Source organism: Cryptomeria japonica, chromosome 1 (assembly GCF_030272615.1).
Source record: "Cryptomeria japonica chromosome 1, Sugi_1.0, whole genome shotgun sequence".
Lineage (NCBI taxonomy): Eukaryota > Viridiplantae > Streptophyta > Pinopsida > Cupressales > Cupressaceae > Cryptomeria > Cryptomeria japonica.
In genome coordinates, this window is record NC_081405.1 from 527,909,265 (window position 1) to 528,153,141 (window position 243,877).

The 243,877-nt window shown below is 38.0% G+C and overlaps 1 protein-coding gene across 1 annotated transcript; it reads right to left on the bottom strand.

Moving 5' to 3' along the window:
- Positions 1 to 101,028: 101,028 nt before the first annotated feature.
- Positions 101,029 to 243,423, bottom strand: LOC131059916 (THO complex subunit 3). Its single transcript, XM_057992987.2, has 11 exons — positions 243,200 to 243,423; positions 220,025 to 220,120; positions 203,267 to 203,396; positions 201,305 to 201,396; positions 200,988 to 201,056; positions 171,644 to 171,701; positions 155,787 to 155,886; positions 102,969 to 103,055; positions 102,369 to 102,447; positions 102,116 to 102,248; positions 101,029 to 101,920 (listed from the first exon to the last, which is right to left on the bottom strand). The coding sequence occupies exons 1-11, from the start codon at positions 243,299 to 243,301 to the stop codon at positions 101,886 to 101,888; spliced, it is 981 nt and encodes a 326-aa protein (XP_057848970.2). The 5' UTR covers positions 243,302 to 243,423; the 3' UTR covers positions 101,029 to 101,885.
- Positions 243,424 to 243,877: the final 454 nt, after the last annotated feature.

A 243,877-nucleotide genomic window follows, 5' to 3' on the forward strand; every position in this document is an offset into this window, starting at 1 on the left:
TAACCGAGTGGACTTAACAGTCTTATTTGTAAACCCTCTAGCAAGGTGACATTATAAATGAGTGTTTGAAATCCTTTGACAAGGTCACTTCTAACAAAGTGAAGATCCTAATAGATCTGAGGGAAATCCCTTAACTAGGTCACATCTAGCAATGTGTTTGTAATCTTTAACATGATTTGTTTTTAACCGAGCATACTCTAGAAGAGTATATTTCTTAGTGGGTCCGAAATCCCACAGTGGTTTTTCCCTATTTGGGTTTCCACGTTAAATCTAGTGTTATATGTGTTATGATGATTATGTGTTTATGAGTTAACATGTTTAGCATTTTTTGGTTATATTGTTGAAGTATAAGTTACCAAGGTTGAATCTGTTGATTTTATGGAAGATTAAGTTTGTATGATTCACCCCACCCTCTCATCTTGTTAGCTATTGGCATCAGAACTTTATAGTTTTCCGCTGTCGGTGTCTATCGGTGCCATAGGATTTGTAAGGTTGCCATCAATGACAATACCTTTAATCACCTACAATTTCTCATTGGAGTGTGCATTTGCCAACACCGTCAATAGGAGATATGTGGTAAGTTGTGGACAACAAATTGGCTGGCGCATTATAGATACCTCCTCTTGAAAATGGCAGTCATGATAACTTTGCATATAATGGCTGATAATGTCATGTAAGGCTATTCATAGGTGCCTATATGATTCACGTAAGTGGGTTTCTTTATGGTGATGTTTCCACTAGTGTTTGGATTTGTCATTGCATCACAAATGACAACGAGCATAACGGCAAGGACACCTACTGTTGGAGGGGAATTTTTGGACTCGCGGCTATAGGTGCATCAAGTGATGCGATAGTCATGACTTGGGAAACCATGTTAGCGAAAATGAGATTTTTATGACTCTATGATTTCTTCTACCATTTGGGCATTATTCAGACTCGAAAGGAATTGATCTACTGGGTTGATTTGAGAGTTTGTCTCATCAAGTTGGTTGACCATGGTGTCATCAGGGACAATATAATTGAGCAGATCATAGGTGGTGGGAACATTCCCTCACATAATAGGGCTAACACCCAAATCAAGATTTTTTGTGAGTCTAAAAACCCTAATCCCAATTGATGAGGTTGTTGCTCCATAGCTTGTATAGATCAAGATCGAGTGATTGCGGGCATGAACTATGAGGTGAGATGATACTAAAATCATAATTGGATGACATTTGAATGAAGCAACGTGATACTGAAGTTACTCTAGAGGGTACACTCAAGCAATGAAATATATCAAAGTGAATCGAACCTTTGGCTCGAGGTGATAAGACCACGATGAAATAGAGGATAAAACTCCAGACACAATAAAGTCAAAGAGTTGATAAAGATTTGTCACAAAAAGGATGTAGACTATTGTGATTTGAGAAAAATGGGAATGAAATAAGTTGATTTGCCTAATGTGATTAACTCGATAGGACTGATTGACAAATTGATTGAAGGACCAATCTATTAATGCAAAGAGAAGGGTTGATTTGATTGAAATGATGTAATGTGATTGGTGATGCAATTGATCAAATGAGGAAATTGGACTTTGATAAAAAGATTTAATCCTTGATTTAGATGAAAATTGATGATGACAAATAACGTAGAAGTTCAAAATGACAACACAAGCTAAAAGATGGTGACCAAGATCTGGTTAGTGATTGGGATGATTTGAATGCAATGATGATAAACCACACATTGGATAGGCGATAATATTAACATATGAATTGAGATAATTGCAACCAAGGTGATGACTAGCAAATGAGATGATAAAAGTGACCACGCAAGTCGAGACCCTAGTAGATGATAATAACGACGTAAGCTAGAAATGAAGACCACTTTGATTAGTGATGAGGGTATTTGAACACAATGATGATGACAAACTTGATAAATGGATTCGACACCTAGCTTAGGTAACCATGAAACTATTGCTAACAAAATTTCAACAGCGTAATGGGAAAACTGATGAGAATTCACTAGGATGAGAGGAAAAATTTGTTGAAGGACAAGACCAAACCAAGACCTAGTGAATTGAGATATTTGACACTTTGGACTGATTTTTGACAAAATATTTTGACACAAAACATGAAAAACATGCAAGCATAATAAGTGCATTAATAGTTATGTACTTCTTAGGCTATTCAAAGGACAATACTTGTTCAATCCCCTTACCCAGAATTCCACATTTAGTTGGATAGATAGAAGCTTGGAAACACTAGCTCCACTCCATGGCACACACTTCTTAGGCATGCCAAGCTTTGAATTTCTAAGGACCCAAAGATTCAAAGAAATTTACTATCATAGTAATTTTCAAACAGGTCTATTCTAGCAATGGATTATCAAAGCAAGTCATTTAAGGCTTTAATTGAGCTTATCGGTGCAGAGAAGGCCTCCACATACGATGAATTCACGCAACACTTTAGTCGCCTAACCAATTTTTTGTATAGCATCTCAAAAAACACTTCTCAAGGATGCGTTGGGAGAGATGATATCCCAAATGGGCCTCTATTTTGAACCACTCCCTTGAGGTGATGAGGCCCCCAAGAGGTGATTCCTTTTGACGACTATTTTTGACACATTGGCCAACAATCAGGTAGCCAATGTGAACACTCACCACCTCTCCTAAAAAAGCAATGAGTTTGGGAAAACTCACTACCCCAAGGTCTCTATAGTCAGGTCATGACGGTGATGGGCAGCCCAGTGGTTGATGTGGTTGTACCTGTAAAGGGGCCTACTGGTTGAAACTAAATCTCATTGGTCATCAATGGCTGAACTTCCTTTTTTGTATTTTATGATTTAAGATTATCTGTAAAATAAACAACAAAGAGTAAAGGGGACAAGAAAATAATAATAAAACCAATACAATAACAACTTAATGAACTACTTAGTTAGTTCCCTACAATCCAAGAAATTATCAAATATTATCCAAGTTAACATTCCACAATGGAGCTCCAGTACACCTGCAAAATCATCAATTTCACAGACTTATGGAAATAAAATCATCAACAATATGACCTATCACAGTAATTATCATACACCACTGACATGCGCAATACAATTCATAAAGTGATAAACAAAAAAGATTAAATCATGTTGCTAACTCTAAATAATAGACATTGCCAGATTACACAGAATAATTTTGTAGAATATAGACGTAGATTAGGAAATCTACAAGTTGCTTCTTATATTAATCTCAATGAATGTATAACAAAAATAACTCAACTTCTTAACAATCTGCAAAAATATTCTAAAAATATCTAAGTGGGCCACAAATCATCAATTTGGGGAACCTTACAAATGAATACAACTTCTCAATTTATAGAATTTTTCTACCCTATCATCTAGGAAATAAATCTAACCTAAATTAAGAACTCAAAACTAGGAGTCACAGTTAACTTGCAAGTTTTTGCCTTGATACTCCAATTAACTACTACAAAATGGGGGTTGCATGAGCACTATGAAGGCCATGTTGGATGAGCCATGTTTTTGTAGTCATGCATAATTTTTCTCAAAATCGGAACCTAAGTTGGAGTTGCAGCTTGAAAATATAAAATTGGGGTCATGCAAAAACCTTGCTATTTTAGTAATTGTATGTTCATCCTTCACTTTTTAATAAAAGCTCTATAATTATCCACTATGCAGGTGACTGCTTGGATAGGAGGATCAACTATGTGTTTAATTCTAAATTTATACTTCTTCAAAACTTCATTACATGCTTCTTTCCTTTCTCTAGCTCCCCTATTGTCTCTGTCACCTCTTAACACTAAGTGATCAAGTATGTGTACCTATCCATGAGGGCGACATCAAACTAGACCGAAGGTCCTAAGTGTTGAGCCTCGTATGCATCCCACTGATTCAAAACTTGTTGTTTCTCCATTATTCTGGTACTAGCTAATCCTAAACCGAATGCTCCAAGCATATGTTTTACAAAATTCTCATATGACAAAATTTCTTTGAGGAGAGGAACCCGAATCTCTACCATATTCTTCATATACTACTGAAACATTTCAATCTTCAGCTCCACAATGTACACATAGGATTGCAAGTTTTCACAACTATCTCTTCCTAAAAGGTCTTCCTCCATTATTGTCTCTTCCCCTAACCGCAGTACTTTATTCAAAATTTAGAACTGCTTATTAAAAATGCTTAGCTTTTGTTCCTATTGTGTAGAGCAAGAAGCTAAAGCTCCACCTGCCTGTACTACCCTCTAGTATATCTGCATAGTATCTTGCAGAAATAATCTAAGCTTAGCTGCATTTACTTGGGTCCATGATTTGGCTACAACGGCCACCTGTCTCACCTCCACTAGTTCCTTCACTTCTCCCTCTGGTAGTGATGAGGTTGAAGGCAGGTCATTAGCCCTACAAGAGTGTAGAGGTTTGCTCGTTTCAATCAAGAGCTACGTGTATTGCCCTAGTTGCACTTTGAGCTCCATGTTTGAAGTATGCTCTTTTTCAACACGCCCCCTAACAACACTTGTGGCTAGCTCCAAAGTGTCTAGCTCTCCCCACTTGGTTTTTTTACCCAAATTTACCTGGTATATTTGATACTTGGGGGAAGATTGTCCCTCAGCTTGGACTGGAATTGCCACATCTGCAATCACTTCACCAGAGCCTGTTTTTGATAAATGATGAATGGTTTTTAACTTCTTAGCCTTTAGTGGCTCCTTGGTGATTACTTGTTGCAAAGTGACCTTAGGAAGCCCTGCTTTTCTCTTTTTCTTCTCAAAAGTGAACTCAAGCCATTGCGGTATATCTTCATCCTTGTCACCTTGATGTGACACTATATCTACAGTTATAACATGGACCTCCGCCTACTCCTCTGCTTCATCTCCTTCCTCTGCCTTTGTTTGCCTAAGATCTTGAGGTGAGGTAACTTGGTAGGCTAGATTGGTTTGGAGAGCCTGTTGCTTATGTAACTCCAGGATGCCTTGCGGATATATTAACTGGTGGTGGTGCAGGGACGTTGGTACCTAGATCATGTGTAGCATCTGTTGAAGGTGGTTGAGTAGGTATATCTTCAGTAATTTCTATTTCTTCTTCCTGCTCTTAGGTACCCTCTCATGTAGTCTACCCTATAGTTTTCCTTAGTGGGAGGACTTTAGCTAGTGGTACTGCTCCTAATCCATCAGTCACTCCAAGGTCCGCTACCTTCTTCAACAACTCAGACTCCTTCATCTTCTCTTGGAGTTTCTTCATTAAGTCCTTAGTGCTTTCTTGAGGTTTCTCCACCTCATCAGGATTAGTGGACATATTTTGTCTTGAGTTTGACCTCGTCTTCTAAGTATACTCCCTGTAACCCCTTGACCGGGGTACCCGTGAAGTGGACTCCTTTTGTTTCACCTTTGAGGCACTGGGCCTTACCCTTTGGCTTAACCATTGCTTGGTCCTATTCATGACCACTTGAGAAACCTTTTCAATATTCACATCCTCATTTGTGAAACACCTTATTGAGGAAAGGGGATTCTTATCAATTTCTAATCCTTTATAAGCCGCATCAAGCAAGTCTCCATCATCCCTAAGGTCTTAAGCGAGATTGGTCTCAATTTCAAAATCTCTTATCTGTGGCACATATAACCTATTATAGTTCTTCTCTTTGACCTCAAAATTGTTCTGGAGGTTGGCCCAAAAATCCTCTAGTCTCAACCTGTTTCCCTCGTATGCCTTAGTCATAGCTTGTTTGAGCTTCCCGTAGGGATCATAAAACTCCCTAGCATAATCATACTCTTTCAAGTTCAAATCTTGAAGATCTAGCTCTGCTAGCTTTGCAACCTGGATCTTAGAACATGAGAAGTATCCAATAGATACTAAAAAATCAATGGTTGTTTTATGTTTTGAAGATTAGAGAGATTGGAGGCCCAATAGTTGCCTTACATATTCCAATAAGATTACTCTATCATTGCAGTATCTGGGAAGCAACATTGGGTTCCCTGTGAATCTGTTGACCCTAATGTAAGTAGAGTGTGGGTTCTGGATAAACCAACATGCCAACTCTCGGATAATAGCCATGGCCTCCAAGCTAATCCGGTATCCTATGTCTCATGTCAATTTAATTATTACTAGAAAAATGAAGGCATCATTAATTCTTTTGAAATGAGCCTTTGCATTGGCTAGGGGAAGTTGGGAATATTATTCCCATACCTTCTTCTGTCCTTCCTCATCTCCTAGTTGACCCTCTACTTCTAGTCCCAAAAACTTTCCAACTTTGGCAGCCACCCAAATGACATAAGATGTGAAAAACAACTTTTGAGTTTGGTGAACTTCATTTGTTTGCAAATGTTGTCAAAGAGGATCTACGGCCAATCAAAATATTGTTTTCCAATTAGGATAGTGGTCATAAACTAGAACATCCATGGATGGAAATGCTTACAATCGGACTTGTCAAAGGCCCTGCTCAACATAATAATCAAGTCTCTTTGGGGCTCCTTGAAGTCCGCCCTTAGGATCTTTGTTGCCTTGAGAACTGTTTTCCTCTCTTCTTCTAGCTAGTTTTCATTCATATGTCTTTTATTTGCTGCAACTTTGTCATTCCATGCCTTCAAGGCCTCCTCTTCACTTGAGAGGAATATCTCTTCTCTGGTTGGGATACCAAACACAAATCCTAGCATGTCGAGAGACAAGTCCATAATTGTCCTTTCCCGTGCATCAGTGCACTTTCTAGTGTTCGAGTTGTAGAATTGAGCAATTGTCATTATAAATTCTGGTGCTTGCACTGATTGTGGAAAAATATTTGTCTCCACTAAGCTTGATCTTTTGATTCTTCTATGTAGGGCCTCTAGTTTGGGCTTATTTAACTGGGTTCTCATATCTTCAATTTCAATATGGCCAATCTCTGTGTCAGTAACCCATTTGACTTGATCATCCAACTTTGAAGAGTAGACTTGTCCTGGATAGTGGTACTTCATGGTAGCAAGAAGTCTGTCAATATCTTTGCTTCTTTTGGTATAAGATGAGTCCATCTAAGTACCTAAACCTGTGAGAAGAAAACAAGGATCAATTCTTTACAAAAAAACATAAAAAATTTCTTCACTTCTGGACTTCGGGCTTCTGGAGTAGGGAGTTTTTATTTTTAAAATAGGTCTGAAACTCCGGGGTTCTAGGGTAGGTACTCATGGATGCAGTCTGGAACTTCAAGGTTTTGGGGTTCCGGGTTCCGGGTTGGGTAGATAGCACTTGATTCCAGAATTTTGGGGTTCCGAGGTAAGGATTTTAAGCTCATCTCGGGATCTCATGGTGCCAAGCCAAATAACCAATAGGAGTTTAGCAAAAAAAAGGATTTATAAGTTATAGACCTCGGAACTCCAGGGTTCCAGGGTAAATGATAGGGCTCTCTCATGAAGAAATAATCCGGAACTCTAGGATTTTAGGGTTCTGGGGTCAGTGATAAGCAAGTTTCAACAAAATCTTGAAACTCTGGGGTTCCGGGGTTTCGAGGTAGGGAAGAGCAAACCACTCAGAACTCTAGGGTTCCAGGGTAGGTAAATTAGGGAATGCGGGATACACAAAAGACACACAAAAAGAAAATGACAAAGAAAGAAAATCTAACATAAAAATGACGAAAAGGGCAAGAAAAATCACCTACCTGGTGGATCAAAAATGCCCAAGAACGCAAAAGGAAGCTCGACAGTTCGGAGGCTCGCAGTTAGGAGGCAAGGAAGAAGGGGCTATGAATGCACAAATGAATTTCAAAAGTTCATCATTCATATTTATACCCCCTCCCAAAACCTATTTGTACGAGTGATTTAAAAAAGACCTCAAGACTCTAGGGTCCCGAGGTTCTGAGCTCAACAAACAAAACATCCTACCCCAGGACTCCTGGACTCCAGGGTTCCAAGGTAGGAAGGCAATAAAACCAGGATCCACTTCGGGACTCCGAGGTTCCGAGGCGGATCAGACACACATACCGCGGGACTTTGGGACTCCGGAGTTCTGAGGTAAAGAACTCACACACATATCTCGGGACTCCAGGGGTCCAGATTTTTGAGGTAAAGGACTCAAACACACATAAGACACATACCTCGGGACTCCAAAATTCTAGAGTTTTGAGATAAAGAACAAGCAAACAAAAGACACACCTCGAGACTCCGGAATTTCGAAGTTCCAAGGTAAAGAACAAGCAAACAAAAGACAAAAAGAAGGAGACCAACCTCAGAACTCTGGGGGTTTGAAGTTTTGAGGTTAGTGAACACAAAATAACAACAAAAGAGACCTCGGGAGTCCAGGAATCCGGGGTTTTCAGGTAAATGAACAAAAAAAGAAAAAGGACAAAGCAAAAATGAGCAACAACAGGGGACCCATATTGTAACACAAGGAAACTAATGAGGAATGGATATGCAAGGCATAACAATTCCCTACTAAAAATAAAAATGAGCATTGTTAATCACCTTTCTCTTCACCCAAGATCCATGAAGGCGATGGGAGAGGATACTTGGGGTAACAGTTAGTCCACCCTATGTGCGCACAAGCGTGCCAAACACAAAAGACACTTGATTCATTTTAATCCCAAATTGAAATGTTGTCTGATTATCAAAATCAAAGACACTCAGTTTGAAAGCATAGTCTTTGACAACATCTTGCATCAAATACGTTATTAGTTTCAATATAAGTCTTTGGCCGATCGAAACATCTTTGTGATCCTTGCCACATGTTGCAGACTAACCACTACTAGCAGAAACCCAAATTATAACATCAAAAAGTTTTTTTTTCTTTTTTTTTAAATAGAAGAACTTGCTAAAAATAGGAACCTACTAAAAATGGAAACCTACCAAAAATGGAAACCTTCTAATAATGGCGACTTGCTAAAAATGGAAACCTACTAGATTTAGAAACCTGCTAAAAAGGCAACTTGCTAAAAATGGAAACATGTTAAAAATGGAAACTTGCTCAAAATGGTAACCTACTAAAAATAGAAACCTTCTAAAAATGGAAACCTGCTAAAAATGGAAACCTACTAAAAATGGAAACTTGTTAAAAACATAAACATGTTAAAAATGGAAACTTGCTAAAAATGGAAACCTGCTGAAATGGAACCTGCTAAAAAAAGAAACTTGCTAAAAATAGAAACCTGGTAAAAATAGAAACTTGCTAAAAATGGAAACCTACCAGATACAAATTTGTACGAAAATTTGCAAATAGAGTTGTGAGAACACATTTTTTCACCTTCAAGCATTGAGAATACCTACAATCAAAATTACTCAAACAACCAAAAACAATTAAATCGACCCATGAAGTGGGCATGTCGAAGGAAATTGTGCACGAATACAAGTGATTGAAAGTTAAACTAACCAATCTAAGCTATCACTAGATTCACTCAAAAAATTCAAGATTGACAATGCTACTATAGAGGAAATTAGAAACATCAAATATCAACAAATAAAAGAAAACCAATGTCCTCTTGATTTGATTGTTCTCCGGTCAGATGTGTGCTCAATGACATAGCATGTGCTCAATTGTGCTCCATGATGCGGGATTAGGCTAATTGGATTCAAGATATGAGTATGAAATGATGGGATATGAGGATGAAATCCAACATTATGACGATGTGGATATGCTAAGAGGGGATGAAATGTTGTATTATAACGGTGTGATTGCATGGAAGGTGGATGAAGAGCTTAAAAAAGGGAGGGATCAAATAGGAAAGGAAGGGAGATGAAGGGCCTTGAAAATGCAGCACTTGTCCTCGAGGGGCAATCCTAAGAATGTCATGTGGAATAAGATTCAACACTTGTCCTCTCAAAAAGGAAGGCCATGTGTCCCTTAGAAGGAAAAATGTCAAGAAGGGGCTTGACATGTGTACTCATGTCCATTTTGGGAGGAAGCCACCCAAAATAGGTTCAAATTTCCTAATATTAAGGAAATTAGATAATCATGTGTGCACACACATATGAGTGGAGGTTAGGATAGGATAGGATAAGGTTGGTTGGGAGGATAGGGTTAGTTAGAACTTAAAGGTTAGGTTAGAGGTTGGGTTAGAAGGGTAGTTAAAGGTAGGAGACATGTGACTAAAAGGAAAATTTGAATTAATTAAATTTAAAAAGAAATGGAAAAGGGGGAATTAATTAATTTAATTAGTTAATCCAAGGATTAGAAGAAAAGGGGTGGGGGTTAATTAACTAAGAGATTAATTAATTAATTTGGCTATGGGGAATGACTTCATTTAATTAAATCAATTTGACCAAAGGGGGACAAGATGCTATATATAATTAAATAATCTGGATTATTTAATTAATTTGAGCAACTAAGAGAATTAAATTTGATTAAATTAATTAGTCAAATTTAAGTGTCAACACACGATTTCCAACTTCATGTTGGATTTAATAAATTTAAGAGGTATGTGTAGGATCGTGGTGGGCCAAACAGGCCCTTAAGTGGCAATGAAAATTCAAAAAAATAGGGTTAGGCAACTTGACGTAAAAATTTGAATAAGTTATCAACATTATTTTTAAAATGTGTAAGAATAGAATCTGTAGCAAATTAAATCTATTTTCTAAGCTACTAGTTGTTTTCTGAAGAAAAAAATCTATTTGATGAAAATTTAAAATTTCAATTTAGTAGTACTAAAATTTTAGGAAAAAGATAAGAAGTAGGTGTCTGTTTGACCACCCTAACCATAATCAATGATATTTTTTATAATATTTTAGATATAAGTAGAGGAGTTGCGTCCGGATGTGACACATATTTTTTTGTAATTTTGTTTTTAAGTAAATAATTAATTATGAATTTTTTACTGCAACTCTTTAAAAATATAAAAACTTGTATGTTTGACCACCTTAACTTGGTCAAAACTTTATGAAAATCAATTTTATTTATTTTTAAACCTATAGTAAGTGAATCATAGAATGTGATGGATAATTCAAATTCAAAAAATGTGATAGCATTTGAAAGTTATAGATGTTTTTCAATCAGCCTATCAATCAAGACTTTAGTTAGAATTCAATTAGAAAATGAATAATAACTATTTATTAAAGTCAAAATAAGGCAAAACTTATATTTTTGGAAAGCTAAGAATGTGCTTAAAAACCCTTTTCATTTCATCAATTTTGGCTATAAAAAAGTCGTCAGCCACTAGGACGAAGCCTAGAAAAGCAAGGAACACTCAAAAACACGTTTTTTTGTTGACTTTCTAGGTTTGACATGTCATAGCCAAATATCAATGCAATCCAAAGGCAAATACCAAGGTTTGTTGATTTATGTCAGAGGAATTGGATATCGATACGAATTTGATACCCGATTTCTATTATTTTTTACTATAAATATAATTAACATTATATAATATATTATTATATATTATATATTATTAATATATAATATATTATTATATATTATATATTATTAATATATAATATATTATATAATAGATAGTATATTATAATTTTTTTTTGGCAAAAGTGGTAGACCACTAATATATATTAATATAATAAAAGTTTACAAAAACTGGTTCAAAGAGCATATCGAGAGGAAAGAGCCAGAAATAAAACCTCTGGTTATAACTAGAGTTCAATCACAAATTTTATCAAAAGGAACCTAAAACATATCGAACACCTAACCTAACTATCAGTTGACCGTTTTCTACATAAAATGTCAAAATTGGCCAATAAATCCCATACTGAATTTAAACAAATACAAAATAAGTTGGCCATCCTTTTTTAAAACTGAAGCCAAATATGAAATAATGGCCACCTACTGACAAAATGACCACCTGCAAGAAAAATGTGGCAGGAATAATCTTCAATGCAAGAAAATAATTATGGAGTGAAGAGCAAGGGCCATGATTGAAAGAGATCCCAAATTGAATTTGGTAATGGCAAAGAAAGATTCAATCTGTTCATAATAAAGTGCCAACATTGTTGAGCAAATGTGCAGTGAATAAAAAAATGATCAACATTCTCATTTTCCTTGTCACATAAAACACAATGAAAAGGTTGGGTTATTTGTATCTTAGATAACTTGTCACTTGTCAATATTTTATTTTGCAATGCCAACCAAGAGAAACAACCTGCTTTTGGCATCATTGTATTATTCCAACAGAATAAATATGCTCTTTGCATTTGATGTTGATTGTCCATGTGTTGCATAGCCTTATATCCAATCTTGATTGAGTAATTCCCATCTTTTGAAGGGGCCCAAATGACTTCATCATCTTTGTTTGATAGGAAAAAAATCCTCTGAGATAGGTGTAGCATCGTAAAATTGCAACACTTGCAATTTCGACTACATTTGGGTGTTCACGATGGCGGCGCAACACTGAACCTAAATGGAGACCCCGAAACCTGTTTACAACATCAAAAACTACATCTTTCTGCACCTTGGCCTGATCCTTCTTGCACCCTGTTGTCCCGGGAGGTGGGACCATGGCGCCCAGCGCCCTGGTCCCTGGCCCTATTTTGGGCCCTGTCTCTTGTTGGGCATCGGGTCTTCAAGTTTGCAATTTGGAAAATAATGCTCCTAGGTCAGCCTAAGGTCGGAAAAATCAGTCTCCTAACCCTAATTGACAAGTATATAAACTACATTTCCCCTCCCAGAAAAGAGGAGGAAAAATAGATGTGTGCAAGAGGTGGAAGCGATAAGCAAACATTCAAACATTCAAGCATTCAAGCATTCCTTCAAGCAATTGAGCATTCTAGGTCTCCATTCAAGGCTAGGTGTTGCATTCAAGACAAGGATTCAACCATTGAAGAGGAGATCACCTACAACATACAACATACAACATCATTACACCTTCACATGTAAGAATACAAACATTCTTACAACAAGGTATCAGTACTTGATTACATTACAAACATTTACATTTACAGCATTCTCATTTCTTGGTTAATTCCAAAATTGGGGTTTGACTTGAAGACAAACCCCTAATCCCTAACCCCCCAATCGTCCTCTCTTTTATGTGTGTAGGTTGCAGGTACGCGGCTGTAATTGAAGATCTGGAATCCTTGTGCAGAGATGAACAGATCCCCCTTCGTTTCATGAATTTTTCGGAGGACCGTGTGCACTCCGGGCACCATCATCCCGTCAACTTTCACTCAAACTTGCAGGACAGCATCGTCTCGACATTTTACTGCTAATTTTAGGTCTGTAGCTTCATCCTGTGTCTCTATCTACATCTACAAGCGAATCTTTCTTACTTCCACATACACTCCTAGTTCAATCCTTCTATCTACATTCTTTACAAAAGAGGGTATCCTTGTTGTCTCAACCCTTGCAACTCATTTAGAATTCAGTCTTGCATTGTGTGGGATTGGATCTTGTGAGTTTCAACCCCTCTTTTGAATGTAAAGTCTCTCCTAAGTGAAAACCGTCAATCCTAGTGACCTCCTTTCTCTCTCCTTGGAGTGGGGGGAACACCTAGGGTTTGATTTTCTGCTTTACAAAAGGATTTTTTGAAGTAGCATTTTTTTCTTATTATCAATGGGAATCTCTCTAAAGTCCTTCCAGATGACTTTCCCTAAATACATTTCAATACCTTGCACATAATCAACTAGTTTAGATCCCCAAATGTCAACAAAAACTGAGATTGTTGATTGAAGAAGTTGAATTTGATTGAGTGGGGGGTAACCATTCCATGAGTCTTTCCAAAAAAGAATTGATTCACCATTATGCACTTTCCAAGAAACATATGAGGATACTACTTCCCTTGAAGACACCATGAAGTTCCACATAGCTGACCCACTAGGAGGATTTGAGATAGTAAGAATTCTAAGTGGATTAGCAGAATCTAAGTATTTTGTCTGCATGATTTGACACCATTTTGCACTAGGATTGGTGTACATTTTTATATTAGTTTCCCTCCAAATGCTTTATTTCTCTTAGACAAGTTTTGAAGACTGACACCTCCAGATTTTTTGTCAAAGAATATGTTGTTTAAGGATACCAGTGAGATCTTCTTTTCCTCTGACAAATTTCCTTTCCATAGGAAATTCCTAATGAGTTTCTCAATTTGAAGTACTGTAGATTTAGGGGCTTTAAGCATAAAATTATAGTAATTAGGTATAGTAGCAAGGATAGTCTTTATAAGGAGAATACACCCTAACAAAGAAAGCCATCTAGATTTCCATGCTGATACTTTGTTTTTGATTCTCTCAATGGCATTCTTCCAATAAGAGGACTTGTTTTCTCCCATAAATAAAGGTAACCCTAAATAAGAAGAGGGAAGCTCTTCCAATTTAAAACCTAGAATTTTGATAATCTTCCTTCTAATCACAACTCTTGTATTGAATATAATATACCTTTGATTTGTGAGAATTTATCTTTTGTCTGGAGATTGAAGTATATAATTTGAGAATTTTTTTATTTCAGTAGCCTCTGAGATAGTTGACTTTCCATAGAGGAGGGTATCATCCGCAAATCATGTATGTGTGACTGAGATAGACATGGCTGGAAATTGGATACCTTGCAAATACCCTTTTCATTGTTTACTAAAATCATTCTGCTGGAAGCTTCTTCCATGATAATGAATAGGAAAGGAGATAGTGGATCAGCTTGTTGTACTCCTTGAGTTGCTGCAAAAATCCTATTGGTGACCCATTAATGATTATTGATAAAAAGGCTCCTGATACACATGACTTAATCCATTTACATGATTTAGTAGAAAAACCAAACCTATGAAGAACTTTTAATAAGAAGTTCCAATCCACCCTGTCATAGGCTTTCATCATATCAATCTTGACTATGAATGATGGTACTTGACATAAGTGAACTGAATGAATAACTTCATGTGCGACTAGTGCCTCTTCTACAGTTCCTCTTCCTAGAACAAACCCATCTTGTTTTGGAGATACAATTTTTGGGATCAAATGTTGAAATCTTAAGTGAATAGCCTTTGTAAGGATCTTATAAATAGTGTTGTACAAAGAGATAGGCCAAAAATATGCAAACATTTTTGGCTCCTTAATTTTTGGTAAAATTGCTATATTTGTAGCATTGAAGTTTTTCAAAACTGAAGTGTTTCTTCTTGATTCCTTGAAAGCTGCCAATAGGTCAAAACTAATGACATCCCAACATTTTTGGAAAAAAAAAGAGCAATGAAACCATGAGGGCCTAGAGCTTTATCTGGAGCTAGTGAGAATACCACTTTGTAAACTTCCTCTATAGTGAATGGCTTCATGAGATCCTCATTTTCCTGCTGAGAAATAATGGATGGAATAACATATAGTAGTTCTTGCTCACCTGTCAAGTCTGAAGAGGGTGAAGGAGGTGGGGCTAATAGATTTTTAAAAAAATTGACCCCTTCTTCCTAGATTTCCTTAGCGTTTGTAATTTTGATACCTGAAACAACATCATTAATCAAAAAAATTGAAGCTACAACTCACTTAGCTCTAGCAAAAGCATGGAAAAATTTGGTGTTCTTATCTCCTTTTAGCCATAACTCTCTAGACTTTTGTTGCCAATAAATTTCTCTCTTGCATAGTTCTTCCTAAGTTGTTTGTAAGTGTTTTTGCTTTTCATAAGTGATTGATTCTAATCCATTATGAATGATATGTTCATGCGTTTCTTTCAACTCCTTTTCAACTACTTCTTTTTCAATGAAGACATTCTTAAAGACTTGCAAGTTGCACGTTTTAATTTGGAATTTCATATGCTACATTTTCTTGAAGAACTGAAACATTTTTGTGCCTTGACAGAAGGGAGCACTAACCCACCATTGGCACAAGAGAGGGAGGAAGTGAGGGTGCCTAAACTACATTATTTTAAACAAAGGATGCTTTATGTCATGGTACTGAATTGCCCTTTGTGACTACAAGCAAAATAGCATAATGATCTGAGCATATCAATGGCAAGACATCAGATTCAATGCTATAATTCTGGAATTTCCAATAGTCTAAGATGAGAAATCTATCCAACCTCTCTACAATCTGTAAAAAAATTTCTTTCTATTGGTCCATGTGAAAAAACCATTATTGGGTAATATATCTATAAGCACATTATCAATTATTGTTAGAGTAATCTTGTATTAGGTAATAATTATTTCTTTAATTATTAGTCTATTATACTCTATGCTTAAGCTAAACTTAGGAATCTTATAATTCTTTAGAGTTTTTCTCCTTTAGGGTTTCAAGTATCCTCTTATAAGGATTATCTCCTTGTATTTTCATATCTACTATAATTATTGAATTGCATTCTTGTTGCACAATCAATATGACTCCTCTTTTCTAGATCTCTGAATTCTAGCCTCCAAAGCTTTTTTGCTTCTCTCCTTCTGTGACAAGTTTGCATGCAAGTGATCTTTGGGAGCTATAGAGTTTTTTTCCCTCAACTCCAATATGGTATCAGAGCTCCAGATCTGCATGCCCCTGTTCTCTTCATGAAATATTTTGGGCCTTTGTTCTTCAGATCTATGTTTTTCAGGGGTTTGTGCAGTTGCTTTTTTCTATTTCTGGGGGTAGCTGATTTTTTGGTAAATTTTGGTGCCAAAAGGACCTCTCAGTTGGATTCAGAAGGCTGATTCCATGAATTTTGATATATATTTTGCCTATTTTAGGTGAAAAGGACATCTGGGCCAATATTTTTTATTGACACATTTTTCGAGGCACGAAAATCCATACGGATGTACCTACAAATGCATCAAAAAAATTCATCGATTTTTTTTTTTTAACCCTTTTTATGCCCTAAAAGAAGGGTTTTTTCTTTTGGCCATAACTTGGTCATACAGACGCACTGTTTCAAAAACTTTATATCGTCGGAAAGCTATTTTTGAGCTCTCTTTAGATCTAGAGGTTTGATTTTTTGATTTTCTTTTTTATTGGTGTTTTTTGCTATCAAAGACAGAAGTTCCTTTTTGCACTCTGGGAGACATAACTTGAGCATCTGAACTCCATTTTTTGAAAACTTTATATCATTGGAAAGCTTGTTCTGTTCACTTTCCAATCATCCAATTTTTCTTTCCATATTCTTCTTCAGGTACATTTTATTCAGTTTTTTCTTTTTAGCACTCTAGTGAATATCTTAGATGTTTTAGGTCCTGGGATCTCTTTCTTTGAGGAGGATGTCTCATCTTTGGTTGTTCTTTCTGTATTACCAGTCTTATGTCTCTTCTGATCTTTATATACATCATTTTTTTGTAAGCATTCTCTTTATGCAAACGCACTGAGATAAAGTGCCACTATGCATTGTATACTTGGGATCTCGCACATCTTTTGCCTTATTGTACATGCACTACATAATAAAGTGTCATGGGGGGGTTGATGTTTTCCTTTGTTTGCCATCTACCTTTGTCACATGAGTGTTCCTTCCATGACATTAGCCTCATGATGTGTGTCAAGTGAGTGTTCCTTCCACGACACTATGTACTTTCTCTACACCTTCGATGTTCTTGGTTTGTCATCATGCAGTTCTTGTTGGCCGTAATTTTCAATGTGCCTGTCCCTCTCCCTTTTCAACATTATGGGGAGGTTTTTCCTTTTGGTTATAATGCTTCCTTGGTTCGATTGATCATCTCTTCAGGATTTGGTGTTTCATGTCATCTATATCTTCGAGTTCAGTTGTTTGTCTTTGTTTACCATTTGATTTGAGTAGTTTCATTTGAGGGAACTCGTGCAAATTACAGTCTTCTCTACCTGGTCATGTTCTATTTCAATGGAGGTTCTTTAGATCAGCAATTACTCTTCGATAGTGTTTGCAACTATTTCATGCTCCAATGGTGTTTTTCATTCTCTTCTTTTTGTTCCTATCTTCTGGAACACTCTTGTTTGGAGGCTTCTTAGTCCTTCACTTGAGCCTTGATCTCTTCTCGGAGATGATTTTTGTTCCCATAGGGTTTTCTCCTTTTTCTCCACTTTACAGAGATTTTATTGTACTTGGGTACCTCATCAGGTGTAGTTGTCGGGACCCATTGTTGCTTTCTAGCATTGTTTACATGCTTTTTTAGTCCTTAGTTATTTTTTAGCTACTCCCTAAGTTCATCTTAAGGGGGGGTGTTAGAGTAATCTTTTATTAGCTAATAATTATTTATTTAATTATTAGTCTGTTATACTCTATGCTTAAGCTAAACTTAGGAATCTTATAATTCTTTAGGGTTTTTCTCCTTTAGGGTTTCGAGTATCCTCTTATAAGGATTCTCTCTTTGTATTTTCATAACAATTCTAATTATTGAATTGCATTCTTGTTGCACAATCAATATGACTTCTCTTTTCTGGATGTCTGAATTCTGGCCTCCATAGCTTTTTTGCTTCTCTCCTTCTATGACAGGTTTGCATGCAGGTGATTTTTGGGAGCTGTAGAGTTGATTTTTCCTCAACTCCAATAGTTATGAATGAGGTAAAGTCTTCAATGGTCTTTGGAGAAGGGAGTATACCTCTTTTCTTTTCTTGAAGCGATGTAAGTGCATTAAATTCTCCCCCCTAGAATAATGTTATGATTTGCATGTTGTTGGATGATAGGGATTAGAGAATTCCAAAGTCTCTTTTTTTCAAGTGTAGAAGTAGGCCCATAAACATTAATCAATTTGAAAGAGAGATCAAAACTCTCAACATTCATCAATTTCCAATTGTTGTCTTGATTGATTATCTCTATTGTTGATGTCTTTGGGTTCCATAATGAAATAATAACCCCTAAGGCTCCTTGTGTTGGCATATGTGCAGATTTTGAGGTTGACCATTTTTGAATTGTTGCTTGAAAAGTGTCATGGGAATTTTTGGTTTCTTGAAGTATAATAATATCATCTCCTAAAGAGTCAAGTTATTGCTCGACTCTTTTTCTTTTGTCAGAGGCATTAATGCCCATGACATTCCATGAAATTATTTTCATTGTACATGAGGAGAGCAACAAGCTCTCCTCGGTCTCTTTGTAGAAGAAAATGTACCATCTAATGTGGTTTGAATACTTGTCTCTATTTCCTCTTTGATTTTACATAATTTTGGCTTCCTACCTCTCATTTTAGGAAATTTCGGTGTACCCTGTTGAACATTAGGAGACTGTGAAATTGAAAGGGGTTGTGAAAAGTCAAATTCTACTAATTATTCTTTACCAAAAACCTCTTGAGTTCTATTAAGATCCTCTTGCAAGTTGAATAGATAGGTGGACTATTTTTGTTGATCTTGAGAAGCTACTAACATATTAGTTTGATTAGGCACCAATTCATCCTCATTCATCACCTCATCTTCAAATTCATCAAACAATTGAGAACCAACCGATTGTATTTGTTGATCGTGAGGTGTTACTAATATACTAGTTTGATTAGGCACCAATTCATCCTCATTCATTACCTCATCTACAAATTCATCAACCAATTGGGAACCAACCATCTATACTTGTATATCGTGAGGAGCTATTAACATGTTAGTTTGATTAGGCACCAATTCATCCTCATTCATTACCTCATCTGTAATTTCATGGAACAATTGTGAACTGACCATTTTTAATAAATCCTCTGCCATTTGTTCTAGTTCCACCTCTTGTTTCTCAAACCCATGTAGTGAAATCAGTTGATGTGCTAGAGACTAAACATATGAATTAACATATCTTTCCATCATAATATCAATAGGCCAATTGGAAAATAGTATTTTGTGAACTAAGTCATCAAATCTTTTAACAGAGATTAAAACATTCTTAACATTCTTTTTTGAAAAAGATCGTATCTTCATATTATCCTCGAACTGCTTATTGGCATAGTTACAAATTTTTTCATTAATGAGCATATTCAGATGAAAGGTTAGAGATTTGAATGCATTCATAATTTTTTTCATCTACATGTGATTATGAGATTCCAATGAATGAATGTTCCAAATTTTGGGTGACTTGTGAATTACAAAAGTCTAAAAGATTATGTTGAAGTTTTTTCCTTCCTTTCTCGCATCCATAGCAAATATATTATTATTCATAATTATAACATTACCATTGCTCTAATTTTTACCCATCACCATGTCGTGACCCTGATATTCCCTTTGTTTATCTTAAATAGACTCAGGCACATCTTGAGAGCATTGTATTGAATGATTGAGAAAGGAGCAATATAATGGATCTGAGGAGTGATCATCACAAACCTTTATAGTTAAAACATCAAAACCTTGACATTGGTAATTAAAATAACCCAAAGACTTCGAATGGATCTCAACAAATTTATTGTCTTCAATAATAATACTTTGATCCCAAGTACCAAATTTAGAAATAATTGATAACGTCTTTGGAAATGGTTTTAGGAGATTTAACATTAAACACACTCTTATTGGAAGATGTGTTGACTCATAAGGAATGAGATCATACTTAATGAAGATGCCTAGTTAATTAGCAAAGACCTCAAACAAGTCAAGATCTCTATATTCTAATGGTATAGACGGGAATGAAATCCAAAAGGGCACAAATTGATAGATATTTGAATATGCCTTAAAATGTGGAAGCCATGGCACCGTGAAAAGACCAAAACCCTTGCAAAACCACCCTTTAAACTTATGTACTAAATCTCTCTATTATTTTGATTAGAAAATAGTAATAAAATACTGAGACCCAATGTCAATATAAAAAATATCCTTAACCCCCTTCCAAGATTCGTTTTCCCAAGAAGAAAACTCAAAGATAATGGGGGAGAAATTCCAAAAATTACCAATGATGGATTTTTCATGAAGATGTGAGATTTGAAGTATGAGTAAATGATCTGGTAGAGAAACCCTATAAATTTGATTGGTCGAATCCTCATTATTGTGAATAAAATCAAGAGCCTTCTTTTTCCTTCTCCAGAATCGTAGGGTTTGAGGTTGAGGTCGATTCATTGAGTCTTCACACTGAACATTTGGAATTCCATTGTAGAGCTGCCCAACGGTGTGATGGGTATTTTTTGGATAGAAGGTTTCTCTATTGTTGAAAGAGTAGTGTCGACCTTTCCCTTGTAAAGGAATATCATTAGGAAAAGAAAGAAACTACATATGGTCTTTGCAAAGGAATAGTATTTGGCCATGAAGCATATGATTGATGATCCTTTTGTAAAGGAATGTTTGGCCATGAAGCATATGATGATAAATCCTCTTTATCTACACCATCACTAACTCTGATAGATTTAAGATCCGCCTCTAACTCCTCGAGCAATTTACCCAAATACCTAGAAGAAACTTATGGTATTGGGGCATATACAAAAGAGGTTTTATCACATATATCACAAACATCTTGCTTTTGCTTGCTAAGTTTTTGAAGGGTTTAATACATTGCAAAGACAACTATTGATGAGAACCCAAATGTTGTATGTACCAACTACCAATCTAGTGGCCTGATCGAAACCCTCTACCTACAACCAGACGATCCCTAATCAATCTCTGACTCTGTCCTGGTATGAAAATTTTAATTTTCCTTCCTGCCTAGCTCCATCCATTTAATCCCCATAATTAGAAATTCCCCACTCTACCAATTAGTATATTATAATATTAATATATTATATATTATATATTAATATTATAATATATTATATATTATTAATATATTAATAATAAAAGATGTCAGATATGGGATTTGTATTCGATATCCGATATGGCGAATCTAATATTATTTTTAATAAGGGTGCCAACATTTTGGTTCACACCCTTTCTCATAAACATCAGACATCAGTGTTGGTGCCCTTTCTTGTAAATATCAGATATATGATACCTTGTTTAGGATAGGGAGAGAGGAGGAGAGAGAGAGAGAGAGAGAGAGAGAGAGAGAGAGAGAGAGATCTGATACCTTATTTAGGATAGGGATAGACAGAGGGTTAGGGAGAGAAGAGGATAGGTAGAGGGATAGGGAGAGGGAGAGATAGAAAAGGGAAAGAGAGAGAGAGAGAGGGGGGGTTGGAAAGGGATAAGGGGAAAGTGATCTAGATAGGGATAGAAGGGGAAAGGGAGAGGGAGAGATAGGGAGATATAAGGGGAAAGTGATCTAGGGAGAAAGAGAGATTAATTAGGAGGGGGAGAGGTGAGGAGATTGAAGTATCGAGAGAGAGAGAGAGAGGGGGGGGGGGGGGTTGGTAAGGGATAAGGAAAAATTGATCTAGATAGGGAGAGAAGGGGAAAGGGAGAGGGAGAGATGGGGAGAGGGAAGGGGAAAGGGATCTAGGGAAAGAGAAAGAGTAATTAGGGGGAAGGGGAGAGGGGAGGAGATTGAAGTATCAAGAGAGAGAGGGGGGGAGGTTGGAAAGGGATAAGGGGAAAGTGATCTAGATAGAGAGAGAAGGGGAAAGGGAAGGGAGAGATAGGGAGAGAAGGGTAAATGGAGAGGGAGAGATAGGGAGAGAAGAGCAAAGGGATCTAGAGAGAGAGAGAAGGGGTGAGAGAGAGAGGGGGGGTGAGAGGGAGAGGGAGAAATAAGGCTGAGAGAGAGAGATAGGGTTGGTAAGGGATAAGGGGAAAGTGATCTAGGTAGGGAGAGAAGAGGAAAGGGAGTGGGAGATATACTTCAATCTTCTCCCCTCTCCCCCTCCCCCAAATTAATCTCTTTCCTTGCCCCCATCTCTCTCTCTCTAATCCTTTCCCCTTCTCTCTCTCTCTCTCTCCCTCTCCCCTCTCCCTCTCCCTATCCCTTTACCCTTCTTTCTCTCCCTCCCTCTCTCTCCCTCTCTCTCTCTCACTCTAACTCTCACTCTCCCTCTCCCTATCCCTTTCCCCTTCTCTCTCTCTCTCTCTCTCTCTCCCTCTCCCTCTCCCTTTCACTCTCCTTATCCCTTTCCCCTTATCTCTCTCTCTCTCTCTCTCTCTCTCTCTCTCTCTCTCTCTCTCTCTCTCTCTCTCTCTCTCTCTCTCTCTCTCTCTCTCTCTCTCCCCCCCCTTATGATCCCTTTTTCATTTGGGTGTCAGCGTTCAAATGTTGGGCGCCAACGAAAACATTGGTGCCCATATAAAAAATATGTTTAAATATCAGATATCCAATGCCTTGGCCACATAAAATAGGATAGTGGGCCATTTTGTGCATTCCAACAGTCCCTACATTATTTTTGTAGGCGACAAACACAGGTTTTCAGGCATACAATGATAAAATTATTCTTTTTTGAGATTCTTTTGGGCAAATTTTTCATTAGCAATCCTTTTTTAGAATCTTTGTGGAGGTATAATTGGGAACAACAATTGTTGAAAGCATAAACATAAAAGAAAGCTTTCAAATGAGAAAATTGAAGCATATAGACAAAGAGATAGAGAAAGTCATAGTTAGAGAAGACAAGGTATGTCAAATATTGGTGAAGCCTCTGCAAATGTTATTTCAAGTGAAGACGAAATTGAATATGCAAATGTTGAGCAAGATATTGAAAATGAAAATGAAAATGTAGATATTGATACTGGAAATGTTCAACATGATATTCAAATTGGGAATAAAAATGTTGAAATTGATATTCAAAATGTTGAACATGATATTGAATTTGGAAATGAAAATGTGGGAATTGAAAGTGAAAATGTGGGAATTGGCATTGAAGGTGAAAATGTTGGAATTCACATTGAAGTAAAAATGTTGGAATTCACATTGAAGGGGAAAATTTTGGAACTAGCATTGAAGGTGGAAATGTTGAACCAAGTGAAAATTATGTAACACCAAATTGCATTAGAAATGAAGAACCTCTTGTGGAAGAAAGAAAAAATCCAAATTCAAGACCTTCAAGAACCCAAAAATGGTTACTTGAAATTGATGAGAACATTATACTCTAAATTGTATTAGAAAGAATAGCAAGGAAAAAGATAAGAGAGCTTCTCGGAGAGTGATTACAACCTGCTTAGTAAGCCATCATTTGAGAAAGGCTTTCTTTATGAGACAAACTTTGTTTCATTTGAATATACATTATAAAAATTTGGATAGAGAACTTTCAAGAAAAGAAAGACTCAATGATCCTCTTCAAAATGATACATGGGATTTTGGTGTGAGGTTTCCACGTGTTGATAAGAATTTGACTGATAATGTAGAGGAAATTTCACAATATTGACACTCTAATTATAGAGTATCACCAAATGTAAAGGATGTTTTAAAGTTAAGAATTGGCAATCGATACCACACACTGCATCCTGAACATTTCTTGGAATCAAGCCAAACAATGTTGTACAAAAGGTTTTGTGAAACACATCCATCTTTGTAAATCTCACAAAGAGTTGTTGAATCTTTTAAGCCATTTTATTGTGTACATCTTAAGATTCCTAATACTTGTTGTTGAAAATACCATGTGGAGTTTTCAATTTACCATGAACTATTATGCTATAATATTTGTTCTGCTTTGCATACTAACAAAATGTTACAGGAGTGTCCTGTAATGAAACTTTCGAGATCATTGAGAGACTTGCTGTATCTATTTTAATATCCTAGAGATTATGAATACTTTATATAAAAATGATTGTTTTAATGAGAAGTGCTCACATTGTGGTGGCTTGTCAAAGTTTGTTTTGTGTTTTCATGAGGGAAACAAACATGATTTTGGAAAGAATATTGCTGAGAAAAAGAGATATGAGACATTCGGGGTTCTAGATGCAAGTTGGTCTCCATAGAAGTTAGTGATGTTGATTTTATTTCATATTTGAACGAAAATATTTTCTACAAGTATGCAAGGCATACCCATAGGTCTCAATGTTTGGATCAACAATTCAGGACGTGTAAGAATTATTTCCCAATTGGCACTATTATATTAGTGGTCAATTTTGCAAAAAATACACATTGGAACCACAAAATAAGGCAAGCTCAATATTATAATTATTGGCATAACTGATGAAGATAATGATAGGGAGATTGTTGGCATATGGAGATGTTGATGAGATGAAGATGACCAGTAAAGTTAATGGAAATTATTGACTAGATGATGATGATATAGTTGTAAGTTGTTTGATGACTTTATTTGTGTTGTCATTGATGGAAACCATGTTTTCTTAGTCATCTAAGTCATCTAGACCTACCGGTATAGCCTAATGGGTAGTGGAACCAGTTGATAGCAAGGTAAATAGGAATAGAGCGATGATCAAGAGACTGGTACAGACAATTGGTGAATAGTTAGACGTTGCGGTTTTACAAGAGTGTTGAAGACAGGAACATGCACCTATGTTCTAAACCACATCAGCGTATTTGGTGTATTGAGTGAGTTATGATTGACTGTTGTGAACTTTGTGAAGAAGAATATATACTAATAACAGTTCTTTAACCAGTAATGATTTAAGGTTTGGTGGTAGATCTTATCATGATCATAACTTAGTGACGACATGTAAGAATCCGTGTGTAATGATAAGATGGTGTTTGAGCGCGTACAAAGATTAGATTTCTTGGGAAACAACAAAGTGCTTAGTAGAATGTGATAAGGGTTTGATTGCTTATCAAATCAATGTGCGGTGATCATTCAACAGTGGAAATTGTCTAGAAATTTGTTATAATGATATGTAATATAAATTCAATGAATCTTGTTGATGTAGTTAGGGTTATGTAGCTGACCTAACTGAAAAGTGTATTTAGATCTAGTTGGAGAAGACATTTTGTGTCGATAGTTTGAGAACAAGATGTTGTTGAACCAATTTGAAGTGTTTGCATGTGTGTAGAAGAGTTGTGTTGAAAAGGATCTATACTAGCAAGAAAGGAAGTGTTGTGATCGGATCATTTGCCCTATTGTTCCCTGACAGTTACAGCAATTTGAAATCCCTTAACCGGGTAGATCCTAATAGGTCTTATATTGTAAATCACTTCACCAGGTGGCTTATTAACTTGAGTTTAAAATCCTCTAACAAGGTTGCTCCTAACAGGGTAGAGCTCCTAATAGGCTGAGGCAAATCCCTTAACCAGGTGAATTCTAATAGGGTATTCTCTTAACCAGGCATATTGTAAGCTCTTAGCCGAGCGTATTCCAAAAGAGTGCAAATATTTTATGGGTGCTAATTCCCACCATGGTTTTTCCTAGTTGGGTTTCCACGTTAAAAATCTCTATGTTCATATGGTGGTTGCATTTTTTATTTATGCATTTGATATCTTTACATTATTTGCATAATGATGAACACTTGAGTGAATGGTTTGGTAAATCAACTTAGCAGATTGTTTAAAGTAGTTACAAATAATTTTTTTTGAAGTATTGCAAAATTGTTTAACTGCTGATTCACCCCCCCTCTTATTAGTTACTGGATCCTCATAATAACAATTGGTATCAGAGCACTAGGTCCTCTTTGTGCTGAAGCTTAACCGCTTGAGGTAAATATTCGAGATGATGAAGAAGGAGGGTCATAAGTTTACAAATGATAACTACAAAATCTAGAGCGACAGAATGAAGATCTACATCAAAGGTATGGGGCCATAATTCTAGGAGCATATGGTTAATCAGTACACACCTCCTACCAGTACTCTGACTCCAGATCAGCTTAAGAAGCATCAAGAGAATATTCAAGCATTGGAAGCCATTGTAAGTACACTTTCTGATTCTGAGTATATTGATTTTCATGGTTTAGAAACTACTTATGAAGTTTGGGAAAAGTTGAATTTGATTTATGGTGGAAATGAGCATGTGAAAAAAGCTAAAGAATAAAGCCTAAGAGGCAAGTTTGATGACATGAAGATGATGGAAGGTGAGAAGATCACCTAGTATAGAAAAAGAATAAAAGAAGTAGTTGAAGGAATCAAAAGTGTTGGTGGAACCATTGCAGAAGACACACTAGTAAGTAAAATTCTTAGAACCTTACTGCCTTCTTATGCTATTAGAGTATTCGCTATCCAAGAATTGATGTCAGTCAGCAAAGATAAAGTTACAGTTGATTCACTGATAGGCAAGATTAATGTGTTTGAATTGAATAGCTTTAACAATAGTGTACCTAAAGTAGAATCTACTTTCAAAGCATCAGTATCTAATGCACCGGTAAGAAAAGAAAAGAATGAATATAGGTCAAGTCATTATGGCAGTGATAATGAAGAAGTGGATGGTGAACATAACCTAAATAAAATTGAGGCTTTATTGGCAAAGAAACTTCCTAGAGGCACCAATAAGTGCAAAGGCAAGATTCTTCTTAAGTGCTTCTCATGTAAAAAAATAGGACATATTGTTGCTAATTGTCCTAACAGTGATCAAAAGGAAAAGTTCAGAAGGTTTAAGGGAAAAGGTAAGAAACAATGCTATGTTGCAATAGATGAAGGTGTTACCGATGAGGAATCAGAGAATGAAGATAATGAGGAAATCTTTTTTGTAGCAGTTAAGGAAGATCTCTCTAACAAGAAAGCTTTAGTGTCCCATATTGACAGCAATGATGAGTGGGTTATTTATAGTGGTTGATCACACCACATGACCGGTGACAAGAACAAGTTCATCTCACTTGAATAATTTGATGGTGTAGTAGTGAGATTTGGCAACAATACACCATGCTTGGTAAAAGGTAAAGGTTCAATTTCATTAAATGGAAAAACTAATACTGATGATGTGTATTGGGTTGAAGGATTGAAGCATAACTTGTTGAGTGTCAGCTAAATGATAAAGCTTATCATCTTGAGTTCAAGAATGGAGTGTGCAGGATTTTAGGAAGCAAAGGAGAACTGATTGCTACCAGTAAAAAGACAAAAGGTAACTTATTTCATCTAAACATTAATATTAATAGTTGTTTGGTTGCAAAAGTTGAGGATAGTTGGTTATGGCACAAAAGATTTTGTCATGTAAATTTTGATAATTTGGTTAAGGTCAGCAAGTCAAGTATGGTTAGAGGTATGCCACAACTAGCCAAACCAGACAATGTGATTTGTATGGAGTGTCAGTTGGTAAGATGACTACTTCCTCTTTCAAAAGAAAATCATTTTCTTCTGAAAATATTTTAGATTTGGTGCACACTGATTTATGTGGTCCTATGAGGACTAGGAGTTTTCAAGGAGATAAATATTTCATGATATTTTACTGATGATCATTCAAGAATGATGTGGGTTACATTTTTGAAGGAGAAGTATGTTGATTTCAGCAAGTTTAAGGCATTCAAAGCCTTAGTCGAGAAAGAAACCAGTAAGAACCTAAAGTGCATGAGATCTGACTGAGGTGGAGAATTCACATCAGCTGAATTTGTGAAATACTATGATGAGAATGTAATCAAGAGACAACTATCTGCACCAAGGAAAACACAGTAGAATGGGATTGCAAAAAGGAGGAATTAGACCATAGTTGAAGCAACAAGAACAATGTTGATACAAGGAGATGTACCTAAAATATTTTGGAGAGAAGCAATTAGCATTGCAGTATATACAATGAACCAGGTATTGGTCAAGAAAGGTAGTGACAAAACTCCCTATAAATTATGGTATGGTCATACTCCTAATGTTAGTTATTTTAAAGTTTTTGGCAACAGGTGTTACATAAAGAGAGATGAGTATACCAGAAAGTTTGATCATAAGAGTGATGAAGGAAATTTCCTTGGTTATTCAACTAAGAGAAAAGCATTCAAGTGCTTTAACAAAAGAACCAAGAAGATTATGGAAAGTGTTAATGTGAAAGTTGATGAGTATTCTGACAAATCTAATGATACTAGCAAGTCTAATGCAATAGATGAATAGAAGATTGTGATCATTGAACTGGAAGTTCAAAATGATGTTGATAATAATAGTGTGGAGGATACTGCTCAATCAAAAGATGAAGATGAAGAACAAGAAGAAACTTCTATACGAGAACCGGTTATACCTAGCTATGTAAAGTTAAATCACTTTGGAGAACAGATAATTGGAGACATGAATGTTGGAGTACAAACAAGAAGAAAGATCAAAGAAAGTGCTTGTCTGATTTCCACAGCTGAACCTAAGACAGTGAGGGAAGCTCTCAAGGATGATGATTGGATAAATTCTATGAATGAGGAGCTTGATCATATAGAGAAGAACAACACTTGATCACTTGTCCCCAGACCAACTGATAAAAATGTGATTGGTACTAAGTGGGTGTTTAGAAACAAATTGAATGAAGATGGTGAAGTGGTTAGGAACAAGGATAGACTAGTTTGCAAAGGATATGCACAAGAAGAAGGTGAGGATTATGGAGAAACCTTTGCACCAGTTGCTAGACTTGAAGGAGTAAGAATGCTACTTGCATTTGCAGCATTCAAGGGATTCAAGGTATACCAAATGGATGTCAAGTCTATATTTTTTAATGTAATTCTAGAAGAAGAGGTTTATATTGAACAAGTGGATGGGTTTGCATTGGCTGAAGACAAGGACGTGGTGTGAAAACTTCATAAAGCTTTATATGGATTAAAGCAAGCTCCAAGAGCATGGTATGAGAGACTCCATTCACACCTGATAAAGATTGGATTTCAAAGAACTAGTGAGGATAACAACATTTACTTGAAGAAAAAAGGAGACAAGTTATTGATTGAAGAAGTGTTTGTAGATGATATCATATTCGTAGGAGATGATGACAGGAGTTTAACTTTTGCAGAAGAAATGAAAAAGGAATTTAAAATGTCTTTGATAGGTGAAATCAAATTTTTCATTGGTTTGCAGGTCCAACAGCTGAAAGGAGGAATCTTTATCAGCCAGTCCAAATATGTGAAGGAGGTATTGAAAACCTTTGGAATGGAAGACTCAAAACTAGTTGGAATCCCTATGGTTATTGGTTGCAGATTATCCAAGGAAAATGATTCAGATCCAGTTAATGAAAATGAGTATAGATCAATGATTGGTAAACTACACTATGTTGTTCATAGCAGACTGGACATTGCTCATGCAGTTGGTATAGTGGCTAGATTTCAGATAAATCCTAAAGAGATTCATATGGTGGCAGTGAAGAGAATTTCTAGGTATCTTGGAGGAACTATTGATTATGGATTATGGTATCCATACAAAGGAAACTTCTCTTTGAAGGTGTTCATAGATGTTGATTGGGCGGGTAATGTAGATGACTGAAAGAGCACAACCGGTGGTGCATTCTTTCTAGGAGGAAGACTGGTATCCTGGAATAGTAAGAAACAAAGTTGCATTTCTCAGTCTACAACAGAAGTAGAGTATGTGGTTGCATCTATGAACTGTACTCAATCAATATGGATGAGACATATATTAGAAGGATTCAAGGAGACTATGATGAAACCAGTAGTCATATATTGTGATAATACAAGTACAATAAACATTTCAAAAAATCTTGTATTACATGCTAGAACAAAGCATATTGAACTGAAGTATCATTTTCTGAGGGAAAGAGTGCAGGAAAAGAAAGTCAAGATGGATCATGTGTCATGCAAGGAGCAGTTAGCTGACATTTTCACTAAGACACTGCCTAAGGAAAACTTTGAGTATCTCAGAGGAAAGCTAGGGGTTATAGCCCTACATAAGGTCAACTAAGATGTTGTTGTAGCATCAATCTAGTGGACTAATTGAAGATCTTTCACTATGGATTGATGAAATAAGGGATACTCCTCAGGGGAGCAGCAGAGATGAAGAAAACAATAGCAGCAGAAGATGAATTTGACACTTTGCACCTTTGTCATTGTTTTCAAAGGGGGTGAAGGAAAGAGATAAAGGAGGAGAAGAATAGTGAAGAGCAGAAAGAGAAGAAATTATGAAGGGAGAAGAACAAGTACAACAGTCATAACAGTTAGTGTTCCAGTTTTGCGATGAGATTTTGGTGAGCTTTTGGTATTGCTATTTTGGTGTTGCCATCAATACCAAAGGGGGAGATTGTTGGCATATGGAGATGTTGATGAGATGAAGATGGTCGGTAAAGTTGATGGAAATTGTTGGCTAGATGATGATGATATAGTTGTAAGTTGTTTGATGACATTATTTGTGTTGTCATTGATGGAAACCATGTTTTCTTAGTCATCTAAGTCATCTAGACCTATCGGTATAGCCTAATTGGTAGTGGAACCAGTTGACAGCAAGGTAAATAGGAACAAAGCGATGATAAAGAGACTGGTATGAATGATTAATGAAGAGTTAAAAGTTATGATTTTATAGGAGTGTTGAAGACAGGAACATGCACCTATGTTCCAAATCGCATCAGCAGATTTGGTGTATTGACTAAGTTATGATTGATTGTTGTGAACTCTATGAAGAAGAATGTATACCGATAACTAATCTTTAACTAGTAATGATTTAAGGTTTGGCAGTGGAAATTATCATGATCATAACGTAGTGATGACATGTTGAAATTCATGTGTAATGATAAGATGGTGTTTGAGCACGTACTAGGATCAGATTTCTTGAGAAACAACAAAGTGCTTAGTAGAATGTGACAAGGGTTTGATTGCTTATCAAATCGATGTGCGGTGATCATTCAACGGTGGAAATTGTATAGAAATTTGTTGTAATTATTTGTAATATAAATTCAATGTCTTGTTAATGTAGTTAGGGTTATGTATTTGTCCTAACTGAAAAGTGTATTTAGGGCTAGTTGGAGAAGAGATTTTGTGTCGGTAGTTTGAGAAGAAGGTGTTGTCGAACTAGTTTGAAGTATCTGCATGTGTTTAGCAGAGTTGTGTTGAAAAGGATTTGTACTAGCAAGCAAGGAATTTTTTTGATCAGATCATTTGCATTGTTGTTCCCTAACAGTTACAGCAGTTTGAAATCCCTTAACTGGGTAGATCCTAATAGGTCTTATATTGTAAATCCCTTCACTAGGTGGCTCATTAACTTGAGTTTAAAATCCTCTAACAAGGTTACTCCTAACAGGGTAGAGCTCCTAAGAGGGTTGAGGCAAATCCCTTAACCGGGTGACTCCTAACAGGGTTTTCTCTTAACCTAGTGCATTCTGAAAGAGTGCAAATATTTTGTGGGTGCTAATTTCCATCGTGGTTTTTCCCAGGTGGGTTTCCACGTGAAAAATATTTGTGTTCATATGGTGGTTGCATTTTTTATTTGTGCATTTGATATCTTTACATTGTTTTCATAATTATGAACACTTGAGTGAATGGTTTGGTAAATCAGCTTAGCAAATTGTTTGAAGTAGTTATCGATATAGTTTTTTGAAGTATTGTAGAATTGTTTAACTACTGATTCACCCCCCCCCCCCCCCTCAGTAGTTATCGAATCCTCATAATAACAATAATTCCATTCATATTGGTATTTTTGTTCACATAACATATAGACATGTCCCTGATAGCATAGAAGAGGACATGAAGATAATCAGGGAGTAACATTTTTATATGAGTGATGATAGATCTCACTCGTCTGAGTATGTGGAACATTTTTTCAAGAATTTTTTTGAGTTATTTCAAGAGAAAGGTATTGCAATAGACCAATGTCTCATATGGTCCGATAACTACATGGGTAAATTCAAGCATTCTCATACGTTTTATTGGTTGAGTAGAATGCATGCAAAGAGGGGTGTACCTCAAATTTGGAGTTTTTTTTAAGCCATACATGTGAAGGGGGAGCATGATGGAGTAGGTGCATGTTTGAAGAGAGCTCTAATCGAGAAGAAATTAAGGATTTCTCATGATAAATTCTCTAGTGCACATTCTATTGTTAATTGGTGTAGTTCAAAAAAGTCACAGGGAAGGACACTTGATTTAACAGTGCATAGATTCTTTGGTTAGTTGAGGAGGGCACAATGAGAGACAAATTGGATTGTCAGATAACCAAAGAGTCTTCAAAGATGCATTCATTTCACAACTTAGATGCAAGTACATGGGCCATTTGGACATGAGAATTGGCTTGTTTTTGTCAGAGTTGTATTCAGTGTAACTGGGATCAATGTGAATCAAGTGAGTGGGTGGATACATGGGTTCCACAATATCTAACTCCTTTATCTCAAACAATGTCCATGTCAAATGATGACACTAAAAGTTCAGTTGAGTAAGACCATATTTCAAATCTTCTACAACTAGGGCATGTGTTTACAGTTGTTGCATCGTAGGGGAATGGGGAGAGTTCAGACTATTAGTTGGCATGATGTGTATGTGGAAAGTAGAAGCTAACACAACCAATGATAGATGAATATGGGTTCATGTATCCTACAGGTTCAATTGTTGTTGCAAGAACTTGGTTGCAAATATACATGATTAGAAAGGATGACATACCTACATTTCAAGACTATGGGAGACACAAAACCATTCTCATTTATTCACATCTTGTTATAGCTACAAATGTTAACTTGTTGAAGCATCATGCAAGACCAAAGACAAAAGAACTATGGAAAATTAGTATTAGTGATCATGAAGTAATATTGGATACTCTTATGCAAAGAAATGACCCTTTAGGCACACTTGAGTAGCATATGTATTTCATATTCATTTACTGTAAGGAATGGAAGGTATGATGGATTGTTAATACTAGAATCCCTATGTTTCATTAGGTTTATTACATGTTTAGGTTCACTAATTTGTTTGGTTAATAAACTTATTCTTCTCATGGCTTATGAATGCATGGATTGTGAAAATCATGGAAACTTGATTCAATAGTGTGCAGATTCATGGTGTTGATGATGAAGCATATCTAGCTCATACCTGTAGCATCCTAAATTGTACTCCCTTACAATTTTGTTTTCATTTAGGCCCTCATCTTGGTGTTCATGTTGTAGGGCCTGAAAGGGACTTGTTTTTTCTCATGCTATGCAAATTTATCACCATTTTCAACACATACCCCATTTTTCCCTTAAATTGTGGTCTCTAATTGGGCAAGACCAGGGCATAACACTTTGTTCCCCTCAAGACCGAAGCATCCAACGCCTGGTCCTCCCAACTAGGACCCAAATTTGGGCCCCTTAACGGTCTTGGAATGTGAGTGGGAATTCCAACTTTGTGTCATCTCATGTTAGAAAACTAAATTATTTTTTGATAGAAAAATATAAAAGGAGTTCTACCTCTCATTTTAGGAATCCACACATATGAAATTTAATTTAACATCAAGCAATCAAGCATTCAATTTCAAGTCATCAATCAATTAGTCTTATTTCAAGCATTGGAGAAAAGACAGAGTCAAGATTCAATCATTGGAGTTGACATTCATGTTCTATGTTATTGAAAACTTCATGAAATCCTAATTTCATGTGGAGACAAACAAAACTTCACAAGGAGGTATAGCATTTGTGTTTCAATTGTTATTCACAATCTTCCTCAAAAGGAGAACATTTCCCTTACTGAAATTCAATCAAATTTCCTTTATATTTCATGGTTAAGTCCAAAACTGAGGTTTGACCTAAGGTAAACCCCTATTCATGACCTATTTCTCTTCTCTAAAGTGCACAAGAATAGGTACGAAGCTACAATCTTCAAAATATGCTTTAGTTACAGTGACAAATCATTCCCCTATTGGAGTGCAAAAAGTGTGGAGGACCAAAGTGACTAGCATACCGGTCTCGACAACAAATCAAGAACTCCTTTTGGGAACAGATCTGAATCCTCTGAAAAATCCTTAGATCTAGGTTTTGTAGCTCAATCTAACAACTATAGCATACATTTCATGCATTTTACATTAATCTAGCACATTTACCTCAATTTCAAAAAAATTCACAATTCAACTCAAAAGAGGGCAGTTCAATCCAATCCCAGTAAATCCAATAGAATTGTCACCTCTTATCCTTGCTATTTTGTGGCTAGCTCTATTGGGTTTACCTCCCTCTTTAATGTAATGGTCCCTAAGTCATAAATTAATGGTTTCTTCCTCCTATGGTGGAAACCCTAATTTTTCACCATTACAATACCAATTGACTATAAGGAATGGAAGGTATAATGCATTGTTAATACAGTCATCCCTATGGTTCATTAGCTTCATTATGTTTAGGTTCGTTAATTTATTTGGTTAATAAACTAATTTGTTATGCTTCAAAATGCAGGGATTATGAAAATCATGGACATACATGACTCAACTACTTTAATACAAAAATCAGGGATTACAAAAATCATGAACATATTGGAGTTTATGTTTCATTGTTAAATTACTTTTACTTGGTATGCTTTCATAAATAATGATATTTTGTATAATATTGTAATGTAGGTGTCTTTGAGAGTACCAGTGGTTGGAGTTATGTGTTAGGGAGCACGGATATCATATTCAAATGTTTTAGTTTTGCACATAGGATTGCTTGATAGAATTGATGTATTTGTACATGATGATATTGATGTTGTTGTATTGATGATATACAATGTATTTACATACATGATGACATTGATGTGTTTGTATTGATGATATATGATGCATTTGTACATGATGACATTGATGTGTTTTTATTGATGACATTGAATGTTTCAGTTGATGGCTGATCTGGAAGCAGCACATCAATGAGAGATGGTTGTACGGGAGGAGTTGATGATGCAGTGAGAGACCATAGAAAAGCTATGTGAGGAGATAAGGGGAATGTGATCGCAGAGCATCACTACCACAAGATCGTAGTCCACCTCAATGAGACAGCCCCCTCACCGAGGCCAGGATCCTCCAGTACCAGAGACCTCGGGGACCCACCCACTAGAGGGGTCATGAGACATTTTTTATCTACTTGATGTACAACATTTTTTAATATATATACACAGATGTATTTATGTATTTTAGAGAAGCATATGACAACATCATGTGTTTTTGTAGGGATGTGATACATATACATTGATTTGGCATCTTATATTATACACACACACACACACACACACACACACACACACATATATATATGAGATTCACCATTTTTTATCTTGCCTTGTGTTATCATGGATGGATGTTCTTGCTATTTTATATGCTCATTATGTATGCTCATGTGATATATGATTTAGATTAGATGTATACCATGATTTAATTTATGTATTATTATATGCATATGCATGATGAACCCTTATGATGATCTTTGTATGGATAGAAGACATGCTCATGCACACACACACACGTGGATGTAAAAATGCAAAGTCACTCCATCGCACAGAAATGAATGTCGTGTTAATGAAGGTATATGTATCATGATGTGACTACCATGGAGATCTAGGCATCACGCATATGACACATACTGCGCATTTTCTATGCATAGTACCTGCATAGGTGCGTTGCATTGATAGGTTCTTTGAGAGGGGTACCATCCAAGTAGGATAAACCATAGGCATCCGAACAATAAACATAGGTGACGATGTACGAACCTAACCAATTTGGGCTGAAGTTCCCTCTTTGATCAAGTGGCACATTGATATTTCTCTAATTCTCATAAAGAACCAAGTCACCTATTTTAAAGGTTCAGGGTAACAAACTTTGGTTATATTGTCTAGATAGAGACTTCTGATAAGCTTAGAGGTGTTGAAGGGCCTTTAGACAACACTAATCTAACAACTCAATTTGATTTAGATGAAGAGTGTGGTAAGAGTCATCATCGATAACCCCTTTCAAGGAGATGTGTAAGGACAGAATCTCTAATTCAAGGGGCATGGCAGCGTCAGCACCAAACATGAGATTGTAGAGAATTGTTCCAATAGTCGTACAAACACTCATGCGATAGGCCCACAATGCATAAAATAATTGCACATGTCAGTCTTTACCATGCTTAGTAATGGTCTTATGCAAGATCTGCTCAATGGTCTTGTTAGATGCTTCCACTTGACCATTGGACTAAGGATAATAAGGTGTAGAGAAACGATGTTGGTTATGGATTTTTTCAAGAAACTACTTAACCTCTTTGTTCTTAAATGATGTACCATTATCAAAGAAGACATTAGCAAGTAAACCAAAGTGAGAAATAATATTATCCATATTAAAGCCACAAATCATATTGGCGGTAGTCGATCTTAGTGGTATGGCTTTGACCCACTGCATGAAATAATTTGTAGTATTAATGATGAATACATAACCCTTAGACAAAGGGGGAGATATTTTATCAATGATATCCAACCCCCATGTCTGGAAAGGCCATAGAGAAACCTGACTACGAAGCTCCTGCACAAGAGCTCAAATCAGATTGTTGTGTTGTTGACATTGGGGGCACTTCTTGACAAAAGAAAAGGAATCTTGTTCCATTTTTTTCTAGTAGTACCCCATGTGGATTAATTTATGGATCAAATATTCTCCCCCGAAACATCCACCTCCAGAGCCGGAATGGGCCTCTTGAAGGGCAAGGGGCATTTCATCTTTTGTGAGACAACGCAAAAAAAGACCGGTATATGATCTCCTATAAAGAATATTAGATAAGAGAATGGAGCAAGCATCCAACTTCCAAATCCACACATGTGAACTTATACTAGCATCATCGAGAAAGCTTCTAGTCTTTAGGTAATTAAAAATTCGTGTGAACCATTCTCTTGAGTCAACATGGGCACACATGAGATTATTGAATTAGGTTTGATTAGATACAGTCAGAGAGTGGAGGACTTGTACCATGAAGTGGTATTTGTCCTGAATAAAGTCAAGGCCTACAAGGGAAACGATGCTTGTCATTGCATCTGCATGACGATTTCTTTCTGTGAGATATTATCAATCGTGTAACTAGTGAGCTGTTTCAGTATAGTTAATACCAAATCCTTATCCTAGGACAACATCAAGTGCTTAACACGATAAGCACCTATAACCTAGTTTATGATAAGTTCTGAATCTCCATGGATGCGAATTTTGTTCACTCCCATGGAAATCGCGGCATGGATCCTTGCAATCAAGGCTTTGTACTTAACAATGTTGTTGGTACAATAAAATTCTAAATGGAATGAGAGAAGGACTATCTTTCCTTCAGGTAAAACAAAGACTACACTCTCTCTTGAGCAAGTGTGACACCTCAGTCCATCCAAATACATGTCCCACTCAGAGTCATGATCAACAACCAACACATCCTCATCAGGGAAGAGGTTCAAGGTAGGAAAGGATTTCTCTAAGGGGGCATCGACCAATTGACCAGCGATGACTTGCCCTTTGATTGAATTTTGAGTTATTAAATTCAGGTCAAATTCAAAGAGCAACATCACCCACTTGGCCAGCCTTCCTAAGAGATCAGACTTTGTGAAGAGGTGCTTAAGGATTTCATTCTTAGCAATGACCCAATTTCTACATGAAGGATGTAATGTCTTAGATTTTGAGTCACAAAGACAAGAGCTAAACATTTCTTTTCCATAGCGGAATATTGGGTTTCATACTCTATCAAAGTATGGCTAATGTAATAGACTTGTCTTTCCCAACCTTCATCATCGTGTTGAGCTAACAAAGTTGCTAGAGCATGACATGAGGCATAAATGTACGGGAAGAAAGGTCTATCAGACATAGCTGGCATCAGGATGGGAGGATTATCCAAGTAATCTTTGATGGAATTGAAAGGTTTTTGACACTCTTCATTCCACTTGAAATGGGTATCTTCCTTTACCAGTTGCATAAAGGGGAGACTACGATAAGCCTATTGCGCTACAAACTGGCGAATGGCCTAAATCTTCCCTTGCAAACTACTAAGTTGAGAGATATTCTTATGTGGAGGCATGTTCACGAGTGCATAAATTTTATTTGCATTTATTTTTATTCCTCGATAGGAGACAATGAATCCCAGAAGATTTCTGGCATCCACACCGAAGACACACTTGAGAGGATTTAATCTCATCTTGTATAGTTGAAGCCTTTCAAAGACCAGATGAAGATTTTTGATATGCATTTTATGCAATAAAGGCTTCACCAAGATATTATCGATATAATCTTCTAATATCTTATGGATGAAATTATGGAATATCAAGGTCATGCCCCATTGATAGGTGGCTCCTACATTTTTCAACCCAAATGACATGACAACATAGAAAAAGGTTCCCTAGGGGGTTGTGAAAGCAGTTTTATACTGATCTTTCGGGTTAATACGAATCTGATTATAACCCGAGAAGTCATCCATGAAATAAAGTAGAGCATAACCCATAGTTGAATCCACGATCATTTCAATGTTTGGGAGTGGAAAGTCATCCTTGAGAGAAGCTTTGTTCACATCCCAAAAGTCAATGCAGATGTGAATCTGACCATCAAGTTTACTTACTGTGACAATGTTCGAGATCCAAGGTGAATAGTCGATGGGACAGATAAAGCCATCTTTTAAGAGCTTCTCTATCTTAGTCTCTACTAATAAGACCACCTTGGGACTAATATTTCAAACCTTTTTCTTCACTGTCTTAGCATCAAAACTAAGCACAATGTTGTGTACAACAATTGAGTCATCAATGTCAAACATCTCTTCATAAGACCAAGCAAAGATGTCAAGAAATTGATGTAAAAGATCATAATATTCTATGAATTCCTCAAGAGGTAAGCATTTCCCAACTTTGATAGCTTTTTCAAGGGTCGTATCACTCATGATAATGTCAGTAGTTTCCCCACTAAGGAATGCACACTAATAAATTTGGGGTCAAATTCCGACAAAGGTTTCCAACGGACAAGGAGCATTGTGTGAAAACTTGAAATTTTTTTTCAAAATGCCCATGTTCGTCGGAATTCCGACGACCTCGGGCATTTTATTAAAAAAAAAAAACATAACGCATTTTCATTTTGAAAGCAAACCGAAGCAAGTGGCGACCCTCTTGCCTCCCTTCCCCCCCCCGCCGAAGCGATCTCTGCACAAGCAAGGTAAGGTTTTTTTTGCAATCAAAGGAACTCTTTGTTTTTTAATGAAGGGCAACTAATTTTTTTTCGCAATCAAGGGCAACTAGTTTTTTTTGCGAATTAATCCATTTTGTGCATATCCTGCGATCTTAAAATTCCATGAAATGACATCCCTTTGAGGTATTCCGTCATACAGTTCACATGTCGCGTGTATGCTACCCCATTTTGTGATTTTTGTTATTGGAGCATTTGTAACTAATTTCTGACAAAAAACCCCCTTCGATTATGCTTTGATGGATGTCCATACCTTGTTCCAAAGCTCCTATTTTGGCACATGCAGGGAGGATGCTGGAAAACATTGTACAAGATACATATATATGTTCTTAATCAAACAAAGAGTTGATAAGCTAAAGCATGGCATAGATAAGCATGGTGATAACAGTGCCACAAATGGAGAGTGTGACGTTTATGAGAATTGATGGAGGGCAATCAGATAATTGCCTTTGTGATGATGTGGGCCCTTCAGTAATTACCTCCTTTATTTCCCCCTCCTCCATCGAATCATCACCAGCAGAAGCAGCAATATAATGCTCCATTCCATCTGATAATAAATCTAAATCCAAATCTTTGGCCACATTGTCAAGCCCATCTGAAACTACATCGAAATTGTCAGATTGGCCATTGTCGAGTCCATCAGATAAAACATTAATGTGCACTTTCATTCCACATTGACAATCTTATGCATTTCCATTGGTAAAATATCTATCACCCATTTCAATGAGTGGGACTGCATCAAGACCTCCATCATATAGCTTGATTGGATTGCTCACATCACAATTCTCAAACTCTTCTCAGCTCTTCAGCTCCAATACGCTTTGTTGAGAGGAAGCATAAGAAAACCTTGTCAAATGTCAAAATGTAGTTGTTTGCCATCATTTTTTGGGGCACAAAGGCCAAACTTTATCTAACCTAAAATTTTCATTAGAAGAAAGATCTATTCTTTAAGTTCTCCACAAACCCAATTTTGACTGTCATAAGTCGATTAAAAGAGCTACTCAAAAGAGATTGACAAGATCTAAAAGCAGGCACTCACCATGGCGTAGGGCATGGTGAAAGATCCAATCTAATATCTATAGATGGGATTTAAATAGATATGAAAGAACCAATAGCATCCATACATATATAACCTATAAACCCTAATCAAAGGGCTTACTAAAAATTTTGAACAAATTTATAACAAGGAAAGGGCAATATTATAGAGATTATCTCCAACATGGAAGATCTTGCAGGAAGCCCATCCTTTGAAATCTGAGGCAGGATCCCATCCTCTGTCATCCCCCACCACATGTTGTTCTGCTGAACACCCCATCATATTCATGAAAGTGAATCCCATCACCATGAAGATCAAGCAATAAGTAGATGCACTTGGAGCCATCATTGAGATAAACATGACTGTATTTCATGAGGATTTGAACTCAATAATATGTTAGATTCTCCCAAGGATGGATGGACTATACACTTGAAAGGTAGATGATTAAGGATGATGACAAGGTGAATTTTCCTTAGAATGATACGGTTGATTTTCCTAAGAACAAATAGATTCATGTAAACTAGAGGATACAAATTTAGAAAAAATAATGGAAGGAGACTAAAACTAGATAGATTCACCTAAATGGGAGTGTAGTCATCTAAGGATAGGAAAAATTCACCATTTGCATAAGAAAGATGGATAAGATAAATGATTTATGTGAAATAGATTCACCTAAGAGAAAGTAGATTCACATAAGGATAGGTGGATTTTCCTAAAGATGAAGGGATAAGACTTAACAAAAAGAGGACTTAGGATGATGACAAGGAGGATTCATTTAAGGATATGGCATATTCACCTAAGGGATAGTGTATTCTCCCAAGAATATGGAAAAATTATTGATTGGTGGAATGACATACTAGATCAAGGAATGATACAAGGGTAGATTCACCTAAATATAGGGTAAATTCAGCTAAAAGGGTACCCATGAGATTGTGGTCCTGAGTACCTATCTATGGATGGTGTATTTGGATACAAGTATGATGAAACCATGCTTGTGTATGATGAAACAAAGTCCAGATCTCTATTATAGGTCTAACACAATCTCTATTATTTGAGACACCATTTTATTAGCATATCCAATTAGGGTAATTTATGGGTTTAATTGTGGATCATGTTGTCTATTTCCATGCACTATTGAACTTATTTTGATGTATTGTGATTATTTTAATTTTGAAGTTATAAATAAATTATCTTTGTACCTTAGAAAGGGTAGCTCCAATTGATGTTTGGGTAGTTTATTTGAAAACTTATGGTGATTATTGCCCTATGTTATGTAATGGAGTTATTTTTACACTAAGTAATTAACTAGAAAAATGAATTTGTATTGTTGTACAAGTATGATGAAACCATGCTTGTGTGTTTACATGTTTGTGCATCCTATTGAGAACCAACCTTGCTGTTGAGGAACTCAATAAATGTGGTGTTAAGTAGAAGAATGGAAAACTCAAGAAGCTATGGTGACATATTATGGCATTAGTAGGGATTATCTCTATTGACCACACCTTTCAAAGATAGTATCCACTAGTTCTCCTCATATAATGGACCATTGGATGGATCATAGTGGTATCCTATCCTACATTTATCTTGATGGCATTTCCGATAGTTGGTATGTGGTTCTTGGTAGGGGTTTCCTCTTACCCTATTATCTTATTTATATCTTTGTTCCAACATGTGGAGATTGATTTTTGTCATGCTATGATGATTTTCATGTTTGCATGTGTTTTGACATTATGCAAATAGATATGATGTCACACCATACTTATGTTTTGATATAGTGTAGGTGATGGTTACATGTTGTTGATGGTAGCGATTTGGGTTCAAAGACACAATTCCACACACACACACAAATATTTGAAGATGCATTATATATTATTCCTTCTTAGTGGCAATTAGTGTTGGAAGATTTGCACACATGTAGAGAGGAACTCATGTTAGATACAATAGGTTGTGTTTGATAACATATGGATGTGCCTCATGATGTATACATATAGCTTTGGTGTGTGACATGCATGCACATTTTTCCATAAGACACATTGCTATGTGGCATGTGCCCTATGCATGTCTTCTTTGTGAGGCACGTTGCTATGTGCAATGTGGCCCTAGGTGTGTCTTCTCTATGAGGTGTATTGCCATGATATGTTAGGATTTGTAGTGTGCAGGCCACAAATGCATGCATGAGGGACTATTATTATAGTCATGTTTTTTGGGCATGTATCCTAGGCATGTCTTCTCCATTAGGTACATGGCCATGCCATGTGGGAGTTTTTGTGTTCATGCCACAAATGCACACATGAGGGAATATTATTGGAGTCATGATGAATCTTCACTCTATTTAGCCACAATTTCTAGTCGTATAGTTATGTAATGTGCACTTTTAAGGATTGTGAAGTTTCCTTCAATTATTGATGATCTCTCATCTTTGTTGCATGGGCCAACAATTTTATTTTATCTTGTTTGAATTAGTTTAATCACTATTGTGAGTTTTCTCTATTGTGTAGTTATTGTGGCTATGTTTGATTTGCTATTGGAATTGAACACATTTATTTGACTTATTATTGGTACTATTTTTTCTTTCTTTCAATATTTATGATCTTTGGTAGTTTAGTGAAACTCTTGCTATTTTTAAATGTTGCCTTCTTTGTTGTGATGTGATTCCTCACCAAGATTGAAGTAGATAACCTTGGATGAGTGTATATAAGGACTCAAACATTGGGAAAATTTGAGGATAGGGGTAAGTGTTTGTTGTATGGGTAGCTATGATCCACTTGTACATTCTTAGTGATTATTGATGGCTATGTCTTGGAGGCTAATCCCATTAAACAAACAAGGGGGAAGTCATACATAATCGTATGGATCCTCCCTAGTTGTGTGTGGATTCAAGACCATCATTTCATATGGTTCTTGGTTACTTTGTGAGACCATGGCATCCTCTTAGACCAATATGTGAGCCTTGTATTGTTATCCCTGCAATGTGGATGAATAAGTGTATGTTAAAATGAATGCTTTGCATGCCATATAGTTGCATATGAGTTGTTCACATCATCAGATCATGATTTAGAATATGTGAATTCTTTTATCCATGTGAAGTCGAATGATTGATTATGAAAATGTGTTATACATTGAAGCATAATCTATAAGATGTTTTCTTCAAGAAAAAATGTTTATGCTTTCATAGTGAAATGTTGACGAAATGGGGTCCTAGTCTAGGAAAGTAAACTACAAACTTATACATTCCCCATTTCAAAACATTTTATTGGGGAATAGTCAATTTGGTTCAATTTAATTCCTCTAGGAGAGACCAACAATATGATTAATTGTTCCATTTTGATGTGATTGGATATGATTAGATATAATTTCATTGAAGATGCAAGAACTAAGTAAAATTATGCAAAATTGACAAGATTGAGCATAAACAGGCAAATAATAAAGCAAAAAGCTAATATAGAGGTACATATTTGGAAATAAGACTCTAAAATGAACCTAATCAGATACCTATAGGGAAAATGAGGTTAGAGATAATCTACCTATATGGAAAGTGGTTAAACTCTACCTCTAAGTGGCTCATCTTGAGCATTGTCGGTATATGGGCATTTATGGCATATTATATCTAGTTCTATCATTTTTGTGGGTGCAAAATTAACAAGGCAAAATAGTATTAGTGGGATCATGATCTCATCAAAATGGTTTTGGCTTTGCATTTATGATAGCACATTGATCATACCTTACAAAAGGTTCCAATCTCATACATAGCATCCCAAAGTAAGGTCAATAATGATGTAACATAATGCTTAAACTGGAGTTCTGGGTAGTCATATACCGATCATTTCTAGGATTGATGCTTAAACTAGAGTTCTAGGTAGTCATATACCCATGGCATAGGGTAGGGGTGACCTACAAACAATGCTAGTTCTAGATGCCTGTTTGCTTGGTGTATAACTTGTCAAAATTAGATCGATTGGCTACAGGTCTGCCATAAAGTTTCCAACTTATCAACAGTGAAAATACAAGAACCAAGGCTTAGAATACTCAAAAATGTCTCTTAGAAAGTCTGCAACAGGCAAACTTTTAGTAAGAATTTGCAGACACAATGCTCAGAAATTCACACAATCAGCTACATTAAATACGTTCTCTATTAAGTTCAATGTTTTAAGATGAAAAAGAAGAGTTAAATGGTTTTGGTTTGATTTGCAATTTTTGTGAAGCTTTTGCACTAAAGTTTCCATAGCCTGATTTTTTTGCCTGTGAAGGAAGACCATGCCAAATAATATCAAAGAAGAACAAAATAAGGAGACAATTGCTAGATTATGGTCTAACTTGAAAAGAAAAGGTGATGGGAAATGTTATTGTCCCTACAAAATTTGTAAGGGCTTAAAGACTAGAAGACTTCTAATCAAAACAACTAAGAAACATTGTAGGCAGCATGGTCACATTGAAGGGGGACATGATTATCATCCACTGGTAAGTTGTTCATTATATCATTTTAACAATTTATATACATAAGAAATCACTTGATAATGAGATCATGATCATGGTTTATTTATGTTGATCATTTTTATATAGGTCGAGCACCCCAGGGCACATGATATGGACCAACACAACCCGAAGAATATGGTTTTCAAAGTGGAGGAACATGGAGGTGTGAATATCGAAGCTGAAGATAATGATCCCATGGAAGATGATGATCATGCACCAGAAAACACAATTGAAGATGATGGTACAAATACATTGATCCATGACACATTTAGTACTGGCACAGTTGATCATGATGATCAGGATGACCTTGATGTTCATGATTTACCTCTTCTTGAGAAGGCATATGAGCCCATTTATAAAGGCTCCCAAACAACTCTTCTCTCTGTTGTATTGTTGCTGGTGAACTTGAAGGTTATGAATGGTTTATCCAACATAACAATCTCGTGTATGTTAAGGTGTGTCATACATATCATTGCAATTAATAAATGGTGAATCATGTACCATTAATATTCTTTATATTAACACCTCAAACTTTTTTTTTTTGTTGTAGATTGATAGGTGAGTTTTTCTTACCACCATCAAATATTCTACCTCGCTTATACCGAGAATTATCTGCCATTATGAAAGATATTGGAATGGAGTATCAAACAATAGATGCTTGTCCCAATGATCATATTATATATCATAAACAACATGAATTTGGAACAGAATGCCCTGAATGTCATATCAGTAGATATCGAACAGATCAAATAACAAAAAAGGTGCCTCGCAAGGTTCTTTGTTTATTCCCATTATTCCACGTATGCAACGATTATTCAGGTGCACTAGCTTGGCACAATTTATGGATTACCATACACGCAATAGAAGTCAAGATGACATTATTCAAATGCCTACGGATGGTTCAGCATTTATGGACATAGAGGAAAAGTGGCCACACTTTAAAGAAGAACCTCATAATCTCAGGCTTTCATTGGCAGTGGACGGTGTCAATCCATTTGGAGAGTTGAGATCTGTTTACTCGGTGTGGCCTATTTTTGTTATCAACAATAATATTCCTCCATGGATGTCAATAAAGAGGGAGCACATAATGTTGGCAATGATTGTTCCAGGTATTTTATCATTTAATAGTCATCTACATTTAATTATAAATATTGTAGTAAAATGGTCATAATAATTATGTAATGTTTTTGTTCATTCCACTAGGCAAGTACCAAGTTAAAGATATGAATGTATATATTGAGCCTCTTATCGACGAGTTACATGTATGGACAATACATGATGCCCCAGGGCTAACACATTTTTGTGGTACGTTATAGTGTTCAAGTTGTGCATGATAATTATAATTATAAAAATTAACAAATTTAATATAATTATACATTATCTTGTAGGTCTTCAAACAAAGGGAAAATTTGCATGTCCAGTTTGTGGTCCAAAGATGAAATCTCGTTATTCAAAAAGTTTAGGAAAGTAGGTGTTTGATGAGTATAGGCGCTTCCTTCAAAAAAATCATAAGTACCGGAATACTAAAAAACATCTTTTCAATGGGAAAGAAGAGACTACATCAAAGCCACGAAGAATGACTCCTCACTTATGGAAGTTGGAATATAATAGAATTAATCGTCAAGGTAATGTCATTCCATCTAATGGTTTATGTTTGGAATTTGAATTTTTCTATCGTGTTTTGTTTACTGATGATGTAATTGATGATACTAAAGGTCGTCAAGGCATGGATGACCACCTTCCAAAGGGACTAAAATGTTATCCTAGACAATTCAGTAGGTTGCCTTACTACGAGCAGCTACAAATTGTGCATTTGTTTGATACAATGCATATTGGAAAGAATATAACAGAGACATTATGGAAAATATTGGATGGAAGGCATGACAAAGAAAAAATTGTCAAAATTTGTAGTGACATTGTGGAATCCAATCATGCAATGAAAAATGTCATTCAATCAAATAGCAATGGAGATCAGATTAATATAAGTGCCCTTCCTTGGTTATTAACGGAGCAGCAAAGCAATTCTATAAAAGAAGTCATACGAAAAATTCGATTTCCCACAGGATTTGCTGCGAACATAAACAATCTCATATCAAAGAAGAGTGAATTTGGGCCAGGGATGAAAACGCATGATTGGCATACCTTCATTAAGGTAATTCGCCTTCTTGTGTATTTACTATATATTTGTATATTGTGCATGTACTTTTCATTGTATTATGTTAGAAAACAATGAAAATATCATTTTATAATTGTTGCAGTACGTTCTCCTCTATCTCTCCCAGACCACTTCGACAATAATATCAAGCAAGTCATATATGATCTTGGAAAATACATGAGGTAAGTAGTGATGTTTGTTCAATTTGTTGTATAGATATTATATTTGCCATTTGTTTTACTTGTTATGCAATATATTGTATATTATTTTGTAAAGTCTCGTTTATATATTTTTGCGTCTTCAATCTCTTTTAGGTGGTTGTAATCTAAAGAAATCCACAAGGAAGATATAAAATATTGGAAGAGAAAAATCCCTCATCTAATGTGTGAAATGCAAAAGTGTCTACCTTCAACTTTTTTCAATGCACAAGAACACTACCTCATACACCAAGTTGAGGAGATCAAATTGTGTGGACCTGTACACACTAGGTCAATGTGGATGGTTGAGAGGCACTTAAAAATTTTGAAGGCTTTGGTTCAAAAAAGAGCACATCCTGAGGGTTCTATGGTGGATGGATATATGGTATACCAAACTATGGTGTACATTACTGAATATCTTCCTAAGTTTACAGCAAAAATCCATGTAGATCGCATTTGGGATCCCAACCCCATTAATAAATTCGAAGGGGAGCACTTGATGGAGAAAGGTAGATTGAAGAAAGTGAGAGGTAATTATAAGATGTTATTGTAGTAAATTAATTCTTCATCTTCTAAATAAATTAGTTGTAAGTGGTCTATTAATTATTTGTACAGTTGGTCAGGAGTGGGATGCGCTACATTTGTATATTGCAAACAATATTGATTGGATGACGGTGTAGATTGAACGATGTCAACATTCTGGTTGCACATTAACATGGGATGGTGTCGCTTCATTGGTTAAAGAAGCTCATCGTAATGGAGATTCCAATGTTACACAAAGGGAAATTGATTTAGCATATGGTTTAAGAGATCAACAGGTACATATAATTTTATTAATCACTCGTATGTTTATCAACTCATGATGCAATAATTTTAATATGTTAGACATATTACAGGTTAAACACCACAAGGCTATGTGCTGCAATGGTCATAAATTTTGCATCAAACAGTTGGATGACACGAAGAAAACTTGTGATTCTGGGATAACTGCAGTCTTTGAGGTGACCAATATTTCATCTAGAAACGACATACATCCTCAAGAGTCTCAAAATCGATACTATGGCATTTTGGATGATACACTTGAGTGTGACTTTAATTCCTTCAAATTAGTTATGTTCATCGTCAAATGGTATAGGCTACGATTGAATAAAAATGATCCTGATAGAACCGTTATCGAACATGATAATGGATTTACAATTGTTAATACAAGGTCGTTTGAATGAGTTGGGGATGAGCCCTATGTTCTTCCAAGTCAATGTGAGTAGGTATTTTACTCGGAGGTTCCACATAAACTGGGTTGGTCATTTGTTGTTAGACATGATCCAAGAGGAAGGTTGATAATGTATAATGTGATGGAAGAAGAAGATACTGAAGAAGTAGAAGATGATATAGATGATGATCACGATCGACAGTTAGTCAATGATGTTCCTGATGGAAATGTACACGAAGAAGAAGCTGATGATGATGATGATGTTGCTGCTGATGGTGATGGTGATGGTGATGGTGATGGTGATGGTGATGGTGATGGTGATGGTGATGGTGATGGTGATGGTGATGGTGATGATGATGGTGATGGTGATGGTGATGGTGATGACGATGACAATGACAAACATAATGAAGACGACGACGACGATGATCATGATGGTCATGATGGTCATGATGATGAGTTGGATGAAGAAGAAGATCAATGACATGAATGAAATGTATGAGATGTGATTATTATATTATCTATTTAATATTGATATCTTGATAGAAATTGATTTGACATATATGGTTACATAAATAATTCATATGTTTTGAATTCTAATGCCATTACTTAATTAATTCATGATGCACCTCTAGCTATGTGATAGATGGTGATTTAAAATACATATGTGATGGATTACATGCTTATGATGATACATGTGACATTTTTTGAACTTTGTGTTTATTTATGGAATGTGGACTACTTATTAGCTATGTGATGGATGGTGATTTATGATACGTATGTGATGGATTAAATGTTTATGATGATACATATGTGATTCTTATGATGCTCAATTACATATATGATGATACATATGCGATGCTTATGATACTGCAGTATTTATTGTTTATCAAATTACAAATGTAATGCTTATGATGCTCAATTGTTGGTGCAGGAACCTGAACCCCTTTGACGAGGATCCTACACAGTCTCATGGATCAATAGGTATAAGTCAATACACCTTATAGAAATAATATATTTTTAAAAAATTACAAGAAAAACAAACTTCCTCAGTTTTTCAAACCTCAACATTAGCAGCAAATCTAATATAGTTATCAACACTTGAGGCCCCAGTTGGACTTACTCAAATTTTAATCTCAACATCAACTTTATGGCCGAATTCTTCATCAATATTACCCTCATTTGCAAAATATCTCTCTCATTACCAACTAACTCTCTCATTTGATGGTGCACAGTTATCACCAAATAGGTATTTGTCAGATGTGTCTTCCTCGAGTGAGGGAAATGTAGGAATAGAAGAGGAAAGTGAGACATGTAGTAGATCTCAAATAGGGAGATCAAGTAGAGGTCAAAAGATTAGAAGAAAATTCAATAAACGCATGGGATTTTTTCTTGCTCAAGGGGGTTCATGTTCTTATGATGATGAGACCAAAGGCAACATTAAGGTGCCCTTGAGGTACAAACATCTACTAAAACAATGTGTGCCCAAGGAACTTCCTCCAATAAACACTGATTTTTGTGTTAATGAGAGGATATATCGCATAGCACCTTCCTCGTTACATGGTTTGGGCCTATTTTCCATGGACAACATAAAGGTATGTTACAACAAAGTTGCTGAATTGATGGAGTTTGTTGGACCTTGTTACAATTATAATGATTGGATGCAGATTGTTCGATATAAAAAAAGTATGTGTAGGTATGCACTGTTAGCCAATTATATACAACAAAAAGATAATGATCAAAGTAAATGAGTGGCTGTATACATTGATGGAAGGCCAAAAGCAACAGGGAATATTGCAGGTTTTATAAATAGTACACGACCTGGGTCAACTAATAAGCAACCCAATTGCATATTTGAGGCACGTGAGGGAAATTGTGTGTTTGTATGTGCGATAAAATCAATAAGTGTAGGGGAAGAGTTGCTAATCGATTACAATTTGAATCATATAGATACAAACAAAGTTACTATCATGGAGGTGGTGCATACTATATATATACCATTTAAGCCAACTTCCAATTAATGAATCCAATAAACCATTTTATTATTAAGTTTTTTTGCTAAGTCTATTGGTTTCATTTCGCTAACGTTTTTATATTTTTTCTTTGTCACAGGGCCACATGGATCCACCACATAGCACAGATAGAGGTATAGGTCCCGACACTTCTACGGAGCAGGTAAACCTCATTGTAATTGTACAAATTAGATAGAAGAAAATTGTTACATTATGATCTTTTCTTGAGTGTTTTGAAGTAATTTTGATAGTGTTAATTATATTCTTGTCATAGACAGATGTTCAGGATAAGGGAAAGGAACCTGCAGTACCTCAGCACCTCCATAGGGATGTGGGGCGCTCGACAGTGTTATGCACTGATGACATCACACTTAGCGCAAACCCTATACAATTGGTACAAAAGAATATTAGAAAAATTAGCCAAGAGATTGTTGATTTGGCAACCATAAGCCCTCAGACTGATGAGATAACAGAGAGGGTGCAACTATTGTTGTGAACAGTGGAAAACTTGCAAGTAAGCAGTAATGAAAGCTTTAATCATAACAAAAGTTCAATAATGGTTTATATTTTTTTCTCTTTTATGTCATTAACTAAAATATGTATGTGTTGTTTTTACATAAATTTATAAGGCCTCATCATCCTAGTGGTGATGATCAGGGTATTGTGGGTAGTTCAAGTGATGACCATGTTCTATATATTAAAACCACTCATTTGGACTTGTGAACTTGTTTTTTTAATGTTTTATATATTTAATGTATTACTCTTCAGGTGCTGACATGGGTCTGAGGTCGACCCCAGTTGTATTGCCGACTGCAATGTCGGCAACACGTAGCATGCAGACATCATATGTTGCACCGGCTTGTGTTGACCCGCCCACTGGTGGTAGATCCCTCTTTTTCTCTCTCTTTCGTTATGTGTTTATTACCCTTGAAGTGTTCTTTCTTGGAGGCATTTCATAGTGGATTCATTTACTGTGGCAGGAGATGCACATGAGGATGTGCCAGAGGTGACTACTAGTGATAACATACCATCATTTTCTGGATCTTCCCGTATTGCTAGTACGGGAACGTTGCAGGCCACATTGGTGGTGAGCGATGAAGAATTGATTCCCTTGAAGATACAGAAGGTTCCAAGTACTTTAAAATTATTATTATATATAGTCTAATTGTAATTTACTTACTGATCACTCATTTTGGACTAATGATCCCATGTTTTTTTTGCAAGAAATGATATTTTTTATAAAAATCTTAATGACATTACATTGCAGATATTTGGGCCCACCGTACATAAAAGGTGGAACATCATACGTGAACTAACCCTTATCCACTATTTTGATTTCATATCATTGCTAGAATAGTTTTCCTTTTATCCATTTCTTGAACTATATCAAAGGTAGCTTCAGTTTCTTTCTAAATCTAACAGGTTTGTTTTTGCTTTAAAGGTGGAATGACCAAGAAAAAAAGTTAAAAGATGAACTCACAAACCGTATGGTAGGGTTGTTTGGAAATGACACATTCGACAAGACTAAGCTCCTGGAAAAAGCTGGCACATATCTAAAGTATGTGAGGGACCAATACAGGCCACATTTAGAGAAGAACGTAAAGTATGAGCGTCCCCCCATGATTCCAGAGAGGGAGTGGAAGGACTTGATTTTGGATGCAAAGGAGAGAATTGAAAGGAAAAAAGGAAATACACCACCAGATGCCAGAAGAAGGTATGTGATACTATTAAGAATGTGAATATGTACTAATTATTCATTATATTTATATAATCTAACATATTTCAAACTTTTCATAGATTGAGTGACACGTCAAAGGCAACCAAGGCAAGACAAGAAAAGCATGGGCAACACAAAATCGGCTCTAGTGGTTATATGAAACTTGCCGCATGAATTGTAAGAATCAGTAAATTAAGTATCACATCAAAATATTTATAAATTGTAAACAATTTTTTTTTATCAAACAATACAAGCAAAATTTACAATACTAAGAAAAATGCAGGGCTCTAAATTCAATAGAGCGCCCATAGAAGATGACAAGAGAATTGGCTACCAGCAAGGCTATATAGCTGTGGTTGAACGGCTATGAGAATTGAGTGGGCAAACACGAGATTTTGATGCATCTGTCACAATGGTAAATAAGCTAAATGAAAATTATTTCAAATTGAATACTTAACCAATAATCTATTTGATGTTAAGTTTCAACATAAAGTGACTATATTTTTTTTAAATAAGCAAGCAATGATAACACTGCGCATGACATTGGAATGCAGCATGATAATCATGGAACAGAACCTGTACATGAAGGTCCGGATGTGCATCCTAGTAGTGGAGGTATTCATTTGCTATTCAAATTTTTTTATGTAATTATTAATACAATTAAACATCTTAAATTGAAACGTAGTGTAGTAATTAATGTAACCTTTATTGTTAATATTTTAAAGCATGTAGTCAATGGTGACCAAGTGGAGCATGATCTGGGTAGACAACATCAGGAACGTGATGTTCCCCAATCAGGTAAAGAGGACCACTTTTATTCCTTTAAACAAAGTTAATTGCAATTGGTGTATTGATTAATGTAACATTTTGTATTTCAACTCCAGAGGATCTAGAGGGTGTTTAGCATGTCGAGGTTGAGGCTAGACAAAATGATGTGGAAGATGATGTGGCCCCATCAGGTAAAGAGTGTAATGGTTGTGTTCTTTAAATTAATGAAATACTTGTAACAATAATAAAAAAATGTTTTGAATTTAACCCAATTCTTTGTTATTGCAGAGGACCCCCCTTTGGTTCAGCATCCTTGTCCTTTGTATAGGACTAGGCATACATCAAGAGCACGAGAAGAGGGCGGAACATCCGAAGATGGGGGAAATGATGAAGAAGACAATGCTCCACTTAGACTTTACATAGCTTCAAAAAAAAAACAAAGAAAGAAATGATTGTAATCTACCTTATTTGATAATGACTTATTTTTATGTGTTAATGAATGTAATTATGTGCTAATGAATGTTCATTAATGATATGTGTTGATGATTATTGATGAATGTTGTGTGTTAATGAAAGTTAATGAATTTTATGTGTTAATGAACGTTATGTGATAATGAATGAATGTTATATTTTAATAATAGATGAAAGAATGAATGAAAGAATGAATGAATGTTAGATGTTAACGGGGAATTTAGAGTGATGTTAGGGGGAGGGGGGGAGGGGCCAAATGAACTTCCACCTTCACGTGGTTGGCCCTGTTAAGTAGAGAATATTAAACTATTCTTGAAACAAAGCGAAGCTCAATAAGATAACACACTTTTCAATATTTCATTATGTTGCACAGTTAATCTTATTGAATAATGTACGTATATTGAATCTTAATTGCAGGGTCCAATAGAGCCAACACGAACAACACCATGGTGCAACTGCAAAAGTTGTGAATATGCCTCATCATGAATAAAGCTGAATTAGCGCATTCTCTGTAAAATCTCAAATGCTCTATACTTTGGAAGTTTTGAAATTTTTATGATCATATAGGTCCCCTGCCTAAAAGCTTTTTTCCTTGATTTGTTTGTGATACACATTGAGAGATTTTTGTTTTCCTTTTATTTATGCATGTCTTAACCATTCTCCACATGCTCCCCATTCTTATTTAGATTGTTGTATTTTTACATATGTTGGAATCTGTAGTTCCAAGTACATGTTTTCTATGTTCTTTGTAACTCTATGAAAAGGTGTAAAATGTGGGTATAGTCCAAAATCTTGATTACCAACAAGCTATTGTTGTTTAATAGTTCTAGTGTTTGTATTAATTGAAATAGTTTAACCCTTTTAACATGTTTCATAGCAAACCTACACTTTGTATGCAATCTTATTATTACAGTTCAATTACTGAGGTGATGTGATTTTCAAAAGTATTCCAACGAAAACAAAATTGGTTTTCATTTATGTATTTTATTAAAATTTTAGAGTTTCCCTGTGAACATTTAAACTTAGAAGGATTTAAAAATTCAATACAAGAGTACTAGACATAATTTCTGGAGATAGAATTGAAACTCTCTCCCATGACTTCAGATTGTTTCCATGCTCTCTAGGCTAGTAGCTTTCAAACACAAAACATAGGTCTTCTAAATTATGTCCCAACATTAATTAGTTCCTTTCTCTTCTTTTTCATCCTTTTGGAAAGAGAATTGGAAATTGTTAGGAACGAACATCTTACTAGGTGATTTGTTAAAATACAATGGGGAACTCAATCAAATTTTAATTCACTTCGTTTTAAGTTATTATCACAATTCATTGAATTATACTTACAAAAGACTTATGTTTCCAAGGTAAAATATCAGTATCTTTCTTGGGTGATATTAGATAGCAGGGTCTCTTGGCTTAGACAAAATCACCCTCTCAATGTATTCAAAGTAGATGCGTAGCAAAGCTAGATGCATCAATTGTTAAATCATAAACAAACACAAGCTCAAAAATTGTGTTACCAAGTACGCTTGGAACCTAGCCTGTAACTAACTAGTTCATACTAGATATTGTTTGGGTATGGTATTCAATTCTATTAGAATCTACAAACTAAATATTAACCTAGAAATTAATGTAAGTGATAACATTTTTATAATTGTTAAATATAAATGATAATAAAATCAAAATAGCATAACATAGTTGATTTCATAAGAGAGAAAATGAAAAAGTTCACAATATCTTCACTCGATATCCAAGATTTTTAATCCATGAGGATGAAGATGAGGATGAGATAGAAAACCAAAAGACAAGGAATTGTTTGTCCAAGTTTCCAAATTTTTGAGGATAAGGAAAAAAAACATAATCCTATGAAAGAAGGAGAATGTGCAAGTCATTATCTCAAGTTAAAAAAAATTACTTAAGTAAACTAAACAAACAAATGCAATATCATACTTACGATAAAACATATCCACTTGGTGAATAAAATGGTACATTGGCACACCCCCTTAACTGCCAAAAATGGAAATTTATCTCAGTTCGCAATTACAAAATGTTTTTGTATAGGCCTCTTGAAAATTAAGTACATCAAATTAAGACTTTATAAATTGAGTGTATGTATTAGCAATCTCCCAAATTGTTCAATGGTCTCCAAACCTTGTCAATTTTTTATTTTTATTTTAACTCAAATATGTATGGTATAGGCATATCATTGGTTGTGTGATTTTTTTTCCCTTAAATGCTTCTACGACCAAAAGAGACAAGTTTTAGATGAAAATGGGGTCTTATGGGCCTTTTTGACACAATGGTAGGTTCTTTAGACCTGAAAATGCCCCAAAAACTAGTCGATTGCCTTAAGTTACAAACAAATCCTTATTTGTGAGCATGCTTCTTGATCTCCAATTTTGGTGGAATGAAAGATAATATTGAATTTATCAAGCCTTTTGGATGCTTCGAAACCACCAAAAAAAAGCTACTTTGATCATTGAAATGTTGTAGTGACTTGGATAAAAAAAGAAAATTAAGTCTAAACTTTAGAAGTTAGTTTTTTCTTGTCAAATTGTTTTTCAATTTTCAAATAATCCAACGATGCAAGAGGAGTATATTTTGTTATGACAAGATAAAAAAAAAAATAGAATCTTTTGAAACCATTAAAACATGGGTACCCCTTCCCCCCCTCCAAAATCCCTATTTTTTCAGGATGCAATACTTAGGGGAAACACCCCCTTGCCGCACCACTTAGGGACATCCTAGGGACTCCAAGGAGTCTCTTGACCATATTGAGGATGCCTATGAGTCTCCCATGGCCCCCAATTAGAAACTCCAATTCTAAACAAAAATGGTGAAATTATTGTGAAAATGTCATCCGTATTAAAGGTTTGGCAATGCCCCCTAACCTTGATGGGGGCTCTGCCCCAAACCCCCCACAAGGGGCACTACCCATTGACCCCAAACCTCTACCCACCATTCTTATTGTTAATGCAATCGTTTCCATTTTTTTTATGTTGACTAGTTTAAACACTTAGTATGCCAAAGTTTCATCTGCAATTCTTACACTTATTCTTAGTTTGTTCCCAAAGTTCAAAAACTCTACCACCATTGTTAATGTTCAAATTTCAATGCAATCATTGACATATTTTAAATGTTTATTGTAAAATTTACATAGTGTGGCAAAGTTTTATTTACAGTTGTTATACTTATTCTATACACATCCTTTTATAATTAATTTTTTAAGTTGTATATATATTTGCATCCCACCCCGCCCCCTTTGTCATCCCCCTGTCGTCCCCAAACTTAAGCCCTTGGTATGTTAAGATATGAAAGCTCACAATAGTTTCATTTGATATGTTAATCAAGGAAAAACCTACAATATATAGCTTCCGAGATTCCAAATCCATGAGGATCATGAAGAGGTAGAAAACCAAAAAAAGAAATTGCTTATCCAAGTTTCCAAATTTGTGACAAGGAAAAAGTAGAATCTCAATCAAAGAAGGAGAATGTGCAACTCATTATCCTATTCTACCTAAGTAAAAATATTACCTAATTAAGCTTTTTAATAGTGGAATATCACACTTAGGATAAAACATATCCAAGGTAAATAAAATATTACATTGATAGGCTTCTTTGGTTGCTCTAAAAGTGGTGCGTTATGAATTATGTTCTTGGATACCAAAGTTTCCAAATTCTAGGCACTCTTGATAGCTTCTCGTAGAGATTGTGATTTGAAGGCTTTAACCAAACCTTTCAATGGTTGTTGTTGATGTGTTTTTTATGCACTATGCGACACAAAATAAAATACTAAGTATTCTATCCTCTCTTGAACAAAATCCTCCCAAGTGCTAAACTACGTGATCAAATGGGATGACTCCAAGATTCCAATAGTTAGGTCTTGACTTTTTATTTCAGATAGACTCAATGATTGTGATGTGATATCTGCTGGAATCACAAGGGGGACTTACATTGCTTGGGTCAAGACCTATCCATTCTCATGTTTCATGATTGATTTACACTCCATGATTTAGGTCATCCTTGAGCAACATCTTGACTTAGCCAAATTTTGTTTTTTGTACCCTAATTCTTTAATTTTGACCCCTTACTAGCATTGCCTTAGGTTTTATTGGAATTCTTGCTTCTCTAGCATGGGCACATTTCTAGGGTTCATTAGCACAAATTGCTCTTGATGAGCAAGCTAGTATCATGACCATGACTTAAACAAAATTTTAACTTAGTCAAATTATCTCCTCCAAACTTCTATGAGTTCATCACCTTCATTCTTCATCATTTGGATGTCTTTTGTCACTGGAAGGTAATTCTTGACCACCATACCTCAATCTTGACCTATGCTAGACCCTAAAACCCTAGAACCTAGTCATGTTTACAATTAAGATCTTGGTGACTTGATCACTTAATACTGCTTAATCATGTAGGTCTCATCTAACTCTGACTCCAACACTTAAGCAAATCAACCCTAGCAACCAAGTACTTTGGGAAATATCTTGCAACTTGACAACATGGGTAATGATGGAGGAATGGAAGGTGAGACCTATAGAGGTGAGAGAGAGAGAGAGAGGGTGAGAGGAAGAGATAATGACCTGGAGAGGGTAGAGAAAGAGAAGTAGAGAGGGAGAGAAGAAGAGAGGGATGGAGAAAGAGACCTAGAGAGGGGAGAGAGAAGAGAGATAGTAGAGAGGGATAGAGAAGAGAGATAGAAGAGAGATACCAATGTCAATCTTTTTCTATTAAAAAAAAATTTCCAAAAAATCGGCCTATCGTCGGAATTCTGACTACAAAGGATAAAATTCCGACAGAGCAGTGTCATCGGATGCACAACATCCTTGTCAGAAATCTCCTGGAGGCCATCATCCGACGAGGATGCTCTGCATCCGACGGCACTTCTCTGTCAGAATTTTATCCTTTGTAGTTGGAATTCCGACGATAGGCCGAGATCGCGACGGTATTCTTTCGGGGTATGAGCATACATGGCGGTCGTCCGAAAGGTTGGAGGTGATGTCGGAATTGCGATGACCACAAGGATAGTTGAAACTTCCGACACAAAGTTTTTGACTGATTTTTTTGTCGGTAGTGCGACGAAATTATGTCAGAATATCGACGATTTGCCATCAAAATTTTGACCTGAATGTACTAGTGGCACTACGGTCTCATGGATGAGATGTGGATATTTTTTCTTCATTGTGAGATAAAGGTGCCCCCTACACAACAGATTCCCCAAAATATCCTTGGGTATTTAGACAGTAAGGGAATCGATGTTAATGATGATAAGAGGGAAACTCCTCTTATGCTCCTAAAAATTCCTTCAAGGATTCTTCCGAAGGGAACAGGTCCAAGGGAATTTCATTAGGTGACGCATCACTATCTATGAGTTTTGTATGAACAAGCTTCAGAGGAAGGGGATCATTGAGATCATGTTAACAGTTAACCATGGTTTCACCTTTCAACCCATATGATAGTATCCCAATCCAGTGTTGTGGTGATAAGCTTTAGCTTCTAAACGAATTTGAATACCTTGTCCATTGGGTCCACAACCCTTTCCATCATAGCCAATTTGAGATACAAGCTTATATCCAAGACCATATATTCTTTATAATTCTTTGAATGATGGTGGTTTTGTATAGAAGAGGTGATCAACATGATAAGTATCACCTAGCTTTATGGATGCATAATCATCTTTTGTAGTTGGGGTGAATGAGATCTTGGTAAAACTCAAATGGACAAGATTTACTTTATACTCACCAACATGGGAGTCAGTGAAATCCAAAGAACCCCAATCATCACCTAAGCATGCATTTGTTTTCGATGGAGAAGGTGATTTAACTGGAGGAGACTTATTAGAAGAAGACTTCAGCATTTCCACTTTAGGAGGATCTATCTTTAGGGATTTTCCTTTTGAATAATCCTACTCCTTAGATGATCTCTATTTCACAACATCTTGCATTTTAGTGACTTCTTCCTTCTTCTATTCTTCCTTTTTAGGGGATTAAAAAGAGGTATAAGTTGCCACTAAAGAAGAAAAAGTGGGTACATAGTCTTGAAATGAAGGTACAATAGAGGCTTGACCAATTGTTTCTATTTGACATAACTATATAGCCTCATGATCATCCTTAACTATGACAACTTGATTATTAGCTACAAACCTCACGGATCCATGAAGTGTAGATGAAACAGCTCTCAAAGCATGAAGACATGGTCTGCCTAAAAGGATGTTATATGAGAAAGGTCCTAGCATCATGTGCACAAGGGTCGGGGTAGTGATAGGTCCAACCTTCAAGGACAATATGACAATCCCTACATTTGTTTTACCACTGTTGTCAAATCCTTGAATGAACAAGGCGGAGGCTACCAAAGAATTTGGGTCCACCTTGATTTTTGGAAACAAATCTAAACCACAAACATTTAATGGAGAACCTATATCAACAAGTGTTCATCTAATACCAACAAAATTTACATGGACAATTATCATTAGAGGATCCACTAAAATTCTTTCTTGGGGAGGCATAAGTTCATGCGGACAGAAAGTAATATTTGGCAAATCCGCAGGAATATGATTCATCAACACATTCATGTTTGTCGGTCTCGCAGAAGAGGGTAGCAATATCTTTTGCAAGGCTTCCTAAAACATACCTTGGTACACTGGCAAAGTTTGAAGCAAATCCCATGGTGATATCTTAGCCAAAGTAACCTTAAGTTGCCCGATAAGATCGTAGTCACTAGGTCGCTTATCCACTAGCAAAGGTGCCTTAGGAAGGTTAGGCTGAGGAGGAGGTAAAGAAGCTTGTGGTTGCTCAAGAGCTTGTTTATTCCTTTGAGTATTGTACATGTGAGAGATGGTATCATGAGATGATTGCTTGGATTTCATGACTCTAGTGTACAAGTCAGAAGTTTCTCCTTTGAAATATTCCCTCTAATGGTCCTAAATTTCTTGGGAGAGGGACTTACTGCAGTCACATGGATGTAAGGTCTCTTAGGCCTTTGTGGAGCCACAAAGATAATAATAACATTCATGGACTATTCATCTTTGAGAGAGGATGTAATGGAGGATGGCTTTCCCTCTACATCTCTTTTGGGAAGAGGTGCTTCTAGGAAGTCATCTAAAACTTCATCCAACATGTCAAAGTCATCCTTAGAGAATGCCTTATTGAAGGCATCTAACTCTAAGAGGAAAAGATCCAACATTAGGTATTCACGTCAAGTTCACCAAAATGTAGAGGAGGATATTTGTCCCCTCCAAGATGACGAATCTTAGAGGACAAATCAATCTGTTGCTACCTCTTCGAATTGGTGCTAAGATGAGCTAGGGGATAACAAACAACTAAATTAACTATGATATGGAAATAAATAACAAAATTATAATGACAAAACCATAAAGTGCACAAAACCATATTTACAAAATAGTGTAGGATTGAAAGAAAAATGTATCTTTGAGTCCAAGAGCGCTCAAGTTTTTGGACTTCAACGCGGGGCACAGACACCAATGCAATGCGCTTTCGTATGTATGGCCCACAAACAAAAGGTTCCTGAAATGCGCATGTTCACGCTTTCTAACATGCGGGACCTATTCACTACCTATGCACACTAAGATGGGAAAAATGTTAGGGGTTGTGTAGGGGCCTACCTCAGTCAAACCCCCGTTTATGTGTTTCCACTGCCACAGATAACTGGATATAGATAGATTGGAAAATTGGAAAGATACAAATAGAAACTATACTCTGTTTAATGGAAGAAAACCCCTATTACATGTAATGTAAATATTGATAAATTGGAAATATGAATGCACCTAGATAATAGGTATAATCAATATATGAAAAATATATATTGCATGCAATGATAAAAGATAAAGAGAAGACAAGGCATGTAGCCAAACACCTCTTGTTCGAGATATGAGTGTGACAAAGCCCTTGGTAAGTGCATGTTGGTAAGATTTGCTACAAGATAGTTGTAGCTTAATGTTGGTATAAGTGTGTCTAAGAGAGTGTAGAGAGAAATATGAGAGAAAGATTCAAGAACCCAAGAAGGGAACCCATCCAAATGAGCTAGGAAGGGTTTTTAAACTTGAAGGAGTCGCAAAGAACCGTTACGGAAAAAAATGAGCCAAACAACACGTGTCGGCCAGTGTCTGAGTCTCTGCCAGATTTGAGATTCCACGGGTTTATTGAGACGTTAGCACAATGCGAGGACGTCAATGCGTCGCGCCTGCATCTAACCAAAGATAAGCCCAAAGGGGTTTTTGAGGCGTACAGAGGAACTTTTTCTTTTCAGCCCATGATGTCAAAATAGTAGAATTTTGACCATGAGTTTTTCATTAATGCACTGGGCACCATGTGTAAGTGTCATAAATGCATTAGACATAATTTAGGACACTACAAATGGTATCTTGGTCAATGCTATCATCCACATTATAATATATCATATTTATGTTAGGCAATAAGCCCATACTTAACATCATAAGGATCATATTTTAGTTGGGCAATGAGAGAATCATTATTATAATATAGATCATATGGTTAATTAACAAGTTTGTTATAGTCATGGTGCTTGGATTGATTTGGAAAAAGGAGTTGATCTAAAAGGCTCATAGAGCTTGCATGACCCTTGATTAGGATCTTTTATTTTTGATTTTTTAGATGAGCATATGCACCAAGATGGTGCACAAAAAGTGGCCATATAACTAAAAAAGAGCTAAATGTGAGTGCATTATGCATAAATTAAAATAACACACTCACATTATGGATTGGTTTTCCTAAGTTGTAACAAAGAATGTTATTTGTCCTCCATACAAAACTCATTTTTTATTTTACAAAATATGAGACTATCATGTTGAATACAAAACGTGTTCGCATTTTGTACTCAACATAACACAAGTGTATTTTATTGACTTAAATTTACAAAAAAAACCTTCATTTCTCACTTGTGTTCCATGATTTTTGTAGCAACATTTTTTCTCTCTATTATGTAGAATACAAGCGTGCTTTCAAGATTTGGCACCCAGCTTCACTCCATGCAAAAGAAGAGGTAAGTGCTCATTTTTATGAACAAGATTTAAATTTTGTTTGCATTTGGAAAAAAAATCTTAATCAATTTCATGGTTTTTAAAAAAAAATTAAGTAGATCATATAAACACTAAGCCACATCCAAATTTGAGTGGTTAAATGCTTCAGGAAAATCCTTGTACTCCTAACCATCCTCCAACTCTTCCAACAAAGCTTGGACAAAGACACAAGGATTTGATAGGGAATTTGGAACAAAACAAAGTTATAATTTTTGAATTAGTTTGAAAATTGAAGGCTTCAACATCAAACCCCCATCACTTATCCCTTTCCTCATCATTGGAAGAAATGATGGTGAATGTTGAAACAATTACAAAGAAAATAAATAAATAGAAAACTTATAAATATTGATTTCATCACTTTTATTAAACATAAGTATCATATGATCATGTGAAAAGGAAAGACATAAGCAAATAATATATATGTGCTCTATTTATGTATCCTAGAACCAATGCACCTCTTGTTGTGACTCTGGCGAGATTTTCAATAAATTAATACAATCATGATGAGATAAGAAATAACTTTTGAGATAAATGGTCGGTGGTTTTTAACCAACCTCCATGTAATAATCATGATGTGCCACTATATTATCTTAGAAAAGTATATTATGATTTTGTTCTTCCTGAAATTCTCAATTATTTTAATATAAGGGAGTTTCAAGATAAACATGGAGCCTCTATCCAAGATAAATCAAGAGCTCATCAACTAGACAACTGTCAACATTGAATAACACTACCACAAAACCCTATTCATCATGTGATGATCCTAGGAGCCATCAAGGAGACTATGGAATTGCGGACTCTCCTCGGAGTTGCTAGCCTCACAGACACTCTTATAGGGCATGGCATGCAAGTATCTAACCTTTTTCTTCACATGATGATCTACTAGCTCAACCATCTAGTTCTAGTGCTCATAGCTCTCACGTATGCTTGAAATGTTGTAATCTATGCTTTAGGAGATATAATGATGCATATGGTGCAAAGGGTTCCAACTCCCATGTTTGTACTCATTTCTAGTATAGATGTTTCAAGAGTAGAGGGGGTTTATCAGGGTGGTGAATACTTATGAGTTTTTGAATGATGTGTATGATGGTCAAATATGAATATTTTGATTTAACATTTTATCCATTAAATATTTAAAATTTGCAAAGGTAAATTTATTTTTTAATTATAGAATTAAATTAAAATAATGCAAACATTATGAATTTTAGGGTGAGTTGGTACGACATTGACCTTCCCTCCAACAAGTTCTATAGTTGCATCTATATTAGAGGTAAAATTTCTATAATATATCAAAATAAAATAATACTTTGTATTAAAAATAATGTTTAATATTTCAAAATACAACTGCTCGTTAAATAGTTGGGCATTTTATCACCATCTAGTATGCATGTTGCTATGGATGGTTATGAAATTAGATTTACTCAAGTACAGTATAACATTGTTGGCCATTTGGAGGAATTGATTATGTGTTGCATTGATGTTTCGTCATTGATACCAACACTAGTTGTTTAGATGCTTTACCAGCACCCTTTTGGTCTCGGTAGGTTGAGTGGTTTTCTGGTTGATTTGGATCCGGCATGATCTGGTAGGCTCCAATATGGTTTGGTTATGGAATTGGCTTGTTCATGATACTCATGCTCATATTCAGTTAGTTGGTTTTGGTCTGGTGATCGAACACTATCCTATTTGCTTAGAAGCTTGGCTTCTAGTTCCAGCGAGGGTTTCACCGGTAGAGATTTTGATGAAGATCTTTGATGAATTACATAAGTGGTGTTGGTGCAGCTTTTGGTGGAGTTTCAGGATGTTGATGGTGATCATGTCTGAGACTTGGTGGATTGAGATCATTGTTGTAGCGTGTGGACCTATATTGGGTCTCAATTGGTTGTTGGTCTAGGTTATGGACCGGTTTAATGAAGCGTGTGGATTGGACTTCTCGATATGTTTCTGGGATGTCTTATGTGTTGGATATTATTTGTTTGGTCTAAGGCCGATGTGTTTTATAATTATTTAATTGGTTTATTATCTAGTGGCCGACTTGATTGTTTATGGTCGAGGGTTCATGTAAGAGGATTTAGTCCTCCAGTATTGAGCTTAACCAGAACTATACTCAGGCATAGGAGATGCTATTTTTTGCAGTTCAACATTTCTCTGGATTGTAGTCTCAATTTTTATGTAGTCAGTGAGACTCCTTTTGTGATGAGAAGTGCGCTCTAGGTTGTTGGCCTTCTTGCAAGGGCAATTCCCTCAATTGTAATTCACATACTTACTGTAGAAGTATTATCTGACTGTGGGTAGGCTTCCCACCGTGGTTTTTTCCTTTACCAGTTTTTCCATGTACAAATCTTGGTGTCATGTGGATGGTATTTATTCTGTGATTATTGCTTATTCTTAATTGGTTTAACTGTTATTCCAATATTTGGTTTAAGCATTCTGGTATTAATGTTTTGGGTTCTGGTATTAAATTTTTAACTGCTAATGGTTTTGTTACTCTGTGACAATTGATTCAACCCCCCACCCTCTTAATTGTCTTTTGGTTATTTGAACTGTCTAACAAACACATCTAGGTTTTTATTTTGCAAATTTAAAATTTATTGTTCATTTATATGTGTGTTTTTTAGTTTAATCTATCATTATTTGTTTAATTGATGAATTCAATAGTCACACCTAGTATACAAGAAAATTTGGATGTTGGTGTTAGTGTTGCAATTTCATCATAAATGTGCTTAATTCATGTATGAGTATGAATATATATAAATTGAATTTTATTTTGTCTAAATTGACATCAAGTTGTATTATGAATAATGGAAAAATATCTCTTAAATATGTCAAGTATTGTAGGCAAGAAGAGTTGGACTACCAGTATATTGTAAATGTGTTTATACATACATACATACATACATGCATGCATACATACATACATATATACAGAGAGAGAGAGAGAGAGAGAGAGAGAGAGATTATCCAAGACACTAAGTGGCACAAGAGGTAGAGGTTCAAGGTCTAGTCAGGCAAAAAGATGCCATATGTTTGAGGGATAGTGTTCAGTATTAATAGATGAGCATATTTTATATGCATGTACATGGCAAATGGATAACATTTTTGGTGTGGCTATATGTATCGATTATATTTTAGTTATTGAGAGATAATACATTGGCCTAATGGAATTGTATGACATTTTGATGACATTTTGTACATCCTCATGGCCTTATAGAGATCAATATTATAAATATTTTATGCATAAATTGGTAGCTTAAATGATTTAAAACATTGTCATAATTTACTTATCCATATCATTGTATGTATGAGGGCCTAGATGTTGTAATAGTACTTGTATCTTTCTATTGGAACCACTTGCTACATTAATACACTATCTAAAATTTTGTTTTACTTGTAGCTAAAGAATGACATCATGTTTGATTTCCTAGTCTCATACATTATTTATAACCCAAATGTGATGCTAATTATCTCCTTAATCTCCACTCAAAAAGGTTAATACAAATCAAATATTTTACCAACCTTGAACAATAATCAAATTTGGTCAACCTTGCTTAAATTATTGATGTGTTGAGTGTATGGTAATAATTAGTCAAAATTGGATTCAATCTTATTCTCTACCTCCTTTTCTCTTCCCTAACTTTCACTAAGTTATCAAACAAATTACTTACTAGATCTATACCATCCTAATGCTCTTTCCTTTGACAACTTTTCTTCTTGATTTTTCTTCATTTTGTGTTTCAAATATATTACTTAAAATGAAGTATCCTTGTGCTACTAACACTTAGTATTTTTGTTGCGGTGAATTTTTCTTGCACCGTCTTAGGCTGATTTACACTATCCTAGGCTGATTTATGCTATCCTATGTTCATTAGGACTATCACAAGTTTATTATGTTAACGATTAGGTGCCATCAATCTTTTAAATCCTTAAATTATTTGTTCCCCTAATGTTATTTTTAATTTACCCATAAGAGGTGAAACCGTTTAATCAATGGTGGTGAAAGAGCTCATGTAAAGACAAAGTTACTATTACCATTTGGATTTAGGAAAAAATAGCTAAGCATCCCCTTAGAAATATTTTATTTTTAGGTTGTTTGACATATGTAAGTATTTTTAAGTGCATGTATGAAGGTTATGATAGATATAATAAGTTATTATAGTTGCATTTATGACAAAATATTGTTATCATGGTCCAATTTGGTGTGATGCCTTATGATAGTTGTAGGAGTATCTGTAAGTGATTATTTTGTGTTGCATGCATGATTCCAAGAAGTTAGGCATGGGATTATTCCAAATGGTTTTGATTGTTGTTGTATTGTGATATATAAACTTTCAATAGTTTCTATAAATTAGCGCCTTGAGCTAGTAGAAATATCAATTTTTGTTTAGCTATGCAAGTAATATGGTGTTGCTAGATTCTATAGGGTTCTCTAGGGAAGTTTACTATTGTAATCTCACTTTGGATTAGTAATATACTTTCCTCTCTATGTATGGTGGATTTTTTTTTTGTTAGGGGTTTCTCCACATATATCTAGTGTTACCTATGTTAAGGTTCTCTCTTTTTTTCTTGGATTTTGCAACCACATTATACAGGGCTTAATATTTAATATTCATATTTGGAAACACTTAGTTTAAGTTCATATTGTAATCTCTCCTAACATTTCTATTAAACATTTGGTATCAGAGCTAAGGGTTTTGTTGAGGGAGGAACACCTTTCTCTTATAAGTGATAAAGGTATTTTGCTATAATGGGAGCTTTTGCTCTATGGGTTTTTTGTAGATTTGTGAAAGATTATATGTCATGGCCTCTACCTCTCATAAATATATTGATAATTTCAATGGAATTAGTTACAAGATGTGGAAGATAAAAGTCAAAGATCTATGTGTAGACTTTCATCCACCACCCTTTCAGGGAGTTGGTTTTTGTATTTCCATCAGCCAAACTTTTAATTTTGCATCCTTGCATCTTCCACGTGGTGGCACGACTCGATTTGTTCGAGCTTCTTGTTTTCCTTTGTCAAGAAGTTGCGAGAGACTGATACGTGGTGGGTCACTTTTTCTCTCTCTTTTGGTGGGCCCACATTTTAAAAGGTGTTTTCACATTTTTCAACGTGGCAATTCCTCACGAGGTGCCTTGTGTAGTTTCATTAATTTCCAAGGCCACTCCCTCCTACAACCACGTTTTGCTTATACAGATCTTCGGGTGGCCTTGGCATGCATTTTGAGATGATGGGGTGTTTGTCGCTAACAATATGTAGTTCAACAATGGTCATGAGTTCCCCCATTTTGATCTGATCATTAGAAGATTCAGTGGTCAAAGTTGTTATCTAGCTCTTCATGAGGTTGTTTCACAGTTGCTAACGGTCCTACCAACGGTGCATATGGTTCTTTGCCAGGCCGTTGGTTCATGATTATATGTGTTTCTTTTTGCTTTTGTAAGGGCTTAGACTTTTTAGAGGAAAAAAATAAACAGTCACTTGGTAAATTACGCCTTTAATTTGTGATTGTATTCCTGAAACTGTGATAATCAAATTGTGCCTTCGGCCTATGTGATCACTATTTTCAGTGTGCATGAATATTTTTTTGTGCATCTTGTAATTCTCTATAACTTCAAGAATATATATTGTAAGACTGCATATTAAACCATGTCTTTTGAACGTGTTATGTAGTGGATGAGTGACATCTATTGCTTTATGTTAAATGGGTTGTTGTTTATATTTCAATCTTGATTTTCTGGGCATGTAGATTGTTGAATGGGAATTTTTTTGTGCTTGTAGTGTTCTAAAACCATTTCAGTGCATCGCTATAGAATATCTTTGTTTTAAGTTATCCTTCTTCACTTTTTCTCCCCCTCATGTATGAAGAGTCGGCTTCTAAAATCTCAGAGGTCACTCAGTGAACACGTACAAGTCCCTCATCATTGAGTTTCCCATAAGTTTGTTTTCATAGAAGCAATTTTAGTGATCAACACTATGTAAAGAGACAAACTAGTGGTTTCTTATTTCAAATGAAAACAAACTAGCTCCCTCTACTTTGTCAAATGAATATTGAAATAAGTTAAATAAGAAGGCATGGGTAACCATTCAATTGTGTCTTACAGACTCTATCCTCCTATATTTATTTATATAAGACATTTCATTCAAGTTGTGGAGGAAGATAGGTGAAATCTATCAAACTATGAGTTTGTCTAATAAGTTATATCTAAAAAGACATTTGTATGCTTTGAAAATGAAGGATGATGATTCTATTGTTGGACATTTGAATGCTTTTAATTTGATTATATTTCATCTTGCATAAATAGATTATAATATAAAAGATTATGATTAGTGTATTTTTCTACTTTTCTCTTTGCTTGATTATTGGGAAGATATAATCATTGCCATAAGTAGTGGTGGTACAAAACCAAAGATTAATAGTATTTTTCCTATACTTCTTTTGGAAAAAAAGGAGAAATACAATGAATGATGGCTCCCAAAATGCCTTGCATGTTCAAGAAAGTTCCAAGGAGAAAGGGCCTAAAGGGGATAAAAATAAGGATAAGTCCAAAGGATGTTCTAAGACCCCTAAAAAGAGCAAAGTGAAGTGTTGAAACTATGGTAAAAGAGGGCATGTGAAGAAGAAGAGTAGAAACAAGAAAAACAACACAAAAGCCTCCACAAATAAGTCCTCCAATGATGGTTTTTTTTATGCTTAGCTTTTTTAGCTAACTCTATTAGTGATGATGCTAGGATTATTGATTCAAGTTCCTCCTTCCATATGACTCCTCAAAAGGAGTGGTTTTCTACATAATAAAGTATGGGGGAGATTCTTTCCTTGGTGATAACAGTACGAAGAATATTATCAATAAGGGAAAGGTAAAGTTATTTTTAAGTGATGGGAGGGTTAAAACCTTTAATAATATTTTACATATTCTGGGACTTATGAGAAATTTACTTTTATTATCTAGGTTGAATGATTTTGGAATGCATGTAACATTTGACAAGTTTGGTTAAAGGTTGGTAAGGGGGATTTTGGTGATTGCTAAGGGATCTTAGACAGGGACCTTGTCTAGACTACATGTCTCCACTCTTTGTACTTATGCTTTTGTAACGAGGACTTAAAATTATTATATGGTGTAGCACCATAGATTGGTTCACATTGGTAAAAAGGTCATGAGACCATAGTAGATAAAATATTGGTTGATGATGTTTTTTTATTATTTTGTTTGTCAAATAATTTCTATGAGATATTTATGGCATTAAACAAAGCAAGTCGGTATGTCCTAAAGGATTTAATAGGGATGAGAAACCTTTAGAGATTATTCATTTGGATGTATATGGTCCAATGGATGTTGACTCTTTGAATAGATCTTGATATTATCTTTTCTTCATTACTGATGTATCAATATCCACTTCCATATATTTTATGCATTCATATCTGAAGATTTCACTAAGTTTAAGGAATTTAAGACCTTGGTTGAAAAGAAAACATATTTTTAAAGATCTAACAATGAGGGTGAATATTGCTCTAAAGAATTTGATGAATTTTGAAAGTTGATAGGATGTAAGTACCATCGACCTTGTAAACCATTTAATTAATTATTTCTTAATGTCACTTGTAATTTTCTCATAAGAGGTTAAACCATTTAACCAATGGTGGTGAAAGAGACCATGTAATGCTAGAGTTGCTTTTAATGTTTGTCCTCTAAGAAAGGACAAAATAGCTAGCCATCCCTTTTGGAATCTCCTATTTTGAGGTTATCGGACACTTGTCATGAGTTGTAAGTGCATGTATGATGGTTATGAAAGTCATTATGGGTTCCTATGACAAAGAATCCTATATTGGTCCAAGTGTAATGCCCGCCACGAAACCCTAGAGAAACTAACACAAAATCTAGGAAAAGTAGAGATAATTATTTTATTTAAAGATAATAACAAAACATTACACTACACTAATTCCATAATTATATAATTAATTACATGCGTAAATTGAACATATCAATAAAGTACACAAATGGAAATAACCATATGAACTAGTAACATTCTTAACTTTATTACATTCTTCCAATCTCTCAATTTCCAATTTCCCTAGGGTATCATAACGTCATTACTGAATTATAAATAAGATAATATACAACATCCATAAATGATAAATGTCCATATATAATGTATATCCATGTATCCTTATCAATATTACATATATCATCATTGAGTTACATATTACATCATGTACAGATATCATGTCACAAATATACATCATCTGTTGTAAATAGGTAATCATAAAATAAAATTGCTCCATAGTACAAGATTTGGAGAAATAGAAATATCCAATATGCTCATGAACATCTAACACTAGAGAAAATATCCCAATGGAAGAAAAGGCATCAACCACCTGACCATGTGAAACCAAAAGGAACCACTCGCCGTGCCCGACGAATGATATAAGGCCCCACACACACTAAACTTAGACTGACACCTAACTCCCAAAGCTCACAATGAAATATCATAACAAAGATTTTTCAACACAAGACATAGGCTCAAATAAAATAAAGCCAATTTCCAATAACTTCCATGAAACAAGGCTAAGCCCAAGGACACATATGTAGGGAAAGTGTCATCACATGTTGTCATATAGATCTACAAGCATCCTTATAAGGAACCTCTTGATAGTCTAGACCTCTAAGCATCCCTACAAGGAACCCCTTATTAGGTCACACCCATACAGAACCAACTCAACCTCTAATGAATACAAGGGAGTATAGGCATGCCATCAAGACCATCCCAATCTCATCTTGAGCCTGTACTAGCACTCTAGGCCATGAGTGGGGCACCAAAACATATTATTATCTTATTAATGTGAAAATTACCCAACCCCTAAATAATTTAATTAATGTTATCACTTATTTACAAATAACTTCTAAGAGGTCTCTTGGCAACCCTCCAAGCATCCTTATAAGGAACCTCTTGGTAGTGACCCCGACACTCAATGGAAGTCGCTCTTCCCCTAGTATGCTCCTATGATCTAGGGATAAAACTCAAATCAACATTCACCAATATATCACATAAATACCATGATATGCATAATCAAATTTCCCATAGAACAATCTGAACCATCACAATAAAATTGATTCATAATCATAATTTTCAACTAAAATCCACTTATGCAATATCAATAAATACCATAAAAAATCCAACAAGATGATTCTAGAAAATATCTCGATAATCTCAAGCACACAAATAAGTCTTTGCTCTGACTCAGACTGGCAAAAATAAATCAAAATTCCAAAAAAATAAGTCAAATATAACAATAACCAGTTTAGCGCATTTGTTCATTGTTTTAGCACATTTCCATATTCCTGTCGCACATTTGTGACCTAGTTTCATGCATATGTTAATTCTTCTTGCGCATACACAAGAGTAGTAAAATACTAAACGAAACATAATTAGAATACATAAACAAACTTTGGAAGGTTTAAATAAGATCTGACGCAATAAAAAACTATCCCAAAAGAGACATCTAGACAACCATAACCCAAAATAACAACTTCAAAGATGGAAAGATATTATCATGGGGATTAGATTCATGAACATAATTCATAGTAAGACATAGAAATAATAATACATGACTAATAAGACTCAAAAGTCAACACTTCTCAATACTCACAATTAAATTATGGGTAATAAAAGATTCAAAATTCAAATACACACAAAATGGAAAAATTATTATGATTGACTTATACAAGCGTGGAAATTAACACAAAGACAAACTCACAACTGAAAATCAACCAATATTTTCATATACTGTAAACAAGGTATCAGGAATTAATTTCAGAGAACAAATCTTTCAATACACCAAAAGTCATACACATATAAACCTCAACAATAAATTTGAAAATCCCCACACATAAATAAATATAAATTATGATTATAATATTTTCCCAATTTCTTCCCAAAACCCGGAAAACAATTTTCAAACACGGAGAAAACAATCTTTTCCTTTCTTGAAAATAAAAGATATAAATCAAAATCAAATTCAAAGGAAAGAAAACTACCAATCTAGAAATTGGAAGAATGGTCTAAATCTAGAAAAAAATTAAAGACGCAGCCACAATTTAGAAATCGCCAAAGCAAGTCCATAGCCACAACGAAGTCTCCCAATACAAAACCAACAACAAACAATTGCACGAAAAAACTCTTCGGAATATGAAAGCAATTCTCCTCCCAAATTCAACAAAAATTCTTCAAAGCAACAATAATGCAAAACCTCTTCCAAAATTTCACACACCTCCAAAATTTAGTCCATGCAAATAATAATGCAAAAATCCCTTAAAATTTCTCAAAAAGCCCTAAAAATATAACTTAAAGCAAAAAACCTAAAAATAATAAAAATGATAATAATCTTGCATGCAAAAAAACTTAATTAGAAATTCAATGCAAAGCATAAGGCTCACTCAAGTTCCACCTTCGAAAAAAAATTAAAATAATAATTACTAAATAAAACACCCAATAAATCAATTAAACCAAATAAAGTAAAGTAAAGAAATAAATAATAAAATAAAAGGCTTCAAATAAAATAATCAATTAAAATCCGAATTAGATATAAAAGCTCTAAATAAAATGAATAAATAAATAATCTAATAAATTAAATTTCCAAAAAGGCTCCAACAAATAATTCCAATTAAAATATTTATTTAATAATAATAGACTCATAATAAATATTATTTATTAATTACACATTAGAGCCCATAACATTATTAATTAATTTAATTACCAAAATAAAATCAATCCACATAATAATTAAATAAACATCACATGACAACTTAACCAAAATGCTAGAACTAATAAGGTATCGACTAAGCCTAGAATGTGATAGGACATTATATCATTCTCCATTATCAACTTGCCATTGGGATTAGAGACACACTCTGACTTGTGAAGCCAAGTGGAGTCAATGTCTAGTACTTGCAATCCTGCATAACACCAAACATATATGCGCAACATATATATAATACAGTCACATAGTATACACACTAGTAGAAAGAGAATTGCAACGTCACATCCCGCTCGCATTGAGTGGTATGGCATCGTCCCTTTCACACACGTAGTGGAAATACATCATAATAAAGAAACATCATCAATAGTATTAATGAAATCATCATATCTAATATAATCATGAAGTAATGTTAACACATACCATGATAACATCATAAGTAAACATAAATCATTGAATACACATAAATATCCAAACATCAGTCTCAACATCAACATAGTCCATAATGTATCATCATCCATATAAAGCATAATGTACCATCTGTCAACATGTAATGACTATCATCCACTAGAATCATCAAAGCATAAACTAGAACCATAACATCTACCAAGAGTGTCATAAATGTATCTCAGCAAGTCCATGAATGTCTAGCAATGCATTAAAATAAAAGTGTATTAAGGAAGGACACTACATCCTCCCCCCCTAGGCCTAGGCTGACTCTTGGAAGTCTGATAACAAATAGGGGAAGATCTCTCATCCACGCTGCATCTCCCATATCGCCAAAGACTCATCATTCAGGTCCCATTGGACCCTAACCTGCTCTATGTCTAGACCCCTAAGGGTCAGCCCCCAACACTATAGAATGTGCACGGGTTCCAAAGAAATCTACCCATCCTCTACCTGCAAAGCATTCCAATCCAATACATGTATCACATCTGGAAAATAAGGCCTCAAAACTGATACATGAAACACATTGTGAATACGAGACAAGTTGGGTAGCAATGTTGAACGATAAGCTATAGGACCAATCCTCTCTAGAACCTCAAATGGACCGACAAAATGTGGCACCAGCCTAGATCCTTTTCCACAATGGATAGGACTCTTACGCGAGCGTACTCTCAAGAACACCTTATCTACTATAGAAAATTGTTGATTCACATGGTGAGCATTTGATACTTCTTTTGTCTATCTTGTGTTGCCAATAAATGCTCCCAAATACGAGTCACATGTTGCTCCAATCCTATAACATCTCAAGTCCTAAAAGGATTCTATCCTCTAATTGATCCCAACTCAAAGGCATACAACAAGGCCTACCATACAAAGCCTAAAATGGGGACATAACAATGGAACTATGATATCCATTATTATAAGCAAACTCCACCAAATATAGGTCATCCTCCCATCGCAACTACTAGTCCATGACATACATCCATAGCATATCCTCAAGAACCTGATTAACTCTCTTCGTCTACTCATCTATCTCAGGATGATATGTTGAGATAAAATTCAATTGAGTCCCTAAGGCATGCTGAAGAGAAGTCCATAATGATCATGTAAATACAAGATCTTGATTAGATGATCAGATGGGGAATTTTGTGCAATCTCACAATATCTTCCATGACAACTCGAGTCATTGTCGTTGTTGTGTAGGAAGACCGAATCAGTGTAAAGTGTGTCACCTTAGTCAACATATCAATAATAACCATGATTGCATCATGTCTACGAGAAGAAACTGGTAAAACAACAATGAAATCCATCAAGATAATATCCCATTTTTAATCCGAAACTAGGTTAGACTGCAACAAATCAGTTGGATGTTGATGTTCAACCTTCACTCTATGACACTCCAAACAATGAGACACAAAATCTGCTATATCATGCCTCATACCGGACCAATGGTACAACTGTCGAAGGTCCGCATGCATCTTCTTGACACCTAGATGTGCTAAGTAAGATGTACAATGCCCCTTTGTCAATATCAAAGTACGAAATCCTTCTGTTGATGGAACATAAATATGGCCTAAATGGCGCAAATTATCATCTGTCTCCAAATAATATCTTGCATATCTCCCTTCTAATTCTCTCCTAGAGTCTTCTTCCATGTTCACCTCCTCATACCAAGCATCTAAAGGAAGTGCTCTAAGTATCTGGCTCCTCAAACCCACACTAAGAGTCATCTCTAACAACTCATGTCTCCTATGACTCAACACATCTGCCACGACTTTCTATTTCCCCTTAATGTACTTAACTTCAAAATCATATTCACAAAGGAACTCCATCCATTGCCATTTCCTGGCATTCAAGTTTGGTTGTGTAAAGATATACTGTAAACTCCAATGATCGCTATGCAACTCAAACTAATGACCAAGAAGAAAATGTCTCCATCTCGTTAATGCATGAACAATCACTGCCAACTCCAAATCGTGAGTGATATAGTTCAACTCATGATCCTTGAGTTTGTGAGACTCATAGGAAATCACACATCTATCTTGCATAAGAATTGTTCCCAATCCTTCCAGAGAAGAATCAGTACACACAACAAAATCACCCACTAGATCAGGCACAACCAGAATAATTGAGCTAGTCAAATGCTCCTTAAGAGTCTAGAAAGTTGCCTCACACTGTTGTTTCCAAATAAAATTCTTCCCTCTCCTCTGAAGAGAAGTGATGGGATGGCCTATCTTCAAGAATCCCTAAATAAACTGACAATAATATCTTGCAAGGCCCATAAAACTTCAAACCTCTACCACACTGGTAGGCCCTGGCCAATCTACAATTGCTTGGATCTTAGAAGGATCCATGACAATACCTTCTCCAAAGATAACATGACCCAAATACTTCACCTCAATCTGAAAAAATCACACTTCGCCAAATTGGCATACAATTGATTCTCTCTGAGGCACTGCAACACCTATCTCAAATGCTCCTCATGCTCCTCATGCTCCTACATAGTCCTTGAATAAATCAATATATCATCTAGGAACACAAGAACAAATCTATCAAGGTAGGTTTTGATACCACATTCATTAGACTAATGAAAACTAAGGGTGCATTGGTAACTCCAAATGGATCCACCATAAACTCATAGTGCTCATAATGAGTATGAAAGGTTGTCCAATTAAGGTTTGCTTCATGCATTCGAAGCTGATGGTACCCTGACTTAAGATCTATCTTAAAGAAGACCTTAGCATCCTTAATCTGATTAAAGAGAGATCAATCCTTGGCAAAGGATATCAGTTCTTCACCATCACTTAATTCAACTGTCGATAGTCAATGCACAAGCGAAGAGATCCATCCTTCTTCTTCACAAATAAGACTAGTGCTCCCCATGGAGAAACACTAGGATGAATGAAATCCTTAGCTAATAGATCCTCCAACTATAGTCACAACTCACTCAACTCCTAAGTAGTCATCTGGTATGGTGCCTTAGAAATTAGCTATGCTCCAGGAACCCAGTCAATCTGAAAGTCAATTTCATGCTTAGGTGGCATACTTGGAATCTCACTAGGAAAGACATCTAAAAACTCCTAAAGAATAGGGTGCTTAAGAAGAGGGTCTTCTTGTTTCTCTCCCTCATCCAAGTAATTCACTATTAATACAAATAGTTGACACCCTTGTCACACACACCACTTCAATTGCATAGTGGAGATCATGCCAAGAGAAATGGGTCATTGGACACCTACAATTTCCACACTCTCTCCATGGTCTCCAATGCACTGCACTGCCTTCTATCGATGATCTATATTAGCCTAATGTGCTTCAAGCCAGTCCATTCCTAGGATGACACCATAAGATCCCAACGAATGGACACAACGATCAACTATGGTGGTAAGAACTCCTAAATCCAACTCATAGCCATGAACGAGGGAATCTACAACCACCTTGGAACTAGTAGCCAACTCAACCTGCCACCTATCATCTTGATTTGCAATTATGAGCTCCCATCGCTTCACTAGAGATGGGGAAATAAAAGAATATGAAGATCCTAAATCAAATAATACAGAAAATGAAACACCTCCTATCTCAGATGTCAATAGGCTATTCTAGAAGGTTGTTATAGGTTTTTCTAGGTGGTTAATGTGCCTTTTGTTTAGTGATACCACAGTCATATTCATCCTCACAAGTTTCTATAAATTGGGACCTTCAGGTAGAGTTCTTCATTCGATATTTGTTCAGTTATACAAGTAATAGACTGCTACCAAATTTTATAGGGATTTACAGACAAGTATTAATGTAATCTTTCTTGGACTGGTAATATACTTTCCTCTCTTTTTGTGGTGGGGATTTTTCTAAAAGGGTCTCCACGTAAATTTGGTGTTTCATGTGTAATAATTTCCTTCTTCTTCTTTTGATTTTGCAATCACTTTAATAAGGTTAATTTCATTAGTTTCACATTTTCAATAACTTTCACTTGAATTTCATATTGCAATCTTTCTTCACCTTTTTTTATAATATTTGGTATCAGAGCTAATGGTTGCTTTGATGAAGGGACGCTTTTCTCTTTCTTAAAAGTGTTGGAAGGTTTTTTGATGGAATGCGATCTTTTTGCTTTGTTTATTTATTGTAAATTTGTAAATGGTTGTATTCCATGTCCTCCACCTCTTGTTAGGATATTAATAAATTCAATGGCATTTATTATGAGATATGAAAGTTGAAAGTTGAAGATCTCCTTGAAGAGAAAGATCAGTGGTTGCCAGTTTTAGTGGATAAGAAACTAGAGGATTCTACTTTGTCAGAAGATGATTAGAATAAGTTAAAAAAAAGACATGAGGAATAATTTGATTGTGTCTCACTAACTTAGTTCTCCTAAATGTCTCTATAGAAGATGCCACATACGAGCTATGGAGAAAATTAGGTGAAATCTATCAATCTAAGAGTTTTTCTAACAAGATATATATAAAAAGTCATTTGTAATTTTTGACCAATTGAATAAATGCCATTTGTAATTGTTAAACATTTGAATACTTTTAATTTGATAATAAGTCATCTTGCATCAATAGGCATTAGTATTGAATAGGAATATACTTCTTTTCTCTTTGCTTGATTCTTAGGAAAATATAATTGTTGTCATAAGTAGTAGTGGTACAAAACCAAACATGGACAACATAATTCCTCTACTTATTTTAGAAGAGATGGGGAAAAAGACCATGAATGTTGGATCCCAAGATGCCTTGCATGTTTGAGGAAGGTCCAAGGAGAAAGGGCTTAAAGGGGTACAAAAAGGATAAGTCAAAAGGACATTTTAAGACCCATTAAAGAGAAAAGTGTTGAAATTGTGAAAAAATAGGACATGTGAAGGACTCTAGGAATAAGAAGAGTACTGAAACTTCCATGGGGTCCTTTGATGACAATGATTATAACGCTTTGTTTATTTCAACTAACTCTATTAGTAATGATGCTTGGCTTGTTGATTCAAGTGCTTCCTACCATATGAATCCTCACATGGAGTGGTTTTTAAAATATAAAGAATATAATGGAGAAGTTTTCCTTGTTGATAAAACTTCATTTAAGATTGTTGGTAAAGGAAAGGTAAAGTTGTGTTTTAGTGATGGGAGGATTATTTCCATTGATAATATTTTACATATTCCAGATCTTGCAAGAAGTTTATTTTTAGTTTCCAAGTGGAATTATTCTCAACTGATTGTGATATTAGATAAGTCTACTTGTAGGTTGGTAAGGGCAAGTTCGGTGATTGCTAAGGGATCTTGGATAGGAAAACTGTTTAGGCTACACGCCTCTGCTCTTTATAATTCCTCTTCTGTAACTAGGACAAAAAATGCATGTATGTTGTGACACCATAGATAGGGTCACATTGGTCAAAAAGGTGTTAAGACTATTCTAGATAAGAAACTAGTTGAGGGTATATTTTATTATTATTTTACTAAGAGTGATTTTTATGAGCATTGTGTTTGGTAAAGAAAAATTTCCTAAAGAAGTTTTAATAAGACTAAGAGACCTTTAGAGATTATCCATTCAGATGTATTTGGTCCAATGGATGTTGACTTTTTGAGTAGATTTGGGTATTATGTTTCCTTTATTGATTATGTTTCAAGATATACTTAGATTTATTTTACTCTTCAAAAATCTAAATTTTTTACTAAGTTTAAGGAATTTAAGGCATAGGTTGAACAAAAATTGATTATAAGATAAAAGTATTGATATCTAAAAATGGGGGTGAATATTTCTCTAAGGAATTTGATGAGTTTTGCCAACATGCAAGAATTGTTAAGCGAAAGACTACACCTTACACTCCCAACAAGATGGGGTAGCAAAAACAATGAAGCATGCATTAATGAAAAGAGATAGGAGCATTTTAAGTAGTGCTAAGCTATATAAAAAAAAATTAGAAGAAGTTATTGGTACTGCTTTTTATTTAATTAATGATCTCCTTGTAAAGCTCTTGTTGATGAAACATCTTACGAAATGTGGCTAGACAAAAAGCCTTCAGTTTCACATTTAAGGGTCTTTGATTGTGAGGCTTGTGTTCATGTACCTAAAGAGAATTCATCTAAATTGGATCCAAACACTCAAAAATACACCTTTGTATGATACAGTAAGAATGTAAAAGGTTATAAGCTTCAATACCCTCTAACCCATAAAATGATATTTTTTAGAGATGCGATTTTTGGGGAATTTAGAGCTAACTAGGATGGTCAAAAACCAAAAAGAAGTAAAAGACAATGCAGTTTGAAACTAAGCAAGAAGATGCACATGTGGAAGAATAGAGTGATGGACAAGAATATCGAGAAGAAGAAGAGAGTTCAAATGGAAGTTCTGAAGATTCAATTGTGAGAGAAGAAGTTGATCATAATGAAGAACATGATGAAGAATTTGTTACTCCTTCTTTGAGGAGGCTTGCAAAACTTTGAATCTATTTGATATGTATAGTCCACCCAATTTCCATTCTAAATTTTCCTTGCTAACTACTAATGATGAACCTAGATTTTTTGAGGCACTCTCTTTTGAGGAAAGCGAGTCTTGGATAACAACCATACAAGAGGAAATGACAAATTTGGGTAGTTCTGACACATAGGATCTTGTTAGTTTTCCCAAAGGAATAAATCCCATTCGATGCAAGTGGGTATTTAAGAATTTTTGTGTAGACAGACAAATTGAGTTGTATAATGCCAAACTAGTTACCAAGGGCTACAACCCTAGAGAGATAGTTGATTTAGGTGAAATATTCTCTCTTGTTGCTAAGATAACCTCTATTAGATTCCTATTATCTAATTTTACTTGTGATTTTGAGATTGAGCAAATGGATGTTAAAATTGCTTTCTTACATGTGGATCTTGAAGAAGAGATTTATATGCGATAGCCTAATGGTTTAGATGAGAAAGGAAAAGAAAACTTGATTTTTAGGTTAAAGAGGTCGTTATATGGTTTGAAATAGTCACCCAAGATGTGGTATTAGAAGTTTAATGCATTTTCATTAAAGTTGGGTTATGTTAGAAGTGAAGAGGATCGCTATGTTTATATTAAGATTATTGATGATTAGTTACTAACTATTGTCTTGTATGTTGATGACATGTTGTTTATTGCTAACAACAAGGTGATAACTAGATATCTCAAAAATTAAATTTTTAGTGCATTTTATATGAAGGATTTGGGTGCTACTAGATATATTCTTGAGATGGAAATCGAAAAGGATCGACTTCATAGAAAACTTTAGTTAAGTTAGAGTTATGTTGATACCATTTTGTAGAGGTTTAAAATGAAGGACTACAAACCAATAAGTATTCCATGAATGGTTGGTACTAAGTTGAGTTTAGACATGTGTCATAGTTCTGATGATGATATTGAAGATATGTCTAATGCTCCTTATGCTAATTTAGTTATTATCTTAATGCATTCAATGTTTTGTACTAGACCAAATATAGCCCGATTAGCTGGAGTTCTATGTAGGTTTATGTCTAACCTAGGTAAAGAGCATTGGACTTTTGTTGAAAGGGTATTAAGGTACTTGTAAGGTACCAATTATTGTTTTGTTTATCATGTCTTTAATGATGTGGATATGTCATTGGACATAGAGTTTTATTGATGTATAGTGGGAAGGCAACTTAGACAGTTGAAGGTCCACTAGTGGTTGTGTTTACATTTTTTGGAGGTTTCATGAGTTGGATGAGTAAAAGACAACCTATAGTTTCATTTCCCACCACTGAAGTAGAGTATATGGCTGCTAGACATTCCTCTAAGAAGGTGGTTTGGTTATAGAGACTTGGTAAAGGTATTGGTTTTGATCGCATAACAATGAGGATTGGATGTGGCACTCAGAGTTTCATATGTTTGGCCAAAAATACTATGTACCATGCTTGTAGTAAACATGTTGATGTTTAGTATCACTTTTTGCAAGAGATGGTTAAGTGGATAGTTATTGATTGAAAAATTTGACACTTTGAATAATTTTATTGATTCTCTCATGAAGCCAGAGACCACAGATAAGTTCTCTTGGTGCAGGTAGGCCATGGGCCTTAATCATTGTACTTAATTTGTATTACATATCTCTATGGGGTAATTTACAATGCATCATGTGAAGTGGGAGAATGTTAGGATTTAGGTGCCATCAACCTTGTAAATCATTTACTTATCGTTTCTTAATCTCATTTGTAATTTACACATAAGAAGTTAAACCATTTAACCAATAGTGGTGAAAGAGACCATGTAATGTCAAAGTTACTTTTACTATTTGTCCTCTAAGAAAATGACAAAATATCTAAGAATCCCCTTTAAAATATCCTATTTTGAGGTTCTTGGATGCTTTACAGGATTTGTAAGTGCATGTATGATGGCTATGACAATCATTGTAATGACTCTAATATAGGTGCAGGGGTGCCCAAATTAGCTATATTGTCATATGATAGTTGTAAGAGGCTATTCTAGGAGATTGGTATAAGTTTTCCCAAGAGGTTTCATTTCTTGTTGTTTGGTAATACCATAGTTCTATTCATTTCTTGTTCTTCATTCAATCTTGTTTAGCTATATACGGTAGTGGAGTGCTACCGAATTTTACAAGGGTTTACAAATAAGTATATTGTTGTTGTAATATTCATTGGGTTATTAATATATTTTAATATATTTTTATGGTGAATTTTTTTCTCAAAAGGGTTTCTCGACATAAATATGGTGTTTCATCTGTAATGGTTTTCTTCTTCTTGCTTTGATTTTGCAATCACATTATTAAGGGTTATTCTTTAGTTTCAGACTTGCAATAACTTTCACTTTAAGTTCATATTGCAAGCTTTATTCACCTTGTTTTACAACACAAAACTGCATGAATTGTTAGGCAAATGCTACACCCTATACTCCCCAAAAAATGGGGTAGTGAAAAAAATAAACCATACATTAATGGAAAGAGCTAGAAACATGTTCTTGATTAGCAAAGCAACACTTAACAAGTGTGTTGACCCTTCATAATACAACCCAAAGACAGTAAGAGATACAACAAAATAGGAGAGCAAGCCCCAAACAAAACAAGGTTAGACAGGCGAAAAAGGAAAAAACTTGTCAAACAAGCAACAACCCAAACCCAACTCGAGGACGAGGAGAGACACCCAACCCTTGGCAAGGAGGGGTTTGGAGGAGGGGGAGGACTTCTCCTTCTTCCTACAAAAAACTATAGTACATGTCATACTATCATTAGGACCATAAAAAAATGAATCAAGCGGGGAGGCTCCCACAATGATTCTAACAGATATAGCAATAGGTTTATACTGCATAATAGCGTCAGGAGTGGAATCAATAAAAGAAGATCAGGGCTGAAGAATAGGAGCAACAAGGGAAAAAGCCTCGGGAGTAGAGGAAACCACAACGGGAGTGACAAGAGGGTCGAGAGTAACATTAGCAATAGTAAGAGGCACAACCTTATCATGAGAAGAAGTGTCATCCTCTTGGGAGGATTCAACCGAATCAGCATCAGAAGTATTGATCATTAGGTGATTAGTTGTAGTATCCTTCCACCATGTAGTAGCACCTTTCTGACATAGAAGAGAGCAATTTGAAGCTAAATGACCCATAGAGAAGCATTTAATAGCAGCGAAAGGGGAGGCCCTCATAGTCCAACGGTTGATTCCAAGGCCTGTCCACAACCATAAGAACCACATCCCCAGGGAGAGGCAAAGTAGTATCAATGCCAATTAAGATGCGAGAAAAGGTAGAATGACCCATAGAAGATGGGGTATCATCAACCTTTAAAAAGCGGCCAATAGAGTTACCAATGGCCTTATAGCAAGAGTTCTCCTAGAAATGAAGGGGCGGATTAGGAAGACAAACCAAATTGTATGCACATTAAGAGGTTCAATAAGAGGGTTAAAAGAAGTGTTCTAGGATTTATCCAAGAGAGAATGATCTCCCCAAACCCACAACTTTCCCAAAACCATGTCACGATCAAACGAAGAAGAAAAGGAAGCAATGAAAAACCTTTATCACAAGGAAAAAGTTCAATGTAATGAGCTACTAGAGGCTTCTAGGAAGCACTCACCCAATGATAAAGGTTCAGGAGCAAAGGCCACAATCCAACAAATTTGCACACCAATGCACAACGTTCATAGAAACCAATGTTGTCAACAACATCATGTTCATAGACCACAATAAGGGAGGACTTGGCACAAGGAAGAAGATGAACCCCCTTGGGGAGGGGGGTGAGTAGCAGATTTGGCCACATGAGAAAATCTACGCTTACCAGCGAAGGAGGAAGGTCTAGGCTTAGCACCCACCACTGGGTCACTGGGTCACCAATAGCAACAGCTAAGACAACACCAACGTGAGTGTCCCTAGAACAAGCAATAATAGCAGGCAAAAAAACCTCAGCACCAAGGCTCGAAGGAAGGGCATCCACAAGGGAGGCACCCAACCCAACCTAAGCAGAAACGGTAGTACTGATAGTATCAACAACACCTATATGGGGAAGGGGGGGGGAGGGGGGGGAGAGGGTACTAGCTAACGTAGAGGCAAAGGCACCAAGGGGAGTTGCACACAGAGCATCGACATTTAAATTATTTTGGGCAGGAGAGCCATTGTCCATTAGAGCAGTAAAGCAGAAGAGAAAGAAACTAATAATATGAAATGGTTGTAGCAATGAGTTGGAAATATGTTAAGTAGTGCTAAGATAGATAAATATTTTTGGGTAAAAGTTGTTGGTATTTCTTGTTATTTATTTAATAGATCTCCTTGTTTAACTCTTATTGACAAAAGCCTATGAAGTGTGGATGGGTAAAACAACTTTAGTTTCACATGTAAGGGTCTTTGGTTGTGAGGCGAATGTTCATGTGTCTTATGAAAAGTGATATATATTGGATCCAAAAACTCATAAATGCATCTTTGCAGGTTAGGATGAGAATGTGAAAGGTTATAATCTTTAGGATCCACTAACCCACAAGATGATATTTTTTAGAGGTGTGATTTTTATGCAATATAGAGCTTACTCAGGTCAATAACAATCAAAAGAAAAGACAAAGACAATGCACTTTGAAACTAAGATTAAGAAGTAAGAAGAGGAACAAGTGGCAAAAATATTAGATGGAACAAAAGATGGAGAAGAAGAGGGTTTAGAGAGTTCAAATGATGTGCAAGATGAGCACACGGAGGAAGAAGAAAAAGTACAACTGATTACTCCTATCTTATGGAGGTCCACAAGACAACAAATTCAAGTTGACAAGTATAGCCCAGGAGATTTTTGTTCTATTTTTATTTTTTTTAGTATTGATGATAAATATAGATCTTTTAAGGAGGCTATCATTTGATAGGTTCTCTCTTTTTAGGAAAGTAACTATTGTGATGCAAACCATACAAGTGGAGATGATGGCCTTAGATATTTATGACATCTAGGATCTTATTAATTTTTTCAAAAGAACGAATTCCATTGGATGCAAGTGGGTATTTAAGAAGTTTGGTCTAGGCAATCGATTAGAGTGATACAAGGCCAGATTAGTGGCCAAGGGATACTCCTATATAGAGGGAGTTGATTCTGGTGAAATATTCTCTCCTATTGCAAATCTAACCTCTATTAGCTTCCTATTATCCATTATTGTTTCATATGATTTTTTAAATAAAACAAACGAATGTTAAAACTTCTTTCTTGCATGGGGATCTTGAAGAAGAGATCTATTTGTGATCTTGGCAGTTTTTTTGTGAAAGCAAAAGAACATTATGTAGTTAAAACTGTCATTGTATGGTGTAAACTACAAAAAGTTTGATGTCTTTATATTCAATTTTGATTATGTTAGAAGAAAAGAGGATCATTGTCTTTATTAAGGTTATTGATGACAAGAAATTGATTATTGTCTTCTATATTCATGACATTGTTTTTATTGGTTACAACAAGGCGATTATTAGGGAGCTCAAAACTCATCTTTCTAACATATTTGATATGAAGGATTTCGGGCCTAATGGATGTATTCTTGGGAAATAAATAAACAATGATCGAGTTCACATAAATATTTGGTTAAGTTAGAGTAAGTATGTTGATACCATTTCGTAAAGGTTTAAAATGTGGGATTGTAAGCCAATAAATATTGCATTTTTTGTTGGTACTAAGTTGATTTTAGTCATGTGTTCTAATTTTGATAATGATATTAAAGATATGTCTAATGTTCATTATGCTAGTGTTAATGGTATTTTAGCCCAAGTAGTGAGAGTTCTAAGGTTTGTGTCTAACCTTGGTATAGAGCATTGGACTTTTGTTAAAAGGGTGTTCAAGGACTTGTAAGGTAATCTAATTATTGTTTTGTTTATCATGGTAGTGATGATGTGGATAATTCATTAAACATACAAGGTTTTGTTGATGCAAATTGGGCAAGTGACTTGGATAGTCAAAGGTCAATTGTACTAGCTATGTGTTTAGTTTTTAACAGAAATTAGTTGAATGAGTAAAAAATAACCTACAGTTCCATTGTCCACCACTGAAGAAAAGTATATGGTTTTTAGGCATGCTTTCAAGGAAGTTGTTGTCACAAAATTTTGCACCCTTGGTGATCAAGCTTGATCACCAACCTTTTGAAACATGGAAACAACCTCTCAAGTGTGGGACCTTGTGCTGTTGTGAGGTTGAATCTCCAGAGAAGGTCAGATTCCTTTCCAATCTGATGCAGGTGTTAGACTAACCCAACACTGATAAAACTAACCTATGTTCTGATAGGGAAAAAGGAGAGAGAGAAGGGTTGCATGAAAGAAGGGAAATAAGGCTTTCACCTAGACTAAAAATTGATCTACCCCGCCTGTAACTACACAAGACATTGACAAAACAACCCAAAGATACACTAGTTCCTATCTAAGTCTAGCTTTTTGAGACTAAGCGAAGGTCAGAATTCTTAACAATGGCAGAGGAACACACAATGTTCTCGGATGCCACTCCAAGAGGGATCAACACTATTACAAATGCTAAGAAAGCAAGAAAAAATGCATTCACACAACCAGGTAAAGAAAATACACAATTTGCATAAAATGAAACTAGGTAAGCCAAGCAAATTTTATTAATGAGAGGCAAAGTGATTTTATGGTTGCATAAATCATAGATTCTTGCAAGAGATAAAACGAGAAGATCCTGAGAAAATGTTACAAAATTGCCTTTATAGTTGAGGCATAACTCGGATGTGTTACAATTGAGAAAATCCTAAACCTACCCAGGTTAGGTTACAAAAATTCGAGAGGGGACAAAAAGATCAGATCGAAGATTGATCTGATGGTGTACTGCATCGAGCTTTGGAAACGTCCTCTGCCTCTGAAAAGGTGAAAACCATGCCCTGGTGAAGAAAACCCTTCCAACAAGCATGGTCGAGAACACTTGCAGGGACAAAGGTCTATATTTTGCATTGAAGAGGGCATGGTGGTGTCTAAAATCAACCCACAGAAGTCACCTCTTGAGTAATGTGTCTGAAAACTGATGGTTGGAAGAAAATTTGACCAAGATCGGGCACCAACTGAGCAAAAATGTCCTCGACCAATGGGTCGACAACCACTGTGCATAGAGAAATTGAATGTCAATGACCACTCTGAATTTGAACCTCCTCCATCGATCAAGAGATCTCGCACACAGATGGACACGCGACATCTTGCCATGTAAGCGTGTTCAAAATCCCAACAGAAGATTAAAACATCATCGTTGGACCGGGCTTTATGAAGATCCAACGACCGTTGATAGCTGACGTGGCACCTGGGTCCGCACCTCCTTCACTGTGTTTGACCCCTGAGCGGCCTTGCATTCATACCCCATAGCATCTCCACAGGTCCATCTTTACTCTGCGGGATAAGACTCTTTGTGCTCCTACTTCTTTTCTTATCTCACGAGTCCCTTTCACTATCGGTTCACCCTTGTGGGATAAGCCATTGACTTTGTTTTTTCATGTCTTCTTATCCCATGGCATCCTTTGATGTCTTTGTTTACCCTGCGGGATAAGCCATTTGAGATTTTCCATAACACCTTACCCTGCGGGATGTCGTTGTTGCCTTAGAAACCTCGCAAAATAAGCCAAAAGTCCTCCCCCATCGACCATCCTTATCCCGTGGCACTTGTCACTCCTTCATTTTACCTCACGGGATAAGGTCCCATTGGTTTCGCCTTTATTTCCTTATCTCGTGAAGACGCGCAGGATAAGGAAGTCATTTGTTTCCTTGTATCTATTGTTCTCTTATCTCACGACCCACCTTGAGTCTTTGCTTCATCCCATGGGATAAGCATGTGATTGTCTTTGTTGATTCTTATCTCGCGAGATCATTTTGTCACCATTTCCCCATCGCGGGATAAGAGAAAGCCTTTTGCTTTTCTTGTCAATTTCTTACCCCGCGAATTGTCGTAGTTTCCCTTTGTTCCTTGCAGGATAAGGGTGAATGCCCTGCTGCCATTGAGAAAAGACTACCATCTGCCAATGTGAGGAAAAGGGAAACCAGCCCGCCATCGACCATCGAACCCTCCAACCAGTAGACTTAAGTGAGTTGACTGGCTGACGCAGTCAACTCAAAAATAGAGTTAGAGCCCAGCTGCTGTAGGTTCTCAACAAGGAAGAGCGCATAACACAAAGGTTATGCAGGCATGCATAACACACAGGTTATGCAGGAAAGCATCTCTCAGACTGGACCCTAAGTTGACAGAAAAAGGTCAATATTTTGGTGACTCAGAGGGGTCCCTAAGCTTGCTTAGGGCAAGACTAGGTGTCTTTGGGTATCCATTGGGCATGAGTCAAATCCTTGAAGCAAAAGATAATTTGTGCCCTAGCAAAATGTCAAAATTTGTCATTCTAAAGAATAGCCTGTGCGCACACACTTGTTGGAAAGAAGAACATAAATTACAATATTTACAACAGAGTTGCGACATAACCCTTAAGTGCATGCTTTAAGGTGAATCCCATTCACTGCAATGGGGAGATTTTCCCCATTCAACTTGGATAACTTGAAAGCATTAGCCTCCTCACAGCTTGTAATCATATAGGGACCACTCCATATTGCATCAATTTTTGAGTGCCTCCCAAGTTTCTCTCTGTCAGCGTCCCATTTTAGGAAAAAATCTCTGACCTGAAAGGTTTTCAACTTGGCCTTCTTATCAAAATACCTCTTTACTTGTCCCTGATGGATATTTAAAGTTTGTTTGGCTTTCCCCCTGACCTCCTCAATCTCTATAAGCTCAGCATACTTATTGACACGATACCATTTTCCAAAAGCTCCAACTGATGTGCTAGGTCTAGGGATGGCAACTCAAGGGATAGAGGGAGCCTAGCTTCCCTCCCATATACTAGCATGAGGGGTGAGTTGCCCAAAGCCCTCTTGGGAATAATTCTATTAGCCCATAGGGTTGTTCCCAACTTGAGGAGCCATGACCTCCGATTGTCTTCAAGATTCCTCTTGATTATTCTGATGAGATTTTTGTTAGAGGACTCGGCTAAGCCATTGTCCCGGGGATAGTAATTTGTTGATTTTTTTAGGAACACGTCATGCAGGACTACCCACAAACGGATCTAAGATCCCACAAAGGCCTTGTAATTATCTAATATGATGGTGGAAGGGGCTCCAAATCTGGTTGCAATCCCCTCAAGAAATTGAACCATTGAATTCTCTGTTGCATCCTTCAAAGTAGTAGCCTCAGTCCACCTTGTGAAATAGTCTTTGGCAGCCAAAATCCACTTGTGGCCTACACTTGACACTAGATTGATAGGGCCAATTAAATCAAACCCCCATTGTATAAAAGGTTGATCAGTAGAGATGGGATGAAGGGGCAGAGCTACTAATCTCTGCTTACCTGCAAAAAGTGCACACTCTTTGCACTGTCTAACCCATTTGCGAGAATCATTGAATAGAGAAGGCCAATAATAACCTGCTCTCATGATCTTCATAGTTGTAGTTTTCACTGAGAAATGGCCACCAGAGGGGCCATTATGAAATTCCTATAACAACCAACTGGTTTGGTTTCCATGGATACACCTCAGCAAGACACCATCCAGGCCTCTTTTGAATAATATACCATCCACTAAGGCATAGGGAATGGACTGCAATCTGAGATGCCTTCTCTTGGCTCTATCAAAGTGGGAGGGATAGCTGTCATCTTCTAGGAAGGTAGTCATAACCTCCAACCAACTGGTTTGTGCATCTCCTTGGTTATCAACATGTTCTTCTTCCTGCAACAAGAGGGAGGTCTCTGACTCTTCCTTAAAAGATGAATTGAACTGCTCATAAAGTCATCTTCCCCTCACTAACTTGGTAATTTTGATGTCAAGGTCATACTACATGACCTTAGTGATCCATCCAACTCTCTTCTCACCTATATCCTTATTGAGAAGGAAGTCCTTAACACTGACATGGGGAATGAGGAGTTGAATCTTGTTGTTTGATAGCATGTGTTTGAACTTTTTTAGTGTTCTCACAACTGTGATGACTTGTTTTTCCACATAGTTGTACCTGAGTTCATAGTCTTTTAGGCCTTCACTAAAAAAGCTATGGGTTGCTCCAAATTATCCTGATTTAACTGTGTTAGGACAGCAGATATACTTGATTCTCCTCCCAAGATGTAAAAGATAAAATCCTTCTCATAGTGAGGATTTACTAGGGCGGGAGCCTGAGCAATGGCCTAATTAATCTAATCAAAGCCTTTCTTCCCTTCACTGGTCCATTTGAAGGTCAAATCCTTCTTTAGCATGGTTGTGAGAGGCTTAACCAAATTTGCAAGGTTTGGGATAAATCTTCTAACAAAGTTGATTCTTCCAAGGTAGTTTTGAAGCCCTTTCTTGTGATATGGAAATGGAAGAGACACAATGGCTTCCACTCTCTTTGGGTCTATGGCCAGACCATCTTTGGATACAATGTGTCCAAGTAGTTTTCATTGATCAGTGGCAAATACACACTTGTTGGGGTTCAAGGACACACCATATTCTTTGCACCTTTTAAAAACTTGCTCAAGATGAGAAAAGAGGTTTGCCACATGCTTCAATACAATAATATCATCAAGATATACTAGTACAAATTCTTCTAATACTCCCTCGAAATCCATATCCATGGCTCTCTGAAAATTTGCACCTGCATTTGTTAATCCAAAAGGAATCCTACAATAGGCATAAGTGTCCCATTTAGTAGTGAATGCAGTCTTGTATTGGTTAGATTCTTGGACTAAGATTTGCTTATAACCTGAGTATCCATCCAAGAATGAAAATCTTTCTGAGCCACTAACTCTGCTTAAAATTTGTTCCATGGAAGGAAGGGGATAGTGATCTTTGAGGGAGGCTCTATTAAGGTCCCTAAAGTCTACGCACAGTCTGATTTCCCCATTTTTCTTCCTAACTGGAACAAGATTAGCTACCCAAGAAGAATGCTTAATTGGAAAAATATTGGTAGATTCTATAAGCTTGGATAGATCTTTCCTTATCAAAGGCTCAATCTTGGGATTTATAGGCCTTTGCTTTTGCCTGACTGGTTTAGCATTAGGATCTAACTCTATGGTATTTTGAGCTAGGCTAGGATCAAACCCTTTTAGATCCTCATAGGTAAAAGAAAAAATATCATTATATTCTTGACAGAGATTACAAAAGTATTTTGATCCGATTGGGAACATACCTTCCCCAAATTGAGAGATTTTCCTTCTGCCATGGCTATTGATTTGTAGACTCCTTTCTTGGCAGCCAGGTACATTGTTTTCCCTTTCATTTGATCATCATGGTTGAAGATCCCCTCCAAGGTGACCAACCCCTTGGGCAGCTTGTTAGAACCGAGTTGCATGATTTGATCTACATATTGGTCTTTTAGCATGCCCAGCTTCTTATGTGAGAACTCTACCTCATCTTGCAGCAAGTTCACAATCTGTTGATCAGAATCAAAGACCTCCCAATTCACTTGGTTATCAGGCACTGTAGGTCTCACCACCAGTCTAATCTGTTGTTCTTTCTTTGCTACAACATGAGATGGAATGTCATGTTGGGCACCTACTGCTGCTAGTCTATCAGCATGTTTATTTTGATATCTAGGGACACTAGAAATATTGAAGGCCTCAAATCTCTTAATTAGGTCCCATGCTCTATGTTTGTAGGACTTGAGAAGGTTGCTCTTGGTAATATTCTGAACTTTGACCTGATTTACAACCAACTTACTATCTCCATGCACCATTAAAATTTTGATCCCTTTCCTCTGTGTTGTTTGGAGACCCAAAATCAAAGCTTCATGCTCAGCTACATTGTTAGTGCAACTAAATTGAAGTCTGAAAGAAAAGAAATATTTCTCCCCCTTGGGAGATATCAACAATACACCAGTCCCTGCACAATTTTTGTTCCTTGAACCATCAAAGAACATATCCCATATATCTTGCATATCATTGTCTTCCTTTGAAAGATTGGGAATGGGGGTGTCTTATTCATATATACAATATGTACCCAGGCCGATACCATTGACCTCATCAATGGGGTCAAATTGAAATGCATTTACCCACTCATTAAGTAGGCAACCAGGAACCTCATCCAACTGAGTTGCAGGCTCTCTTACTAAAATTTCTTTCTTCTCTTCATGGAGAGTACAATTCATTTTGATAGGACTTGGGGTATAGAGCTCTATATGATCATTGGCAATAGGTTCAGCCCTAATGGTGACTTTGGTACCATATATTATCCTAAAGAACATGTGAGACCAATCAGAAGATAGGTAGCCACCTATCTTGGCAGTGAATTCCCTAGATAAACAAATGGCAAAATAGTTGGGGAGGTCAATCATTGAGATGTCTTGCAACACACTAAAACCCAGGCAGGCATGCAACATTATTTTTAAATCTTTAATGAAATCACAGTCTGAACTGATGTGCCATTAAGTTGCACCACCCCTCGTGTTATAGGTTCATACTTGATACCTAGGTGGTCAGCTATATCCTTAGGCATGACTGAACTACTAGCCCCACTATCTATCATGCAATTATGAACAATTTTATCTCCTATGATTAATGACATATAAAAGGGAGGGGGCTTACTTATTTTCTTTGAATTCTGTACCTCCAAAGGTTGTACCAAGCTTGTGGAAGTTGAAGAATTGCAACTCTGACTGGTACTTCCTGCAACATCCATCCCCTTTAGGCCTTCTTGAAATAGGTCTCTTTGAGATGGGATAGCAAGAGCATCCAACAAAGATACATTGAGGTTGACCCTCTTTATCTGTTCAACAATATTAAAGGGAATGACAACCTTAGCAGGGACCTCTGCCATAGCAAGGTCCGGTTTTGATATTATAAGGGTCTTAGGTGGCTCTCCCTCCTTGACATTTTGTGTCAAATCTCACTCTTTGTTTGGAGAAGTCACCTTGTCAGGGGGCTTTGGCATTGTAGTTTGTAGGATAGTTTGAGAAGATTGAGCTATAGATGGAGTTTGAACTACTGTTGTAGAACTTGTACTAGGATCTATGGCCCTCCTTTTTGATCTTGTGTTGTCGACCACATTGTCCCCACTTGTCTGATTCATTCCACAAAAATCGGCCTCCTACTAATTCATGAAATTTGTATCCCCATGTGTATGACAGGGATAGTCAGCAAATTGTTGTTGCCCTCATGTTGTTGGCTCCTCTTGTGCTACTAGGGCCTAAGAAAACTCACCATTCTGACACGAGGTCTGATTGTGTGGCTGATTGCATGGGACACACCAATCTTGCTCTTGAGCAAGGTTGTTCTGAACTGGCACTATAGCCTTTGAGGTGCTTGTAGCTATGAGATTCAAATTGTTCAAGGGCCTAGCATTACTCCATTAGTTCTACCCTTGAAAACTAGGCCTCTATTGTTGATAATTGTAGTTTTGGAGCCGATAAAGTCTACTGCTAGCCTGCGGCAACTTTCTCTTGATTGAGACCAAATCATTTCCAAACCCTTGCATTTGTTGGCTAATATTTTGCACTAAAACCTTGAGCTCCTGAATCTCAAAAGGTGGAGGAGGTGCAAGTGTAAGCATCTAACTTACAGACACCATCGGTATTGGTGCTAAAACAGGTCATTGGATAGGAGCCTCTGGAAATAAGGGCATTGGGGGCCTAGGAGACAACTTTCCCATCTGTATTAAGCAATTTTTTGCCCTTATGGCAATCTCATAAGCTAATGGGAGGTTATTTCCCCCCATGGATTGAATCATTGTAGCTATGTCACTGTTCAAAGCCTTAAGATAATATAGAAAAACATGGTTTGATGAAGGCTTCACTAATGATGGGATTCTATCCCATGTCTTTTGAAATCTATAGTTGAAGTCACCCATGAACTCATGGGGTGCTCTCTTTATTATAGTTAGCTGCTCCATAAGTGACAGATGGTCACTTTTGTCCTCAAAATGCTTGCATAGCTTTTCTCCTAACTCTTCCCAATTGCAAATGGAGTTAGGAGCTAGCCCTCTATACCATTGGAGGGTTTTTCCCTTGAAAGAGGAGGCAAGACGCCTCATTGTAACATTGTCTTCAGTGACATCAAACATTGTGCAGATACTTGCCACATCCTGGATATGTTCTTCAGGGGAGGTAGATGTTTCTCTAGTAAAAAATGGTCTAGCCTTCAAGGCTGCTACAAGAATATCATTCTTTGGGGCAAGGACTAAAGGACTGCCACCATTGAAGGTGACAAAGGTATGTGCTCTTGGCACTACCATAGAAAATAGGGGTTTGTTGATATGGACGACAGGGCCTCTAGATTGTGCTAATTTGAAAAAAGGAATGGATAGAATGAAACCTTAAGGGTGTAGGTGATTCTCCTTGAGTTCCTCTTGTCGGTGACAATGAAAGACTACCTCTAGTTCTTCTAGAATTTGAATATGAAAGCTCAGAGTATTGGAAATTACCTCTAGAAGATGCTCTGGTTTGTATTCTTGGCACGTAAGTTACAGCTGGTCCTCACCAAGAGTCTGAATTTGTTCCTTAGAGTCGCCAAGTGCTTGAGTGATTGTATCCAAAGGTTGGGTTGCTAAGAGAATCACTGAATCCTTAGCAAATATGTTGAAATTGTGTCCCACCGGGCGTGCCGAAAATTGTTGTCACAAAAGTTTACACCCTTGGTGATCGGGCTTGATCACCAACTTTGTGAAACATGGAAACGACCTTTCAAGTGTGGGATGATGCACTGTTGTGAGGTTGAATCTCCAGAAAAGGTCGACTTCCTTTCCAATCTGATGTAGGTGTTGGACCAACCCAACACTGATAAAACTAACCTATGTTCTGACAGGGAAAAAGGAGAGAGAGAAGGGTTACATGAAAGAAGGGAAATAAGGCTTGCACCTAGATTGAAAGTTGATATACCCCACCTGTAACTGCACAAGACATTGACAAAACCACCCAAAGATACACTAGTTCCTATCTAAGTCTAGCTTTCTAAGACTAAAAGAAGGTTGGAATTCTTAACAAAGGCAGAGGAACACACAATGTTCTTGGATGCCACTCCAAGAGGGATCAACACTATTACAGATGCTAAGAAAGAAAGAAAATATGCATTCACACAACCAAGTAAAGAAAATACACAATTTGCATAAAATGAAACTAGGTAAGGCAAGCGAATTTTATTAATGAGAGGCGAGGTGATTTTACAGTTGCAAAAATCATAGATTCTTGCAAGAGAAAAAAGGAGAAGATCCTAAGAAAATGTTAAAAAATTGTCTTTATAGTTCAGACATAACTAAGATGGGTTATAATTGAGAAAACCCTAACCCTGCCCGGGTTAAGTTACAAAAATTTGAGAAGGGAGAAAAAGATTAGATCGAAGATTGATATGATGGTGTGCTACATAGAGCTCTGGAAGCATCCTCCGCCTCTGGAAAATTGAAAACCACACCCTGGTGAAGAAAACCATGTCAACAAGCATGGTCGAGCACACTTTCAAGGACAAAGGTATTTGTTCTACATTGAAGAGGGCATGGTGGTATCTGAAATCAACCAACAAAAGTCACCTCTAGAGTAATGGCGTCTGAAAACTGGTGGTTGGAAGAAAATCATACTAAGATCAGGAACCAACTGAGCAAAAAATGTCCTCGACCAATGGGTCAACAACCACCGCGCACAGAGAAACTAAATGCCAACAACCACTCTGAATTTGAACCTCCATCGTCGATCAAGAGATGTCGCTCGTAGACGAACGCCTGAGATCTCGCCATGTAAGCGCGTTCAAAATCCCAACAGAAGATTAAAACATCGTCGTTGGATCAGGCTTTATCAATATCCAACAATCGTTGATAGCTGACGTGGCACTCGGGTTCGTACCTCCTTCATTGTGTTTGACCATTGAGTGACCTTGCATTCATACCCCGTAGCATCTCCATAGTTCCATCTTTACTCTGCAGGATAAAACTCTATGTGCTTCTACTTCTTTTCTTATCCCGCAGGTCCCTTTCACTATCGGTTCACCCCTGCGAGATAAGCCATTGCCTTTGTTTTTTCATGTCTTCTTATCCTGCGACATCCTTTGTTGTCTTTGTTTACCCCGCGGAATAAGCCATTGGAGCTTTTCCATAACACCTCCTTACCCCACGGGATGTCGTCGCTTCCCTAGAAACCTTGCGGGATAAGCCAAAATTCCTCCCACCATCAACCATCCTTATCTCGCGGCGCTTTGCACTCCTTCATTTTACCTCATGGGATAAGGTCCCATTGGTTTCGCCTTTATTTTCTTATCTCGGGAAGACAGGCGGGATAAGGAAGTCATATGTTTCCTTGTAACTGTTGTTCTCTTATCTCGAGACCCGCCTTGAGTCTTTGCTTCATCCCACGGGATAGGCATTTGATTGTCTTTGTTGATTCTTATCCCACGGGATCATTTTGTCACCATTTCCCCCTCGCGGGATAAGAGAAAGCCTTTCGCTTTTCTTGTCAATTCCTTATCCCGCGAACTGTCGTTGTTACCCTTTGTTCCCCGTCGGATAAGGGTGAATGTCCCGCTACTGTTGAGAAAAGACCGCCATCGACCGATGAGAGAAAAGGGAAACCGGCCTGCCATCAACCATCAACCCTCCAATCGGTAGACTTAAGTGAGTTGACCTGGACAACTAAAAAATAGAGTTAGAGCCCCGCCACTGCAAGTTCTCAACAAGGAAGAGCGCATAACGCGAAGGTTATGCAGACACGCATAACACGTAGGTTATGCAGAAAAGCATCTCTCAGACTGGACCCTAAGTTGACAGAAAAAGGTCAACAGAAGCGATACAATTACAAACCATGGTAATGGTATTGGTTTTGATTGTAGGACAATGAGGATCAAATGTGATAGTCAAAGTGTCATATGTTTGGTCAAAAATCCTATATATCATGCTCAAAACAAGCATGTTGGTGTTACATATTACTTTGTGTGATAAAGTGTTGAGAATGAATAGGTCTTGATTGAAAAAGTTGACACTTTGGATAATGTTGTAGATTCTCTTACAAATCGAGTAACCACGGATAAGTTCTCTTGGTGCACGAAAGCCATGGGTCTTGATCAATGAACTTAATTATATATTTATGTGTCTTTATGGGTGTAATTTACAATATATAATGTCAAGTGGGAGAATGATAGGATTTAGGTTTCATCAACCTTATAAAACTTTCAATTATTTGTTCCCTTAATATTATTTGTAAGTTACCAATAAGAGGTGAAGTCATTTAACTAATGATGGTGAAAGAACTCATGTAAAGACAAATTTACTACTACCATTTAGATTTTAGGAAGCAGACAAAATAGCTAGGCCTCCCCTTTAGAATCTTCTACTTTTAGGTTGGTAGACACATGTAAGGAGATGTAAGTGCATGTATGATGGCTATTATGGATGTCATAAGTTATTATGGCTGCATTTATGATAGAAGACTATTATCTTCGTTCGGTTTGGTGAGATGCTTTATGATAGTTGTAAGAGCATTTGTAATTGGCTATTTTGGGCTACATGTATGATTTCAAGAAGGTAGTCATGGGTCACCTTGAGCTAGTGGAAATACTAAGTTTTATTCAATTGTGTAGGTAACAATATGTTGTCAATTCTCCAGAGTTCTTAGAGAAGTGTATTGTTATTGTAATCTCTCTTTGTACGAGTAATATACTTGCCTCTTTTTGAGGTTGTACTTAATTCTCTTAAGGGTTTCTCCATGTATATTTGATATTAACTATGTTATGGTTCTCTTTCTTTCTTTGATTCTGCAATCACATTCTTTAAAGCTTAATCTTTTAGATTCATATTTGCAAGCAATTAGTTTAAGTTCATATTGCAAGATTTCTTCGCCTTGTTATTCAACACATTAGAACATCTCATGTTCGTTAGGACTATCCTAGGTTTATTACAACTATCCTAAGTTCATTAAGATTGTCCTAGGTCCATTAGGGTGGTCCTAGGTTCATTAGGATTATCCTACATTCATTAGGACTATCATACATTCATTACAATTTTCCTAGGTTCATTAGGACCATCCTACATTCATTAGGATTGTCCTACATTCTCAAACAACTTCAGCTAATACCTTGGACTAATTTAAAACTTTTGAATAGTGCATTAACAATGTAGCATTACACAAAATTAAATACGATTTCAACTATGAACCTCGTGCACCTTTTAAAGCCAAAATATTTTGTTAATGATTCTTCAAATCTTGGCTTAATCAATACATAAGCTAATCAATCCTCCTTGAAATCTCAACCAAACTCAAATTATATCTCAAATCATTTGCATTAGAAATTACATTCTAGATATACCAATATTCTTGCAAAGATATTTAAATTACTTCTTGGAAAGTCTATTTGTCAAATCTTTTGGATGCATATGTAATTAGCAACCCATCTAGCAAACTCATTTTCAAGAAACATTAGAAATCAAGAATCTTTTTAAACCATTGTAGTGATGAATACAAGGCTTGTGCCTTGGAATTTCATTTTCTAATATTCCAATAATTGCATGCTACCACTACCATTCTACTCAAGCCATAACTAAAATTCCTCTAGTTCCTTGAAATCCTCAACCTTCTCACATGGAGTGTTATGTGTAGCCTACTTTGCATTGTAAATAGTTCAACAATCCCACCACCTCACATGTACTTGCAATATTTGTACAAGAGTTAGGATTATATTGGGAATTTTGTAGGATATGTGCAAAATCAACACTTTGGGATGCACATATTAATATATTCATAAAGGTAATATTGTGTTTATCTATTATCTATTTTTTATTGCATTGTTGTAGGTTCATTAAGATTGTCCTACATTCATTAGGATTGATCTACATTTATTAGGGCTATTTTAAGTTCATTAGGATTGTCATTGGTTTAGTAGGACTATCCTAGGCTCATTAAGATTGTCCTAGGTTCATTAGGACCATCTAAAATTCATTAGGATTATCCTCCATTCATTAGGACTAACCTAGGTTCATTAGGACTGCTCTAGGTCTAGTAGGATTGTCCTACATTCATTATCAACTCATCTGTGGCACTCAGAAAATTTGTCTCTAAACATACAAGGTCATGTAGGGTCACTCCACAATAATCTCTCATTTTTTTAAAGAATCCAATCTAATTGATAATGGTGGCTAATTTTTAAATGTCGCAAAAAATATCGATTTTGTTCAAAGAGAAGTTTCATTGTAGCATAACTTTCATTTTTTCACTGTGGAGCCAAAATGTCAACACCAACACATTTGGGTGTAAGGTTATACTAGGAATGATCTTGTTTCACTCCCCAGCTTCCCTGAATGGTTGGGATGCAAGTCAATATTAGCAAGAGGAAAGTCATAGTTTTCTCTAATAAAAGAAAACACAACCAACATAAGTTCTATTTTTAAGGTAGCATTCTTGAAGAACTTATCGATTACAAATATCTTGGGATTGACTTCTACAAAACTCTAAGTTGGGAAAGTTGGAGAAAGAATAGAACTTTAGGAGGTTGGAAAGCATTTTATGCTCTTCTAAAAAGATGCAAAGAGATAGAGCTATGAAATTGGAAAACTACCCAAACTCTTTTTGGGCTTTTAGTGCTTCTAGTTATACTCTGTGGGTATGAATTATGGGCCAGTGGTACCTCAAATTCATAGTTGAAGCATATTGAGCAAATCCAAAACCATTTGGTCACAAGCAAGTTCAAAATTAAAAGCACAGTTTCTTATGATATCATGAGTGAAACTAAGGCTGCTCCTATTGAAGCAATTGATATGGTGTGTCTCATTAAATATTTTAAAAGAATTGAGTAAATGGAAAAAGTAGATGGCTTTAAGTTGTTTTCAAAGACACTTTGTGCAAAAGAAAGAAGACTTGGATGCAACAAAACATCAAATGAATGAGTAAATGGAATATCTACTTGAATGCGTGCCCCACTAATAGTAAATAAATAAAGACTTGTTATAGATAAATTTCACAAGCATATCTAACGTAGATAGAAAGAAAAATTATTATATCTTTGAGTTCAATACCACTTGCGATCATCATCAAAAAGCATACATAGGGACTAATATTTTGTGGAAAGCTAAAAGTCTTATTACTCAATTAAGAAATAACTCTCATCAACTCCATGTGAAATGAATCGTTGGAAAAGACCAAAAGAAGCTTGGGAAGAAAGAATGTGCTATTTTTTGCACTTCCAAGAAAGTAGAAACAAAAATACATTTCATTTTAGAGTGTGATGCCTTCAAGGACAGCAGGGACAAATATAGAAAATATTTTAACAGTTGGCTCTTGGTATAATTTATTCAGCTCAAAATCTGTTGAAAAATTAGGGTCACTCATCATCACCTTGAATAGGAAAAGGACTGAATTGCAGAAATCAGTTTGATTAGACAGGCTGTCCCATAGGCCATGTTTAGTCTTGTAGACGTTAAAATTATTTCTTCTTCTTCTTATATATAATCTATCATACACAATGTTTATGTTTCGCTGATCTATTTTTCAAGACATTTCAGCAAATGGAAACATTTTGATCAGTGATCAGACATATTGTTACCTCCAACTAGTAACAAGCACTTTTACAGTTCCTAAAATTTTCTGTATGGAGCAATTTTACAGGCATTGCTGACACAAATTAATGTGCCGTTACGCTGAATGCAGCAGAAGCCTAGGGAACAAGTGGAGCATTTACTCGCATATGTAGTACATGTATTTTACAGCTAGTGAGATATTAAAAAACAGTTCTATATGTAATGAAACAGACATTTCACTCTGAAAAAAATAACAAATTGACAGTTCTCCAATATTTTGAGGTAACCTGTAAGCTTGGGTGAATAAGAAAAACATATTTACAACTGGCAAAGTTCTATTATTGAAATAGGCCCCTCAGAAACAATCCCCTTAAAGAAAGCTAAAAATTACAAGCCAAACTCAATGAATATGGAAAATATGGAAAATATTTTAACAGTTGGCTCTTGGTATAATTTATTCAGCTCAAAATCTGTTGAAAAATTCAGGTCACTCATCATCACCTTGCATAGGAAAAGGATTGAATTGCAAAAGTCGGTTTGATTAGACAGGCTGTCCCATAGGCCATGTTTAGTCTTGTAGACGTTACAATTATTTCTTCTTCTTCTCATATATAATCTATCATACACAATTTTTATGTTTCTCTGGTCTATTTTTTAAGACATTTCAGCAAATGGAAACATTTTGATCAGTGATCAGACATATTGTTACCTCCAACTAGTAACAAGCACTTTTACAGTTCCTAAAATTTTCTGTATGGAGCAATTTTACCGGCATTGCTGACACAAATTAATGTGCCGTTACGCTGAATGCAGCAGAAGCCTAGGGAACGAGTGGAGCATTTACTCGCATATGTAGTACATGTATTTTACAGCTAGTGAGATATTATAAACCAGTTCTATATGTAATGAAACTGACATTTCACGCTGAAAAAATAACAAATTCACAGTTCTCCAATATTTTGAGGTAACCTGTAAGCTTGGGTGAATAAGAAAAACATATTTACAACTGACAAAGTTCTATTCTTGAAATAGGCCCCTCAGAAACAATCCCCTTAAAGAAAGCTAAAAATTACAAGCCAAACTCAACGAATATGTCACCGGGTGTGTACAAAATCACACAGCACTTTCTTCTATGTGCTACACAAAACTTCTTTAATATTAGATAGGTAAAAATATTAAAAAAATTCGCTCTTGGCATTAAACTTCAAAGTTTTCCATTAAATACAAGAATGCGATATAAGATTGTGCAATCTGCAATCTCTCCTGCAATATCAGCCAAAAACCAGACTCCTCAAAGCCATCCCATAGGTATTAATCTCATTAATTTCCACAAAGGTCTAAGTGAAACTATGTGACGTGTGAGATCACGGGGATTCAAAGCCAAAAACTCTGAACACACCTGCACAACACCCAACAGCCCTCAGATAAAAAGTTTTGCTAATAATGCAAGAAATACAAATAAGAAACAAATTGACCAAGAAAGATCTCCATATTTTACTTCAAGTGTAGAAACACTTTTCAAGGAAATAAAATTAAAAGAAATGACTATCGAGAGATTATTTTGTCCCAACTTTCGTATTTGTTAAGTAATAACCTTCATCTGCTTGATATTTATTTTTATCATCTCCTGCAAATGCCAAAAGATTGTACTTTGGATTCCACTCAACGCTATTCATGGCTGCTCGACAGGGTATTTGATGCACCGTTCGTCCAGTCTGAACGTCAGCCTACAGCAAAAAGTATGAAATTCTTGCTAGTTAGTTTTTAAAGCAATTCAACATTGAAAAGGTCGGATGTCAACATGCATCAAATAAAATTTTAATATTTTAGTAGAGAATACGACATACTATATCAATAAAGAGATCTTCACTGGCTGAAGCTATGTATTGCCCATCGTGATTAAAGCTAATTGTCCTCACTGGCCACCTGGAGAAAGCCTCACATTAAATTTGTAATAATTATGTCCATGCACGTGATGTGAAGCCATGGAATTAAATCTTTAAAACTAGAAATGATATTGATTTTTCATCTTCAATATTGACAAAGTTTGAAAGTCGGTAAAAGCAAAAAATACTACTCAAGAGAGCAGCTTATGCATAATTGACAGTCAAATGACAAAAGAGAGGTCCAGTTCACATAGATGAGAAAGATCCATGCAATTGAGCATAAATTATCATCCGAGGAAATATACAATCTGTGACAGAGAGCATTAGAATCCACAAACAAAGAGTGTTTCCATTGACCTGCAAATTCCCAAGACAGTAAACCCTGACAAACAATTTATGATGATTAATGAGTTGATAACTCACATTTTAGTTTGCGACTCTATTATAATATCAATCTTCTAAAACAGGATGTATAGAAAACAAAACAGTTTCAACTATAGCCACTTGCATTATCTTTTGATATGCCTCTGAAAGCATTCATTATATTTATAAATAACATACTCTAGCTTCGTAAAGGTCCGCACACACAGCATCTCAGAAAGATCCCATAGGCTGACAAGAGCATCTGCACTTCCAACTGCAAAGTACCTGCCAGAATCAAAACGAAGTTATAAAAATAAACGCCAGGATTAAATATATACAACAAACAATCACATCCCAGTCTTTCCTTGTCTCTAGCCTACATTTCAAGCTTGAATTTAACATTTGCGACCATTCATCCATATTCATTGCCAATCAGTCTCCTCCAAAAATAATTTGAATTGCAGAGTAAAGACCTATTATTTGAGAATGAAAACTAACATTGAATAACAAAACTGTATGGTGAAGCAATTACTTCATGAAGAAACCTCCACAGATTGAGGGCATATCCAATGCAATTCCTAATATGAATGGGACTGTACAAATTAATTTCATAATTAAAAAAATTACAATGAAACAGATCATCAGTAATAATTAACAAGCCAAACAAAACTAAGGTGTTTTTTTGTGAATAGCCATATAAATCATAAGAACTAAAACAATATACTCAGATACGATAGTCACGGTCCCCTCAATGTTGTTATTCCATGAAATGGAACACGTTTTGTTGCTACTATTGCTCAAAGGTGCTTTGTAGTGAAAACTACATGCTTTAATACAAATAACAAAACATGCTGCTAAATGCAGTTACAAGATATGATTCTTATTTGCTAATTTCAATATTATATCATCACCCAAAGGGGAACCTCCTCACAACTATATCTTTATCAACCAAGATTTCTTTAGGAAGGATGAATCTGTTCTCACCACTCACCAGCTCAGAATAGTAGTAGAGAATTATATTAAACAAGACCAGCAAATATGCAAACCTCATGATGAGCGACACTAGAATGACTCTCAGAACACATTTGCTCATGAGCAGAAAAATTGTGATCATAAAATTAATAAGCAAGATGGACTATTAGTGAACCAACGTCGATATTGATAATCTAGTCTTTCCTAACCTCATATCAATCCAACAAGTCTTGCACTTGCCTCTTCACATTCTCCAACACACCAAATTCCAACAAGGCGTTCTTTGCTACAGGGACCTGTTGTGACCTTTCTCACACATCGCCCCATTGCAAATGGGGACCCCCTGTTTTCTGCTTTTTAGGATTCTGCTTAGGCATCGCAACTGCTAATCACCAGTCTTTTTGCAATTTTGAGAAGTCATCCAGGTCAAATAGGGAATTCATGCTCGGAACAATCTTTGGACATTGTCAAAATGCTCAGAAGGCCCAGACGACGAAAAAGCAGTTGCTTGGGGTCAATTCTGACACCTACCTATTTTTTAGGAATTCTGTTTTTTTTGCTTTTTTGCTTTTTTTGCTTATTTTTATTTTTGGCACTTTGGGACCAATCCGGGAAGCAGCTTTATTGGCTTGCTTTTTTCTTTTTTTCTTTTTTTTATGCTTTTTTTTAAAGTAGATGTAGGGTTTGGTCCCTCGGGTTATGTCATCAGTGCCCATGTCTTCAAAATCAAAAAATTGTGTCTCTGAGTGTAAAAAGCAAGGAAAAAGATCAGGGTTGGGGTTTGTTCCAGAAGATCCAGATAAAAACATGGCAGATCAAACTCAAGGCATGTTAATGATAATGTAGCTATGGTCGGATTCCTTCAGGCCAACATAGTCAATCCAAATGTCTAATTGACCTATCGGCCTTAGACATTTATGTGAACCGATTTATTTGATATAATTAAATGACAACTAAGCATATGCGATTTGCTTATGTTTAATATAAATGATGTAATTAAAAAGTCCCCCCATAATTATAATTTTAGGGGCCGACTTGAAAGTCAGCCACCCTTACATTGGGTCGTGACCTCTTGAAGGGTGCCGACTCTTGGAGAAGAGTCACCCTCGATAGGTATAAAGGAAGGTAAAATCTTCCTCTCTTGGAAATCAATTACAACATCCTTCAGCAGTCCGATTACATCCTTCAGCAGATCATATTCCATCATCAGCAAATCGCACCTTGCATACAAGTCAGATTGAAGATCGTAGATTATACTTTGACAGTCCGTGTATACTACTGTGATTCGGATCTTCATACTGCAGTCTATGGTGAATTGATACATTCCGCTTCAAGGAGTGAAGCATTCTTGTAAAGATATACTTTTATTTGATAAAAATAATCAGACTATTTGTTGCTGGGTTTGTCACCTTCAAGTTGGTGGAAGGTTTTCCCAAGGTACATGCTTAGTATTATTGTTTGAATTGTCTAATATCTGCTATATTCTAAATCGGATCACTAATTTAACATGGAATCAGAGCGGGTTTGAGAGGATCGTGATCAGATTTCTTTATAACAGTGAAGTTCTCTTTTATCTCTCACCTTTCAAGAGCAATATCTAAGCCTCGAAAAAAGGGTTACGGTCTCAAGGTCGAAGATAGACTTGAAGGTGCTTCAAACTTGACTTTGTGGAAGTTTAGAGTTCTTATTGCACTTGAAGAAAATGATCTTCTTCAGTTTGTGGAAAAATAAGTTTTACTTGAGACAAAAGATCAAGAGGAGAAACTTCAATTCAAGAAGAATGTCATATAAGCGAAAAAGATATTGATTGACTCCGTGAGGGATCACTTAGTGCCTCTCATTTCCAAGATGACATCTGCAAGAGACATGTTCAAAACCTTGAAAGGCCTATATGAGATCAACAACACAAGTAGGGCTCTTGCATTGAGGCAACAACTTCATCAAGTCAAGATGGCGAAAGGAGAATCAGTCATGTCATTCTTCATGAAGATCTCAGAACTGAGGGATCAACTAAGCGCTATTGGAGATCTAGTGGTAGACAAAGATCTTGTCATGTTGGCATTGAATGGCCTTCCTCATTCTTGGGAGCCATTTATTCAAAGTATAAGTGGAAGATCCAAATTGCCTAAGTTTGATCGTCTTCGTGCTGACTGCATCCAAGAAGAATCTAGATTGGCTGCAAGGGGAATTGTCAAAGGTTCTCAAAATGAAGATTCTCATGTCCTTACCACTCAATCTACTAAGAAGAAAGGAAGAAATTGGAGAAAAGGCAACTTCGAGAGGAATAGAGATCAAAGATCAGATCTTGCACCGGATTCAACGAAGAAGAAGAAAGATCTCTCCCATATTCAATGCTTTAGATGTGACAAGTTTGGTCACTATGCAAGAGATTGTTTGACAAGGCCTAAGCAACAAGAGGCAAACATTAATGAAGTCTCAACTCAAAAGGAAGCAGAAGACAACTCTAATGGATTCCTCTTCATATCTACCTTATCAAGTAATGTTCCCATGGATAGTGACACCTAGCTAATTGATAATGGAGCTTCTCGACACATCACAGGCTATCGAGAACGTCTTTCGGATTTGGTGGAAAGGGAGTCTAATCTTCAAGTGATCATTGGAGATGATGCGTGCTATTCAGTGAAAGGATTTGGTGCTACATCACTCAACCTAGAATCTAGAATTTCTCTTTCATCTAAGTGATGCATTATTCGTGCCCGGAATCAAGAGGAATCTTGTATCTATTTCAGCCTTGGAGGACAAAGGTTATCAAGTAGCATTTTCAGAGAGAAGAGTTCTTGCGTGGCCAAAGAACTCCAGCATAAAGACTGCTCATGTGGTCAAGAATCGACATGAGAGTTTGTACAAACTGTCCACTCATCCAATTCAAGCTCTTCTACACGACTCTTCCAATTCTAGCGAACTATGGCATAGAAGACTTGGGCATCTACATTTCAAGGGTCTTCCATCATTGGAGAAGATGGATAAAAGTATTCCTAAACTTAGTCATGTACATGATGGTACTTGTAAAGGTTGTGCTATGGGTAAAAATACTAAGAGTCTATTTCATAACAATGAAAGTAGGTCAAAAGAAAATTTTAGAGCTTGTACATTCTGATTTATGTGGTCCAATGTCAATGGCATCCCTAAGTGGATTTTTGTATTATGTAACTTTCATAGATGACTACTCTAGGAAGACTTGGATTTATTTCTTAAGGTCTAAAGAGTCTGATGAAGTCCTAGGTAGATTTAAAGAGTTTAAGGCTCAAGTAGAAAACTCATCTGGAAAGAGAATTAAAGTTTTAAGGTTTCATAATGGAGGTGAATACACCTTCGGTAGCTTTCGTGATTTCTGTATTGAGGCAGGGATCAAGAGGGATATTTGTGTCCCTTACAATCCACAACAAAATGGGGTTGCAAAAAGAAAGAACAGATCCATTGTTGAAGCTACAAAAGCCATGATCCACGATCAAGACGTTCAAACCTTTCTTTGGGCAGAAGCTTCTAAAACAACAGTGTATGTTCAGAATAGATGTCCTCATCGGATATTGCAGAATATGACTCTAGAAGAAGCCTTTTTAGGGATAAAGTCTGATGTCAGTCACTTGAAGATCTTTGGTTGTCCAATGTATGTCCATGTACCCAAAGACAAAAGAACCAAGATGGAACCTTCTGGCAAGAGAGGAATATTTGTGGGCTACAGTGAAACTTCTAAAGCCTACAAGATTTACATTCCAAGTCAGAAACAGATAGAGGTTAGCAGAGATGTTACATTTGAGGAAGATGTTGCATTCAGAAAATATAAAGGTTCATGCATGAAGATAGATGATCAAGAGACTCCTCAAGACATGGACATTGATCATACTCCAGAGATTCAGAGGGAGTCTACTGAACTTGAAGCGGATGATGATCCAGTTGAGCCTTTGGATCCTACTATTGTGAATCAAAAGAGACCTCTTTGGGCAAGGAACACTATGCAGGAGGCAAAAAAGTGTGCGGCTCCTAGAGGCACATTCAGAGAAAGTAGAAGACCACAGAGATTCTCTAGCAATGTTGCATTGATGTGTAATCTTATTGAGACTGAACCTTCCAGTGTTGAGGAAGCCTCAAATCAGCAAGTATGGAAAGATGCTATGGATGAAGAATATCAATCCATTATTAAGAATGATGTTTGGGATATTGTACCTAGACCTGAAGGAAAGTCAATTGTATCTTCCAAGTGGCTATTCAAGATTAAGCATGCAACTGATGGAAGCATTGAGAAGTACAAGGCTAGATTTGTGGCACATGGTTTCTCTCAGAAAGAAGGAATAGACTATGAAGAAACATTTGCTCATGTTGCTTGCTATACTTCCATCAGGACCATCATTGCCAATGCAGTAGCAAAAGGATGGAAGCTACATCAGATGGATGTCAAGACAACTTTTCTCAAAGGGGTAATTGAAGAAGAGGTCTACATTGAGCAACCTGAAGGCTTTGTGATTCATGGGAAGGAGTCTCATGTTTGCAGACTAAAGAAAGCATTATATGGTCTAAAGCAGGCTCCTCGTGCATGGTATGAAAGGATCGACAAATACTTGGTGAGTTTGGGTTTCTGCAAGAATGATGTTGATCTGAATCTTTACTTCAAGATAGTCAATGGTGAAGCTTTAATCTTGATTCTATATGTTGACGACTTATTTTTTACTGGGGAAGAACATCTCATCTTTAGATGCAAAGAGTTGCCTTCAGAATTTGAGATGAAGAACCTATGACTCATGCATTTCTTTCTAGATTTGGAAGTGTGGCAGAGGCCTAATGAGGTCATCCTGAGTCAAGGAAAATATACCATTGGCATCTTGAAGAGATTTGGGATTTTAGATTGCAAGTCTATGTCTACACCGATAGAAACTAACTTGAAGAAGTTGAGTGAATCTACAACTAGTTCAGATCTTGTAGATCCTACTATGTACAGACAATTGATTGGATCCTTGATATATCTAGTTAACACTAGGCCGGATATTTGCTATGCAGTGAGTGCACTTAGTCAATTCATGTGTGAACCAAGGCAGATACATCTAGTTTCAGCCAAGCATATCTTGAGATACTTGCGTGGCACAATTGGATATGGCTTGAAATATTCTTCCAGTGTGGACCTGAATCTGCAAGGCTATTCAGATTCTGATTAGGCAGGGAGTGTTACTGATCGGAAGAGCACCTCTGGTTGTTGCTTCAATTTGGGATCTACTATGATTTCTTGGTGTAGCAGGAATGTAATGTCCCCATTTTGCGAGCATCAGAGTTTGTAAGAATTAGCCTATCATTTGACCCTCGTAGGCTAACAATTATTGATAGAGGGCCTCGTGTGGCAGTTACTTGGTGATTAGAGACATTACTCTTCAGCTGGATTCAGGCTTTGGCCTTTGCACAGGTTTTTTTGACTCAAATTGGCACACTTACTATTTATAGTAAGTCACTATTCAGGGTTTCTATTTTTAGACAGGCATCCAATCACATGGAGAACAGGGAGAGTCGACTCCTAGCTCAGACGGCTTAGCAATCAGACAAGTACATCAAGAGATATTAAAGTTTAAGTGACTTAAGTGATTTATTTAATATTTTAATATTATTATAAAGTTCTAAAGTAACTTTATAATAACAGTCACTTTAATATAATAAAGTGCGTTAAGTGAATAATTTAATGTGGGAATAAATCTTTTATCCCACATTGGCCAGGAAGGTGTTTGAGCTCTCTTAAGGAAAGAATAAAAGGAAAGGCAAGAGTTCATTCTCGGCATCCAGTTGATGAATAGTATTTTGATTGATTTTTATTGTGGAGCCTAGGGCTTTCGCAATTTTCTTCTTTGATCATAGGAAACGGAAACTTCCTATTGATAGCAATTTTGAAGGTGTGAAATAACACCTGAATTATTGCAGTTGTGGGAAAGAATACTTCAGCTCTTTCATTTGTGCAAATTGGTGGAGTTTTCTACAAGGGTTTGAAGTTTATTGTTGAAGAACATTTATAGTTGGTTGTGAATCATCCTTCTTTGGCACATGGAGTTATATCATTCTTGTTGGGAGAGATTATCAACAAATTATTCAAGGTTTTAAGAGCAGATTGCAAGTTTGTTCTTGCTGCTACAGTGCGCATGAACAGTGCGCTACAGTGCCGTGAATAGTGCTCATGAACAGTGCCATGAACAGTGCGCTACAGTGTCGTGGACAGTGCATATGAACAGTGCCGTGAACAGTGCGCTACAGTAGTTTGAGTTCTATAGAAGGGGATTTAGAAAGGTTGAACAGCTATATATATTTGACAAGGGATTTGCATATGAGGAGAATCAAACCAATATATCAAGGCAGCCATTGAAATACCAGGTTTTCTATCTATGGTCATTGTATTAGAAAATCATTACTTCATTGCATCATTTGCTATTATGATTATATCATGAAATATTTGGAGGTTGCATATGTTTAATGGAAATATAATTTGCATATTCCACATTCATGGTAACATTCAACGTTGATCAGCCATTTAGCTTTCATGCCAATTGTTTGCTTAAATGCCTAATGGCTGTAGGTGTACTTTGGGATGCATGACAAGTGTTTGTCTTAATGTCAACTAGCTGTACTAGTTAATTTCAGTCATTACATATGTGTGGAAAGGTCTAAAACAACTAGTATATCATTTCCATAACAACTTTGCATTGTTAGAAGCTTTCCATAACTTCATTTGCAGCCTACAAACCCAAAGAAGACAAATAAAGAATTCACTACAGCGGCTTCAAACATTGTATGCCAAATGTTTGACAATATTCCTTGGTGTTCATATAAGCAAAACAGGGTCAGATTAGCCAAGGGATATTACAAGGAAGCAATCTTCAGTGGCACTAAGCACCGCAGAGGTAAAATACATTGCAGCATGTGTGGCAACTCACGAAGCAGTGTGGCTTCGGAAGCTCCTTGTAAGATTGTTTGGACAATCATTAGAGCCTACAGTTATTCATTGTGATAACCAAAGCTATGTGAAACTTTCTACCAATCCTGTGTTTCATGACAAAACAAAGCATATGGAGATCAAATATCATTATATTAGAGATATGGTGCAAAGGAATGCTATTCGGTTAACGTACATTAGCACTGATGATCAAACGACCAACATTCTCACCAAGCCTCTTGCCAGAGTGAAGTTTGTGCATTTTCGAGACAAGCTTGGTGTTGTGGAGAATGAAGCCCTAGCTAAGAGGGAGTCTCAGCATTAGTGATTTCTTGAAATGTACTATAATGCATTCTTCTCTGTGAGAGAAGTTTGAGGTGCAAGCCCTTGTTAATGCATTCTTCTCTATGAGAGAAGTTTGAGGTAAAAGCCCTTGTTCCACCCTCTGCGAGTAGCCATGGTGGATGTCATGTTGAGAGACTCAATGACTTAGCACTTGTGTTTATTCACCCTCTGGGAGTAGCCATGGTGAACATCACGATGAGATGACGACATAACATTGAGTGATTCCGTGATGAGCACTTGTGTTCATTTGCATTTCCATTCATGGGAGTAGCCATGATGGACCCACCCTCTGGGAGTAGCAATGGTGGATATCTTTACAAAGATCGAGAAGGACTCCTCCCTAGCTAAGAGAGAGTGTTAATGATAATGTAGCTATAGTCGGATTCCTTCAGGCCGACATAGTCAATCCAAATGTCTAATTGACCTATCGGCCTTAGACATTTATGTGAGCCGGTTTATTTCATATAATTAAATGACAACTAAGCATATGTGATTTGCTTATGTTTAATGTAAATGATGTAATTAAAAAGTCCACCCATAATTATTATTTATAGGGGTGACTTGAAAGTCTGCCACCCTTACATTGGATCGTGACCTCTTGAAGGGTGTCGACTCTTGGAGAAGAGTCACCCTCGATAGGTATAAAGGAGGGTAAAATCTTCCTCTCTTGGCAATAGATTACAACATCCTTCAGCACTCCGATTACATCCTTCAGCAGATCGCACCTTGCATACAAGTTAGATTGAAGATCGTAGTTTATACTTTGACAGTTTGTGTATCCTACTGTGATTCGGATCTTCATACTGGAGTCTATGGTGAATTGATACATTCGGCTTCAAGGAGTGAAGCATTATTTTAAAGATATACTTTTATTTGATAAATATAATCAGAGACTATTTGTTGCTGGGTTTTTCATCTTCAAGTTGGAAGGTTTTCCTAGGGTACATGCTATGTATTATTGTTTGAATTGTCTAATATCTGCTATATTCTAAATTTGATCACTAATTTAACAAAGCATGGCAATGGAATAAAGTTTGGAAGGTGGCCATCAAGTTTGCACAAGGTTTAGTCATGGCCAAAGACTAACAAAGTCCGCCCAAGGAAGAATGGCCAATGTCTTGCTGACCATGCAGACCGCCATGTTTTATGTCTTATCAAGCAGCCAAGTCCACCCTATGCATGGCACAGGAAGCTTGAAGTCCGCCTAGCATATGGGATGGATGGCACAACACTTAGCACTTGGCCTAGCATGTCCACACTCCACACAACCTCAAACTCCGCCATGCCTAAGACAAGACAAACTCCGACCTGCAGCATGGTAGAAGGAAATGTCAAAACCAACTTGAAGTCTGCTCAAGGAGAAAGTGAGGCATGGAAAGCATGGCCAAACAATGGGTAAAGTCCACCAAAGAGAAGAATGTCTTATGCCTACCAAAGTCCGCCCTATACATGGCACATGAAGGTAAAACTGTAAGCATGGTCTAAACATTGGCAAAGTCCGCCCTTGGTCTAGCACTCTCCAACTCCGCCCATGGTGAAGAAGTTCCAACACAAAGTAAAGTCTGCCATGCCAATGGAAGATCCAAGTCCGCCTTCTCAGCAAGGGAATGGTCAAAAGAACTCTAAAGTCCGTCATATGCTAAGACTTCACAATGTCCACTCTGCCTAAAGACATCACCAATCAAACTTCAAAGTCCGCCAACAGTTAGGAAAGATGGCAAAGGTAATGCAAAGTCCACCTTGGCCTAGCACACTTCAAGTCCGCCTATGGCATGGAAACATCAAAGTCCACCTACAAGAAATAAGGGGATGGCATTGAAACATCAAAGTCCGCCTAGGAGAAATAAGGGGATGACATGACATATTCAAAGTTCGCCTAGGGGAAATTGAAGAAAGAAAGCTAAAATGGCATAATGTTAGTATGTTCAAATGTATCCAAAGTCTGCCACATCCAAGAGAAGGCTCAAAGACATGATTAGAACGTCCAATCAAAGCTCAAGTCCGCTCAAGAGACATGGCTAATAAGGCTCAAAGTCCGCCTTGGCCTAACAAAAGAGAAAATTTTGCTTTGTCTAAGGGCATCCAAAGTCCGCCCTAGCATGGTATGTGAAGGTTGAAGTCTAGCCCAAGCAAGTGCAAGCATAGCCCTAAGGTTCGCCTTGGCTAGAGAGCCTTCAAGTCTGTCCATGATGAGAGGAAGATGGCACAAGGAAGAATGGCCTAGGACTCGCCAAGTCCACCTCAGGCTAAGGACAAAATATTCAATGTGTTAAGAAGTTTGCCATAACATATAAGAGGAAATAGTTTGAAGACTATGAAATTCACCCAAACCATAATTGGCATAGACATAAAGATGGTCAAGATCGCCAAAAGCAAAGAAGAAATGGCTAGAGAAACAAATAAGTTTGACATGAAGCACATACAATTCGCCATTAATGAAGGATCAAGATCGAAAGGGTTGGAAGATAAAGTTCATACGCTTAGAATATTCTTGTATTCTTCCAACACTTAGAATTATTTCCAAAGGGAAAATAAATTCAACACTAAGAAAAATTCAACACATGAAAATTTTGAACACACATGAATTTCTAAAGGCTCTTTGCCAACACAGTCACCTACCCAAAGAATGAAAGGAATTTCCAAAGTCCGACCCAAGTGTTGGAATTTGCCAAGAGAAAATAAAATAAAAAATGGCTGTGTGGAATTTTTCCACAACAAGAGAATCAAATTTTGACCAAGTATTGGAGGGGAAATAGGAAGAAAGAAGAAGAATAAAGAGGAAAAGTAAAGAGGAAACAAATAAAATCCTTGTCCGAGGGTGCAGTTTGTCCTACTTAGCACAAGCCAAATTCGAAATTGAGGGCAAATCCATAGGCAAAGTTCATTCGAGCATAGAGATGGCCAAAATCTCGACTAGGCATTGTAAGGTTCACATTAAGATGTCGCAAAATGAAATAGAATAGCCAAAATTTGGCTATGGGAAAAACTTCATAGAGAAAATTCCAAATTCCTCCATTGTGGCATAGGCATAGGGGAGTTATTCTCCAAATTCGGGGCACATGGAAGAATTTCAAGGCATCAAGAAAGGAAAATCTTTAGACTTGGCGAAAATATAGAAAGAAATTCCAGATTTCATTTACAATCCCAGACCTATTGAAGCAATCAGGGCAACTTCTTGAAGGATTTCATCTCCTGAAGAATTAAAGACAAACTCCCAATCAGAATCAGATGGTGGCAAGAAGAGTATTTCAAACAAATTTCCATACTTGGACAATTTCTTGACACAAATTGAAGAATTCGGGGAGGACATCTAATGTGTTGAGGTGGCGCCTCGTCATCTTCCAACCAATTAGATTGTTCCAGGTCAACATGTCCAAGTTCAATGAACCTAACTTATCCAGAAGCTTCTAGAAGGCATACTTCACAATGTAACAACCTTCTATTTTATTACTGGTTTATATTTAGCAAGAAGGACAAGTGTCCTCAAATGTAATTTTCTCATTTGTCGAAGGGTAGCTAGTTGTAGCAAACCCTAATTGGGTTTTATTTTGTAATCTCAACCATTGATTTGAAATCAATCCTGACCATTGAATTGCAATTGGTGAGCCTATAAATTGAGCTTGCCCCTCATTTGTAGATCGTGGGAGCATGTTGTAAAACATGTTGATATAAGTAAATTGTTGCTTATGACTACCAAATTGTTGCTTATGACTGCCAAAGTAATAAGTAATGCATTGTTCAAATTGATGGTGATTACTTCTCTTATTTTAAAGTTTGCATGGTTCTTATCCCTCATCATAGTTTAAAATATTATTTCATGTATGTTAGACGAATACAAGATCTGATAAGTATTGATTTATGGTGAATCTTCCGCTCATACTTTTGATGGACAAATGATTTTTGTTCATTGTGTAAAGTTAGTCTGAGCTTACTTTGTGGATGCTTAACTTCTGTCTGGATGAATATTGTTCGATTTGATGGTAGTTGTTCATGACATGAAAATAATAAGCACATCCCTTGAAGATTGCACCCACTTTGTGTAGTTGTCCTAGCGTGGCGAAGAAAAGTGTTGTTGTTGGGTTCACCTAGTCAATACCATCTCTTGAATTCTTGGGAATAGATTGGAACTTCTAAACCCTCATCTCCTTTTCAATTTTCTTAAAGTCCATGATTCAAAACCCAAACGATGGACCTTCATTGTGAATTGAACAAGCCAAGCGTAAGTCCCCCTTGTATTTCAGCATACATAACCGAGGTAGCTATCCAACACAAAGTCGCCCGTTCGCACATATAAACCTTGGAGTCGTCGTGTGGTCTTTCTTGCAATCTTGGCACACGTAGTGATTTTGTTCAAGAGAGGGTAGAGAATCCTTGGATATTTTATTCTAATGTTCGGTAAATGATCAAACGTGAACCAACGGGACCTCTGTTTGCCCTCTCGGGTAAACGGTTAAATGCAGAAAGTAAATGCACAGAACATAATGGAAATATATTAAATAACCAGCCTCTGTATTAATTCCACAGTCCATGTACAATAAGTGCTTATAACATTACATCTCACACGACTAACATGATCATACTTCGAAGAAAAGGTACACAATATATAATACCCGAAGGGGTGCGACACAACCGTCGCGACTCCAACTACCTACCCGTCGGCTAACTAACTGACCGCCGTAACTCATTATTACCGACGACAACATAAACATAATATAACAACATAACATAATGATTCTTCCCGGCAACATCATCCCCCCCAAGAAAAGAAGTCGAATCCAACGACTTAATAAAAAATAGAGATGAACGGCAGGAACTACTGACGCCAGTCGGGCCCGGATCTTATACACTTGCTGCGTCCTCGCCTGAAAACCCTTTTCTGCTACCATCCGATGCTCAAGTGCGGATTTCACCAATATTGCTTCCTTTGCCATCACAGTCCTCCTGTGCCTAACCCAAACTTGTCTGCAAAACACGTTTTTAAGTCTCAGCTTCCACCAACTGCTACTCAAATGATACTATCTCCCTAGCCAATTTGTCCTCGATAGCCACCCGTGCTGCTCTCCCGGCATCCAACTCCTGGGTACGCTGAACTAAGTCTCACACGACTATTGCCTCCAACCTGGTCGTCAGCTCCTCCCGAGCCCTCTGTGCATCCACCAAGGCAACCTCACGTCCAGCCGAGACATACTCCGAGTTCCTCAAAGCGTACCAGTCATGCCTGGAGGTGGCCACAATCCGCTGGCACAAATGCTAGGAGACAGCTCAAATCCTCCATCACACTCCACAAAGGCTAAAAACTGAACTGAATAACTCCCTGGTGTCATACAATTGCGCGGACCTGCAATGCCTTCCCTCAAACTCTGTTTGTTCCCAACCTCCAAATCCGTCTCCCTCTACAGCTTATGGCTTCCCCGCCAATGCTTAGCTGCAGGCTTCTTTCTCACAGTACGGACAACCACAACACTTCCCGTGGTATTTTGTAGCTCAAAAATAAACTGGGGGTCTGGGGGCAGCGCCCCAGGTGCGCTCCCTGTCGCAGTATAGGGCGGGGTCGAGGGGCAACGCCCCCGCCGCCAACACCAATTTACAACCCTCAGAACCATACGAAAGTCCATGGCACACAGCATTTCAATGATATTTTAAGATGCCAAAAACCCTTCTTTTCAACTCTGAATTTCCAGTGTCCTGGCTTCAAACTCCAGCGAATCATTTTAAATCTGGTCATCGTCGTTTTTTTTTTTGTTTTTTTTTTGGCAATGTAATGTCCCCGATGGCACCCCGGCCATACAACCTCCCTGTACGGTCAACAACAGCACTGGCACCTCCGATCATGCGGCCACCTTCCCATGCATTCAACACCCTCCACCGTACGACTCTGTTTGTTTGTGCGGGGGCTGCGTTTATGTCTTCGTGCTCCGCGACAACGGTGGTTTCCACCGCACGGTGGTGGACGTGCTACCATACGATGGTTCCACCGCACGGTGGTCCCACCGTACGATGGTTCCACCGTCGGTGTTGCCACCGCACGATGGTCCCACTGCACGGTGGTTCCATCGCACGGTGGTTCCACCGTACGGTGGTTCCACCGCCGGTGTTGCCACCGCACGGTGGTGCTACCGTACGATGGTTCCATCGTGGCTTTCTTCCTTTTTCTACGGTGCTTCCACCGCCGGTGGTGCTACCGTATGGTGGTTCCACCGTGGCTTTCTTCCTTTTTCTTTCTTTTTTTCTTTTTTTTTTCTTTTGTTTTTTTCTTTATTTTTTTTTTAATTTTTTCTTATAATTTTATATAACTTTTGACCGTACGGTCGCTGTCGTACGACCGCACAATTTTTTCATTTTTTAATAAATTTTTGACCGTACGGTCGCCTGTCATATGGCCGTACGTTTTTGTTTTTTTTTTCTCCTAATTTAGTTGTCTTAGAGAGTCGTCTACTCGGGTCCCCTATCTCTGGGATTGCCCTTCATCCTTCTCGGTTTTCCTCGCCCGAGAGTCGCCTGCTGTGGTCCTGTGCCTCTTGAGTCGCCTACCTGGCCTCTCAAGTCCCCTTCCATCCTCTCGGGTCCCCCTCGGGACTCCCGGGTGTCCTTCCGGCCTCTCGGGTCCCCTACGCGCTTCTCGTGGTAGGGTTTCAATTTGAACCTATTGGTGGCAAGTTTATTTTCCATGGCCATCCGAAGACCTGGAACCACAAATTCTATAGGGACCACGGTCTCCTTCCCGTACATAAGAAGAAGAAGGATAATAAAGATTTTGAAGGCTGTGGCCTTCCACACAGGGTTCCAATCATTGCCGACACTCTTCGGATTATTTACGTCGCCAAAGTTTGGGGCATCTCCCTTCCAATATTCTTTGTATTCCGGCAGGTACACCTCTATTGGTTGCTCTGGTTCCTCTACTTCGAGCTTGTAACTTTGGAACATTTCGTAATCCTCCATTTGCCAGTGGAAGAGCCTGTTAAGTGAACATACCTCATCTTCAGAACATCCCTCCAATTCGAGCACCCCTTCACTGTTCGGCTCCATCGCATTCTTGCCCTTGCTTTCATCAGGACCCCCTTCCCCTTTATTAGAGTCCTCTGAGCCCGAGTCGGAAGAGGCGAGCTCTTCGCCAACATCTTGGGTGTGTAGGTCAATGGTATATTTCCGCCCTCCCTTCTCCATGGAAAGTGTATTTTTCTTCCAGTTGTGGTTTACCCTCGCGTTGATCAACCACGCTCTCCCCAAGATGGCATCATAGCCTTTCTTCTTCGAGGGAATAACCACGAAATCTAACAAAAATGGTTGCGTACCAATTGTCACTTGCTGGGCCATCAACAGGCCGAGTGGCTTAATGCCGTGTTGGTCCGCTCCCACCAGGTTGAATGTGGGTGGCCACAGGGTGGGCTTCCCCAGCCGCTTCCATGTTTCTTCTGGTAGTACATTCACCCCAGATCCCCCGTCCACAATGGTGTCCTTCAGAATGGTCCCACGGATACCCATTTCTACCACAGCTGGGTGTCTACCACTGCTCAAGGCTAGTAACATCGGGTCAGTCAAAGGGCTGACGGAAACCTCCACCTGTGGTGTACTCTTCGAAGCGGTGGCGGGAACCCCTACCTGTGGTGCACTCGACAATGCGGTGGCGGGAACCCCTACCTATGGTGCACTCGACGATACGGTGGCGGGAACCCCTACCTATGGTGCACTTGACGATGCGGTGGCAGGAACCCCTACCTGTGGTGTACTTGACGATGCAGTGGCAGGAACCCCTACCTGTGGTGCACTCGACAATGCGATGGCGGGAACCCCTACCTGTGGTGCACTCAACGATACGGTGGTGGGAACGCCTACCTGTGGTGCACTCGACGATACGGTGGCAGGAACCCCTACCTGTGGTGTACTTGATGATGCGGTGGCGGGAACCCCTACCTGTGGTGTACTCGATAATGCGGTGCTTTGCACATTGGTGAGGATGGCAGTCCTCAATTGTGGCATAGAGTCTAGAAGGTCTTTTACCTTTATCGGCACCTCTATCTGCAAGATTTGCCCAATGATGTTATTTTCCGCTTCCGTACGGGATGATGTACTCGCCACCTCGTTGTCCCGTCGTTCGGTCGTCATCTCACGTTCAATATTGGCCTTTGCCTCCCGTAATCTCTCCTTCTCCGTACGGGGGTCGGGATAAGTGGCTTTTTTCGTCTGGGCGCGGGTGATCGCCAGTACTTCTTTCTCACCAGTTTTCTCAACCTTCTCAATGTTGAGGAGATTAACCCCTGCCTGCGGGCAATTTGCGTCCTCATGGTCGCCTGGCCCACACCAACGGCAGAGGTGCTGAGGGGTGGCTTCCTTCGTGCAATCACGGGCGAAGTGCCCCCACTGATTACAGGCCCTACATTGGATAATTGGCCGGCCCTTGGCGTCATACTGGATACGGCTTCCGTTATTGTTATTGTTGCTATTCCTTCCGCCGCCGCGTCTGTTGTCCCGGTATCCTCCAGATGATGCCATTGTGTTAGTATGTTGGCTGGTACCCGCTGGTGCGGATGTTGTGGCCTGCTCCGTGAACATCACCTGGTTCATTTGCGTACCTCGGGTTTTCATGTTGTATGGGCACTCCCTGGTGGAGTGTCCCATCACTTGGCAAATCTCGCAGAACGCCTTCTTTTGGCAAGTACCCTTTGTGTGCCCTTCCTCTTTGCACTCAGTGCACCATATGTCCCCTTCGTTCCGACCAGTGCTTCTCATTATTTTGAATTCCTTTCTCATTCGCTCCATGTCTTTCTGGAGCGCTTGCACCCGTTTGCCAGCCTCGTCGTCGCTGCTGCTTTCCTGTGAAGAGTCATTGTCCTCGGATGAGGATTTATTACTTTTCTTCTTCTTTGATGTTTTGTGTTCGCTCTCCAGGTCCATTGCCCTATTATAAGCGTCGTCATATGACGTCAGGGGTACAATTTTCATCTTCCTCCGTAGGGAGGATTTCAACCCTTCAATGAACCATCGTTTCTTCAATCCATCTGCGGGTTGGCTTTCCATTTTACCCAAGAGTTCTTTCAACCTCCGACTGTATGCCCGTACTGTCTCCCTGGTACCTTGTTTGGTACTGTATATCTCCGTTACAATTTCATTGTCATCACGGAGCAACCGAAACTCCCCCGTGAATTCCTTCTGTAGATTGGCCCACATGGCCACTTTTTGCTTGTCCACATTGGAGTACCAATCTATGGCAACTCCTCGTAACTTGGCTGGGAACTACTGTACCCAGTCATCCTGGTCTGTTACTCCGTTGGCGGACCAAATGGTTTCACATGTACGACAGTGCTGTAAGGGGTCTTCCTTGCCCTCCCCTGTGAACTTTGGCAATTTTTGTTTACTCGCCATCCCACCGCTGGGTCTCGCTCCTCTAATTCCTTGTGTGCTTGTACCTGGCGATCCTCCCCCTCCTGCAACTAAACCTCCACTCGTGGGTCCTCCGAAAAAAGTTGCTGACACCGAACCAAACAAATTGCCTCCCGTACGGTACCCTTGTGCTCCCTCGGCACCTTCGATCGTACCGTCACCTTCCGTTGTCTCCCTCCGGTTGTCCTCTGAAATGGACAAATTCTTTAGCAAGTCTCTAGTAGCGTCGATCAGGTTTAGACTTCGCCTTGTTTGTTCCACCAACTCTTCTTGGCTTCTTACCCTATGGTGGTATTCTGGCGAACTATAGAGTTCTCCTTCGGCACCCTCCGTGACTCCTTCTGGCAGCCCTACAACAGTGTAGACAGTGTAGTTCTCTCCGTCTATCTCTGCCTCCGCAACCTTCGTGACACCTCCTGGGTTCCCTTCGGGCCACCCCTCGGCCAGTCGTCCCTCAGCAAGTTGCCTTAGCCTATGCCTTCGTTCTATCTGCTGTCTGAGATTCAACGCAGTTTGTGCCACTTCCCATTCGTCACTCTGTATCTTTTTATTTTTGTCCTTATTTAGTCTATTGGGCATAAGTCACTTCCATACACAGCAAACACACGCCATGTACACAAAAAAACTTTTATTATTTTTATTTTTATTTTGCCTTTTGGCCACAATTTATATCAGCAATGTGTCGAGATTATTACAAGGTTCAATTTCCTCCTGGCCTGGCGCCATCTCGTTCCGTTTCCTGTCGGCTGTTCTCTTCGTAGCGTTGCAGGATTTGTTGTCGTCACTCTTCCTGGGCAATCTCCTCCAGGCGGGCTTGTTGTGCCAGCGATGTCTGTGCAAGCAACCGGGGGAGGTGGTTCATCAACCGGTTTACTGCCGGGCTAACCTCCAGCGCTGTCCACACGGCACTTGGTGGGATTTCTGCCTCCGCCGCCTCTCGTCGGACGTAGGTCTGAATGGCTACTTGGAGCAAAATTGAAAATTCTCGCGTTGCCGTGTCTTCTCCTGTGTAAAGTTTTGTTCGGGCGTCATCGGCCTCTGGGTTTATTTCACCAACGGGTAGGCCCATTGTGTCTGTGCGCCATCTATGTCTTCCGTTCCCGAGTACGTCTAGGCAACGGCGCCAAATGTTTGCCCTCTCAAATAAACGGTTAAATGTAGAAAGTAAATGCACAGAACATAATGGAAATATATTAAATAACCAGCCTCTGTATTAATTCCACAATCCATGTACAATAAGTGCTTATGACATTACATCTGACACGACTAACATGATCATACTTCGAAGAAAAGGTACACAATATATAATACCCAAAGGGGTGCGACACAACCGTCGCGACTCCAACTACCTACCCGTCGGCTAACTAACTGACCGCCGTAACTCATTATTACCGACGACAACATAAACATAATATAACAACATAACATAATGATTATTCCCAGCAACAACCTCTTTTTCTCCACTCTAAAGTCCTCATGCCTGCGACTCACCTATGTGTTCTCAGCTTCCTACATAACTCTTTTGCCAAATTCATTAACTATCTCCCACTTCTTTCATGGGAAACAACCCAAAATTCCTTCCATCTTTGGAGAATCTATTGTTTTTTCTCTCATCGGGAATTGACTTGTTATACTGCAGTGTCCTCCCAACAACTGCAATGTCCCCTTATTTAATCTCTTAAGATTTTGGAATTATTTACCTATAACTTGAATTGCAAGAGACTTCTTTCTATTAAGCCTTTGCAAATACAAAGTTAATTACCTTAAATTATGCAATAATTATAATGACAACCAGCTTGGATAATGATGATGGTTTCTTTGTTCAATGAATGTGATATAATCTGATGTATAAGATGAATTCTGACTAAGACTTAACTTCTCTATATGAATCTTAGACTATGCAAGATTATAATGATAGCAATATATCAATTCAATATAGACTCAATAAATATGAATGATCATTGAAATATACTGATCCTTATCTAATTTATGAGGTTGTAGTATAAGGGTAATGCTGTTCCTGATAGCATTATATAAATATGCAAATGGTTCCCTTTGGTCCAAGCCAATGAGGCTGCTGCTCATCTTGAGCTATCCACAAATGGATATGAAATAGAAATAAGAAATGTTCGATGATTTGGAGAAACGAAGGTTTTCTCTTTAATATGTTACGAGGAGGCATAATTTGAGAAGTTGCATCTCACTGTCATAACCCTTGCAAACAAACTGAATAAATAATATATCCAATCGCACCCCATGGAAGATAACTAATTCAGGATTAGTTAACATCAGTTGTCATCATCTCTTGGCAGCGATAATAATGTTTGTTATTTTAGACTCGATATTATCATGGATTGCTGTGCGCTAGGCATACCATGCTGGCTGGATTGGTTCTGGGATTACTTAATACAATATTCGATGTTGACCTCTTATGCTTGATGCATTGTTTTACGGAATTAAGGATTTCTGCTTGTTAATCATCTTTGTTCAATGGAAACATTGAATTCAATATTCGACTCTTCTTTATCAATGATGGTTCATGAACTTGGTGATCTCTATAGATCTTTATGGTAAACATTCCCTCTTACTATTATGCTTTACTTGATGTCTTATGAAAATGCTAGATGGAAAATCGTGAAGTCTCATAAATAAGATGATTTTCCTTGATAAGATCTTTATATCGATCCTAATGCCACTCATTTTATTGAAGCAAAGCTAATTACTTGAACTTCTAATTGTTGTGTACAAAATGTCTACTAATTACTTGGAAGTGTTCAAGGTCTACCGCCCCTCAATCACACATATTTGCTAGTTTGCTTATCATGTAAAGGATAAGGACATCACAACAACATGAACTGTGCATCCATGGAAACCACATCAAACATTCTTCAACCTAGTAAATTCCAAAATGGAAATTTACACTACATAGCTCAATAACCACTCAGCAGCCATGTGACCTTATGCAGTTTCAAGCGTGGATAAAATTACATTCCAAATTTCTTCACCATCTCTGAGAAACCAAATAATCGAGACTACCACCATTAATCAACTTGAAGAACTTACCTCCTCTACACTTGGCTTTGAAAATATTGTCCCTCTTTCATGGTCCTTCATTCTTCTCATTTCAACAACACTCTCCACAGCATAAAAATATCACCTACAACCACACCTATGAACGACACCTTCTAGTTGAGTGAATCTCAGAGTCTCCCAATTCTTAGTAGGATTCCTCAACTCTAGTAAATTCACTTTCTTTTATCATGGCAGTGGTGCAAATATCATGAACAAATCTCCTTTATTATTGACCATAGAGTGGTAACACAAGTCTTGGTGAGTCTAAGCATTTCCTCATTGGAGACAGGAGAGAGTGAGCATTAGAAATTATTCGACAAAGAAGTAGTAATCATTACTTTTATGGATAAGAGTAGTCCAAACAATAACCAGGTCATATCCTAATGGCCCATGGCAGATTTTGGCATCTATGTTACGGTAATAGCATTCGAGCAAGAACATATGTATGAGAAGGGTTGGATACTTGAAAGTCCTTTATGTTTTACTATTGACTTGCTATTTGCTTCTCCCAGTGCTGTAAGTAATATAGACATAATATATCCTTCATAGGCATTCTATTTAGTACGTATGCAACTACCAGCTGCTCTGGAAATACACTTTTATTGTCATTCATATATCCTTTGCAAGCATTATATTTAGCATGTATGCAACTGCTAACTGCTCTGGAAATACCAAATTATTGTTCTACATGCCCAACAAATAGGCCACCATACAACATATTGTCACTTTTGAAATCATGGAGTCATAGTGGGAATTTGAGGGGAACTACAAAGGTGTGCTACAAGCAAAGGCTATTTGCAAAAGCTAATTTATCATGCACACTCTCCCAAGCATTAGCTAGGGTATTGGAATCACATTTGTGTTAAGAAAAGGTGTGTTGTACACCTTGCATAATGTTATAATATAATTTAATATTATTTATGGTGCACCTAGGGGATCTAGGGATGCACACATCACATGGGGTTAGCATTCTTGGGTTAACTTTAAGTGTTATATGTAACATTGGATTAGATATTTAATGTGGGGATGCACATTGGGGAAATATTTAATATTGGAAAAACCCAAAAAGTAAATGTGGGGGTTAATGGTTTTGTAAGCTCATGGTATTAATCACATGGTTTTATGTAATACGACTTGATGGTTTTGTGCAAGTTTATATCTATAAAAGCAAGCACATGGGCAGTTGTCTAAGGTTGGCTAATTTAGCTAAGGGGTTGTGAGAGCATCTCTTGGTTGCATTTGTAAGGGTTTGAAGCATGGCATCAGATGTGTGGTTGCATGCTTTTTCAAATAGAGTGCATATAGAGAACTATTTGTTCATGAACAGTTGTTATTATTCTAATTGCTTCCTTTTAAGTTTATTAAGACCCAAACCATGAAGGCACAAGAAAAGATTGTGTCCACATGTTATGAGCCAGCTAGTAATAGTTTGCCATTAGAAATAGAAGAGATTAAGCACAAATCAGATTTGACAGGGAGTCCAAAAGATATTGGACTGATTATAAATCTTCTTATTTCTTGATACAACCATATTATGTTGATTACCATCCGAAGGAACATGTAGCTGTTCAAATATTGGGACTGGAGACGAATGTTGTGGAGACAATGGTTTATCATGGACTTTGGGAAATTAAGCATCAGCTGATTTATGATCCTAAGCATGGGAATATTGTAATGAACTTGGTCCTGAATTGAAAAAGATTATCTTTCAGTTGGACTATGGTGCTTGGTATGGCTGTGAGCATGAAGACATTAATGTTCTAGCTCGAATCCATGAATCACCACTCCATGATTAATGGGAGCTAGCTGTCCTATACTGCTATACATTGATTTTCTAGAAGGGACTGAGAGGACAACAGCTGTGTGGGTGCTTGGGAAAAACATGGGTCATCTCTTGACTGTTGGAGGTTGGCTTAATGATGAGACACTATCATCATTGTTCATTACAGGGACCATTTATATCATCATAGGTCTGATTTTCAGATTTATGGGAACTATCCTAGTCTACATCAGCAGCCTAGGATGGACTGCTATGTCCTTTAGCACACCTATGATGGATATTTTGCATATCCATGAAAGATCAACTGGAGTTGGAGAATTGTATGTTAGTAGGTCTTCAAGATACTTCTATCTTCCAATGATTGATGGATGTGACAGCCTGTTCATTTGAGATACCGGCATCGACATATTCAGTACACTATTTCCTTGGGATCAGAGAGAGTTGCTTCACAATTCAGGGCATAATGATATTTATACCATAGTGGTGCAGCGTCAATGTTGTGCATTTTTCGGAAGGATGATCTGGGACCCTGGGATCATTCTTGTTTTCAGTTGGTTGAGGCAGTTGATTTCGGGGTTGCATTGGCATTGCTTGTGGGCAAGCAATCTTGGGGAGGGCAAACTGTAATGTCCCCTCTTCCTAGTTAGTATCATTATTCAAGATCAGTTTATTAATGAGTCCTTGTACACTGATAAGTGGGATAGTTGACATTGGATTTGATGATTATTCTCATGTTTCACACAGCACTCTAGAGTAAACTTGGTGGAATCAGTTAATAGTTATATTATCACCAAGTTGCCAGTTTAAAACTACATTAAAATCAAGCAAAACACCTCCTAAAAGTGACTTAAGTCTAGAGAGAGAGTGACGTGCCTCCTTGCCTGTCGCCCTTGAGGAGAGAGAAAGTTAATTATGAAAAAAGGTTTCTAAAACAGCAATTGAGTGGGATATTACAAGAATTAAATAATCTCAAGGTTTAAGGGGCTATTAGTGAATATTAACGAAAAGGCAAATTCAAGACATGTTTAAGTGGATGCCCCTTGGAGGAGAGGAAAAAGCATGTGAAAATACAGTTTTATGAAATACATTAGTGTTTTTATTAAACATTACATAAACTCAAAAATATAACATAAAGTGGGCTAATGATGGGAACCCTAATTAGGGCATAGCATTTGGAGTATGTTAAAAGGGCAACTTGGAAACCAAAAGAGACATGTTGTTGACATTATTTTACCTTGCCTCCTTAAAGGAGCTTGCTGGACCAGGTTTGAGGAGCTTGTGAAGATGGAAACCTTCACGAGTAATCACACTTGCAGTTGTAAAAGACCAACCCAAAGTGTGCAAGGGAATTCCATTTGCACGAATTTCAGCTGGGCTTTAAAGAAATTAGTTTAGAGGTTAATTTGCTGGTTGAAATCTGAAGGAGGTGCCTGATTTAGAGGCTGACCCCTTTCTTGGCTTCTTTGAAGTGAAGAAGAGACATATTCTTGCATTTCACTATATGGGTCGTCAAGTTTCTTCATTTCCAGCAGATTGATTCAAGATTTATATCAGTTTGGGGAAGTTGGAGCAATCTATGAATCATTTTCTGAGTGAGCAGCTTGTGTGCTGGGTTGACCCCTTTCTAGCTTGTGTGGGGTGAAGAAAGCCATTGTTTTCTATTTTAAGAGTTGGTTTTACAAGCATTTATCAATACCATCAGATTGAGATAGTTTTAGATCAGTTTTGGGGTGATTCTAGAGTATTTTGAAGAGGATTTTCTGAGTGTGCAGCTTGTTGGTTAGGCCACACCATTCTTGGGTGTTGGGAAGCTCTTGGAGCCTTTGGAAGGCTATACAAGAAGACTTCAGTTGCAATCATCACCAAAATCAAGGGCTAAACATTACCTAGCAGTGGGAACCACATTGGAGTGGAAGAATATGATTAGATGCTGCTGCAAAAAAGCTTGTTGAGTAACTTATGTGGCTGCCTTCTCCTATATCAGACTTGCAAACAACCTTTCTAATCCATTTTCCTACAAGGGTTTCAAGAGCAGTTCATGGGTAGGCCTAGAACTGTATTGTAATTTTGCATAGTACTCTAGACTACATTTTATACATAAGTTTAAGTATTTCAGACTTGTAGACCAATCTGAAAACTCTGATTTTAAAGGCAAATCATCTTGTTAAGTTTCAGATTTACTATTTGATAGCAACATCTATTTCATGCTCTTTCTTATATATCATTCAAAATCTGTAAACACAACAAACTATTCTGCAACTTCTGTCTAGCTATGAAAGAACACAAAAATAAAGAGAAAAAAAATAGCACGTTTAATTAAAATAAACAAGCAGGTCGCTACAGAGCATTTTTTCTAGTGTTCCACCTAGGATCGACATTACACATATAGCTTTTGAATAATTGTTTGCATATATTTCTCTATTTAGATTATCTAGAAATTGTCATAGATGACTGCAAATTTCCTAACAATATAGAGCCTAAGGGAATATCAAGCATGCTTCTTATCATCTCACCAAAAATCGTGATTTTGAATTGGGTAGCATTACCCTTCCATTTAATGGTGCACAAGGCCAGTTCAAACAACTTAGAGTAAGCAATAATTATTTTTGGGCATGAATGCAAAATGGTAACAAGGAATTTGGGTAGATAGGAAGTCCACGTTCTATCAGCATCATTGCTAGAGGCACAAATGGGGTGTTTCCCAAATGCAACCTTACAATGTTGGGATGGACCATGTCTAAGTGAGGTAGGGTCGATAGAAAGTTGAACATCACAACAAATAAGGCTTGCATCATTAAATACTAACTCAAGTCTTCCGTTATGGGAATAGGGAAGAGAGTTACAAGATTTAATAGTTATGCAAGCACAAGAAGAAAACACGATTTACATGAAAATCCTTAAGAGAGAAAACCACGGCAAAATATTGGTTATATAATAAAACTCTAACAAATTTCGTAGGCACCAACCTACTAGAGACACCATCCCCCAACTAAGCACCAACTTAGCAAGGGACACCAATCTCCTCTTTAGGAAGCACCAGCTTCCAAACAAATTTACACCTTATAAATGTTGCTTCTTCAATGGATTATGGGTAATTTAATCTTTTCAACAATTATACTTCCCTTCAAAAATCTCCTATAACTTTTGTTCACTATAACCTCTGCTCACAAGTCTGCTATAACTACCTTTATTTATCTTCTCTAAATAATAATAATTCTCCTCTTTAGATCTGCTATAACTCGCTCACAAATCTGCTTTTGAATGATCATTTATTATTTTCTTCACACTCTTATCTACTGGTGTATAAATGATTTATCTTTATTTTTACACACTCTTCCTTCTTCACAAATCTGCTTATTTGATATTACATTTATTCCACATACATCTTCTCTACATTTGACAATCGCCTTTTATATCCTTTTGTTACCAAACCATAATGCTGATAACTGCCTTTAAACACTTTTATTTATTCTCAAATGCTGAGCTTTTATTTACTAATCATGATCACTGTTTTAATATGGATGCTGCCTTTTATTATGATTACTGCCTTTAATTGTGATTGCTGCCTTTGTAATATAATAATTGCTGCTTTATAATCACTGCCCCTTGTTAATCGTTCACAATGCATTATACTTGGGTGATTATTTTGTTAAGTAATCTTTGGCAAAGGTGGTCGGGCAAAAATAAGTATAATATTAATTTTATTTTTGTCTTTCATAGAGTTGTGACATTTTCACACATCGCCCCATATCAAACGGGACCCCCTTGTTTTTTTTTGCTTTTTAGGGTAGCATTTTGGCATCTTAGAGTTTTGTCTCCAGTCTCTCGCATCTGCAAATGAGTCAAGTTTTTTGAAATTTGGAGTCGTCGTCAAAATCAATAAGGGGAAGGAATGGTCGAATGAGTATTTTGATGCTATAAATGTGCTCAGATAGGTCGAAGGAGTAAAAACACAATTTCCTAGGGTCAATTTTGACAACTTCCTATTTTTAGGAAATTTTGCAATTTTGTTTTTTTCTAAATTTAGAAAGTTTTTTTTTGGCATTTTGGGGCCAATCCAAGAACCTGCTTTTTCATGTTAATTTTTTCTAATAATAGAAAGCTGCTTTTTGCTTTTTCTGAGAACGCAAGTGGTCATCGAGTCAAGAAAGATGTCAAGTCAAGAGAATTCATCCAGAACAAACTTTTGAATCTAGAGGATATTTTCTAAAAAGCTAATTGAAGATCACCAAAATTTGATGAAGCCTCGAACTCAAATTAAGAAATTCCTTGTTCAAATCATGAAGAATGCCTATCCGTGGACGGATTTCTTGTTTCATGATGAAGTTCGCTATGGGAAAAGAAGAAGCCTCCTTGGTCAAGTAATGAGTTAGCCTTTCAAGTCAAGAAATTCCTAACTAAGCATGAAGTTTGCTCAAGAATGGTAAAAATTTCTTGTTTAAATGTCAAAATTTCCAAGGCAGCACCAAGTCCGCCCATGGTAAGGAGAGGAATAATCCTCAAGCTTCATAAAGTCCACCTTGGGAAGCATCAAAAGTTCCTTGGCAGAAAGAAAAGTTTGCCCAAGGATAGCACAAACTTCCCTTTCCTAGTGTGAAGTCCGCCCAAGGAGTGGGTGAAGAAAGAGGTTAAGTGTTGGCACTAGCAAGGAAAGAGTCAGAAAATATGGCTAAGTATTGGTGGATAGCAAGAAAGTGTTGAGTCAAGATGGAGTTCACATAGAAATTCCTAACTCCTATTCCAAGTCTGCCTAGCAACATGAGAAAGTTCCTTAATCACACATAAACTCCGCCCAAGGTGCATTAAATGTTCCCCAAGTACTAGCCAAGTCCGCCCTACCTCATGACAAAGTTCCCTAAGCTAGTGTGAAGTCCTCCCTAGGTAAGTAAATGAGAAGTTTGGGTAAGATGGAAGCAAGGAAGAAAACTAAGAAATTCACCCAAATTGAAGGAAAATTTGGTAGATTAAAACAAGAAAAGAAAGAGTGAAAAGCAAAGAAGGAATTCGCTCAAGCATTGAGAGAAAAATAAGGTGAATGAAGCAGAAATAAAAACAAGAAGAAATCAGCCAAAGGTGAAGAAGAGAAGACTTAGGGAAGTGTTTTGGCAAGTAAAAAATCCTCAACCATGCTGAAGTCCGCCCATGCCTTGTGGCAAAATTTCCTAGAGAAACATCAAGTCCACTTCAAGAGAAGAGTAAACTTTCCAAAGCACATAGCAAGACCATCCTACAATGTATGGAAAAGATCCTAACCACATTTCAAGTCTGCCTGGGCATACATGAAAGCTTCTCAACCAAGTGTAAAGTCCACCCAAGGTGAAGAGAAAGAGAAGTATAGGTGGTTTAAGAGAAGCAAAAGGTTGAGATCAACATGTGCAAAATTTGGCTAAGCGTTGAAAAGGTTCAAAACTCTATAAAATTTGGCTAAGTGTTAAAAAGGTTCAAAAGTACAAGTTTCTGAGACGTCTTCCAAGAGAATTTCAAAGCCAATTGCAGGACACCTTTCACTTCAAATCATCTTGTCTTTTTTATGCTTTTAGTGGCAAATGCTTCAATTTCCAAAATTTTACTAAGTCTAATTCCTGGAATTTCATGAGTTAGATAAGATTTATCCTTTCAAAATTCCTTCAAACTTTGCACTCTAAGCTGGAAATCAACATCAAACCCCCTTATTGTTTTTAACTTGGAAAATTTTCTTGATTTTCAAGTGGTAGATGTCAACTCAAGGAGGGATTTCTAGAAAGACATGCACAAAGTTCAAAGTTGGAGTCCAAGATCGTCACGAAGTGGAAGAAAGTTAGAGATACCAACCTCAGCCATGTGGACCTCGAAGACTTCAAGAAAAGAAGAAGGCAAAAAAGTTCCTTAATCCATACATATTCCTTGGAAAAGAAGAAGATTGATGATGCCAAAATAAAAGAAACGATCAAAGATCTCCAAGACAAGGTCTTCATCGCAGCCTCCAATGTGCTTGAGCAAGAAATAGTTTGAGACAAGGACGTGAATGTAGAGAACATAAAGGCCAAAGTTCAAAGCAACTTCTTCACCTCTGCAAATCCAATCCGGAAGCAACATTGAGGATGGTCTTTGAAAGCTAATAAGATGGACTTAATAGAATAGAAGGTTGACATTATGCCAAGTGTCCCAATGGAAGAGCTTGGCCCCATAGTGACCAGGTTCATTGAATTTGCTGCCAAAGGAAAGGATAAGGGACGCCCGCTTCTAGAAGAAAGCTAGATTTAGTGGTTGTTTATTTCTCATTGGATCACTTTGGATAACTATTGTAACAATTTATTGTTTTAATCTTGGTCGTTGATCTTGGATCAATCTAGGCCATTCCTTTGTAATGGGGTGCCCATATAAACCCTCCTCTCATTTGTAAAGGGAGAGATTTTTGAGAAATTGTTGTAGTGATGCTTCTTAAGTGCTAAGACATAATTCATTGTTCAATTGTTGGTGAATTTTGTCTACTTTTGCAAGTTAGCATGGTTTTCTTGGCTCTCAATAGAATAGATTTCATTTTCAAGTTGTTAGATTGAATGAAGGATTTGATAGAATTGCTCAATGTGGAATGATGTGTTCATACTTTCGAAATTGGACAATTTTCAATTATTTTGCGAAGTTAGCCTAAACTAGTAAATGAAAACTTGAATACTATTGTTTTATTCATTGTTCAAGATGTTGGTGAATATGAGTGATATGAAAAAATTTTGATTTCCTTAGAATATTGCATTGTTCTTGTGTAGTTGTTGAATTTGGTGAAGCAAGAATTGGTTTTGGATTCCACTTTTGCAATTTTCGTCTCCAGAGTTCATAGGATTAGCTTAGGGTTAGAATTGTCTTCCTAAACCCTCATCCTTTTGCCCATTTTTTTCCAAGTCTTAGTAGAAGTAGGATTGAACAAAACTTATTGCAAAATCGAAAAAAGAAGGAAGTTACAAGTGTCAGCAATCAGCAGAATTCTTAGATTGATTCACTCAAACAATTATGTAAGTCCCCCTTGAGAGTACCATCATATCACAACGAACCAACAGAAACTATCCACATGAATCTAGAACCTTGGAGTCGCCTTTGTGATCACACAGTCCATCTATTTAGCACATAGAAGATTTTGATCAAAAGAGAATAGGATATCTCTGGGTATTTTATTCTGAGTTGTGCATGCATAAAAAACATACCAACAAATAGCCAGCAAAAGAAATCAGCCAGCAAAAGATAGAGACTTGCATATGATAAAGGCACCTACGATCATAAACATTCCTATTGATCATCATCAATTCGTCCATGACATGGTGCAATTTGCTCTTTGAAAAATGGATATTATGTTTCTCTATATCATGTTCATTAGTATGATAAACTTCTTTCAAGTGACACAACTGTAGGTTATCTAGAAAGACCTCCATCTCATCCAATGTACAATGTCTTGAATATGATCAATGTATTTTTGTTTCTCAGCTGCAGGATTTGTATCATCATAGCAACACCCATTTCTTACAATCATCTTATGCCATCCATTAAATCATCGCGACATTAATCTACTTTTGACATCAATGACAATATCTTGCCAACAATCTTGTTTATAGTCCTTTGACAGAAATGATACTGATCTTACAAACAATCTTGAATAAATGCCTTTGACATCAATGACAATAAATCCAACAGCTATTGATGACCTACAGTTTGTAATACCTAGGTTGAGTGATGGTGTCACGGTCTTGCACAAGCACTTGTTTTATTGATGGAAAGTGTTCCCCAAACTTCTTTTTGCCCAGTAAGGATGTAGTTGTAGGATAAAATCAGCAACTACAAAAATTAAACTAGGAATCTTGCAAACAAAAATTAAGAGATCAGATCAGATTTGCAAGGAGATAGGGGTTTCATCCTAACCTCAGCTAGCTTAATGACAGGTTTTCGTCCTAGTTGAGCTAGTTGCAACATGTAATGACCAAATCTCCAAATGCCTTCACCCAACTAGCTGAAACAAATTTATAACTATTTAATTTAAAGTTGACACCCAAAGGAAGGTCCAAGTTGGCCACCAAAAGAAGTATTTTATTAATTAATATTATTATGACTATATATATTATTATTACAGTTTAAAAACATTGTTATTATTAAAATAAATACCATTGCAATGCTATCGTGCAGGCGACATGATAGTCCTCCCGCCCATAATATTGTTTGTCCTCAAGAAATTTCAAATTTGGATGATCAAAGATCTCAGCTCCTTCCCATGTGGCATCTTCAAGAGGTAAACTCCTTCATTTCACCAAATATTCGAGTATGCCCTTATTTTTGAGCTTCTTTTCCCTCATATCAACAATGGCTTCCAATCCCAAAATAAATTTATCTTCATCACCAAGTGGTCCCAATTTTAAAAAATGACTTTCTATCCAAGGACCTTTTCCAAACATGACGCATGAAAAATTTTATGAATCCAATTGTTTGCTAAAAGTTCCAACTCATTAGCAACCCCACCAATCCTCCTTAGGATCTTATAGGGTCCATAAAATTGTGGCCTCAACTTCTCAGCACCACTTCCATTGAGGAAAGAATGTCTATAGCGCTGCAAACTCAAGAAAACCATCTCTCCCACCTCAAAAACCCGCTCAGTTTGATGCAGAGCATCCAACACACACAACCTAGGGGATATCTTTCACCCAACTCGCCTATTCAAATAGGTGAATACTCTTCACAAAGTTACAAGAGCCTCACAAGGTTACTAGGTGCTCATATGGCTTCAACACCCCAAAAGTGAACTCATGCCTCCCAACCCTTGTAGAACTGTTGGTTGAAAATTTTGTACACTTGGGGAAATATACAAAATTGTGGTTTCAACCACAGAGCATGAGTAAAAACTCTCCTAATTAAGGGAAGGCTCCCCCTATCTAACTACAACTTTGAAAATAAAATAGGATGGGACAACAATCTTTCTTCTTCCTTCAAGAAAGACAATATCATTTTCTCTTCACAGAAAAGGATAGCGATTGGATATAAACAGCAGTAACCACTTTCAAATGAAATGAGAGAAAGGAAATGAAGTTTCTTGAAAGCGCAAAGACTGCCGTCACTTCCTTCGAGACGGGACGACAATATCAAGCTCAAAGACTTGATTATGTGAAGTCCTATCTACCCTTTTCTACACTAATGCTATAAAGAACGAGTTATGACAGCTCAAAGACTGAAAAACACTATTCTTTTCTACTTTAAACAATGGGAAGTAGTATAAGCGCAAAGACTTACAGCTATTTCTCACAGAATCTATTCCTAAATTCTCTTAAGAACAAGTGAAAGCACAAAGACTTGCAGCTTCTCTCAACAAAATATTTAATTTAATCTATATTAAACTCAACTACTTGCAGCACAAAGACTGCAAATCAGAAGTGATTAAGCTCTTTAGAAACACTTGCAAGAAAGATAATATAGAACACTAACTCAAGAATGTAGCACAAAGACTCAGAGCTTGAGCAATTTCCTTCTATTCCTTTCAATTCTTGAATTTACACATGAAAGCTCAAAGACTTCTTTGTTGTAAATTTGGCAAAGTTTTTGCTTGCTTTCCAAAAGATAAAAATTACAATAGACCCCTCAAGTATTTATAGAAGAGAAGCCTTCAGAAAAAGGTGGGAGGATCCCAACTAACTTGAGAGATTCTCTCAACCACCAAGACTTATTCAATAACTAACTAAGACTTATTCCAACTACAGTCCTGATTGAACACAACTTGTAGTTGCCTTTACATGTAATTACAAAAGTGCAAGTAATGTGTAACTTGCATTTTACAAAAATACTTTTACATGTAACTTGTCAAAACAAAATTACAACTAAAGATTACAAAAGTAGAAGAATACAACTAAGTGTTGAAAAACACTTAAGTTGCATTTTGTGAAGACACAAATCCTTGAAATTTTTGGATGCTCATTTGTAGTTCCTCAGGATTCGGTTCATGGGTGTTCTTGGCAACAACCATGGTCTTTACAATAGTGTCATGACACCGGAGGAGCGCAAAATTGTTTTTATCCAGGATAGACTGGATTTCATGCAAAAAGGCTTGGTGTTTCATCAATGTCTGAATTGAAGCGGTCGTGAATTGTTCGCTCCTCCATTCATTATGAATCCTCATTTATAAATCAGCAAGGACTTCTTCTAAAATAAGCTCTCCATCCTGACTTACTATGTTGCAAAAAGCCTTTTCACAATGTGAGATAATATCTCGAAAAACTTCACCCCGGAATCTCTTTGCATCACCGATCTCCTCAATGAGGGATTTAAGAACAAGGGTCTTGTTTCCAAGAGTTCTTCAAATTCCAAGTACATGATCCTGGAAGAGATGATGGCATGCTCCTGCAAAACACTCAGCTGTTGTTGGGGCATGCTATGCCAAATTGTCAAACTTTCTTCAACACTTTCTAGATTCTTTTTGAAAGTATTAAAAGTCTGACCCAGTTTATCCTCAACGGTCTCTAACTTAGACATCATCTGAAAAATGTCTTTAATTACTTGTGCACATAGATCATGAAGTTGATCAACCCAGGAATCCAGTGCTTGCACCTTCTAAGCAGCCCTTTCCACTCCACGAATTGATTCTTGGGACCCAGAAGAACCTATGGAGTTACTCCCTTCAGCAGCAGATTTTGTGATTTAATGAACGACTGCCATAAGTTGTCGGTTTTCATCTTCTAGCTTGTCTTTCTTTGCTAGAAGCTCATCACACCTTTGCACCAGCGAAGCAACAGAAAACTGAGCATCATGTTTAATGACCTCTTGCGTCTGTTTGCCCAACTCTATCCTTGTAACCTTATAATCGGTAGCTGACATTTCCTCAAGTGGCTTATCTACAATAGGTTCCACAATTTCAGCTACCTTCATCTTGTTGCTATCAACAATTACCCCAGAGATAGTCTTGGCCTTCTTAGCAACTTTGGATCTGGACTGTTTCAGTTGCTGGTATTCAAAGGCATCAGGTGAGATTTCTTGCTTTTTCCTTTTCGGAGTAAAAGAACTAAGCCATGGAGGCAAAGTCATCAACTCCCCTCCAGTAGCAATCATAGGCAAAGGAAAAACAGTTTCTGTTTGAATCACCGTGGTCATCCTGGGAGGAATATCTGTTTGGACAGCGACCACGGTTTGCTCAGTTATCAATGGGCATGAAGATTGCCTCATGAATTCTTCAAAACCAGAAGTGGAAGTATCAATTTCTGACAGCTGGATGCAAGTAGGAATATCCTTAGGAATTTCCAACACAGTCTCTTGTTGATGATCAGGAGATGGCTCATATGCTGAAATGGGAATAGCATTCTGAGGTGATTCATCCACAAGCAAATCAGGAGGAGAAAGAGGCGTCTCAATGGAAACTAGAGGAATAATCTCATGAGGCGAGTCTGAAACTGAAGACTTGGGAGCATCATCAAATTGTTGCCCCTCTTCTGGATTATCCAGATCGATCACCTGAACATGGAATCGTGATTTTTCCTTCCCACAAACTGTCGTCTCCTCAAGAGGAAGCACTACTGCACGACTGACTCGCAACTTGATCCTTGTGCCCGAAGATGATGCACCCTCCTTGTTGTCAGCCTGAATCTTAGACTTACGTTCAAGAGGCCCCATAGAATCATCTTCTTTTCCAATCTTGATTTTTATAAGTCTAACAGCATTATTTTTCAACCATGCGTTAGTGTTAGCCAAGATAGGCTGAAATCTCTCAAGGATGGATATGCACTCTTTGTGCAACCATTGGATCAAAGGAAGTGGAGCTTCCTCAACCCTCCAAGAAATGTATTCAGGATCAAGTATGTGCCCATCATCAATCATCCCTTGTGGGATATCCACCAAGTTCAAATCAACAATTTGCTCAACAGTGAGCCTGCAATAATCCATCTTCAAAACTTCGGCTTCTGTGCAGAGATCTACCCAGACGTCCTCAATGCAATGCACGTGCACAAAGGATTTCTTGATCTTCACCTTCATACCCCTATAATCAAAATCAGCTCTAGGTTTAAACCTTTTGAGCTTGATTTCCTGCAGTTCAGTTTCCATGGCTTTAACTTTCACAGATGTGACAAGGGAATACCGACCAATTTTCAATGGGTTTGTGGTAGAGATCCCCATTCCAACCTTGTGTCTAGCAAATTGAAAAGTGTGGACAGCCATGATCTGTCTTCCCAACTCCATAAGAATGATCTTTTCAATCGGGTATCTAGGAAGCATATATGGCTGGCCGCCATAGCATCCAATTCTCATATAAGTGAAGGTGGGAAACTGCAGAAACAAACATCCATACTCGCACACCTTTTCCCATGCCTCATCTGATACTCTCTTGTTTCTGAGAGTTCTGTCAAACTGACACATGAAATATCTGAAGAATGCATCGTGGACTCTTCTGAAATGTAGCTTGCTGGGTTTTAATGGCAACTAGTCATAATATTCCCAAACTGGTATAAGTGAGCGATCACCCTTGGTAGAAAGACCTGGAAAATGTCTAAGTGATGCTACCAAATATACCAAATATGAATTCATGAAGAAGGTCATTGTAATGTCCCCTACCTGATCTATTTAAATATACTAAAATTGATAGATTTTCTTCAATAAGTTATTAACAAGTGCTTGTCTATTTTCCTCATTAGCTAATTAATTTCATTATTCATAGTTCTTAATATAGATATCAAACCCTGCTACTACTTCAGTTTTAAGGGAGAAGGGTTTACATATGTTACCAAAGCGCTTAGAGACCAACTACAATAGGTTCCCTCAAAGTTTACAGATCCAAGCCCTTACCTATCTTGGGTCTATACCCTCGAAGCTTATTGGTCGCTGATCGCCACCCTATCTTGGGACTTAACCTATTGCTTGGATTTAGATTGCCCCTCTTTGGAACATCTCAATCCCATCTTCTTAAATACGGAAAGTAATAACATGATTTAGACTATAAGTATATATATTTCTTATGTATTATGAATACGTATATGAAATTAAGTATGAGTATCATACATATTAGAGTCCATATTAGTATTACCATTAATTTTGCATAAGAACATTATTGGGCTTCTTATATTTAATATTAAGGATACTTATTAAACACATCCCCATGCATACCACCAAGAACAAGGATGTTACTGCCTGTAACTTAATAACAGTTCTGATTTGATCTGATCCATGATGCTCTTACTAGATGCTTTTGATTTCTTTCCTTTATATCTCTCAATGTGAGGGAGAGGTCACACCTCTTCATCATGTATGCCCTTTGGCAAGAAACACACCCTTTCACCATTCCCTTTGATAGAGTGCAACTCTTCATTATTTATGCCCTTTGAAAGGGACACAACCTCTCATAATCAGATCTGCACTTCTCATTTCCAAATTATTCCCCCTCTCAAATGAGGTTCTCTTCTCCCTTTTATATCTCATTGTTGAGGGAGTCACAACCTTTCCTTTCATTTCTTTTGACTTTTCATTAACTTAATTAATTTTTAATTAATCATATTTAATTATATTTAATTATTTTATTTTATATTTTAATTTAATTTTAAATATTTTAATTTTATTATTATCATTTCTTATTGAATTTTATTTCAAAGTGGGGACATTACAGTCCGCCCTTCCCGAATTTGCTTGTCCTCAAGCAAATGTTTATTTTAATTTCCTCAACTAAGTCATCTACCAACATAAGTTAAACAACACAAAGCATATACATGGGAAACACGAAGCATACACGTGGAAGGCACAAAGCATACACATGGAAAACACGAAGCATACATATATGCAAACACGGAGTATACATGTGAATACACACATTGTGAAATTTCTTTCTTGTTATGAGTAGAAACACAAATCAACACCAGCTTGATGCAAAAACATAAACACTCAATCTAGTTTGTGATCTCAGGTAGATTATTTAAGAATTTCAAATGGAGTAAATATAATGAGTCTGATTAGCCATATCGACAAAGAGGATAGATAGCACAATGTTTGGATACTTGCCTCAAGTATTAATTAAATGGACTATGCTTAACCCCCTATTCACCATTAATGAAAGAGAAAAGATTTAGACACAACGAGACGCCTGTAGTGCTTATCAGGCCTAAGAGCGGTACACTCCCCCTTGGCCCAACTGATGGCAGACTTTCGGTCATCCACATCGGGTTGCCTACCTGACAGAGGCCTAGTTTCTGCTGACCTCATTGCTCTATCTCTCTCCCACACTAGTGGTGAATGTAAAGTATACATCTATTATTAGTCAATTTGTTTAAGATTATACTGTTATCAATGAGATAATTCCATACTCATTCCCTAGTGAGACCAAGGAGAAGTAGGTGCAATAGGATGCCCGTAGCGCTTATCAGGCCCAAGAGCGGTACAGTTATTATCCTATGGATCTTCTACCCTCTTCACGAATTCCAACATATCCACATGCCCAATTTCCATATCTCTAATACGATCCAAAGGAGAAGAAACTTGGGAAGGTGCAACCTCGTTCTGATAGTTGTCATATTTGTATTTCATCTTCTTTGGAGCTGGAGATGCCGGCAAATCTGACATTGATTGTGAACCTGGAATATTGTGATGAAGACTTAAAAGAGTTAAGGCAACATCATAGCAACATCATAGTCAACTGCAAATATCATTCTTCCTTCTTCAAATGGGAATTCAAATGGGAAAAACTTCGATTCTTGAACTTCACGATTTTGTGAGAGGAAGAGGGGAAATATATAGAAATGGGAAAATCTTGACTTTGACCAATTTCGGATCTTGGGAAAATTTTTGCAAGTATACAAGTTGGTAAGAACATACATGCAATCGGGGTTTTAAAACCCGAATGCAAGTACACTTGTAAAATTGCAAATGGAGAAATGGATGGAAAATAGGATTTTGACTTGCGGAAAATAATGGAAATGAAAAGTATGGATATGGGAAACATGAATGGATAGAAATGGGAAAATCCGAGAATGTCATTTTCATGAAAATGGGAAGAACTCTTCAACATGTAATCTGGTTTTTAAAACCCGAATTTGAAAGGGAGGGATATTTCACATCTTTTCAACTTGGAATTTTAACCAAAAATGGTTAAATTCCTTAACCGTAAGGGAAGAACAAGAATTTCCAGCGAACTTGTAATCGGGATTAAAAATCCCGAATACAAGTAAAGAGGGAAATATGGGAAGAACGATGCAATTCAAAAATTGCATACCAAGGGGAAGATCTCTCACACAAAAACCGATTTTTGGGGGAAGAACAACATATCAACAAAAATGCAATTAAAAAAGAAAACTAAGAAAACAAGAAAATAATAAAATGAAGGAAAGAAAGGAAAGAGAACATACCTTTCTTCAAACTGAAAATGCTTCTCCAAAAATGCAACAATCTTTGGAATGAAGAAGCTAAATCAATAAATAGAAGCAAACCACAATCCCCAAACCCTTGCCAAGTTTTTGGAAAAAAACGTTTCTAGTTGCAAAAACGTGGTAATAGATGCAAGTAAATAGGGCCAAATCCTTAGGGAAACACCATGTATGAAAGTATCAAAGCCAAATGCCTGTTGTGACGTTTTCACACATCGCCCCATTGCAAATGGGGACCCATGTTTTTTGCTTTTTAGGGTTTGTTTTCTAGGTCTTTTAGGATTTTGTCAGTTGGCCTTTGCATTTTTGAGTGTTGTCGGGGAGATCATGGATAGCAGGTCCTGCTTGAGTGAAGTCCTGATCCTGAAAATTGGCTAAGTCTGGAATGTCCTGATCCTGAAATTTGACTAAGTCTGGAAACTGAAAAACCTCAAAAAAATAGATTTTGCAATATAACTCCTGGAGGTCTGAAACCACTCTCAAACTTCCTGAAAGTATAGATGGAATATAACTTAAAGTATAAGTTCTTTCTTATACTTAAATGTTATATTCCATAAAAATTATCCTGATAGAGAGTTCAAAAAGTCAAAAAGCGCTCCCGTCCCTCTCTAAGGGACCAAGGCGAAGCGCTCCTGTCCCTCTCCAAGGGACCAAGGCGAAGTGCTCCCGTCCCTCACTGAGGGACCAGGGCGAAAAGACTTATTTGAGCCATTCCTGGCCTTGTTTGGTTAAATTGAGACATCAAAGGCATGGTGAAGGACGAAATGAACATTATAGAGCATCCAGACTTGATTAAAAACAAAGAAATGATGAAGTTTTTGCCTAGAAGGTCAAAAGTGCTCCTGTCCCTCACTGAAGGACCAGAGCGCTTTTCTTTATATGCACAATTTTAGACCTCTTTTGGACATTAACTTTTATTCATAGCGTGAAGTAAGATGAAATCTTCCCTAGCAAAGGAATTTTGAGGTGAAAAGTGAGACAATTTGGCTTAAAGGGCAAAAAGTGCTCCCATCCCTCACTGAAGGACCGGAGCTTGAATTTCAAATTTGCACTATCTTTGCAAGGTCAAAGTGATTTTACGATTTGAAGAGGTCAAGGGAAGCATGTTTTGTCCATTGAATATAATTTAAGCGGTTCACAAAGGAGTAAATCAACTCAAATGACAAAAAGTGCTCCTGTCCCTCACTGAAGGACCATGGCACTTTTTCAAGTTTCTCCTCTTTGTTTGATATTTTATGGCAAAACTTGACTTGGATGGGAAGGACGAAGGATGTTTTATGCCTTGGATGCAATTGAGAGGTTTAAAGAACAAAGAAGTATGCCAAGATGTAAAAAGTGCTCCCGTCCCTCACCAAGGGACCAGAGCGATTTTCCAAAAAATGCTCCCGTCCCTCTCCAAGGGTCCAAAGCGATTTTCTAAAAATGCAAATTTCTTGCAAAGGCAAGGCAAGTTTCGTGATTGAAATGAATGAAAGAAGGCAAGATTCATCCATTGAAGATAATTTGGAAGACTAGCAAAGGACGAATTGGCTTGGAATTGCAAAAGTGCTCCTGTCCCTCTCCAAGGGACCGAAGCGATTTTCAAAAGTGCTCCTGTCCCTCTCCAAGGGACCAGAGCGAAAAACATGTTATTTAGTCTTTCTCACCAATTTTGGACAAATCTAGACCAAGGCGCAAGTTTGAAAAGGTGTTTAAAATGCCTTGAAGTGGAATTGAGATGCGAGAGTTGCAAATTTTGACGACAACTGGCAAAAGTGCTCCCGTCCCTCACCAAGGGACCAGGGCACAATTTCCAAGTATGACCATTTACCTTGCATTTTGAAAGGATATTTTTATTACCAAGGCTCAAGATTGAGTGAAATGTGATATTCTACGCCTTGAGGGTAAATTGAAGGTTAATGTGATCAAGAATTCATGCAATGGACTCAAAAGTGCTCCCGTCCCTCACTGAAGGACCAGGGCGATTTTTATAAAATTAACAATTTCCCTCCGAGATTATGCTAAGGCAAAGTTGAGCAAGATTGGAAAGGTCTTCTAAATCATGATGAACAAAGGTTTGACTCCAAAAACTTGATGATCCTAGGCCAAATGCAAAAAGCGCTCCTGTCCCTCACTGAAGGACCAAGGCGAAAATCTCTAGAACATCAATTTTGCCTTGCAAAAAACAAGTTGGACATGCATTGAAGGGACGAAAGGGATCATTGCTAGCCCCACAACGTGAATTGGCAATTAAAAAATGAAGGATTGAGGACAAAAGTGAAAAAGTGCTCCTGTCCCTCTCCAAGGGACCAGAGCGAAGTTATTGGCATTCACTTTTTTACCATGCTTGGGCGTTAACATCTTCCAAATCACATTAGATGCCAAATTCGCTAACTTTGGGATTTTTTTAAAAAAAAATTAAATTGGCATTTAATAAATTAATTTTGGGCCTCAAAAAATCGAATTTCTATTATAAAGGCATTTAAAATTAATTTTTGTGAAATTAAAAATTAAAAGTTGAGCACACAAGGCATTATTTTGCCTTTATTTGACAAGTCGGCCTACTCCTTTTGAGGTTTTATTTATTATTTCACCTTTTATTTGCTAGGTCGGCCTCATGGGTAAGTGGAAGGTGAGCGCTCTATATATTGAGGAGTGTTGCTTCACATTTCAAATCATTCAATCATTCCTTTAAGTGTGAAATTGGAGAGCAAATTGGAGGTGCAAAATCTAGCTGGAGTGGAGCGAATTTCTACTAAGTGTGGAGACTAAGGAGGGCGAAATTCATATTGAAGGCTATTGGAGAGGTGAATTTCTTGCTAGATTGGAGGATAATTTCCAGATTTTTGAAGGCATTTGAAGGCGAATTTCCAGATTTTGAAGAAGCTAGTGGAAGGTGGAGTTCTTTTCCAAGCTAAAGGAGGCGTACTTCATCCAAGGGAGGGCTATAAATCTTGCCCAACAAAATCCGGTCCTCTTCCTTCTTTTGCCAAGGTTTTGTAAGTTAAACAATCAAAGAGGAGGTATGAAGAATCATTTTTGAAGTTCTTATTCAAGACTTATTGTGATCCCATTGCAATTTTGAAGATCCAAATTCCATTCATGATTAATTTGAAAATGTATAGTTCTTGATTTATCATGACTTTTTTCAAGTTAATATCTTAAGTTTTACCTTTGAAAGGTCTTAAATTTCATGCTTTAAGGTTTGATGCTCAAAAGACTAACTTTAATATTTTGTGTAGGCATCAAATGGAGATCACGGAGTTGGAAAATCAAGCCAGATCAAGGACGGTCTCCTCTAAGAGGATCAAGCAAGGACAAAGACGGCCTTCTTCGGACTAACATCAACAAGGGAACTTCTTCCAATCCAGCATTACAAGGCGAGGTACATCATCATCCTGCACATCAAAGACACAAGAAGTCAGAGCAAGGGTTCGCTGAAGAAGCGGATAGTTCCAGATGAATTAATTAAAGCTAGCTTCTCAACAACATCAAGTTGAATATCTACCAAGTTACAAGTGTCAGACAAGGTGGCATCCTAGTCATCACTCCTCCAGTCGGATTGATCCACCTCAGCATGTCCAGATTCAATGTACCTAACTCATGGAAGGTAGCACAAACTTCGATGTACCTACCCCAGCTATCCATTGGCGGAATTTTCCAAAGAGGACATGTGTCCAAGCAATACAATTTTATCATTGGTCAAACATTAAATGTTATGTAATGGTTGTAACAAACCCTAATTAGGGTTTTCATTATTGAATCTTGGCCATTGATCTCAAATTGATCTTAGCCATCGAATTGTATTATGGGCACTATATAAGCCCTAGCATTTCATTTTGTAAAGGCAGTTAGAGAATTAGAAAATAGTTGGAAGCAATTAGAGAGTAGTTAGAGAGTGAGTAGTCAATTGATAGAATAGCAATTAGAGTAGAATAGGAGGACAAGGCAAGAAATTGTTGCCATTGATTGTAAACAAACTCCATTTTCATTGAAGTAATGGTGAAGTGTGTCGTTTCTTGCAATATGCATGGTTTCTTGTTGAATCTTCAATCCTAGATGGTAGATGATTAGATGAATGGAAGAAATGTGCTTGATTGATGATGAAATTCGTATATCCATACTACTAGCAGTTTGTTGATTGCAGACTTGCCTTGCGTAGTCAACTGGAATCATTCAACTTAAGCTCAACTTCAATTTGTCGCTTCTTCATTGATATGCATCAACCTGATGGTGTCTATGCCTGTAGTGATGATTTGAACATCATAAAGCTTTCCTTCGAAGATCGCACTAGCCTTGTGGAGATGATCCTGCGATGTCAAAACAAGACTTAGTTAGAATTTCATCAAAGCATTGCTCCTACATTCTTAGTATTAGGATTAGATTCTTTCCTCACCCTCATCTTTTTTCTTCTTTTTCAAAGCAAAGCTAGTAAGAGCCTGTGTTCCAGCAATATTCAAAGCAGATCAGACGTTCAAACATCAAATGTAAGTCCCCTTGTGATTCCAGCAAATCACATCATACCACTGGTGCTTGTCCACACGTAGAGATCCTACATACAAGAACCTTGAAGTTTCTCCGATTGATCCTTTTCGCGATATCTTCAACATTCGGAAACTTTACTCAAGAGAGGATAAGGTACCTTTAGGTATTTTATTCTGTGTTTGATAGTGTACAAAAAACACGTCAACAACGCCCAAGGAGGAGATGAAGAAATGGCATTAAATCCTTCCAATACGCAGCCAAAGGAGGGTCACATGGAAAAAACGTGGCAACAAATGCTTCTTAAATGGCTCATTAAATGACTGAAAACTTATCCCAAACTCCATGCCTAGGTAGGAGAGGTAAAAACGAACTAGGAGATTGCAGCTTCATGAAGTTTTGATCCCCCAAAATGTGGCATTTTGGAAACACGTGGTTGCTGATTTGGAGCAAAAAACCAGTAAATGCAAACCCCAAATGGCGTGATAAGTGGTTTCAACTGCATAAGAATAGGGTGGAAACCAAAACGCCTCTCCTTCCTAGAAGACCTCCACAAAGATCGATTGACAATTTCCACAAATTTGCTTCCAACTGAAAATCGGGTTTTTGGAAAGATATGACAAGTTCGAATTTGCATAGGTAAGTGAAAATCGGGTTTCTTAGAGACAAAGACAAGTTCAATTTCACTTTTTCCTCATGTTTAGGCAAATTCGGGTTTTTTTAGCCAAATAGCAAGTTTTATTTTTCACTTTTTCACTTACAAAGCCAAAATCAGGTTTTTGGGAGAGAGATGCAAGTTTTAATTACTTGTAAAGGGAAAATAAAATCCCTACAACAAGTTAGAATTGCTTGCACACATGTAATGGGGGTTTAAAATCCCCATTACATGTAAAAACCATTAAAGTAGGGGTTTTTGGAGAGAACTACAAGTTTACTTGTAATTTAACCAAAAAATCCCTATTTTAACTAAACAAGTCTAAAAACAATAAAAATAATAAAATCAACAAAGGGGAAATTTAAAACAAATTACAAGTATCCATCCTTAAATAAAAGTGCACATGTAATAAGCTGAAAATTCCCCTACAAAGACCAAAACCATGGACATCATTAAAACTTGCAGTTTGAAGAAAATTCTCCACCTGCAGTCGGGATTTTAAAACCCGAAATTGAAAGAAAGACATAGCAAACGAACCCAGAATTTGATGAAATTCGAAACGTAGCTCGAGGATGGACTGAGGATTAAGCCAGTCCAAGGATTAGTCGAAATTCTGCCTCGAGAAGCGTGTCATAGAGTAAAAATTTTATATAGTGGTCCTTCTTTTTTGGAAACAAAAATGAGGACAACGAGAACCATTGGAATACATTAGAATAGGTTCATTTAACTTGCTCAAGGTTAGTTTGGAACTCTCCCATAACTAGACCACACCAAGCCCTCAAACACCTAGTCACACAAGCCTATCTCCAACTAGGGCTCCAACTTGTCCATAAGCACAAATCACAATCCCAAGTAGATATGCACCAACCCAAGGGACTTAAATAAAACTCTATGGAGACTCCTCTTCATGGACAAACCACCGTTTTTCACCCTCCCATCCACCCCAAAGGTCATAAGGAAAAGCTACTGTAGCAACACTATCTCATTGTGACAGTCACAAGCAATTAGGACAATCATAATAATCTGAGCCATTCCCTCTTTCTAGGGCTTCCTAACACCTTCAAAGGTCACTAAGGACTCCCACACACCTTCCCCAAGTGTCATCCACTCACCAAACCAACCCATTGCATCATATTCTCAATATCTCAGTCCACTAGTTCATTAGGACAGCAACATACCCAGTTTTATGACAGTCATAAAAATGGTGGGTATTTTGACCAATCAAGGGCCACAAACACTTGATTAGGGTCTGCACTAACCCCTCACACCTCTCCAAGCCTTCAACCAACCTCTGGGAGCCCAATCGTGCACTTATATCAACCCACACATCACCAACTTGCTGCCATTTTCAGTCTGAAACACAAAAATCAGATTTTATGTCACTCTTAGCACATGCCAACTTGTGCATAGAACCTTGCAACAAAAAGAAAGCAAAAATATACATTTACAAAGGTCATCCCATCCAGTGGCATGGGATTTTTATGATGGGATGACCAAAAATTACATTATTTTATGTCATTGGTTACCCTAGCAAGGGTTTGTGACTGTTTTCACCAAAACTTTAATAACTTGCTCAAAACAAATTGAAAATGAATGAAACCAAAATGGAATTACAGAGGATTCATCCCTCTAACATTTTCAATAGGTTTCCAAAGAAAATGAACACGTTTCCTAAATGAAAAATGCAATAGAACATACTGTTATGCCTGAAAACTGTGATAATACAGGGTAAAACTCCAAAATTTATTGGTTGTGCTTCATTACATCATCCAACCGACCCTTTGGTCGATAAAATAGAGGTATATATAGATTTTACCTTCCCTCCAACGTTCATAACTGACTTTTGAAATTTAACTACCATTAAACCACCTTTCATACACTTTTTGCAACAATAATGCATTGACAGCTTTTTGTCAATAATGACAACTTTGATCAAAACTAGTCATAGACCAAAAAAATCAGATCACCATGACTCTAGACCATTAAAAATAGGATCAACGAGGTCCAATAGACCCTCCTACATGATGAAACCCTTCACCTGACACCTTTGCACCTACTTACCCAATACTAACAATTTTGACAGTTTCTTGTCAACATTGGGACAACATAACTACAAATTAAACTTAAACATGACAAAATGGTATCATGGACCTTATTACATAAAGAATGGTCTTTCAAGACCTTATTCCATCTAAATATGTCATGGAACTTAAAATATCTCATGGTGGCCAAATAGAGACACATGACCAGCTAGGTGCTCCTGCACCACAGTTCAGTGGTGATCAGTGTACATTTTTTCCTAGTTTTGGGATTGTTATAGATTGTCTTTGAGTGCATTCACAATATCCAAGCTATGTTGAATCAAATTTTTAGCCCCGAATACTCTACTATTTGAAAGAATCAAATCCATGAATGAAGTAGGATCATAACCATAAAGTGCCTTGAAGGGGATCATACCAATAGAAATGTGACGTGTAGAATTGTAACAATATTCCCCAAGGTGTAGCCACTTGACCCGGTTGTTTGCTACTCAATAACATGGTTTCTCAAGAAGCCCTTTCTCCATTTGTTCACAATTTATGTTTACTCGTCAGTTTGGGAATTTGTAGCTAGTGCTTGGGGTCAATGTTGTACTTGTCAAGCAAAAAAATTATTTCCAAAAAAAGCTGATAAACCTAGTGTCCCTGTCCCTTACAACGTTCCATGGCAACCCATAAAGTCTGAAAATCTCTCTAAAGAATAGATAACCCACTTGTGGAGCCCATTACTCTAAAGATATAGGTTGAAAATGAGCATATTTAGTGAGTCTATCAACAACCACATAGATACAATCTTTACCTTGTACTTTTGGAAGTCTAGTGATGAAATCCATGGAAACAATCTCCCATTTCTGCTCTGGAATGGGTAGGGGCTGCAACAAGCTAGCTAGAAAGACACACTTTTATTTTGTTGACAAACCAAGCATTCGTTAACAGTCCTCAATACATCACATTTGAGACCCTTCCATGAAAAACACTCCCTTACCTACTTGTATGTCTTGAAGTACCCTAGGTCACCAGCAAGTGGTGTGTCATGACATGCCCTCAAAATTCTTTCCTTCATCTTTGATTCCAGTACAAGATAGACCGGATCTTTGTAGAGGATAAGTCTATCTACCACCTTGAACCTATCATCTTGCAACTTTACATCCAAAATGTCAATAGCAACTATGTTCTTAGCATATTCAGCTAAAATGGAAGATTTCCAATCAGCAAATATATCAATCATTGAGCAGAAATACAGTTTCCTAGAGAGAGCATCAGCCACCACATTATTCTTTCCCTTGACATACTCAATGTCAAAATCATAGGCTTGTATCTTACCCATTTTTTCTATCATTCAAATCCTTCTAATTTAGAAAGAGTTTCAAGCTATTATGATACATTTCAACCACAAACTTCCAACAAACCAAGTATTGTCCGAATTTCGATAAAGAATGCATAATGGCTAACATTTTGTTATCATAAATAGAGCAGCTCATCTCTGTCTCCTTGAGCTTCCTACTCTCAAATGCGATAGGGTTCCTATTCTACATCAAAACTACTCCAATCCCTTCTCCTAAAGCATCACACTCCACAACAAAAGGAAGTGAGAAATCAAGAATAGCCAAAACAGGAAACGAACTCATTACCTCCTAAAGCTTATCAAAAGTTGTGTTGCAAGGCTCCACGAGAAGGCTCCTTTCCTCATCAAACTTGTTAGTGGACCTACAAGCTATGAGAACCCTTTCAATAGTACCTACAAAGTCCCACAAATCCTCTCAAATGTGTCAGATTCCTTGATCTAGGCCAATCTTGTATCGCCTTGATCTTTTCCTCATCCATGCTAACCCCTTGGGCACTAATCGTATTCCCCAAATATAATATTTCAGTCAAACCAAACTCATATTTGGATGCTTTGGCATAGAATGAATATTGCTCAAGTATGCCTAGCACCTCCTCTATGTGCTTCAAGTGATCCTCCAAAGTCTTACTAAATATCAAGATGCCATCAAATAAAACCAACACAAATTTCCTTGATTACAAAATAAATACTTGTTTCATTTATGACTGAAAGTTGGCAAGTGCTTTGGTCAGCCAAAATGACATGACTAAGAACTCGTAGTGCCCATTGTGACATTTAAAAGTTGTTTTTTGGACATTCTCATCTCTAACCCTTATCAGATGATGCCTCAATCGTAAGTCAAACTTGGAGAAGTGCACCGCACCATAAAGCTCATCTATCAACTCCTCAATCCTAAATATGAGGTAGCAGTTCTTGATTGTCTTCTTGTTGAGGGCTCTATAATCAATGCACATCCTCATAGTCTCATCATTTTTCTTAACCGACACCACATATGAAGCAAATGAGCTGGAACTAAAGTCATATGTGTCCCATGTCCAATAACTCTATTTATCTTCTTGATCTCCTGGGATGACAATAAGTAGTGATGACGAGTTTTGCTCCTTCAAGTACACAATCATATGCTAAAATCCCCTATATGGTAGTAAACCGGAGGGAATCCATCAAATACCTTGTGATGTTTATCCAATATGGACAGCATATCAACATGGTAGAACCTCCAATCTTTGGACAAACTTATATCTGTAATCAAGCACTCTGTTGCCCAAGCCACATGTTCACTACGAAGAATCTTCTCCATCCTCTTGGTTGAAACCATCATAAGGCCCCCATTAGAAAGGCCACAAAGAACTACCTCCTTCCCATTAGATTTGAACTTCAAATCCAACGTGTTGTACGTTTTCACACATTGCCCATTGCAAATAGGGACTCCCTACTTTTTAGGCCCTCTCGGTCTTTTGGTTTTTTTTGTTGGGTCTTTTCACGTAAGTCTCGTCAATCTCCTCAATTTGCAAGTGTTTGAGGCTCGATTTGATCAAGTCTCCAGCTCATTTGAGCAAATTTGGCTAAGTCTAGAGCCTATTTTGTCCATTTTAGGGTTTTTCCCTTCAGACTTGGATTTGAGGTCTTTCCTTTAGGGTTTTGGAAAAACTGAAAGTTGCAATGGAGTCAAGACCCCCTAAGGAACCGGCACGTGAAATTTGAACGAATTCTGAGCAACTTTCTATTTTTGGAAAGTTCCTATTTTTTAGGGATTCCACTACCTCCCGGAATGTCTTCATTTTGCGAAAAAATCAAACTTACTATTTTTAGTGATTTCTATTTTTAGTAAGTTTTTATTTTTAGAAAGTGTCCCTATGTCTTGTTTTACTCTAACACTGACAGTTTGAAAAAGTTTCTATTTTTGGAAAGTCTACTTATGGCAAGTCCTTGCAGGCTAACACTAAAGACCAGATATGCATGATCATTTCTAAATCCGGAAAATCAAAGAGCCGACAGAGTGATCAAAATTTCGCTATGGATATTCATTCCGAGAATGGAAAGCTTGAAAATCACTTAAGTTCGGAAAATCACTTCAAAATCCATGTGCCATGGAATTCATGAAATTACGTAAAATCCAAGACCAGGTCAAAATTCCACCCAAGGAGTAAGGAGGGCACCAAAATCCATGTGCCATGGAATTCATGAAATTACGTAAAATCCAAGACCAGGTCAAAATTCCACTCAAGGAGTCACGAGGGCGCCAAAATCCATGTGCCATGGAATTCATGAAATTACGTAAAAGCCAAGACCAGGTCAAAATTCTGCCCAAGGAGTCAGGAGGGCGCCAAAATCCATGTGCCATGGAATTCATGAAATTACGTAAAAGCCAAGACCAGGTCAAAATTCCGCCCAAGGAGCCAGGAGAGGGCCAAAATCCATGTGCCATGGAATTCATGAAATTACGTAAATCCAAGACCGGCTCAAAATTCCGCCCAAGGAGTTAGAAAGGCACCAAAATCCATATGCCATGGAATTCGTCAAACGATGTAAAATCCATCACCAAGTGAATTCCATGCCCAAGAGTGGAAATTTTCCAAGGCAAAGGGGAATTTGAAGGTCAGGAATGGAATGAAGAAGTAGGAAATCCCCTCGAAAAATGTTTTAGAAAAGACCATTTTTAGACAAAATCTCGTCCGAATTTCAAAATTTTTGCAGATTTGGAATCGTGAGAGAATTCTCTCTCCTAGACTTAGGTCCTAAATTTAAGGAAAATTCCTCAAAAATAGGAAATGTGGCAAGTTGATGGAAAAGCCTCCTCAAGACAAGATGAACTCAAAAAGCACAAAATTCCTTCCTCAAGGAACAAATTTCCAAAGTTTCTTCTCCAGTTCCGAAATGCGCCTAAGGTTGGAAGCAGAATGTGAAAATCAAGGTTCAGAAAGGAAACTTCAAGAATTCAAAAAAATTCCTTCCTCGAGAAAGAAATGCGCCCAAGGTGAAGAATTCCAGAAAAGTGGAAAAGTTGACTAAGTTTTGGAAATTCCTTCCTTCAGGATAGAATTCCAGAAAAGGTGAAAAACTGACTGAGTGTTGGAAATTCTTTCTTTCATGACAAACAGGATAGAATTCCAGAAAAGTTGAAAAAATGATTAAGTGTTAGAAATTCCTTCTTTCATGATAGAATTCTTGGAAAAGGTGAAAATTTGGCCAAGTGTTAGAAATTCCTTCAGGACAAAATTCCAGGAAAGGTGAAAAATTGACTAAGTGTTGGAAATTCCTTCCTTCGGAACAAAATTCCAAGCAAGGAAGAAATCACACCCAAGGATGAATTAAAAATAAAATTTCTAAGGCAAGGAAGGAATCAAGGATGAACTAAACAAGAAATTTCCCCCCGCGAAAAATTTTGAAAATTCCATTTTCGAGCATCAAATCACATCCAAATTTCAACATTCTTTCAGATTTGGGTTCGTGAGAAAATTTTCTCTCCTAGAACCTGGAACCCTATTTTTGTAAAGTTCCTAAAAATAGGAGATGGTGGAAAATCATTAAAAATCTCTTTCAGAGCAAGGAAAGTTCGAAAAACTTCAAGAAAATTCTTCATGGATCAAATTTTTCTCTCGCCAAGTGGCAGTTAGTTCAGCGCATTTTGAGTCAATGGAGCATCTTTTTGCATGCAGTCATCACGTGAAGGCATAGTGGCGCATTCATTGCTGAATATTTGACCATGGTGGTGGCTAATTCATTGCATGGCAGTCGTCGTACTTAATGCAGTGGTGGAGCATCTTTCGCATGTAACTATCGTATTCAAGAGATGATGGAGCATTTATTACACATTGGGTGAATTTGAAAGAAGTGGTGCATTTAATGCACAATGGATGCCAATTTGGGCACGTAAAATTAATTGTATATGGGCATGATGGGTCATTAATTGCTGATTCCCACCTTGTTGCATCATGTGTGGGGAACTTTTAGGGGAAAACCCGAATTAGGGTTTTGCATGTAGCCAAGGCTTGAAGCCTATATAAAGGGGTGACCCCCTCATTTGTAAAGCAAGTAAGGAGACTTGTATGAAATTGTTGCAATAAGTTTTTGAGATAATGACAATGAAACATTGTTCTCTGATGGTGCCCACTTAAGTTATTTTTCAAAACTTGCATGGTTTCACCTTCCTCACTTAGAGTAGAATTTTATTTTCTCAATTGGTAGATAAAGTGTTTTGATTTCAATGAAGAATGTAATGGTGTTTGAAGAATTTCCATGGTTCATACTTTTTGCACCTTGTTGATTATAAGATGCAGTGCAAAGTTAGCCTCAACCCCCAAATTTATGCTAAGTTTGATTGTGAATAGTCATTTGGATTGCGTCATGTTGGGTATTCAAATGCACTTTCTCAATGTGAAAATCCTTCAACAACCTCAAAAGATTGCACCGGTTTTTGCGGTGTTGTAGTTAATCTTGGCGAAGCAGAGCTTGGTTTATTTGGAATTTGTCCACTAGAGCACTATCCATTGATATCACTACCCTTAGGAGTAGATTTAGATCCTTCTAAACCCTTTCCCCTTTATTTTCAGTTCATTTTAGTTCGTTCGAAGCAAAAGCATCACATAATCACTATATTTAATGATGGAGTTCCAGCCACAGCAAATAAGTGAAAGAACGATCCAAACATAAGGCCGCTTGGATTACCAGCAATCACATCAACGAGCTGAGTCACGTCCGTAGCATAAGGGAACCTTGGAGTCGATTGTTTGAACTTCCTGCAATCTTAGCATGCAATCGTCCTTTGATCAAGAGAGGGTGAAGTGACCATTAGGCAACTTTAATCTGTGTTAGGCACCGTCATAAAAAACACGTCAACACAACGTCTAGTAATTCTATGAGTACTCGCCAAGTGAGTGCAACCATCGAACCCACAATACCAACTCCATCTCACCAATAACAATCACAAGGTTTGTACAAATGGCAAGTACTTCATCTAGTTTATGTAATGCAGCAATTATATTTATAAGATTGATGAATGATGTATTGAGCCCTTTCACAGAAACTTGTGGCAGTGTGTATATAAATGATATTTTAAATTGCAATGTTACATGAGAAGAACATGTCATCCATTTGGAACAAGTCTTTCTTAAAAGTACCTGTTTTTCCAACATGAAATGTGAGTTTGTAAACCATCACTACCCTTTAGGCCATGTAGATTGAAGAGAATTGAGAACCAATCCAACAAACGTTAAGGCTATTGTAAATTAGCTCACCTAGGAGTGTCGCTAGATACAAGAGCTCTGTTGAAGCAATATAATACATGAGGAAGTTTATTACAGCACCTCTACATGCCATTGCAACAAGTGGTAAAAGTTTCCATTGGAGTAGGGAACATGACAGTTTTTTTGAGTCCTTCAAAAATAAAATCAGCAGTGTACCAATGATTTATTTGAGATTGAAATGATGCAAATGAGATGCTATTAAGGCCATTTTGAGGCAAGGAGTAAACCAGATCATTAATCATTTAGAGTTATTTTCTTCTATATTAAAAAGGTCATGTATGAGAGGAAAAATTATACTCATTTGTTCAAGAATTAAGATATAGACACGTTATTTGCTAAGCAAAAAAACTATATTGCATACTGACCATTAACATCTCCACATATTCAACTGCAAAATAAATTGCAGCAAGCAAGTCACTCTAAGTGGATGGGTTTTTTTTAACAATTTCATTTGATGAGCAAGAACAAAAAGAGAAGCACAAATGTAGTGGCAAGTGTATCCTCCAAACCACCAATCACAAAAAGAAAAGCACAAATGTAGTGGCAAATGTTTCCTCCACTAAAAAAGGACAACTTTTCAGTCCAAAACTGATGGGAAACCAGATATTGTAAATAAGACTTTAGTGCAGCTTATTCTCATTTTATAACAGCAGATGTCCAAGAACTTGAAATATGTCTTTGGCCTAGTCCAACACTCATACAAAAAGGTTATGCATAACTCCACTAATAAATTACCATTTGAAGCATGCTTGGACTATATATTCTTACTAATCTACTTGATGTTCCAATGGAACAGAAAACAGAACAAGAAGGACAACATTCAGAGGTGACAAGACAAACAAAATTCACTGGGAGAGTTCAGCAAATTCATATCCAAGTGAAGGAACAATTAGAGAAGTCTCATGCCAAACAGACAGCTTTATAAAATCAATGTCAACAGGAGCATAAACTAAAACTAGAGAATAGAGTGGTTGTATTTGATCAAGGAGAGGCTTCATGAGCAAGCTAGAAAGCTAAAACCAGGTATGGATTATTCCCCACCTTGGAGCAGGTTGGAGAAAATTCTTTCAGCCTGCATTTAGCTCTATTCATGTGTATGTGCCTAATATTAGATTGTGAGAATATGCATCCGTATGAGACATCCATGCTAGATAATGAGAAAAAAAGGAAACTGCGTTTGGCTTTCCATGTAATTATAATTCTTAACTGACATAAATATCATGTTCTTTTGTGTAATATAAGATTTACTACTTTCAAAAGGAAGAAATTTCCTTCTCATGCTTATTCACACAAACATGTAATCATAACAATGAAAATATAGTTGTGCAAGAATCTGAATCACCAACACGCTATAATTGACCTAATACATTTGGAAGTCACAATTGTACCATCCATGAGTTGTGAATCAAACTAACCAAAGTAAAGTAATATTACATACTAAAATGAAACATATGGTTCAAATTTCAAATTACCTTCCAGTCGGATCAATAGCAATGCAGTAGCAACCCGCAGTATGAGCAACAAGCGTATGAAACTGTTGAAGAGAAGGATATGCAAGCACTTCAACTGTTCCTGAAACACAAAGCAACTATTATATAAATGATGGTGGATTGTGTCAAAATATAAACAGAACCTATCTCATCAAGGTTTAATTTCTTGTAACATTCCCACTAACCTAATAGAAGACACATATTCAAGGTAAAGTAACTTACAATTAAAACCACAATAATTGCAGCAGAGGAGAAGTCTCGGATGAAAAAACCCTAAAATCATAAGGCCACTAGAAAAATATTTTCATCTTTTCATATTATTCATTTTATGGATAGAATTCCAGCGTATGGTGTGATCTGAGAAGGATAATTATATTACTCATATAATCATTCTACCTCCGTCTACATAGCGTTAGCACACAGTTATACTGAGGAGGTGGGGGGTGGGGAGAGTATAACACTACTTCCAAATTTTAACAACTTTAAACAAAGCTAGATTTGTGTGCAATGAAATCAATAATTCAAATTACAAATTACAATAATATAATAGTTTTTGTTATAAAGTCTTTTACAATTTTTCGAGGCACCAACCCCTCATTCAGTTTGTGAGCACCAACTCACTAAAGGTACCAACCCCTCATTCAGTTTGTGAGCACCAACTCACTAGAGGCATCAACCCCTCATTCCACTAGAGGCATCAACCCCTCATTCCACTAGAGGCACCAACCTCAATATAAAATTCTGCTACAAATTATTTCTTCAATCTGATGTAATGCACAGAATAAATCTGCCACAATATATCTACAATTATCTCTTTAACTCTGCTCCAGATTTCTCTTTATGTTTACTACAACCTGAACATTATATCCTCTGTTAATCTGCAACAAGTATCCTTATAGTCTTTCTATTAATTCTGAACTAACATACATATCTTCTTCTCTTTCGAAATCTGTTGTAATATATATTTTATCAGAATGACTTGCATTACACACACCCTAACAGTACCCAAACTGATTTTAATTTCTTTATATGCTTTTCACATGTCCATTCAAGAAGATTTGTCTTTTTATGACAGCCGGTTGTGACTTTTCATAACTATTTTTACATTCTTAAGGATATTAATCTCTGCCTTAGTATATTTGAATCACACAACTAATCTCAACCAAAATGAGTTGTCTTAATTGATACGTGAAGTTTTCTTTATGAGTTTGTGGCTTTCTAGAAAGACGTGTCATTCTCAACCGATGTGATTATTATTATCAAATCGTGGCATTCTTAACCGATTTGATTATCATTATCAAATAGTGGTACTAAAGTTAATACTAACATATTAACTAAATTATCAAACACAAGATGTGGCACTAATGATTATCATTTTATCTTGTTTTTGTTACATTCGATCTGCCCCAAGGTTATCTTGTTCGATCTACTCCAAGAGAGAACTTGTACCAAATGATTATCAGATCAGCACAAGTGTCTTGATCTCAAAAGTAATACAAATGATGATCTTTGTTTGCATAGGAATCATATGATGATCACTGCTTGCACAGGAGTCATATTGACATCAATGACAATAATTCAACACATAGCAATTTGTACACTTCGATGTAACTGCATGCGTGTGATGATTAGGAATAAACATTTATGTAGACATCATTTTCTTAATGGCATATTCAGTAGTTAAAAATATGTACAAGAATCAAAGATGCCTTCCACATGCATGATTATGTTATGCCTAATATGTAGCCATGCAACTTTGTGCATGTAATAGTTATCCCAGTGCACACAGGAATTTATAGTTACTCTCTAGGTTGCAAGTTCAGATTAGAGTTCTAATTTAACAATTTTCCTTTTTTTTCCCAAGGTTTGTTATGGTTGGGTTCCAGCCTGCGTGTGTGTGTGTAAAAGAATTATAGCTGATTATTGATAATTAAATGTCAATTGTCAAAAAAGATAAATCAAAATGGTCTATGTTAGTGCAACTACACATAAAAAATGAGTACAAATCATCAAATTGCTCTTCATCAAGAGTATCAACATAATCAACAAATTCACTAAAACCACAAGTACCATCAATATGACCCACACTACCTACACTGCACTAGTCCTATGTAGTAGCCTCATTCCTCTCACCCTCAATTGAGAACAAGGAAAGCTATGGAACACAAGAATCTCAATCAAGATTTTTTGGCATTACATCTAAATGCCCAGTCATCCCCTCATAATTTACTTGCTTGTGTGAAGAAAGGCATAGGTTGGAATGCATATACACCAACTCTTCAACATTTTTCACTACCAAACTAAATGCACTTAACTGTATAAAGAAGTTTGTATTCAGTTCCATTGAGCTAAAGAGTAACTAACAGCTTGTTGAGATTTGCCAAAGATGATATGAGTTGAAAAATTATAGAAGACATACCTACGAAAGAACTTTGATGGCATGAGGTTGCAAGTAAATAGATCATTGGTCATGGAGTTACCACCACACATAACTGACCTTGTACTTTGTCTCAAATTGCACTAAGGTTGTGATTTGTTGAAGCCATAAATTCCCAAGTTTGACTACAATTGTCTTTGCATGGTGGCACCTTCATGGGCAAAGAAAGCACCCCAATGGTATAATACTTACGGATCAAAGCAAATGCTAGGAGATGTAGCGAGATGGTCATCTTGTTTCACCATTCAATCGAAAAAATATACACCTATTTGAAAAATGTTTCAATGAGGTCTTGCTCCTTAGTTGCTATCATGCCCTTAATTTTTTATCATAGATTCAATGTATCATATATTCCACATATACCACAAAAGCCCAACAATCATTGTTCAAGGCCAATGCTGTGACATTTGCAGCCATCTTTGTATTAAAATAGCTCACTACATTCCAAAGGTGACTTTACTTACCATGGCACTCAATGCCTCTCACACATACACAACTCATCTCGAGATGATGGTATGAGGTGAATCAAGTTTCAACAACCTAATATGCTGTTTAAAAAAATTCGAAGTTGTTAAAATATTTATTTCAAATTTTTATTTTTATTTTTTAATTTTAAAAACAAATAAAATGTAAAATTAAAAAACTGTAGATTGAAACTTTTTTTTTTAGGTAAGTACTGCCAAGGGGGCAGCTCCCATTTATATTAAGGATCCAAAAACAAAAAATCTTGTAATATTCCCCACTGTTATATGACTGAAATGTGTAGGGAATATTGACAAACAGTTGTCTAACAACCTTCGATCTGCTGCTATAGTTTTCAGACTGAATAACTTGCGTGTTATTGACACTGGACAGCTTGTATAATTCTGTGTGTTATGCGGTTCACTTGTAGGAATATATGGATGTAATGCAATGAATTTAAGAGATGATTTATCAACTAATAAAGCATATAAACACCATAATCATCTAGTTGACATTTTGTCAGACATTTGGCATGCAACCTCTGACTTATTACAGCAAACAGTAAACTTCAGAAAACTGATCCCTTTATTGTAAGCAATCACCAAATACAATGGAACATAAAGATACCTTGACTAATCATAACTCAAATGCATGGATAGGTTTGATGGATTTGATAAAGACTTCTGCAACAGCAATTTTCCCAATGGCAGATAAACCATCAATGTACTACAAATACATAAAAGAACCTGGTAGGAGATCGCTCAATGCTTAAGTGTAGAAGCAAGCATATCCAAAGAGAAAGAGACCCTCCAAGGCCAAATCGAACTTCTTCCCTAGCCGCCCCTGTTGTGATGTATATCAGATCTCAGAAAAATAATAACAGCTGCCACGACCTCCCTTTCTACACCAAAAACCTTCGATTCCTCCTTAGGATAAAAGAGCTCCAATTAAAAAATAAAACCGATGCATTAAGTGAACCCCATGATCAAAACCGTGGTCTTCTCAAGCCATGGCAATGTCTGAAATGGCAAGGATATATTTCAGCAAACAGGTGAATGTAATCAGCTGAGTCATAAGTCCTTCAACCCCAAGCTGACTCCAAAACCCTTGTGATGCAAAATCATGGATTTTCCCAGGCTGGTGGTATTCTGAAGATGTCTGAGATTAAAACTCAGAAATGAGCAGATGCTAACAATCCTTGAAAGAATCAATGAAATCCTCAAGCATTCACCATGTCTCCATCTACTTCTCAAAATTGAACTTAAGCAAGGTTGGCCCTTGGCCACATTTTAAGCACCAATGAGATGACAGAAGTATCACCTCCTCAAACGCAACCCCTTAAGAGATCTTTCACTCCCTCAGTGATGCTATCAATGGGAGTTTTTGTTCCCAAAGACAAATAGATCTGCAGAAACCCTTGGCTCCACAAACTCAATCAATTTCATCAAAATAAATGCTCATAGAATGAATGGCTCGATTCCCAAGGCTGAATGTATATAGATTCATGAAGAAGTCGATTTCCCTCCAAAAAGCTCATTTAATAATAATTAAATGTTATTACATTTGCAACATTTAATATTTCACACCTTTTACACCTTGGGATAGATGCCAATTAAATTAATTGACTATTTGGCCCCTCTTTAATGATGACATGACCCTCAATATTAAGTTAAGTTATAACTTGATATTATAAACCTTTTAATTAATTTATATTTATTTGAGCCAAATAAACATTAATAACTCCATAAATACTCAATATCTCTGAATGTCGTCTGAACTGGGTGCTGAGCTGAGGAATTTGCACATGACCACATGCCTTACTAAAAATAGTGAGGGTCCCCCTCTATGTAACTCTGACTTACTGTAAATAGTAAGTAATGCATACGGAGTCCTGGAGACCTCAAATGAAAGCCAAAACTGCTAATCACTAAACACTAGAGATGATACAAGCCTCAAAAGACCCTCTAACCATCCTCATTAGCCTACGAGGGTCAGAATAATAGGCTAATCATCCAAAATCCATGGTCTACTAAATTGGGGACATTACAAATGCAAACCCTTGCCACGAGGGCTACAATAGAGAATGACACAAAGGTGTGCTGACACAAAAAGACCAAAAAATCAGCAAAACAATAAGGTGCTGGTATCTAAAAGACCTGAGAACATAGATAAAATCCCATAGATCATAATTTCATCTATGTTTAGATACCAGCAAAGCAATAATTAAGGATTGCCTGAAGAATCATTTCTCTTGTTTTTTGACGACCATAATTTTGTTTGGAGCTTTGGTTTTGCTAGTGTTATTTTCTTCCTTTTTACTTTTGTCCATTCCTACTCCGCCATGGATGGGAAAATTGGATCCTGGATGCTTTCACATTTTGATGTTGCTTCTAGGTGTGTGACTACTCGATCGGCATTGGTTTCCAAAGAAAATTCTTGACTTTTAGGCTAGGCAAATGGATTCATTGAGATCATTGAGCCCATTGAAGTCTCTGATACAACACAACAATCTTGTAGTTTCCTATGAGGTAGATCTAGCATAGAGGGAGCACCAGGCTTCAAAGCAACTTCCTGAAGAACATCTTTAGACATTAAATAATTTTCAATTTTAGGGGGGCCAAGATAATGATGCAATTCGATACCCACCCACTAGGTGGGCTAGTTGACTAAAGAATTTTCTTTCTCATGAACATTTTTTTTACTACAGTGGGATGTAGAGTGATTTGTTGAAAAACACTTCCTACACCTGAAATCAATTTTTCATAATCAACAATTTGTCTCCAGCATCTCTTACCAACCATCAAAGAAATCTAAGCAAGAAGCCCTTTGGAAAGATCCATTTCAACGAATAGGTGAGCACATGTGTGTTTGCCCTCTCGGGTGAATACTTAAAGCATAAAGTACGTAATGCAGAATAATGCCATAGATATCAGACAAGTATCAGATATGTTATTCCATTTATAATTTGTGTGTTGCAAGTTACATTCTGAAGTATATAAAGATACCGAGGGGGTGCGAGTGCCAACTGTCGCACCGCAACTACCACCCCCCGGCTGCCAACTAACAAACCTGATTACAACTTAATTAACTAGTCTTATTCCCGTATACAATAATGCGGCTAACATCATCCAGAGACTTACAACAAAATGGAGAATACATGGAGCTCGCAAAAACCAAAAAAAAAACTAAGTGTAGAAGGCATCCTTGATGAAGAAGGCGCCGGTGGTGGTGTAGCAGTGGACGCCAAGCGCCCATGGAGCTCATACACCTGCTCCGTCCTCCTCTTGAGATCCCGTTCCGCGACCATCTGCCGCTCCATAGCAGTCTTTACCATATAGGCTGCCTCGAGCACCTCCTTATCCTTCTTGTCCACACTTTCCAGTGCACTAACCAACCGAGTCTCCAACAGCTCCCTCGAGGCCCTCTCCTCTTCCAACTGTATCAGCAAGGCAGACTTCTCTGCTACCAAAGTGTCCATCGCTGTTTGGTTCTGTGCCATGGTAGCCTCTAGCTCTCGAAACCTGGTAGCCAGCTCGTCCCGAGCTGTTACTACTGCCACCCTCAAAGCCTCAACTGTAGTTGTCATCTGTTATGACCTCCGAAGCTCCAGATAACCTTCATGGAAGGCTTGCTCTACCTCTCTCACCAACAACTACATCCGGGTCTCGCCAACCCCCTTAGTGAGGCGCCAAGCCTCCAGCATCACCAGGCTCTCCGTGTCCGGCCACCCGACACACTCAAAACACCTTTCAAACTCAGCTTGGCATCCGATGCGTGCAAAGGTCAACAACCCCTCCATCCGCTCAACCATGTTCGCATCGGCCTGGAGCGTGGCAGATGACACAAGCCACTGTGCTCCCAGAGTCATCTCGGTGATGAACTACTCCAACTCTGCACCCTGTTGACTTCCCACAAGCACCCCCTCTGCTCTGTACGGACTGGTTACTACCACCGCAGGGGGTGAGGCAACCCTCTGAACCACCCTGCTGCTCAGGGAACTCCCTTCCTCGAGATCAATGACATCCAAGTAATACATGGTCCGCCCTGGAGATAGAGTGGCCTCTCCCGGTGCCAGGGGTGCCTTCTGGTAACGGCTCAACCAGTTGGTGAGGTCATCATGAAGAGTGCCTGCTGCCGTCATTGCCTCCTGCATATATCCGGGCAACCCTAGCACATCCTGTCCTGTCACATCCGGCACATCGTGCACCATGGAAGCCTCTGGCACATCATGGGCCATGGAAGTCTCTGCACTCACCAAGGTCTCCACCCGTGGTGGTGTCATGGCTATCATCACCCGAGGTTGCTCGAAGCTAGGAACTGGTACCATGGTGACTACACTCACTGTCCCGAAGGACCGCGGCACCGCCAACTGACAAGTCTCCGGTAAGCGAGCTGGTGTAAAGTGGACCTGCACCTGTGATGCTAAAGTAGACCCTACTGTACCTGCCGACTCCACTACCCCCTCTTCAGGCAACTGGTCGCCACTTCTCCCTGTCAGTCGGAAGCTTCCTCCGCTTACCTGGGAGGTGTTTGCGGATTCCTCCCTGCCACTTTCTGCATCCTCAGCCTCGAACTCTTCTGTGTCGAACTCCGTATCTGACATGGCGGCCTTCTTTCTTTTTGTGCCTAAACGTGCCTCCATGCCATGTGCCAAGACGTCCAAGTGTGACCAATAGAATATGGGCGATTGGTCTGGTGCAACACGCCCCTGCGGCTCCAATGGCTGTGAGCCCAGGGTGATCTGCGTGCGGACTGCGTCGAGGAATAATCCGATGGCGTGATGCGGCATGTAGAACTTTTTGTATTGCAGTGTCATGAACTCGTCCATCCTATCCGCCAATAGTGACGCCCAATCGTATACCACTCCATTGTGCAGCCCGTTCATCAACACTATCTGTGCAATGGCTATGCCCGACGCGCGGCTGGCACCTGTGAGGCGACTCTTCACCACCGACAATAGGCATCGCCATACTCCCTTGGCAAAAAATTGTTTCTTCACCCCCCTACTCTTTCTTGCACTCTTGAGGCTATCTTTTTCTCCCTAGGTAAGGTTATCGCGCAACATCAACTGTAGCAATGTGGCACGATTTTCTGGGGATATTTTCTGTGAAGTGTCTATTTTTTTTCCTTTTACCCCCGATATGCCAAATACCCTAGTGAACTCGCTTGCCGTGAATGACACTATTCTCCTCTGATGTTGATAATCAAATACCGACTGGTGGCGATGTCTGTCATAGCTGCCAATCATGGCACGCAAAACCACCTCAAAGTCCTTTATCGAAAAAACTGGCATCTGGACGGCAATGTACCTGTGCCTAGCGAAGGCTTTTCTTTATCAGATCATCCTGAGGTGTCTTTGCCCACCAGTTCCGACAGTCGATTCCATTCAAACCCTCGAACATAATATAATCTGTCGTTATTTCATCTTTGTCCTTTGTCGCCAAGGGTTTGGAACGATGCTTCTTGCTTTTTTGACTGGTGCTCATACCGAGGCTACCTGCAATACGCACCCCAGATGGCAAAATCCATTTGCCTATGTCTGCATTGGTTTCTTTTTGCCCTCCCTGCAACTTGTCTTCTAATGGCTGCAACCGTTTCCGCTAATCTGCCTTGTTCCTGTTTATGTCCATTAGTCCCAAATTACTTCTTCAATTATGCTTTTATAACCTTTTTAAAAACAAAAACCCGTCTGTCGCTTTTCAAATAACCTTCCCCAGCATACGGTGCTCCCTTGTACGGCTGCTGCGGACTTGTGCGGCTTTGTGTGGCTGTTGTGGACTTGTGCGGGTTGTGCGGGCTATGCGTATCTGTTTTATTTTTCGCTGTGCGGCAAGGGTTTTATTCACGGTTGGCGGTGTGCAGGTGACCACCACACGATGGCATCCACCGCCGATGGCCCCACCGCACGGTGGTTCCACCTTCGGCTAACAATGTGAAGTATTGGTAGTTTATTGTTTCTTTAGAAATGTTGTGGTATTTCCCCAAGCCATTCTCGATGGCTTGAAGCAGCGAATCTCGCAGAACTGCAAGGGAAGATACGTTAATCGCACCCACAAAAAGGCAATTGAAAATGTCTCAAATCGTGGATCAAAGGAAGGGAACCATGATTTAATGCAAAGGAAGTCTCCCTAAAAAAACAATGGTCCAATGTTAAGAACTAGTTCCTTGTCCTCCACAGATTCAAATTCCAAAATAAAGAACCCTTTGGCACAAGGGTAAATGCTAATTTTTTCTTCTAAATGCTCTTTCCAGTTGTCGCTGATCCATTTATGCAAAGTCTGCAAATTTGGCCATGTACACATAAACCTGCAAATTAGGGCATGCTCCACAAGGCAATCCTCACGATCATAGGCAAACTTGTCCATTCGAATCCCAAGAACAAATTCAGAGTGGAGAACATGAAATGGAGGGCTTTGGCGTCCAAAAAAAATAGAAGAGGTTCAGCAGATGCCAAAGGGCCAGACGAAGCTTGCATGGCCAAACGCTCAGGGGCTCCAGAACAAATCACTTCCTTATAACTAAGGCTTGACCCTAATTTGCCCGAACTAGGGTTTCCCTTGAGCGCATCAGTGATAGATGCCGCACCACAACAATTTGCAGGAGCCATAGAGTATTCCTTTACCAAGTCATACCCACGATTCACATAGTAGCCCTTGTTCTTGCTTGAGCAAGGAAATTCACAGCCGGAAGGAGAAGATTTTGTAGGAGATCGAGGAGCAGAGATGAGCGCCATTTTTTTGAATAAATAATCTACATAATTAACTCAATGTAGATTGAAACTTTTGAAAACTAAAATATTAAAAAATTTATAAAGTTACCTTCAACTACTCCACTTTCAAGGACATGAAGATGGTTTGTGACGTGATGATTAGTAACAAACATCTAAATCTCACTAGACAAGTGTAGAGTTGTTTTATCCCCTTCATCTATGTGTCAATCTTTTGCATCATCATTTTGAATGAATAACCAACACATACTATCCAAAATGTTTACCTATATCTCACCTCAACTAACAACCCCACAATTTTGCAATTTTTAGTGTTGTTCATTATGACTTGCACAACAAGTTTAGGCTTCACTACCTCAACGCGTTATATGATGTTGATGATGAAGTTTGCATGTTTCACCTACCACTCACAATCAGTTTTTTATTGATAGGTATTTTGACATGGCCCATCAACATAAAGTGTATGCTAACACTCTCTTGAAAGGATTTAAATCTCCTCAAGGCTTCATTCACCTAGTCTAGGCTTCTAATAGATCCTTGCCAAGAAAAGATAATTTGAAATAAAAAAGCAAATGACCTAAGCTAGCTTAAATATGCTTGTGAAAATAAAACCTAAAAAGAAACTAGTTAGGTAAAATATCATGTTCACATGAACAACCCCGTTTAAGTGTGACTTAGGGAGCATGATAAAATGAAAAAATGCATGGATGGATCCCAACTACAAGGCCCGATGAGGTATCCAAGTACAAATAAATAAAACTGGCACAAGCAAAACAAAGGAGAAAACCTCATGGGAAAATACTCCTCTCTAAAAGTAAGAAAACATGCAAATAAACACGTACATGTGATAGATGAAAGAACTCAACATGACCCTAAAGGACTACTTTTGCCACTCATGTACAGATATCCCTTCATACGAGAGAAAAAGAGAGACATTGAATGCCCATGCCCCCCTTCCCCCCACCCCTCCAATAAAGAAGTAACTCCTATACCAATGGTGAATGCTTGAAGAAGAATGTTGAAAACGATCCAAAACCAGAAAACAATATATCTCCCCTTAGGAAGAAACAAATCCAATGGTGTATGTAGAAATATTCCCACAAGAGAGTTCAGAAAAGAAGTCACAATATGTGTGCCCCTAAAAACTGCTCAAGTCTCCACATATTAGAATCAAACAATGTCACAATGCAATGGGGTGTAACCAATCCAAAAAACTATGAACACTCATGAAGAACAATCTCCAAAGACAAAGATAATTTGATAACATGTGTGCTATAATTGTCATCAAAGAGGAAATGGATATCCTCAACTACGTTTGTTGAATCTACCAGATGAGACTAACAAAACAAATCTGCAATGCTTGTCACAGAATCATCCCACAAAGAAAAACCTAATGAGCTAAAATGATCATGTTGAACTGAAGTATTGGAAGTATTGGAAGTCATGGAAACACTAAAATCTAAAGTAGGAGGTGGACATGAAATCTCAACACAAGCCTCAAGAACTGAAGTGAACGAAAAAAAACAAGTTCAAGTGACCAAACTTTTGAAGAATGCAATCCACACTAGTTGCATGAGTGTGAAGGAAAGCAATTCACACTAGATGCATGAGTGTGAACATCAGCAAAGGAACTACAAAATCATTAAGGGAAAATTTTGAAAAGGTGTACAAGTGAGATGCATTATCAACCATCCCAACAAGAATCTCACTACTCTACAAATTTCTAATAATTGTTAAATCTGGTGTGAACTCAACATTTTTCCCTACACCAATATATAATCTAATAGATGGAAAGGAGATTGGTTGACAATGAACAAAATGTACATCATTGAAAGTGTCTTCTCCAATATCAATAGATCGTTTTCCACTAACACTCATTTATGTGTTGTTTCCCATTAGAAGGTGTGGTAATGTACGAAACTCAAGTGAAAAGAACATAACCTATGATGATGCCACATGAAGTGAGGCTCCTAAATCAATAAGCTGCCTCCTTAACTCAAGACTTGAAGGTGCAAAAAATGCCTTGCCTTCCATTTTTCGTATGCTATTAGCCACTCCAATTGTGCCTGAATGTGTAGATGAAGATGATGACGAAGAAGGTGATGCACTAGATGACATTGGCGAAGCGAATTGGATATTGTTGTTCTAATTCTCCATCTGTTTTGCATAACACTAATGCTCATCATGTCCTTGTTTTAATAGTATACACCTACATTACCGTGCAATGCATCACTAGGGTTTGTTTTCAAGTATCCCCATCTTGGGGATAGGGGATGCCTAGGGGACATCCCTATAAATTCTGCACATTGACAGTGAATTTTGACAATGAATTCTATAACCAATTTGACTTTGACTCTCAATTTAAAACAAATTTGGCATAAGAATTCTGCTAGTTCTTATATGATAAGGTTCTAAATGCAAGGCAAGGTTAAGATGGTAGATGGATAAGGCTAAGGCACAGATTCATGGTGTAGAAGGACTAGTGAATGGCATCCTTGAGGTGGTATTAAGGACTAAATGAAGGGTGAAGGGCATCCTTGAGGTGGAATTAGGGACTAAATGAAGGCACTATTTCATGATGCGCAAGGATTAAATGAAGTGTGTGTTTCCTAGGTGAGCAAGGACTAAATGTTGGACGCGAATGAAAGGAGGACAACGACTAACATGAGTGCATATGAAAGTTACTCAAGGATTAGCATGGGCGGCTTTGAGGAGTCCCCAAGGACAAGGTGGCGCACTTCAAAGCTAGACACGAACAAAATTGATGAGGATCAAGGGTGCAATTTCACCTTAGTTAAGGATTGCAAGTGTAAGTGTAAAAACAAACAAGTGTCAGAATGGGTGCAAATTCCATGTTGCCAAGGACAACTACACACAAGTGAAAGTTCATCAGGGACAAAATGTAAACGCCTTCTTGATGTTATCAAGGACAAGGGGGAATACCTGTGAAATTATCAAGGGAAATATATACATTGTCATTGCATTCCACACTTCAACCTTGGACTTGAATTCCAACCTTGAACCTCTACATGTAAACAAGGACTTTCACGAAAAAATCTCCTTATTTTCCATCCTGTCAAGGTCAGAAAATCTAACCTTAACAAGGAATTTTCCTTGTCAAAACATTTCATCCTTAAACAATTCATCACTTCTCAACACTTAGTACTCTCAAGATCTCAATCATCTTGACAACATTGACAACTCTTAGCATTTTGACCTCAATTCTCAGTCCTAATACTCAACCATGGATTCCGAACTTGAAACTTGAATTCCCGACTTGATCACATCCACTTGACATTCTAACCCATTCCAAGGGTCGCTTGACACACTTTTTGTAGACTAACAAGACGAAAACCTTTCTCACAAACAAAGGCCAACGACTCAAACTATTGCCAAGCTAAGACAACTAAGCAAAAAAGGACTAAGCTAGAAAGTTAAAAGTGGGGTCCCCATTTGCAATGGGGCGTGTATGTTTGCAACATGACAGGATAGAAATTGAGACAAGCTCAAAAAGATGGCAGAAAAATTTGGGTTCTAATTCTTGTACAACTATATGTATCTATACAACAAAATTCTAGCAATTTTTTCAAACCCCCAAAAAAAAGCTCAAATTTTTTTGTAACCAAATCTTATCATGCCTTACATGGATTCAGGGGTCTTTGGGCCTTCCTAATAACAACTTTAAATTCATTTTGTACTAGGATGCAGCAGATGAAAGCACTTAGGAAAAAATCTCAAAAAGAGGAAAGGGAATTGTAGATATAGAGCTCTAATAGAATGTAAGAATTGTTCATTACACCACACAACAACCCAAGGATCACCTACAACCAAAACACCCTTTCAAAGAGGAGAGAAGTAATCGGTTTGCTATGAAGCCTAAAAATTCATTACATGCAAAATGAATAATAATACAATATACAATGAGAAATCCATTTGTAGAAACAAGAATGAAACCCTAGGGGAGAATAATATCATAACATGTGCCTTAATCCTATAATTTGGGAAATAAAATGCAAATGACCTAAGTGAGCTTAAGTATGTTAGTGTAAATAGGACATAATAAGAAATTAGTTAGGTAAAATAACATGTTCACACCAACAGATTTGAGGAAAACAATCTTGAAAAGTATCTCAAATATTTCAAGACCACGAAAGAGTATAGAAGCAATTTTGAAATTCAACAAAAACCCAAATTTGCAAATAGATGAATAGCAATTGAACTATATTGCAATCAAAGAATTTACACAGTGAAGTCATATCGATGTAAATATTTGTCAAAATAACAAGGAACATCCTCTAAATTGCACTACTATTAGACTAGTAGGTATAAATCTTCAATGTGTGCGCCACTCACTTCTGCCAGCTAAATGCACTACTCTAACTAACTTCACAAGCTAGTCCCTACTCTAACTATGTAACTCTTTTAGCCTAATGAATAAGGTTTTAGACCTAGTAATGGTCTTGTACCTAGCATTTTCGCTAGTTCCTAGTGGGGGACTTATTCACATGACTTTTGTTTACTTAGATCATAGGTGTCCTTCTAGAAGATTGATAACTTGTCACATGATCTTATCTTATCTCATGATAACTACTTTTAGTTTTTACATTTGTCAGGCTATAGTGTTAACAATGTTTCTCACCCAAATCCTTCTTTGCACTCTGTATGCTCATTCACACAAGATTTAACTATAAGAAGCCCAGACTCAAAACTATTGACTTTAAACTGCACTTCCTTTATGATCTCAACAGATAGCAGACAGAAGGACTTCAGAGTTACCAACTTCGTAAGATGATGATGCTTAACAACACCTGAGAAAATATTTGAAGTGCATTGTGCACAAGAAAAAGCTAGAATGATCCATCACTTACTTAAATTTTACAAGAAGTTGAATTCCATTCAGACACATCAGCTTCATCAGCACAGACCATCTGATGGATAATCATACAATGTACAAGTTAATCTATATATCCCTCTATTTGAAGGCACAAAAGATGGTGATGCTCTAGATAATTGGCTAAACATCATTTGATCATTTTACAGGGTCAAATGATTTTCTGGTCCAGCAAAGATTACCTTTGCTCTTCAAAGAGTCCCCTTGTCAATAAAGAAATAATGGAATAACCATTCCACTCCCCATGAGGATGATATTGCATATGTACATTCCTAGAATGGTTTTGTAAAAGAAACCTATTATTCTATTGTAAAGTATTGTGACCAGTATATCATGTTCTTCCAACTTTCTCAATGTCATAAGCATTTTTTTCAAGAATATACTAAATTCTATATACTTACTTCTAAATTGAAGATCCAATAAATAGAGCAGAATATTATTTTGACATAGAGATCAGTCATAAGACTGTATATCCAGATTCCAAACCACCACTGGTTTCCTCCATATCTCTACCCTAGCAGAAGCCAATTGATATGTTTTAAGTTGGAAGCCCAAGACAGCATGAGTCTAAGAACAATGGATCTAAGAGCTATGACAAGTCACCAAATAAGAGCTCCAAGATTGGAGCAAAGCTGAATTCAGAGCAAGGAGGAAAAAGACCTCTATATCATTCCCAGAAGAAGACACAATCTAAGGGGCAAAAGAAGCAATACAAGACACATTTGAAAAGCACATTGGCCATTTTCAGTTTTTTTCCTGTAAAATTTCTAATGTCATTCTTGTATGTCAAATAGACACTTCCCAAAGTAGGTAACTTTTCTCCAAAATAACAATTTGTTTGGGCATATACATGCAAGGTGCATATATTCAAATTGAAAAGAATCACAACAAGTTTCTAAGGTTAATCAGTTATCCTTTCAGGCTTTCAAGGATTCACTATGCAAGAATCAAAAGCTTTGGTTGAAACAAATTCCAGACATCATTGTCAAGCATGTGATTAAAATTTTCACCATTCTTTGAGGACAAAGATTGAAATTATAATATTCAAGAACGCGGGCGTGAGAAAGTGGCAAACTGCAACAACTATCTGGCGTGACATATTTGAATTTCAAACACTATTGCAGGTAATAGTTTAAAGCATAGCAAAAATAGAAAAGGGAAAAAGTTAAAATATGATGAAACCATCTGCCCTTAAGACTATAATTAACTTAATAGGCAATGGAAACAGCATAAATTCGAGTGTCTATTGTTTATATCTACAAGAAAAAAAATGTACAAAAAGATTTTCATAAAGGCCAGAACAAAAAATTTGACTTTCTTACCATTTCCTATTGTAAGAAAGAAAAGCTCTCCAGTTGTATCCCAGGCGATCTCATTCACCTATAGGAGAAATTGTAGTAAATATATTATGATAAAGGTTCAGATAAGTTTTTTGAGAAAAGAGAGGAAAATAACAAGTTCATGGTATATAAACTATAGTCACTAAAAAGTAGAAACAAATTCTTGTTATTTCAGGCCAAAGAATGTATTTTTTTTTATCTCAGGGCATGTGACCCCAATTAATAAATATGCAATCAACAGGGCAATACAACTATTTCAAACAGAGAAAAAATGAAGAAGAAAATTCTCAATAAGATTCATAAAAGTTATTAATGCAGAGGGGATTAAAGCTCAGATTAAGGGATTGCAAGGAAGTAATGCGCTGGTTTTGCAAATCCATATTGTTGACGTTTCCTCGCAACCACAGAGACCCATATTTATAATGCCAATGACCATTTTTAAATGCTGGAATCCATGAAACCAATGAAGCATAAAAAGAAATTTAAAATTTATTCAAAAAGGAAGTTAGTTCTACATCTTAAGTTATTGACCTTATTTACAATGGTGTGTTAATTAGTTTTCCCAATTTAGTTGGTAACTCCACATGAAAAATTCCCTTAAATCCACTATAACAACACTTTTACAAGTAAGTAGATTTTCTCTTTGAATGAATATACAAAGATGATACAACAAGACTACACCTTATTATCTGGATTTTAATTGAGTGTGTCAGTAGGAACATCCACTTAAAAGCTCTCTCTTTGAATGAATGTATCAAATATGATACAAGAGGAATATGCATTATTATATGTATTCAGATTGGGTTGTGTCAATAGATGCATTCATTGAAGGGTAAATGATTAAAATATAATGGTCTCAGTCTAGTGCTCGAGTGTAGTGCACTATGTTCTTTTAAGCATGTCTCTGATTTCCCACAATTGATATTTATTATCTCTCATCAGTTCCCTCATGTCAATCATGTTGTTTTGGCTTTCACTATTTGTACAGCTTCCAGTTCGTCTTCCCCTTGGCCCTCTCCCATCATCAAAGCTCACAACACTATAATCCTCTTTGACACTTGGTTTGCATTTTGTAATGGGACCGCAAATTCCTTTGCTTTAAATATAAATGTTTGATGGAGTTACCACTGTTGTATGCTATGTTTCTCATCCGAAATTCTATTCTTCTTCACTTTCATAGATTTACCAAATTAACATACAAATAATAAAGATTGAATAAACTTGAAATATTGAAATTGCTTAACTCACAAACCTTATTATTATTCAATGTAACAATTACAAATACATCAATGAAAGATTAAAATCTGACCTTTATTTGTTGTCAATTCTACAAACTTGACTAAATGCAGGAAATGTTGTTATACAACTTACAGATAATGCAAACCCTTTATGCAGAACTAAAATGTCTGCTTTACCAGCTGAGCAGGACTATATATAATGTTAGGCATATACAACACTGCTATTTGTTCCTTGGTGGCTGTGCATCTTTTTTTAAAGGCTGGTGAGTAGTATTGAGTACCCACAACCTCCCCGTTAACATGTTTATGTTCCCACAACTCCGTAAAATTTGCTGTGATTTCCTTGTAAAAACCCCTACACTAGAACCACCTTGTCTTCTACTTCACTCAACGTCACCATCAATGACTGTTGTGACTAATATCTTCACATGAATATTTTATTCACAGTTGCTGCAACTATTTAAACCTCCCAAATTCCCTTCCAAATGTTACAACTAAAATAAAGTATGACAAATATTATTTCCATTTTGATTATGACTTCTAATAATTCCCATGCCCAAATACTTCCTTTTGAATCTCTTTGTTTGGAGCTGCAACCTCAAAAACATTAATTTATGATGGGCTTTGAAATAGGTGGCATATATTTATTTCACTTCGAAAATGGTGACCAAGATAATAGTCAATTAAAATTAAATAAAATGATCAACCAGTTAAAAATATCTTAACGTATTTATTATTTGTCTGCAAATCTTCAATAAATTTGAACCTGCCGAGCCCCACAAACCTAGACAACTATGCAATGTAGCTCAATCTCTTCACTCCTCAAGCACTCAACATGCAGTGTGCTGCCCTGTTTGCTACTAAAATTTTTGCAATTCCTTCCTCTTGTAAATATGTCAAACAGTTTGTTTTTTGCTGATTCACAAAGTTTTCTGGTTTGTATGCTGCTCATTCCACTCAATTTTTATTGTTTTCACCTTAAGCATTATGTCAAACACTTATTTTCTTGCAATGTAAATTGTTAAAACAACTCAGGAAATAACCATCGACCAAGTGAAACAGAGAGTGAATGCGAAACTTCCAATATCAAATCCGAACTGTCTTACTGATAAAAGATAATAATATGCAGAAATAAATCTTGAGTATTTAACAAAATAACCACTGCATCATTTCTTTAATAAGCCGATACAAGAATTAAATACTTTATTTTTCCGACCTAAGAATATATCAGCCCGTCCACACATGAATAACACACGCACAGCAATGGAATCTACACCAGCTCCATTAATTCCGAGCAGAACTTTAACAATAATATGGCATAATGAAAACAGTCCGAAAGGGGCGTAAGACTCAGAGAAGAACAAAGGCAAGGTTCAACATATTTGAATTGCCTGAAACTAAAAATCTTAATTGTAATAAACTTTCCAGCCAGCAATAACCAATTGAAATGTCCAGCTCAGACAGAGATAAACTCGCGACTCCCAGCAATAACGACAAGTCTCAAATCACACTAGCGAACAATTCCAAACTGAAATACCTGAAAAGGCTGAAATCTATACCATGAAACATTTCCTGCCAATGCATCTCAGTGAGGTCCATAACAACAATCCCTACACCTGATACAATCCTGGGTAATGGGAAAAATAACTTGTTCAACCATAACACATAAACCTCAACATCTCTCCTAATGATGTCCCCAGTGTGAAGAAGATCAATCCCTGACAAGAAGCTGGTATAGAAGATGCCAACAAGCTCAACCCTGAAGTTGCCTATCCTGGGAATGCCTCTGTGGTCACAGACTGATAACACATCATCGACACTTAGTCTTCGAGTGTCAAAGGGGCAAGTAGCTGATGAGATTTCTCCTATAATCAAAGCACCTCTACCAAACAACTCCAACCATAAAGTACTCAGTTGTTGGCTTGAGGCGGCAATCCAATTCATCTAAGTACAGGGAACTAACGTTATGTGTGGGCTGATTGGAAAATGGACAGCGGTACCAATTCTAAAACTTTGTCCACAACTCCAGTCCTCAGTCAATGCCATACAGCCCTCACTTAAGTCCCAAATCAAAATACAGAGTCCGCCATATGAGATGAAGGAGTAATCTAATACCAAAGAATCATCATCAGCCATCCACCCGTACATGTAGACCAACCAAGGGATTGTGATAAGCAACTCTCACATGCCCAAAAATCAACATACTAGGCCACCATATGTTGCTGTTATATCTTAGACCAGCAACAAATAGGATGGTAATGATATCATCATACCAAAGCAAAAGTAGAAGAATCATCTCATAAGGATTACCCATCAAGTAATCATGTTCCCACACACTCCAATGCATACCAAAAGCTGATGTAGATCCAAACAATTCTCAAAATATAGTGAACAGCGATGTAGGACAACCACTTGCCACTAAATAACCCATGTTATTTGGCTCTAATGCCAACCAATAAGTAGTTGTACAATCATGAGAATTAGGTGCCAACATTAAATTTGCAATGTAGATGTCTTCCTTAACACCCAAAAGTAATTCATGAGTGGCTGATCCACTAAAAGTAACACCCATAAAATCACTATCCTCATTTATAAGGTTGTCAACATCAACTATAAACTCAGAATTATAGAAGTCTTGCTTCCCATTATGTACGGAATGGTGTATGTCACGAACTTCTTTGGACTGATTTATTACTGTTGTTGTAAAATAAACAAATTCAGTCCTCTCGGAAGAAGCATCATCAAAATAACCATGCTTAGCCAATGCATCATGTATGCCAACATTTGAAAACTCAATTTCAGTAATTACTCCATGAATAGGAGCTGCAAATTCATGTAAATGAAAGAGTATAATACTATAATGCTGTTGTCCTTAATCAGAGATTTAGGACTGATTGTACCCTTCCTTTCATTACCTTGGAAAACTTCAACACATGAGCACATTGCATAGTCTTGGCAGCCCGAATAGCATATCAAGTCTTGAAACTATGACATCCTTATACTCAATCAAAGTGTCAACATCATAAAGGTGAGGTGTCAACATCATAAAGGTGAGGCATCAACATACAAATTGATTTATGTTCCAAGGTTCCAGATTCAATGCGGATGGTCTCAGTTGGTTCTTTGTGAAATGCTGGTAATCTCACGGGGGACTTACACGATTGTTCTAGGAGCTTCAATCAATCTGAAGATTTTCTGATTAAATTTTTGAAATCGGACCCAAAATCAGACTCAGTAAAGTCTCAAAAAACAAAAAACCAGAGTTAGAATTTGGAATTCACAAAATTTATGTCTGATAATGAACTTAGAAATGCAAATCAGACTTTAGGAAGATTCTGGAAATTTGAAACCAGACTTAGAAAATTTTGAAATCTTGAGATTTAGTCTGATTTGAACTTTTTGAGATGAAAACCAGAAGGAAAAGATTTTAGAAATCAAAATTAAACCCTATAAACATTCTGGAATCAAAATAAGACTTAGAATGTACTTGAAAATCATGAAATTGAGTCTGATCAGATTTGGAAAAAAAATTCTAGAACTTAAAATCAGACTTCAAAATTCTGGAAATAATGAAACAAAGTCTAATTTTCTGAGAATTCCTGCCTCTGAGATTAGAAAGAAAAACAAAAAGGCAACCCTGATCTTCTGATGGAATTAAAAAAAATTGATGCAAAGAACCTAGGCACAGGTCTGATTATCAGAATCTAGAATGAAAGAAGGAATTTTGTGAACCCAAATCTGTAAATTCTGCCTTGAAAATGCTTCAGACCTGCAAGAAATGAAGAAATTTCTCAGAGAAAAGCTTTTGATCTGAACTTGAATGCCCAGATTCTTCCTTAGAACTCGCTGTGAACCTGCAGTTACTTTAAATTTGCCTAACAGCCTTGAAAAGATGCTAAGAAAAGTTTGAACTCTTAAGACTGAAGTGAAAATTGTGAATAGTGAATTGCCAAGGATGATGTCTTATAGGAAGTTCAAACTTGCTCTGCCTTGTTTTTTTGTTTTAATGAATTTTAAAATGCAATGAATGTAGTCATGCTTCAAGCCTTGAATCGAACTCCCCTTGTGTTTTATTGTTTTAGTTCTTTAAAACTTATTGCAATTTCCTTCCTTGCTTCCTTTTAGAAGTCTTTCTTTGCTTTCCAATTATTTTTTTTTGCTTTATTCATCTCTTTCTCCCTTATTGGTTTGTGTAATGTCCCCTATTTATAGGCTGTCAAATCCCAAAGGGAAACATAAATTATTGGCTACCATGTTATAGTAATTACGAATTAATGATTAGGGTTGCTCACAGTATAGTTAGGCATTGTCCTTATTCAGGCCTAATTTTAATCCCCTTCTAATTTCTAATCCTGGATGGGAGATTTGCTTATCTAGGGCGCGATGATACCATCTCCCTAATGCAGCCCAGATTACCAGAACCTCGGTCCATTCACCTTTGGGGCTTTGCAGCCCAGATTTCAGGATCATGAGTTCTTTCACCCTTGGGGCTCATCTATCATGAGATGGTTTTACTCCGCCTCTCCCTATCAACATCACACCACTCCTCAGGAAACAGAATCAGAACTGGTTAAGAGCTTAGGACTGTAAATATGTCGATATCTCGCTGTGAGTACACTAACTTCTAATGTATATGAAATAAAGTATGACTGTCATAAATATTGCAGTCTGTATTAATATTACTATTAAATTCTGCATAAAAACATTATCAGGTTTTTCATATATTAAGCATACTTATTAAGCACATCCCCATGTATACCACCAAGAACAAGGATGTTACTGCCTGTAACTTAATAACAGTTCTGATCTGATCTGATCTAATCAATGATGTCACTGGATGCTTTGATTCCTTTCCTTTATATCTCTCCATGTGAGGGAAAGGTTACACCTCTTCACAATTTATGCCCTTTGGCAAGAGACACTGTTGTCGGGTAATTAAGCATTAAGGTAAATTGTGTTAGCATCGGCAGTTAACCCGTCAGTTGTCGGCAGATGGCAACGAGTAACTGACCAGACTCCTTTATATTGTATCTGTTTCCAGTCTTTGGACATGCTATTGTAGTCGAACATATTGCTATCATTGTATGTACTGGCTTATTATGAATCAATAGAACACTTGTGAGTTCCATATATTCTGTGTACTTCTGTCATTTATGCAATGTCTTAACTTGACACCCTACGGGGAAAACATTTGGGGCCGTTGCCTAAGTAAAAACCTGGGAGCAACGGGGAAAAGGACGTACTACATGGCACACGAATAATGGGACAACCATTACCAGAAGGAACGAGTAACCCTGCCAGAGAACCCGAAGAATTGTTCGAGGGGGAAAAGACACTCACGAAGGATTTCTCCTGCATCCTACAGGCGGCAATCGAAACACACGTATGGAGGGAAGCCACTGCTGTAGATGTCCCAGAAGATGCTGTGTGGAGTTCGCTCGGAGTAAGCCCCGCTGTGAATCGGTTGATGAGCGAACTGCCTAACCTTTTGGCACAAGGATTTTTGGCTCTCCAGAACCAAAGGGAAGACATCTACCGAGAGAACCGACAGCAGCAAATTCTACAGGAATTTAGGGAGTGCCAAGAAGATGAGCGCAATACATGAACTCTGACAGTCAGAGAGAATAAGAACACCCCCATTGTAAGGAGTATGTCAGTGACATACATTATGTACGAGGGATGAAGTAATAAAAGTTTTGTTTTTTTGTTTTGTGTACATGGTGTGTGCTTGCTGTGTACGGAAGTGATTTATGCCCAATATACTAAATAAGGACAAACATAAGAAAAGACACAAAGTGACGAATGGGAAGTGACACAAAGAGCGTTGAATCTGGCCGCTATACTAAATAAGGACAAACATAAGAAAAGACACAAAGTGACGAATGAAAAGATAGAACTGCGGAGCTGGCCGCTCACATTCCGTCATTGGAGACGGAGTTGGCCCAGCAGCAGGCCCGAGCCGATCGTGCGAAGGAGGTTCTGGACACAGTGAAGAGAGAATTGAGCTCTGTGAGAGTAGCCCTAGCGGCTAAGTCAGAGATGAGGACCACAGCAAAGACCCGTGTTACCAACCTTGCGGCAAAGTTGGAGGCGAAGCAAAAGGAGCTCATGGAGGCGAAGCAAAAGGAGCTCATGGAGGCTGTATTCAGGGTGAAGCGGTCAAGGGAGCACCAATTGGTGGCTGAGCGGGACCTTGCTTATCGAACTGATCAAGTGATGCGGTTGCGGGCGCAGTTGGCTTTGACATCAGTGGCCCCTTCTTCTTCAGGGACGCCCTCTTGCCCTCCCCAGTGATTTGTTGTTTTGGGTTTCAGTTTTGCTTGTACACCATTCCCATTTTGGTTGTTTGTCGTCCAGAGACGACATTTCTTTTTGGGGGGGATGATGTTGTCGGGTAATTAAGCATTAAGGTAAATTGTGTTAGCATCGGCAATTAACCCGTTGGTTGTTAGCAGTTGGCAACGGGTAACAGGCCAGACTCCTTTATATTGTATCTGTTTCCAGTCTTTGGACATGCTATTGTAGTCGAACATATTGCTATCATTGTATGTACTGGCTTATTATGAATCAATAGAACACTTGTGAGTTCCATATATTCTGTGTACTTCTGTCATTTATGCAATGTCTTAACCTGACACCCTACGGGCAAAATAGACACACCCTTTCACCATTAGCACCCAACACCCCCTCACCATTAGCACACTTTGAAACAGTGCAACTCTTCATTATTTCTGCTCTTTGAAAGGGACACAACCTTTCACAATCAGATCTGCACTTCTTATTTAAATCAGATCTGCACTCCTCATTCCCAAATTATCCCCCCTCAAATGAGGTCCTCTTCTCCCTTTTATATCTCATGTTTGAGTGAGTCACAACTTTTCATTTTATGTCTTTTGACCATTCATTAATTTAATTAAATTTTAATTATATTTAATTATATTCTTTTACATTTTAATTTTAAATTTTAATATTTTAATTTTATTATTAATATTTATTATTAAATTCTATTTCAAAGTGGGGACATTACAGTTTGGGCGAATCAGACTTTCTATTTCCATTTTAGGTGAATTCCCCTAGCTTTATTTGTTTCACACTTTGTATTTTAATTGTTTTAATTTCTCTCCTTAGGCGAATTTCCACTTGCGCCTTGCTTTTGTGTTTTAATTTACCTTAACTCTTTGCCAATACTTTTTCCCTTCACTCTAGGCAAATTGCTTTTCCAACTTCATTTTGACTTTGCCAAGTTCAAAAAAAATTTGAATTCTTCTCAAGTTAAGCGAACTCTTCCAAATGTCTTGGCTTTCTTGTTTTATTCTATATCACCTCGAAGCTGTGCAAATTTCTTTCTTGATCTAGAGCCTTTTGCTTTATTCCTTTTCGTTTTGATCCAACACTTAGACCAATCTCTGATTTCATCTCTGACCATTCACTTGCTTTAATTCGCCATTTTGCCAAAGTCTTTCAAACTCTCTTTTTCCTTTAAGCATATATTTTTCTTTATTCAAAATCGATCCTTGTCCACCATGGGCTGACTTCATGATAGCTTAGGAAAGGTTTTTCATTAGGTAGGGCAGACTTCGCATTGAGTTAAGAATGTTTTCCAATGCCCATGGGCAGATTTTGATACTAACCAAGGAAGTTTCTATCACCTTGAGGGCGGACTTCGCAAGCACTTAGGGAATTTTACCACACTTTACCAATATTTCTGATCTTTCCCTCAACACTTAATATCTTTCTAGACCTGCCCTAGGGCGGACTTCACACCTGAATTGGAAATTCAATTATGCCAAGGGCAGAGTTCATGTGTTGATGAGGAATTTTCACCATGTTTGTCATACTTAACCAAAATTCTTACCCTGCAACACTTAATCATTTTGACATTCATCCCTAGGGCGGACTTTGCATATGCACAAGGAAGAATTCCCTAACACATTCTTAGCCAAACCATGGCCAAGTTTATCATGTACTTAATTCTTAAAAGAATAGACCTCGCTAGGTCTAGAGGCTATCCTATACCTTCCCATACTTCTTTCAATAAACATCAATACCCAAATGTTGATTGTTTTAGTTCAAATAAGATCAAAGCCATTCTCACACCTCCACATCAAGACAGATCACAATGATAGTGACTCTAAAAGTTCATCCAAGGTTGAAGAATATTTTGGAAATTCAAACACCCTAAACCTCAAAGAAGGTAAGCTTGACAATGACCAATTGCCTTCTATTGCCTCACACATATAGTGGAAACATATTAAATTAAAGGTAATTTTACAGCAATCTAAAGCCAATTCTTCCTCAAATTGAAGCATAATAAAGAAGGAGATTTAATGAAGTTCAAGAACAACCCCAAACCCTAAGGCTATTCCTTAATCCCTCCCCAATAGACTTGGGTAACAAGGGTGTCATTTTCCCAAGGATATTCTATATACCTTCTTCCAAACAGGATCAAAGTCCCATGTAGTTCTCCTCACGATAATCTCTCCAAGTGCTTACACCTAGAATTCCGACATAGAAACCCCCCCCAATTAATAAGGATAACACAATTTTCCACCCAAAGGGAACTTAATTACCTTATCAAAAAACATGTAGTTCTCCTCACAATAATCTCTCCAAGAGCATAAACCTAGAATTCCTACATAGAAACCCCCTCCAGTTAATAAGGATAATACAATTTTCCACCCAAAGAGAACTTAATTACCTTATCAAAAAATATTCATTTCGCCTCCCATATACACAAGGTTTTATACACATTAAAGTTCTCTTACACATAAGAATAAGGGCTAGCAAGGTTTTTGACAATAATACTGCTATCCAAAATACATCTCTCTACGCATAGAGATTACCCAAACAGCCATAGTCAAAATATGATCATTGTGCATCAATTATACAAAATCTCAATAGATATTTGTTGTGTGCTAAGCACACATCGCCCTACTTCACAGGGGACCCCCGTCGTTTTTTTTAGTCTGCCCGATGAATGAGAGAAAGCCGAAAGTATCTCAAGCCAAGTTTTAGGTGTTCGAAAGGCAACCAAAGTGAAGTCGCCTTCCCTTCTGAATTCACCAGTGAAACCCCGAGCCTCTCAACCAGGAGGAAAATGCCGAACTTACTATAAACTTCACAATATTGTAAAGATCGCCGAGCTTTGTGTAAAGTTCATGGCTTTCTAAAACACGCCGAACTCTCTCAAGCAAAAAATCGAATCAGAAGGTCGGTTTTTTTAGGAGCATTACATTAAGCTTGAAATCGCAAATTCGGCCCCAAATGACCAAAAATAATAAAGGATTCACAATCGTGTACTAAGGCTTCATAGCCCGAAAATGAAAAGAGTCTAATTCTCCCAAATCTCCCAAGTTTGTTGTGCAAGCCGAAAAAGACTAAGTCGCACAATTCGCCTTCAAACGGCCAAAACTTAGGAGAGAGAATTGCGCAATCCCTCTCACAGGCCCGAAATCGCATGAAAAGAGTAGATTACTAAGTTGTTAGGGTGCGAAAATGTGAATCAAGAGTCGCACGAATTCCTATGAGATGCCCAAAGATTGCAAAACAAGACAAATCAAAATTGTGCATTTTCTTCATGGAGCCCGAAGTTTTACCTAGCAAAGTTCGATCATTCTCCTCGAAAATCGTGAATTTTGTCATAAAGAGGTGGGGTTAAAACCAAAACTCGGCCCTTTAGTGGATTTTGCAAGAAATGAAAGAAGCCTAAGTTCGTATTTTCACTCATTTTTGGCCGAAAACTAAGACCAAGTTTGCAAAGTTGCCTAGTAAGCCAAAACTCCAAAGAAAAAAAATCACGTAGAAGGGCTCATTCGCCCGAAAATCTCAATTAGCCGATATGCAAATTCAAGTGGCAAACTTTCAATTCGTGCGATATGGCCGCAAATTTCCAAGTCATGCAACACTGTCATTTAGGCTGAAAATCTCCAAATTCACACAGTCTACTTCATTTAGCCGAAAATCATTCAAATTGAGAGTCACGCAAAAAGACTTGAGGGCCCGAGTTTGCAAGATGAGGAACGTTTTAGTTAAAATTGCACTCTTACCCCCCCCCCTGTTTGGTCGAAAATCACTGAAGAAACCTTTTCAACTTAAAGCGCCTTCAAGACCAAATCGCGCAAAAGGGGTTAGTAGCCCGAAATTTCAAACGAGTCACCCAAAATCGGCCTTTTCCCACAGTTTGCAAAGGACACAAAGTTTGCATTTTTAATGGAAACACCAAATTTAAGCAAGCGGTTGCTTTTTTTTAAATCTTGAAACCCTAATTTCGCACAAGGGAGGTTTTATTGTTTTAAATGCGAGCATCTTTCGCCTTTGCCAACCAGAGGCCCGACATTACCTAGATAGAATTTAATATGATTGTTAAAGTTAATTTATTTAATTTTTCAAAATGATTATTCAAACTAGAATTCACTGTTTGCAGATTGACGATAACCTGAAGCGCAAAGTGAATCCTTGATCACGATCAATGCCGGAACGTGTTGCAAGGCGCAAGATCGAAGTGGCGAAGCACGGGGAAGCGCGCCACCACTGAACAAAAGTTGAAATACACCAACGAGATTGAAGACCAAGAACACAGAATGCTACAAAATACACAGCTGGATTTAATTCTAGAAATTCAGTTTCTAAAAACTGAAACCGAAACTGTTTTATTGTAAAGGAACTACCTGTGGGTCCCATTCAAGATATTTTAAAGGAACACGGGGCAATTATGTCTAACTACCAAATTGACTAAATTAAAGCCAAACCGTTGTAGGTAGTTGGAAATATGGTTGGGGGGATAGCTGAGAATTGAGTAGGCATCGGTTAAAGTTGCCATGCTTCTGGAAGGCAAATCAGAGCCCTTGGATGCAGTTAATCTTGGCCCTTGGTTTGAATTGTAAAATCTATAAAAGGCAGGGGCCTTTCTTTTGTAAAGGATTAGATTTTTAGATAGTTAGATTGTTAGATTTTAGTTGGATAGTTAGAGTTTTTGTAGAAGGTTAGATTTTAGGAGTAGCACAGAAATACTGCAAAAATTGTTGTAATAAGCAGCTAGAAACAATATAATGGACATTGATTTGGTGTTTATCATCTTGGTTTTACTCTGTTTGCATGGTTTCCTTCAGCAATTTCGATAGATCTTTTTTGGTGTGCAAGTATTTGATGGATTCAGGGTTATACCATTGAGGATATGTTGATTGTGTATCCTTGTGTATGGTTAGCCTGAGCCATTAAAATTGTGTTTAGTTCAATTGTAGGTGTTCGTCTGAGCTGCGGTAGATTGGGTGCTTAGCCATGCGCTTGCAGTCTGAAAATCTTCTAAGTCCCCTTGAAGATTGCACCATTCTTGCGAGGTTGTGAGTTGTTCTGGCCAAGCAGGGATTGGTTATGTTGAATCCGTCTACTCGCACACCAGTCTTTTTTAACTTTAAGTCTCCTAAACCCTTCTCCTTTGCTTTTATTTCCCAGTTCGAGAATCAGATGCAAACCACCGTGTTGCAAAACATAAGTCCCCTTGTGCTCCCAGCAAAACACATCGACTGTTGAGTTATCCCAAAGTCAAGAACTGACATTTGGAACCTTGAGGTTGTCCCCTTTGATCAACTAAAACAGCATTAGGGCTTCCTTATACAAGAGACGATAGGATACTCGGCGAGTAAATTGTATTATGTGTTGGCCGGATAGAGTCGTAGCAATGCGACTTTAGCCACGTCAACGCTATAGTTTCACAATTAATCTAAAAGTTGGTTTTGATATCATTCGACCTAAGTTGCATCATTGGAAAACTAACGAGTGGCTAAAGCATATCTCCAAGGGTCTTAAAGTTGCACAGCACACTGTGTTGTCATTGATGTCAACCCTCAGTGTATGGTATGTTGATGGTGTGCTATTATAAAGTACAGTGATGATGTTGAAGCTCATGGTTGGATGTCATGCCTAGATTGATATCAACTAAGGTGGTATTGTGTATATTTGTTGGCAAAAAAAGGTTGGCATTATGATGCATTAAGATGAGAACTATAAGATGAGGTTAGAAGTATTAAGATGAGGATTAGAAGTATGATGATGAATTGGATATGATGTTGATGGTCATGAGCATGTTGTAAACTATTATTCCATCTCTCTTGTTTCTCCATAGTCCATAGTAAGCAATTGATGTTACAAAGAAGTTCTCGTCTCCGCATATTGAAAGAATGAGGATGCAGGAAGTTGTATTGGAAGAATGCTCCACATTTCTTCGCACTTGAAGATATGTACTTGCGGTTCAAAAATTAGCTTGTATGTGATGTGGAAGATGTATCTTTTTAATTTCCGAACACCAAAGTTGTTGCAAATGTTTCAAGTAATTATAGTGTGTAAACAGTTTGATTGTGTGCCAGGACCTATCAGGCAAATGCTCTGCATTTCTCTGCATTAATGAGTGTGCTCCTATGGTTTGGTAGATGTTCTTAAGTTGTCTGTGCAATGTCTCAGTTCAGGTTTGAAGTGTTGAAATGTACCGCAAATATGGTTGTAAAGCTATATCTCAAGACTGTGTTTACTAGCTTACTGGGAATGAAGTGTTTTGTATCTACTTGTTTGTGCCAACTTACTTCGGCACAGTAGTGTGAAAGGTGTATGGGAATGTTGTTGAACATTCATGGAATGTCTCTATGTGGTCTACATATCAGATTTTGATCTCTATAGGATCGCATGTTGTTTAATGTTCAAATTCTAGAGATTTGTGGTTGCTTGGCCAACAGGGTTCATCTCTCATGTGCACCATGTTCTTGAGTGTTTGTGTTGGCATTGCAGGAAGTAGCAAGATTGCTTTGGGTCGAGCTAAGCCTTGATGTGTGACGAAATGTGTAATTTCTCTTGGCAGATGTGTTTTTGGGTCAACTGGTTATTAGCTATACATTACCTTGTTGTCGACTTTGAGCGATTTGCGTTGATGCTTGGATGGCTATGCTTGCTTGGAAATGATTGTCAAAGATGTTTTAGTCCATCACTAGCCAATTTGGAGAAGGATTATTGAAGGTCACAAAACATATATATTGAAGATCATTTGTTGCAGGGTCATGTTTTTTTTCTACGAGCATTCAAGGTGAAATATCAACAGCATGCTGCAAGCAGTGAGCTGAAGGCTATAATATTCACAAAAGTGATTTTGGTTTGCTAGAGGCGGTGAGCGAAAGGTAGTTGAAGTGGTCACTGTGAGCTAGAGGCAGTAAGCCAAAGGCAGTTCTAATTCAAATTGTCTTAATTGTATCTTGCTTTAAGGTAGTGAACCTCTTCAGCGAGTCTTTATAAGTCCTATGGACTTCAAGGAGCAGTTGCTTCCTTTGGTGTGACCATAAAACCAATTGAAATCTTGTTTTCATTTGTGAGGTTGAATTTGGGCAATAGATCCAAGCAGCTCTCACCATGGTTTTTCCACTATGGAGTTTCCCACGTATATTTGCTTGTAAACTTGTGTTGATTGTTTTATCTTTAATTTGATGTTGATTGCTTTATCTTTAATTTGGTGTTGATTAGTTTAAAGATTCGAAATAAAAGTTCGTACTAAAAAGTTTGTTTCAAAGGATACCGATTCACACCCCCCCCCAGTATTTGTTGGGTTCAACAATTGGTATTAGAGCCAAGTTCCTTTGAAGAAGCTTAACCACTTGAGGAATATCTGGGGTGCCTCAAAAGGGAGCTCACAAGGCACCTAGGTTTGATGGAACAAATTATACTTTTTGGAGAGTAAGAATGGAAGCTTATCTGACCTCTCTAGGGTTTGCTGTTTTGCACTCAAGTCGTAGATGGTTATACTATTCTTGCTGCTCCTCTAACTGATTTGGCTGACATTAGGTTGTATGAGAACAAGGAAAAAGAATGCTATTTTGAGTGGGCTAGCTAATTCTGAACTTCTGAAGGTGATGCATTGCGGTACTGCTAAGAATATCTAGGAAAAGCTTAGCAGCATTTATGAAGGAGATAATAAAGTAAAACAAATCAAGACGCAAAACTTCAAGAGAAAATTGGAGACCTAGAGAATGTCAGATGATGAAGATATTGCTAGTTACATGCTTCGGGTGCATGAAGTGGTTAATGGCATCAAAGGTCTTGGTGGAGATTTAAAAGATGAGTTTGTGAAAAACGTGCTCAGATCTCTCCCAAAATCTTATAGTCATAAGGTATCTGATATTGACGAATATAGAGACTTGGATAACTATTCAATGGATCACTTCAATGGTGCTTTCACTCCTTTGGAAATGAGAATGTTTGACAAAGATGCCCCAAAGAAAGAAGCAGCTCTCAAGCTCAGTAAGAAGGTGGAAAATGAAGCATCTGATCAAGCTGAAGGATTTGATAAGGAAGAAAACTTTGTGAGAAGATTGAAGAAGGGCACCAGCAAGTACAAAGGTAAGTTACCTTTCAAATGCTATAATTGTGGGAGAATTGGTCATTTTGCTTCTAAATGTCCTTTTAGAGAATCAAATTATAGCAACAAAAGAGACGAGTTCAAAATAAGTCTTTATTCCAAGGAGAGCAACTATTCTTCAAAAGATGAGGATCGCGATGATTAAAATGATGAAACTCTTTTCATGGCCTTGAAATATAGTAACAATGATATTGGGGTTGAAAAATGTAAGTTCGAGACCTTGCAAATTGACAAATGTAGTGAAAAATCAATGATTGTGTGGATTGCTTTTCATGCAAAAGAAGAAGCAAATCCTTAGGTGATTGGCAGTGGTTGTTCCAACCACATGACTAGTGACAAAAGAAAGTTCATCAGCCTCAAGAAGTGGAATGGAGGATAAGTCAAGTTAGGAGAAGAAGGCTCTACACAAATTTGTGTAAAGGGTGCAATAACTATAGATGGAAAGAATAAGACAGAGGATGTTCTCTATGTCAAAGGGCCGAAGCACAATCTACTCAACGTCATTCAAATGTGTAGCAAAGGATATAATCTTACATTCATGACAAAGGATGTGAAATCATTTCTGGAAGATTGGTTGCAAAAGGATCTAGGCTAAAGAAAATGTTTATCACCTAAAGGAGGCCAATGGGAGAAGTTATCTAATGGCTTAAACCGATGATTGTTGGCTATGGCACAAGAGGATAGGGCACATCAATTTTGACAATCTTGTGAAGATCAGCTCTACACATGCGATGAGAGACATGCTTAAGATTATCAAGCCTTCCCACATCTTGTGCAAGGAGTGTAGGATGAGAAAGCAAACAAGGACAAGTTTCAAGAACAAGGAGTAGTCTTCTGCAATACCTTTGGAGCTGATACATACTAAATTGTGCGGACCTACCAAGATAAACAGCCTCCAAGGTGAAATGTATTTTATGTCGCTTATTGATGATTACTCTAGGATGACATGGGTTACATTTTATAAAGAAAAATCAAAAGCTCTTAATAAGTTTAAGATTTTCAAGTCTATGGTTAAAAATGAAATGAATGATAAAATCAAGTGTCTAAGATCTGATAGATGAGGTAAATTTATTTCAAATGATTTTGAGAAGTGTTGGTTGAAAATTTTGTACACCTGGTGGATGTGCAAAATTGTGGTTTCAGCCACAGTGTGTGAGTATGATACTCTCCTAATTTAGGGAAGGCTCTCGCTATCTACAAACTAAACAGATCTAATATGGGTGAAACGGCAGTCTTTCTTCTTTCAAGAAAAACTATACTCTTTTCTCTTAACAGAAAAGTAATAGCAATTGGAAATAAATAACAGCAAATAAAAAAATGAAACTTTGTTTGTAGGATTTTTGGGACATAAAGGGAAGCAAAGTTTCCATGAAAGCACAAAAACCTCTGTCACTTCCTCGGGATGAGAAAACAGAATTGAAAGCACCAAGTCTTCAACACTTCTACCGTCCTGTCAACCTTTTTAGATGATTTCCTACTAACCACGCACAGTATGTAGCAGCTCAAAGTCTAACTACATGATGCACCTCTTATGCTCAAACATAGAAAATAAAAACAGCAAAAAGTCTACAAGTTACCTTCTTACCTTGAGCTTTCTACACTAGCTTCAAACATGATAAGCAGCTCAAAGTCTGCAAGATTGAGCTTGAATCCCTTTTGTATAACACCTCAAAACTCACAATCAATCTCCAAAAATGTCGTCACATAACACCTTGAATCAACACAAAATTTGAAAGCAATTTTGCCTCTTTTAATTGACTGCAATCTGATTTACAACTAAGCTCAAAGTCTTAGAGTGTACATACAAACTGGCAAAGTCTTGTTGCATTACCAAAAGATATCAATTACAATAGACCCTCTCAAGTATTTATAGGAGAGAAGCCTTGAGAAAAAGTTGGGAGGATCCTAACTAACTTGAGAAATTCTCTCAACCACCATGACTTATTCCAACTATAGTCCTAATCTAACTCAACTTGTAGTTGCTTTACATGTAATTACATTTTTAAAAAATGCAAGTGAAAATGACACTTGCAATTACAAAACTTATTTTTACATGTAACTTGTCAAAACAAAATTACAAATACACAATTGAAACTATTCTATGTGTCCGAAGACACGACTCTAATAACATCATCCTCTGTTTTGAAAATCTTCATGCTTCTACAAGATACTCTGTGATCAAGGTGAATGACATATTGAACTGGAACAAGAACTTGCACCCTTGATAGTATTTGTGTCTTTAACCAGCCAACTCCAACCTTTCACATGCTTGGGTAGTATCATTTCTTCAAGAGGGAAAGGGTTCCCTTCCTTTTTTCATGTTATGGCCATCTCTGTCTTGAAAGCATTCTATAATTTGCATCCATGAATTGTTGTTGTATCTCTTCTTCTTGTGTTCACTGATGAAGAACCTGTAACACCTTATTCAAGATGATATTATTATAAAACAATGCCCATGCCTTGATTTGTTGGTTTGATAGATCGTGTGTGCAAACAGGACTGACAAGGGAAGAGATAGATTGACGCAAAAATGGGCTCACAAGTTAATTTTGGGTTCTGGAAATTGCATTACATGTGTGGAAAAACAAGAGCATTAACTTGCAATTGTGGAGAACATTCAACTTCATATGTGTAATGGATAACTACAAGTTTACACTTGTAATTGGACCTTTAAGACTCATTTTCAAGTGATTTTGAGTGGATTTTGGACCAATTTCGGGTTCTGGAAGGCTAACTGCAAGTAAGAGAACATTACAACTTGCACTTGTAATCAAGGTTTAAAATTCCGATTGCAAGTAAATAGGAAAAATTTGCAAGAGGGGAAAATTATACAAATTTACAAATTCCATTCAAAGAACAAAATGATTTGGGAAGATCTTATGGAAACCCGAAATTAGAGCAAGAGCAAGATATTTACAATACATGATCAAACAAGAAACTAAAAACAATCAAAACAAACCAAAAACAAAACTGAAAATACATACCTTGCTTGATCAAAATGCCCTTAGCAGAGAAGAATGAACTTGGGATGAACCAAAAAGCTCAATAAATAGGGGAGGAAGGCAACACGCAAAAAAACCCCTTTGCATCCAAAACGAATTCATATACAACCTCCAAGCACCGAAAACGACATGGAGAAGAAGGAGAAAAAACGCACTAAACATATTTAACCTCCACGTTAGAAAGAATGGAGATACGCCCAACAAGGAGGATCAAAACGTGGCCAAAGAAGAGCAAATATGTGCCAAGGAAACCAGCAAATGGGGAGAAAAAACCTCCCACATCTCCTACATTCAACGCCCAACTCCTAGCAAAACGAATTCAAAGGAAAAAGCCACAAAAAGCGGATTCTTGGAAGCAAGAATGCAGTTCGGGTTCTTCACCTTCAACTCCAAGTGAAAATGCTCTTCAAAAAGATGCAATCGGGTTTCTAAATCCCTTTTGCAAGTTAAAAATAACATTACATTTCCTTCATTTGTGCAAATTCGGGTTTCTAGGAGAAATAAGCAAAAAAAAGAAAGAACAAAACGACTTGTAATAGGGAAATACAATCCCTATTACAACTTAAAACCACAAAGTAGGAGCTTTTATGAGAACTTACAAGTTCTCATTAAACTTGTAATTTGTCCAAAAAGTTCCTACAAACAACTTAAAAGACAAAAAGGAAAAATGGGAAATAAAACGCAACTTACAAGTCTTTTATAAAGTTCACTTGTAATTGCTTGAAAAAACCCCTACAACACAAAAGCAAAAGAAAACTCCTAACTTGCAAAAGGAGGAAAATATCCCACTTGCAGTCAAGAGGGAAAAACCCAAATTTGAAGGAAAGACATAGCAAATGAACTTAGAACGCAATGATGTTGGTGGCAATATTGTACGAGAATAAAACTAGTTAATTAAGTAGTATTTGTCCTTGTTAGTTCGGTAACCGAGGGATGGTAGATACGGGTGCGACGGTTGCCCCTCGCACCCCCTCGGTACCTTTATATACCTTGGAAGGTAACTTGTAAAGACACACATGATTATGAATGGAATAATATCTCTTATATATGCGTGATCTTATCTAGTAATTATGCAATTGTTGCTTTGCATTGAGTATTTCATCTGTATGTTTTAAACCGTTCACCCAAAGGGTAAACATCTGGCGCCGTTGCTGAAATTTATCCGGAGCACGAGAGTATACTACATGGCACACGGATAATGGGACAACCATTGGTCAAAGGAACTGCAATAGTAATAGAGTCGATCTCTGTTGTGGTCTCGGCCCTCGGTGGTGTCATTGTGATCGTCACTCGAGGCTGCCCAAAACCAGGTACTAGCACCGTGGTGACTATACTGACTGTCCCAAATGACCATGGCACCGCCACCTAACAAGTCTCTGGTAAGCGTGCTAGTGTAAACTGGACCGGTGTTGGAGCAGTACTAGCTGGTGCTGACCCTTCTATGGCTACCGATTCCATTACCTCTTCTTCAGGCAACTAGTCACCCCCTCTACCTGCCAACCGGAAACTCCCTCCGCTCACCTGGGAGGTGTCAACGAATTCCTCCCTACCGCTATCAGCATCCTCCTCCTCTGCGTCAAACTCTTGTGTCTCGGACTCCGTCTCTGACATGGCGGGCTTCTTCCTTTTCTTGCCCAACCGTGCTTTAGCACCATGTGCCAAGACATCCAAATGCGACCAGTAAAATATAGGCGGCTAGTCCGGTGCAACACGACCCTATGGCTATAATGGTTGTGAGCCTGGGGTAATCTGCGTGCGTACTACATCAAGAAATAACCCAATGGCGTGATGTGGCATGTAAAATTTCTTATACTAGAGGGTCATGAATTCGTCCATCCGATTCGCCAGCAATGATGCCCAATCATACACCACTCCATTGTGCAGCCTATTCATCAACACAATTCGTGCGATAGATATGTCAGACGCGCGGCTCGCACTTGTAAGGCGACTCTTTACTACAGACAGCAAGCATCTCCATTCTCCCTTCGCCAAAAATGCTTTCTTGAACCCCCTACTCTTGCCAGCACTTTTGAGGCTATCTTTTTCTGCCTGTGTGAGGTTATCTCGTAACATCAACTGTAGCAAGGTGGCGCGGACGTCTGGAGTGATTTTCTGTGACGTATCAATTTTTTTCCCTTTCACCCCACATATGCCAAAAACCCTTTTGAAGTCACTTGTCGTGAAGGAAATAGTTATCCACTAGTGCTGGTAGTCAAATACAAACTGGTGGCAGTGTCTATCATAGGTACCAATCATGGCACGCAAAACTACCTCAAAATCTTTTATGCAAAAAAATGGCATTTGGACCACCTAATGTACCTGTGCGTGGCAAAGATTTTTCTTTATTAGGTCATCGTGAGGTGTCTTCACCCACCGAATTCCTACAGTCTATTCCATTAAGACCCTCAAACACAATGTTGTTCGTTGTTACCTCTTCCTTCTCCTTTGCCGACTGGGCTTTTGGACGAAGCTTCTTGCTTTTCTGAGTGTTGCTCATCTCGAGGCTGCCTACAATACGCACACCAGATGGCAAAACCCACTTGCCTGTGTCCTTACTAGATTCCGATGTCCTTTGCCCTCCCTGTAACTTGTCTTCTAACGGCTGCAACCGTTTTCTCCAATTCGCCTATTCCTATTTGTGTCCATTGATCCCCAATTAATTTCCGTAATCTCCTTTTATAGCTTTTTTTTTTTTTTAACTTTCTTGCACCTGCCACTTACTCCTTCCAACTGCCAGTGTTTCCCTTTCAACTCTCGCCATACTATGTATGGCTTGCGGTGTATGGCCTGCTGTGGCAATCTTTGTTCTCCTTCTTCCGTGAATTCCTTCCTTTCCTCCTTCGTCTGCACAGCGTACGGTTCTGCGGAATATGTAGTGTTGGAGCGCCGCGAGGGTATATACTACATATTATGGGTATATACTACATATGTAGTGTTTTCTAATATGAGGTGGGCGAAGACACCTCAAGACGACCTAATAAAGAAAAATCTTTGCCACGCACAGGTACATCGGGCGGTCCAAATGCCAGTTTTTTGCATAAAAGATTTTGAGGTAGTTTTGCGTGCCGTGATTGGTACCTATGATAGACACCGCCACCAGTCTGTATTTGACTACCAGCACTAGCAGATAACTGTTTCCTTCACGACAAGCGAGTTCAGAAGAGCTTTTGGCATACCTGGGGTGAAAGGGAAAAAAATTGATACGTCACAGAAAATCACTCCAGACGTCTATGCCACCTTGCTACAGTTGATGTTGCGGGATAACCTCACACAGGCAAAAAAAGATAGCCTCAAAAAGCTGGTAAGAGTAGGGGGGTCAAGAAAGCATTTTTGGCGAAGGGAGTATGGAGATGCTTGTTGTCCGTAGTAAAGAGTCGCCTTACAGGTGCCAACTGTGCGTCTGACATATCTATCGCACAAATTGTGTTGATGAATGGGCTGCACAATGGAGTGGTGTATGATTGGGCATCATTGCTAGCGAATCGGATGGACGAATTCATGACCCTCCAGTTTAAAAAATTTACATGCCACATCACGCCATTGGGTTATTTCTTGATGCAGTCCACACGCAGATTACCCCACGCTCACAGCCATTAGAGCCACAGGGTCGTGTTTCACTGGACCAACCGCCTATATTTTACTGGTCGCATTTGGATGTCTTGGCACATGGCGTTGAAGCACAGTTGGGCAAGAAAAGGAAGAAGCCCGCTATGTCAGAGACGGAGTCCAAGACAGAAGAGTCTGACGTAGAGGAGGATGCTGATAGCGGCAGGGAGGAATCCGCCGACACCTCCCAGGTGATCGAAGGGAGTTTCCGGTTGGCAGGTAGAGGGGGTGACCAGTTGCCCGAAGAGGAGGTAATGGAATCGGTAGGCACAGAAGGGTCCGCACCAGCCAGTACTGCTCCAACACCGGTCCAGTTTACACCAGCACGCCTACCGGAGATTTGTCAGTTAGCGGTGCCACGGTCATTCGGGACAGTCAGTACAGTCACCACGACGCCAGTACCTGGTTTTGGGCAAGCTCAAGTGACGATCGCTATGACACCACCGAGGGTCGAGACCACAGCAAGGACCGACTCTATTACTACTGCAATTCCTATGGTGGCCTCCATACAACAGGTTGTGTCGAGTGTGTCAGGTTATATGCAGGAGGCAATGATGGAAGCAAGCGCCCTCCAGGATGACCTCAGTGCCTAGTTGAGCTGCTACCAGCTCACACCCGTGGTAGCTGTAGGCGAGGCCACTCTATCTCCAGGCAAGGAGATGCATTCTCTAGATATCATTGATCTCGATGAAGGGAGTTCTCCCAATAGTAGGGCGCTTCAGAGGGCTGCTTCACCCCCGGCAGATGTAGTAACCAGTCCTTACAGAGAGGAGGGGGTGACAGTGGCAGTGCAGCAAGGTGTGGGAGAGTTTGGGCAGTTCATTGTCGAGATGACTCTAGGAGCGCAGCGGCTTGTGACCTTTGCAAGACTCCAGGAGGATGCCACCGTGGTTGAGGAGATGGAGAGGTTGTTGACTTTTGTCCACATCAAATGCAGAGAAGAGTTTGTGAGGTATTTTGAGTCTGCCGGCTGGCCTGAGACGGAAAACCTGGGGATGTTGGAGGCTTGGCGCCTCACTGAGGGGGTTGGCAAGACCCGGATGCAGTCCTTATTGAGAGAGTTGGAGCAGGCCTTCCGAAAAGGCTATCTTGAGCTCCGGAGGACACAGCATATGGCATCCACAGCTAAGACCTTGCGCATAGCAGCAACAATGGCTCGGGGGGAGCTGGCTGCCAGGTTTCAGGAGGTTGAGGCTACAGTGGCACAGACTCGGCCAGCAATGGACATTCTAGTAGCAGATAAGTCTGCCTTGGTAATGCAGCTAGAAGAGGAAAGGCCAACCAGGGCGAGGATGGAGACACAGTTGGAAGAGGAGAGAGCATCCAAAGCTCTGTTAGAGACTCGATTGGTAAGTGCACTGGAGAGCATCAACAAGAAGGATAAGGAGGTGTTGGAGGCAGCCTATATGGTTAAGACTGCAATGGAGAGGCAGATGGTGGCAGGACGAGATCTGAAGAGGAGGACTGAGCAAGTGTACAAGCTGCGTGGGCGATTGGCTTCCACCACTACACCACCACCGAAGCCTTCTTCATCAGGGACGCCCTCTACACCCCCTTAGTTTTTGATTTTGGGTTCTGTTGTAGCAATGTATTCCCCATTTTGTTTGTAAGTCGTCCGGACACAACCTTTCTTTTTGGGGGGGGATGATGTTGGCAGCAATATTGTACTAGAATAAAACTAGTTAATTAAGTAGTATTTGTCCTTGTTAGTTTGGTAACCGAGGGATGGTAGTTACGGGTGCGATGGGCAACCGTCGCACCCCCTCGGTACCTTTATATACCTTGGAAGGTAACTTGTAAAGACACATGATTATGAATGGAATAATATCTCTTATATTTGCATGATCTTATCTAGTAATTATGGCATTGTTGTTTTGCTTTGAGTATTTCATCTGTATGTTTTAAACCGTTCACCCAGAGGGTAAACAAATGAAATTTGAAACGCAGATCAAGGATGAACCGAAGATTAGTCCAGTTCAACAAGAAGCAAAACTTTTGCCTCAAGAAGCATGCCTTAAGAGTAAAATCTCCAACTTGCAGTGACTTTGTGAAACCCGAAATTGCACAAAAAGCTACGTAAATGAAGGCCAAAACTTGGGCAATGTGGCAAAGACACCCCTTGATGATTTGACAGTAACAAATGTGAGTTTTGCACCAAACAAAAATTTGTAAGGGTTGTCACATTTTTGGAAATCTAAAAATGAGGACAAGAAGTTTTGTGACAATCATGGAATTAAGAGACATCTATCTACTCCTAGAACCCCACAACAAAATGGGGTAGTGGAAAGGAAGAATAGAACTGTCCAAGAAATGGATAGGACAATGTTAAAGGAAGCCAATTTACTTGATGTGTATTGGAAAGAAGCGCTTCATATTGTTGTCTATGTTCTTAATAGAGGGCAATTAAGAGTCAACGGCACTAAGATCCCTATAAGCTATGGAATAGGATTGAATCAGATTGAGAAAAATCACACATGGGAGATGGTTCCTAAGCTTCCATTGAGAAAAATCACACATGGGAGATGGTTCCTAAGCTTCCAAATAAGAATGTGATAGGAACAAAATGGGTATTCTAGAACAAATTGAATGAAGATGGGTGAGAAATAAAGCAAGGTTGGTATGCAAAGGTTGTTCACAAGTAGGAGGAATTGATTTTGATGAAAACTTTGCTCTAGTGGCTAGGATGGAGGCAATCAAAATGTTTCTTGCTCTTGTTGCTCACAAAAACTATAAAGTTTATCAAATGGATGTCAAATCTGCCTTCTTGAATGGTGACATAGAAAAAGTCTACATAGAGCAAGCTAATGGGTTTCAATTATCAGAAGATCCAAACATGGTCTCCAAACTCAAGAAAGCATTGTATGGCCTCAAACAAGCTCCTAGGGCTTGGTATGCTAGATTGGACAAGTATCTACTTCAGCAAGGTTTCAAGAGAGTTACTGCAAATAGCAATATTTATATTAAGGTTGAGGAAGAAAGAATTATAATAGTTGTTATACATGTTGATGATATCATTTTTGGTGGAGATGATGAAATGTGTAAGAAGTTTGTTGAGGAAATGTCAAAGGAGACATGTCTATGATAGGTCAATTATCCTTCTTCCTTGAACTGCAAATTGCTCAGCTAATTTGGTATGGAAGACAACAAACCAGTATGTACTCTCATGGTAACCAATTGCAAATCGAGCAAAAACGATGAGTCGCCTTTGGCAGATTAGACTTTGTATATGTCCATGATAGGAGGCCTACTATATTTAATTGCATCTAGGCCAGACAATATGCATGTAGTATGTTTGGAGGATAGGTTTCAAGCTAATCCTAGAGAAAATCAAGTAAATCTAGTCAAAAGGGTCTTTAGATACTTAAAAACCACTCAAAACTATGCATTGTGGTATCCAAAGGATGATGAGTTTTCCTTGAATGCATACATTGATCCTGATAGGGCTGGTTGTGTTGATGACAAAAGAAGCACAAGTGGCAGAGCTTTCTTTTTGGGAAATTAGTTGGTCTCATGGCTTAGTAAGAAGTACGCCTCAGTGTCCTTGTCTACAACAAAGCAGAATATATTGTTGCAGCATCCTATTGCACTCAAGTGTAGTGGATGAAGCAAACCTTGAAGGACATCAAGGTAGTGTATGATGAGCCCATTCCTATTTTGAGTGATAACACCAGTACAGTTAATATTACAAAGAATCCAAAAAAGCATTCAAGAACCGAGCACATATCCGATATCACTTCCTCAAGGAGAAGGGTAGAGATCAAGAGGTAAATTTGGGTATGTACGTACAACAGATCAAGTTGCTAACATCTTTACAAAGGCACTTTCAAAGGATACATTTGGATGTCTTAGACAGAAGTTAGGGTTTTTTCTCCCTCCTAACTAGATGCATAGATGGTGCATCTGTCCAAGGGGAGTAGCTCAAAACTTATCTTTATTCTTGGACTAATGGAGACTACTGCTCATGGGGAGCTGGTAGGTGATTATTGTTAATAGGGGGAGCATGTGTGATAATGCAGTTTCAAAAGAAGATCCCTTGCCCTTTGCCCTTGATGTCAAAGGGGTAGAGAATGCAAATGTGTGTTGCAATCAATGACAAAGAGGGAGTTTGTTTCAGAACACTGTGTTGTCATTGATGTCAACCCTTAACGTGTGGTATGTTGATGGTGTGCTATGATGAAGTATAGTGATGATGTTGAAGTTCATGGTTGGATGTCATTGTATATATTTGTTGTCAGAAAAAGGTTGATAAAAATGATGCATCAAGATGAGAAGTATTAAGATGAAAATTAGAAGTATTAAGATGAGGATTAGAAGTAGGATGATGAAATGGATATGATGCTAATTGTCATGAGCATGCTGTAAACTGTTGTTCTATCTCTCTTGTTGCTCTTGAGTAAGAAATTGATGTTACAAAGAAAAATTGGTCTTTGCATATTGAAAGAATGAGGATGCAAGAAGTTGTAAAGGAAGAATGAACTGCATTTCTTCGCATTTGAAGATATGGACTTGCGGTTTGGAAATTAGCTTGTATGTGATGTGGAAGATGTACCCTTTTTATTTCAGGACACAAAAGTTGCCACAGATGTTTGTGGTAATTGCAGTGTAAACAGTTTGGTTGTGCCAAGACTTGTCTAGGAAATCCTCTGCATTAATGGGTTTGCTCCTGTGGTTAGGTGGATGTGCTCATGTTGCCTGTGCAATGTCTTAGTTCAGGTTTCAAGTGTTGAAATGTACCAAAAATATGACTTTTAAAGTTCTATCTCAAGACTGTGTTGACTGGCTTACGGAGAATGAAGTGTTCCATATCTACTTGCTTGCGCTAGCTTACTTTGGCATGACAATATGAAAAGAGAAAATGGGAATGTCGTTGAACGTTCAAGTAACATCTCTATGTGGTCTGCATGTCAGATTCTAATCTCTATAGGGTCGCATTTGACTGATGTTGATATTATGGGATATTCGTGATTGTTTGACCAATAGGGCTTGATCTCTCATGTGTGCCATGTTCCTGAGTGTTTGTATTGGCTTTAGAGGAAGTAGCAAGATTGTTTTGGGTCAAGCTAAGTCTTGATGCATCCCGCAATGTGTAATTTCTCTTGGTAGATATGTTTTTGGGCCGACTGGTAATTAACTACACATTTCATCTACACGTTACCTTGTTGCCAACTTTGAGTGATTTGCGACTGATGCTTGGATAGATGCACCTGCTTGGAAATGAGTGTCAAAGATGTTTTTGGTCTTGTTCCGCAATGGGTTTCTCTACTCCATGGAAATGTTTTGGGCTGACCTATTGCATGTTTCATGCTTTCCATCACTGGCCGACTTGGAAAGGATTATTGAAGGTCACGAAACATATATAATGAAGATCATTTGTTGGAGAGGTATTTTTTTGTGAGCATTCAAGTTGGACTATCAATGGCATGCTGGAGGCAGTGAACCGAAGGTTGCAATATTCGCAGAAGTGATTTCGGTTTTTTGGAGCCAATGTGCCAAAGGTAGCTGAAGTGGTGACAGCGAATTGGAGGCAATAAACCAAAGGTAGATGTAATTTAAGTTGTCTTCATTGTATCTTGCTTTGAGGTAGGGAACCTCTTCAACAAGATTTTATGTGTCCCGTGGACTTAAGGGAGCAATGAACTTCCTTTGGTGTGACCATAAAACCAATTGTAAATCTTGGTTTTTATTGTGAGGCTGGATTTGGGCAGTAGATCCAAGAAACTTTTCTCACCGTCGTTTTTCCCCTGTGGGGTTTTCCATGTACATATGGTGTTCTCTTGTGCACTTTTGTTGATTGCTTTATCTTTCATTTGGTGTTGATTAGTTTAAAGATTTGAATTAAAAGATGGTGCTAAAAAGTTTTTGTTTCAAAGGATACTGATTCAACCCCCACTGCACCGCCCCGCCCTCCCCTGCCCCGTTTCAGTATCCAATGGGTTCAACACTTAATCATTGGAAAGCTCCTAAATCCCTTGGATCCTATTTCTGCAAAAGCCAATCTAATTTTTCCAGCATTAAAATTTTCCATGTTGGATTTTATGCTTAAAACCTGGATTAGTTTTCCAAGACCATAAAGTAGCATTTTTGACATAGGATTACAGGCAAAATTTTCACATATCATCATGACATGTTTTATTTTTTGACTGTCCATGAACCACTTGTTATTTTTTGTGCCAAGCAATGTGCTCTTCAAGGAAGAATTTTTAACTTTTTGAGGTTATGGAGGGTACTCTTGTATGGGACCTTTTATCCCACATTTATTAATTGTAAACACCTTCCCACTTAGGTTGCCTACACAAAGTTGATGTATAATTCATTTGGAATCCACAACTTCACTAATGTGGTCTTAGACTGAAACACGTGGAGATATTATTTTATGTAATTCAGTTTTTTTTAAATAAAGGATGTATCGAAACTTTTGTGGTACTGTGTGTTCTACTCTTGCATTTTTTGCTTCATGCCATTCAATAATCATGCATGCTTAAGCACCACTCTACAATTTTCATGTTTTCAAAATATCATCAATGTCAACAAACATCCGATAGGAAGACATGCAAAATAGAAGCTATAACCTACATATGTGAGCATGTTCATGTAAAAGGACTAGAAATGGCAATGAGAAATATCTTTTGGGCAGAGTAGACAACCAAGAAGAAAAATGTAATTAGTACTAAGGAAATTGCATGTATATGGACTTGTCAAAATTCAAGAATCCCTTTGCAATACTTAGGATATTCCAAATTTTCCAAATTGAATGTGACACAAAACTGTGACTTATCTAACAAATAGTTACAAAACCTTGAGAAAATGACCAATTGCAGATCTGTACAACTTGTAGGATTCATTTTATCATTTGCTCATATTTCTTTGTTCTTCAAGGAAATGAAATTCATGGCCATTGCTTCAAGTAACTACTACACTAGCCTTATTATCCATAAATGCATACAAATCATTGAAGGAATAAACATAGCAAGAGAGAGTACAAAAGCCTGAGTTATTAAGCCTTGGTGTTTGGAAATATGCAGGACCAAATAAGCATGAAAAAAATGTTTAAAGTTAAAAACAGGAGCAAAAACTAATCCCTCACATACCTCATAGTTAAATTTACGTTTGTGAATTGACTTGAATTTACGGACATCAATTATGGTCAATTCATCATCCTACAGAAAAATCATATTGATTAGGAAGGACAAGAAAAGAAATTTACAATAAAAAAGAACAACTTATGATGGTACAATTCTCAAATATATTACTAAATTAATCAAAAGCAATGCACAAAAGACAAAAAAGAAACAAAAGTTTTTTCAAATTACATGGCACCAAAAACATCAGAGGAAAAAAAAGACAACCGCACAAGGCATAGCTTTACAACTGTTATTAATAACATTATCTATGATAAAAGAATTACCCGATTTCCAACAGCAATATGCGTTCCATCAGGTTTAAAAGTAATGTTGATATTCTCTCCACTGAGTTCAACCTGCTGAGAACATTTTCCACCTGAAACACAGGAAAAATAGAACTTTCATTTTAGGAGTAAACTAATTACTCTTCAATTTTGACCAAACCCTAAAACCAAGTGTATAAAATGGCTAGGTTATCAGAAAAACAATCCAACTTCAACCCAAACTTAGAGTCCCTGTCCCCTAAGGCAATTCTAGGACAAGGGGACAGCAAGAGGCATTCCCTAGCTATCCTCTCTCCCCAAGATTTTTGAGAACCCATCACCAAAACAATCATTTCGGAGGCCCTACATCCCCAGGACATCTACACATCCCTGGCTGTCTGTGATATCCCTGTCCTCTCTCCCCAAGATTTTTGAGAGCCCATCACCAAACAATTATTTTGGATGCCCTACATCCCCAGGACATCTACACATCCCTGGCTGTCTATGATATCCCTTAACCATTCCAGGGACATCCAGAGTCCAGACATCACCAGCTTTTTTTAGGTATGAAATTTTGAAAAAAGAAGAAAAAACAGTGTCGAGAATCACAAAAATCTTGTGAGCATTTTGTCATTGTGTGGCCTTGAGGCCTAATGTAATAATGGAAACAAAGAAAAAATAATAATTTCCGTTGTTCTTGAATTAATGAACATTCCACAATGAATCTCAAATTTGATGCATAATATAAATTCTAGACTTGAATATTAATGTCACATATAGCTAAACTTGTAAAAATAATTAATGTCCATGTGTGCGTGTGTAATTTTTAAACAACAATCCCAAAAAAATGACCTCCAAAAGTGCCATCCCCAAAATGTGTCCCACCATTCCCATCCTAGAAACACCATGGAACATAGGTTTGTCATATATGTCTATATAACCATCCCCATCTTGGAAACACCTTGGAACATAGGTATGCCATCACATCCTTTACCAGCACCTTGTCCAGTTCAATTCAAATTGAGCAATTGAAGAAGGGGAACAGATCTATATATGTCACATAAATCAGATATATTGTCGATCATTGACTACAAGGAACTGTTATCTAAGATCTTCTACAGTTAATTATTCCAAGTGTTAACTTAGAGAAAGATCTTAAAAACATATAAATATTCACAAATAATATGATGCTATCCTTTCCTGTCAATCAACATTGACAACACATTAAGGTCTATGTTTAAAATTGTTCAGTCAAATTTGTTATGATACCTGCACTGTCCTTTTGGTAAAACTATGAAACCTAAATCCACACATGAAGTAGATTTCATCAACACATTAAACTAAGCCTTGAAATATGGGTTATAGAACCAGATTAGAAATCTAAATGACAAATCCTCTGAGAGTATGAATGTTAACTCATTTTTATTCAACAATCAGTAATATAACTTGAGGATTAGATGTTTTCCAGCAAATCTGACAGGATTTATTTGCATATTGGCACAAAATACAAATTTAACCGGACAAATCAAAATAGAAAAATGATTTGAAATGCCAGAAGAAGAGATACATATTCTCAAGAGTTAAGTAAAAAGAGATGATACATGTAGGAAAAAATCTCTGAAAAACATTGAAATTAAAGACCAACAAAGAAATCTGAATGAACTTCAAATATTCAAAAATAGCAAAGCCAGGATGAAACAAAGGCACCGATAGATTAGGAGCTTGGGATCTACATATGAGAAACAACTAAAATATTTTCCAGTTTTAAAACCCCCATGAATTACAGCATTCTAGATGAACATGGAACAATTTTGCCAAATTGTTAACCAAGGACAGAACCATCAACAAAAATTGACAGGCTCCCAAAGCTTCCTACTATTTTAATGATGTTCGGCAGTTCAATGCCTATAGGACTTTACTTTTCACCTGGATACATCACAAGTCTATTATGGAGCTTAACAAAAGGGAAAGAGCTTCACTTACTGCGAGCATCCCAAAGACGCACAGTCTTATCTCCAGAGGCAGTAGCAACCAACTCGGAATGCTTTGGGTCCCAACATAATTGATCAACACTATCAGCATGCCCTTTTAATTCTAAATCCTTGCCCTTACTCTACAACAGAAATGCACAAAGTAATGTTCAGATAAGGAAGCATATCTTTAAGAGTGATCTAAATTATGTTTCTATCGTTTATCAACAATTAATGTTTGCACTATATCAATTAACTAAAATCACAAACCCTGTATTCACATATCATGTACATAATTACATAGAATTTTCAAAATTTGATTCTACATGTGCATAATAATGTAAACATAGAATTTTCAAAATTTGCCGCTACATGTGCATTAAAGTGTAAAACTTTAAAACATGTACCAAATGTTTTACAGGTGTCACGAAGCACATTGCACATAAGATAATGCACACACCAAACCTAAAATATTGTGTCCATAAGCATATGACATTTCCAGTTAAATTTGAATTATTTCACCCATTTCTTGCTCTTAAATTCCATAATTGTTAACATACAAATAGCATTGCTTGATAGAAAGTTCCTCCACAACAACACTGTCAAACAACACAATATAAAATAAAACACTCACCATTTGTCAGCACATAAAGAATCTCACTTTATGAATACACAGTTTAAAAGTCTGTTGCCAGGAATAATCATTATGTTATGTTGTCATCGGTAATAATGAGTTACGGCAGTCAGTTAGTTAGTCGTCCCGAAGGGCACTTGGACGCGACGGTTAGTCGCACCCCTTCGGATATTATATATTGCATACCTTTCCTTCTTAGTATCATCATGATAGTCGTACCTGATGTGATGTTGTAAGCACTTGATGTATATGGACTGTGGAATTAATACAAAAACTGGTTCGTAATATATTTCCATTATCTTCTGTGATTTACTTTCTGCATTTAATCATTTACCCATATGTGGCAAACATTTGGCGCCATTGCCTAGACATACTCGGGAAAGGAAGGAACGGATGGCGTACAGACACGATCGGCCTACCCGTTGGTGAGATTAACCCAGAGGCCGAAGACGCGCAAACAGAACAATCGTCGTTGGGACGCAGAGCGTGATGGCAAGAGGCGAAGGGGAAATTGAACCCTATAATAGTCCTGGCACAATGTTGATATAAATTGTGGCCGAAAGGGAAAGTAATAAAAAAAAAAAAGTTTTTTTTGTGTACATGGTGCGTGCTTGCTATGTACGGAAGTGATTTATGCCAAATATACTAAATAAGGACAAAAATAAAAAGATACAAAGTGACAAATGGGAAGTGGCACAAAGAGCGTTGAATCTTAGATAGCAAATAGAACGAAGGCGTACGCCAAGGCAGCTTGCCGAAGGACGACCGACCGAGTGGTTGCTCAAAGGGAACCCACGAGGTGTCACGGAGGTTGCGGAGGCAGAGATAGACGGAGAGAATTATACTCTCTACACTGTCGTAAGGTTGCCCGAAGGGCACCTAGGAGTCACGAAGGGTGCCGAAGGAGAACTCTACAGTTCGCCAGAATACCACTGTAGGGTAAGAAGTCATGAAGAGTTGGTGGAACAAACAAGGCAAAGTCTAAACCTGATCGACGCTACCAGAGACCTACTAAATAACTTGTCCATTTCGAAGGACAATCGGAGGGAGATGACCGAAGGTGACAGTACGGCCGACGGTGCCGAGAGAGCACAAGGGTACCGTACGAGAGGCAATTTGTTCGGTTCGGGGTCAACAACCTTCTCCGGAGGACCCACGAGTGGAGGGTCAGGTGCAGGAGGCGGAGGCGGAGGATCACCACGTACAAGCACACAAGGCACCAGAGGAGCGAGACCCAGCGGTGGGATGGCAAGTAAGCAGAAGCTATCGAAGTTCAAGGGCAACGGGAAGGAAGATCCCGTCCGCCATTGCTGCACTTGCGAAACCATATGGTCAGTGAACGATGTTACTGACCAGGACGAATGGGTAACACAATTTCCAACAACCTTAAGGGGAGTGGCCATCGACTGGTACTCCAATATGGATAAGACCAAAGTCGGCACATGGCCCAACCTGAAGAAGGAGTTCGGGATAGAGTTTCGCCTCCACAAAGACGACAATGAAATAGTAGTCGAAATCTATGGCACAAAGCAGAACAAGAACGAGACTGTCCGAGCCTATAGTCGGCCGCTCAAGGAATTGTTGGGGAAAATGGAGAGTCAACCAGCGGATGGGTTGAAAAAGAGATGGTTCGTGGAGGGACTGAAACATTCCATCCGAAAGAAGATGAAAATTGTTCCACCAACCTCATACGAAGATGCATATAATAAAGCAATGGATCTCGAGAGTGAGACCAAGACATCCAAGAAGAAAAAGAAGAAGGATAGCTCATCTGAGGATGATGAGTGATGACTCTTCCGAGGGAAGCAGAAGCGATGGCGATTCCGGCAAAAAGGTGCAAGCCCTGCAGAAGGACATGTTGAGGATGATGAAAGAGTTGAAGGTTATGAAGGGAGGTCCGAGCAAGACCGACGAAGGGGAGCTTTGGTGAACGAAATGTAAGACGGACGGCCACACAAAAGGCTCCTGCCAAAAGAAGGCCTATTGTGATATATGCCAGTTGATGGGGCATCCCACCAGGGAATGCCCCTACAACATGAAAACACGAAACCAACAAGTATTGCTTACGCAGGAACAACCAACTACAATGGGCGGTACCAACAGCTCCCAGGCGAATAACAATGCAACATCAGGAGGCTACCGAGATAACTGGTGGGGAGGACGAAACAACAATAACAATACATGGAGCCAGATCCAATACGACTCCAAAGGCCGACCGATGGTACAATGCAGAGCGTGCAACCAGTGGGGGCACTTCGCCCGAGACTGCCCGAAGGGAGAGGCCACACAATATTTATGCAAATGGTGTGGACCAAGAGACCACGAAGACGCCACCTACCTGAAGTCCGATGTCAACTTGCTCAATATCGAGGAAACCAAAGAAGAGGAAGTGTTGGCCGTAACCCGCGCCCAAGCCAAACACGCAATGTGCCCAGACACGAGAAGAAATTGAGAAAGAGATACGACAAAGGGCAAAGGCGAAGGGTACGGTGGGTACTTCCAGCCGACCGGAGGCGGAGAAGGCTATACTAAATCAAATTTTAAAACTGGAGGTGCCTGTGAAGATACACAACCTCCTCCAGACGATGCCTCAATTACAAACAACGTTGCTGAATAATCTCTCCCAACCACGCACCAATACCAACCACCACACAGATGTTCCTTGGGGGTCTACAATAGACCCCATGCTGCAAGCAATTAACACTGGAAGGAACCCAGCCATTGTGGAGATGGGTATCCTTGGCACCATTCTAACCGATACCATCGTCGATGGTGGATCGGGAGTGAATGTTCTTCCAAAAGAAACCTAGCGGAAGCTAGAGAAACCGACGTTGTGGCCATCTACGTTCAATTTGCTGGGAGCAGATCAACATGGAATCAAACCCATCGGGACACTGATGGGCCAGCAAGTTACCATCGGGGCGCAACCCTTCATATTGGACTTCGTGGTAATCCCACTAAAGAAAAAAGGGTATGATGCAATCTTAGGGAGAGGGTGGCTGGTGGCAGCCAAGGCCACCCACAACTGGAAGAAGAACACTCTGTCTATGGAAAATGGAGGAAGGAAGTTTATCATAGACCTTGGAACGCAGTTGGTTAGTGAGGAACTGGCATCATCTTCGGAATCGGAGGGTGAAGGAGAAGGCGACCTGAGGGACGAAGGACGGGGCTGCACGGAGCCCAATGATGAAGGGATTCTCAAACTAGGAGAGTGCTCTGAGGATGAGACAGGGTCATTGAATGAGCTCTTCCACTGGCAGATGGAGGATTACGAAATGTTCCAGAGCTAAAGGCTCGAAGTAGAGGAACCAGAGCAAGCAACAGAGGAGGTGTACCTGCCGAAATACAGAGAATATTGGAAGGGAGACACCCCAAACCTCGGTGACGTAGATAATCCCAAGATCATTCGTGTCGGCAACGATTGGAACCCTGTGTGGAAGGCCGCAGCCTTCAAAATCTTTATTATTCTTCTTCTTATGTATGGGAAGGAGATCGTGGTCCCTATAGAATTTGTGGTTCCAGGTCTTCGGATGGCCATTGAAAATAGACTTGCCATCAACGGGTCCAAATTGAAACCCTACCACGAGAAGCGTGCAGGGGACCCGAGAGGCCGGAAGGACACCAGAGAGTCCGGAAGGGACCCGAGAGTCCGGAAGGGACCCGAGAGGATGGAAGGGGACTCGAGAGGCCAGGCAGGTGACTCGAGAGGCATGGGACCAAAGCAGGAGACTCTCGGGCGAGGCAAACCGAGAAGGACGAAGGGCGATCCCAGAGGCATGGGACCCGAGCCGAAGACTCTCAACAATTAGGTTAGGAAAAAAAAAATTTGAAAAAATTTTTTAAAAGAAAATTGAAAAAAAAAAAAAAAATTGAGAAAAAGAGTGGTGGTGGAACCACCGGGTAGTGGGGCACCGTGCAATGGGACATCGTACGGCGGAACACCGTGCGGTGGGGCACCGTACGGCAAACCACCATGCGGTGGGACACCGTACGGAGCACCGTCGTGCGGTGGGACACCATATGGTGGACCACCGTCGAAGGAGGTCACCGGCCTCGGAGGGTGTTCACCTACCGTACGGCCACTACCGTACACCCGCACGGCCAAACAGTATCCACCGTACGACCTTCCCAGACACCGTACGACACCAAGCTTCGAGTGACCCCGGTACGGCTCAGCCACCGTACGACAGACCACTCCATCGTACGATAGATAACCTCTGTACGGGCTCGGGACATTACAGTTCGTAGGCCTGAAGGAGCACGGCGACAACAGCGGCGGTTTAAAAGAGGGTGAAAGGAAAAATACCACGGCATGGCAAGATAAACGATGGTGATGGGTGGTAAAAAAAAAAGAAAAAAAACGACGACCAAATTGAAAAAATCATTCGATGGCGTCTGGAGCCAGGATGTTGAAAATATTAGAGTGGAGAAGAAGGATTTTGGTATCTTAAAATATCACAAAAATGATGTGCGCCATGGACTTCCATGTGGTTCTGAAGGTTGTAAATTGGTGTTGGCGGCGGGGGCGCTGCCCCTTAACCCCGTTGGGGGCACTGCCCCCAATTTATTTTCGAGCTACTATACACTTTTTGAGTTGGGCGAAGGGCATCAAAGAAGTCACGGTAAGTGTTGAGGTTGTTCCGTACTGTGAGAAAGAAGCCTGAAGCTAAGCATTGGCGGGGAAGCCATAAGCCATAGAGGGATACGGATTATCAGCCTTTGGGGAGTGTGATGGAGGATTTGAGGTGTCTCCTAGCCTTTGTGCCAAAAGGTTGTGGCCACTTCCAAGCATGAATGGTACGCTTTGAGGCACTCGGAGTATGTCTCAACTGGACGAGAGGTTGCCTTGGTGGATGCATAGAGGGCTCGGAAGGAGCTGACCACCAGGTTGGAGGCCGTAGTAGCGTGAGACTTATCTCAATGTACCCAAGAGTTGGATGCCAAGAGGGCAGCGCAGGTAGCTATCGAGGACAAATTGGCTAGGGAGACAATATCATTTGAGTAGTAGTTGGTGGAGGCTGAGACTGAAAAGCGTGTTTTGCAGACAAGTTTGGTTTAGGCACAGGAGGATTGTGTTGTCAAGGGAAAAAACAAAAAAGAACTCTTGCGGAAGCAATAATGGTGACATCCACACTTGAGCATAGGATGGTAGCAGAAAAGGGTTTTCAAGCGAGGACGTAGCAAGTGTATAAGTTTCGGCCTCGACTGGCGTCAACAGTTCTGTTTAATGTCATCTCTATTTTGTATTAAGTCGTCCGAAGACGACTTCTTTTTTTGGGGGGGATGATGTTGCCGGGAATAATCATTATGTTATGTTGTCATATTATGTTTATGTTGTCGTCGGTAATAATGAGTTACGGCAATCAGTTAGTTAGTCATCCTGAAGGGCAGTTGGACACGACGGTTGATCGCACCCTTTCGGGTATTATATATTGCATACCTTTCCTTCTTAGTATCATCATGATAGTCGTACCTGATGTGATGTTGTAAGCACTTGATGTATATGGACTATGGAATTAATACAGAAACTGGTTCGTAAGATATTTCCATTATGTTCTGTGCATTTACTTTATGCATTTAATCGTTTACCCATATGTGGCAAACAAAGTCATATGCTCTTCCACTCACAAATTCTTGACATGAAATCATCTACTAGTGCCAAACATGCTATGCGCGTCCAACAGCTTTGTGGTTATCATTTTGAAATTATTTTAAAGATATTAATTTACATGTAGAATGTCCCTACAATGGGATTATGTTCCATATAGTACCTCCTCCACTCTTGTTTTGTGCACTTGTTGGGTGTGTGTGATTTAATCCCATGATTGTAAAAACTGAGCATCAATGAAGCTTATGTAGCTTACCGTGTACCAAAATCTTGTCAATTTCAAAATAAACTGTGGGGATGACAACCCACTGTGTTCTTTGTGTTAGTGTATGAGAATCACTTAGCAAAGCAAGTCATACTTGTGGATCTCATTACCATCTGGTTATTATTGTTATGGTGCTCTCTTTTAAAGTATAAGCCATTGACATGTGGAAAATTTCCATGGAGAGATTCTATTCCATATTAACAACATCTCTCCTGTTGAATGTATTGTGTGGATAATATTCCCACAACAGTAAGAATAGAGGAAGGCTTCAGAAGCAATCCATGTCACAAAAGCTTCAGAGTGCAAATACCTAGATTAATATGTAAGCAAACCCTAGCCATTACAATATTCTCTTGTTTAATTCATTTATTGGGGATCTATAAACGAGCCCCTGACCCAACTATGCCATAAACCATATATTATCAAGAGAGTAATGGCAACATATAACAGTAATAGCAACATATTACTAGCCACCTCCATACAACACAAAAACTATCTACTACCTCCATAGCCACCAAGAACACATAACAAAACCCAGTCACTCTATTGCATAGCACAACAAAATGCAATCCCACCACATGCCCAGACCATAAGCCTGTAAACAACAAAAAATAGCATTACCAACTAGTCTATAAAAGACCCTAATTGCCAAAAAAATATCCAAAGGAGTTGTCTTCCACCATTGTGCAACACAACCATACAACCCATTACTTGAAACTAGCACCACCTCCAATAAGGGCACAAAAGCACCTATTGTAGGTACCACACTGTGCACCTTGATGTCATTGACAATTGACAACCTACACATTGCCCTTGTCAACAAATCATTCTCTAAAAGGGGAATCATGAAGCCACTAGACAATTCCAATGTACCACTTTGAAATTTAATGACCATATGACACATAGCCAATGACAACTTCTATCAAAACTCCCCCAACATTTTGTCATCCACCCTCAATTCATGTGGCTCTTCCTATAACTGTAAATGGACACTTCCATCTCAATAAATATGGTTTGGCATCCTTTTTTTCCTACCACATACCTGTTGGCGTGCCTACTCTCTCCGGTCAACACAGAATAGAATGCTAAGTATCCTATCCTCTCTTAAATAAGGAAATCCCTAATGTTGTTTCAGATGATCAAAGGGGACAACCTCAAGGTTCCAAATGTTAGTTCTTGACTGCAGGATAACTCAATGGTTTGATGTGTTTTGCTGGTAACACAAGGGGGCTTACATTTACAACAAGTTGGCCTACATCTGATGATGCTGTGATTCTCAGACTGTGGAAATAAATAACAAACAAGAAGGTTTAGGAGACCTAAGTACAGTGGAAGAAACGGTTAATGTTGCGGGTAGACAAACACCCTCACAACTTAACAAGAACAGTGCATGCTCCTAGGAAATTAAAGGTTTTCAGACTATGGACATTCTTCCAAGCACCTAATTCTAACGCAGCCTGAAACAAATACCCATGGTTGAATTGAGCACAGCTCTGGATTCAAACTAACCATACACGGTGACCTACAATCAGCAGGTCCCCAATGGTATGAACCGGAAATACATCAAATACCCCCCACATTTCACCATTAGAATCATTGAACTCTACTTAAGTAATTGAAGGGAAACCATGCAAACAGAAGAAGACCAAAATAAAAAACACCATACTTCAAAGTTCATATATTGATTTTAGCTATCATTGCAACAATTTCTTACAACAGTTCTATTCTATTCCTAATCTGCTAACTACAACTACTTCTAACTTCTAACTCCTAAAAATCTAATTACTAAAGAATCTCACCCTTTACAAAGAGACATCTACCTTTTATAGATTTTACATTTCAAATCAAGGGCCAAGATTGACTGCATCCAATGGCTCTGATCAGCCCTCTAGAGGCTTGGCAGCTTTAGCCTATGCCTATTAACTTCCAGTTGTCCTCCCAACCACCTCCTCAGCTACCGACCACTATTTGACATCAATTTGGTCAATCAAGTAGCTGAGGCATAACTGACATATGTCCCCTTGTTTTTTAATTGCATCAAACGGGGCCCACGGACAGTGTTTTTACAATAAAGTAGTTCAGTTTTACAAACTGATTTTTTGGAATCAATTCCAGCTGTGTATTTCTCAATATGCATACATTTGTAGCATTCTATGTGTTCTTCATTGGCAGTGCTCCGTGATCACCACATTGATCTTGTGTGCTGCATCTTTGCTTCCAGGCTTTGATCGCGATCATGTCTTCAATTTGCACTTTAGGTTGCCACCTTAGCTCTTTCCAATGACGTCAATCTGCAAACAATCGATTTAAACTTGAATCAATCACCCTGAAAAGTATAATTGATTTTAACCAATATTAAATGTTTTTCAAGGCAATGTCGGGCTTCATTTAGGCAAACAAGAGGGGAAAATGAAAGATGTTCACTTTTTAAAACAGTTTGAATCCCCTTTTCCTCATTTCACTTTTTGATTTAAAATTGTGCCACTTAAAGGGAAAAGTAAGGATTTGAGAGGCAAAATGCGAAAAAGTTCCCCTTTTATGATTTCACTTAACATTTGCCATTTTAAAGGGAAAACTTAAGGGAAAACTTAGGCAATTAGAGGTGAAATGCAAACATCGTTTTTAAACATCTTCGTTATTTACCTTTTGTCATTTTCCCCCCCTTAGGCGAAATTTCGGCCTTTTGAGACAAAATGTGAGACTACTAATGATGCCCGAACTCGGCACTTTTGAGACAAATTATGAACTTAGATTTTAATAGCCCTCCCCTTTTCTAAAAACTCGGCCTTTTGAAAACAAAACTAAAATAAAATGAAATGGTCTCCTTTTAAGACATACACATTTGACCTCAATTGACTCTCCCCTCTAGTGCTTAGGAGTTTTTTGGCTCTTTAGGTATTTCATTGGCGGATTAGAGGGGTGATGTTAAAAAAAAAACTGTCTTAACTTTAAAATTTTCGACCCCCCTTCTCATCATTTTGCCAATACTTCCTTATTTTCGGGTTTAATTCAAGTCTTTCTTAGTATTTTATCAACTTTTGATAGAGGTATAATGAAAAAAAATGATTTGCCCTTACTCGAGTGATGAAATACAGTGAGCTCGGTGTTTTATCGGCTTTTGAAGGGCAAAACAAATCATTTAGATTTCATTATGATCGATTTATTATCACTATTTCGTCGACACCTTCCATAGCTCAGGATTTGATTCGACGATGAGGGTTCGCATTTGTTTTGGCATTGATAGCAAAACAATGTTTTCAAAATGGCCCAAATATTTTCCTATTTGTTTTGGTCCCTTGAGCCGAATTTGGAGAGACTTCTCACCATTTTGAGATGAAATGGCCAAAAGTATTTTTTTAAACCATTCGAATTCTATTCCTTCCTTGTGCTTTGCTTTCAAGCACTAAAGTGTTTCGACCTGCTACAAAGCTTTTATCGACAAAAATAGGAGCAAAATAAAAAAAACTATTCATTGCAAAAACAACCAAACTCCCATTCTTGTTGGCTTTGGTGGCCTTTGGAAGTAATATAGCCAGTTTTATGACTTTGGCAAAGCATTGAAGAAGACAACCTTAGCATAGACCTCCCTTTCTCATTCTCGGGAAGACTTCAAGCACGGGGGTCCCCTGTCTCAGATGGGTTGTGTTGTGCAAAACGCACAACAAATGGTGACTCGGCTGGGAAATGTCCCTGAACATTTCAAGGATGACTATCTGAATTGAACCCAAAATCTCTAGCCTAAACCCCACAAACCAACCAAAATGACAAAAGGCAGATTCAAAGTAAAAATGAGGTTGCAAACTGAGTCAAGTCACCAATCTTGGGAATCAAGTGTGTGCAGTGAAGTTCATTCCATCTTAAAGAAAGTTGAAACATCATTGTTCGATCATTACAAGCTATGTAGGGCGACTCTAACTCCAAAAACAACCTAGATATTGCCTCGCTGCCAGCGAGCATCCATAGCCCCGACAAGGTTATCGCCTATAAGCTCACAGAGATTGCTCTATTTCCAGTAAATTTTCTTTTTGAATACCGGTAGAGGTGTCTGCACTCCCAAAAGCCAAGTATTTTGATAGTTCTTTTCTTTTTAGATTCTTTTCTTTTGGTTTTTCTCTTTTCTCTTTTCATTTTCACTTTCACTTTGGCTGGTAAGCAATGAAGCCTACGTGGGATTGAGCGTTACAGTGGTCGATGAAGCAAAGCTTCAAATTTTTCACTTGCAATGACTTCCCTTTGACAAAACAACAGGTAAGCAATGTGCAATGATCGCAATGTTGGTGACGAGACGCGATAAGCAATAAATTTTTTAAATGACTAAGCCTTAAACCAAATGAGCTGATTAAAGGGGCAACCGTAAATTAGGTGCTCTACCAAAGTCGGCATCCAAGAAATAAGTTGGAAAACCTCCTGACTTTATACACCAAAGCAGAGCAAACACAAACATACCCCTACAAAAATGACAAGGAGACAACCCCTCAAAAAAAACCTACACTACAGTAGAAAAACAAACTACTCTAAAGCGGAAAATAGGAAAGCTAAACTAAGAACAAAAAACAAAACTACTCTAAAACATAAAAGAAAAAACCTAAACTCACTATGTACAAGGACCGACTATACAAAATGTGGACTATATGCATGCATCCCTAATCCAGGATGATTTCTCAATAAGTGCAGCAGCAACAGAGCAGCGGGGATAGTCCTAACTCTGGCTGATTTGTCTTTATATTCTGAAAAAAAAAACTTTCAATGGGCAACTTTCAGAGTTAACCATGACATTAGGCAATATTAACAGTTGGGGAAGTTCATTAGGTCCATGGTCAATCCATGTGCAAATTGCTTTCCCAAAATATTCAAAATCAGACTGAAAATATTCAGAATCAACAGCAGAAAGGAAAGAAACAACATAGTGTGTTTCTAAGTCGTGCAACACGTTGTGTGGCAAGAATTCCTCAGCAACTTCAGGAGATCGCAACTGGTGGTGCAGCATCCCGCTTGCATCCGGTATGTGCAGATCAACATCAAATCCTTCAGTTGGTTGCACATTCTGAAAAGCAATCTTAAACTCAAAATCAGGAAAGTGGGGGAGCTCATCCATCGATGCATCTTCAGGTTGCATAAACCACGCGGCCTTATGCGTCTCTGTCAGCATATCCTTAAACAGCAAGGACTCTTCGATGGCTTGGTCTTCGGAAACATCCTTAACTAGCTGATGGACTGTATCCTCCATTTGTGGGGCTTCCTCAAATTGTTCTTCAACATATAGCTGATCCATAGGGTCCACTTGTTCATCTTCTTCAACACTTTCCTCCTTAGGTGCAAGGCATACAAAATCATTCACTACCATAGTTTCATTAGCAGACTCATCTGAGCCAGTAGCCGGCAACTCCTTTTCATTCTCAGAAAGTGTGGCATTGAAATGATTTTGCATTCTTCTGTATTCATCAACATCAAGGTATGCACTCCACACTTTGCTTGTTATGCACTCCTCTGCCAATTTCGGCAGACCATACTGGGCTTTGACTTGATTGACCGACTTTTTACACAATGTGTAGGTGAATTCTGAATGAGGGGCGCAATGAATTCTACATCACCAAGGAGACAACACGCTCTCCAAGCATATTTCTTCACTGAGACCGAACTGGTTCTCAATCAGACCCTTAAATCGAGTAAACCTCCTCTGCAAACTCGTCATCAGACTCATCATGGATAACAACCCCTTGGGGCTTCTTTAGTGGAACTGTGGCCTATTTTGGTGGAGATCCACCACTTGTTGATTTACCATATATTCTTTCAAAGTTATTCAAACATAATTCAATTCTTCTCAATTCATTGACCTCTTCACTGTGGAATCCAAGAAAAGTAGGGTCTTTCTTCTTCTTTTCTTCCTCTGTCCTCATTATAATGTGCCATTTTTTCTTTCGTTGCATGATTTCTCCCAATGATGTACAATTCCTGATCAGATCTTCTTCTATCAATACTTCATGTGAAACTGATTTAACAATTGAACCAATGTGATTTTCAAGATCACACATTCTCTCCTTGCCAGACCTTAATGAATAATTGGTCTTTATATAATTTTGTACTTTCTCCAACATATTAGATCCAATGGAAAAATCTGCAAATGCAACATGATGGGGCAAGAATGTCCCCTTCCTCCTCCTCTCTATCACTTCCTTCTCTAGCCACAACATCTGCCACATGAATTCCAAAAAGGCAAACCTATCTAGCACAGACATGGGCAACAAATGAGGAGTTTGGGGGCATCCATATACCCTAATAATGGTGTTTTCACCCATGTAAAACAATCAGCAAAATTATGAATATGACCCTTTTCAGGGTCATAGGCTAATGGCCTCAACACTTTCCTTATATCCAGTGATAATCTTTCAACCAAATGATTAAAGGCACCAAAAATAACAATAACAAAGGAGTCACGAAAGATTTTGTAATCAGCATCTTTACATTTCTTATCCCACAAGTAACACCAGAACTGCACTGGTAACCTATTGCCATTTTCATCCACTACTCCCAATTTCAACCTATAGATGAAAGCTTGCTTATTTTGGAATAAGATCAGATGACAACACAAAAAATAATGGCGGAAGTTATTACTTTTCTTCCCTTTCCAAGCTACCAACTACTCATGTATTTTCTTCTCACTCTCAAATGCAAAATCAAATTTGAGGTTCACCTCAAAATTTTGTATCCTCATTGCCATGTACATCAGCAATATTGGCATTTGAGCCTTGGCATCTTCTCCCAGTATCTGACATAAAGCAAAGTAGGTTCTCTAGAAATACACAAGAAAATCATCAACAGGGAAAGGCTCAATGCTCATTGTCATCAAAAGCTTATTGTTAATGCCCCTTCTCTTGTAAAATGGAAGCTCATCCTTCTTGAATGTCTTTTGTAGCCTATTATAATCTATTCCAAATTGCTCAAGATCAACCTTAGTGAGGTCTTGCTTATTAAGCATAAGCAACCAATGATAGCATGACCAACAAGGGATTCCCACTTGGCATTCAGACGGTTCGAGTAACGGGGTGGTAATGGTCTGCCAATATCTGAATTAACTCAACATCCACAAAAACATTTGGCACAACTATTTTAATTTTGCTATATTAAATTAAAACAACAAATTACCTCAAGCCAGCCGACTAACCTCTTCTTGTTTGAATTTTGAATTTTGTTAAGGGGGCGCCAAAACAATGTTTAATTAATCTTTGAAGTGCCTTAGAACATTAAGCAAATTCGCTCATATACCCTCATTCTTGAAGTTCGCTCATATGCATTAATTCTTGAAGTTCATTCATCCTCAAAATGTGAAATTCGCTCATGTACCTTAAGTTTTGAAGTTCACTCATCTACCTCAATTTTTGAAGTTCGCTCATGGGGTTCAATCCTTGAAGTTCGCTCATATAGATCAAATCATGAAGTTCAACATGAAATCCGCTCATGCATGCCAAAACATGAAGTTCGCTAATATAGTCCAATTTGTGAAGTTCGCTCATGTTATTGAGTTCATGAAGTTCGCTCATGTGTCTTCATTTTTTAAGTTCGCTCATCCTTCTCAATCCTTGAAGTTCGCTCATATCCCTCAAACACGAAGTTCGCTCATATACCCTCAAACACGAAGTTCGCTCATATACCCTCAAACACGAAGTTCGCTCATATAGCTTAAGTTGTGAAGTTCGCTCATGTAGCTGGATCCTTGAAGTTCGCTCATGTGTCTTCATTCTTGAAGTTCGCTTCTCTTACCGAGCAAATGAAGTTAGATCCTATCATCTATCACATGAAGCAACACTTGAACTTCGCCTTTTGATCTTGCTCTTGAAACCACTCTTTCCTTAGCTTGTGAAATCCACTTCTATGTTGCTAAAGGTGAAATTCGCTCATCTACCTCAAATTGTGAAGTTCGCTCATCTCCTCCAACTTGTGAAGTTCGCTCATATACCCTCAAACATGAATTTCGCTTGTCTTTCTAAATTCGAAATCATTCTTTTCTAAACATGTTGAAGCATCAAATCAATTTCAAGGAAATGATCTTTCTTGTTGTAGGTAAATGAAACAAATTCGCTCTCCTAAGCCTAATCATGAAGTTCGCCCTTCTCCTTGAATTTATGGAGTTCGCTCAAACATGAAGTTCGCTCACTCATGCTCAAACATGAAGTTCGCTCATATCTTCCATTTTGTGAAGTGCGCTAATGAAGGGCTTGGAGATGAAGTACATTTGCATCCTTGGACTATCTCATTCAAACACTCAAACTCATATTCTCAAACGAGGTTCTCAAGAAAAGAAAAAAAGAAAAAAAATCACTCTCCTACCTCTCAACATGAAGTTTGCTCATATGGCCTGATTTTTGAAGTTCGCTCCCATCTAGCCAAACCTGAAGTGCGCTTGCTTAAGATTCAACATAAAGTTAAGGTTTTGGGGGGCTTGGAGAATGAGGTGAATTGAAATCGAATATTGCATATTTGCTCATCACCTTGTTTCATATTCTCCAATCAAACTTACAAGATAAGGCTTCTTAAAACAACTTCGGTTGAGCTCATGATTGACTCACATGACATCCAAATTCTATAAACTTACTCATTTCACCTGCGAGAAGGGGAGAGATTAGACTAAGAGGCTAGGATTTGAAAAAAAAGGAGGGTCCCCATCTTCACGGGGCGATCTGTGAAATGGTCACAACAAGTATCTATTAATTACAATCAAAAAAGTCCATCAAATCCAGTCAGATCCCCATATAGTATCAACATAAATTCATCAATTCATCAACCAGATAAACATCAAGGGCAAGCTACCATCCTAGAGTTAGAAATCTGAAAAGGAAAAACATGACAGTTTTAAATTAACCATAACAGCTTCACATCATCCTCGTCACACCATTACAACAAAGACTAAAAAGCGAAGCTAAATAACAGAGATTGCTAAAGCTAGTCATACATTTGCATAGTAAGGAAGAAATGTCAGGGCCATTCCACCTCCATTCCCGTGAGGCATGCATTAAATGCATCATGTAGTGCTTATCCATGTTAATCCAATGTCCCTCCTCACAAGCCAGCTCATCATAGGCAGCTTCAAGAAAGGACACTGACAAGCAATAGTTTCATTAGATGGATTTCCCCTGATGAGAATATCATAGATAGTGTCAAGCAACTAAAGGATCGCTCAAGACCATCTTTCATGACAAAAAAATCTACATCCTTGACAAAGTCGTGAAAATTTCCAGATGATTTTATGTTAGTGCCTACATTCCACATTATAAGTGTATTACATGGTCAGGATTTAATCTGCTCCTTCTGGTCTCCAAATTTTTGCTTTCACTCTATCACTCTTGTTGAATTTGAAGATGAAGGTCCTTTAACATGTAGACCATAGGTAGCTCTTCAACACAATGTGACAAAATAGAAAAAGATCCCTGCAAAGAACAAGGGATATCATGTCCCTGAGTCCTAATACAATGCCCCAACTTGGGAGTTCTACCTGTACTTTGACAAAATGGCAATTGAAAGGAGCTGTTAAAAATATTTAAAAACTCTTTGGTGACTTGAGATTAAGTACACTCCTTGGGAGCAGAACAAGATGACAAACATTCTTACAAATTGGCCTCACATTTGGAATGTGACATGGAACTTGCCTTTGACCAGGACAAGTGCAGTGTTTCTCTATCCATATGCTTCTATGAATCTCATCAACTACAAGGAAATACACAATTGCATATCAATTAAATCCAAGCATTTATAATTACAAATACGAAATTAATAAAATGTAAAAAGGAAACTACTACAAGTCTACAAGCAACAATATAAAATCTTAATTATAAAAGAGAAGCTCTAAACAATGCAAATAAGAAAAGCACAGACATGCTCTGTTTAGAGATTTTGCAGTACTACAAATTCATCTTTTAAGTCCATTCTCTGCATCTGGCTCAAACTAAAATTTGTCTCCTTGTTAGAAAAGAATTTAACATACTTAAGGTGTGTAGACTAGAAACGTTCAAGTTCAAGTTTCAAAACTTTGAAGAGTTACGAAGTTAATTAAAACACAACACACAAGCATTTTGCTTGTAATTAAGCAATTCCTGAAGCAGAAACAGTTATAGTGAGGCAAGACAAGACTGTGACTAGGATAATTTTCATTAAAAACAGCAATCAGCTGGTAATAAATGGTAAAAAAATGTATTTAGCAACACAGATCTATGTAAGATGAAAGATCTATGACAAAAGTGATATAATTCATTTGATGTTTTATATATCTTACATGACCATGTGGCTCAATGTGCCAAACGCGAGCTGTCTGATCAACAGAACCTGAAGCAAGCTTGGTTCCAGTACAATTCCAAGCAACAGAATGTACCTGCAAAACAGGTTCAAATAATATAACTATAGACCATTAACATGATATTCACTTTTGAGTGGTTACCCTGAGAAATAATGCCTCACATAGTAATTTCATCCAAATAGAGAATGCATAGAGAATATACCAACGCAACTAAAGACATCGAAAAGAAACTGACGATTGTAATGATATAAATGATGATTTATGAATTAAAAAAGCATAAAACTTCAATGTTAGCACTCCAAATCAGCTGAAGCATAAATCAATCTGTAATATGTATATCTTTAGTAACAAGAGAAATGTTCAACAGCCATTTACATTTCAGAAAAAACATTAGAAATTGTACAAAAAAACACTTGTTCTGAACTTTTGAGCCATAAGTTGGTAAAGATAAAAGTAATTCCACTTGGTTGGTGAGAAGCAAGAACAACATCACTTCCTAATCATTTCCAAGTAAAAAAAAGGTGCTAACAGAATACTCAGAAAGCAGAGAGAGTGTACCAAGAATGTATGAACAATCATTTCTATTGCTAGAAATCAACAATTGTATTAGTTTTGAAGTATTTGCCAATATTTGTTACACTTTGAATTAAAAACTTGCAATTTATCTACATAACATATGTCATTGACAGAAATAAGATATATCCATTTTTTCTTGCCTGTCAAGTTTAATACTATTAACCTAGATTAGCTTGCTTGATTTTAAAATTTAAAATTGTGTACAATAACCTTTGTTAGCATGAAAATAATTTATCATGATCAAATATTAATGGTATCTGTATAAAGAAGCCCTAGATCTCATGCACTTCAAGAGACCACCTTACACTTTATGATTAAATATGTTTGACTCATTTGCTTTCATGCGATACTTTATGAAGGGTTCCTATTAAGGATTTCATAAACTCATTTTAATAATCCATGCCAAGCAACAATCAGCGCAAAACAGCCCTCAATTGATTATATTTATAGCCATTTCAGAGGAGTTGGCATTCCATATTCTATGATCTAGAGAAGAATAAATTGCAAAAAATCTAAATGAATAACCTTAAAGTACATCAGACTACTGGCCATGAAGATAGAAATAAATTATATTATTACCCAGCAAAGACCAAAATAGTCTCAGAAGTACAAGTTACTGTAGCAACTAGGTGAATTCAAATGAAGTGAGATAAACTCTGGAAGATTTGGTCAAACCCAGATTACTTTAACCTTACAAGAAATTTTATAAAATCTGAAGAAAGAAAAACTTAACAGAATGTTCTTAAAAATCACACAATCTGATAGTAAAATTATCTTGATTTATCTCTTGCCAGAAAATGGCATTTAGTCTAATTCATAACACAGTATGATACAGTATCCCCCATAGAACAACTCTGAAATGAAGGAAATTTTTAATTCCAAGACAAGAAAAGTGAATTATCCCACCCATGCCATGCCATAAAGCACACAAGTACATCATTGATAAGAAAACCTGGGCATTGCTGGTTTCTGTAGAATGAAAGAGAAAGACCATTATTGGCCAAGCTAGAATTTACATGGGTTTTGTTGATGCAAAGGGGGGAAAGGTCGCCTTAGGAGATGAAGGTGTTGATGAAAATGCTAGGGATACAGCAGAAGTGGTTCTCAATGATTGGAGGAGAAAGATAAGAAAAGGGATGAAAATGAAGGAGCTGAAATGGATGTGCTGATGGTCCAACCTTGTTAATGCACAGAATGCTGAGAAAGTTGGTAGAACTGATGATGTTTAGAATATTGTTGTGGGAATGCAGATTCTTGAAAAAACAGGTCAAGGCTTAACATGTATAAGTTTGTGCAACTAATTGATATAGAAACTATCCTGATCACCTCCAGCACTACACTCTGCCTAACTTAGAATATTAAACCAATGGATGGTGTTAAGCAGTGAGTATGAAAAAATGTGAAAACTGTGGAAAATTGTGACATTTGAGTAAACTGTCATTACTAAATCCTACATCTAATCTGTCTCAATTGGAAATTAGGTCCCTGACAACCATGCCTCTACCTACCCATGTTCAGTGACTTCTGATTATGAGGAAGCCAAAACAGGGGTTGAGAAGAATCTTGCAATGATAGAGAGCTCCTCTGATAAGGAGAATTAATTCAATATGTTCTGAGAGGTACCCTTCCTTTGTTTCTCAATAGAAGATTCAAATTATATACTTCTCTTTAAGTTCATTATGCTCCTGTTTCCTATCTTAGTATTTGAAATTATTCTTGAGAAGCTTAGATTCGAGCTTAATGCATTCGCACATTAAGCATACTGATGATTTCTGGTCTTTAAATTACATTGTTGGTAAGAAATAGGAAAAATTACTACAATCCCCTATATTCTGGTTTCTCTTCAAGGCCACTATCTTGAGCAGCCCCAAAAAACTTTGTTAACTTTACAGCTTTTGCCTTAGAGATTATATGCAGCTTTATCAACATATATGCAGTACAATGGTTCTTCCATTTGATGGTGAAATTCAGATTCTTCACTGCTCTCTCTTCAGTTGTCTGATGTATTGGTGTGAACATGGTATATCACCTAAATAGTTTCTCATTAGGTCCTATTCACATCGGCATACCGAAGCTTAATGTGTTGGTATGAACATGATATATTAAATAACTAGTTTCTTATTGGGTCCTAGTCACACTAACAAACATAAGCTTACTTAGGCCATTTACTTTCTGTGTCTCGTTTACAAGAATAAGACACATTGCATGATTTTACTCTATCCTAAGGTTTCATCCAGAGATTCATCCTTTTCTTTATAACAAGGATTTCTTCATTATATATTGTATCATTATTCATTTTGCATCTAATGAATTCTCTAGCTTCATAGCAAATCAATTGATTCTCTCCTCTGTAAAAGGTTGTTTTAGTTGCAGGTGATCCTTGGGCCACAATGGGGTTGAATCAACAACTCTTACATGGTACCAAAGCTCCAAATCTACAATTCCCTTTCCTCTTTTTGAATAGTTTTGATCAACAGCTTTGCATCCTAGTGCAAAATAGATCTCACTTGTTGCATCCAAAAAACATAAAAACCCTAAGATTGGCTATCCAAATGACAAAATTAGAGACTAAAAAGTTTTTGGTGATTTTTTTAGGGTTCTTGATTTTCACTTGTAAAAATTTGTACTATATGTTCGTGCAGTGTTTATGATCACCATCGCAAGTACTCAGCTCCGGTTCGCAAGTACAATTAGCATGCAATGAGTTACCCAAAGGCCACAAGTTTTATTCAATGGTCTACATTTCAGTTTTCTCTAGTCAAAAAAAACAAAGCATCCAACATGTTTTTTTAAATTAACTAGTGATTAATAATCAGCCACCAAGCAATTGCCAAATCCACATTGTCGTCATGTAAAGTAATGATTGACCCATCCGTTGCCACCACCCCACCAAGGGGCCACTTATTCAAGTAATCGTTGGCCCAATCATCACTGTCAAGCCACATACATCTATTCAACCCCCAACCCCAAGTAGGTGATCACATGGATTACCAACACTGAGAGAGCCTATTGCCTAGCTTTTCTTTCTTTCCTAAAGGAGCACTTTTTCCATGGAGAATAACTTGAGCATATGGTGTCAAATTTTCACATTCTTATAGGCATCAAAAAGCTAGTTCCAAGCACTTTCCAAGGTGTTGGTTATTTTTCCAAAAAAAATTGTTGGTTAGTTTTATTGTTGTTTGATGTCCAAATCACCCATTTTAGCTTCCAAGTTCATTTATTTTACCCAGAGTCTTTGTTTTTTGCAAACAAACAGGAATTGAAAGGTATGGAAAAACTCTTTTCAACCATCTATGTAATTCCCCAAATCCAACCCCAAGTATCTTTGATTCAATTTGTCAATTTTATGCATTCTAGTTGATAACTTGGACATCTTGGCACCTAGAAAAGTTAAATCTTTTGGAGTGGGTTTTATTTCAGTTCTTTGATTCTACATTTATTTTTGTTGGTTTGTACTTGTGTCTCCTAATTGATGCGATTACTATGGGAAAAAAGGCATAAAATAGATGAATGCGTGATAAGGGAACTTGATAATCTAAAATCACTTTATGAAATTTATCAATTGAGACAACTTTGCATTGTCAATGGCATTAGTTTGCTAGATTCTTGTAGCCAAGTATTTGCAAATATATCTAATGTTCACACTCAAACTTCTTGTGTGGACACTTCATTTAAGGATGAGCAATTTAGTTGTTTACTCCCTACGGTGAGTTCTTCAAGTTCCCGAAATAAACAGGAAGTACACACAGAACATACAACCAACAACTTCAATTATATTCAGAACATAGATTAACAGTCACAGTCACAACAATATGTCAGAAAGATGTTTTCTTTATTGCATTCTGAAACTAGTACATCATCAACAACAATGCCATGGTTCCCTTACATTTCACTATGTAAGACCCAGTGGTTGGTGGAGATGCCAATTGTCACAACTGCCAACTAACCCCTACGAGAACCAACGGCTGTCTTATTACACAAAAACATAACTAGCAAAATTATAAGTATTATTCTAATTGCTGCCTAACATCAGCCGCCCCCCCCCCCCTCCAAAAATTAGTCGTCTTCCAGTGGGAGCTGGTCAAAAGTGAAAACTAAGACTGAGAGGGATGAGAAGACGTCCCTGGGGTGGTAGAAGCTGGAGTCTGTTGTTGGGACTGCTGAAGTTGCTCTGTGCAGAGCCAGAGATTCCTCTCGACAACCAACTGGCGTTCACGAGCTTTCTTCACCATGAGAGTTGCCTCCATCAGATATTTATCCTTCTGCTCCACTTCACGTGTCAAGACCAATACCCTCTCCTCCAATGTCTTCATCTGAACACTCTGTTCAGCCAAACAGGTCTTCTGGAGTGCAGTCGCCTTCTCTAGCTCAATTCTAATATGTTTTTCCATAGCAGCAAGTTCTATATGTTTATCTAGCTCCTTCTAGAGTCCAGCAACCTCTTATTAGCTCGTTGCTTGGCTTGGGCCTGCTACATCTAGAAATATAGCTCATTGTAGGAGCTCTCCATTCTCTGCAAGGTGGGGCCAAGTGCCCCCTGGTCGTGCATGATGTGTGTGCCCTGCCAGGTTGCCACCATCTCAGGAGTCTCGGCTGCTGGCCAGCCATGTTGGATGAACTGTTGTGTGAGCTCCTTCAGACATCCGGAGGTCATAAATGCCAGAAGCTTCTCTGCTTCTAGTAGGGCTCCTGCATCTACACGTAAGGCTAGGTCGGTGATGCCTCGTGCTACCTCTATAAAGCCCTACAACTCCGTCATGAATCGTCGAATGAATCCCACTGGGTCCTATGAATCTGGCTATGAAATGTAAAGACCCTCGGAGGGATCCTTCCCTGGTGGCGACTCCGTGTCCATCATCCTACTGTTCGCAGATTGGAAGCTCTCATCCTCCAATTTGATGATACTATGCGTATTCTCCTGTTCGCTCTCCCCCTTCCTCGAGGTTTGCCCTATGTTTCCGATTCCCTCATCCTGAATCTGCTCTTGGCCAACTACCATTGTGCGTGGTGAAGAGGGAGGTGGTGCGTGGGGTGCAAGGGCAAACTTCCCCAACCAACTGTCTAGGGATGCATCCACGTCTTGCACTTGGTCTATCTCCCCTGCCATGAGAGCCTCCAATACAACCAGTTCTTCTTGTATTGGCCCTTCATCTGCATGCACTATGTCGTCTGCACTCTATCCTATGTCGTCTGCCACAGTGATCCGTACATCTCCACCCGAAGGTACTGGCATCAGTACACCTGCACTCGAAGGTACTAGCATCGGTACACCTCCACCCAAAGGTACTGTCATCGGTACACCTCCACCCAAAGGTTCTACCATTGTCATCTGTACATCTCTCGAAGGTGTTGCCATCCGTACGGCTATGTCATCCGTACGGTGAACTGTCGGAGGTGTGCGTACAGCTCCCTCACCTAACTGTATTGCCCCTATACATGTTTGTGCGGCTTTGTCCCTTGGCTATACTACCCCTTTGATGGCCAACGCAACCTGGGGCAAGGACACTCGTACTGGTGCCTGTGGGGATCCTTTGGGAACTTTCTGAAATAACACACCGACTGGGGTGGCGTCTCCCAACGGCGTGGCCACTATCAATGCCTGCGAGGGTACCATGTGAGCCGAAGGGGGCAACTTCAGGGCAGCAAACTTTACCTGCGCTATAGTTTTTTCTTGCACCTGTACTTCTCCTTCAGCCGTGGACCGCTCTACCTCTTCCCCTTCTTCTAGTTGCACTTCCACTTCTTCAACTTCATCCGAGTCCACATTGTGCGATGCCATCCGGAACCCTTCCTCGCCACTCCGACTCTCCAAATCTTCGGTCTCTTCCTCTTCCATTTTTGTATCCTCGTCCGAGCTTTCCTCCTCTACGTCTTGCTTCCTCTTCTTCCTGGCCGGCTCGATGGTGTCACCACCGAGAGTGTCCCAATGAATCTAGTAGTACATGGCAGGGTTTTTTGGCTCTACTCTTCCCTGTGGCTGAAATTTCCCCCACTTTTCCGAGGGTACCTACATCCGGACAGCTTCTAGGAACAAGCAAATGGCGTGTTGGCACATGTAGAATGTTTTATGTTCCAGGGAAAGAAAGTCATGGATTCTATCCAAGAGCAATTGCGACCAATTATACACCCTACCCAAGTTGAGCCCATTCATTAGGCTTATCATCCAAATAGCAATATAAGCCCTACTGGCCCCTGTCAGCTTGCTCTTCACTAGGTCCATCAGACATCGCCAATCACCATTGGCAATGAAGGAGCGTTTTAGCCCTTTGTTGTTGCTACTTGCCCACAAGCTCTTCCATTCTGCAGGAGTCAAATTGCTGTGACACACCAACCTCAATAAAAAATCTTTCCTCTCCTTCGTCATTTTGGTGGTTGGTTTCGATGCGGACTCTCCGCTGTCTAGAATTCCAAATACCCTTTGGAAGTCATGCGGCTTGAAAAAAACCGTGATAGTGTAGCCCTAGTACTCTATAATGGATTTCTATCTGCGGGGCTCGAAGCCAACCACCATGGTTAGGAGAATCAGTTCGAACTCCTTTATGTTGAAGGTCGACATTTGAATGGCGTGGTCTACTTCGACATTCCTGAGAGACTTCTTCAATGCATAGTCCAGAGAGGTTTCCTCCCACCAGATGCGGCATTCACTTCCCGTGACACTTTCAAATTTTAAAGTGTCCACTGTCACTTTCTCCTGCTGGTCATGTTGAATTTTTTGCCATACTTTGGTCTTCTTACTGCTGCTACTGGACTCTCCTGTACTTGTCGCCATCATGTTGTCTGCCTAGGGTTCTATGCTTTTCCCTTAACTTTTTCCTGTCTTCGACCGTTATTATAACGGTCCGAATTTTTTGTCTGGCTGGGGTCACCCCAACTCGTCTTCACCATACTACCAATTTTGGTGTCGTACAGCACTCTCAAGTGCTCACCGTACGGATTAGTTTGCTCAAGCGATGTTGCCCGTACGAATTGTTCCCTCTCTCTATTGATCGTACAAAATTTTTCCCTTCTCCGTTGGTCGTAGGAAATCGTATGGAAATTTCCTCAGTCGTGCTAATGTCTGTACGAGGTCGTACGAGCTCTCTTGGATGCTGGTGTGTACGGAGCCGTACAAAATTTCTCTATTGTAGGAACTCTCCTAGTTGCTTGTGTGTACAAAGCCGTACAAAATTTCTCTGTGCACAATTGCTGCATGTACGGATTGAATCCGTACGGACTCCCTTCATCACCTATGTGTACAAAACCATACGAGGTTTTCCTGGGGATGTATAGGTTACCAGATTTCCGTACTATGATTTCTTTGTAGGCACTGAATTCCTCCCTTCGTACGGTGGTAGTTGTTAGCCCGCATGATTTGTTGTCTCCCAACCCTCGCTCTTGCTGTGGAATCCATACAATTGTTCCTCCTACGTGATGTTGTATGGAACCATACAATGGTTTACTGTGGCCTTTATCAATCCGTATGATGTTGTACGGTGATGATCGTCATTCTCCTTCCCACTGTTTCCTTGTAGCTTTTTTCTTTTTTCTGCCTTTCCTCGCTGCTTACTATGTTTTGTATTGGTTTCTTAGAGGATTTATAAAAGTTCCTTATCCCCAAGTTACAAGTTTATACTTTAATAATTTTTTATAAAATAATGTCTTTTTTGCCTTAGTTAATTTTTCCTTGTTCAATTTTAGTATTTGTCCCCTTTCTTTTAATTTCTTAATGACTCTTAACCCACCCCCTTTAATTTTGAATACATGCATTGCTTTTTTTGTCTTCAATATTCCTCTTTTAAAATATTTTTTTAATATTTTTACTTGGCAAGACTTTTTAAATTGTAGCCTCCGTACCTTCAATTTACCATGGAGCTTGTCAATTTTCTTCTTCTGGTTGTTTTTTTTGTCGCCTCCTTGTACCACCTGTTCTTCCAGAGCTCATACTGTCTTCTTTTGTTTACGCAACTTGGCTTTTTGCACACGACGTTTCACCCTTTTCCCCAGTGCTACTCTATTGCAAATTCCTTCCTCCCTTGTCTTCTTGTTCAGTCCTTCGTAAGCATCACTCTCATTACCAAGGTCCTGCATTTTCCTTTTCACCCCAGTGGGATCTTCTTGAGGTCTTACTTTGATCTCCGAGTCATGCAGCCATGCACATACATGCGATAGTCTCCTATAACACTCCTCGGGGCAACACGTGCCCACATATTCCAAGTCCCATATTTTGTCCACCAATGGTGTCGATCCCACCCCTTTATAACTTCCATCTATGTACTGACCTCCATACTGTTGGTACCATGTCACTTTTTAGCCATCCACCTACGGTGGGCCCGTAGGGTTAGGGATCACCCGATAGAGTGCATTGGGGCCCGCTTCCTGCTCGCCAGGTCGTGATGCTATCACAAACAAGTCTTCAGCTTTTAGTACCATTTTCAAACACGGTCCCAAGGTTGCACCGTACTCCTCCAAGTCTACCTCCTCTTCCAAGTCGATTGGCTCCTCTTCCTTCTCGACAAGTTCCGCCTTCCGTTTAGCCTCTGCTTCTTCATCAATGTCGTACACAATATAGCCTTCGCGGAATCCTTCGTATGGAGCTCTCTTCCTCCAATGCCCCGTGATCCTTATCCATACGGTCAAATCACCGAAGTAGGCATTTGTAAGGTGCTTGTGAATTTTGGGTACAGCAATGCCTTCGACTTGTTTGGGCACGAGTCTTTCTTCTATGAATGTAAGTGGCTTAGCCCAATCTTCATCATGTCTGTAAGATTCTGCAACTACCACAAGATCTTCCTCTACTTCCTTACTTCTTCCAATGGTCCAATCTCCCTTCATTGCGTACTCCAGCATGTTGATTGATACGACTGGTTTATCACATTCCCGATACAGTTTCAACTTTGAGCCATTTACAGGGTTGCGCATTGGGTTATCATCTAGGGTGGAAAGTTTTACTGCTCCATTCTTCCCCACTTCTCTGATTTTATAGGGCCCCAACCAACGAACTTTGAACTTACCAGGTCGAAGTTCGTTGCGGCCGTTATACTTCAAAACCAACTGATTGAGACGGAAGTTCGTCCGCCGAAGATGTTTGTCGTGCCAGTACTTCCATCAGCGTTGGGCCGCTTCCATTGCCCACTGTACCATTATCCGACACTCATCTAACTTGGTGAGGTTCATAAGACGAGCATTCAAACTCTCCTCGTCTCCCAACCAGTTGTCAACAGCAATTCGTAGGCTTGGTACGGTGTACTCCGTCAGCACCACGGCTTCCTGGCCATACATAAGTTGGAACAGGGTGTGACCCATTGTCACCTTGTATGTTGTACGGTATGCCCAGAGTACTACAGGGAGATGCTCCTCCCAGTCCTCCTGTTCCACTCCACGTGACTTATAAATGATGGAGACGAGTGTCTTGTTTGTGGCTTTTGCCTTACCATTTGCCCGCAGATAGTATGGACTGGATAAATTTTGGAAGATTTTGAATTTGATCGTCATCATCCGAATGACCTGGTTAACAAAGTGAACTCCTCAATCACTTGTGATCTAGATAGGGATCCCGAATTTGGTTACGATATGTTCGTACAAGAACCTCGCCGTACTGATGGCAGTGTTATCAAGAAGAGCTCTAGCTTCTGCCCACTTGGTCAAGTATTCCGTGGCGACCACTATGTACAGGCATCTATGCATGTTGCTCACTTTCAGGGGTCCCACGAAGTCCAATCCCCATCTTTTGAAAAGTTCCTACGACTGAGAGGGAAATAGGGGCATGAAGTCTCGTTTAAGAGGTTTCCTCGCACGCTGGCATGTGTCACATCCAACCACCCATTCGCGCACATCAGTGTGCAAGGTTGGCCACCACAATCCTACCAACAGTACCTTCCATGCGGTAGCATCAGGTCCCATGTGGCCTCCTGCCAGTCCATCATGAGCTTCCTTTAGTACACTCGGAATTTCTTCTTGCATCACATCTTCGCAGGATCTGGTCTGGTCCCATCTTGTATAGTAGGCCATTGATCAATTGGAAGGTTTTAATTTTCAGTGCCAGCTTACGTCGTTCCCCCGGTGGCATGTCCCGAGGAAATGTCGAGGTGGACAAGTACTTGCCAATGCTCTCGTACCAGGGAGGTAGTACGGCGATTTGGAACGAGTGTCTAGGAAGTCCTCATTTACTCCTTCCGCGGATTCTCCAGATTTGATCCTTGACAATTGGTCCGCAATGATATGACTCTTTTCAGGACGTACTACGATGGTGAAGGTGAACTCCTGAAGTAATAACAGCCATTGGCTTAGCCGTCCCTAGATTATTGGCTTATTCACCAAATACATCAAAGCTTGATGGTCCACATAAAAAGTGAATGGTGTCACAAGGAGGTAGTGGCGGAACTTCTGTACGGAGTACACCATTCCCGGTGCCTCCCTCTCCGTCATGTTGTAGTTCCGCTCAGCGTTGGAAAGCAGTCGGCTGGCGAAAAAAATGGGGTGATCCAATCCCTGTACGCCCACCTGTGCTAGAGTGGCACCGATGGCATAATTGGAGGCGTCCACATGAATGTGGAACTCCTTGTCCCAATCGAGGTACGCAAGGATTGGTGCTCACCAGTCGTGATTTTAACTCCTTGAAAGCTTCTTCCTGCTCCATCCCCCACTTGAACGGTTCTCCCTTCCTTGTCAGCTTGTCCAATGGAGTCCAATGGACAGGATACTTGCGCAAAGCTCTTGATAAACCTCCTATAGTAGCCGACATGTCCAAGAAAGGATTTCACCCCTATGACATCCACTAGACTCTCCATGTTCACAATCACCCCTACCTTGTCAGGGTCCGTCTTCAAACCTTCCTTGCACACAATGCGCCCCAACAGCTTCCCTTGTGGTACCATGAATCGGCACTTCTTGGGTTTAGGGCCAGTCGAGCCCGTCAACATCTCTCCATGCACTCCCCAAGCGCATTCAAATGGGTTTCCTACTTACTGTAGATAGACCAGTCATCGAGGAATGCCTTGAAACTTCTAACCGACATCCCATCAAAAATGTGCAATATGATCCGTTGGAAGGTTGTCGAAGCATTACACAGGCCTAAGGGCATTCAATTGTATGCATATACTCCATCCTCCACTATGAATGTCGTTTTCAACTTATCTTCTTCCATGATGCTAATCTGGTTATATCCAAAAAATCTGTCCACGAACGAGTAAATCTCGTGGCCCGCTACCTCCTCCAAAATGTTGTCAATGAATGGAATTGGGAACGAGTCCTTGATAGTCACAACATTCAGGCATCAAAAGTCCACACATATCCTGATCTGGTTTGCTTCCTTCTTTAGAGAGATGACAATTGGCGATACCCAATCACCGGTTTCTACCTTGAATATAATTCCGGCCTCCAGCATCTTTTCAATTTCTTCATTCACCTTTGCTACATAGTTCTTATTCATTTTGTACGGACTCCTCCGTACAAGCTGGGCTCCGGGTACGAGGGGTATGCGATGTACGCACAACTCTGGAGGTATCCCCTTCAAATCCTTGTACATCCAGGCGAAGACGTCCTTGTACTCCAAGAATATTCTGAAAGTTGCTGCTTTGAGTACGAGGTTCCAGTCATCCCCTACAAGTATCACCTTTGGATCGTCATCCTTGCCCAAGTTGACCCTCTTCACGTTTGATTCCTCATAATTGATAGCCTTATCCCATTCAAACTGATGAGCAGGTGTTTCATCCACCCGTGCCACACCCTCACGATACTCCCCGTACTCCGGAGGGAATGTTGCATCCTCCGTACCATCACCTGACTCTTCCATCTCACATATCTGCAGCATGTGGCACTCTAAATGGAACGCTTCATAGTCTTCCATTTGCTAGTGGAAAAGTTCGGCCAGAGAACTGGTTTCATCCTTGGAGCATTCTTCCAATTCCAATACCCCTTCGTCATTGGGTTCCATCCTCCCCTTGCCTTCTTGGGAACCCCATTCCCAATTGTGCAAGTCATCCGAGTCGAAATCAGATGATGCCAGTTCCTCGCTTACAGCTTGGTTCCGTAGGTCAATTACGTACTTTCGGCCTTCACTCTCGATGGAGAGTGTATTCCTCTTCTAATTATGGTTTGCCTTAGCCATAATCAACCATCCCCTCCCGAGGAGGGCGTCATAGGCCTTCCTCTCCAACGAAATGACCACAAAATCAAGGAAGAAATGTTGTGTGCCCACAACAACCTTCTGTGCCATGAGGGTTCCAAGAGGTTTGATGTCGTGTTGGTCCGCACCGACAAGGTGGAAGGTTGGTGGCCAGAGGGTTGGTTTGTCGAGACCCCTGCATGTCTCTTCTAGTAGTACGTTCACCCCGGAGCCGCCGTCCACAATCGTGTTTTTCAATTTTTGTCCCATTATTTCCATTTCCACCATGGCCGGCTTCCGACCAATACTCATAGTGAGCAGCATGAGGTCTATGGCAGTCGTGCCATAAAGTTCTGATTCTGTAATGGGGTCCGTATTGGGTGGTTTTGCTACCACCGAACGGTGTTCCTGGTCAACAGTGTTGTCACCGACTGCATTTGGGAGAGCCATCCTCAACTGTGGCATTGTTTGCAGAAGATCGGATACCCGTACGGGTATGGTGGTTTGCAACATCTGCTTGATTATAGTCTTTTCAGGCCCTGACCAAAGTGAGGTGTTGGCAGCATTGTGTGAGGCTCTTCATTCCTCTGCCATCGCCCATTCAATGTTTGCTTTTGCTTCTCGAAGTCTTTCTTTCTTCGTATGAGGATCAGGATACATTGCCTTCTTGCTTTGCAATCTTGTGATTGCCAATACCTCCTTCGGTTCCTTCACATCTAGCATATTCACCCCCTTTTGTTTCAGGCAATCAATGTCCTCATGGTTTCCTGGACCGCACCATTTACACAGCAAACTCCCATTGTTATTTCCGTTCTGGCACTGCCGAGCAAAGTGGCCCCATTCATTACATTTTTGGCATTGAATCATAGGTCGCCCTTTGGCGTCGTACTGGATTTTACTCCTTGGTGTGTCGGTATTGGATCAATTATTCCCTCACTGATTGTTGTGATATCCCCTTGGTGAAGCATCGGGGTTTGCTGGTTTGGATGGTGTGGCTAACGGAGTGATTTGCTCTAATTGGGTGAGGAACACTTGACAAATGTCGCAAAAGGATTTTTGTGGGCATGTCCCTTAGTGTGACCCTCTGCCTTGCAATCGGTACACTAGAGTTATTTACCCTCTTTGCCATTCTCCTCGTCGGCCTTCAACTCTCTCATCATCCACATCATATCCCTACGAAGGGCCTGTACGATCTTGGATTCGCCATCACTGTCTTCATCCGTACCGTCATCGTCGCTCACTCTCCTCTTCCCTTTGGACATTTCGTTTTCACTTTCAATGTCCATTGCTCCGTTGTAGGCTTCCTCGTACGATGGCGGAGGGACCACCTTCATCTTCCTTCTGAGGGACAGTACGAGTCCCTCCACAAACCATCTCTTTTTCAACCCATCGGCCGGCTGATTCTCCATCTTGTTTAGCAATTCCTTTAGCCTACGGTTATAGGCCCGAACACTTTCACTTTTCCCTTGCTTAGTAGTATAGATCTCGGCCACGATCTCATTATCATCCCTCAAGAGCTTGAATTCCTCTTGGAAGGCCCTCTTCAAAGCATTCCAACTTGTTTTGTGTTGGGCATCAAGATTCGTATACCAGTCAATTACGATCCCTTGGAGAGTGGCTAGGAACGCTTTCAACCAATAATCTTGGTCATCTTGATCGTTCGCTTCCCAGATGGTTACACATGTTTTGCATTGCCGCACAGGGTTCTCTGACCCATCGCCCATGAATCTTGGAAGTTTTTGTCTCTCTAGAGTGTTCTGGTTGTGTGCCATTGAATTTACCTAGAAAGTACTTTGTCCCGCCTGGGAGGTGTTATGTGCTGCCTGGAAGGTGTTATATGCCACGTGGAAGGTACCGTATGCATTTGACCAGATTGGACTGTTCGGCTCTGTATGCGAGCTTTCTACGCGTCCCCCTCTATCCTCCACACCTTGGTCACCCTCACTCCTATAATCCCTCCTTCCTGGGGTTTTTGGCTCTGGCCTTCCTATTTTTTACTGTTCCCCGAGAGACAAACTCCCAATTCTACACAGATTACTTTCAAAGAGTTCGGCGACCTCACCCTGCAGGTCCCGTGCGGTCCCTTCGTGACGGTCAGATTGCTCCGACAGATTGCTCTCAGACTGAGTTTCGGTTCCTTCACTCGACGTCAAGTGAGCGGCCTGGTCGGCGAGATCTTCCTCTGCTACGTCCGGTAGTGGTAGGTTGCTCGCAACGTCTACCAACTGGTTCCACATACGCGGTTTCTGCCTCTCCCAACTACGGCTCCGACTCACGCTCTGACTCTTGCTCTGCCTTTCCAGACTCTTCGAGCCTTCAGTGATCTCCCTCAGCCGACGTCTCTGCTTGTTTTGTTTCCTAATACGTAGGGATCTCCGTACCGACCCCTCGCCTACTTCTCCATTGGTACCACGTTGTCGCTCTTTGTTGGGACGTAGGGGCATTAATTGCCAGGGGTACGGCGTCTGCTCATATCCCTCTCTTCCTCTTCCCTACGGCTCCTTTCTTCGTACCGCTACAGGATTTGCTGCCGACGACATTCACGACTGATTTCTTCCCTCTGCTCTTGTCGTTAATGAGGTTTTATGCCAACAGTCTAGGAAGGCTCCCAAGAAGATCAAACACGGCAGAATTCACTGTGAGTTCCTCACATACCGTGCCTTCAGGGACCGCTCTCTCCCAAGCTTCCCTCTGCACGTACTGAGTGACGAAACGTCCCACAATTCCACCAAATCCTCCGTCAGTTGATCCTCCTGTACTTCCGCCTACGTGGCCTCTTCATGTGTATCACCTTCAGTGACTATCACCTATTGTTTGAATGGTCAGCCCATTAGTGGTTACCGCCTACCGCCATGTTGATCTCTAGAATTCAAATCGGCAATAGCGCCAAAATGTTTACTCCCTACGATGAGTTGTTCAAGTTCCTAGAATAAAAAGGAAGTACCCACAGAACATACAACCAACAACTTCAATTATATTCAGAACATAGATTAACAGTCACAGTCACAACAATATGGCAAAAAGATGTTTTCTTTATTGCATTCCAAAACTAGTACATCATCAACAACAACGCCATGGTTCCCTTACATTGCACTATATAAGACCCAGCGGTTGGCGGAGATGCCAACCGTCACAACTACCGACTAACCCCTACGGGAACCAACGGCTGTCTTATTACACAAAAACATAACTAGCAAAATTATAAGTATTATCCTAATTGCCACCTAACAATAGTCAAATGACATGTATTGAGATCTCTATTCCATCACCACATGTTGCTTCTTTGAAAGCTTCCTATGATTCCTTACAAAGAGATCATTTCAGTCCTCCAAATCCACCTCATTGAGACTCTTTTCTATCAAACATATGATCCTTGTTTGTGGATTCTCAATTATAGATCTTGAGGATACATCAAAGGATTTGCATAACCTCTTTGATGGCAATGATGTCATCACATCTTTTGTGTTTCTAGATGTAGAATAGATTTGCCCTCTCCTAGATCCAATTCTCTGATTGAGTATTTAGTTCCTATTTTAGAGAAGACATTTTTTTTCTAGCATGAAAAAACCAAAATTTGGATTCCCTACTTATCCAAATTATAGGAATGACAAAATCAACAATGGATTTGTTTCTTCCCAAGAACAAAAATGCAAAGTGGATCATTTTTTGTCTTCATGCTCTCATCATTAGCACACAGGCTGTCTCTTTTTTTTGGGGGTGGGGACATATTCTCTATTTTTCTCTACTATAAGGGGATATCTATTGTACATTAGTGCCAAAAGCAGTCCTTAGGAGGTCATGTTGAGTCCTCGTTTCTTTCATTACATGTACATGTTTGTTTACTTTTTTTTCCTCTATTTTGGGGATGATTTTTTCCCCTGAAGTTTTCTCCTTTTCTCTACTAGTGAGAGATTCATTTATGTGTACATGGGTACCTAACATGGCCTTGTAGTTGGGACCCATCCATCATTCATCATTTGTGCATTTTTGCATTTTAGCATACTCCCTATGTTGCACTTAAGAGGAGGTCTTGGTGTGAACACAGTGTATTACCTAACAAGTTTCTTATTAGGTCATATTAACGCAAGCATACTTAAGCTTACTTAGGTCATTTGTTTTTTTGTGTCTTATGCCATAAAATTAGGACATTTATTATAATCTTATTCTATCATGGATTTCCTTCTTGTATTTACAACGAGGATTTCTTTATTGTATATTGTATCATTATTCATTTTACATCTAATGAATTCTCTAGCTTCATAGCAAATCAATTGCTTCTCTCCTCTATGAAAGGTTGTTTCGGTTGCTGGTGATCCTTGGGCTGTTGTGGGGTTGACTCAACAACTCTTGCATGATGTCTCATCTAGCTATTCATGGTACAATGATCCCACCTTGCTAGTTTCTATGAAGCAATTTCTTCTAGATGCTTTTATGTTATTTGTTAATTTTGTTTTAAGATAGTACAGTTACATAGAACTGTTCTTGTCAGATGTGACCTCTCTTGAAATACATTGTACTCTATTGAATATTTTGGAAGATCCCACTCTCAATCTCATCTACTGCCTATTATCATCCTCATTTCAACAAATACTACTTACTGATTCAAAATGACAGAAAAGTTCCTTATCTTGAGCTACGTGAAGAATACAAAGCCATCCACATGTTGGATGATACAACTCTTACTCTGTTTCTTATTAATACCAAACAAAGTCTAGCTAGTAGCCTCTCTACACTAGTCTTCAGAAGATGTAAACATATTTTTATAATGTTTCTCATGATTTTTAATTTCAGGTTCTGCATAGATTCTGAATTCAAGTTCCATGGAAATCCCAATTAGGGCATTTGAAGCATGATTGGAAAAAAATTCTATCAAAGCTCTAAGGCCCCAAAAAATCCCCTTTTGAATTTACCTACGAAGAATAGTACATAAAAGTAGTGGATGAATTTGGATAGTAAGTGAACTACAAAGTACTTGAAACTAGCTGACATTAATATCTATCATAACGGGTTCTTGTACCCAAGGCCCCAAACCCATACCCAACCAGTCCAAGTACTAGTTTAGCAACCAATAAGTGGGATTTAAGTTATAAAAAATGAACCAAAAAAAAAACATTTAAACATTTTTAAAAAACCATAAAAAGTGCCTAAAACCCTAAAATGCAACCATTTTGTTTGTTGTTTGACAAAAACAAACCTATTTCACATAAACTCGTTCTTGTTTTGCCATTTTTGCATTTTGGAAGATAACTAGTCTTTTTCAAAGGAGAATAATTGCAAAGTGCCGAGGGAATGAATCTAGCTTGCACTGAGGACATCTATTGATCTAAGGTAAGTAGTTTGACAAATTATTCTAGTTTCTTAATGAATTTTTCAGGTTTTTAATGAATTTTTTCAATTTAAAAAAAAATAAGATTTTTCTCAATATTTTTTGGTGTTTGTTTTGAACTTTTATTAGTTTATAGATATTGTAGGGTTGAATTTGTTTAATTTAATATTTTATAGTTTCTTGTAATAACAATCTATTTAGAATAGCCACTAGTTCAAGTTCAATGGGCCTTGAGACAAATAAACAATTTAAATATGATAAAAGTGTCTCCTATATGGAAATATCAACTTCCAAGAGGTGAAGCTTTTATTTGGAATTATAATCAATGTAGGATCCTATTTAAGAGCTCATACAATCGATTGAGAGCTTACTTATGTACTATAAGTGGATGTGGAATTAGAATATGTGAACAACAAAACAAGGAGTTGCCCAGAAAAAAATTATAGCATTCATTAGAAAACAAAAAGAAGTTGATGCTATGAGTTATAGAGCAAAATCAAAATCTCATCCTTTAGCAAAGAAAACATAAATGAAATCATGTGCAGATTACTCCTTCAATAATGGCCTCACAACATCCTTTCTTGGAGATACCCACCATCCAATAAGAAGATCCCTCTCCTTCCAGCAAAAGAGACTCATTGGTTAAGTCATTTCAAGATGAAGCAAAAGGCATTGCAAATAAAATTGCACGTTATATTTAAGCCAATGGTCCTCCTTTCAACTTTAAAAGATCACCATGTTGGGGAGAAATGGTGGCGGAAATCAATAGCACACCTTGGTTAAATCATTTCAAGAGGAAGCGAAAGACATTGCAGATAAAATTGCATGTTGCATGTGAGCCAATGGTCTTCCTTTAAAATTGGTAAGATCACCCATATTGGGGAGAAATGGTGACGGAAATCAATAGCGCACCTTCAGATTATGAAAAGGTGTGCACCACCTTACTAACAAAAGAAGAATAAAAAATGTAGAGACATCACTCGACCCAATTAGGGATTCACAGATTGAAACAAAAGTGTCCATTGTTTCTAATGGATGGAAAGATTGCAAAGATTTACCTTTAATAAATGTTATTGCAATGTCCTCCAAAGGGGCTTTGACGGTGGTTGATTATGAGAGGCAAGTGAAGGATGCAGAATTTATTTCCAAAATCCTTTTGACTCCATATAAATGGTGGGTGCTAACAGTGTTCTCTAACTCATTACGGACAATGCAAAAAATTGCAAGGCAACAGGTGCTTTGGTTGAGGAAAGGTACAGGCACATTTTTTGGATGCCATATATAGTGAGTGAAAACTATATATACCAAGAATGAGGAGATCCAAATGTTTATGACAAACCATCCTATATTACAAGGCATCTTCAAGACTTTCTCAAATTTGGAATTGTTGAAAGTAAATTTAATTTATGCCACATTTACTTACATTTTAATATGTTATTAACTTATTTTTTACACAAAATTAGGTAGTTGAGAGTTGAGACCCAATTCACATCACACACAATCATTTTGAGACAGCTTATGAAGGTGCAAGAGGCATTGGGCGTCATGGTCATTAGCCACCAATGGAGTATTTGGAAGAAATCATATTCAAAGCGGGCCCAAAAAGTCAAGTAATTGATCTTGGATGATGATAGTAGGCTTGACTGGACTATGTCTTGAGTTTCACCAAGCCTATCATAAATATGATCAGGTTGCTGATACAAACTCACCATGTTTGTGGGGAATCTATGATGCCATCGGCTCCATGATCGAAAAAATAAAATTCATAATAGCACAAAAGGAGAATGACCCTAAAGAAACATTTTTCCAAAGTATGGAAAAAATATTCATCATTGCAGGAACAAAATTAACACACCATTGCATCTCCTTGCATGTGCATTATCCCCCAAATATTATAGTACAAAGATGATTTCTCTGCCAGCGAGAACTGCACCGTATAGAGATATTGAAGTTCTTAATGTGTACAAGTTGGCATTCAAAAGAATCTTCTTTAATCCACAAGTGGTGGATAATGTTAGGAAAGACTTTGGCAAGTTCATCTCAAGATGAGATCATAGAATTTGTGCTCTTTGAGAAAAATGTAAGGAAGATGTTCTTACATGGTGGTACCTCCACAGGGAAGATTGTTTGTTCCTCCAACCTCTTGCAATCAAAGTTCTATCACAAATAAGCATTTTTTGTTTTTTAACATTCATAGACTTCAATACTTACCATTCTTCAGCATTTATTTTTTAGTTGTATTGACTTTCTCTTCAACTTCAATAGGTTGCAGTTCTTTGGCTAAATAGAATTGGAGTACATTCTCCTTTATCCACTCAATGAAGTGTAACTGGTTAGAAGCGAAAAAAGCAGAAAATTTGGTTTATGTTCATTCCAACTTGTATCTCCTATCACATAAGGAAGTTGACTACAAGGAAGGGGCAATGAAGAATTGGCATATAACCCCTAAGTGTACCAACTTGGATGCATCTATTGTAAAGCTTGCTAGAGTCAATGTAGATGATGACAAGGCTCTTGCACATGATGTACCTAGTGGGAGTGGCACTCTATTTGCTTATGGTTCAAATGATGTTGAAACAAGCAATGACTTTGATCTAGATGCATTTGAAGAAGATTAAGGACCAAGATACAAAAATTTTATTGTATTTTGTCATGAACATATGTGATATATGACATAATATTGAAATTTTGAGCTATCAATTGACAATTATATTAATCACTATCATTGATCAATGATGAAGTATCATTCTATCACAAATTCAAATGTCATTACTATTATAAAATATGTTATAATATGATATATCAAATGTATTTGTAATTTTGCATATTTTTTAATTTTTTTGCCAATGTTTACTAGGTTCTCTTGTGTGTGTGTGTGTGTTTGTGTATACACATATACATATATGTGTGTGTTTGGGTGCGTGTATAATACATATACACACCCAAACATATCATATCCAAAAGAGAAAAAATTGTCATACCAACATATCGAAACCCTATACTTGTACCCAATCCCGTACCAAAATTGACAACTTAGTCTTTTGCATACCGTAGCCAGCCACATCATTCCCAAGAAAAAAAATTTGCCATATTGGCATACCAAAACCTTCTAAAAAAAAGAAATTATATTAAAGTCAACAAATGGTCAAGGTAGGTCAAAGGATATCGAAAGCATAAGAAATGGCAATAACAAGTAGGAGTGTTGAAAACACTCAAACAACTATAAACTCTCACAAGATTTGGTGAACATTTGTTACTTAACCTCTGAGAGAAAAAAACTTAACAGCAAGATGTGGAAATCTGGAAAAAAATTGTGAGCACAATTATCTTAAATTATCTATTTTCTCTTAGTCTAATTCATAATACAATATGAAGTAGATAACACACCTTTAAGGTGGCACTTTAAACCATAGTTGAAAAACTCACAATGTGTTTGCGAAACTTGTGAGTACTTGCAAGCCAAAAGTCTTGGCAAGTTACTCGCCAATGATTTTTTGAAAAACTCGCAGTGATTTTTGGTAAAAAATAACCAAAAACTCACGGTCTTTCATGAAAAACTCACCTGAAAGAGTATAACTTTGTTTTTTTCATCTAATGTATAATTTTTAAAAAACTCTTATGAAAAAAAAAGTGCCAAATACCTAATTTCTTTCGTAAGTGACAAAATTGTGAAAATGGTGTGCACCATGAAGGTTTGTGTGGTTTAAAGGCCTTAATTTCGCTTGGTGGCAAGGAATCTACCCCTCAACCCCACCCTATATTGTGAAAGGGTGTGCACCCAAAGTGCTGCCCTAGTTTAAAGGCCTTAATTTTGTTTGGTGGCAAGGAATCTACCCCTCAACCCCACCCTATATTGTGAGAGGGTGTGCACCCAAAGTGCTGCCCCTGGGCCTTGCAAGAGGTGCTACCCTTCAACCCTGTTGGGGATTTTGACCCTAGACCTCCATGAGGGGCACCACACCTCTACCCCATTGGGGGTGTTGCCCCCAAAACCCCATGAGGGGCACTACCCCTCAACCTTGCTTGAGTGTTGCCCCCAACAACCATGAATGGCATTGCACCTCAACCCCATTATGGTCTATGATATGTATTAAACTCTAATTTCAATTTACATATGATGGAAATTAATAATATGTTCTACAAATTTAGAAATATGTATTTTTTAAGAATGTTTTTTAAAATTATGTATTCCAAAATGTTCAACAAAATTTCTAAGTTTTTGCCTACTCTCAAATTTTTAGGTTTGCTGAGTAATTGCCGAGTCCAAGTTTTACAACCATGCTTTGGACAATAATTAAACTACAGCCTCCTAGATGTAAAAGTATTATAGTTGAGTTATGACGGTTTAAACAGGGTTTCAAAAATTTCTTAAGCCTCCATGGACTGAGTTGAGAAGCAGTTCATTGCAGATTAGTATTCTGTTTGATCCAAAACATTGTTAATTAAAACTTTCTTACATAGATCCTTTTGAGAAAAACCCATTCTCATGAATACTCTTCCCAAAATGGAATTCTCGTTTGCCCTTGAATCTCGTTCATGTCATAGACTACTCTATTGGTGCTTCGAACTAAAATTTAATATTTATATATTCCTATAAGCATATTCCTAATTTCAAAAACCATTTGACAAGTTTTAATGCTCGAGTACTTTTCATAATTTGTTGCTCAATGATTGTCCTCTGAAATCAGTTGCCTGGTATTTAGAATTACCACACGTTTCGGATCTCGCTGCAGAACTCATTATCATGAACCTAAATACTACGCATTTGACCCCATAAGAAAAACTTGAATCATTTGACATGTATCTGGTAGAAGATAAATAATTATAATTTCTACAGAATGTAAAAAAAATTGATTTTGTGCCAGCACTTCACATGCAAATCATAGCAATGCATATTAATTGGACATTAAACAAATAGTTTTATACAGAATTTCTAAAATTGCAACAATATCGTCGCCTAAGGAACTTTTCATTAAAAAAGTGACACCCATAGGCACTCCACTATGCCAGTCAATTCCACGTAAATTAAAAATAGCAAATCCAAAGTTATCCGCCGCCTTAGTTTTAGCATTAAAGCTTCTTCCTAGGTCGATTCACACACAGTCTAACATTCCTTTGAATTAAAAATATCTATTTGTTGAAAAAAAAAATCGAAGAAATAATTTATTACCTTCTTTTTGTGACTGATATACTCTCTGGTGTGCAAATTTTTGAAGATGGGAGAGCTCTCTGAAACGCTCTGCATTTGCAAATCCCCCGTTCCTCCGGCCATGCCCACTTACGCTTTAGCTCGTGCTTTCACAAACAAGCTCTAAAACGGTAGTTAGAGAAGCTCTTCATTTCACATTCGTGCTACGTGAAGACCTCCTCTGCATTGAGTGATATGTTCTAACCAAAAAAATTAAAAGTTTGATTTTAAAAAGAACGAGATGAAAAATTCCCTTGTTAAAATTTTTTAATATATTAATTATAAAGGAAAATGCATTTCTAAATTTAAGAAATAAAAAAATACATTCACCAATGTTTTCTATGGTTTTAATTTGTTGAGCAAAAATTTTTGGTTGTAAGATCTTAAATAAATCTTTGGAGACTCCAGGGAGAGGGATCAGTTTTGGGGGCTTCTATTGTGGGTAGGACTTGAGAGTCTAGTTTATTTAATAATAAATTTAATGTTAAGTATACAATTTTTTTTTTATATATATATATAACCATATATTAATTATAAAGGAAAATGTATTTCTAAATTTAAGAAATAAAAAAATACCCACACCAATGTATTTCATGGTTTTAATTTGTTGAGCAAAAATTTTTGGTTGTAAGTTCTTCAAAAAATCTTTGGAGACTCTAA

What these genes read in the sequence shown, in the direction of transcription:
- LOC131059916 (XM_057992987.2), bottom strand. Translation starts at nt 243,301, where the DNA reads ATGGCCGGAGGAACGGGGGATTTGCAAATGCAGAGCGTTTCAGAGAGC. An exon ending in GCGTCTTTGGGATGCTCGCA is followed by an intron (nt 201,397 to 203,266) that starts GTAAGTGAAGCT and finishes CCTGTGTTTCAG; the next exon opens with GTGGAAAATGTTCTCAGCAG. An exon ending in ATATTGCTGTTGGAAATCGG is followed by an intron (nt 201,057 to 201,304) that starts GTAATTCTTTTA and finishes ATTTTTCTGTAG; the next exon opens with GATGATGAATTGACCATAAT.